At 42.5% G+C, this 238,260-nt stretch overlaps 2 protein-coding genes across 14 annotated transcripts in view; one reads left to right on the forward strand and one right to left on the reverse strand.

The window, feature by feature from the left end:
• Window positions 1-6,395, forward strand: part of rnf34a (ring finger protein 34a) — a 40,807-nt gene extending 34,412 nt beyond the window's left edge. For all 3 annotated transcript variants that reach the window (XM_085961623.1, XM_085961622.1, XM_085961624.1), the window contains 3 exons: window positions 3,466-3,679; window positions 3,766-3,798; window positions 5,178-6,395. In XM_085961623.1, the coding sequence (XP_085817749.1) occupies window positions 3,466-3,679; window positions 3,766-3,798; window positions 5,178-5,362 (432 nt within the window). In that variant the 3' untranslated portion in view covers window positions 5,363-6,395. The remainder of the gene's footprint in view (window positions 1-3,465; window positions 3,680-3,765; window positions 3,799-5,177) is intronic.
• Window positions 6,396-9,353: 2,958 nt separating this feature from the next.
• On the reverse strand, window positions 9,354-219,475 carry LOC147104347 (lysine-specific demethylase 2B-like). Of its 11 annotated transcripts, none has more exons than XM_085961615.1 (22): window positions 219,378-219,475; window positions 214,969-215,107; window positions 214,086-214,164; window positions 211,992-212,038; window positions 151,553-151,731; window positions 137,828-137,934; window positions 120,735-120,828; window positions 114,079-114,232; window positions 111,634-111,749; window positions 103,239-103,365; window positions 96,730-97,205; window positions 81,267-81,353; window positions 59,246-59,470; window positions 51,952-52,095; window positions 50,076-50,162; window positions 43,056-43,319; window positions 41,317-41,355; window positions 37,655-38,334; window positions 27,221-27,384; window positions 16,092-16,253; window positions 14,499-14,717; window positions 9,354-10,339 (listed from the first exon to the last, which is right to left on the reverse strand). In XM_085961615.1, exons 1-22 carry the CDS (start codon window positions 219,432-219,434, stop codon window positions 10,158-10,160), a joined length of 3,828 nt encoding a protein of 1,275 aa, XP_085817741.1. In that variant the 5' UTR covers window positions 219,435-219,475; the 3' UTR covers window positions 9,354-10,157. The 11 variants fall into 11 exon arrangements, with proteins under 11 accessions (XP_085817741.1, XP_085817739.1, XP_085817737.1 ...); XM_085961613.1 differs by having other exon boundaries at window positions 43,056-43,326; window positions 50,074-50,162; XM_085961611.1 differs by having other exon boundaries at window positions 43,056-43,326; window positions 50,074-50,156; window positions 51,937-52,095.
• Between the last annotated feature and the right edge of the window lie 18,785 nt (window positions 219,476-238,260).

A 238,260-nucleotide genomic window follows, 5' to 3' on the forward strand; every position in this document is an offset into this window, starting at 1 on the left:
TTTCGGTTTTCGGAGAATTTCGGATTTCGGAAGGTGGGTCGGCGGGGGTCCGTGCGCACGACTTACGCTGACGCGCAGCGTAAGTCGCGCGCACGACCCCCCCGCCGACTTACGGTCGGGGTCGGCGGTGGTCGGGGCCGGCGGGGGGTCGTGCGCACGACTTACGCTGACGCTCAGCGTAAGTCGGCGGGGGGGTTGGCGGGGGTCCGGGCCGGCGGGGGTCCGCGGGGGGTCGTGCGCACGACTTACGCTGGACTTACGCTGAACGAGAGGGTTTCGGTTTTCGGAAGTTCGGATAAAGGGTAGTCTACCTGTATCTGGAAAAATCTAGAAGTTTATTCAATAACCAACAAACGTGAGATTTATTAAACTCAAGTTATATGGAGGAGATGAATTTAGGAAGCAGGGAAGTTAACATAAAGGATAAAGACATGACGACTAGAGGAACACAAATTAAGTGAATAGTGAGCTCTCTGGTAGCCCAAAGGACTGGTTTACTAATGTGCTGTGCTACAGTAGGAGGATGCAAAATTGTTTCTAATTCCCCAAATACAGAGACTAATTCCTGTTGGGTCCCCCACAAGCTCTTGCTCACTGTAGCATGCTTCTTCAGGGCTTTGCTTGGTTGGTCGTACGTCTCCATCTCTCCTGGTACTCGGCGCTCCTCATAGCAGCGACGATCCCTATATTCTGTGTCTGGAGGTCAGCTGTAACGGTCGAGAGCCACGTGCTTCTTGGGTTTCAAAGGAGTGTTTCCTGGTCATGGACTGTCTTGCATACACGCCAGGCAAAAACTGATGTAGCAGGCCAGTGATCTCTTTGCCGCATTTGGTGGTGTGACCACATCACCAATAGTCAGGTCAGGAAGATGACCGCCAACCTCCCCTCAAGGCAAGGCAGCATAATTGGTCGGTTGCTTTGTGTCACATTTGTGCACCTCCTGGTAACCTGTTAGCTGGGAGCAAATTACCTTAATACAGAAGATGGATTCACTGAAACTGGTGCTTTTATTTAAAAAAACGTAGGTAGTGAGATTCAGATGTTGCCCTTACAGTTTCTATTGTGTAGGCATTGTGTTACCAATTGAATGAATTTCCCCACAACCTTGTCTACCTCACTTAATGGCCCAGAAATTCGGGTCGGGGGCTTCCCGCGGGTGCAAGCCCCCGACCTACTTACCTAGCGCGCCGGCAGTTGACCTCTTCGCCTGCGTGGAATTCCTCTCCGAGGCCTGTCCCAGAGGCCGGCGCGCTATGCTGGCGTGTCCCAGGGGCGTAATTAGTGCGATGCGTCCCCTGGGATCACGTGAGCAACAGGCAGCCAATCGGAGCAGGGAATGCTCCATTCATAAGTCTTGACAGATAGACCTGTCAAAACGTATAAATGCTGAGGCTGTAAAACTGTACTTTACCTTCAAATAAATTTTTAAAAAACATCACACTTTGTAAATAAACTATAAATGACATTAAATAACTATTTTAAACAAAAATTTAAATTTTTGAAAAAAGTAATTTTATAAAAAAACGGGGCTAAAAATAAACTTACCTTGCTTTAAAGTATTTAAAAGTAAAAAACCTGTGGAAAAAATGTTTTAATTTTAAATAATTGACCACTTACCTTTGAAAATGAAGTCCTTATGGCTGCTTTTTACATTTCTAAAATGTACAGACTTACCCGCACGTTAAAACCTGTTTAAAAAAAAAAGGAAGTTCAACGCGCACGCGTTCGACCTCTGAACCCCTTGGTTCAGAGGATTGGAAGTGCCGGTTTCCCGCGCATGCAAGATTCCGGCACTTCCATCGGGTCCACGCGTGAGTACTCCGTCCGTACTCACGCGTTGGGACCCGAATTTCTGGGCCAATGTTTCTGCCAGTTGAGCTGAGTGGCATACAAGTGCTGATGCACTGAAGGAGCAAATATGTCTGCTAACCCGGAATAAAAATGGCCCAATCCGAAAAAGTATCCTAAGTAGTATTTCCATAGCATTGTCTGTGGTAGGGAACTTGTTTTCCAAAAGCTAGTCTCTTAAAATGAGGTCTGGAATGATAAGAATATGCTGGTGATAAGTTAAAGGTGCAATTTATTTTTAAAGTAGTGATAATCAAGAGAGAGATCTGGGCAATATGAAAAGTCAGTGTGATCACACGCTACCCCGAGACTGGAATTTTAATCCAGTGCTCAAATGAAAGTTACTATATGAATGAGTTTGGAGAATTTCAGTCCACTTCTTAGTTATTGGTCCATAGCGCAAATTGATAGTAAATTGGTAATCTCACTCAGGAAAACGCCCCTTATGGCCTTGAGGATAAAGGCATTGGTCAGTCAGTCAGTGCTGAGCTAGCTGATCTCAGCTGGAGAAAATTAACCAGGGTCCTGCACTTGATTTATAGCACCTTCAGAAAAGAGGGAGGGGTGGGAACTGGAAAGAAAGAGCATGCCCAAGAAGCATAACACACACAATTCATACTGGCTTAAGTGTTGTTTAAAAAAAACAAGAATGTTGTTGTGAGAAATGGAAATGTTCCCATTCATCCAGTAGGTGATGCTCTTCTGAGGCAGTTTAAGGCAGAGTGCATGGACCGTTGCTCTGTATCTGACCAGACTATATTTAACAGAGGAATGCTTGAAACAGGGTGCAAAATGTGATCCATCCTATTTTGGTCCAAAATTGTGCAGATTTTCCCCGCACTGACATCCTAGCTTTGAGCACATACAAAAATGGTACAAATATATTAGAGTAAATCCAAATACAAAAATTACTTTGGTTCAAATCAGCATTGTTAAAATAGTGTTCAATTCACTTCTGACTGTTGATTCATAGACATCCAGATGCACTGAAGGAGCATATGGGTCTGCTAACCTGGAATAAAAATGGTCTCTTCCAAAAAAAAGTCAGTAATTAATAAGTTCATAAATATTGTCTCCAGTGATGCATATTAAATAGCCTGTCAGCTAAAATGTAGCATTGGAAAATGAAGGAAAAACTCAACCCTCTATCATCATTGAATGGTGGAGCTACTTGAATGAGGACAGGGACAGGCTCAACTGTAATCTTTCTTCCCTCCCCCCATAATGGAGTGGCTCACTGACTGAATTTACACTGGAAGAATAGCCACTTGGACAAGATACCAGAGGACGGCTGGCTTCTGTACCTTTAGTAAAACAGCACAAGACAGAAGACAAAATTGAAAGGAAAAAAGCCAGATGTATATTTAAATATATATTTTCAAAATGTCGACTGATGTGACTGTTTTGCTGCAAGGAATTCTGAAGTTGAAATATTCATCAATAATCTTGGATTTCACAGATTAATTTCTTCCATTGAGAATATTTTAAAATTTTGCTGAAGTTCACCAAATTGATGTTGAACTTCAAATGGCATTGTGCAGCAAGTTTACAAAGAATACTGTCCATACTCCATAACCTGAAGCCTACTTATACCAATACTGTGGGATTTTCTTGCAGGCAAATGGAACCAATGATGACATTCCACCTAAGAAAGCTCGAGCCTCATTATCAGACCTGTCCAGTGCTGATGACGTTGAAGCATTGACTGTTCGTCAGCTGAAGGAAATACTGGCTCGCAACTTTGTCAGTTATTCAGGGTGTTGTGAAAAATGGGAATTGGTGGAAAGAGTGAACCGATTATTCAAAGAAATGGAAGAAAATCGCAAGTTTTGTAAGTTTGTCTAAAAAATATTTTATTAGAAATGTATTCATTTAGTTCAACAAGAAGTGACCTTTAAAACTTTTCTTTTGTTGTAGTGGAAAATGGAAATAACCCAGCTGTAGCTGCTGGTAAGTCAACTTTTCTTGAGATTTACTGAAGTTTAGAGGAAAATATTTTGCATTTAATGGGTAGAAAAGTCTGGGTGAGGAAAGAGTACATTTTGATCAGGGTATTTCCATATTAATACAGAAAATATTAGGCTCAGGAGAATTCCGATTCACTTTTTTTAAAGTCAGGTTTTTTTGTCCGACATCCTGCAGTTTGGTTTCGCTCGCTGCTGGGCTGCTGTAGTGATGTCACCAAAAAGGAACATCCTCATATGATATTGAGTAGCTGTAGGAACTAGCCATGACGTCCAGGCAGTCTGCAGTGTTAGAGCTTCTCTGGTGTCATGGGCTATATGGAAATCAGACTATTGGATAGATGCCCAGGAGACAGAATGGTTCGCTAGTCCTGTGCTTCTGTATTGACATTTGGGCCTGCTGGGAGTCATTGCCATGTCTTGTATGGAGCTACTCCTAGTTGCATAAAGATACATTCTGCATGTGACATTGCTAGAAACTCCATTCTAAGGGCTCTATGTTGGAGGGAAAAAAGTTTACAGAACACTTGGTGGAAGCTAATTTTTTTAATAAAATGGGGCAGCACTTTAAGCAAAAAGTAGTCCTACTACACTTTCCTTCAAATTTAATCAACATGTGCAATTGAGATCTAATTCGAAGTCCCCCTTACTTGCTCTATTTCATATTTCTGGCTCTTATCTGCGAGGTTGACAAATAAACATTTTACAATTAATATGGAAGGGGAGCACTTTTGAAGCTACACTTACTGAAATGAGATGGTATTTGCCAAAATGCACATCTTCAAAAACTGCAATTTGAATTGAGCAAATTTAGACTATATTTTTAACATTAGTCTATACAAAAAGCAAAAAACTGCAGATTGGAAATCTGAAACAGAAGATGCTGGAAACATGTGGAAAGTCAGTCAGCATCTGTGGAGACAACAAACAAGTTAATGCTTCCAACGGGGACCCTTCATCAGTTCCGACAAAAGGCGTACACCTGATCAGTTAACTTGACTTCGCTTCGAGATCAGTTTATACTTGTTCTGCTCAGTTGTTCAAGAATAGAAACTTGAAAAATGAAATGTGCTACTGTCACCTGGGAGCACAGCTTATTCTTAATAACAAAATCTAATATAAAGAACTAGCCATAGTACTGAGTTGGAAACAGTGGTGACCTAGCATTTAAGAGCCCAGTCATGTCATTTGCCATTTTGCATTGTAGAGCATCCTGAAAATCATTGTGGAAGAACAGTTGTACTACTACAGTTGGGAAAATAACTTACAAAGTTTGTATTTACTGCCAAAACTATGCTCTTCATTAGTGTTTTTAATCAATTACCCAATTCTTTTTCTGTAAATCTAATGCTATCTACTTTTCAGTTGAAGAAAAGATGCAGCTAGGCAGTGACGAGAATCTCTGCAGGATCTGTATGGATGCAGTGATCGATTGTGTTCTCCTGGAATGTGGTCACATGGTCACCTGCACTAAATGTGGAAAGCGCATGAGTGAATGCCCGATTTGTCGACAGTACGTTGTACGGGCAGTGCATGTCTTTAAATCTTAAATTTGGGAGGTGTTTGAATGAAAGATCATTGATAGAAAATTATGGCTTTTCCTGTTAAGATACATGAAACTCGCTGGGAAACATTTTCTGACTATCAATGATAGTAATTTGTTGTGGCAATTTTGGATCGTGGTAGAAGAATGGAATTTAAAAAAATTTACTAACAGTTATCATTGCTTATTACTGGAAGCCTTAAAGAAATCAGTGCAAAACATAACATACAACGTTAAGGTGCAAAAAAATAGAAATTACTGAATTACGTTATACTGTTAAGATTTATCAAAGATAGGAACCAGACTAAATGAAGGATATGCTGGAAAATAATTAGCAAAAATTCTATTTTAAACTTTTCATATCACTTTTCTAAGTCTCCTAAAACATTTACCATTTAATGGATTAATAATGTATGGTGTGGTGTGGTAGTATAGCTATTAACTAATTGTGGTGTGCGCGCGTTCTGGATATGAATTGAGCATTTAGCAGTGCCCAACCTGTCTGCAGCAACAACTTCTGAGAACAGGAAGGAGACCTCATGAGCAATCTTGTATAATTCCCTGCCAACTGCCTTGTTTTAGTTTTTCATTTTTGCTTTCTGTACTTTTTGTATATCATGTTTTTGAAATTCAATGATGCAATTTGCCTAATAAAGAATTTAATTTAATGAAGGAGTAGCAATTCTGTCACAAAGAGAATTTTGACTAGTTCTGAAATTAACAAAATCAAGCATATAATTTGTAACTGTTTCTGATCCTGGAATAGCCTATGCTTTCTTTTGAAGAGTTTGCTGTGGAGCTGAATGTTTTTGACTTCCCACTACTGAAGAACATTTTTTGGTTCTCCGACTACTCTTAACTCAAGCTCTGTTCCTTTTCTCTATTTCAATTTTTTTTTTGCCCTCTCTGCATATGACCATGGAAGAGATTGTTTGAACATAAAGCAAAGCTGAATACTAAAAGGAGTAAAATATCTAATATGCACTTTTATTTTATTGGCATTAGATCATGTATATAAAAAAAAGCTGCATTTAAATTGGTGCATGTGTTTTGTGTTATTTCTATATGCAATGATTAAACTGAACATACAGAATCACTAACAACTTAGTGGCAGCATCTTCCTAGAAGGACAGTGCAGCTTTTTCAAGATGTGAATGGCTTCAGTGTCCAGTAGGGGTAAGTTTTAGCACAGTCTCTGCCAACTGCTGCCAGACTAACAGGTGAGCGAGCCCTCATCACTGAGATGGAGGAAAAACCGCTTGCAGGAAAGGAAGCAACTAAAGGGTGTGGCCGGCATTATGTGGAGGGAGTGTCACACCTCTCCCCTCCACAAAAGCAGACTGGTGCTGGAAGAAGCACAATGACATGCGTACAACGGGATTTGCCCTCCCCCACACTGATCAGCCTTACTTCCTAAATGGAATGACAAGTTATCATGTACAGTGCACTGTGGTTCAAAGACTCTCCAACTTGTTTGTGGATGTCCCATCATAAGCCTTGCATGCATGTAGCCCCATACAATTTAATCATCTCCTGTGCCAGGCTCTGTACAGCACTAACGTACATTATTACATCAGCTGTATACTGCAGTTTGGGAGATGATAGTCTTTAGATGTTTGTCTTTACCTAATGCTGTGAATCTTGGGATAGGAAAAAAAAAGTTAATACTAAGAGCAGGGGAGGTACTCTATCCTAGCTATCAATAACAATGAAAACAATGGGCTAAGGTGCAAAGCAGTACAACACGTGCCATAGCAATTTAACCAACCAAACTGCCACTGAACTGCAGAACTGTCACTGTCTATCTCCGGATGGTGCAATATCTCCTTCATTCCTTTCTGGAAGTGCAGACTGTAGTTCTGGAGGATACAGTTGAATGTGCCCGAATACTGGCTTTCAGCATCAGGCAGGAACCAGCAGAATTGCTGTCTCACTGATCATTTTCAGACCTGAACCTGGGCCCAGTAGGAAGGGCACGGCTGAAGTTTACTGCCATCGGGCTGCTGCTTCTCATAATAGCGGCATAGGTCAGGCATCTATCTAGCTCGCAGTAGCAGAGCCCAAGAGCACACAAGAGGCAGTCACATTAGAGATGCTGCCCACAGCAGGTCCTTCACAGGACTCTCTCATGGGATAAGGGTCACCTTAGGCCCAAGAGCCTTTAATACCAATCCAGCTACCTCCCATGACATTGGCCCGCAGATGGCACCTAGAAAGAGCACGAAGCTGGAGCACGGGAAAGCATTGCAGTGAATGTGAAGTTAGTAATCATAGGAAAACATGCCGATGTTTACACTGACTTTTCACTCTAGTATGATTTAAGTTGGCATGAAGGCTGGTGAGATGCAGCAATTGAAGTTTTCAAAAGGGAGAGCTTTTAATCTTAGGAGAATGTATTTGTAATAAGCTGGCGATGAATTTCCCTTGCAATTATCACAAAAGAATCCTCGAGTCCTGCATTCCCTATTTCTTAGCCTTCACTGCAGCTAGGCCCACCTCTCAGGATTTCATTTCCATTCCTGTATGAATAGCAAAGTTGTGAAAGGTGCAGTGAGCAACTATCGTCTGAGAGACCTTCTTAGAAACCTACTACAGTGCCCCTTCTGCTCTATTAAAGCAGTACAGGAAACTTTCGCTTAACCAGAGGTTAAATATCGGGAAAGCTCGATCTACCAGCAAAATTCAGGAGCCGTTTCCTATAAGTTTTTTTACTTCTCGTTGCTTTTTTTTTCCAGTCAGGCTCTGCAAGGTCTAGCTGAAGCTGTTGCTTAGCTCAAAAGCTCCGTATGTTTTAAAATTAGTGCTGGTTTGTACGGCACCAGCTTGGTCCCGTCAGTGCCAGATATCAGAAAGTTTCCTGTACAGCCTTCTTTTCAGAACCCCTCTAATCCTCAGTGATGTTAAAGTGGGGTTAATGATTCTTGGAAGTGGCGGTCATGCAGAAGCTATCCTGCTGCTTCACAACAAAAATGTCATAGTAAAACTGACAATTTTGTATGAAAAGACATATATAGCTGGTCACAAACAATTTGAACAATGAGCGAGCGGAGAGGAATCCCTTTCTGTTCAGGAAATTCATCAGTTTCACAGTAGGAGCCTGCAGTGCAACATAGGTGACATCCATTATCCTTTGAATTTGGGGAAAGCAGCAATGTCAGAATTTAATGGCCCCATTATGCAGCTACCTAGGATTCATCCCAAAATGGAAAATTCCCCAGGTTTCTTGGTGATAGTGACATGGTGGATGCAAACCTTAATGGCATTCGGTGACTGGCAGAGCTGCTTGGGAAGTTGATCTAGGCTACAGGTCAGGGTGCAAAATCTGGAACAGGTCATCTAGGACTGACTTCCTGAACTAGGCAAAGCTCCTCACTTATTTCCTCAATAGATTTCCAGGGCTACTGAACATTATTTTTTTTGGGGGGGGCGATGAAGTAAGTTATCCTCATCCTCCCTTGATGCTGCCTCATTCTCCTTTAGTCCCTGCTGCTCTTAATCGAGAATGCATACCCCAGAATTCCCTTAGGGAAACTTACGCTGCTCTATATTATCCTTTACTGTGGATGGGGGTCAAAAATCTCTCATCAGTTTAAATTTAACCTCAATAGCTCCCCAAAGCTTAAAAAAATTCCTAAAATATGCAGGCCACCCTGATCTATGGGCTAAAATTGTCCAGGCTGCTTCAAATTGAGCACTTCCACCAGGCTCCGCTGGTCTGACAAGTCACTAGGCCTCTTAATCGGGCAGAAGTTACACTGAGTGCAACAGGAACAAAATGTTGGGAATTCTGATGTCTTACACTATCCTTCAATTCCATCTCATTTGCATGCATGACGACCTACAACAGACACAAAATAGGGGTGGAAACCATTGTTTTCTCTCAGTGAAAATGCTCATTTCCAGTTGGAGAAAGTGTGTTAAAAGTTTTTTTGTTAAGTGTTGTACAACACTTGGAATATTGTTACCCTGTGAATCCAACAATAGTTCAGTACACAGCATTCGAGACAAAAGTTTTATACAAATTCAGCAATGACAAAATGGCAACAGCAAATGGTGGAAAACCAACATCTTGTCACTTTACAGTATTATTACTGCTGCTTGCCTTAAAGGCATGCAATGATGGCACATACAAACATCACAAAGATCATTCCACATGAAACATGTGGAACTGTACAGAGATTAAACCACAAGTAACAAATAGGGAAATCTGAAATAAATTGGAATTCAATTGTATAAGTAATAATGTTACCATTGGAATTATTGAAATTTCCACACTATCAATAAAGTAATTTCTGTACAAAAATATTTCTGCATAATGTATGATGTGTAGAGTGTAACAAAACAACAATATTTATAACACGGTCAAAATGATCCCAATGTGTGGTCAGATAAGTCTATAAGATACCTCTCTTGGTTTAAGACTGCATTTTTTAAAAAAAGAACTGAAATTAAAATTTACAATGCACATGCTTTAGTTGTAAAACGTGCACGAAAATGTTAGTTTTATCACTTTCTCGCCACATATGTTTATACCTACCAAGTGCAAACACTTGCGCATTAGTGTCCTTTTATACATTATTAAAATTTCAGAAATAAATTTGAATTTCGGAGTGATTTTCACACGTAGAAACATTTTTGTTAGGGTAAACAGCTTCTGTTACTATCAAGTTTCTGTCCTCTCCACAGTTCATCCTTGTCCTTTTGTCTGGTGCCAATAACATGAAGCAGAAGCTCGGCGTAATTAAATCTCAGAAGAAATTAAACGTCCTTTGTTATGGTGCCCAGTTTCTCTTTTTGTTTAGTTAACTAAGTTTTTGTAACAGTTTCTCCTCTGACAGACTGAATTGAACGCTAACGGACATCTCTGCTATGAACTGTTCGCAACCTTCTTTTGTTACCTGCTTGCAGTAACGGAGATCTATTCGACAGATGTTGCCACAACGTTTGAAATAGGTTAGGCACTGGTCAGTGACTTTATTGCAAACTGAAGAAAAAGGATATTGTGCATTTTAGGTACGGCAAGGATTTACATGCATTTCTCAACTACACTTAAAATGCCATGTTCAGTTTTCTGAACATGCCATAAAGCAAGATATACTTGAATTAGAAAGGATACAGAAAAAAGTAATGAAACTAATCCCAAATGTAATGGGGTAAGCTATAAGAAAAGATTAGACAAGTTTAAGTATTCAAGACTAGAAAATGGTTAAAGTAATACTGTTGAATAATACAAAATGCTAAATGATATTGTTACATCAAACTCAAATTATTACTTCAAAGTATTCCAAGAAAGTAGGACCAAAGAACATAAATGTAAATTAGTAAAATGTAATTCGAAACATATAAGGGGGAAAACTTACTGAGAATCACAAATATTTGGAGTAATCTACCAGTAAAGTAATAGAAGCAAAACAATGTAGGTAAAATGTGTTAACTCATTAAATGGAAGAAACCTAATTAACTTTTGATTGTAATATTTTTTCCTTAGTTTCTTTCAGTTTTGTAATGTTAACTACAGTTTAGTCCCATTGAAATTATTGGCCTCAGCAGGTTAGGGAAGGCAAAAGGAGGAACCAGTACGTGTTCCCACTCCCAATTGCTATCTAGTGACCATATACTGGAAAGTGTGGGTGTGGACAGAATTGGGCTCAGCTGTGATGCTCTCCAGGGTAGAATAGTCTGTCAAAAGTCACTGTTAGGCTTACTCAAAAAAAAAGTTCCCGGATGCGAGCATTCGCAAGGCCACATTTATTTCCAATCCATAGTTGCCGTGAGAAGGTGGTGGTGGGCCTTCTCCTTAAACTTCTGTATTCCTTGTGGTAATGATGCTCCCACAGTGGCATTAGGTAGAAAATTCCAGGATACTGACCCAGTGAAAATGAAGGAATGGCAATATTATGTCCAAGTCAGGATGTTGTGTGACTTGGTGCTCTCAGGACATTGCTGCTCATGTCCTCCTCAGTGGTAGAGGTTGCAGGGGAGGGATGTGCTGGTGAAGTAACCTTGGTGAGTTGCTGCAGTGTATATTGTACATATTGGAGTCACAATGTGGAGGAGTGGATATTGAGTAAAGTGGCACACGAGCCAATAAAGCGAATGGCTCCATCTTGGATGGTGTTGAGTTTCTTTGGAGTGTGGCTGCAGCTATACTCATTCAGTTAAGAGGCGAGTAAACCACACACTCCTGATAAGAACGTTGCAGATGGTGAAGAAGCTTCAGGAAGTGAGCCATTCCTCTCAGAGTATCCAGTTGCTGCCCGGCTCTTGTAGCTATGTTGCAGATATGGCTGGTCCAGTTAAGCTTCTGGTCATTAGTGACCCCCAAGATGTTGATGGTGCAGGAGTTGGTAATGGTAGTGCCAGTGAAGGTCAGGGAGAAATAGCTGAGCTTTTATTTGATGGGCAAGGTTGTTAACCTGGCACTGTGTGTTGCAAATGTATCTGTCACTTGTCAGCCAAGCCTGGATGTTATCCAGGTCCTGCTGTAAGCTGGCATAGGCTGCCTAATTATCAGAGGAGTTATGATCACAGTCCCTAAACATTATGATGGTGGGAAGGTCATTGATCAAGCAGCTGAAGATGGCTGGGTTAATTGGGTGAAGTATCTAAGAGCTACCAGTGCTTATAGAACTGTGCCCCATTAAGAGTTTTCAAAGTTGGGAAAATTGATCCTTATTGCATAACTTGCTTTTTGTGCGGTGTGTGAATTCATAATCATAATCAACTTTATTGTCATTGTTAGTGCACAAGTGCAGTACAACGAAATGTAGGCTTGCGGCTCCCGAGAGTGTACATTTAGATTAAGACATTTAAACATTCAACATTCATTTGGCTTGTAATACATTAACATAAACATACCCATAATAAAGTGCATTGGCAGATGTGCAGGCTTTAGAGTTTATTTGTGGAGTTCAGTAGGATGACAGCCCTGGGAAAGAAGCTGTTCCTAAATCTGGTCGTTCGGGTGCGAATGTATCTGTAGCGTCTCCCAGATGGCAGGAGGGCGAACAGACTGTGGCTGGGGTGGGTAGGGTCTTTGATGATGGTCCGTGACCTCCGTAAACAGCGTTTCTGGTATATGTGCTCTATGGTCGGTAGCCGGGTGCCGGTAATGCGTTGGGCAGTTTTGACTACCCGCTGCAGGGCTTTCCGGTCATAGTAGCTACAGCTGCCATACCATACTGTGATACAGTTCGTCAGGATGCTCTCTATTGTGCAGCGGTAAAAGTTAGAGAGGATCAGGGGTGACAGGTTACATCCCTTCAGCCTCCTTAGGAAATATAGGCGCTGCTGGGCCTTCTTCACCAGAGAGGAGGTATTGAGGGACCAGGAGAGGTCTTCCGTGATGTGGACTCCGAGGAACTTAAAGCTGTCCACCCTTTCCACCACAGCCCCATGGATGTGGATGGGGGGTGTGACTTCCGCCTTTAGACTTCCTGAAGTCCACAATGATTTCTTTGGTTTTCTTGATGTTAAGGGCCAGGTTGTTATCGGCGCACCACTTCACGAGATGCTGGACCTCCTCCCTGTAGGCTGACTCATCGTTGTTGGTGATCTGGCCTACTACCATGGTATCATCCGCAAACTTGATGATGGTGTTGGAACCATGAACAGCCACACAGTCGTGGGTGAAGAGGGAGTAGAGGAGGGGGCTCAGCACACATCCCTGTGGGGGCCCCCGTGTTCAGGGTCAGGAGGGGGTGCGGGGAGGTGTGGTTACCTAATTTGACAGACTGGGGTCTGTTAGGAAGTCCAGGGTCCAGTTGCAGAGGGAAGTGTTCAGGCCAAGAGTGTGGAGTTTGGTGGCCAGCTTGTTGGGGACGATAGTGTTGAATGCTGAGCTGTAGTCTATGAACAGCATTCTGATGTAGGTCTCTTTACCATCTAAGTGATTCAGTGTAGAGCAGTTGTGATTGCATCCTCCGTTGATCTGTTTGCACGATAGGCAAACTGGTGTTGGTCAAGAGAGGCGGGAACACTGGCTTTGATGTGAGCCAGGACCAGTCTCTCGAAACACTTCATTATGATGGGTGTGAGTGCAACAGGTCGATAGTCGTTCAGGCACGTCACAGCCGTTTGCTTTGGCACAGGAATAATGGTAGCGGTCTTGAAGCATGTAGGGACTACTGCCTGGGCCAATGACAGATTGAAGATAGCGGTGAAGACATCAGCTAGCTGATCAGCACATTCCTTGAGTACCCGTCCAGGGATGCTATCCGGTCCAGCAGCCTTTCGTGTGTTCACTCCGCGTAGAACACCCCTTACGTCGGAGGTTGACAGAGTGAGCACCTGGTCTTCCGGGGGTGGCAAGGCTTTGGTAGCCGGCTCCCTGTTGTCCCTGTCGAAGCAAGTGTAGAAGTTGTTAAGCTCCTCCGGAAGGGAGGCATTGCTAACCAGGGGGCTGGTGTTTTTGCTCTTGTAGTCAGTGATGGACTGGATGCCTTGCCACATGCGCCGGGGGTCCGAGTTGTTGTGGAAATGATCCTCTATCCGCAGTGTCTGTTTCCTTTTGGCAGTCCTGATACCCTTTTTTAGGTTGGTCCTAGCTGCACTGTAAGCCGCCGCGTCGCCAGATTTAAATGCTGCGTCGCGTGCTTTCAACAGCGAGCGGACCTCTCCGTTCATCCAGGGTTTCTGGTTGGGGTATGTCCTGATATTTTTATGGGTCGTGACGACCTCGACGCAACTGTTAATGTAGAATAGCACTGTGGATGCGTATTCCTCGATGTCATTATGGGCAAACATGCCCCAATCAGTGCGTTCAAAGCAATCCTGAAGCTCCGAGACTGCCCCCTCTGGCCATACTTTCACTGATCTCACTGATGTTCTCACTCTTTTGATGAGCGGTTTGTATGCCGGGGCTAGAAACAGGGAGAGGTGGTCAGACTTCCCAAGGTGGGGGCAGGGAATGGTCTTATGGGCATCTACAATGCTCGTGTAGACTTGATCCAGTGTGTTCTCCCCTCTTATAGCTAGATAGAAGTTTTTTTTACTTTATATTTTCCTAGTACCTGTACCATAAAATCTCAAAGTTCTATTTTCTAAATTGTGTACCACAATCACTCAAATGATTTGCAAAGCAATTAACACTGACTTTCGTCAATTTCAGTTTAAATAACGTGCATCAAATGCATACTTCTCACCTGATAGATTGATTTCTGTTAGGGAATCCCTTGTTGTGGTGCCAACTGCTGTTAATAGGTTAATTGACTGGTCTGTCAGATGGTTGCAGTAACTAAGGTCCAGTTTGGATAGCATTGGCATGTGCCTAATAATAAGCCGGAGTGTTGCATCTGTAATGTCCAGTCCAGCCAGACGAAGGTCTGTCACATTTCGTAGCTTGCTGCGATTGTCAATCTGACCTTTAAGGCAACAAGACATTTTTTAACATACTGGATTCTGGCGGTTATATATATAGTTCATATAATTGTACTAACCACTATTAGCATTTGTAGCAATACTTCTCTATTATTAAAAAAAATGCACTGTTGATTCCTTATTAAAGGGATAGTCCAGGAGCCAGAAAATGTCATTTGCTAAAATTAAAGATTAGTTTTCATCTTCTCTATTTTAGATCCATTAGATTGTATTCCACAACCAGCTATCAGGATGACTGTTCAGCATTCACTTATAGAGTGCAAGTGTTCTAAAATAATGCATGCGTTCTGACATTAGAGCTTGCTGAAGAAAAAAATTAATGACAAGTAAAATGATAGCCCACTGAGAGGGGACATACTGTAGTAACATGGTTTTATTTTGAAGTCAGTGCTCAACACAGCACTGATATTTTGTGCCTGTTGTGTTATTTAAGAACACCACAGCACTCAAATAAGTGCTAGAAAGTGGTGGTGTTGTAAAGCATGGCAGCATATGGGTTATAATCTGCAGATCAATTGAATTTTTAACTGCAAATTGTGAGAGCCTTCTGTGATTGATGGCAGAAAACAAGCCCCCCTAAAAGCGAAGCCAAGTTTTAACATGGATATCTTGGTTGATGGCAGGTCCAAGTTAAAACACGTTTCTGGCTAATAGCCTACAAATACCACCTGATACATTTTGCAAACCAGCTGCTCATGCAGTGGAATTGATTAGAATGTGGCTAGCTCTGATGGCGGTCAGAAAATCATCAAAGCTTGCCATCAATGTTATAATGTATCCTTTCCTCATATACATGGATAGCAGATGGAAAATCTTTTTAACTTGTTTGGGGTTAAGCTACCTTAAATCGCGGTATTTGGAAGACAAAAATGAGAAAATTTACATGAAACAGACCAGTTAAATACTGTTTACGTCGCTGCTTACTAACTTACAGCATTATATACTATTTGAATTACTAAATTACAGTCTTCATCACGGTGTTGCCGTGGCTTTAGCCACAGGTGACAGCTGCTCAGTTGCAGTTCAACTGCCTGGCTGTCTGCTCTGCAGCACAGATACCTCGGTTAGATGACCAAAGATGAGGGACAATTTGCAAAGGAATTTCTTTATCTGTTTAGTGTATGGGTAATTTTAAAGGCTGAAATGAAGCTACCTCCAAGTAAAACTTGCGTTTCATTTGAAACAAAAGTGAATTTAATTTATGAGTTTATTTGCTCAAACTGGAGTAAGTCACGTGGTGACATCACTATTTTACTGTGATGTGTAATTAATGAGTCTTAATTAACCAACACAAAAGACTAGATGACAAGATACAACACACCACCTTGAAACACAGTGGGTGTAAAAAGATTTCCTACCTGGTCGGTTGTCAGTTGGAGGTGAAAGCAAATCTCTCGTTTGAGCATCTTTTAATCCTTCCACCCATCTGAGATCCATGGTTCTCAGCAAGGGACAACTAGAGCTGCAAAGTGCAGAGATTGCTGCCCAGGAACAGCCAGAAACAATCAAGTCCTTCAGACCTAAACAGGAGAAGACAAACAAAGTTGAACATATCGGCTGTACTATGTCTGCATTTGAAAGTGCTAAATGGCCATGTTCAAGAAGTGAATTTAATATAAATTCTAAGAAGATGATTTGTAAACGATAAACACAGGAATCACAAAACACAAGACAAGAACCACCACATTCAACAACCACCAAAGTCACTGCTTTATTAATGCAAAGGAGTTAACTTTGAACAGTGTGCTCGTGTACTGGTATTATACTAATTAAAATGTTAAGACTATCGGAGAGATGAATCATAAAACCCCAACAAATCAGAGTAATAGATGCTCTGATGTCGCAGCCCTTTGATGGCTTGTTGGTGATCAGTAAACTGCTGCTGAAAAATCCACTGCCTCATGCTGATACTCTGTGCTAGTTAGTGCAAGCAGCATGGAGTGCCTTTTGAGAGTTTGGGTAAGTGAGAGAGTTCTTTAAGGGTTATTTCTCTTTGGAGTGGTGCAAATTGTTAGTGGCAATTGCCAGTAGTTTCTTGCCAGTAGTTTCTTAATAAGATTACTTAAGCAGTTTAAGTAAAGGGGAAAAGTTAAATATTTGGGATTCTGTTGGTCTAAGAAGAGTAAAACAAGGTAACACTGCAGTAGGAGTTAATTGGCAGGCAGTAAAAACCAGTTCTCTAAACAATTGACCAGGGTGACTCATTTGGCTACAAACAGTATAAAAAGACCAGTGTTAGTGCTAGCAGCAGAGTGTGCCTTTTGAGAGTTTGGGTAAGTGAGAGAGTTAGGATAAGTGGGGTACTGTTTTTGTTTCGTTTTTGTCTTGTTTTTCCTGCCAGTCTCAGGATTAGCAGACATCGCGGAGGCGGGGCAGCGAGGCGAGGCCCAGTCGAGGCAGCCGGGAGTCGAGTCGGAGCAGCGAGGCGAGGCAGCCTAAACAGGCTCCACAAGCAACATTCCAAAGGGAGGTCAGAATTCAAAAGTGACATCACAGCCAAGCTGGTAGGTGACTGGCTGGTTGGTGAGTACTTTTCCTTCCCCTTTAAACCTTTATAAGTTGGTAAGTTCAATTAAATAGAGGTGTGATATTCATCATCTAGAATCGGGGCAGAGGGTATTTAAAAATAGTAATAAATTTAATTAATTACATAGAATGGCAGAGCAGGTGATGTGTTACTGCTGCAATATGTGGGAGCTGGTGGACACCATTGATGTTCACGGTGATCACATTTGCAGTAAGTGTTGGCTGCTCGAGGAACTCCGGCTCCGTGTTGATGAGCTGGAGTCCGAGCTTCAAACACTGCGACACATCAGGGAGGGGGAGAGTTACCTGGACTCTGTTCCAGGAAGTAGTCACACCAATTAGATTAACTAATTCAGATGTATTCCGTGGTCAGGGACAGGAGGGTGTGACTATGAGTGAGGCAGGTACGGGGATCCAGGAGGTAGTGTTGGAGGAGCCGCAGCCCTTGCTCTTGTCCAACAGGTTCGAGGCTCTTACTCCCTGTGAGGACAGGAACGGGGACTGCAGGGAGGATGAGCAACCTGGCCACAGCACCGTGGAACAAGGGGCCATTCAAGTGGGGGGAGTAAAAAGAAATGTTGTAGTGGTAGGGGATAGTATCATTAGGGGGATAGATAGGGTTCTTTGCAGCCGAGAGCGAGAGTCCCGAAGGCTGTGTTACCTGCCCGGTGCCAGGGTTAAGGACATCTCCTCTGGGCTGGAGAGAAACGGAGTGGGAGGGGGAGGATCCAGTTGTCGTGGTCCATGTTGGTACCAACGACATAGATAGGACAAGGAAAGAGGTTCTGCTGAGGGAGTATGAGCAGCTAGGGGCCAAATTAAAAAGCAGAACCACAAGGGTAATAATCTCTGGATTACTACCTGAGCCACGAGCAAATTTGGCTAGGGTAAATAAAATCAGAGAGTTAAATGCGTGGCTCAAAGGCTGGTGTGGGAGAAATGGGTTTTGCTTCTTGGGACACTGGCACCAGTACCGGGACGGGAGAGAGCTGTTCCGTTGGGACGGACTTCACTTGGCCAGTGCTGGGACTAGAATCCTGGTGAATCGAATAACTAGGGCTGTAGAGAGGGCTTTAAACTAATTAGTGGGGGGGAGGTTTCAAGAGAGCGAAAAATAAAAATGTCAGCGGAGAAGGCAATAGAGCAAGGTAGCAGTGGGGGAATTAAAAACCAGAGCGTGTCAGGAAGGGACAGAATGTATAAAGATAAAGGTAGAGTAATAAAGGGGGTAAAAGCAGGAATAAATTGTCACAAAACATATTTAAAAGTTCTTTATCTGAATGCACGCAGCATTCGTAACAAAATAGACAAGTTGACGGTACAAATAACTACACATGAGTATGATCTGCTGGCCATTACAGAAACATGGCTGCAAGGTGACCATGACTGGGAACTAAACATCCAGGGGTATTTGACAATGTGGAAGGACAGACAGGAAGGAAAGGGAGGTGGGGTGGCTATGTTAATCAAGGATGGAATCACTGCAATAGTAAGAAATGATATTGGGTCAAAGGATCAGGATAGTGAAACAGTTTGGGTGGAGATAAGGAATAATAAGGGGAAAAAGTCACTAGTGGGCGTAGTCTATAGGCCTCCTAACAGTTGCAACTCTGTTGGTCGGAGTATAAATCAGGAAATAGTTGGGGCTTGTAATAAGGGAACAGCTATAATCATGGGGGATTTTAACTTTCATACTGACTGGACAAATCAAATTGGGCAGGGCAGCCTTGAGGAAGAGTTCATAGAGTATATTAGGGACGGGTTCCTTGAGCAGTATGTAACTGAACCAACCAGGGGGCAGGCAATCTTAGATCTGGTCCTGTGTAATGAGACAGGATTAATAAAAAATGTCCTAGTAAAGGATCCCCTTGGAATGCGTGACCATAACATGGTTGAATTCCAAATTCAGTTGGAGGGTGAGAGAGTTGGATCTCAAACCAGCGTACTAAGCTTAAATAAAGGAGACTATGAAGGTATGAGAGCAGAGTTGACTAAAGTGGACTAGGAAAATAGATTAAAGTGTAAGACAGTACATGAGCAGTGTACATGAGCATTCAAGGAGATATTTCACAACTTAAGAAAAATACATTCCAGTGAGGAAAAAGGGGCGTAAAAGAAAAGACAGCCATCCGTGGCTAAGTAAAGTAATAAAGGATAGTATCCGACTGAAAACAAGGGCATATAAAGTAGCCAAATCTAGTGGGAGGATAGAAGATTGGGAAGCATTTAAAAGCCAGCAAAGAATAACTAAAAGATTAATTAAGAAAGGGAAGATAGATTATGAAAGTAAACTAGCAAAAAATATAAAAACAGATAGCAAGAGTTTCTACAGTTATATAAAAATAAAAAGGGTGGCTAAAGTGAATGTTGGTCCCTTAGAGGATGAGACTGGGAAATTAGTGGTGGGGAACATGGAGATGGCAAAAACGCTGAACAAATATTTTGTATCAGTCTTTACAGTAGAGGACACAAAAAATATCTCAACACTGGACAAACAGGGGGCTATGGGGGGGGAGGAGCTAAACACAATTAAAATCACTAAGGAGATAATGGGACTAAAGGCGGATAAATCCCCTGGACCTGATGGCTTACATTCTAGGGTCTTGAGAGAAGTAGCGGTAGGGATTGTGGATGCATTGGTAGTAATTTTCCAAAACTCCCTGGATTCAGGAAAGGTCCCAGCAGATTGGAAAACTGCTAATGTAACACCCTTATTTAAAAAGGAAGGCATTCAAAAGGCTGGAAACTATAGACCAGTTAGCCTAACATCTGTGGTTGGTAAAATGTTGGAGTCCATTATTAAGGAAGCAGTAACAGGACATTTGGATAAGCATAATTTAATTGGACAGAGTCAGCATGGTTTTACGAAGGGGAAGTCATGTTTGACAAATTTGCTCGAATTCTTTGAGGACGTAACAAACAGGGTGGATAAAGGGGAACCAGTGGATGTGGTGTATTTGGACTTCCAAAAGGCATTTGACAAGGTGCCACACAAAAGATTACTGCACAAGATAAAAAATCACGGGATTGGGGGCAATATACTGGCATGGGTGGAAGATTGGCTATCTAACAGAAAATAGAGTTGGGATAAATGGTTCATTCTCGGGTTGGCAATCAGTAACTAGTGGTGTTCCGCAGGGGTCAGTGCTGGGACCCCAACTCTTTACAATCTATATTAACGATTTGGAGGAAGGGACCGAGTGCAACTTATCCAAGTTTGCCGATGATACAAAGATGGGACGGAAAGCAGTGAGTGAGGAGGACATAAAAAACCTGCAAAAGGACATAGACAGGCTAAGTGAGAGGGCATAAATTTGGCAGATGGAATATAATGTTGGAAAGTGTGAGGTTATGCACTTTGGCAGAAAAAATCAAAGAGCAAGTTATTATCTAAATGGAGAGAAACTGCAAAGTGCTACAGTACAAAGGGATCTGGGGGTCCTGGTGCATGAAACACAGAAGGTTAGTATGCAGGTACAGCAGGTGATCAGGAAGGCCAATGGAATCTTGGCTTTTATTGCAAGGGGGATGGAGTATAAAAGCAGGGAAGTCTTGCTGCAGTTATACAGGGTACTGGTGAGGCCACACCTGGAATACTGCGTACAGTTTTGGTTTCCATATTTAAAAGATATACTTGCTCTCGAGGCAGTTCAGAGAAGGTTCACTCGGTTGATTCCAGAGATGAGGGGGTTGACTTATGAGGAAAGGTTGAGTAGGTTGGGTCTCTACTCATTGGAATTCAGAAGAATGAGAGGTGATCTTATCAAAACATAAGATTGTGAGGGGGCTTGATCGGGTGGATTCGGTGAGGATGTTTCCACTGATGGGTGAGACTAGAACTAGGGGGCATAATCTTAGAATAAGAGGCTGCCCTTTCAAAACTGAGATGAGGAGAAACTTCTTCACTCAGAGGGTAGTAAATCTATGGAATTTGCTACCCCAGAGAGCTGTGGAAGCTGCGACATTAAATAAATTTAAAACGGAGATAGACAGTTTCCTAGCTGATAAGGGAATTAGGGGTTACGGGGAGAGGGCAGGGAAGTGGACGTGAGTCTAAGTTCGGATCAGCCATGATCCTATTGAATGGCGGAGCAGGCCCGAGGGGCCGTATGGCCTACTCCTGCTTCTTATATTTCAGGATTCGGATATGATAAATGGAACTAATGTGAAATAACTTATGTACAAAATGGGGAAAAATACTCGTCATCAGGTGAAGAGAAATGCTATTGCTGATCAGCCTCAGACAACACATTGCTCGATTCCTTGTTGGGTGACAACTGTCTCAATTTTGAATCCTTTGCTTCATGCAGGGCTTTACAGCTTTAATCTTTCTGCACCTACTGGCAGAAATAGCAACTTGGATGATTTTTCCTTTATCTCTGTATCAGATGTCATTCAGGATAATTCTGATACACTTACCTGCACTGCTTCTAACAATGTGTATTTTCCCAGTTGATCAGAGTAAGAAGAAAAAAAAGGCCAAAGTTTGATTTTTATGGTAGATACAAAAAGGCTGCCGTTTCCCCACTTGAAATTCAGATATGCACTGATTTAAAAATAACAGAGAAGCTGGCTTTACTTCACCACAGAAATCACAGAAACCCCACAGTGCAGATAGAGGCCATTTCGGCCCATTGAGCCTGCACCGACACATATCCCACCCGATCCCCGTAACCCCTACACCAACACATATCCCACCCTATCCCTGTAACCCCACGTATTTAATCCCCCTAACACTAAGGGTCAATTTATCATAGCCAATCAACCTAACCCGCACATCTTTTGGACTTCTGGGCTGTTATAAACCGAAACATGCCTCAGTGTCACTCATGCCATCTCAGCAGAAACACATTTTTTTTTATAAAGGAGAAGTACATCTAATATGTAAAACTTAATGCAATTGGTCCGCACAGTGTGATTCAGGAGTATTTGCGTGATCTTATTGATGAATGAGATTACTGAGAATTTAGGAGAGGTGGCTTCAGAAACTACTGCAACATTTGTACAACAACGACTTGCATTTATATAGCGCCTTTAACGTAAAATGTTCCAAGGCACTTCACAGGAAGGTAATCAGAACATAAGGCAGTAAAGATGTTGGAGATAGAACGGGATTTGGGCATTCTAGTGAATACATCCTTAAAAAGGTACATGTGCAATGCTGTGTAGTGATAGCTAGAACAAATGGGGTGTTGGGGTGTATCCATAGGACAATTGAGTACAAGACGAGGCATACTGTTTTGTCATTGCACAAGATCTTAAGTCAGGCCGCACTTGGAATACTGTGTCCAGTTTTGGTCTCCTCACATGGTGGGTGATACTGAGGCTTTGGAAAGGGTGCAGAGGAGGTCCACTAGACTAATTCCCAGTGTAAAGCATCTTATTTATCAAGAGTTGGGACTCTATAGCTTAGAGAAGCGTAGACTTAGGAGGGATCCGATTGAGGTTTATGAGATATTGAAGGGAATAAATTGTGTTTCAGCTGACAGTTTATTTCAATTAAATAGGTTAGGCAGGACGAGGGGTCACAAATTTAAGTTATCTAGGTTAGATGTCAGGAGGTGGTTCTTTTCCCAGAGAACAGTGGACCTCTGGAACAGGCTGCCATCTCGTGTGGTGGACGCAGACTCGCTGAATTCCTTCAAGCGAGAGCTGGACCTGTTTCTGGCTGGGGCCAAGATCACCTCTTACAGAAGGTGGGTACTGCAGGGAATTCAAGGCCACAGTGAGCTCCTGGAATAGTTTCAATCGCCTAGATGGGTCGGAGAGGAATTTCCCAGATTTTTCCCCCCAAATATGCCTGGGTTTTTTATGTTTTTTGCCTCTCTCAGGAGATCACATGGTTTCGAGTGGGGTGGAGTGTATATGTTGTGATACACAAGATATTGCAATTATTGTGGGACAGGCTCGATGGTCTTTACCTGTCCATCATTGTTCGTATGTTTGTAAAAATTGACACCGAGCCAAAGAAGGAAACATTAGGAGAGGCAAGGTAGATTTTAAGGAGAGTCTTAAATGAGAGAGAGGTAGAAAGGTTTAGGGACGGAATTCCAGAGCTTAGAGCCTAGGCAGCTGAAGGCACGGCTGCCAATGTTTGGGTGAAGGAAGTGGGGCGGGGGGATGCACAAGAGACCAGAGTTGGAGAAATGCAGAGTTCACGGAAGGTTGTAAGGCTGGAGGAGGTTACAGAGATCGGGAGGAGCGAGGCCATGGAGGGATTTAAGCAGGATGAGAATTTTAAAATCGAGGCATTCCTGGACCGGGAGGCCAATGTAGGTCATCGTGAAGAGGAAAATTTAAGCCCCTCAATAAACCTTACTGAAACGGCCAACAGGCTGCAGAATCTAAAGCACACAATGAAAAAAAAGAGGCAAGACAATTATATTACAAACTTTAAAAAAAAAACTGACCAGTTATTGAATAAAAAAGCCCATGGCTCATAGCTGGAATATAGAATAATGGTAATTGAAGAGATGAGGGAACCAGTTAAGGGACTGGGTGGCCCAGTGATTTAGTCCACTGAATGTAAACTATTTTAACCCAGGCTTTTTCCTTAATGTATTCTCATTTTCTGAAAAATTAGTAATTAAATGGGTTCCCTACAGATCTTAATCATTCTTTTTTTGGTATGTGGACATGTCGCAACAATAACCAAGACAATCTCCAGTAAGCATGTCTGATGCCTAACCCAAGTGTAGTCAGTAGAAAAAAAAAGTTGTTTCACTCTTAATAATGGGCAACAGAAAACTCCTATAAGGATTGCTCTACAGAGTTCACAATAGTCTAGCTTCCAGTTTTATTCAACATAGTTGACTGTGTATGCTAAAGGTAGCATCATGACACACATCTTTTCATTAAAATGGCAGGACTAGATCTATCACTTGATTGAGTGCTATTCATACGGCCCATAATGACCTAAAGATAACTCTGGCCTCTGCCCCTCTGGTATAATGGACCAAATCCCACGTTGGGTTTAAGGTGCTCTGCGTCACTGCTTTCTTACCACCTACCCGAGTGCTGGCGTCGTACACGAGTATCACCTATTCAGATGAAATGCCAATCAGCTGCTATTTCTTCTGTAACTGTGCTGTGGTCCATTGGGATGTTTTGGGGACTCATTGCTAAGATCCATAACATGTCAATGGACGGCACAAGGCAAGATGCAATACTGGCACATATTAACTTAACTGACACAGAATTGTTATTTTTAGCCTTTGCAATTTTATTTTTTGGTGAGGAAACTGCCACAGCATTAGCATCGTCCAAACAAAGCCATTTACTGCCCGAAACCAAACCAGAATTGCAGCATGACAACCTGAAAGTGTTTCACAATCAATATTATGACTGTATTAATATTTCCTGCACCAAACAGAACCAACAATGGTGCCCCTAGGTAACCTAACACATTGTGCATCAATGTCCATGGCAGAACAAGCATTTAAAAAAAAAAATAGAACACACCCAAATGTCCCAATTCACTCAGCATCTACTCTGCAATCATACCAGAAAACAATCTGGGCCACATTCAACCTCTGAGGCCATGATAAAGAGCATTATGGAACAAAAGTCAGATTGACCTCACTAAAGGACACTTTGTGCAAGGATGCAAATCATAGCTGTGAAATAAAAATCTGATGCAAAGACTGCCAACTTAACAAAACAAAGGTAATACAAAACATCGGACTAGAGAAACATAAGAACGAGAATCATAGTACCGGCTTGGTGATAGCACTCAGATCTTGTCCTGCCATTTCATAGTACAGGCTTGGAGAATTTAAGGTTGCTTACCACACAAAAACAGTGATGATCAAAATAAGGAAGCAACCTGTACTGCTAATAGAGTGCACCCAGAAATAACATTTCCTGTTCCCAACCAGTGGCTCTAGCACCAAAAATATATGTTCGAATGTAAAACATTTGCACTCCTATGTTCCATTAGATGCTGACGAGCTAATTCATTTCTTCACTCACTCTCTTCACCATCTAAAACAAATAACTCTTTCCCCAGCAATACCTACTAGGAATTAGCCAAACTCATTTCACTCAGAACCATTACAGTTGGCAGAGAGGAAGCTTTTGTTCTTATGCTAGAGTTGAAGTCATGTCCCCAAGGGCATTCTGCTGGCTCAATGCACTTCTCTTTTTTCCCCTCCCCCCAGTGAACACTGCAGTTGGATAAGGGATGCAGGAAAACTTTTGTGCAAAGAGTAGAGGCTTTGAAAGGCTGTGATAGAAACTTCAGCACTGGGAAGCGAAAAAAGGACCCCCATTAATCACCATAATCTAAGTGATGGTTTCATGATAACAGTCTCCCACAACAAACAGCTTTAAGCTTTTGATAGGCTATTTTCACAGCAACATTGCCTTGAATTAGGTCAAAAATAGCAGGGCTTCATGAATGTAAAGGCATCAACAAAATCTGTTTGGGCAGCTAACATTAGCTGTAAGAACTGGATGGCTGAGGAAGATTTGAAAGTAGCCAAGGTTGCAGGTATCGCCTACTGCACAGAACTGATCACAGGAGACACAACTTGCACAGTCCAATTGCAATAAAATAGCATTTTAGAAATGTTACTTTTTGGATATTTACACCAGATATTCTCCTTGGGTTCACTGACTGACCACTCCTGTAAGCAGATCTCATATCCAGTACAAAGCAACGTGCCTTTTCTTGCCCAAAATCTAAGTAAAACCAGCGAGACCCAAGGGTTGAACTAAGAACACATATCATTGCACTCTGACCTACTGGAATAAATCATGTGGTCTTCCCAAATTAAGAAGGCAGAAGAACACTGGCAGCTCAGGCTGTAAACCACCAGACAGTTATTGAACAGAAAACAGGTGCAAGAACAGTACTCAGTAGAATCTATCTTTATAATAATCAGAAACTTTTACAGATAGCCTTCGAAATGTTAAATAAAACAAAGACACACCTCCCTGCGCTAACCGTCAACATTAATGCACATTCGCTTACTTCTCATGTGGTTACTTACTACAGGAAACTTTCTGGTATCCAGCACGGACGGGACCGGCGTGGTGCCGGTTCATCAACAATTCCGGATAACCGAACGCTATAGTAAAAGATACGGAGCTCAGAGCTCCGTATAAAGCAACAAACCCTGTTGCTTAGCTTCAGAACAATCGGCACAAGTTGCAAGCGTCTCTGTAGCTAAGCAACAGCTGCAGCCACACCCTTGCACAGCAACAAATGGAGTAAAAAAAGTAATAAAAGTTACCTGAACCTACTCCTGAATTTTGCCGGTGAACCGACATTTCCAGTTATTTAGGGGCCGGTTAATCGAAAGTTTCCTGTACCACAGAATCCTCTTACTGGGCTTGTACTCCTGATGGCTTCGGAGTGACTGGTGAGCCAGGGGCAGGCAGCCAAACCCATCAATGTGGGGCAGCATTCCATTTCACAGTACTATGCCGAGCAATATTTTAATATAAAAATGCGCCAAGCAGTGATTGTATGCTTCCCCACAAGCAGGGAGGGAAATGAAAGGATGTGTCCCTATGCAATTCTCATGATTCAGTTTATTTTCTTGGGAAGTTGTTTTGTGGGGCAGACTAAAGGAGCGCAGGTAGGGAAGCAAATAATAAATTATAAATAACCACGTGTTTAAAAAAAAAAAGTTATGCCCATGATCCCTGATGATCATTAGGAAAATATAGCTGTTAATGGATCATTTTATCCTGCATTTCTATTCATTTGGTTCTTCAGCCAGAATTTTAAATAATTAAGATAAAATGGAAAGTACTGTAGCGTAAAATCAAAGAGTCACATGAGCTTATTCTTCAAAATTATGGATGACATTTTAAATAAAAATGTAATTTTGGGAAAAATCTATAAAATGCTCATTCACTGAACCTACAAGCAGAGTCTGACTAGTTCAACATTTCCAACTCATTTTAATGCTTTAAGTTTGTATTTCTGTACTGGCATTTCACAGGCACCTACCTGGCAGCCTGTTGATAAGCCAGGTTAACTGTTTTTTCGATATATTTGTCCAGCTCAGGTCAAGGGTTACAGGTTGCCTCCTGATGATGCCACTGAGCATAAGAGGTGTGATTGATTTACACCGGCTTAAATCAATCTTGGTCCACAACCTCTTGTCACAACACCTGAGAAGGTAAAATTTAACAACTGTTTCAGCAACACTGCAAATGTTTATATTATAATAGAAGAGTCATCACAGATCAGTTACAATTCAGTATTGTATTGGGGATGATCGGATTAACAGTTATTTGGTGATAGCATAAACAAATTATACATGTTGCACCAGACTACTAATCTTTTCACTTTGTAAAAATAAAACAATGCTTCTACTTGTAACTATTGTTAGCCTTGTTTTCATTTTCTCAAGAATATAGTGTATGTATCATATTATACAGATGACAGAGAGTACGTAGAAGACTGATTTAGCATACATTTACACTACAAGATTGGTGTTGGTGCAAAGCTATTTTCAGTTTCTCACCAACATTAAACTTGTGTAGTGGAAATTTGGTATTATGAGCCAAACTGATGTTGGTCCGAGGCCGAGTGAGACCAGTGTCAGGCTGGTCCTGTCTTTAGACTTACACTATACCTGCAGCAGTGTCATGCGAGACCCTATAACTGTTGTATAAATGCATTCTAAATCTCAGGGTTCTGATAACACTCGGTCAAACGCCCTTGTCCTTTACAATACCAGAACTCTACGAGTAGACGCACACCCAACCACCCACAGTCTGAAATAAGTTTAATTATTTGAAATAAACGTTCGTAAAGATTATAGGTTCAATTTTACAAGGCTCTGCTGCCAGCATGCAGCCATGATAGATGGCAGAGCAGGTCCCAGAATCGGCTCTATAGTGTTCAGTGACTTACCTACTGCTCCTGCCAACATCCAGTGAGGCTCTGCACTGGAAGCAGAACCTCAAAAGTGCATACTCATACAGCTTCTAAAGTCACGTGACGCAACATTCATCTCTCTTTACAAGGGACTACCTGGGACACCGGAAATAATTTAGCAGGTAAATTCATCACCCAGTGCAGTACGGAGGCATTCAAACCAGTGAGGTCTCAAGTTCCATCGAGCTTATGCCAGGTTCACTGACCTCAATCAGGGCACCCATGGCCTAGCAAAGAATTTAAAAAAACACATCCGCAAAGCTTTTCATTCCTAATCGCCAAGCAGTAGCGCCCTTCCCCTCCTGCAGGCAAGTGTTTCTAAGAGTGTCATGGTAGGACAGGATCTGGCTTAGATCTGATTGGCTATAATTGTCAAAGAGCCTGCCAACCCTCTGCCTGGCTTCACTGTCGAATAGTAACCACTTGGGAAAATGTTCGTGAGCTGCTGGCACTCAATGTGGAACTGCATTCCAGAATGAGTCAATAGCTTCAGGAGGGTTGAGGTGCGGGGGGGGGGGAGTAGGGAATTGTTTCTTCCAGCTCAAAATATAACTTTGTTTTATATATAATATTCTTCATGCATTTTGTCCCTGTGTAAGGACCCCTCCTCCATGCACTCACCATGCCCATGGAAGCAGGCAGAGGCCTCCTCCCAGGTTCCACCAATGCTGCTCTTTAAACAGCTGCTAGGACATGCTCAGGAACAGTGCAAGTTAATTCTCTTCTCCAACGTGCTCTGCCTCTCCTAATGAAAGCACCCAGTTTCTGCAGACAGTATTGAATGATTCTTGAACACAAGTCTTACCACTGCAGCATCAACACATCAGTATACAATCCCACTACACAATATATAATGTAGTAATGAAATCAGTTCAAAGCGTTTAACGCTGTGGCTCAGGTGGTGTAAATATTTGACAAATATTAATTAAAAGGAGTTTGCAGCAAGACTGGCTCAGCAGGCACACTATGCGGGTGAAATTGGCAGTTCAAAATTCAAGGTACAATTCTGTGTAAAGGAAAAACTGCAAATGCTGCAAACTGAAATAAGAACAGAAGATGCTGGAAATACACATCAGCTCCATCAGGGGCCTAAAAGAGAAAAGGTGGGTTAACTTTTAATACAGAATGAGCTGTACCCCCAATATTAAGGCATCTTTTCTCAGTGCTGTGCATTTCACTGCCGGTCAATCAATAGTAATTGTAACAGGTGAATTAATGAGGCCCTTACTCTTCAGTCACTTCCACTTTTCCCCATTCATAAAAAGCCAATGTCACACTGTAATGAACATAAGAACATAAGAAATAGGAGCAGGAGTAGGCCAATCGGCCCCTCGAGCCTGCTCCGCCATTCAATAAGATCATGGCTGATCTGATCCTAACCGCCAATCTACTATCACAGAACCATCTCCTGAATCTAACAGAATTAGACACACGAAATAGGAGCAGGATCAGGCTACATGGCCCCTGGGCCCGCTCCGCTACCCACAGGGCCATGACCGATCCGAACCTAGACTCATGTCCAAATTCCTGCCCGCTCCCCGTAACCCTTTATTCCCTTTACTTCTAGGAAACTGTCTATTTCTGTTTTAAATTTATGTAATGATGTCGCTTCTACAGCTTTTTGGGGCAGCATATTCCATGGACCTACCACCCTGAGTGAAGTAGTTCCTCCTCATCTCAGTTTTGAAAGAGCAGCCCCTTATTCTAAGACTATGCCCCCTAGTTCTAGTTTCACCCATCATCGGGAACATCCTCACCGCATCCACCCGATCCAACCCCTTCACAATCTTATATGTTTCAATAAGATCGCCTCTCATTCTTCTGAACTCCAATGAGTAGAGTCCCAATCTACTCAACCTCTCCTCATATGTCCATCCCCTCATCCCCGGGATTAGCCGAGTGAACCTTCTTTGTACTGACAAGTATGTCTTTTCTTAAGTATGGACACCAAAACTGTATGCAGTATTCCAGGTGCGGTCTCACCAATACCTTGTACAACTGAAGCAATACCTCCCTATTTTTATATTCTATCCCCCTAGCAATGAAAGCCAACATTCCATTGGCCTTCTTAATCACTTGCTGCACCTGCATACTAACCTTTTGAGTTTCGTGCACCAGGACCCCAGATCCCTTTGTACTTCAGTACTTTCCAGTTTCTTGCCATTAAGATAATAACTTGCTCTACGATTTTTCCTGCCAAAGTGCATAACCTCACACTTTCCAGTATTGTATTCCATCTGCCAAATCTCTGCCCACTTACTTAGCCTGTCTATGTCCCCTTGCAGGTTTTTTATGTCCTCCTCACTCACTACTTTCCCTCCCATCTTAGTATCATCTGCAAACTTTGATATGTTACACTCGGTCCCCTCCTCCAAATCGTTAATATAGATTGTAAAGAGTTGGGGACCCAGCACTGACCCCTGCGGAACACCACTAGTTACTGATTGCCAGTCCGAGAATGAACCATTTATCCCAACTCTCTGCCTTGTTAGATAGCCAATCCTCTATCCATGCCAGAATATTACCCCCAATCCCGTGATTTTTTATCTTAAGCAATAATCTTTTGTGTGGCACCTTGTCAAATGCCTTTTGGAAGTCTAAATACACTACGTCCACTGGTTCCCCTTTATCCACCCTATATGTTACTTCCTCAAAGAACTCCAGCAAATTTGTCAAACATGACTTCCCCTTCATAAAACCATGCTGACTTTGTCCTATTAAATTATGATTATCCAAATGTCCTGTTACTGTCTCCTTAATAATGGACTCCAATATTTTACCTACCACAGATGTTAGGCTAACCGGTCTATAGTTTCCAGCCTTCTGTCTACTGCCCTTTTTAAATAAGGGCGTTACATTAGCAGTTTTCCAGTCTGCCGGGACCTTTGCTGAGTCCAGGGAGTTTTGGAAAATTACCAATGCATCCACAATCCCTACCGCCACTTCCCTCAAGACCCTAGGATGTAAGCCATCAGGTCCAGGTGATTTATCCGCCTTGAGTCCCATTATTTTACCGAGTACCACTTCCTTAGTGATTTTGATCGTGTTTAGCTCCTCCCCCCCTATAGCCCCCTGTTTGTCCAGTGTTGGGATATTCTTAGTGTCTTCTACTGTAAAGACTGATACAAAATATTCAGTGTTTTTGCCATCTCCATATTTCCCACCATTAATTTCCCGGTCTCATCCTCTAAGGGACCAACATTTACTTTAGCCACCCTTTTTCTTTTTATATAAATATAAAAACTCTTACTATCTGTTGTTATATTTTTTGCTAATTTACTTTCATAATCTATCTTCCCTTTCTTAATCAATCTTTTTGTTATTTTTTGCTGTCTTTTAAAGTTTTCCCAATCCTCTATCCTCCCACTAGATTTGGCTACCTTATATGCCCTTGTTTTTAGTCGAATACTATCCTTAATTTCTTTACTTAGCCACGGATGGCTGTCTTTTCTTTTACACCCTTTTCTTCTCAGTGGAATATATATTTTTTGGAAGTTGTAAAATAACTCCTTAAATGTACACCACTGATCATGTATCGTCTTACCCTTTAATCTATTTTCCCAATCCACTCTACTCAATTCCGCTCTCATACCTTCATAGTCTCCTTTATTCAAGCTTGGCACGCTTGTTTGAGATCCAACCTTCTCACCCTCTAATTGAATATGGAATTCAACCATGTTATGGTCACTCATTCCAAGGGGATCCTTTACTTGGACATTTTTAATTAATCCTGTCTCGTTACACAGGACCAGATCTAAGGTTGCTTGCCCCCTGGTCGGTTCAGTTACATACTGCTCAAGAAACCCATCCCTAATACACTCAATGAACTCATCCTCAAGGCAGCCCTGCCCAATTTGATTTGTCCAATTAATATGATAGTTAAAATCCCCCATAATTATAGATGTTCCCTTATTACAAGCCTCAACTATTTCCTGATTGATACTCCGTCCAACAGAGTTGCCACTGTTCGGAGGCCTATAGACTACGCCCACTAGTGTTTTTTTCCCCTTATTATTCCTTACCTCCACCCAAACTGTTACATTATCCTGATCTTTTGACCCAATATCATTTCTCTGTATTACAGTGATTCCTTCCTTTATTAACATAGCCACCCCACCTCCCCTTCCTTCCTGCCTGTCCTTCCTGATCGCTAAATAACCTGGTATGTTTAATTCCCAGGCAGTCACCCTGCAGCCATGTTTCTGTAATGGCCACAAGATCATACCCATATGTAGTTATTTGTGCCATTAACTCGTCTATTTTGTTACGAATGCTACGTGCATTCAGATAGAGAACTTTCAAAGATGTTTTGTGACACTTAGTTCCTGCTTTTGCCCTTTTTATTACTTTACCTTTTACTCCATACCTTCTGCCCCTTCCTGACACGCTCTGGTTTTAATTTCCCCACTGCTACCTAAGTCTATGACCTTCTCTGTTGTCATTTTTATTATTTGCTCTCTAGGAACCTCCCCCCCACTAGTTAGTTTAAAGCCCTCTCTACAGCCTTAGTTATATGATGTTCGTAGGTGTACAGGTGTGCCACAGGCTGACTGCAGTCCTGATGTTCCCTCCCTCTGGTGAAAGTTTCACCTTTACTTGGCTACTCTAACAACCTGACTGAGATCAGTAACTGTGAGAAATCGGAGAGCTAATCTATGCTGCACTGTGACTGTGCCGAGCACTGGTATATTACCAAGCCTGCCTTCATTCCAAGATTAGTTAAAGCAAAATCCAATATAGCAGCCGAAGTGCTTTGGGGAGAGATGAAAGCATGTCTGCTTTAATTATTATTCAATCAGTACTGACAAGGCAGGCCACTGAAAACAGTGAGGGCTTTTGATATTGTGCACACTGATGCACGTTTTAAAAAATTTGTTTATGGGACGTGGGCGTTGCTGGCAAGGCCAGCATTTATTGCCCATCCCTAATTGCCCTCGAGAAGGTGGTGGTGAGCCGCCTTCTTGAACTGCTGCAGCCTGTGTAGTGAAGGTACTCCCACAGTGCTGTTGGGGAGGGAGTTCCAGGATTTTGATCCAGCGACGATGAAGGATCGGCGATATACTTCTAAGTCAGGATGGTGTGTGACCTGGAGGGGAAATTGGAGGTGGTGGTGTTCCCATGCGCCTGCTGCCCTTGTCCTTCTAGGGGGAAGAGATCGCGGGTTTGGGAGGTGCTGCCGAAGAAACCTTGGCGAGTTGCTGCAGTGCATCTTGTAGATGGTACACACTGCAGCCACGGTACGCCGGTGGTGGAGGGAGTGAATGTTTAAGCTGGCGGGCTGCTTTGTCCTGGATGATGTCGAGCTTCTTGAGTCTTGTTGGAGTTGCACTTATCCAGGCAAATGGAGAGTATTCCATCACACTCCTTACTTCTGCCTTGTAGATGGTGGAAAGGCTTTGGGGAGTCAGGAAGTGAGGCACTCGCCGCAGAATACCTAGCCTCTGACCTGCTCTTGTTGCCACAGTATTTATGCGGCTGATCTAATTAAGTTTCTGGTCAATGGTGACCGCCAGGATGTTGATGGTTGGGGATTCGGCAATGGTAATGTCGTTGAATGTCAAGGGGTGGTGGTTAGACTCTTGCTTATTGGAGATAGTCATTGCCTGGCACTTGTGTGGCGCGAATGTTACTTGCCATTTATCAGCCCAAGTCTGAAAGTCTGCTGCATGCGGGCATGGACTGTTTCATTATCTGAGGAGTTGTGAATGGCACTGAACACTGTGCAGTCATCAGCAAACATCCCCATTTCTGACCTTATGTTGGAGGGAAGGTCATTGATGAAGCAGCTGAAGATGTTTGGGCCGAGGACACTGCCCTGAGGAACTCCGGCAGCGATGTCCTGGGGCTGTGATGATTGACCTTCAACCACCACAACCATCTTCCTTTGTGCTAGATATGATTCCAGCCAGTGGAGAGTTTTCCCCCCGATTCCCAGTGATTTCAGTTTTACTAGAAACATAGCAGATAGGAGCAGGAGTAGGCCATTTGGCCCCTTGAGCCTGCTCCGCCATTCAATGCGATCATGGCTGATCATCCAAATTCAGTACCTGGTCCCTGCTTTCTCCCCATACCCCTTGATCCCTTTAGCCTTAAGAAATATATCCAACTCCTTCTTGAATATATTTAATGAATTGGCCTCTACTGCCTTCTGTGGTAGAGAATTCCACAGGTTCACCACTCTCTGGGTGAAGAAATTCCTCCTCATTTCTGTCCTAAATGGCCTACCCCTTATCCTTAGACTATGACCCCTGGTTCTGGACTCCCCGACCATCGGGAACATCCTTCCTCCATCTAGTCTGTCCAGTCCTGTCAGAATTTTATAAGTTTCAATGAGATCCCCTCTCATTCTTCTAAACTCCAGCGAGTATAAGCCCAATCGACCCAATCTCTCCTCATACGTCATTCCTGCCGTCCCAGGTATCAGCCTGGTGAATCTTCGCTGAACTCCTTCCATGGCAAGAACATCCTTCCTCAGATAAGGCGACCAAAACTGCACACAATACTCAAGATGTGGTCTCACCAAGGCCCTGTACAACTGCAGCAAGACATCCTTGTTCCTGTACTTGAACCCTCTCGCTACGAAGGCCAACATACCATTTGCCTTCTTAAGCGCCTGCTGCACCTGCATGCTTACCTTCAGCGACTGGTGCACAAGGACACCCAGGTCTCGTTGCACTTCCCCTTCTCCCAATCTATTGCCATTCAGATAATAATCTGCCTTCCTGTTTTTGCCACCAAAGTGGATAACCTCACATTTATCCACGTTATATTGCATCTGCCATGCTTCTGCCCAATCACCCAACCTGTCCAAATCATCCTGGAGTTTCTTGGCATCCTCCTCACACACGCCCACCCAGCTTTGTGTCGTCTGCAAATGTGGAGATATTACATCTAGTTCCCTTGTCTAGATCATTAATATATATTGTGAATAGCTGGGGTCCAAGGACCGATCCCTGCGGTACCCCACTCGTCACTGCCTGCCACTCGGAAAAAGACCCGTTTATTCCAACTCTTTGCTTTCTGTCTGCCAACCAGTTCTCTATCCAAGTCAATACCTTGCCCCCAATCCCATGTGCCTTAACTTTACACACTAATCTCTTATGCGGGACCTTATCGAAAGCCTTCTGAAAGTCCAAATACACCACATCCACTGGTTCTCCCTTATCTATTTTACCAGTTACATCCTCAAAAAATTCCAGTAGATTAGTCAAGGACGATTTACCTTTTGTAAATCCATGTTGACTTTGTCCGATCCGGTCACTGTTTAGGGCTCCTTGATGCCACACTCAGTCAAATGCTGCCTTGATATCAAGGGCAGTCACTCTCACCTCACATCTGGAATTCAGCTCCTTTGTCCATGTTTGGACCAAGGCTGTAATGAGGTCGGGAGCCGAGTGGTCTTGGCGGAACCCAAACTGGGCATCAGTGAGCAGGTTATTGGTGAGTAAGTGCCACTTGATAGCACTGTCGATGACACCTTCCATCACTTTGCTGATGATTGAGAGTAGACTGATGGGGCGGTAATTGGCCGATTGAATTTATCTTGCTATTTGTGGACAGGACATACCTGGGCAGTTTTCCACATTGTCGGATAGATGTCGGTGTTGTAGCTGTAGCTAGAGGCGCGGCTGGAGGCGCAGCTAGTTGTGGAGCACAAGTCTTCAGCACGACAGCCAGGATGTTGTCGGGGCCCATAGCCTTTGCTGTATCCAGTGCGCTCAGCCGTTTCTTGATATCACGTGGAGTGAATCAAATTGGCTGAAGACTGGCTTCTGTGATGGTGGAGACCTCAGGAGTAGGCCAATATGGATGATTCACTCGGCACTTCTGGCTGAAGATGGTTGCAAACGCTTCAGCCTTGTCTTTTGCACTCACGTGCTGGGCTCCACCATCATCGAGGATGGGGATATTCATGGAGCCTCCTCCTCCCGTTAGTTGCTTAATGGTCCACCACCATTCACGACTGGATGTGGTAGGACTGCAGAGCTTTGATCTGATTCGTTGATTGTGGGATCGCTTAGCCCTGTCTATAGCATGCTGCTTCCGCTTTTTAGCATGCATGTAGTCCTGTGTTGCAGCTTCCCCAGGTTGGCACCTCATTTTTAGGTACGACTGGTGCTGCTCCTGGCATGCTCTTCTACACTCCTTATTGGTCACCTGGCCTGATGGTAATGGTACAGTGAGGGATATGCCAGGCCATGAGGTTACAGATTGTGGTGGAATACAATTCTGCTGCTGCTGATGGCCCACAGCACCTCATGGATGCCTAGTTTTCAGCTGCTAGATCTGTTCTGAATCTATCCCATTTAGCACGGTGGTAGTGCCACACAACACGATGGAGGGTGTCCTCAGTGTGAAGATGGGACTTCATCTCCACAATGACTGTGCGGTGGTAACTGCCACCAATACTGTCATGGACAGATGCATCTACGACAGGTAGATTGGCGAGGACGCGGTCAAGAAGGTTTTTCTGTCGTGTTGGGTCTCTCACCACCTGTTGCAGGCCCAGACTGGCAGCTATGTCCTTCAGGACTCAGCCAGCTCGGTCAGTAGTGGTGCTACCTGGCCACTCTTGCTGATGGACATTGAAGTCCCCCACCCAGAGTACATTCTGTGCCCTTGCTGCTCCCATTGCTTCTTCCAAGTGAGGGAGGGAGGGTGGTAGGTGGTAACCAGCAGGAGGTTTCCTTGCCCATGCTTGAGTCAATGTTGAGGACTCCCAGGACCACTCCTTCCCGACTGTATACCACTGTGCCGCCACCCCTGGTGGGCCTGTCTTGCCGGTGGGACAGGATATACCCAGGGATGGTGATGGAGGAGTTTGGGACATTGGCTGAAAGGTATGATTCTGTGAGTATGACGATGTCAGGTTGTTGCTTGACTAGTCTGTGGGACAGCTCTCCCAATTTTAGCACAAGTCCCCAGATGTTGGTAAGCAGGACTTTGCAGGGTCGACTGGGCTGGGTGTGCTGTTGCTGTGTCCGTAGCCGGTGCCGAGGTCGATGCCGGGTGGTCCGTCCAGTTTTATTCTTATTATTGTGTTTCGTAGCGGTTTGTTACAACGGAGTGTCTTGCTAGGCCATTTTAGAGGGCAGTTAAGAGTCAATCACATTGCTGTGGGTCTGGAGTCACATATAGACCAGACCAGGTAAGGACGGCAGATTTCCTTCCCTAAAGGACATTAGTGAACCAGATGGGTTTTTACGACAATCCGATAGTTTCATGGTTACCATTACTTTTTATTCCAAATTTATTTAATTAACTGAATTTAAATTCCCCAGCTGCCGTGGTGGGATTTGAACTCACGTCTCTGGATCATTAGTCCAGGCCTCTGGATTACTAGCCCAGTGACATTACCACTATGCTACCATTCCTGAAAACACATTGAGATGCCAAGTTTATTTTACAGTGAGACACAAGAGAAAGAAGTTTTAATTGTTTCCACAAAGGGTTCGTTTCCCCCTACTTCAGGACAATAAATAGGAAATAAAAACTTACCATCTGTTCCAGGTTTTACAGACTCTCATGCAAACGCATAAATCTTTGCGACTGAGATAGCCAAACACAGCCATCCACACTTCCCTTTGCATGACATGGTCCTCGCCATCATCGAGGGGCAGAGAGTCCGGGGGTGGGCTGACAGGCGGAGGCCGCACCACATGTCGCTCCATTTGAATGGATTTAGTTGGGGACACGGAGGGTGGTGGTCGAGTGATAACCCTGGGAGCCCGCCTCAAGCTCGTGGTCAGCTGGTGTCTAAGCCTGGGAGTCCCATTTAATCCTTTGCTTAACCTGTGCAGTCTTTCACTGCTTGCCAGCAATCGTTTCGGCTTCTCTACTTTTTCACTGTCTCCTTCAGATTTAATAGGTTGGTGATTCTCATTTGCCAGGCTGGTCTCAGTTTTATGAATCTCCTGATTGAGTTCTTTGCTTAGCTCTTTACTAAGTTCTTTATTGTGCAATCGCTTCTTGCGTTTCTCTTTAAATCTCTCACTTTTCTTCTCCTTGGTCTCTGCACTCTCTGTGCTGGGACCAGCTCTTGGCGAGCTTGACCTGGACTGGTCACTCTCCTTTGTTTTCTGAGGAGTCTCAGGTGGGTCATCCTCAGGCTCTTGTTTGATACTTCGCAGTGATTTGAGAGTTGCTGGGCGGTCTTCATTTGAATGCAAGGATCTTCTCTATTTAACAGAAAAATAAAGTGCGTTACAATCTCAATTCAACACGCTTAACATTTCAACAAGTGAGCAGAGACCTATGGACCTGTGATATGACAGCAGTGTAACTCCAACAGGCCGTGATGTGAGTTACAATATGATTCTATTACTCAGAGCCTAGAAACTAGCAACAGGACACCAGAGGTGATTTGCTAACAAGATTGCTGTCGAGAATTAAATGCACAGTCTTACTGAATGCATACTTTCCCTTCCCCTCCAAGCCATTATATGAAACCAATTGTTATTATGAATTATGAACTAAAGATATGACACATAAAATAACTACTATTTCCAAAAGATTACCCTGACATAATAGCCTAAAGAGAAATTCAATGCAGCAAGGCAACAGACTTTCATGTTTAAGCTGCTGCTTTCTGGAGAAAGATAAAGTGTGTGATGATACGACTGATGAACAGTCACTGAATTCTTGTCACTTGCTGTGAGGCTTATAATCTACCATCGGGCAATCAATAAGAAACACAATTTGTTAAATGCTCCAGAAGTGGAAGACCACGCTGAGCAGCAGCTGAATGTGATCCAAGATAGAACCATACCAGTAAAACACCACAGACAAGTTAATTAAAGGTTTACTCGAAGGATGTCTTCATGAGTTATTAGATACGTTATGTTGTATATTTTATCATCTCAAGAACCTCATTTGGTTTAAATAATCTTAATAATCAAATCTGCAAATGAAAAGAAAATGACTCCAGAGCCCTGCTGTGCCTGGTGCAAAGCTCATACAGTAACCTTGCTGAAAACAGCAGAGTGCCTCAGTCACTTGAAATGTAAATTTTTATTTTTTTACAAGAGCAGCACGATCTAGTTTGAGCTATACATTTATAGAAACTTCCAGAAAGGTAAAGGGCAGTGAGGAGCCTGGCAAAAAAAGTTACTTTTAAAATATTTGCAGATTTTCTAGAATGAAAGTAATTGTAGAAGTTTTTGATCCTAATTTTTCCCACATTACAGCAGTGCCTACACTCCAAAAGTACTTCTTTGGCTGTAAAGCGCTTTGAGACGTCCGGTGGTCGTGAAAGGCAAATGCAAGTCTTTCCTTTTTTATATCCTCCCTGTTATTGTATCCCTCATCAACCCCACACAAAGTAAAAAAAAATTAGGCAGACATTCTGAACAATTTTTTTGAAATTACTGCTCTCATTACAACACATCTTGAAGCAGTTAATGTGATAAATGTAACGGGGTAAAAATTCACCTTGGGGGCAGTTGCGCAAAACGGACGGTACTGCATCGACCCCTGCTATACATCTGGACCTGGAACTGGGTATCGGGCGGGTGTAAAGCGGGCGGCCATTGCAATAACGCCCGCTTTGTGCTACCGCCCAAGACAAATCTTTACCCCAATGTGGACAGAAACAGATATGGTTAGGTGCTGGTTTAAAAGATGGCAAAAAGGAAACATAGAAGGTAGGAGTAGGCCATTCGGCCCTTCGAGCCTGCTCCGCCATTCAACGAGATCATGGCTGATCATCCAAACCCTAGCACCCGGTCCCTACACCGACAGCCATCCCACCCAAGCCCAATCCCCGTAACCCCACATATTTAATCCCCCGTAACACTAAGGGTCGATTTTTTTATCATGGCCAATCAACCTAACCCGCACATCTTTGGACTGTGGGAGGAAACCGGAGCACCCGGAGGAAACCCACGCAAACCCGGGGAAAATGTGCAAACTCCACACAGACAGTCACCCGAGGCCGGATTTGAACCCGGGTCCCTGGCGCTGTGAGGCAACAGTGCTAACCACTATGCCACCGTGCTGCCACTAGTGTAACCTAGTGGTTATGGTAGTGGGTACAGGTCATGAGTTCAAATCCCACCATGGCAAGTCGTGAAGCTGAATTCATCAGATCTGGTAATACAGAGGCTAGTACAAGGGAAAAATGACATGAAAGCTGCTGGACTGTTGTTAAAAAAACCAACACTAATGTCTTTCAGGGAAGGGAACCTGCCACAAGGCCTACATGGTGACTCTTGGAGCAACTAGGGATCGGCTATAAATGCTGTCTTGCTGATGTTGGCCACATCCCAAGAATTTCTTTTGAAAAAGGCACTCTAAATCAAAAGCTGCAATCAGCTCTCTGCACAATTCCTTTTGAAGAGGAAAAGGCCTCATGTAAAAATCTGTAAATTATTAAATACAAGAAAAATTAAATGCTCCTCACTGGCTCAGTGGGTAAAGGCATTGCATGGTGTGGTAATTCAGCCTTAGAAAGCAGAGGTCCCTGTAATGTATATACCTTTAAGGGGGGGGGGGGGGAACTACTTTTTACAGCTCATGTATACTGTAGTACCGGCAGTGACCACACCTGTATATAACGCTGAGTAGTAATCTGTACAGATCAGTTCCACTGTGAGCCACGTTGAGTAAACATCTGTTGTACCGTTTCTCCTGCAGTCTGTGTCTTATTATACACGGACGTAACAGTCCCAAGTTTCATCCCTGATCTATATAGTTATCTGATCTCAGCAGAGCAGAGGAGGGGGTGGGGCTCTACAATTGAGACAAAGTGTAGGGAAGAAGAAAAGATTTGATCAGGAACATATAATTTCGATAGCCCCACTGAAATCTGTCTGTGTGTAGTCATTAGAGGAGGACAGGTTTGGCTTTGGCACAAATAGCTAGCCAACATTCATTGTCCAGGATTACACATGAAAAATGGCTAAGAGATGAGATACTTCAAGACCACTGGTGGTGGTGAATGAGTCAACACTGAAGAATCATCTGAATTCAATGGATGGAATAGGGATTCGCATCTATCACAATAAACATCAGCAGCTCCAGCCCAGCATTGAGCAATGCCAGAGGAGATACACTAATTTATAATGTCTCAGAGCAAAGTAGCCAATTTTAAAAAGCTTTGAAATTTGAGAAAAGAAAACAAATATTGCAGTGGTCAACAGTTTAAAAATACAAATAAATACCTTTTTCCTCAACAGCTTCTCTTCCTTTCCAATCTTGAACTGCAACAAAAGAAGGCAGACTGAGTCAGCATCACAGCAGAGGTCATTCTGATTCTATCATCCTGACTAACACCATTTCTTTGGCAAGAAATATGTGCTAAAGTTCTTTTTCCAAAAACATACATCTGTTTTGTTTATTTCAGCTCTCAGCATTTCAACCATTCATATAAATCAGAGTGAAATGTCTTTCAGTTACTCAGCTTCCCTGCCAATATGGCCAGCGCTTGTTCAGTAACACATGATGTGGATATTCTGCAGAGTGACTGCTTAATAATAGGATTTACAATATTGGTAATTATAGAGTCAACTGAATTATTTGGTAAAAATAGCAATTAAAAGATTGGCACACAATCACTACAATGTACTTTGCTTAGGTTAATTTAAAATCAAATCATAAATCATATATTACTGAATGGGCATTATTTTTAAAAAGAGAGGGTGTTTCTCCATATAACATATAAATATCAATTTTTGGTTTAAAATAAGACTTCAAACAGCATGATTTAGAAAGCTCCACAACCGATTGGACTTCTCTTGCCATCACTTACTATGTTACATTTCTTGGCTGCCCCGATTGCTCAGCAAGTTTATCAAGAGATTAGCTGAGCCACACAGAGCAGTAAAGTCCAAGGTTCAATCTTCAGTCTATGCTGAGTTAGCTGGTGCAGCGGTTGGAGAATTACAATTGGCTTCAGTGCTGCTAAGTTAGACAGAGGAAAATCAGAATGTCTACTCACCTGATCGCGATAAGTGCACAGTCTGGTTGTCAAGCGGCAACAGAATTAGGTTCGGCTGTGATGCCTCCCCCAATTAACATATATATCACATTACTCAAACGTATCTTGGAAACGTGCATTAAATTGAGGCAGAATAATGAATCAACTGACTATATTGTCCATACTGTACAATATAAGGAGTCATACTTTAAGGTTAGCTGTAGTGCATCACTAAAATAACTAAAACAGACAATATGCAACAAAACGGTATATGAAAGACAAGTATACAACTATGGTGTAAAAAGAATTAACAACACTTGTAAGGACCAAGTTACAAGTGGGCTTTGTAAAGGGTTAAACAGTGGAGTACTGACTGGCCTTGGAGTCTGCAGTGGAAATTCACAGAAAACTCAAAGGATAAATTGGGGTCAGAAAGCGGGTTTGAGATCAGCCATGGAAATGGGAGCAGTGAATCCCGCGTTTGGTGCCATGTGGTGTCATGACCTTTAGAATGGGAATCCTCAAGGTAAATGCTGTCAAAGCGAAGGAAGAACGTCATACCCTATTTAGACTGATAATCATGGCCATAACGCAGGCTATGCAATTGAGTCTATGTCTGCCAATTATTCGAGCTGTCCTGGTTATGCTGGTGAACATGCAATGGACGGACGGTAAGGGGGTTAGAGAGAGGAGCAGTGAATGTGGCAAGCAGGAAGTCACCAATGGTGATCCTATTGACCCATAAATCACTGCACTATTCACTGAAAAACTTCATCAGCTTTTTGCAAATAATAAATATTTGATGAGGTTCTGAATTTTTCCAACAATAAAGTAAACCCTAAAATTAATCATCTTATCAGATACAATCTTAAAAAAAATCACTGTACTTAAATCTACGAGTATTATTTAACAATGGCATATTAATTAAAAACCCTCTCGATACGAATCTGCTTTGTTATCAATTGCTGAGTTTTTATGTTGCACCTTTTTTCTGGCAACTGGCTCAGATGTTCGGTCAACCATTCGCCGCTTTCGCATCACAAGCCCGTCCTCAGATTTCCTTCTTGGAACAGAGTCATCGGATCTTTTCTTGGAATGTTCCTCCGATCTCCGTTTGGAATTTTCCTCTCGGTCTCCCTTTCTCTTGGTCGTCTCTGTGGAGTCCTTGTGTTCTCTGTTCTGCTTCTGCTCCTTCAGCAATGAACCTGGGAGGTTGGAGGCATACTTAAACCCCGGCCCTCTTTTCTGCTTATAGACCAGAAGAAGAAAAAAACAGATACAACTTTATACCTCGTGTCTTTTGGCATTATTGTAATGTTAATGGTTAATAGTCTTACTCTGCCTACATGCTAATCACACACAATTAAATACCAGATATCAGAAAATTATACCAGATATAATCTTACAAACATCACTGTACTTATAGCCATGATAGGTGGATACATAATATAACATACACACATCACAGAACAGGTGCAGAACATTCTACGGGGAAAAGGGAACAGCCAGAAGTCGTGGTCCATGTTGGAACCAATGACACAGGAAGGAAATGAGTTGAGGTCCTGCAGTTTCAGGAGCTAGGGAGGATGTTAAAGAGCAGGATCTCAAAGGTGGTAATCTCTGGATTACTCCCAGTGCCACGTGCTAGTGAGTATAGGAGCAGTAAGAGAAAGCAGGTTAATGTGTGGTTGGAGAAATGGTGCAGGAGGGAAGGCTTCAGATTCCTGAGGCATTGGGACCAATTCTGGGGAAGGAGGGACCTGTACAAGATGGACGGGTTGCACCTCAACAGGGCTGGGACCAATTCCCCAGGTAATGAGAGGGAGGGTTTAAACTAATTTGGCAGGGGGAGGGGCACCTGGATGAAGCATTAGGGAGGAGAAACAAGGGGCACAGAGGACTGGGAGAGATAGACAGCATTAGAATAACGAGTAGTTCAGAAATAAGAAGGATCAGACGGGGGGAAACGGGAGGCAGACTAGGATGGGTTTAGAGTGCACGCACGTAAATGAACGGAGCGTGGTAAAGTAGGTTGGTGAGCTGCAGGCACAAATTGCCACATGGAATTGGGAAATTAATATTCCTGGCTACAAGGTATTCAGGAAAGATAGGGAAGAGAAAAGAGGAGGGTGGCAGTATTGGTCAAAGATACTGTTATAAAACTGGAAAGGGATGACGTACTTGAGGGTTCAAAGGCAGACTCTATTTGGTTAGAATTAAGGAACAATAGAGGAGCGATTATGCTGCTGGGTGTATAGGCCACCAAATAGTGGGAAGGAGACAGAAAAAGATGCAAGAACTATAGAGCAGTGATAATAGGGAACGTCAATTAGCCTAATATAGACTGGGAGGAATTCCAGAAATGTGTACAAGAAAATGTTCTTGATCAGTATGCTTCCAGCCCAACGAGGAGGAAGCAGTGCTGGATCTGGTTCTGGGGAATGAAGTGGGGCAAGTGGAGCAGGTTTCAATGGGAGAGCATTTGGGAAACAGCGATCACAATATTATAGGCTTAAAGTAGTTATGGAAAAGGTCAAGGAAAAATCAAGTGTGAAAATATTTAACTGGAGGAGGGCTAATTTCAGTGAGTTGAAAGGGGATCTGACCCAGGTGGGTTGGAATCAAATACTGACAAAGTAAAACAGTAAATGAGCAATGGGAGGCCTTTAAAGAAAAAATAGTTTGGGTACAGACTAGACACACTCCCATGAGGGGGAAAGGAAGGACAACCAAAGCTAGAGCTCCCTGGATGACTAAAGATGTAGAAATTAAAATGAAACAGGAAAAGGATTATGATAAATGTCAGACTGAGAATGCAGTAGAGAACCAAGCTGAATACAAAAAGTACTGAGGAGAACTGAAAAAGGAAATAAAGAGGGTAAAGAGAGTGTATAAGAATAGATTAGCGGGCAACATAAAAGGGAACCCAAAAGTCTTTTATAAACATATAAATAGTAAAAAGGTAGCCAAAGGAAGGGTGAGGGCGATTAGGGACCAAATAGGAGATGATCTTGTTGGGGCAGAGGACATGGCTGAGGTAAAGGAGGAGGTAGTCAAGAAATTGGATAGGATAAAAATAGATAGAGGTACTTAAAAGGTTGGCAGTGCTCAAAGTAGAAAAGTCACCCAGATTGGATGGGATGCATCGTAGGTTGCTGAGGGAAGTAAGGGTGGAGATAGCAGATGCTCTGGCCACAATCTTCCAATCCTCCTTAGATAGGGGAGCGGTGCCAGAGGACTACACCACTGTTCAAAAAGGAGGAGGGATAAACCCAGCAACTACAGGCCAGTCAGCCTTACATCAGTGGTAGAGAAACTTCCACACAGCCCAGCAAATTTTTCCCCTTCAATTGGATAAGCTTTCAAAGAGCCGGCACAGGCACGATGGGCCAAACGGCCTCCTTCTGTGCTGTATCATTCTTTGATTTAATAATGAAACATTAACTAAAAACTTTCTATACTAATCTGATCAGCCAGATAAGCCTTGTGCTAAATATCTACCATAAACATTAATGTATGTCCCACTGAGTTGTGGGACACTGGCTCAGATCCCACTCTGGTGAGTTCCTGATCTCAGCTGTGCCACTGTGGGAAGGCATGGAGCAAAGAGAACGTAAGTTCCCCGACTGCTCTTGCATACCACATGGTGGCAGTGTGGGAGTGGGTCACTCATCCTCTCAGCCACACATGCTGGTTGGCCCAAGAGAGGCTGCAGGAAATGAAAAATGAGGAAAATTAGACCCTGGAAAGAAACACACATCATAAACTCGAAGTAACACTTATAAAATCTATATTAGATTTTTCAAATGCTAAAATCTGTGTGGAATAAATGATTCAGGATGCAATCTGTCATGCACAGCTTAATCAAATCTCACCAGAGTACACTCATTGTCAACGAGTACAGTATTTAACTTCAGATAACATCAGACATGAATTGCTGGAGCAAATAACTTTATTACAATGCCAATTTTTGTGATATTTACATCATAACTGACATTTAATTATAATGTATACCAAACTCCAAAGGTCAGAATTGTTAACACTTGTCAGCAATCATTCAAGAGACAATGATTTATTATATTAATCCTGGTTAAATTGTAATTTACTATTTGTGCAGAGTAATGCATCTTTCAGCATAATTATCTTTTTAAAAAAAGAAGCAAAAAACATACATCAACTACCCAGCTAATGAAATGTAGACTTGCAAATATATTTCTCAGTTTGTTTGATCACATCAATGTCACTGTCAAATTCATAGGTGCTCAGTTTCAACATCAACAACACATGGACCAGTTTGGTGGAAACAGAATAAATCATAGGTGAACTAAGCTGCGGACTCTGAAGAACCGCACGATATGTGTAAAGCACTGTCCTATACTGCTACTGGCTTAGCTCTAAACTAGATTAATCAATTTTTTCAGCCAATTAACATTTTAGACACACATATCAATAAATCAGTAACAATTTTTTGTAAAACGTAAACCTGGCAATAACCCAGAAGGAATCACCTAAACTGACATTATGTATCATCACAAAACCAGATGTTAGAATCAGATCTTTGTCATGTAGTTCTATTATCAATCGTCTTGTTTGTTCTTTCAGAATTCAAGTTTATTCTTTCCTTTACTTGTGAAAAGAATGTAGGTATATTGTCTGTTACGTTATCAGCCAAGAACATTCATCAGTGTGTAGCATTATCTGGAGCATCAATGTACTGCATTGTAGTTTTCCAGTTTACTAAACTGAATAGATCTTGTACATACACTAGATAATCATTCTAACATGCTATTCAGGAATCAACCAAAATACATGAAGTGATCAAATCAAATGGCAGCCCATTCCCTTTGGCTGGCCTGCAGTAAAGAGACAGATTCTGTCAAAATTAGTGACTGCAAATTGTGTCCTTGCAAAATGTAAAAATTTTCGTGCTGGTTACTGCATAGAACTAAAGAGTAATTAAATGGTGCCACTACCATTGGAGCATGTTTGACTGTTGAAGCTGTAATTGTTCCAGTTATAAACTGATTCTGCAGTTTCTTTCTTTTATCTTCTCAGCCAATTAACTAATTCAAGCTATCAGGCTCCCCAACACCTTTCCTAGGTTCACTCTAGATTGTGTTTTACTTGCTCAATGGCACGGTACATTGGTACAATGGGTGGAAGATGCCGTGGAATAGCTGAAATGCTATTTGCACTTTGCAAATTCCTAATTTCAGTGATTAGGGGCTTTCACAACACATGGAAAAGGGAGTGGGGGTGAGTCTAAAGACGGAATCAGTCCTTGCTGATCTGATTGACCTTTTGGTGGCTGGGCCAACATTGGCATTACCAGTTTTTACGAGAGGTCACCTGTTTGACCTTCTGATTAATAATGGTACACAGCATGGAGGCCCTAAAGAGAGATGAGATACAAAATGACAGGACAAGAGAAAGAAATGTACTAAATAAGGAAGATTAATAGCTAAATCAATTAATCAATGTTCAATAGTTGAAGTTCTATTTCCTAACTTTCTAAAAATAAGTATCCACAGGCCTGTATGAGGTGCCAGCTTGTTAAACTAATTAACAATCCTATGAAAGGAGTTCCTTCTAAACTTTCATTTAGACATTAGTTCCTTAACTTTGAACTTGTGTTATTTTGTCCTGTGCTCCTCATTCAAATAATTCACAGATGGATAATGTGGAACATATATGTATACATATAATATAAATTACAAAACTGAAGCATATCTCCTTCATTCTTTGTTTTGATGAATTATTGTTCCATCAGACCGACTCCATATCACAGTAATCCAAATCTGTAAATTGTCCTTATTCTACTCCGGAACTATGATGGCCAGGACTGAAGGCAATGCTACAAGTGTGGAGTCATCAATGTAAAAAGCATTGATACAGGGAAACATATTTTTGGACTTGGACACCACGCTACTGAGCAATGAAACAGGACATTCTGTTTTGTTAATCACTGTTTCACATTTTAAGCATGCGTTTGAAGTCCAGTCTACAATCTCTTTAAATGCTTTCTCTCCTCTACCGACAACAAAGTACATGAATTCTTTCAAGTACTGAGCCTCTTCAGCTCCCTATGATTAGCATCCCACTCATACAATTTCTTGCCATCCTGGGAGATCTGAGCCTGGGGCTCGGGAGGACCATGGGACATATGTGTACTGCACTGTCCAATACTATTAGCTGAAGACTAAATAAATCTGCCGCCTTCAGAAAATATGGAAATTTTTCAAAATTTCATTCAAAACATGTAGGGGGTCTGAGCACTGATTTGTGGGGAAATTACTAAAATCAGTTCTCAGCTCAAATAAAGCTCATGGTAATTATCCTGCTTCCTCCAGTTAGCAGTTTCTGATGCACTTGTCCCCAATTTCACAACCCCATAACCACCTCATCATCATGTTGCAAGACACAATATTAAATGCCTTTCTAAAGTCAAGGTCAAGGACACTGCTAGTCAGTTTTGAAAAAAAGACATAATTGCAGGACACAATCCAAAAATACCAATAAAATCCCAAACAATAAGAATGGAACTTGATTTATTTGGTCCCCATAAAATAATGGCCCTGATTTAAGGAACGAGCAGCCCCTTTGTATATTGTAAGCAAGACCACTGGCTTTCCATTTTCACAGAAAAATGGATAGAATCATGTATACGATCCCCAAAATCCCAGATTCTCATGTAATAAAAATGGAATATGGTTTATGTAATTACTGTAAAGCTTGGTCAAGGGTATATCTACTGGGTCATCACCACCCCCCTCCCAACAACTGAGAAACTCAGTCACATCCCAAAAAAAAATTACACTGCATATTAATTTAAAAAAAATTCCAGCCAATGATCTACCCTTGTCAAAATATTTTCTTCCTTTTCCTTTTAGGTTTAGTTTGGCGCGCACTATTCCCAGATATAAAGGACAGTCCACCTGCTCCCAGCCTTCTGGCAATGAACCGTTGAATATTCCATTCCGTGTTTTGTGGCAAAAAATTCCATTAGCTTCAACATACATATTCCATTCCATGTTCTGTGTTAGGTACTGTCGGCTAGTGATTGACACAGCAAGTGCTCGCAGAGTGCATGAGCTAGATACACATGGCTAAGGATGATGATGTGCCGTTTTAGCTGAACTGTTTTGAATAGAACCATGCTTCAGATCCTTTAATCACCACAGAACGAACAGCAGTGAAGTCCACGTCTGGGCTGCCCAATAAGCAGATCTGTTCATCTCCTGTGGCTGTTCGGCATCTACCCTTGTGGCCAGGTTGCGACTGGGAACTGACTGTTGAACACCAGGGAACATCGTCTTACTCTGCATTCCATAATGCATTATGACACCCGTATACCATCACCAGGAGACACAATCGTATTCAGCACACCATCAGCAAAACAGTCACCAGGTATCACATAGAAAATACTGTTTAATTTAAATGTCAACAACCTTCGACTATACATGGATGGTATAAACTACACTTTGCCACAGCATTTAAAGACAATTTGTTGATTGGCTGAACCATATCATGTTGAATTTGACTGAGGGGCTATAAAACTTAATGGGTATGAGGCAACCAGCTGTTTTGTACCAACATTCAATGGAGACTTTTTTGTGAGTTATCCTTTGAAATAAAAAAAGCTCTGAGATACCCTATCAAAAAATTTAGGAATGAATTTCCCAATAAATGGTGCTCCTCCAATTGCTCTGCTGGTAAATATAATCACATGGTATTGCACCAGGTCACCAAGAAGTAATCAAGTTCCAGGTTTAATACTTAGCCTGGGCTGAGCTAGCCAACTTGTCAATGTGGTGATGAGACTCTTATTGATTTGCCTTAATATTTTAGGGACAGTGAGGGAGGAGAACCAACCGTCGTTCCCAATTCTTATTGTGATCTAGTGACTCCTGCTGGAAGTGCGCGAGGACAGGGTTGGACCTGGCTACAATGACCCACCCACTACAATATCAAACAGCCCAGACAGAAAACTCTAGTTATACTTACTTTCCCTGTTTTTCCCTCATGGTTGCACTTTGGACATTCCCAGCAGTTTGGAAGCTCTTCATTGACAACTCCATCTCCATCCTGTACCTAGTAACAAATGCAGGAAATTAACATCATTAATAAAAGTCCATTCTGATAACTGACAATTCTCCAGCAGCACAAAGGAACAGAACAATATTTTTGACTAAAATTAAAAATCCAAATAGCAATCGATAAATAATTCTGTATACAACACATCATACAATGGTAAAGTTAAGCTGGTTGACATTTTCTGACTTGAAGGTTTTGGCATAGAGAGAAGGAAAAAGCAGGTCAGAACACAATAGGCAAAACTTTTTAAATATGATAGCACTGTAAATAAAATATTTCAAAAACAGTAAATATTTAAAATCATGAACTAGAGTCACCAGCCGTGTAACTTTGCACTGCTGGTGCACACTGAACTGCTTGTGCCCCTACCTTCAGAAGAGGCAGGGTGAAGAGGGCAAAGGTGTAGATTGCCTTTAAAGCTTATTTTCAACAAGGAATAAAATGGTGGTGAACTGTCAACAGTGAGATTGCAGGGTACATACCATTTTGTAAATTGCGGTGATACTTCATGATCAAATCCCCAAAAAACTATAACTGGCCACTGTATGATAACTGAAACTAGCGAGGAGTTGAGTGTCTCAGAAGAGAGTTTATTTAGTTAGCTGTACAATCCGTTTAACCCAGTTCCTTAGCTGATATGTTGAAAACCGGGTTTTAGCTATGGCACTGGACTAGTACAAATTAAAGAGATGCTGTACATAGTGTCAGTTAGTTAGTTAGTCATCATGTTGCTGGAATGTTCACTATTTGATACACAGGAAACAAGTGTGTTTCACAGACACAGAATGAGTGCTTCTAGCCTCACCGTTCAATACCAAAACCTTGTTACAGAATTTTTCACATCAGTGTCTTTTATTGATCAGCTTCGACTTAATTTCTTTAGGGGGTGGAAGGGGGGAGTCAATATCACAAACCGGATTCAGATCATTCCCATTAGACCTAATCCAGAAAATAAATCCACGGTTGAGTGCAGAGTGAGAAGTCACTTAATCTCAGTCCAATGCTGTGAACATGTGATGCATTCAAATCGGAACAGAGTAATTTATAGCTTTGCTCAAAAATACAATGGCAACCAGAACTTTGACATCAAATGGATTCTATTTACCTGCCTGTATTTTCATGCAACGTGGCTTAATGGAGACTCGTTAACCACCCACCACGCAGCTGCAGTTCTGAACTGTACAGGCATAAACTGACCATCTGCACAGTTTTACTAAAGTAAACGGCAAGTGCAAGGCATTTTATTGCTTTTATTTAACAAATTAAGCTAATCCTCTAGAGCCTTCTGACAATATAAATGATGATAGAACACGTTAATGTGTAGTCTCACAGTTCTGAACAAACCTACGTCTGAACACTGCTTTAAAATAGAACCAACACAAGATATAACCTGTATCAAGATGGCATCTATATTTTTCCCCCTTATGACTGTGTGAAATGCATTGAGACATATTTCTACATTAAATGTGCTATATAAATGCAAGTTGTTATTGTTATTTGAGGTTTCATCACAGTTACAGGCTAATTACTACTAACATTTCCACTTCAGTGATTGTGATATTGGAAAGAGATTCACTTTATATTTAAACATCTGTGGACTTTTATTTCTCACTGATGACAATACTCAGAATCTTTTTTGAGTCACTTTCCTACAATTTCCCTTTAAATCTATTTGCTGGCCTGCTGGACCTCGCTCTCTAGGCTTATACATGAAGAAATGCACTCCAGCTAGAGTCAGCACTTTAATGAGATGAAGGGAAAAAATAATTACCTTTAACTGCTTTACCTTTAAGCAGCCAGGATGCACGATTTCATTACAAATTGAGCATTCCATCAGCATGAAATTAAACTTTTCCTCCTCTTCTTCCACAGTGTCCTCCTTTCCTGCTTCTCCACAGATGAGACAGACTGCTGTGTGTGGCAGGACCGGCTATGGAGAAAACAGACACCATAATGGTTTAAGTACACCATCTGTAATACTTCCAATACACCATCACAACCAACAACAGTTACTCCTAGTCCATGTAAGCAATACCTCTGTAGACTTGTACTCAAACTATTCTGGTTATGTGTCCCAACACACTATTGCTTTTTAAATTGTTTTTCCACAATGTCTGAATCTTGAATCTACTGTTACTCCAAGGTCCTTTAAAAAATCTCCCTGTGCTAATTCAATTTCCTGCACTGTGTACCTTTATTGCTAATTTTCTTTTCCAATTTACAAAACTTTGCATGTCTCAGTATTTAACGTATTTTGCCATCTGTCTGATTGAATAATAAACATATATCCTCCTGCAAAACCCCATCTACCCAGGCAGAGGCAGTCTCATAGTGCTCCCTCTTTCTGCTGCCCTCTTAGTTCTAAAGATGAGGTTCAATAAGCCATAAAGATGTGCGTCTACAATATCTTGGCTTTCCAAACCTAGGCTTGCTCATAGAGCGGATCCCGATGCTATCCCACTCCCCTATCACTCCTGTGCCTGTCAACCTCCATTGATTCCCCATTACCAACACACTTGAATTCAAAATCCCGGCTGGTTTACAAATCCCTCCACGACTTCATGCCAACTTAGCTCTGCAACCTCCTCCTCCAGCCCTTTGTGCTAGCATGTGCCCTCCACATTTCCAACTCTGCATTAACTCCTACCTCCATTCGGCCATCAACAGCAGTCTTCAGCCATTTGGGGCCCTCCACCTCACCAACTATCTCTCTGCCTTCAAAAGCCAACTCAAAATCTACTTGTTTGACCATAACGTAGTCACTTTCATAGTTCTTCCCCTATTGCATCTGCTTCTGTCTCGAAGTACCTTGTAGGCATTTTTATAAGTATAAGTAATTGTTGTAAGAGAGGGGCAGGAGGTTGGTCTCCTGAAACAGGAGCCAAAGCAAGGGCAAAGTAAAGTGTCTTTAGCAACTAGAAATGCTTCCAAATCCACGAGTGTGTTGATGCTATTTCCTACCTTTTATCATCACAAAGAATTCAACGTAGTTACAGCATTAGAAACATTAATCTTATTTAACAATCTTGAGACAGAATGTTCTCACTAACAAACAAGCAGTAAAGTTTCACTGGGATTACTCAGCAATGCTGCTCAGTCTCCTGCACACACTAGGAAGATTGCTTAAAGCAAATAAATATTTAATCAGAGTATTGAAACAACTTCAAACATCAAATAACAGAACTTTGTAGCTGCTAAGCACTTTTAAATTAAATATTAGCAATGCTTGTCAGTTGTGCACCCGATATAATATTTGTTAAGTAAGTAACAGTACAGCAAGGCAGTACACACACAGATTTCATTTACCCTATTCAACCACAAATTCCTGTTCACTGAACACTGTATTTAATGCCCAGGCTAAACAATTAGAGATTTATTGAATTGGACAGTCTTTCTAGCTTTGTTGTGCACGTGTGCTGTAAATGCATGACAGCATAGCAAATACAAATTAAGATAAGCACATGAGGAGATATGTTCCAGTCCCAGGGCAGAATCAGTGGGATCAGCATACAGTGAACTTTGCACTTGCCAAGACTGCACATGGTCGACTTCATGCAATTTCCTGAGGCTGACCTAATTACATATTCATAGTCAGTTCTCAGCTGCATTGGGCCTACTAGCTAGAGCTGTTTTGACAGGGATGGGGAAATTGTGCACAGGTGCACATATTAAACGGCAGTAGCTGCTATTTAAAAAGAGGTTGAGCATTTATTGGTGGCCAGAAAGTTCTGCTGCACAAAAGTACCGATGGCTGGTGAGCATTGCAAGAAAACCTCTCTTTACAGATGCCGCACTGCAGGTGCTTCTGCAGGAGAGAAAGAAGAGTTGTCCCTTCCAAGCACCTTCCCTACAGGAAAAGTGCTCTCGAGAGGAGATGGTGCAATAAGTTAATGCTTTTGTTAATTTAGTGTCAGGAAACAGTTAAAAGTATCTGAGATTGAAGTACGACATCACTATTTTACCTGCTGATTTGTACTGCTTCTGTGTATATTTCTTTCCCATAATTAACAATTCGTAGTTTAGCCTGAAATGTGTGGTTTGCAGTGTAGTGTTTTTCCGTCAATCAGAGCAATCAGGAGTGTACAGCGGGCATCCGGTGTTATTTCTAAAATAACCCAGCAGTGAAATGGTATACTGTAAACTCTGAGGCATGCAACATCCCATTTATTACATGCATAACAAAAATTTGGTTCATAAGAGGTGTGGGCCCACTAATGCAGGCTGCCATCTGTAGTGACCACAAAAAGTCCAAATCACAAGTTATATTTTCTTCAACATAGAATCATACAGCACAGGAGGCCATTTGGCCTATCATGTCTATGCCGGCTCTTTGTAAGAACTATCCAATTCCCCATTGCCCTGCAAGTGTTGTTCGAGTTACTGTGATTACACTACAATTACTGTGGAGCTTTGGGTTAGCTACCACTATTTCCCAAAACATTCAGTCAGAGTTCTGTTCCAAATGTTTGATCAGGTGATAACGGGCATTTTAAAATGTTTTTATGCACCTTTTCCAGAAAAACTAAGAACTGATTTCAGACTGCTCAAATTCCTGCAAATCAGCAAAAATATACTGCGGCTGCATTGTCTAGGGAATGTGCCAAGAGTCATATCTCCACATGGAGGGAATGAAAGCGGAGGAATACTCAACCACTCTTAGCAGATGAAACAGAATAGTATTAAAGGGCCTGGGAACAGGGAATTATTAGGGAATGGAAGGATGAGGGGAAAAAGCAAAGGAGAGAAGGAAAAGTAACCAATAATCTATAAAATGTAGGGAATGTATAGTATTGATATAATTTTAATATTTATTTAATTGTAGCATTTGCTTGCAGTTACTTTCTGACAACGTTGCACTGATTTACACAATCTGTCCTAGGTTTAATCCCACGTCTCTATTGCGTTCACTAATCTTAGCCAGGAAAAGGTGGGGTATTACAATTGACCTCAACGCCTCTTGGATAATTGGGATGGGGCAGGAATATTAGCTCGGGTTTTCTCTCCTGGTTGTTATTGAGTGACCCACGCTGGAAATGTGCTTGTGTGAACACCGGATGAGGAGAAGATTTAGCCCAGCTATGGCGCCCATGGAGAAGAGCAACTTGAGTGCAGCAGCTGAAGGCTAATGAATCGATATACAGGAAACTTTCGATTTACCGGCACCTAAATAACCGGAAATCTCGGTTAACCGGCAAAATTCAGGAGTAGGTTCAGGTAAGTTTTACTTCATATTGTACTTGCCTTCCTCGATCTGTTGCTGTGCAAGGGTGTGGCTGCAGCTGTTGCTAAGCTACAGAGACGCTTGGAACTTGTGGCCATTGTTCTGAACCTGTTGCTAAGCAACAGGGTTTGTTGCTTTATACGGAGCTCTCAGCATCTTTTACTATAGCTTTCGGTTATCTGGAATTTTTGATGAACCGGCACCACGTCGGTCCCGTATAAAAAAAAGTTTTCTGTACCAGTAGAGTAGACTTAGGATTGGAAGATTTTTTTTTTTTTTTTTTTTTTTAAATGTCCAGGTTCCTTGGAGATGTAGCGCTGTTAGGGTTATCTGAAGATTACCACCGCCAAAGCTGGATCGCTTTACAGGAAAATTGCCTCTTTGTACAAGATTTTGTCAACAGTAACAAAAAATATCTGCCAATCATTGTGCACCTCAATAATGACCCCTTAATGCCTTTCAAGCAGCAATTGTTAAAAAGTTCACTCACTCAACTGTGGAGTGAGCGACTGTGGTAGGAAATGGCTGCACGACAGCAGAGAAATTCCCATTCACCTGCATATTACTGCATGTACTAGCAGCAGTATTTTCTTTCCTCCTCCATAATGCTTTGAATTCTTGGCACTGGTAGCAATTTGTATACAACGCCTTGACCAAATTATTTTAACCATAATAAACTTCCATTATTTTTTTAATTTTAGTATTTTAAAGTTGGATAATTGTTTCCAGCTAAATAAAACTGCAATATTAAACCTCTCCACAAGTGATATATTATATATATATTTTCGGTGATGATAACTTTAGGACATTATGGTGCAGTTGCAGATAAAGAGAAAATTGTTAAACAGGTGTTGCTTGCTGTTTATTTCACCTTGTCTGCAGTAATTAGGTCCTAACCATCTTCAAATTGTCAAGAATTGTGTGGTTAGAAATGCAATGCTCTTGGATAAAATACCAGAAGTTTACATCGAGTTGTGCGCCTGTATTAGTATTTTCCATATCCATGCGACACTTTTGAATTGAGTAGTTTGGGATGAAACTATTCCAGGAAGCTGCATTCCAGCCTTTAGGATGGTTTTCGGGGATTGCACACCACTGGAACAGCCCAGCAGAGGATCTGCAAGGTGTTGACTTGGATAGAGAACTGGTTGGCAGACAGAAAGCAAAGAGTTGGAATAAACGGGTCTTTTTCCGAGTGGCAGGCAGTGGCTAGTGGGGTACTGCAGGAATTGGTCCTTGGACCCTAGCTATTCACAATATATATTAATGATCTGGACGAGGGAACTCGATGTAATATCTCCAAGTTTGCAGACGACACAAAGCTGGGTGGGTGTGTGTGCTGTGAGGAGGATGCCGAGAAACTCCAGTATGATTTGGACAGGTTGGGTGATTGGGCAGAAGCGTGGCAGATGCAATATAACGTGGATAAATGCGAGGTTATCCACTTTGGTGGCAAAAACAGGAAGGCAGATTATCTGAATGGCAATAGATTGGGAGAAGGGGAAGTGCAACGATACCTGGGTGTCCTTGTGCACCAGTCGCTGAAGGTAAGCATGCAGGTGCAGCAGGCAGTTAAGAAGGTAAATGGTATGTTGGCCTTCATAGCGAGAGGGTTCGAGTACAAGAACAAGGATGTCTTGCTGCAGTTGTACAGGGCCTTGGTGAGACCACACCTTGAGTATTGTGTGCAGTTTTCGTCGCCTTATCTGAGGAAGGATGTTCTTGCCATGGAGGGAGTGCAGCGAAGATTCACCAGGCTGATACCTGGGATGGCAGGAATGACGTATGAGGAGAGATTGGGTCGATTGGGCTTATACTCGCTGGAGTTTAGAAGAATGAGAGGGGATCTCATTGAAACTTATAAAATTCTAACAGGACTAGACAGACTAGATAAGGGGTAAGCCATTTAGGACAGAGATGAGGAGGAATTTCTTCACCCAGAGAGTGGTGAACCTGTGGAATTCTCTACCACAGAAGGCAGTAGAGGCCAATTCATTAAATATATTCAAGAAGGAGTTGGATATATTTCTTAAGGCTAAAGGGATCAAGGGATATGGTGAGAAGACAGGAACAGGATACTGAATTTGGATGATCAGCCATGATCTCATTGAATGGCGGAGCAGGCTCGAGGGGCCGAACGGCCTACTCCTGCTCCTACCTTCTATGTTTCTATTTCTATGCTGGTAAGATCTCTGGGCAAAGCTTCAAAAAAGCTGCGCTATATTTTGTTTTAATTGAACAAAATGTACTTCCCTAGTCTTTCCTTCCCCTTTCATGGAAATACATTCACATCAGTAACTAATAAATATTTTTTGTACTAATAACTGGTAAATTATAATTCTGGCAAATTTTGCTTTTCAAATGTCAGAAGGTCCCGGACTCTCAAACTGAACCGATTACATTCAGTTTTTAAGAGGCCAGAGTTAAAAGTCTGAAGTATAGCTTCGAAACCTGGCTATACCAATGATTCATCAAAACAAATGCAATCAATACTGAGTATTGCGGAATAGTTCAAAGACTAATGCATGGAATTAAATGTGTCACTCGACAATTACAGTGCGTTTCGTTAAGAGACAAACATGTCCATACACATTTCAAAAAAATTAATTATTGGTGTGAGGTCTTTCATTTTAAAGAAAGAATGACTTGCATTTATATAGCGCCTTTCACGACCACCGGACGTCCCAGCCAATGAAGTGCTTTTTGAAGTGTAGTCATTGTTGTAATGCAGGAAATTTTAATATAACATTGTTGGTTAAGTCACTGGAATTGATGGAGCTCATTTACTTAGAATGTCTAGTGAGCAAAAACTTTGCCCTCCAAAGTGTTGGAAAATGCACCCAAAAAAAAGTCAAGGTTTCAAAATCTTTGGGAGTGGGGAGGGAGGGGTGAGGATAGGAGGACAGGTTGCTCCAGCCCCTCCCAGAAAGTAATCTGTGCACTTTCAGCACTTGCAGAAATGTCTTCTCCTCCACATCAATTTTTCTCTGCAAATTCACTTCCCTCCACTTTTCACCTCTCCTCTGGGTGTTGTATCGGCATTAGGATACAGTTCCAGGACAGCACATGGTTTCCAATACTCAGCCAAGTGACTATTATTCATGTATGAATTTTGACAGCGAGCGTCAGCCGGCTATTCAACCTTGTGGAGCATCACAGCCAAAGCCATTCAACGTTCACGCATGTGCACTTTTCACAACCACCAAAAATCATGCCTGATTTTTCTCCATAACCCAAGGGTGCTGAAGGCAATTGTATTGATCCAGTCACCACCCCGACAGAGATCAATTAACTCCGCTCAAAGTGAGTACCAAATGTAGGCCCTCCCTTTTTTAAATGATCCACTGTAGTTCACTGGATAAACTTGGTGACCCATCAGGGGTTCCCACTTCTTCCAGAAATGGCTACACATGCTACCGTTGGCTGCTTTCTTTTAAAGTTGAAGAGTAGCTAACAATCTGTTAAACGAGCTCAATCAGCATTTTGTATGCACAATTCCTGACTTCTGGTGAACAGAGTGGCTCTATGATCAGTTGTTGTGCCTGTAATCCTGCTGTGTCTCAGTTGAAACTTTGATATTTTCAGCTTGGTCACACCAGATCTGATCTGGAGTAAAATGCTCACTTTTCAATTTGACAGAGCAGTGCAACAGTCCTGGACTTCCTCATTAATCGTGCTCAAAATGGCCTTCCTTCAAACATTTTGCAAAGGCTCGTTAATCCATTTTTGAAGCGGCAGCAAATTGTAAGAAAATTGCTAACAATGGAGAAATAGCCAAAAAGATTCCATCACCTTTTACATACATCAATTTTTCCCATAAATGTATCAAATGGAAACATTTCACCCTTTTGTGACTTACAGCAATACACTGCCTCATGATACAGGACTGTTTCATTCTCCCTGGTCCTCCAAACTTCTTCATATCCTTGCAGAAATGGCACTCGCCACATTCTGTTCTTAGACAAGCCTCGCATTTCCGACATCTTGTTCTCCTCCTGCGAGCTCCAGCTGTAGCCCGGTTCGCGGCAAGCTTCACAGCTGCAGAGGTTCCAAGCTTTCCTTTTGGCCTTCCTACTGTCCTGTGCTGTAAACAAAAAAAAAATCTCAATTAGCCATGTTTATTCAAACCTCTTTTGTTATTTTTTCTAGGTCTGTACAAAAGAAGTATAAAAATTCATATAACACAAGGAGTGGCAACTACCTGGTAGAGATGTACATACACGTAGTACAGCCACGGAGAAGGGATATACCTTGAGGGCAGAAGGAATCAAATAAAGATGCTGCTAACACACAGATATTAGTGTTATCTACACAACAACACTAAGTACGGAGTACAGCAGAATTTCTGATGTACTTTGCTGTGCGCAGGTCACAACAGGCCATTTCTGAGTTGCTTGGTGTCTCTTCCAGTGGGAAAATCATGACTTAGCAGATTTATCACAAGATCGAATTACTGGGAGTATCAATCTCTCGTGAGGCAGAGTAACCGTAAATATGATGTGTTAAAGCATATTACTTTCCCCGAGACTTTTATAATTGTGCAGACAATTTTCTAAATTTGCAGCACAATCACAGCAAGTGACCAGGCAGCCAATGGAGTTAAATGTATTGGAATTTAAAAACTCCTTTCCTTTCCCCTTGGAGCTGTTTGAAGTTAAAAGCAGGAAATTTACAGCAGGGTGGTCTAAGTCCTTGATGCTAATTTCATATTTTCACACTTTGGGGAAGTAACTTAATCATTCTCAGCAAAGAACTCACTACACAAGTTAACAAGCACTCTGAATCAATTCACCCCCTCATATGGATGCGGGCTCTGGCACACAAGCAAGTGTGGTTGTCATTAACTGGCATTACTTTTCTTCTCAAATGCTCATCTATCAATCAGTATAATAAAAACTATACAACTGTGTACATTTCCTGTCAATCACAACACACTTCCAGCGTCAGACCTAATCGCATGCAATTTCTTGCCAAATTTCTTGCACCCGATTGAGAGGCAGCCTGACAGCCTGGAACTGGTTCTAGGTCGAAGAAAGTGGCAGAGAGGTAGAGCTGGGTGTTGCCAGCGTACATATGGAAGCTGCCTCCTTGCCTGCCGATGATGTTACCAAGGGGCAACATGTAGATGATAAGGAGTAGGAGGCCAAGTACAAGTCCTTGGGGGACTTGGGAAGTGGCTCCATTCAGTAGGAATGGAGCTACGCGAGGGCAGTCCAGTGGACCTGGGCAATGGAGTTGTGTCTGGGAAGGAGGATGGCATGCTCAACGATATCATGGAAAGGTTGAGCAAAACAAAGAGACTGTGATCAGTCACGTTTTCTCCACGAGGCCTATTCATAAATGGGGATTATAAGCCTCAAACTTATGTCCGTTGAGATCCTTTCTCCACAGTCTGACTTTTTTCCCTTCTTCTCCATGCCCCCCCTTTCAGGATGTTCACCCAGAGTCCTTCTCTGCCTTTGTAGTAATTCCCCACTGTCCCAAGTGGTTTGCTATCTAGCTCAGATTCCTTCGCTGATGTCCTTGTCCTTTCCTGCCACCCCAAGTACTTAAATACATGGCCAGAGTTCTTCCTCACTACCCAATTCCTTCCTCGTGCCCCGAGAGATTCCTCACCGAAGCCTCTCATTTACCAAAAAGAGCATCCTAATCAATTTTAATACATCTATTAGTATATCAATTCTGGATATTTCCAACAGGAGAGCAACATTGCAACTTCTGAGTCAGAAGGTTATGGGAGTTAAGTCCCACTCCAGAGACTGGAGCACAAAAGTCCAGGCTAACACTCCAGTGCAGTACTGAGGGAGTGCTGCACTGTCAGAGGTGCCGTCTTTCGGATGAGACGTTAAACCGAGGCCCCGTCTGTCCTCTCAGGTTGACGTAAAAGATCCCATGACACTATTTGAAGAAGAGCAGGTGAGTTCTCCCTGGTGTCATGGCCAATAGTTATCCCTCAACTAACATCACTAAAAAAAAAATTCTCTCGTCATCATCACATTGTTTTTGTGGGACATGGCTGTGCATAGATTGGCTGTGTGCAAATTGGCTGCCGCGTTTCCTATATTACAACAGTGACTACACTTCAAAAGTACTTTATTGACTGCAAAGTGCTTTGGAACATGCTCTGTATAAATGCAAGTTTTTCTTTTATATAAATCAATCTGCCAGCAATGCCATTTTATATTCAAATCAAATGGTTTTACTGAAATGTCAAAGTCAGGATTTTCAACAGAGCTTTAAATATAAATTGATGTATTGGCAACCTCATATCAATATTATAAATATAAAACAGCAGCTATGAGTGTGAAAAGTCTATAGCCATTAAATTCTTTTCACCTATAGCCGTTAAATTCTTTTCACTCTCTGATAATTTAAGTTTTTTTCCCTACATGTTTACACTTTCCAGTGTGCCTGATCAGATCACTTCCCTTACAGGGAGTACATTGTAATTGCCTTAAAAAGGACCAAACTGCATCAAACACATTTTTAACTTGGCATGTAAACATCACAAATATGCTTCAGACCCAAACTACCAATGTACAACACTATGGGAGACCAACTAGCAAGATTTTTAAAAATTTAAGCATAAGTTTACGTAGAACCATAGAAGTTTACAGCACAGGAGGAGGCCATTCAGCACAATGTGTCTTTGCTAGAGCAATCCAAAACAAAATAAATCTGACTGCCCTACTCTCTCCCCATATAGCCTTATACAGGAAACTCTCGTTTAAACGGCACCTAAATATCCGGAATTCTCTATTAACCGGCAAAATTCATACTCCGAAAACAACACCTCAATAACCGGAAATGTTGCCGAGTCCGAGTCTCCCGCGGTGGCCGAGTTAGTCAGTGGGGGTAGTTCTCCAAACTGCCACTACTCGGCTTCTTGGCGCTGTCGGAAGTCCAAACACCTCAATAACAGGAGTCTGACTCTCCCGCGCTGTCGGTAGTCTCTTCCGAGCCGCCATTTTACTGTGTGTCTCTCCATCTTTATTGTGAATTATCTCCCCCATCTTGCATTATGGAATTATGTTTGTTAAAAATAGCCTCGGTGGATAACCCTCTCCGTCATCCGGAATTTTTAATCAACCGGTATCATCCCGGTCCCGTCGGTGCCGGATGCCAAAGAGTTTCCTGTATCTTACTCTGCTTCAGGTACTTATCCAATTTTCCCGTTACAAGATGCAATGGTGTCTGCCTCAAGCACTCCCTGTGACAAATGATTCCATGTCCCAACAACTCTCTGCTTAAACTAACTTCTCACTCTCTCCTCACTCGCTATAATGGGGCGCCCAAAACTACATACAGTACTCTTAACTGTGGCCGTACAATATTTTGTATAAATTCATCATTACTTCTTTACTTTTATACGATGCCACTATATATACTGTGTATCAAACCCTAAATGCTACTGGCCTTTTGATGACTTTATCTACCTGCGCTTATCTTTCAAGGAATTATCTATTTAAATCCCTAGGTCTCTCCATTCATCCATGCCCTTCAGTGTCTTTCCTTTAAGTGTACATTCCTATTCCTTGTGTTTTTCTCTAAAAATATATTAACTCACATTTATCCACTTCAAATTGTATCTGCCACCTGTCTGCCCATTCCACCTATCCCTTCCTGAAGTCTTCCACAGTCCTCTTCAATATTTGACAAACCTCCTATTTTTGTGTCATCAGCAAATTTTGAGATGAGAAAACATGTTCCCGAGTCCAAATCATCCAGATACGGAGAACAAAAGTGGAGCCAGCACTGACCCCTGGAGTACACCACTTCCAATCTTTCCCCAGTCCGAACAACACACACTTACTGACTCTGTTTGCTGTTAGTCAACTTTCTCTTCATGTTTCTACATTTCCTCATACCATTTGTCTGAATTTTTCCAAATCTCTTGGTGAGACAACTTATTGAATGCCTTCTGAAAATCCATATAGACTACATCTACTGCATTCCCTTTATCAATTCAGTCAGTCATTCCTTCAAAAAGGTCTCAAATTTGTCAAACATGACTTGGCTTCAACAGATCCATATTGGCTGTCCTTGATTAATCCATGCAGTTCTAAATGCTTACTGATTTATCATAAATTATGGATTCCAAGAGTTTACCCACAACTGACTTTAGACAAACTGGTCTACAATTACCCGGTTCATCCTTCTTTCACTTCTTGAACAAGGGTATTCCATCAACTACTCTCCAGGCTCATGGCACAACTTGCGTATTTAAGGAAGATTGAAAAAATTGTGCTCAGAACCTCTGCTGTCTCCTCTCTGATTTATTTCAATATCCTAGATTGCATACTATCAGGGGCGAGTGACTTAACCACCTCAAATTCTGCTAATTGTTTTCAGAACCAATACCTTTTAGAATTAGCTCCATCGATTGTTCTATATTCTCCTCTAGCACACCAATGTTCTCAATCCCACCAACATTTGCCAAAAAATGCAATGCAAAATATTTATTACCTCTGCCATACCTCCAACCTCTACAATTAAATCCCATCCTTAATCTGAATGGTTATACTTAGCGCCTTTAATATAGTAAAACATCCCAGGAGCATTATCAACAAAATTTGACACTGAGCCACATAAGGAGATGCGAGGACAGATTACCTAAAGCTTGATCAAAGAGGTAGTTTTTAAGCAACGTCTTAAAGGAGAGAGAGGTGGAGAGGTTTAGGAAGGGAATGCCAGAGTTTAGGGCCTAAGCAGCTGAAGGCATGGCCACCAAAGGTGGCGCAAGAGGCCAAAATTGAAGGAGCACAGAGATCTCGGAGGGTTGTAAGCAATGTTCCCTGTAATTTTTTGGGGGCCTGCATAGCCCCTTTAAGGGGCTGCTCAGGCCACTCAAAATACCGCGCATGCACGGTTTTTACATTGAAAAGCCGGCTGCACAGGTTCCCTACAGGGAACACTGGTTGTCGGGCTGGAGGAGGTTATGGAGATAGGGAGGGACAAGGCCATGGAGGGACTTGAAAACAAGAATGAGAATTTTAAAAAGAAAGCATTGCCAGGCTGGGAGCCAATGTAGGGAAGCGAGCACAGGGGTGATGGAATACATTTATAGGAATATATTTATTTTGTAATGCATCTAATATTTGAACTTTTCCTACTGCTGACCTGTTGACCTATTTGCTAACTTTTCTGCCCAGTTAATTTGGGCCAGATCCCCATGCACCTCACTGAACTTTGCCTTTTTTTTCAGTCCACTATCCTTATTGTTGACTTTTCATTATCCTTTTCTATTGAATCTAACACGTCAATACCTAAATCACCGAATTTCAAAATATGCTGTAACATGCTTATACCGTTACTAAAAATCAAATCGCTAGAGTGAAATACGATTTCATCACTCTTGTTTTTCTGAATATGTGTGATCTGATAGTGAATACAGATGAAATCATTGAGGAAAGTAGTTGTTGAAGTCACTGTACCAGACTCTAAACTAATACGCACAGCTTTTAAACACGGGATTTTTGTTACATGCTGGGTTAATGACAACTTCAATGTGCGAATTCAGCTCTGCACACTGTCAGGTTCAGTAAATGCTCCAAGACTGCTCTGCCACTGGTCATCTGTGTCAGCACCAGTGTTTAAACAAACATTTTCAACAACAAAAAGGTTGCACAACTACATACTGGGGCAGACCGAATACAATGCTAGCTCTTTATATTGGGCTCCAATGATATATTAGTGCCCACTGTGCTATGCCACATAGTGGTGGAATGCAAGCGTAAGCTTGTTGATCTCACATGGCACTGCTCATGGGCAGAGGGGCCTTACACTGGGGCATGAAAGCTGGACAGTTGGTCAGTGACCAGTTAGATCAAGGGCAGTATATCACAGGAAGAATTGATGGTTCTTCATGCCTGAAGTGGCGACACTGGGAGGTCGGGACTTGACACTCATGAACTGCCACTGACACTCTGTTCCCTGGCTAGGATACTCACCCACTGTCGGTCTGAATTTTGGAGGCAATATCACACAGGTGCATAGAAGTAACTATCATTGCCAATTTCACAATGTGATGGGCCACCGTTGACCAATCAAAAAGCAAATAGGAACCCCACATTCATACATACACAACACTTAACTTACAATGACAAACAGACCAATGGATAGATACACATCTCCCTGTATAATGTTAAAGTGTGCAAAGTCTGCTTTTTAACCATCTCCACAAGTTTATCCTGCACAGAGATCTTGCTCAGTTCAGGTTCATCCAAATCAGAACACAAGAAACACAGAAATTTGTAAGTAAATATGCCTCAATAGGTAGTTTGGATGAAGAAGGCACTTTAATCTCTTTTTTTAAAAAGAACACCAACACTTCTCAATACAGCATTTGGTTGTTTCAAATGAGGTTAGTTTTCTGGCCTTAACCACACTTCCTGGCACCTAAGTCAACCTATTAAAAATAAATCCTGATGTCTATCTTAAAATTGCTTTGCACAGCTCTGAATCGGCACCCTCGTGCCCTGATGTATATCAACGTTTTACTTCTCTATCTTATTAAGTATTGTATATAATTCTAAAACCATCTTTGAGATATAGCTTTTGAGGCTCAAGAGCCCAAAGGTATCAAAGCTCTTCCCAAAGCTCAAGTCACCCCAGCAAGAAATAGGGAAGAAATGGATGCAGAACATGCACCATTCCTGTGTGAGGTGAGAAAAAAGCATCATACTTTAACCCCCAATTCACAGTCTGTTTCTTCATATTGACCTTCCCAGACAGAAGTACTACGCAGACACTTCCTACTCTACAAACCAGAACTTTATGCAAGACTTGATATTTTTCCAAAAAGAGTGGTGTGGACTTGTTGTTAAACACATTGTTAAAACACATTTTTAGGAAGGTGAAGTGATATAAACAAAAAGGTACAATAATGGGAGTAAAATGATTTGACTCACCAAGTAAAGATATGAAGCTTTCCAAATGGATGTTTTTCTTCAAATTGAAAAACTTAAGTGAAGGGTCAAGACCCATAGTGCAACACACCAAGGTTGAAATGAAGAAGTTAGACTAAAATGAGCATATTTCCATGAAATCACAACTTCCTAGGTCAAATACTCTGGGTGCTGCTGCTGCCCGTGGGTTAGTCTGATTTTTTTTGGAAATTGGTTAATAAAAGACTAAATAACTTGTATATATAAAGTAGACTTATATTTGTACGTATGTAAATATTTATATCACATGTTGTGCACTTGATTCAGAGAATTCAAAATCGTCAGCCTTTGGGTCACCCGCTATGATTTATGCATTTTTTAAAGCCAGTCAACTTTAATATTAATTTGATTACTAAGGGATTAATTGACAATTTCTGATTATGCATTCATTGGAGATACTGGCCCAGAATTTGCAGCCAGCAGCAAAGCAAAGGCGTTAGCTGCTGGCCCCGAAGTATGCTCCGCACAGGGATCTCGCAATCCCTGTGTCGACAACTGCGGGTTTTCCGACCTTGAATGCAACTCAACGGAACTTAAAGGGGACTGTCTAAGCAGCCAATCAAGAGGCAGAATTCTCACAGGCGGCGAACAAGAAAGTGAGTAAGCTCTTAAAATTCTAACTTTTTAAAATAGTTAGAGAGGGTAAAAGAAAGATTGGGGTTCTCACATGGGAAAAAGACAAACCTAAAATAAAGATGCACAAACTTAAAATTTAATTTTTGGGAAGTTTCTTATAAAATTACATTTTTATTAAAATGAACAAATTTCACACTGCACAAAATTAATGTTAGTTTTCCTAGCCCTTAACATTTGTTTAGCAATCAATACACTGTTTAACACCCCGGTTAAATCTAATCCCTTTGGGTTTAACTTTTGGTGGGGAATTTAACAGCATACTTATTACGGAAGAGTCAAAGTTTTCATCAGTTTCAATGACTTACGAGATTTCACTGATTGCTGGCTCTGTGGGTGGGTGGGGCGCACAGCGCAGCCAGTTTCGGAGCCGTCACTGACTGACCGCAACTTGGGGATTTCCGCATGCGCTTGTGCAAGCGCCAAATTCCGAAGTTGCGGTCGGTTTCAAAGGTGGCATGACAGCGTACAGAGTACACCGTCATACTGACCACAAATTCAGGGCCAATATATCATAATAGTGACAAAAAACAAGAAGAAAGGGATTTTAGTATATGATTTTGCAATATAGTAATACTGGATCATCTATAAAGAACAGTACTTGTGATCATCAATTATTTTCAATTCTAAATTCAGATTTTTTAAATCTTCTCACCTCTTCTGAAGCTGTTGGCACTTTATAGAGTACAGTTTCGCAAGCAATGGCCATTATCCTGTATCTTGCCTAAGTTAAATTCTACATCTGTGTCCCTAAACAGCAAATGTCAAAAGGCTATTCAGCAATGGGGGCTTCATAGTCAAATCGAATCCTGTCCTCTGGCATCCAAATAACTGCACTTCCAGTAAGGATCGTTGGATAGTGAGTGGTAGCCTTGGCTGATTTTCTTTTCCTTAACCCAAAGATCCTAAAAGCATTTGTAGCATCCAGTCATTGCCCAATCTGAGATCAGCCAACCGGGAATCAGAACAGGAACCGTTCGGCTCTCTATGGCTCGATTACTCACTGGATGAACTTGGAGACACACTGGGGAGCCAAAGGTATTAACTACCACCATGAGCGGAGCCATCAGGGGGCATGACCCACATTTTAAAAAACTGCTGTCAGAGGCAACCCTGTAACATGAAACAACCTGACATCAGTGCTGTCAAAGGCCCTGAAACTTCTTTCAGGAGATAGTTTCCTTGAGTGTTTCCGACACCAAAGTGCCACTGTCATAATGGGCTTTTCCCCCCAACATCAGAGAATATCCCTGCCAGAATGACAAAAATTGGACATGTGCAGCATTGCAATTACTTTAAAGTTGTATTTGTGACTTTCAGCAATTGGTAGTGAAATGGTTGCAATGTGGAATTAATGGCCCGGAATTTGCTGTCAGCGCTCACTGCTGGCCCCGAAGAAAGCTGCCCACGGAGATCTCGCGATCTCTGTGGCGAGAAGTTTGCCTTTTTCGACGCGCAAGTGATTTCAGCGCTCTATAGTGGGCATTTCCTAGTGCGATCTGCTGTGTAAGCAGCCAATCACATTGCAGAATTCTCACAGGCAGGGAACCAGGTGATGAGATGCTGCTTTTATCTGGACTTTTAAAAAATGTTAAGAGAGCAAAACAAAGATTGGAGCTCTCACACGGGGATAAAGTAGAACCTGAAATGTCATGAACAAACTTTTTTAAAAATTAAAAATTTATTTTAAAAAGTTTAAAAATCATAATTTTTATCATAATGGAGAAATTTGACACTCCACAAAATTAAAATTAGTTTTTCAGAACCATAACGTTTGTTTAGCGGTCAATACGCATTTAATGGGGTATTGAACAGCAATATTATCGCGAAAAAGCCCAAGTTGTCATCAGTTTCAGAGATTGTCGGCTATTGCCGGGGGGCGGGGGGGGCCACACCGAAGCCAGTGTCGGAGCAGCGAATGACTGACCGCAACTTCAGGATTTCCGCGTTTCGATGCGCATGCGCTAAATCCTGATGTTGTGGTCAGTTTCAAAGGGGTACAGCGTTCGGCGTCATTACCAACCGCAAATTCTGGCCCATTCTGTTGTTGCTGAATCTGCCGTGCACAATGGGAGCAGACCCAATTGTAGAATTGCTTCTATTATTTAAAAAAAAAGTATAAGCACTCTCCCCAATGGGCTGGTCAGTAAATATACCACCTAGTATGGTGCTGTGCCTCATCAGCCGGTGGGTCCCAGGTTCAATTCCTAGTCTAAGCTGAGTTAGCTGGGACGACTGTTAGGGTAATACAACTGGCAAGATAAGTAATGGACTATGGAGGGGGAAAGAAAAATAAGCTGCATTTCTCCCCAATTGCTATCCAAGAACCCTTCTGAAATTTATGTCAATCTCAGGTGAGAACAAATTTGAGCTTGGATATTGTGGTTCTCTCTCTACCAAATAGCCTGCCTATCCTCACCACTGGCGCATACAGCTCCCTCCTTGGTCTTGCTCCAATGGATTTCTACAACCTCCTCAGCACCTACAACCGCCCGTACCCTCCACTCTGGACTGTTGTGCATTTCCTCTTCTGTCCATCCTACCAATGATAGCACAGGATTCAGCCATCACACCTACACTGTGGCATTCTCTTCCTAAACCCGTTCACCTTGCTCCATTTCTCACCTTCAATCGCCTCCTAAAAACCTCTCTTTGATCTCAACTATGTCTTCTTCCAATCCATGCTGGGTGCCTGAATTTCTTCTCCACCACAGCCTTGTGAAGCATCTTTGGACATTTCACCCTGTTAAAGTGTAAGCTGTTGCTGGTGGTTGCCCAGGGAACTGTACCCTATCACGAGCCAGCACTTTCAGGGGGGAAATGGGAGTTGAAAACAAAACAAAAAATTCAAAAGAAAGTGTGCATGTGTAGAAATATTTGTACACATCGACGCACGCAAGACTGGAATGTACAAGTGCAATTTTTCCCTTTATTTGTAACAGCGCCAGAGAGGACGGTGTTGGTCCAGAAACGGGAGGGGGAAACCAAGGTCACGAAGAAAAGTGGGTTACGTGTCTAGCTGACAGTTTATGCTTTTTTGTTTATATGCCGTTAGTTTATCTCAGACTATACGATAGTGTGCCAGCAATGCCACAAATCCCATCTGGCTGCCACCAACCGCACACAGTCTCAATATAACCAGAAGCTTCATTTCAGTTCGGACCTTAATTTGGATCTAGAAATGCACGACAGTAACAGACCTGTGACTTTTTTCCCTGCATGTGCTGGTGAAGGGCTGGAAACATTTTTAGAGAAAGGAAATAATCAGCTTACCATCCCCCCCCCCCACAGCCTCCTCCCTGCCATCCCACCACGAAAGTTTGATGGTTTAAAGATAGCCTTTTATTCTCGGCCAGATATTCTCTCTATGCTATAGGAAACTGAATCCTATAGGGAACAGACTAAAGGAACTCTCCCAGTCAGTACTAGACTTTCTTTTGGCACTTACAATGAAACCATTATACATTGCATGAGGACGGGCTCTCACACAGCAGCATATAACTCAATGAAATCAATACAGATATTAAATAATAAATAATAGATAAAAAAAGATCGTGAGGGGCCCACTTATCAACTCAAACATGCATGGTGACTGAAAGGCTGTCTCCCAAATCATACTCAGGATTACTGAAATGTTGCTTTAAGCCCAGCACTACCAAACAGTTTTAAGTTACATAGAAAATGATTTTCTGCACAAAATTCTTTTATGCCCAAGTCGTCAGCAAACTGGTACAGTGGGAGATCAGCTTGGGTAAACACTCCCTCGTTACTCAATATTTCGCTGCAAAAGTGCCTTCAAGAATTCATTACTCCGACAGTACCACGAATACACAACCACAGCCATTTAGAGAACAACTCATTGTTAAACCGTAAGGTTTCTCCTCTCCTCTCCCCTCCCCCACTCTATCCATGCAGCAAAGACAGATCTGGCTTTCAAGCACAATCATGTTTAATAGGTTTCCTCCTCAGAGGTACTATCTTTATCAAAACTGTGGGTGTTTGTAACTTGAAGCTACACTACGTTACATCTAACATTTGAATACTGCTGTACTTTGTGTAACAGTAGTGCCAAGCAACGCTACGCTCTTATAAAAGCTGTTTTAGTTAAAAACACAAATTGTCTCACAAATAAAGATGAATACAGTTGAACACTACATTCTTCCCTATAGGCACACTATTAAAAAACTTGGTCAACAAGGAAATAATAAAGCATGAAAAGCACAGAGAACAGAATTAATATTAAAACATCCCAGGCAACAGCATGTGTTGATTTGCTTGTGATCAGTACATCAACAATACATTTGTCTATGAACTCAAAGCAGCAGTTGCTCCAAAAATGGGTGTTAAATGCCCTAAAGGATGAGGTTTAAAATGCCATATGGGACGGTAGTTTGTGAGCTCGGTCACGGATACCTGCTTCAGTAAACAGACAGGGTTTATAATGCCACATGCTTCAAGTTTAAAAGTAACAGCATCAGTAAGGAAGAAAAAGCCAAGCTGTTGGCAGCTGTCCTAAAAACATGAACAGCCACCATCATTATTCAGCACAACAGAGCCTGGCTTCAGCTTAGCTACTTTAAGCTCTCAACATTGTTTCCCCAATAAGGGCTTTCTACTTTAAAAAAAAACTGAAATGCTTCTCCTGTGCCCACAATCAAAGCTGAAAGCTGACCTGCTCTGGGTCGGAGTCATACTCCTCATCATCTGCACTCAGGGACATGGCCATTTCTCAGTCTGGGCCCGGCCACAAACAAACTGACATGGCTGGAGTGCTGTAGTAACGAGCCTCCACCATAAACCCAGCTTCCACACTCAAGGCTCATCAATATTCATGAGGGAAGGTCAGAATGGGGTTGAACCGTTTCAATTGACCAATCAAAAATAAGCAGATGTTTTATTTTGAAAAGCAGACAATAGGGCTGCTGCTGGTTGTGATTACACACCATAGTCAGCAGGCGGAATGACACTGTGAGGGCACGTTAACAAATCATCCTGCTAAAATGACTTTAGAGCTCTTCCCCAGCCCCTTACACATCTGACAATTACTAATATTAAATTACAAACGAGCCAGAAAGAGTTTAATGCACGGAGTCTCTGTCACAGGTGGGGCAGACGGTGGTTGAAGGGGCGGGTGGGTGGGCTGCTTGGGTTGACGTGCGCTGTGACAGAGACTGTAGGTCCCGCATTGGACTCATCAGTCACCTGCGAACTCATTTTTAATGTGGAAGCAAATCATCCTCGGTTCCGAGGGACTGCCTAAGAAGAAGGAATGCACTAAGCAAAAAAAAGAGTATAGCTGTAATCACAGAGCTTTTACAGGCACACTTCATTTACAGCTTTATCTATGCTTCCATTTATTAAACACTCAACAAATACTCTTAAAGGTCCAACTTAAAGCACATGACCAAAATGTGTAGCCTGACATTTTTTTTTTGCAAACTGTAGTCCTTAAATTCATTGTGAAGTTAATGTGTGAAATAAAGCTTCTGTAGTTTGGCAGCAGCTTATTGCCAAATGCTGACAAAACAATAAGGGAAACAGCCAACATATTTTATTTTAAAGTCTATAAATAAAAACCACTAAAAATTCACTCTATTTTAGATTTTAAAAAACCAGATGAAGACAACAAAGAAAATACCTGCATTTATGGAGAACCATTTCAGGATGTCCTGAAGCACTTCACAGGCAATGGATTACGCAATGGCTGGGATACTAGAAGAAATTTATATTCTTCTTCAAATAGTGCCATGCAATGTTGCCCCTAATTTCTTTTTGGGTGCGCGGTCCCTTTAACAGACTGCGCAGCCCATTCAAAATTTCGCACATGCGCGGAATGTCCCATTGAAAAGCCGGTGATCAGTCTGCGAGGGACCTCCAGGCTGCTTGGGAACATTGCTGCCATGGCATCTTTTACATCCATCTGTGCTGCGGCCTCAGTTTTGCATTTGATCCAAAGGGCTGCATTTTAAGCATCAGCATCAACTTAGACTATTCGTTCCAGGACATAGTGGGGAATGAACGTACAGCCTTCTGACTCAGAGGCAAGAATGTTATCACAATGCCTAACTAACAACATGGGACATTCAATGTCAATGCATCACGGGGGGGAGGGTGTGGCAGGGAGAAGGAAATTAGACACACAAATCAATGAAAGGTCCATTACCACAACAACAACTGGCATCTATATAGCACAGTTAACCTAGTAAAACGTCCCAGGACACTTCACAGGAGCATTATCAGACAAAATTTGGCACCGAGCCACACAAGGAAATATTCGGACAGGGAAGCGTTAGGTTGTAAGGCACGTCTTAAAGGAAGAGAGACGGAAAGGTTTAGGGAGGGGAATCACAGACCTAAGAGCCTTAACAGCTGAAGGCACGGCCGGCAATGTTCCTCCTAATTTATTTTGGGTGTGCGGCCCCTTTAAGGGGCTGCGGGGTCCATTCACACGAAACTTAACATTGAAAAAGCCGGTCCTGGGCTGCGCGTGACCGGCAGAGAGCTGCACAGCCTAGAAGAAACATTGATGGTGGAATGAAGGAAATCGGAAATGCGCAAGAGGCCAGAACAGGAGGAGCGCAGAGATCTCGGAGGTTTGTAGGGCTGGAGGAGGTAGCAGAGATCGGGAATGGCTAGGCCATGGAGGGATTTGAACAAGAATGAGAATTTTTAAATCGTGGCCTTGCTGGACTTGGAGAAGTATGTTCATAGCAGAAATACTGGCAGACCTACTGCATCCACTGCATTTCTATAATAAAACATATTAGTTGGCTGCTTGGCGGTTCAGTTGGCAAAGCCAACATGTAACTGAGGCATATTAAACAGGAAGGTCCCAGGTTGGTTTCCCTGACTGTGCTGAGTCAGTTGCTCTCATCTGGGATGCTACAATTAGCCTCTGTGATCCTAGGCTAAGGAAGGAAAAAAACTCAACCAGGTTTCCACTCCAATTGTCATCTGATATCCATTGTCCTGTTGGAAAGTATTGTAATGGCCCTTATAGTAAAACAGCCTGCTGCCTTCACTGTCTGGCCTTATACAGAAAGAATGATCATTTGAGTAAGGTACTAGAGGGCTGACAGCACCATGGGAACCAAATCATAGCATGAATTATTACTTTCAGGAAAGAAGTGAAGAAAAGGAAAGAAAACTAGGGTTCCAATCACCAGTCTGTGCCGAGTTAGCGGGTCTCAAGACAGGTTCCAATTGGGCTCTGTGCCTCTCAGTTGGGGAAAGGAAAAATCAGCGAGGATCGGGATCCCTGCTCCTAACGCTACCCAGTGACTGTTGCTGGACATGTGCATGTATGAACAGGATTATGCTGGATTGGGTTGTGGTGCCCCCTGAGGTCAAACAGCCTGACCTCCAACTGCCAGCACATTTCATATGGAGAACTCTCCGAGCGAATTCACATCCCTTCATGGTGCTCTGGAGCTCTAATGTACTGCACAATGTCACGTAACAAAACAAATAACCAAAAAAGATTTTGAAACATGGGACCGGATTTTGCTCTCAGCGTCAGCCGTTCATTGCGCTTATACTTGCCCACAGACTTTCTATGGAAGTAGCCATCGGCATGCAAATAATACTGGTGTAAAATTAAGAGAGTCGAGTTTAAAAACATTTTTAACGTGGCTTTTTATGGTTTTTTTGAAAGCTATCCTTAGAATGTCACTATAAACAAAAATTAAACATTTTATTTTCTCTTTTGACAGTCTCTTGAAAATGAAGCTCATTTTTATAATTATTATCTGCCGTGTGTGTGTGTGGAATTGGACATCGCTAGTTAATGCTACACCATAAATCCATATGCTTAAATGACATTTCATGGAGAGACGGGAATTGAAATACAGACCTGCTTAAAATTTATTTTAAATTGGCTTCATTATCTCTCTATAAGTCCTGTGTACAGCGTCTGTCACACATTAAATCTGTCACACTATGGATATGCCTGTAATGTGAGAAATCTGTGCAACGCTTTTCTGATTTGCTCAGGTGTTAAATTAACCATGCTAATTTACTCAATTACAGAAAGAGAAGCTACCAATCAGAATGGGGAAAAGCTACCAATCATCACAAAACCACACAAACAAAATCACCCAAATTTTTCTCAACCTACCACAAAATATTTCAACTAAATTACTCATTTCTTTTCCCCCAACTGCTTTCAGCTGCTATTTTCCTTCCTCACTCAGGTCACGTTATGCAACTAAAAATATTGACATCAAACACCAAAAAAAAATCTTAATTTTCAGGGGGGGGAAAAGTTCACTCCGCTTACTTAATACATTTAGTATTAAAAATTGGAAAATTGTGCCGTAGGTGGGGGGGATTTTCAGTTCCTTTTCATAAATTCGGTTTGCGTCATTATATTGGGAGTTGAAGGTTCAACCCTATGCCTGTGAAACTACAATACCCAGAGTTCACCACGACAAGCTACCTTACAAAGAAAATTTGAACATCGCAGCAGTGGGTCAAGATACTCAGCTTTACAGCTAACAATTACAGGTTACAGAACAGTCTTACTCTGACTGACACGCGACTGCCTGTGAGCTGCCAACAGAATACTGAGAGATGAAGTCTCAACCCACAGAGCTGTCAATCAGATGTCTCCAGCCAATCAAGGTCCCATCCTCTTCCCAGAGGTCTCAGCAACAGCTGTCAATTGAAGTCAACTACCCCAGGGTGGGACCTACCTTTTAAACACACTCCTGCAGATCTCGCAACAAAATCAGCAGATGATATACCTTGCATGATTGAATTAATATTGCATGATAACAATCTCTTGTCACTTCATACCTGGAAGTCTCAATATCGCTCTAAGTTTACAATTTACATTTATGTAGATCCCAGAGCCAGTACGCCCGGAGCTAAACTGATGCATTTCCCTGTGAAAAATATTTGCTGTGATGCTGATTTACGCCTTTTTGTGCTGATTCCAGCAATACAAAAATACACAAAATCCAAATTGGGAAAAGGTCATTAAGCTAAACAAAAAGTTTTTAAAAAAAGCAATTGAATAGAAGCAAAAAGGACGTTATTCGTAATTCTCTACAACTCTGAATTTTGGAAATGGGTACCGATTGTGACACAGCTCTTTAAACAATTAAGCAATTAAGTTTTAAAGAAATTCAACAAAAATGGGAAAAGAAAACAAAAAGGCAATTACAGAAGACACCCACTCTATCAGGCACTCTCAATGGCAAGTACCAGCCTGTAGATGTCTCCTAGCTATTTTCCCCCTTAAACACTATCTTTCAACGGCTGATCTGTTAAATCTAATGACTTATCCATGTGAAAATAACCAACGGTCACATTACAGGGACAGTAGCCAAGGAAATAGGGATACGGGTTGTAAAAGTAGCAGAAAAAGAAAACCCGTGACGCCAATTAGGAAGACTGATAACAAACAGATATCAGGTACGATCCTATAATGCAGAACAAAACAAGATTACAGATGAAGAAGTAGCTAGAAAAATCAGAGGCGGTAGCTGGGTTAAAAACGCAGATTGTAACCCACAGGGAGACTGTAGTCATTGGGGACTCGCTGCTCAGAAAAGGGGATAGCCATGTGTGCCACAATGACAATAGATATAGGGGCAGTTATTCACCTGGACTTAATAGCAGAGCACGTTGAGTAAAGGTTAAAAGAGATACTTAAGGGGACAGCAAGAGACTCAGTGGTGCTATGTAGGGTTAAATGACATAGAAAGAAATTAAAGTCACATGTAAGGATTGCCTCATAACTCAAAGATAGAGGATGGAAACTAATGCGTTCTGGTCTACTTCCAGTTTGGTAAAGGAGGAGAGTGTTGAGATTCAGGGTAAGTCTTGGGAATGGATAAGAAATTAGCTGAAAGTTAGAAAATAATGGAGAAGATGCATCGCGGGAAGGGTGGAGTGCTGCGTGAGGTGTCCCGGAGATATATATTGTTTCAAGTTTAGATGTATCACTAATTCAGAAACTCAGTCAAAGTTGGTCAAATTTGTAAATGATAACAAACTAAGATTTACGGAAGGCAACTCAGAAATTACAAAATAAATTGGACAAAATATGTAAATGGGCAGATTAACTTTAATATAGACATTTGTAAAGTATTGCACTTGGAAGAAAGGGAGTGGAGAAATATCACCCGTCCTAAGAGGTGTTGATATTGCTAAGGATGGAGTTAAGAGACCTCGGAGTCGTGGAATGCATACTTAAACACATCCGCGGAGCTTTGCTTGCTAACCTCTAACTGCCTCTTTCATCTGATTTCATTGCTAGAAAACACTCAACATGTCCAACCACTGCAGAGCAGTAATCAAAAAAGTTAATAAAATGCTGAACTATCGTGCCAAAACAGTTGAGTAGAGGAAGAAGTCATGCTCAATCTATAAACACCTCGAGTGATGTGTCCAGTCTGGTTACAAGACACTGGGAGACATCCATGCGTTGGATGCAGTTCAGAAGCGCTTTGAGGCTATTACCTAGTGTTAGAAATCTGAGTTTGAGGAAAGACTGGAGAAACTTGGATCTTTTAGCATTGAAATGAGGCGACTTGTAGAAGTATCTTGTAGAGGTGTGCAAGGTAGTAAAAGATATATTACATAGGATATACGGCACAGAAACAGGCCACTCGGCCCAACCTGTCCATGCCGGCGTTTATGCTCCACTCGAGCCTCCTCCCATCTTTCCTCATCTAAATCTATCAGCACTAGATGCAGGAAGGATGTTCCCGATGGTCGGGGAGTCCAGAACCATGGGACACAGTCTAAGGATAAAGGGTAGGGCATTTAGGACAGAAATGAGGAGGAATTTCTTCACCCAGAGAGTGGTGAACCTGTGGAACTCTCTACCACAGAAGGCAGTGGAGGCCAGTTCATTAAATATATTCAAGAAGGAGTTGGATATATTTCTTAAGGCTAAAGGGATCAAGGGGTATGGGGAGAAAGCAGGGACCGGGTACTGAATTTGGATGATCAGCCATGATCGCATTGAATGGCAGAGCAGGCTCGAGGGGCCGAATGGCCTACTCCTGCTCCTATCTTCTATGTATCTAAGCATAGCCCTCTATTCCCTTCTCCCTCATATGCTTGTCTAGCCTCCCCTTAAATGCATCTACACTTTTCACTTCAACCACTCCCTGTGGTAGCGAGTTCCACATTCTCACCACTCTTTGGGTAAAGAAGTTTCTTCTGAATTTCCTATTGGATTTCTTGGGTGACTATCTTATATTGATGGCTTCTAGTTATGCTCTTCCTCACACAAGTAGAAACATTCTCTCTGTATCCACTCTATCAAAACCTTTCATAATTTTAAAGACCTCTATTAGGTCACCCCTCAGCCTTCTTTTTTCAAAGAGAAAAGAGACCCAGCCTGTTCATTCTTTCCCGATATGTATACCCTCGCATTTCTGGTATCATCCTTGTAAATCTTCTCTGCACCTTCTCCGGTGCCTCGATATCCTTTTTATAATATGGCGACCAGAACTGTACACAGTACTCCAAGTGTGGTCTAACCAAGGTTCGATACAGGTTTAGCATAACTTCCCTACTTTTCAATTCTATACCTCTAGAAATAAACCCTAGTGCTTGGTTTGCTTTTTTTAATGGCCTTGCTAACCTGTGTTGCAACTTTTAGTGATTTGTGTATTTGTACTCCTAGATCCCTTTGTTCCTCTACCCTACCTAGACTCGCACCCTCCAAGTGATAAGTGACCTCCCTATCCTCCCTACCAAAATGTAATACCTCACATTTATCTGTGTTGAACTTCATTTGCCAATTATATACCCATTCTGCAAGTTTATTAATGTCCTCCTCTAATTTGCTTCAGTGCTCCTCAGTATTAACTAGCCCGCCCAATTTGGTGTCATCCACAAATTTAGAAATCTGAGTTTGAGGAAAGACTGGAGAAACTTGGATCTTTCAGCATTGAAATGTGGCGACTTGTAGAGGTATCTTGTAGTGGTGTGCAAGATAGTAAAAGATATGGAAAAGATAAATTCGGAAAATACTTCAAACCAAATTGTGAGAGTAATACAAGGGGACATGGGTTCCTACTGGTAAAAGGCAAATTTTAGACTGATATCAGGAAATTCTTTTGCACATAATGTGTGATCAGTATGTGTAATGCACTTCCACAGAGTGTACTAGAGGCAAAAACCCTGGCATTAAAGAATCATTTGGAAACTGCAATGGAGGGTCTGTAGGGCGGTTCTGGATGGATAAACTATGATGGACAGAATGAGCTTCCCCAACCATAATTATCCTGTGATCTAGTGTCCTTAAAGGAAAGTACACCTATGTCAAGTGGGAACAGAGTCAGGCTCAGTTATGAATCCTGCCCACAGACAAATGAATGTTCTACAGTTACACCTGAAGGATAACTACTTAGATGAGGTATCAGAGGGCAACTATCAGCTGTTGAACCATACCCCAGCAGGAGTCAAAGCCTCCAGGAGAGAAGAAACCACAAGAATTTGGTTTGTTTTGAAATGCTGTTGGCCTGGGAAATGTACAGCCTATCTAGAGTGGGTCACTGGGCTGTGCACACTACAGTATATACTGTTTTGGACCTGTAAAAATGTTCAAGAGTTAAATCAAGAAACTAAAGGGTTTGTTACACCACACACCCGATATTAGTATAAAGGGTTTTTGTGTTGCCTGATAATAAGTGAACAGTATAACGATAGTAAAACTGCCTTTTGGAATTATTTTTCATTTTCTAGCAGTGAGATCACATGGAAGAGGTAGCTGGAAATTAGCGGGCAAAGCTCTGCACATGTTTTTAAGTATCCATTCCCTGATTAGAGAGGAGACAGCATTACTGCGCTGTTTGCTCACACCACTCCAAAAATGACACTAACATTGGTACCAGCAGTATAACAGTACCATAAATGGTGTCAACATAAACTGTTACACAAGTTACTGTTCTCTACCCGCCCCCTCAACCACTCCTTCCCCCCCCCACACCATAAGTTCCCTCAATTCACATTATTTTTCTCATTTGGAGAATGATGGGAAAGTCTACTGTACATATATTCAGCTTTCATGTTATCCATACTATGCCATGATTGAATGATCAACAGATCCCTATGATTTCTCCTCATCAAGCAGAAGAGCAGAATAGCAGAGAAACACAGACATGGTTGGTACTGCTTCTTGATTGGAAGTGGTCAATCTTGTAGTGCCAACTTTGCCCCCCTGTCACAGATAGCCTAAGCCTGACTGCTTTTTGTTAAGTCAGGAATGAGATTCAAACTTGGACCTCCAGGGACTCGATTGGTTAGACACTGATCTTTCATTTTGGCACCTGCAGTTTGAATCCAACATCTGTGTTTGCTAGCTCCAAGGGTTCTACACAAGATGTACTTGGGCATTCATTATATGGTTCCAGTTGTCATAGAATCATAGAATGATGCAGTACAGAAGGAGGCCATTCGGCACATCGTGCCTGTGCCAGCTCTTTGAAAGAGCTTTCTAATTAATTCGGCTTCCCTGTTCTTTCTCCATAGCCTTGCAAAGTTTTTCCCTTCAAGTATTTATCCAAATCTCCTTTGAATGTTATTAAATCTGCTTCCACCACCCTTTCAAGCAGTGCATTCCAGATCACAACAACTCGCTGTGTAAAAAAAAATGTTTCCTCATGTCGCCACTTATTCTTTTGCCAATCACCTTAAATCTGTCTCCTCTGGTTACCGACCCTTCTGCCACTGGAAACAATTTCTCCTTATTTACTCTATTCAACGTATTCAAAAAAAGGCTAAAAAAAAAAAAATGTACATCCTGAATGTAATTCTCTATGGATGTAGCTGATTATAACCCTTTAACCAGCCATGTGTCTAACTTATACATGAAATAACATGAAGGCTGAATTTAGGTTGACATCATTATGGCACTGTTACACTGCTGGTACCAAAACAATAATGCATGCAAAAGTCAAACAGTGTATAAACAAACAATGCGCCCAATTCAATCACATTGAATGATGAAACCCCCAAGACAAAAAGGTAACATCAGCTTTAAGTACGCTTGAAACCACATAATCAATGAACTTTTCTCTGCAAATCCCAACATGAAACAATAATCATAAAAGTACTGCAAAGCATTTTCAACACCAAGATTTTGAAATGAATATAAACTAATGTTTCTTTGTGGAGCTCTGGAGACGGTGAACTTGGCCATCTTTAATCGACATCATGCTGGTGCAAATTAATGAAAAGTTAGCATTTCTGCAATCATAAAAATTTCAATTGCCAGCAATATTGGAAAAACACAACTGAACATTTCCTTCAGTTTATGATCCTGTCATTTCCTCTTACCTTCACTGTCTTCTTTGGCCATGTTACAATCGGGACCCCAGTGATGGCCAGTTTCTGATCATCATCAGCATGCTCCTCCAGCACAGTCTGCATTCACAACAGGGATAAGAGAACAAACATTTTGTAATCAAACTACAATAAAATTCACTACTCATAGCATCAAAATTAAACATTGGTTTCTTTTTCATAAAGAATCTAGCAGATTCTTCAAAGCATTGCTCAGAGGTGGTCTGGAGCACAGATGTGGGCCTTTGCTTCTAAAATAGAGCTGTGTTTAACCGGGCCTGTCCTTTTAACGCAACTGCTCAGATACTCCCTGTCTGGAAGTTGTCGAAAAAGAAAGACTTGCATTTATGTCGTGCCTATCACGACCACCGGACGTCCCAAAGTGCTTTACAGCCGATGAAGTACTTTTGAAGTGTAGTCACTGTTGTAATGTAGGAAACGCGGCAGTCAATTTGCGCTCAGCAAGCTCCCAGAAACAGCAATGTGATAATGAGCAGATAATCTGTTTTACTGATGTTGGTTGAGGGATAAGTATTCGTCAGATCACCGGGGAGAACTCCCCTGCTCTCCTTTGAGATAGTGCCATGGGATCTTATACGTCCACATGAGAGCAGATGGAGCCTCGGTTTAATGTCTCATCCGAAAGGCGGCACCCCTGACAGTGCAGCACTTCCTCAGTACTGTACTGGAGTGTCAGCTTAGATTTTTGTGCACAAGTCTCGGGAGTGGGACTTGAACCCACAACAATCCACAAGTCTTGACAAATGCAAGCAATTCTGTCTGCTTACAAACACCCACGATCAACTGGAGGGTAACTGCTCTTAATTTTTATATTATTGTACTTTCTCCTTTTGGCTCGGGTCGTCAAGCACTATTCTCCACCTTCGAGTTCAGGTGAACAACTTGCTCCTAGCACTTTAAGAGTGACACAAGATCATTACAGGTGTGGAAGGTCATTCAGCCCATCTTATTTCACCCATCCAGAAGCACCCAATAATACCCCCGTTGCACCATCCAATTGTTTCTTCAATAAAGAGGAAGATTCTGCCTGACCAATTTCTTCAACTTCTTTAACAAAGATAAAATGTGTGCGCTCCATAAATGGTGCCAAAATACCTACGGATGAAGTTGAAAGAGACCGAGGAGTCTTAGCAGATTTGATGCGAAGCATGTCCAACCTATGCAAAGTGGCGATCAACAAAGCCAATAGGATGGAGAGCTACATAGCCAAAACAGTAGAATGTGGGTCAGAGGAGGTAATGATCAAATGTTATAGCGCTCATCAGACCGCACCTTGAATACTCCGTCCAGTTCTGGTCGACGAGAGACATTCAAGTGCTGGAGGCAGTTACAGAGAAGAGCAACTAGGCTAATCCCCAGTGTCAGGGACATGAGTTATGAGGAAAGAGAAACTTGGGCTTTTCTGCCTGGAAGAGGTGACTGAAAGGTAATCTTAGACGTATACAAGATTGTGATGCGTATAGAAAAAGTTACCTCGAAATATGAAATTTTTCTTCACACAAAGAGTAATCAACATGTGGAATAAAATTCCAGATAGAGTAGTGGAGGCAACAGGATGAGAATCATTTGAGCAATAGCTGGGTGCTACCATTGGCCGTTAGGATCTCTCTGGATGGGGCGAATGGCTTTTCTTGTGATCTTGTGAAATGCTAAATATAAAAGTAACTTGTATTCTCTCACTACATGCTGCTGCGCGTTAGCCCCGGGAACTTTATCTTTTTTATTTTAAAGATCTGACAGATACATGGGGAAAATTTAATATGAATTTTGCACGTCTTTTCAAATACAAAACTAAAACAAAAGAAAATGTATTGATTTGCATAGCGTTTCAACCTACTTCCCCAGAGCATTCTAGTAAACATGACCACATTATGGAGGGCCCCTGTGCAATGGAAAAGAAAAGGTTAACTATTATTAAGCTCTCCAGGGAGATAGTCACATGCTTCTTTATGAGCGGAGTCAATTAACGAACAAAGGGAAGTGGCTCCAAGGAGTCTGAAAGAATAAGGAACTGCAGTGATACAGGCTGAATGGGCTGGGCCAAGAACATACACCCGGTTTGCAATTCCAAAAAATGTAAATCACTCACCATGTTTCTTTAAAAAACAAAACTATCAAAGAAAATATATTTCAATAACGATCTACTTATTTAAAAACGGTTATTCTACTTCTTACTATTGTTAACTTGAGGAATCGAAGCATTTGCTGGGTATAAGATTACACTCAAAATGGTCAGCAATAGGTTTCACTGTAGCTTCAGTCCCCTCTCCCATACACCAACTGTAAAAAGTGCAGAACAAACTATTGAACTTCGTTTCAGTCGCTGCGTCCGTCAAGAGTACATGCTGTTTTGGAGCCAGCATTTTGCACACACAGGTAAAGTCCAGCTCATCCTACCCCCTTCAAAGTCTCCACTGTTCTCTCCGCTGGCCTCCCCATCCCCCTTCTTCAGCTGCTGCACGATTCTGTCTATTGAGCCTTGCCTTTCTTCGCTGCCGTCTGATTATTTTTCCCTACAGGCCTTTCTCCTCACCCTTTGGTTGCGCCCTCGCTCTTTTCTTTTCTCAACTTGAATCCCAACGGAGTAATGTGAATCAACACAGCCGCATTGTCTGTGCTTGTTAACATAGCTGAAACAACTGTATACAGTTTTGGCAATGCTAAACTGCCAATTCAACTTGTGTATGTTTGCTCGGGCATAGCAAGACACCAATCCGTTATAGGCAAAATTAAAGACCTGGGAGAAGAAATTATAAACCTCGGATTATAATTACAGGTTATTCTTCACTACCTTACCCAAATGACCATTCTATATGTGAGTGTTGACTGGCCATTCGACCATGGTCAGCATCACAGGCAAACCCAATCCAGTCTCTATTCACTGAAGTGGCTCACACAAACATTCTTTCCAACAGGGGTCACTGGATAGCAATCAGGAGCAGGGAATATGGTTGTAGATGGACAATTAACTGAACTGCGGTGCCTGTATTGTTGCCCAGCTTCATTTAGCAAACACAAAACAGGGATGAAACCTTGGTCCTTAGAAAGACTTGCATTTATACAACGCCTTTCACGACCACCAGACGCCCCCAAAGCGCTTTACAGCCAATGAAGTACTTTTTGAAGTGTAGTCACTGTTGTAATGTAGGAAACCTTACTGGCCTGTATGCCTCAGTTTCACATCACAGAGGCTGAGGAGAAGTAATATCCGACCATACAATGCAGGGGGCAGGGACAGAGAGTGCACTATGACATTCATTGCATACAACATAATGTAGAAAGAAAGAAATCCATCTATATAGCGCCTTTCACGACCTCAGGACGTCCCAAAGCGCTTTACAGCCAATGAAGTACTTTTGAAGTCACTGTTGTAATGTAGGAAACGCGGCAGCCAATTTGCGCACAACAAGTTCCCATAAACAGCATTGAGCGAATAACCAGATAATTACTATAAGGTGCTATATAAATGGAAGTAGTTGCTGTTTAATGTCAGCTGTGGCTCAGTGGGTAGCACACTCGCCTCGGAGTCAGAAGGTCGTGGGTTCAAGTCCCACTCCAGCGACTTGAGCACATAAATCTAGGCTGACACTCCAGTGCAGTGCTGAGGGAGTGCTGCACTGTTGGAGATGCCGTCTTTCGGATGAGATGTTAAACCGAGGCCCCGTCTGCTCTCTCAGGGTGGACGTAAAAGATCCCATGGCACTATTTCGAAGAAGAGCTGGGGAGTTTATCCCCGGTGTCTTAGCCAATATTAATCCCTCAATCAACATAACAAAAACAGATTATCTGTTTGTCGGAGCTTGCTGTGCGCAAATTGGCTGCTGTGTTTCCCACATTACAACAGTGACTACACGCCAAAAGTACTTCATTGGCTGTAAAGCACTTTGAGACGTCCGGTGGTCGTGAAAGTGCGATATAAATGCAAGTCTTTTTTCTTTCTCTTCTCAAATATCCAACAGCAGGTCCATATTCTCAAATATGAGCAAAGCCAGGCAACAGCAAACACAAAAAAATAAAAAAAATATTTGAAAAACCCACCAGACTGGGTTTTTCCAAACGTCTTTTCTTTGTGTGCCATTTAGTTGCCTACCATGGAGTACTGTGGGTCACAAATGAAGAATTACAATACAACGGACTGACCAATCACCACTGCTAAATAATTTCTATGTAATCAACATTCACTTTTGAGTGCCCCTCCCAAGCTAAGTTACAGATGGATTTAGATTTTTTAACCACCATACATCATTGAGAGTAGATGTTTCCATTGGCCTGCGAAATCCAAATCATCAAACCTAGAAAAGCAATAAATACATGCGCAAATAGAAACTCTCACAGAGCTACATTGTCACTGGTTGGAGACCCCAGCAGCCTATTTCTGCAAAGCACATATTTCGCTTCTAGATTTGCAAACCTTCCAGCTTTTCAGAGTCACCGGTAGGTCACAGTATTCTCTCATCCAACCAGGCCATATCGTATCTCAAAATCACACAGAAGTAGGAATGACTATATACTAAAAGTGCATATGGTTACATTTAAATCTCTAAAATTGAATTGGGATCAAGGGAGAGCAGGGGACTCTGTCAGCAAAACTACCCAAACCATTTTTAATTCAGTTTTTAGTCCTCGGATCAATTAATAACATTAAAGCAAAATTAATTACATTTCAAGTACTTCCTTGGGTCTCATTATATTATTTAATTTTGTCGTTCTCTGGCTCATTGGTTTAAACTCATGACGAGTGGTCTAAAAGTTATTTATAATGGCCACTATTATTTTTTTCCCCAGCACTCTGGTGCACACAGCCAGGACACAGATGCAATTTCCATCTGAATAGGTGCCTTCCAATGGAATGGGAGAATCCTGCTGCAAATTGGGATTTGGGTGCTATGGCTGTTCATTCCGAGTCAACTGGGATGAGGGAGGAGCCATAGCCTCCGCACTCTGAGAAGCGGAGCAGAGATCAAAACTACATCCATCCCTCACACTGTGGCTCTGCACAGTCATGTGCCATTGTTCAGTACCACTGTGCTGCTCCCGCTACAACTGTAAAGTTTAAATTAGATTTCTAATAATTTACGGCAAGAACTTTCAATTTATATAGTATATCTGATCATACTCAGGACGTCGAAACATACTTCACAACCAATGAATTACTTTTGTAAGCAAATTCACTGTCGTTGTATAGGCAAATGTGGCAGTCAACTGGCAAACAGCAAGATCCCACAGACAGCAAATGAATGAATTACCAGACAATCTATTTTTAGTGGTGTTGGTTGAGGGTCGAATGTTGGCCAGGACAGCTAGAAGGAAGGTCTTCTTTGAATAATCACACAGGATCTTTTACATCCACCTCAGTAGGCGGACATGCCCGAGTTTAACATCTCATCCAAAAGATGGCACCTCTGACAATGCAGCAAGCCTTCAGTGCTGCACTGAAATGCAAGCCTAAACCATGTGCTCAAGTCTAGAGTAGGGCCTTAGCACAGAGCCTTCTGATTCCAAAGCAAGAGTGCTACCAATTGAGCCAAACTCACATCTAGCAGTTTTAAATCTTTCTGTTGTGTTTTACTATTTTTTTAATGTATTATTGCAGCAGTCCACGTTGAAACATGTTAGAAAGTATGGGCCAACTTAGCTTATGCAAGCTGGTATGACCTACCAATTCAATATAATGTTTATGCATTTATCACAGGGGCAGCAGTTTGGTGAGGCTGAAACAGATCAGAAGTTGAAGTCAAACTGTGAACAACAGGAAGTGGATTTTGAGGCAAAAAACCCACAAACTGACACGTACAAATGTGTGAGCCGGTACAGAAAACACAGGAATCTTGCCAAAGACTTCAATACACAGAAGTTTCCATATCTGCAGCCTGTTAAATTAGGGTTTAAGTCCCTGATGCACTGTGCCCCCCTGCCCCACAAAACATGCCAACTTAGAAAACCAGCAAAAGCTAACAAAGAACATAAGAAATAGGAGCAGGAGTTGGCCAATCGGCCCCTCGAGCCTGCTCCACCATTCAATATCATGGCTGATCTGATCCTAACCTCAAATCTTCTATCACTCTGCATCCACCCGAACCCATGTGATCTCCCAGGAGAGGCGAAAAACCAGATAAAAGACCCCATGGCTAATTTGGGAGAAAAAAATCTGGGAAATTCCTCTCCGACCCATCGAGGCGATCGAAATTCTTCCAGGAGATCACTCTGTCCCTATATTTTCTACAGTACTTACCTCCTGTAAAGGCGATCTCCACCCCAGCCAGGAACAGGAATAAAACCATCTCCTGAAATCTAACACAGAATTAGAACACAGTAGGAGCAGAACCAGGCTACACGGCCCCTGGGCCCACTCCACTACCCACAGGGCCATGACCATTCCGAACCTAGACTCATGTCCAATTTCCTGCCCGCTCCCCGTAACCCTTAATTCCCTTTACCTCTAGGAAACTATCTATTTCTGTTTTAAATTTATTTAATGATGTAGCTTCCACAGCTTTCTGGGGCAGCAAATTCCACAAACCTACCACCCTCTGAGTGAAGAAGTTTCTCCTCATCTCAGTTTTGAAAGGGCAGCCCCTTATTTTAAGATTATGCCCCCTAGTTCTAGTTTCACCCTTCATTGGGAACATCCTCACCGCATCCACCCGATCAAGCCCCTTCACAATCTTATATGTTTCAATAAGATCGCCTCTCATTCTTCTGAACTCCAATGAGTAGAGTCCCAATCTACTCAACCTCTCCTCATATGACCAGCCCCCTCATCCCCGGGATTAACCGAGTGAACCTTCTTTGTACTGACTCGAGAGCAAGTATGTCTTTTCTTAAGTATGGACACCAAAACTGTATGCAGTATTCCAGGTGCGGTCTCACTAATACCTTGTACAACTGCAGCAATACCTCCCTGTTTTTATATTCCATCCCCCTAGCAATAAAAGCCAACATTCCATTGGCCTTCTTGATCACTTGCTGCACCTGCATACTAACTTTTTGAGTTTCGTACACCAGGACCCCCAGATCCCTTTGTACTACAGTACTTTCCAGTTTCTTGCCATTAAGATAATAACTTGCTCTATGATTTTTCCTGCCAAAGTGCATAACCTCACACTTTCCAGTATTGTATTCCATCTGCCAAGTCTCTGCCCACTTACTTACAAAGACCGTAAAAAAGTAACTCCAGAATGGCCCTGCCTATGCTATGTGAAAAGGAGCAATAACAAAGTGCAGTGGAAGAGGATCTTGTCATTAAGGTTAACCCAAAGTTCCTTCATTTATACTGGAGGAAAAACACAGAAGCACAAGAAAGCCTGAAGAGTGATACAAGTGCTGAAGGCACCAGATTTATTTCCTAGCAGCATCTGGAGACATACAGCACCCAATCCACGCGGGGAAAACGTTAATTTTTGTTTGATATTTTATTTGGTGCATTTTCCAATTTTTTGGACTCTACACTGGACATTGCATTTTTTTTTAAATGGAGACATTTTCTCAATTTTATTGAGAACCATTCTCCATTTGCTAGCTGGGAATCCATTATTTTCCTTTATATTTTAAAACTTCTTTCTTCCAAGCAATAGCATATAATCTGTTACTGGGAGGAAAAAAAGTTTATTAATTTTCTTTAAAGATAAGGTATCTGAGAAGATTCAACCATTGGGTTACAGCAAGGACAGGGTCAGGCACAACTATGATCCCCACTCTGTCAAGGCTCACACATGAATAACAAGTCTTTTGGGCAAGGTACCAGCAGCCATGGAACTGTACCCCAACAAGGAGTCAGGAGAAGTGAAAGTTTGGGCAGAAAAATTGGCAAGAAAAATATATCTCAAAGTCCATTCTGTAACTAATGTAAGATGACAAATGCCTATTTTCAGTATGTGTTGGTTATACAGTCAGAGAATGATCCTGTGCCGAGTTTCACAGAATGGCCTGCATTACTTTATATAGCCGATAGGTGGCAAAAATAACAGATTATGGCACATCCAACTTAAGAAGCTTCTTTCAAATACACCACCATTTTGTTATTGACAAGTGCAACAATATTTTTTTGTTTCAAAAGCAGCATTTGAGGACACCCTGAGAGAGGAGGAGGGAGAGGCAGAATTTGATGAGTGGAGGTCTTTTAGGATAAAATCATATTCATCAAGGAACCAAATTGCCCCAAAAGAACCTAACAATGGAAATAGATGGAAGTATGTATTAGACAAGGAGGGGGTAAAAGAACCACCGGGGAAACCAGGAAACTTGTAAGGCAACAAAAAATGTAAAATTGTCAGCAGAGAAAGAGAGGATATAAAACACATTTCTTAGCTCACCCGATGCAGATTGGGAAGGTCCCAGGTTCGAGCCCTGGTCTGTGCGGAGTTTGTTCTCAGCCTTGGCCTAAGTGAAGGTGCTACAATTGGCCCCAGAGGGAAGAAAACCATCCAGGGATCTCGCTCCTGATTACTATCCTGCATCCCCAGCCGAGAGGGCAAGTGTGTGGATGTCAGGCAAGGACAGGATCAAGTTCACCCCCAATCCCAGCTATTTGACCACTAGCCTGCTAACAAACATCATTTAGCTGCACACATGAGGAATGGCCACTTGGACATTGTACTCGAGGGCACCTAACACCCTTGTAACCGCAACCAAGTGAAGACAGTCATCTTCAAGGCAGAAGGAGGAGGAAAAAAATGGTTGGAAGAAAAGGCACTATTTTTATTCTCCTCACCCCCACTTCAAGGCAAACTGGATACAGTTCCATGGCCAATATCTAATTAAATGATATTGTGCGACAGGGCATTAACGATACGGCCCCTCGCTGTGTGTACTGGGTGCTGCAATCACTGCTATCGTTCAGTGAGGACTTCTAAACACTCCAGTAACACGAGCTCAATTGTAAACCAGCAACTGGCTTTTTTATTACAAGAAATACATGAAAGAACATAAAATCATTATCCACTGAGATTCAATCAATTCCCTACTGCTCCTTGTAACATCAAAATAATAAATTACGCAAACCTTGCCCTTTGATGTGACCTATCCCAAGTCAGCTTCACTGAACTGAGTGTCATTAACTGTAGGAGGCCCTCCACGTCTCTCTCATTGACTGTTTCATGCACAAAGATACTGCAGACTGCTTCTTTTTCTGTCCGTCTTTTTCATATATTCGTATGTTCCTCTCCCACCGAACAGAGACTGTGGTAACTCCTTCCCAACTGGTGAGAAATCATGGCACAATCCCCCCCTCCCACCCCGAGCTGTAATCTGGGCAACCCCATCATTGAGCAGAAATCAGGACACAAACTACCTCTCCCCTGATAAGTCTAACTATCCCCCCACTGAACAGAATCCTCCAAACCCCAATCCCCGCAGTAAAAAGAAATTCTGACAGCAACACCCACCCCCAACCCTCACTGAATAAAAACCGGACTGTACTGACTGCCAACTTGCCCTTGGTCTCTCAAAGTTGTTTTTAGTCTAGGCCACAGTATCAGCTGTGCTTGGCATGTCATGTCTCCCACAGTGCTGCTTTACGCATGAGATGCGCCTCTGGCCGGATGTGGGGGTCAGTATGTGGAGCTGCAGTGAGTGGAGTTAGGAAGGGAACCTTTTTTATTTCTTAAATTCAAGCTACTGGCAGGTGGGGGGTCAGGGGGCTAGAGGACCACAGTTTATAAATATATATATTTGAGCTACTTGCAGGCCCCCCTCCTCCCTTCCCTCCAAAATCCTCTCCTCCGCCTCCCTCCCCTGACCCCTTGTCCTCTCCCTTCCACCTCTAACCCAACTCTCACCGATCCCTACCCATCCCTAATCATGCTCTACACCCCCTTTATCACCCCCACCGGCAGCATCTAACCCCCTCCTCTACATTTGCGTCCTATAAGTTCCCACCGCACTCTATCCTCCTCTGGCCTCCATCATTGCAGTTGTCCCTTGGCCTTGGTTTAGTAGTCTCCTACCCTCTAACCCCACTGGACCTGAAGACTGTATATGGCCTGGACTCCCCATGTGCAACGCCATGGGAAGTAAACTAATAGTTACACGGAAAAAACACAAACAGAAAATATCATAGAAACATAGAAGATAGGAGCAGGAGTAGGCCATTCGGCCCCTCGAGCCTGTTCTGCCATTTAATGAGATCATGGCTGATCATCCAAACTCAGTACCCTGTCCCTGCTTTCTCCCCATATCCCTTGATTCCTTTAGCCTTAAGAAATATATCTAACTCCTTCTTGAATATATTTAATAAGTTGGCCGCAGCTGCCTTCTGTGGTAGAGAATTCCACAGGTTCACCACTCTCTGGGTGAAGAAATTCCTCCTCATCTCTGTCCTAAATGGCTTACCCCTTATCTTTAGACTGTGACCCCAGGTTCTGGACTCCCCCGCCATCGGGAACATCCTTCCTGCATCCAGTCTGTCTAGTCCTGTTAGAATTTTATAAGTTTCAATAAGATCCCCCTCATTCTTCTAAACTCTAGCGAATATAAGCCTAATCGACCCAATCTTTCTTCATACGTCATTCCTGCCATCCCAGGTATCAGTCTGGTGAATCTTCGCTGCACTCCCTCCATGGCAAGAACATCCTTCCTCAGATAAGGCGACCAAAACTGGACACAACACTTAAGGTGTGGTCTCACCAAGGCCCTGTACAACTGCAGAAAGACATCCTTGCTCCTGTACTCAAATCCTCTCGCTATGAAGGCCAACATACCATTTGCCTTCTTAACCGCCTGCTGCACCTGCATGCTTACCTTCAGCGGCTGGTGCACAAGGACGCCCAGGTCTCGTTGCACTTCCCCTTTTCCCAATCTATTGCCGTTCAGATAATAATCTGTCTTCCTGTTTTTGCCACCAAAGTGGATAACCTCGCATCTATCCACATTATACTGCATCTGCCATGCATCTGTCCAATCATCCAACCTGTCCAAATCATACTGGAGTTTCTCTGCATCCTCCTCACAGCACACATGCCCACCCAGCTTTATGTCGTCTGCGAACTTGGAGATACAGGTAGACTACCCTTTATCCGAACTTCCGAAAACCGAAACCCTCTAAAAACCGAAGGTTTTTTCGTTCAGCGTAAGTCCAGCGTAAGTCGTGCGCACGACCCCCCGCCGGCCCCGACCCCCCCGCCGGCCCCGACCCTCGCCGGCCCCGACCCCCGTGGACCCCCCCGCCGGCCCCGCCGGCCCCGACCCCCGCCGTAAGTCGGCGGGGTTCCGCGGGGGGGGGGGGGGGGGGGCGGTCGGCGCCGGCGGGGGTGTCGGGGCCGGCGGGGGGTCGTGCGCACGACCCCCCGCCGACCCCCCTTCCGAAATCCGAAATTCTCCGAAAACCGAAACACGGCTGGTCCCGAGGTTTTCGGATAAAGGATAGTCTACCTGTATTACATCTAGTTCCCTCGTCTAGCTCATTAATATATAGTGAACAGCTGGGGTCCTAGCACCGATCCCTGTGGTACCCCACGAGTCATTGCCTGCCACTCGGAAAAAGACCCGTTTATTCCAACTCTTTGCTTCCTGTCTGCCAACTAGTTCTCTATCCAAGTCAGTACCTTGCCACCAATCCCATATGCTTTAACTTTGCACGCCATTCTCTTATGCGGGACCTTATTGAAAGCCTTCTGAAAGTCCAAATACACCACATCCACTGGTTCTCCCTTATCTATTTTACCAGTTACATCCTCAAAAAATTCCAGTAGATTAGTCAAGCATGACTTACCTTTTGTAAATCCATGTTGACTTTGTCCGATCCTGTCACTGTTTTCCAAGTGCTCTGCTATTACATCTTTTATAACGGACTCTAGCATTTTCCCCACTACCGATGTCAGGCTTACCAGTCTATAATTCCCCGTTTTTTCTCTACCACCTTTTTTAAATTAGTGGGGTTACATTGGCTACCCTCCAATCCATGGGAACTGTGCCAGAGTCTAGAATTTTGGAAGATGACCAGCAATGCATCTACTATTTCTAGGGCCACTTCCTTAAGTACCCTAGGATGTAGATTATCAGGCCCTGGGGATTTATCAGCCTTCAATCCCGTCAATTTCCCTAACACCATTTCCCTACAAATACTGATTTCATTCAGTTCCTCCCTCTCATTAGACCCTATGTTCCCCGACATCTCTGGAAGGTTATTTGTGTCCTCCTTTGTGAAGACAGAACCAAAGTATGTATTTAATTGGTCTGCCATTTCTTTGTTCCCCATTATAAATTCTTCTGATTCTGACTGCAAGGGACCTACGCTTGACTTCAAAAAATCTTTTTCTCTTCACATATCTATAGAAGCTTTTACAGTCAGTTATTATGTTCGCTGCAAGCTTACTCTCATATTCTATTTTCCCCCTCTTAATTAATCCCTTTGTCCTCCTTTGCTGAATCCTAAACTGCTCCCAATCCTCAGGTTTGCTGCTTTTTCTGGCCAATTTATATGTCCTCTCCTTGGATCTTATGCTATCCCTAATTTCCCTTGTTAGCCACGGTTGAGTCACCTTTTTTGTTTTATTTTTATGCCAAACAGGGATATCCCTCTCTCACCCCTCTCCTGAAGGAGTTCCTCTTTGGTCTAATCAATAAACTTTATCAGAATCTAGAAGACAGAATACAGTGATATAATTGAAGAAATCCACAGGGACCTCTAAGTATCAACTGCTACATTACCTATTAGTCTGTGAATCTTTAAGAGCAGCAGAGTGACCTCAACTAGGCAAGGGAACAAACCATAAATTAAACCTCAAAATTTAACAAGTAGATCAAAAAGGACACTGAAGATGCTAAAAGCTGACAAGTGTATTCACAGACCAAGGGGCCCTAAAATAAACTCAAGGCATCTATGTCTCACAGTGAGAGGGCAGACCAGATCTCAATTTCACATCTTATCCAAAAGAGGGCAACTCCAATCTTGCAGCACTTCCTCAGTACTGCACTGGAGTGTCAGCCTGGATTATGCATTCAAATCACTGGTGTGGGATTTGAACCCACAATCTGTTGACCTCTGAGCCATGGCTGACACCCAAAGCACAGCTGAGATAAGGAACACAACAACAAGTTGTATTTATATAGCGCCTTTAACATAGTAAAATGTCCCAAAGAACTTCACAGGAGCGTTATCAAACAAAATTTGACACCGAACTGCATAAACAGGTATTAGGACAGGTGACCAGAAGCTTGGTCAAAGAGGTAAGTTTAAAGGAGCGACTTAAAGGAGGAGAGAGAGGTAGAGAGGTTATGGGAGGGAATTCCAGAGCTTAGGACCAAGGCAGCTGAAGGCACGGCCACCAACAGCAACAACTTGTATTTATATAGCACCTTTAATGTAGTAAAACGTCTCAAGACGCTTCACAGGAGTGTTATCAAACAAAATTTGACGCCGAGCCACATAAGAAGATATTAGGATAGGAAAGAGGTAGGTTTTAAGGAACATTTTAAAAGAGTGTTAGAGAGTGGAGAGGCTTAGGGAGAGAATTCCTGAGCTTAGGGCCCAGGCAGCCGAGGGCACGGCAGCACAAGTGGCCAGAATTGGAGGAGCACAGATATCTCGGAGGGTTGTAGGGCTGGAGGAGGTTACAGAGATAGGGAGGGGTGGGCCATGGAGGAATTTGCAAACACAGATGAGAATTTTAAAATGGAGGCGTTGCCAGACTGGGAGCCAATGCAGGTCAGCGAGCACAGGGGTGATGGGTGAACAGGACTTGGTGCGAGTTAGGACATGGGCAGCAGAGTTTTGGATGTGTTCAAGTTTATGGAGGGTGGAAGATGGGAGGCCGGCCAGGAAAGCGTTCGAATAGTCAAGTCTAGTGGTAACAAAGCATGGATGAGGGTTTCAGCAGCAGGTGAGCTGAGGCAGGGGCAGAGACGGGCGATGTTATGGAAATAGAAGTAGGCGGTCTTGGTAATGGAGTGGATATGTGGTCAGAAGCTCATCTCAAATAGGACGCCAAGGTTGCGCACGATCTGGTTCAGCCTCAGACAGTGACCAGGGAGAGGGATGGAGTTGGTAGCTAGGGTAAAGAATTTGTGGCGAGGGCCGAAGGCAATGGCTTCAGTCTTCCCAATATTTGTTGGAGGAAATTTCAAATGGTGGAGTGAAGAAAATTGGGGATACACAAGAGGCCAGATCGGGAGGAGTGCAGAGATCTCGGAGGTTGTAGGGCTGGCTGGGCTGAGGCAGGAAGACTGTTCTCTCCTCCCCACTGAATAACACTACGTGCTAGTGCTCCAACACACTACCTCTCATATCTTTAACAGTCTAATTTATTATATAATAGAGAATGAGTATAAAAATAGATTTTCCATGTGAGTTGGCACAAGAGAGAATTGTGTATGTGGGGTCAGTGAGAGCCCAGTTCTTTGCATGGGGCCAGCGGGTGCCTGCACCAGTATGGGCGTATCTTGGGTGCCCGTCTGCTCTGGCAGGCCAGTGCGTCTCATCTGACTGCACTATACTGGCCTTCTAACGCACGCCATGCTATATTAGGGCCGAGGAAGCATAAGCTTGCAGCACACGGAGTCCCCGTGCTCTCCAAGCCAGTGGTGTTTTCTGGGCCAACCAAGAGGCTCGCCCCACCCCACTCCACACACAAACAAACAATGTGACTGGAAAATCCCTTTTACAGCTAGAACCTGGCGTATCCAGAACTTCCAGCTACTTCACAAGAGTTACAGCAGATGTTTGCTGGAACGACCAAGGAAATTCAGCTCCAATGTAGGCATCCTTTAGTTTAAAAAAAGACAACTGGTGGGTTTCTTCCCCATAGCCTATGAATAGGGAGGGGAGAATACCAGCCTATGATCCTATTGTCATTTGGAAAACAAGTGTGAAATCCCATTTAGCTACATTTTCCATACCAGAAAATGTTAATATTTGCTCTGCTAAGGGAATAGGAATAGCGATTAGCAAAGTGCTGTGACAAGTACTTGGAGAGTTCAGAGTAAGCTTCTGCAGTAGAAGGAAATTCATTTGGTTTAAAAAAAACTAACGGCACATATCCTCAGAGTAGTCGAATAAGAATTCCACTTTGCATAAGTATCTCAAGTCATATAAGTCGAGCGTGTCTCTTCAATGGCTCACTTACATTCATCTTTGTTGTAAATCCAATGGAATAACTAAGCAGTAGCAATTTCCCAACCTGGAGAAGCTGTTTGTCATCTTTAATACACTGATGGGATTTTCCTAATTATCACTGACAGATTAAGTCCTAAATATCAAGTTTAAAGAGGTATTGAAGGAATTTTGGATTTATTTTGTGAATCCCTGGGTCTCAAAGGTGACCAATATACTGCGCTTTTTATTAATTAACCAATTTAGAGTCATATTATTAGTAAAATCTAAACTGAAACACAGGATAAATGCCACTTGTAATCAGAAATGATGACATGACTCCTGTTTGATTAAAATTGTGTTCGCTAGACAGATAAACAATTGCCTTTGAAAATGTTTTACAACACTAACCTTCATATCCTCCAGAAGGGCATAAGGATCTTCTATCCCTTCAGGGACGCATTTCTTATTCTCTGGCAAGGACTCCAGTTTCTCCACAAGTGCCTTTAACCCTTTCAATTCGAACTCTGTAAGGTGAATCCATTTGTTTGACCCCTCAGTCACTGGCTGAGAGGGGTCAGGAGATCCGCTTGGTGTCTTTGGACAGTCTGTCAGCATTGGAGACTTGGTGCTGTCATCTGAGTCATTGGACAAAGTCCGCTTTAAACGCCTTGTCGTTTTCGGTGTCTTCCCAGAGCTTTCATTCCCTTCTGAATGTGCACTGTTAGGAGAAGGCGAATCATCACCAAATGCTTTTGTGCTTTGAAGGCTCATTTTATCTCTCGTCTCATCTTTCTCCTCCTTGACACGCATATCAGAAGATTCTTCATCCATGTCTAGTCGGGAATCTGATGAAGGGCTCTCTGTATTTGGTTTCTTCTCTGTATCTGAGAATATTTAAACTCAAATGTAACATGCCCAGTATTAATCGAGAAACGGAAAATGTTTTATTAAAGTTAAATAATAGATAGCATTGATAGGTGATTACTGTAAGGAGACTCGGAACAAACCCAACACTTCTGTACAACATGCGGAAAACAACCATTTCAAAAAGGAGGTCCTTGGATATCGGTCAGCAGCAGGAACCCTCGACTTTTCCATTGTCGAGGGTGGGGCATTGAAGCCCTACTGCAGCTCTCCCAGTTGCTGCCCTGTTGCGGAGTTTGCAATGGGACCAGGACAAGTTGTCATGTCCATGCGGGGAAAAAAAAGCCTTGCAACATAATGGTAAAAAAAAATAACTTTTCCGGTCACCATTCTGGACAGTCTATTATGCCATTAGTACAACTGTACCAAAATATTGCCAAAATTATAATTGTAAGAGGTTAAAAGAACCTGCTTGCAGGAGTGTTTTTTTTGTGTGTGCATTATTAATAGAATACTGCAATTCCTCATATTGATACACCCACTTGGCTCCACAGGGAACAGAGACAACAATGAAAAACATTTCAATTGCAGCATGAACAGAAACTCTCCAATAATAAGAAGCATCATCTTTGTCTCCAACAACACTTAAATGCGTGTTTAATACCCTTTCAAAGCAGTTTTACACAAGAATGTGAAACGCTAATTACCCAGCGGTTTTAGCAAATCAGCTTTAAGCACCAAGTGCAGGCAAATAACTGTTTTAGAAGGCATCACATCTGAGCCCAGTCCTACCCCCACCTAACTCCCACACTTCCCAGTCGAGGTCACTGGACAGTAGTCAGGGGCAGATACCTGGACTGATTTTTGCCTTCCCTCGCCCAGGGGCACCAAGATCTGCCTGAGCTTACCCGAGGACCGGCATTGGGTTAGCTAACGTTACCATTGCTCCTCCCCCACCCACCCACAGGTGAACCTGTGGAATTCTCTACCACAAAAGGCAGTTGAGGCCAATTCATTAAATATATTCAAGAAGGAGTTAAATATATTTCTTAAAGCTAAAGGGATCAAGGGATATGGGGAGAAAGCAGGGACAGGGTACTGAATTTGGATGATCAGCCATGATCTCATTAAATGGCAGAACAGGCTTGAGGGGCCGAATGGCCTACTCCTGCTCCTATCTTCTATGTTTCTACCCCCCCAAAAAAATCACTCTTTAATAGCACTGCACAATTTATGCGGTCATGAAAGAGGAGGTTGCACTGCTAGACAAGAATAACACATTGCGTCTATTTTCCTATCATTAAGGCCCTATTTGTGGGAGTAAACCAATCAGAAAATGGGATGCAGACCGGTCACTATATCTCTGCACATTTTATACCATTGGTATACTGAAGCAGCACTTCAGGTCCCTACAAAATAGGCCAGCAAAGGAATGATGCTATCTGCTGCATGCTGAACAACTTTACCTACCAAAGAAGCATCATCATGGAGGCCTTGGAAGAGAAAGGCCATCAGGGACCTCAATGGGACCACGAAGAAAAGCAAGGGAAGCCTGAAGAGACTGTAACGGATAACCTGGTTCTGGTTGAGAGAGCCATTCAGGAAGCTCTCATACAGGATTACCCTCAACAGTTCTGTCAATAACTACCTCAAGCCCTCATAGTGTCAGCCTTGGATCAGAGGTAGCACCTTTGCTTGGAGTCAGAAGGTCATAGTTGCAAGCCCCAATCCAGAGACTTGAGCACATAATCCAAGCTGATACTTCAATGCAGTACTGAGGGAGTGCTGCACTGTCAGCGATGCTATTGTTCGGATAATTCATTAAACCAAGGTTTCGTCTGCCCTCCCAGTTGGGCATAAAAGATCCCATGGCACTATTTAAAAGAGCAAGGAAGTTCTCCTGGCCACCAGCACAGGTGCTCTAAGTTTTGGAAGAAACTAGAGTGCCTCATGTTCGCAGCTTAAGTTACCCAGCCACAGCCAGGAGTAAGTCTTTCAACCCAAGACAAGGAAAGTAGCAGTTAGACTCATAGCATGAAGTAGATGAATTAATTTATGCACATCATGATGTTGTGATCCTATGACAAGCATTGCTTTCTGAGAGGCAATGCCGGCTCCGACGACTAAAATGGAAGTGATATCCCAGCATCTATTTTGAGCTGTTCATAGAATCAGAGAAAGTTACTGCACGGAAGGAGGCCATTTCGGCCCATCGTGTCCGCGCCGGCCAACAAAGAGCTATCCAGCCTAATCCCACTTCCCAGCTCTTGGTCCGTAGCCCTGCAGGTTAGAGCATCCCAAGTGCACATCCAAGTACTTTTTAGATGTGGTTAGGGTTCCTGCCTCTACCACCCTTTCAGGCAGTGAGTTCCAGACCCCCACCCTCTGGGTGAAGAAATTTCCCCTCAAATCCCCTCTAAACCTTCCAATTACTTTAAATCTGTGCCCCCTGGTTTTTGACCCCTCTGCTAAGGGAAATAGGTCCTTCCTGTCCACTTTATCTAGGGCCCTCATAATTTTATACACCTCAATAAAGGTCTCCCCTCAGCCTCCTCTGTTCCAAGGAAAACAAACCCAGCCTATCCAGTCTTTCCTCAGCCAAGATTCTCTACTCCCGGCAACACCCTTCTAAATCTCCTCTGCACCCTCTCTAGTGCAATCACATCTTTCCTGTAATGTGGTGACCAGAACTGCACCTCTAGCTGAAGCCTAACAAGTGTTTTATACAGTTGAAGCATAACTCCCCTGCTCTTGTATTCTATGCCACGGCTAATAAAAGCAAGCATTCCGTAAGCCTTCTTAACCACCTTATCTACCTGGCCTGCTACCTTCAGGGATCTGTGGACATGCACTCCAAGGTCCCTTTGTTCCTCTACACTACTCAGTGTCCTACCATTTAATGTGTATTCCCTTTCCTTGTTAGCCCTCCCCAAATGCTTTACCTCACACTTCTCAGGATTGAATTCCATTTGCCACTGTTCTGCCCACCTGACCAATTTATTGATATCTTCCCGCAGTCTACAGCTTCCTTCTTCAGTATCAACCACACAGCCGATTTTAGTATCATCTGCAAACTTCTTAATCATACCCCCCTATATTCAAGTCTAGATCACTGATATATACCACAAAAAGCAAGGGACCTAGTACTGAGCCCTGCGGAACCCCACTGGAAACAGACTTCCAGTCACAAAAACACCCATCAACCATTATCCTCTGCTTCCTGCCTCCGAGCCAGTTTTGAATCCAACTTGACACTTTGCCCTGGATCCCATGGGCTTTTAACTTCGTGACCAGTCTGCCATGTGGAACCTTAGCAAAAGCCTTGCTAAAGTCCATATACACTACATCAAACGCACTATCCTCATCTACCCTCTCTATCCCGTCTGAAAATCCTGTAACCAGGAATGTTGAGCTGCCATACCTGCCCCTCTTTCAGCCACGTCTCTGTAATAGCTATACAGAAAACTTTGGAGGTTGTATGTCCGGAATACTCGATCTAAAGGCAAAAATCAGGAGCCGTTTTCTAAGTTTTTTTTAGTTCTCGTTCTTTTTTTTCCCCCAGTCAGGCACTGCAAGGTCTGTAGCTATAGCAACAGCTTCAGCTAGAGACGCTTGCAGCTGCAGCCGACTCTTTAGAAGTTGTTGCTAAGCAACAGTGTTTGTTGTCAGATACGGAGATGAAAACCTCCGTATGCTTCAACATTAACTTTGTATGTCTGGCAGTTTTGATAGATCGGCAACACGCCGGTCCCGTCGGTGCCGGATATAACAAAGTTTCCTGTAATATCATAGTCCCAAGTATCTACCTGTGCCCTCAGCTCATCTGCTTTGTTCGCTATACTGCTTGCATTGAAGTATATACCATTTAGTACAGACAAACCTCCTTGTTGACTACTATCTAGCCCTTGATTCCTCTGTTCTTCCAATTTACTTTCTACGTTTTTGTTTTCCAATTCCAGTTTTTCTTCCCTCCCTACTGACTCTATTCTTAGGTTCCCATCCCCCTGCCAAGCTAGTTTAAACCCTCCCCAACAGCACCAGCAAACACTCCTGCGAGGATATTGGTCCCGTTCCTGTTGAGGTACAACCTGTCTGGCTTGTCGAGGTCCCACCTCCCCCAGAAACGGTTCCAATTCCTCAGGAATCTAAAGCTCTCCCTCCTACACCATCTCTCCAACCACGCATTCATCTGCTCTATCTTCCTATTTCTGTACTCACTAGTACGTGGCACTGGTAGTAATCCGGTGATTACTACCTTTGAGGCCCTGCTTTTTAACCTCTTTCCTAGCTCCCTAAACACTGCCTGCAGGACCTCATCCCTCTTTCTACCTAAGTCGTTGGTACTGATATGGACCATGACCTCTGGCTGTTCACCCTCCCCCCTCAGAATGCCCTGCAGCCGTTCAGTGACATCCTTGACCCTGGAACCAGGGAGGCAACATACCATCCTGGAGTCACGTCTGCGGCCGCCAAAACGCTTGTCTGCTCCCCTAACTATTGAATTCCCTGCTCTCACTGAACCCAGTCTATGTGAGCTGATGTTGAGTTTGGCAGTGTTACACTGCAAATATAGAATTGATTCTATGGCATTGGCACAAATTTGGTACCAATTTCACAGTATAACATCTTTACAGTTTCTGTTTGTATTAAAACACACGGTGCTAGTGTTAAATAAGCCACCTTAAGATGCTTTTACTCATGAGTGCTACAGACTCTTGCCTCTCTTGCAGTTGACAGCACTCCTTAAAGTAAATGGACCAACCACCATTCATCCGACAGAAATGGAGACCTACTTTTTCGAGGAGCTCCCAATCTGCCATCAGAGCGATGATGACCCCCTATTCTAACCTGCTAAAAGTAATAAGCCAGTTTAGCGCATCAGCAGTGACTGGAAATAGCATCAACAGGAGCAAGCTACATACAGAATCGGCTGAGCGTCAATTTCCAAGTTTGCTGCACCCGAATTTTCTTCCCTTGCATTTGATTGGGAGCAATTCCAACAAATTTTCATTGTCTTTTGCTTCTGCTCCCCAGTAAGTTTGTTGAAAGAAGCTAAGTAGGAAAACAGAAATCATGTTTTCTGTGTATGCAAAGACCAGATCTGAACTTTCCAAACCAGCCTTCAATGGGCCATTAGGAAAGAATAAACAAAAGACCATAGAAGTGTGGAAGAGTAGGCATCACTCTCGCAAAATCCAGATTTAATATCAAAGCACCTTTAAACAGTTTTCCATTGAACTGCTCCATGCAATGCAGACCCAATTACCTTCAAAATTAAACCATATCTTATGTCCTAATTTCACAGATACCCTCAACACAACTCTAGTGACAAGAGAAGCAGCCCTGTCTGTAACAAACTCAACTACAAAGTCTGGCACTTACTTTGTCACTGCCCACCCTTCAGTTCATGAAAACAGTAGCAAGCAGCAGTGTCTTAATCAAATGACTCACATAACAGTATGTTCTTTATTAGCATTCTTCATCCCACTCTTCATGCATCGATTTAGCGGTTTAGCATTCGACCTACAGCACTAAAGCTTCAAAATGGAACACTTCTGACTTAAAAGATTGCCTGTCAGCATTTTAATAAACAGCAACCCTAGATCAAAAACAGTAGCAGACACTTGGAGGTAAAAATGGATCTGGAGCCATCTCAACAGGAAGTTCCTGTGCAATGTTCCCTTTTTTTTTTGGGTGCGTAGCCCCTTTAACGGACTGTGCGCGACCCATTCAAATTTCTGCGCATGCGCGGTTTTTCCATTGTGAAACCGGCAAGTGGCCTGCGCGGGACCTCCAGAGCGCTGTGTGGCTGCGCAACTTAATGGGAATATTGCTCCTGTCATACATGTATCAGGGGTCCCAAAATGAAAAAGAAAGCAAACACCAGGATTTTCCAAGCACACTGCTATAGAAATCTGCAGTGAAGGCAAATGGCTTGTTATATGGGTATTTTATTGAATTTGTTAATGACCTTTTATCTGTTTGCAAATACTTAAGAAATAAATAGCCTGAAGCATTTCATGTGAACACATGCACTAGTGCTGGTTGCTTACCAATTAACATCGATTCCCTCTGGTATTGTTTGGTGAGATGAGACCGTTTTGTCAAACAGAACATATATCTTTCCAGGACATACCAGCACATTTCATAGTAGAAAGGATAACGGAACTTGGCATTAACCTGAAAGACAAAGGATATTTACATACAGACTGCAGTTTGTGGAAAAGGGAAAATTGTCAAATAAACCTAAAAGTGCAAACGCAGCAGAGAGCTGTGACAATGAGCACTGTATAGGGTGGTCACAGAGATGACTGAGGAAAATACATCAAACCATTTCTGGAGTGCATGTTTATTTTAGAAAATATTCAAGATTGTGCGTAATGTTTTTTCAAAATAAAGTTCATGCAGCGTAACAAGCATTTCATGGTCAGGGAATCAATTTTGTGAAATACACTGGTTTACATCGCTCTACATTTCATATGAGGGAGTGCATATACTAGAGCATTTCTTGTTGTTTCACTGTTTGCTCAAAATACATTAACAACAGGTACTTCAATATACAAGGGCTGTAATAATTAGATTTTTAATAAAGTAATTACGTTTGCGGTATGGATTAATGGATATTCAAGTCGTTAAAATTCAAGAGATCATCAAGTCACTTTGGGTTGCTAGTTAGTAGGGATGCTCATTTCCAAAAGGACCGCAAAGTCACATTTTTATAAGCAACTTCTTATCCTAGTTCACCATTTCTGCATCAAAACTGTGCTGCTGCAAGGCAGGGCAATTTTTATTAATCATTTGGATTAATGTCACAACTTGGAGGCAAATGATACCCATTTCCATTGATCGTGTCTTCAAAGACTATTTCAGAGTGTGTTGTAAAGTTTAAACAAAGTCTTTTGTTATGATCACTTGTGTCATTAATTGACTGTGGCAGCCAGAACAAGTCTCCCAGGCTACCAAGAACCTGCATTTTCTTACTATGACTAAGTAACACTCCAACAGAAAACCCAAATTAAAAGATCCATTAATAATGTACTGAACAAGAATAACCCTCTGAGCAGAATTTTGAAAACAATACAACTTAATAGTACAGTTTAGTTTGGTCAAAAGACATTTTTTTAATTAATAAATATACGTTTTGTCTTCTCACGAATTTTACCCCCTCCCCTCTCCTCCAGGTGTTGACTTCTTGACGGGGCATGGTTCAAAGGGTGTCAATTACTCTCCAGTATCTGGCCCAAATGGTTATTATTCATGAGCCTCGACACTAAGCATCAGCAAGCTATTTGACCATAAGGGGTCACTACAGCCAAGCCCAACCCTGTTCTCGCCCAATGTCCACATACACACTTCCAGCAGGGGGATGATGGATAGCAATCAAGAATGAGAACATTGGCCAATTGTTCCCTTCGCAACCAGGGGCACAGAAGCTAACTGCAGCATACCTACTGCAGTGGTGGCTGAGATTAGAAATCTCACCACATACCAGGCATCGAATCTGGGACCTCCTGGTTTGTAAGGCTCAGTTACTCACTGACCCATTAGGCGGGTCTAAAGTATTACCATTCTGTGCATTTTTCTAATTTTGTAACAGTATGCAAAATCTGTTGAAAACCATTTTTTAGCTTATCAAAAAATTTGCACAAATAGCCAAAGGGCATTTTTGTAATTTTAATGGAAGTGCTCCCAATGGTTTAGCAGCGAGTTTATCCAGGTGAGTAGCTGAGTTGTACAGACCTCTGTGTGACCTACTTGTAAGCCTGTGACAATATTGCTCGATAACAGGCCAAAGTGACTACCCCTCCAATTTACTGGCTTTTTCTGTGGAAAAGTACTGTTGCTCAATGTCTTCCTCTACCTCTCCAGTGACATGGGTGAGTTCAGGATCTTCCCAAATAAAAAAGTCACCAATATTACTGTAAAGTCAACTTATCCCCACAGCACATCAAAGCAGTTTACATCCACTCAGCTGTAAATTGAACTGGAGTGAGCTGAAACAAAGCTCTTGTGCTGGTGGTTTAAAGGACTTCTGTATTCGCTTCAAGGTTACTGTATCTTACATGTACAGCAGGCACCTCAAAGCACTGGAGAGGTACCACCAACGCTGCCTCCGCAAGATCCTGCAAATTCTTTGGCAGAATAGGCGCACCAACGTCAGTGTTCTCGCTCAGGCCAACATCCCCAGCATCGAAGCTCTAACCACGCTTGATCAGCTCCGATGGACGGGTTACATTGTCCGCATGCCCGGTACGAGACTCCCAAAACAAGCGCTCTACTCGGAGCTCCGGCACGGCATGAGAGCCCCAGGTGGGCAGAGGAAACACTTCAAGGACACCCTCAAAGCCTCCTTGAAAAAGTGTAACATCCCCATCGACACCTGGGAATCCCTGGCCCATGACCGCACAAAGTGGAAGAGAAGCATCCGAGAAGGTGCCGAACACCTCGAGTCTCTTCACCGGGAGCAAGTGGAAGCCAAGCGCAGGCAGCACAAGGAGCGCACATCAACCCAAGCACCCCACCCACCCGCCCCTTCAACCACCATCTGCCCCACCTGTGACAGAGACTGTAGGTCCCACACTGGACTCATCAGTCACCTGAGAACTCATTTTTAATGTGGAAGCAAGTCATCCTTGGTTCCGAGGGACTGCCTAAAAAGACTGTATCTACAGCGTTAGTATTTTCAGCAGCTGCAGACATTCTTGCTAAAGTTTAATCCATGTCGGCCAGACACTCAAATCTCACTGTCAAAAATCAGCTCGAGATGTTTATACAAATTATGAGCGCAATAAAGATAAATTAGTGTTGGAACTGTAGTCATCTGTCCCATACATGTAAATCTAGGATCTGTGACCTGTTTTTTTAATTCACAAAATCATCCTTAGACAGAAGGGGCAGCAAGCGACTTTCTCTTAGGCTTCTGTCAATGGTGCTCAGAGGTATCTAAGGGAAATCCGAGGCATGTCACTCATCAATTTCTACTCCTCAAGACAACCTGATTGAGATCAACAACTTGCCTCATGGGGAACTTTGAGCACAATCTTGCCAGCACCTTAGTAATTGCTGCACCAACTCAGGAAACCAACAATAAATCACAAACCGGGATTTACAGTGATCACATTCTGCAGTCTTATGAGCCAAAAGACTCTACTCAATTAGTTTCTTAAATGCTTACATGTAATGGCTAGGAAAGCTAGGATAATATTGATGATGAAATCAAGTTTAGGCTTTCCTTTTCATCAATTCAATCTTTAGTAAAGTAGAGACTATATTAACGCATCATCCATTATACAGATGATCTCTCACACCCAAAGTCTTTACTCTAATGATGAGCATTAGTTCAGGGTCAGCAAACCAAAGGGAGTAACTGCACAACTGGTCTAGTTTGGAATTTAGAGTTCTGAGGACTTGAGATTATCGAAAGGCACTGAGCATGGATACATACACTGTCCCCTTCTATGGCACGCCCAGCAAGCTTCCAGAGGCCGTTGCTTTGTTACATTAATGACAAGTATTTCTAGAACCATTACTCAGACTTCTGAACAGCTGCAACATGCAACAACTTCTGTACATCATTCTCTGCACACCGATTATGATAATCCATTACAAAAATGACCAGTTTTTGTAAATTAAGACTCTTGTTGTGGTCTGCTTCCAACCAGAACAAACCCAGTTAAGAAGTCAGCTATCACATATGCACATTCAATACAAAACTTGTGACAAAACACCTACCAGCATTTGATCAAGGGAAGAATGTTAAACAAACACACACGTAAGAGTTTTTCTTGGTGCACTGTGTGAATGACTTCACAAGATTGGGGAAAATATAAATATTATTACACTCCCAAAGTGTTTGCAAGATCATTTGCAAGCCTAGGTCCCACCAACAGCCTTTGAAAACTACAGTTCAATTTAAGGATGCAAAATATATGTATGTTTTGAAATTTACAAAGAGACATTTAATCAATTCCTTTATGAAATATCAATATTGTAACACAAGTGTTTAATGACTTTATACTAGGAATTTAGGTGGATTCAGACCTCAAGTTTGACATCAGAATGTCTGAAAGATCCAGCCTTTGAAACTTTGAATGCTAAAACTGTTGTGAATAAGCCAATATGCCACCAGGTCTTATCTGTGATCCTTAGCTACTGTACAGCAGTTTCACGTACCCCAAGGAGCATGGATAATAACTGCCTCCATTTTGACTTTCATACGATGATATATCACTCTCGAGAGTGCTTACCCCACAGGAGGACTAGAATCAAAAAGACTCAATAGGTTGCCTATCTCACAGGCGTATAAAAAACTAAAAGGTATTTTTATCCTGAGGAAATGGTACTGACAGTAGGCACATGGTACTCCTGCCAGCAATCTATCTCTCAAAGATAGAGAGAGATAGACAGACAGACAATGCACACACTGGTGGATCACCCATTGTGTTGCACGTCTCTTTCTTACCTGTCTGTCATTTTCACATTGTGTTTTCTGTCCACCTCTCTCTTATTCTGTGTGTCTCTTTCTATTCTCTCTCCCTGTTTCTGTCCTTTTCTGCTTCTCTTGAGTGGCAGGTGTTGGGTGGCATAGAAGTGTGTGTGAGGGAAGAAAATTGGTGGAAATACACAGACAAGAAGCTTTTTTTTTATTTAACAAATCAATAAACCATCCTTAATTTCTTACACTAATGTGCCAAACTCACATCACAATACATAGTAGGAAATTTCGCAAAATGAAACAGCACAATGCAAAAGGCCTACCTAATGTGTAGAATCCTGGTCACTCCAGGTTTAGAATTCAGTTCAACTCGTATCTTGACTAAATAGTCGTCATCTAACAATAGGTGTGTGAAAAAGCATCACCTGGCGTCACATTGAAACATTCATTACTCCCCTAGTTTGACTGTATCCTATGTTCCCTTATACCATGTAATTTCCCAACTGAAGGGCCAGCACTCACCTGTTCCCAGGCAACTGGCACTACCACCCTGTAACCACCAGATCATGCAGGAGAATGATCCATGTAGGCTTCTCCATTCATTTTCACTGCTACCCTTTCTGAATGTACTCTGCATCTCCTCCCCCAACAGCTTGGTGAAGATCATGTGGAAAGACTATGATCATAAACCCATATTTTAAAACTCCACGGTATATCACACTTGTGCAGCAAGTACAGTTTAGAGTTAATATCCATTGAAAAAGAGCCAAATATCTGATCCCAAACAGTAGGATTCTCTACTGCCAAGCCAATAACTTCTCAGTATCACTAACAATCTTGTTAACCATATTTTTATTTTGCAAGACATTGAATACTTACAGAAACACCAAACTTCAATACAACTGAGAACTTCTTAAGAGATTTTAGTTAACATCCCAAGGTAACAAAATACAAGGCAGGTTAGTAACAAGCACATATCCAGTACCTATTTAAACAAGAACAGAAGCACATTTCACTTCTTGTTACTCTGATTAAACTTCTGGGAAACAAATGTGAAAATCTACTCTACAGAGATAGCCCTGATGTTTATTCCGAGACGGCAAGCCGATTGGGTTATTGTGTTGATCTCCTTTATTGAAACTCCACCTTTTCAGTGTATGAAGAAATACATCACACTGGTGCCTGTCAGCTAATTGTACAGTGAAAATGCTGAGGTGCCTTTACTTTCATTGCATTAAGTGGGATTTTACCCAGTTGTATTTTTAAAAAATAGTGCAAGTACTTGCTTCCTGAGTAAAGCAGTACCCACCATCTTACAGCAATGTGCAGTGACTGGTGTCAATGTTATGATGCATCATTAATTCCAATGGGGACTCCCATTGTTGTGGCAAATGGTCTAGTCAGAGCCACTTTTAAATAAAATGGTATCGATTCTTATTCCAAGCCATGCTAGTGTACAATTCCACAGGTGCCAGCAGTCCTCACCCAAGTGACTATTCTTCACATATCAACCTAGGCAGCGATTGTTGCCAGCCTATTTGACAGTGAAGGCCATCACAAGCGGCCCTGACCTCAGCTGGTATCCACACTTCACACACGCCAGGGGAGGTAATTGGTTATCAATTGGGGGTGGCAAACTTACCTGATTTTTCTCCTCCATAGCCTGGAAACATGGTGGCAAATTTGACTGTGTCCACTAATGACCTGGTTGAGATGAGCTAACTCAGCACAGAGCATGGATCAAACCCGGGGCCTTTGTGTTCTGTATGGCTCAGTATCATCTGACACAGTGGGAGTCTATGATGCCATTTAGAATGATTACAACACAGGAGGCCACCATTCGGCCTGTGCCGGCTCTCTGCAAGTGCACTTCAGCTAGTCCCACTCCCCCGCACTTTCCCCATAGCCCTGCACATTTTTTGAATTATATGAGCACCAAATGTTACTTTACAGGCACTTAAAAGGCTGTTGTCCTGACTGGATTTCATAGAATCATAGAAATTTACAGCACAGGAGGCCATTCAGCCCATCCTGTCTGTGCTGGCCAAAAAAGAGCTATCCAGCCTAATCCCACTTTCCAGCTCTTGGTCCGTAGCCCTGTAGGTTACGGCACATAGGCAAAATATCGCTACAATTAGCATCCTCGCCATGACCTCATGTCCCTTCTAAAAGCAGAATGCAAAGAATTTTAGTTGGTTTCCATTTTGGGATATGATGCAGACTCCAAACCCACTATTCAGTGGCAGAGTAACACCTGTCATACGACTAAGATTCACAAATAGAGGTAGACTGGGTTACCAATTCAAGAATCACTTCACAGTGTTACAAATTCTAGGGCTACATACTCATCACTCTTCTCAATAAATTTCCACATGACCTTTACTCTGACAAAATGCAAGAATTTTTTTGTAGCCCCCTCTCCTGAAGGTGCCAACTCCAGTTACGGATGAATGGATGTCACCGGGCTTCTGGAAACTCATCAACATGGTCATTGTCCAAGTGAGTGTTTAGACAACAAGTGACCACAAAAGGGAGTACAGTTGAGCCTGATCCTGTTCTCATCAGACATCCATGTATGCACATTCTCCAGCCGCAGAAACTGAACTGTGATCAGCAGTCAAAAAAATTGACCCTTAGTGTTAGGGGGGATTAAATACGTGGGGTTACGGGGATAGGGCTTGGGTGGGATGGCTGTCGGTGTAGGGACCGGGTGCTAGGGTTTGGATGATCAGCCATGATCTCGTTGAATGGCGGAGCAGGCTCGAAGGGCCGAATGGCTTACTCCTGCTCCTATCTTCTATGTTTCTATGGGACCCAGGGCACTGAGTGCCACACTGACACATGCCTCTGCTGGTATTAGCTGATGCAGCACAGGTCAGGGATTGAAACTGGAGCCTCCTGGTCAGTAGTACTACAAAGTACACTTATTCATGAGGTCAACAGAATTTCATTTAGTTTACAAAAAAGTTGTTAGTTTTGACCAGAGCGATTAATATGATATTAATGTTGGAACTTTTTTATGAAGTTGCATGTCTCCAATTGTAAGTCATTCTCGTGGTTTTCCCCTTTGCTATAAAACTGAAGGGAAAATGCTATCAAACCAAAGGCAAGAATCTTCAGTGAAACGTATAAACCTATGCAAAGGGCAATAAACATGTTAAACCCTTTATATCAACTTAATCAAAAATAGCACTAAATTTTCCTAAAAAGACGATTGGGTTTTTAGAAATACTCTGGGTTCAGAAACCTTTTGGATTTTTAGAAATACTCTTCACATAAATAAACCAAAATCACAGGACTTAATATGATCACAATCACCATTACAAAAAGTATCTGCACCTTTGAACCAGTAAAATCGTTCTGGATATTTACTACAAACATATTCCTGCAACACTACATCATTTAACTAGTGCAAAACTTAGCCTGCTAACCAAAATTTCAGTAAGTGATTCTTACTTAAAGGGAACAGGGTCGGGGGGGGGGGGGGGGGGGGAAAGAGAAGAGCCAACTATAAGATTAGATGCTTAAAGCTCCTCTGATTTTTCAGTAGATAAAGGCACCATCCAGTCTGGTACTGTGCCGTACTGAGCAGGAAAGCCACAGGTTGAATTCTTTGGTAGATGCTGTTAGTTGATCTCAGTTGGGTTGTCAATGGGGTATTAGAATTATCCCATTATTGGATAAAGAAAAAGTCAGCTAAAGTTCCCATCCCTTATTGATATCCTGTGACCCCTGCTGGAAACTGCCCATATATGTGGACTTTGGGTGAGAACAGAATCAGGGTTAGTTGAAAAGCAACCCAGCCCCTCCAACTCACCACCAGCTGAAATGCCTACTGATAATCACAAAATTTATGCATGAAATGTGAGTACTTAATGTACCAGAATGCTGTAAGTGCCGTGGAACTGTATTCCAGGAGACAGCATCTTCAGATAAGGAGGAAATAACTAGAGGGGAAAAAATTGCTTTGAGTCTGCATTTATTAAAGATGAATTATCATGGCGATGACTTACCCGAGTTCGATCCTCAATCCCATAGATATAAAGTTGCATAGGAATATTAAAGCTGTGCAGGAAATTTCCACCAAAAACCAATGTGTCTACTGGCGTGTATACGGCATGAATCCATCCTGAAATTAGATTGATATGACTTGTGAGTTTTGTTGCAGTTTGAAGATTGTCCATTAGGTAATTTAAAAAAACGTTTTAGTAAAATTTTTAAACAAGCACCCTAACTGACACTCACCATTTAGGGTATCGGGTGAAGAATGAACACTTGGAAAAGTACTGAAGGGCCATTAGCAACTGTGGAACTGTATCTCAGAAGAGGAGAGGGGGTAGGATACACTGGTGGGTCACAAACATTCTATTTGTAACTACATCACCGTATCTGTGAGTTCATTAAATTTAAATAAAATAGTGAAAGGACTCCATGTTGAGAGGGCAAGTCATTATAATAAAACACAGTTCTCAGGCCAAATCTAGTGTTGAGCCCCTCTGACCCAGCCCATGCAGTTCCTGCAGGTTCCGTTTGCAAAGCTAACTTCAGCAGCTTTGGACTGCAGTTCTTTAAAGTTTTAACCAATCAGGGTGCAGCCTTTACCAGTCCAACAGGTCTGGGAATTTAAAAAAAACTTAAAGATTCCAGGCTTTGGGGGAGGGAGGAAAAGGAAAGTGGAGCAGAGGAAAGGAGGAATGTGGGACTCAGGTTTTGGGTATGGAGAGGTCTCACTTTTTTTGGTGCATCATGCTTTTTTGTTTGCGAGGTCTCTTGTACAAGAGTCTTGCTGTTTCTGTAGAAGAGTTCCGCTTTATGTGTTAATGAGGGTCTCAGATTTGCTTGTGTATGGGGTTCTTACATTTTTGTACATGGGGCCTTACGTTAATGTGCAAGCATATGAAGCCCCCTTATTGTTTTTGACATGTGTATCTGGCTCCCAGCTCTAAAAGGTTGGGCATCCCTACTCTAATTCACTGTGTAACCAAGGTACCACAGAGTATCCAGAATAGCAATTGTAACCAAATTTTGCTTTGTAGCTGCCGTTGTAAGTCTGTGCAAAACCAATCATCTATCATTAGGTACAGTCTGCACCACAGGCTAATCAATGGTCATACAGTTGCATGACAAGGAGGTGAAGGGCATTTATCTTATTACCTTATATCATCACTGACTGAGGTCAGTGTCTGATGAAAATGAGGCAAGCAACGAGGACAACACATAGCCACAGGACACTGCCCTTCAGCATTTCACACCAGGGGTTCACTGGCAGTGTATTATCCAGAACCTTAATTTGCTAGTAACAAAAAGGCTGTACATAGAAGATCAGCTGCATCTGAATCAGTGTGTTAAAAATTCGTAAACAAGAACACGACTGATTAAAATCAAATTTTTCCCCCATCCCTACAACAATGCTTTAATAATGAGAAATTATTTCGGAAAACAAAAGCCTTGAAGTAAAAAGCAAAATATATTCTCAGCAGGCATCAGCTGTTAATATTTTCTCGCACTTTGGACATTGACATACCAATGTTTTCAGAACCTGTCATCTCTCATAAATCAACAAGGTACATGAGTGTAACAATGCCAGCATCCAAATAATGCAGGACATTTACAGGTTATTACTGTATGATAATCTTTACCATTACACCATGCACACTAACAGAAGATAGGAGGTCAGAGGGCTTATATTTTCTCAAGTGTTTCCACCACTCTACTAACTATATTAGAAAGTGCTATTGCCTTAAAGCTATGCAGCAATATGAATTTCGAAGATACACAGCTATAAAATTATTTTTTTGTGGGGCGGGGGGGATGAGGAGGTAATATCTTGCAGTAATGGCACATGAAGTACATATAATAGAACTGAAAAGCATGATCCTTTGGAATTGTTCATTACAAGCCACTTGACAACAGATCAGATTGCTAGCCCACAGATGATAAAGGAAATGGTTTTCCAAAAATTCACAAATGGAATAGGACAGATGAGGTTTCATTTAAAAACTCAATTTCCAGACACAGCACTACTGGAAAATAAGAGGTTGACCCTCTTACTAAAACAACTCAAGTCAAACTGAATGAAAAATGCACCTTATCTTCTGTTACATGGGATATTTAACGTGTCTCAGTAAGATTTTAAATAAGCACATCAAATATATACAAATGCAGCAAAAGTAATGGTGAATTATATTAATACCTGTATATACACGTTAGGTGATGGTACCAGTCACTCAAATATAAGTGGCTGACTGTTAAGAATGATTCAGTGAAACTGAATTATTTACAGCGGTTTATCCCCCACATATTTGAAGCACTAGCTAAAAGGGCAGTGCACAAAGGAATGCCTCCCTCTTTCCAGATTCAGTAAGGTTGTATCCACCTACAAATCCCACCCTCCACTAATCTACTGATTTAGATACAGTAATGTAAAGTGACAAATAATAGCAGCTGTCTTCAGTTACCTGAAGGGATCAGAAAGGTATATCCTTGTTTTAACTCAATCCTTTGGCATCCGTCCACTCTGTCCCCAAGGAAAATATCACCTTGCTTTCCTGACAGAACCCACTCTTCATAAATCTCCAGATTGTGCGATGTAGGTGGAACTAACCAGAATACCTGAATGAGACAGACTGCTTAGAAAACCGAGACGCTTCAGAACAATCACATTTTCCATTGTTACAAAATTTGAACTCACCAATGCAATTTTAACTGCAAAAATAAAGAGTTAAATAGCACATTAGCTGTTTAAGCCTCAAGATACAGGCAAAATAAGATTCCATTTTAATTGGTTTGTAATTTTTTTTAATGCTGTGATATGCAGTATTGACCTTTCCATAGACCATGTCATTTCATTAAAAATCAAAACCATGCTTATAAAACAAAATGCAAACCCCTCTAACTCCTAAATGAATTAGTAACCATGCAACAAGGTTTGAAAATGCTATATGCTAATTTAATTTTTTTCCTGTGGCTCAAAATTCAAAAGTCTGCAGGAGCAGAACTGAAAATATATATGTATATAATAATAGCTATTTTCAGTTCATGCATATATAGATGTAATATTAATATATAACGGTAAATATAGTTGTAATTATAGCCATTTACATGGTGTCCTATTACGCAAGTCCATAAGTAACTCGGGAGGTAATTTTCCCAAATTCAACCAGAGGCAGTGGTGCAGTAGGAGTTGCGATTGGCTGCTACATGTCACCAATTTTTCTGGTTGTGGGTGAACTGAGCATTCAACTAGCGACAAGTGAATCTGCAATATAATGGGGCGGAGGGGGAAGATCAGATCACAGCAATCCCACTTTTACTGTTCCACTGCCATAAGCACCACACCATTAAATCATGACCTTTCCAAAACAACAAAGCATGTGGGTGCTCAATTGTATTGTGCCATCAGGAAGTAGGATGCAGATTTCCACTTTCTATTGCCCACAGTGAGGACCAATTTCTGTCGCGCCACCGAGGAAGGGACCAAACTTCACTGTAAGTGAGGGGGGTCGGGGGGGTAGAGGCAGAAGGGATGAGAAGAAACAAAAAAAAAAGCAATCCACTCGGGTAACTGTCAAGGGTTTTCTCGCATCAGATCAGTAACAAAGGTTGCATGTTGGCAAAAGACAGGCAGAATGGAAAAGGAGGGTGTAGCCCTGATAATAAAGGATGATATAAGGACAGTAGTGAGAAAGGATCTTGGCTCAGAAGATCAGGAAGTAGAATCAGTATGGGTGGAGATAAGAAATAACAAGGGGCAGAAAACAGTGGTGGGAGGAGTAGTTTGTAGGCCCCCAAACATTAGCTATACCATTGGACAGAGTATCAATCAACAAATAATAGGAGCTTGTAACAAAGGTAATACAATAATTGTGGGGGACTTTAATCCTCAAAGACTGGGCAAATCAAATTGGCAAAGGTAGTCTGGAGGATGAGTTCATGTAATGCATTCAAGACAGTTTCCGAGAGCAATACGTCATGGAACCAACCAGGGAACAGCTTATTTTAGATCTTGTATTGTGTAATGAGACAGGGTTGATTAGTAATCTCCTAGTAAAGGATCCTCTGGGAAAGAGTGATCATAATATGATGAGTACTTCAATCTCAAACCCAATTTGAAATTCTAAGACCGAAACGCATCTTAAACTTAAATAAAGCTAAATACATAAATAAAACTTCAATACATAGGTATGAGGGGTGAGTTGGCCAAGATAGATTGGGAAATTAGATTAAAAGGTATGACGGTAGATAGCAAACATTTAAAGAAATATTCCAAAATTCTCAACGAATATACATTCTATTAAGAAGTAAAAGCTCCACGGGAAAAGTGATCCATCCATGGCTAACTAAAGAAGTTAAGGATAGTATTAGATTAAAATAACGTAGGAACAGGAGTAGGCCATTCAGCCCCTTGAGCCTGTAACATAGAAGATAGGAGCAGGAGTAGGCCATTTGGCCCTTCGAGCCTGCTCCGCCATTCAATGAGATCATGGCTGATCATCCAAATTCAGTACCCGGTCCCTGCCTTCTCCCCATATCCCTTGATCCCTTTAGCCTTAAGAAATATATCCAACTCTTTCTTGAATATGCTTAATGAACTGGCCTCCACCGCCCTCTGTGGCAGAGAATTCCACAGGTTCACCACTCTCTGGGTGAAGAAATTCCTCCTCATTTCAGTCCTAAATGGCTTACCCCTTATCCTTAGACTATAACCCCTGGTTCTGGACTCCCCGGCCATCAGAAACATCCTTCCTGCATCTAGTCTGTCCAGGCCTGACAGAATTTTATAGGTTTCGATGAGATCCCCTCTCAATCTTCTAAACTCCAGTGAGTATAAGCCCAATCGACACAATCTCTCCACATACGTCATTCCTGCCATCCCAGGTATCAGCCTGGTGAATCTTCGCTGCACTCCTTCCATGGCAAGAACGTCCTTCCTCAGGTAAGGCGACCAAAACTGCACACAATACTCAAGGTGTGGTCTCACCAAGGCCCTGTACAACTGCAGCAAGACATCTTTGTTCTTGTACTCGAACCCTCTCGCTACGAAGGCCAACATACCATTTGCCTTCTTAACCGCCCAGGGGCCGTGTAGCCTGGTTCTGCTCCTACTGTGTTCTAATTCTGTGTTAGATTTCAGGAGATGGTTTTATTCCTGTTCCTGGCTGGGGTGGAGATCGCCTTTACAGAAGGTAAGTACTGTAGAAAATATAGGGACAGAGTGATCTCCTGGAAGAATTTCGATCGCCTAGATGGGTCGGAGAGGAATTTCCCAGATTTTTTTCTCCCAAATTGGCCATTGGGTCTTTCTGGTTTTTCGCCTCTCCCTGGAGATCACATGGGTTCGGGTGGATGCAGAGTGATAGAAGATTTGAGGTTAGGATCAGATCAGCCATGATCTTATTGAATGGTGGAGCAGGCTCGAGGGGCCGATTGGCCTACTCCTGCTCCTATTTCTTATGTTCTTATGCTGCACCTGCATGCTTATCTTCAGCGACTGGTGTACAAGAACACCCAGGTCTCTTTGCACTTCCCCTTCTCCCAATCTATTGCCATTCAAATAATAATCTGCCTTCCTGTTTTTGCCACCAAAGTGGATAACCTCACATTTATCCACATTATAGTGCATTTGCCATGTTTCTGCCCAATCACCCAACCTGTCCAAATCGTGCTGGAGTTTCAAGACACCCTCCTCACAGCATACCCTCCCACCCAGCTTTGTGTCGTCTGCAAATTTGGAGATATTACATCCAATTCCCTCGTCCAGATCATTAATATATATTGTGAACAGCTGGGGTCCTAGGACCGATCCTTGCGGTACCCCACTAGTCACTGCCTGCCACTCGGAAAACGACCCATTTATTCCAACTTTTTGCTTTCTGTCCGCCAACCAGTTCCACCATTCAATGAGATCATGGCTGATCTGAGACCTAACTCCATATACCCGCCTTTGGCCCATATCCCTTAATACCTTTGGTTAACAAAAAGCTATCAACCTAAGATCTAAAATTAACAATTGATCTAGCACCAATTACTGTTTGCGGAAGAGAGTTCCAAACTTCTACCACCCTTTGTGTGTAGAAGTGTTTCCTAATTTCACTGCTGAAAGGTCTGGTTCTAATTTTTTTTAATTGTGCCCCCTAGTCCTAGAATCCCCAAGCAGCGGAAATAGTTTCTCTCTATCTACTCTATCTGTTCCCTGTAATATCTTGAAAACTTCAATCAGATCACCCCTTAACCTTCTAAATTCCAATTTGTGTAATCTCTCCTCGTAACTTAACCCTTGAAGTCCAGGTATCATTCTGGGCTTATAATGCTGCGAAGAATAGGAGTAAGCCTGAGGATTGAGAGAGCTTTAGAAACCAGCAAAGGATGACCAAAAAATTGATAAAAAGGGAGAAAATAGAATGACAGTAAACTAACAAGAAGTATAAAAACAGATTGAGAGAGTTTCTACAAGTATGTAAAAAGGAAGAGAGCAGCAAAATTAAGCGTTGGTCCCTTAGAGGTGAAGACAGGTGAAATTATAATGGGAATAAGGAAATGGCAGAGGCTTTAAACAAATTTTGGCATTGATAGAGAATTGGTTAATGGACAGAAAACAGAGTAGGGATAAATGGGTAATTTTCCGCTTGGCAGGCTATAACGAGTGGGGTGCCGCAAGGATCAGTGCAGGGGCCTCAGCTAGTTACAATCTATATTAATGACTTAGATGAAGGGACCAAGTGCAATGTATCCAAGTTTGCTGATGATACAAAGCTAGGTGGGAAAGCAAGCTGTGAGGACACAAAAAAGCTGCAAAGGGATATAGACAGGTTAAGTGAGTGAGCAATAAGGTGGCAGATGGAGTATAATGTGGGGAAATGTGAGGTTATTCACTTTGGTAGGCAGAATAGAGAAACAGAAAAATGTTGGTGTTCAGAGAGATTTAGGTGTCCTTGTACAGGAAACACAGAAAGTTAGCATGCAGGTAATTAGGAAGGCAAATGGCATGTTGGCCTTTATTGCAAGGGGATTGGAGTACAAGAGTAAGAAAGTCTTACTACAATTGTACTGGGCTTTGGTGAGACCACACCTGGAGTACTGTGCACAGTTTTGGTCTCCTTATCTGAGGAAGGATATACTTACCTTGGAGGCGGTGCAACAAAGGTTTACTAGATTGATCCCTGGGATGAGAGGGTTGTCCTATGAGCAGAGATTGAGCCTATACTCTCTGGAGTTTAGAAGAATGAGAGGTGACCACGTTGAAACATAAAAGATTCTGAGGGGGATTAACAAGGTAGATACCGAAAGGTTGTTTCCTCTGGCTGGAGGGTCTCGGACCAGGGGTCCCAGTCTCAGGATAAGGGGTCGGCCATTTAAGACGGAGATGAGGAGAAATTTCTTCACTCAGAGGGTTGTGAATCTTTGGAATTCTCTACCCCAAAGGGCTGTGGATGCTGAATCGTTGAGTGTATTCAAGGCTGAGATAGATAGATTTTTGGACTCTAGGGGAATCAAGGTACAGTATATGGAGATAGGGCGGGAAAGTGGAGTTGAGGTCGAAGATCAGCCATGATCTTATTGTATGGCGGAGCAAGCTCGAAGGGCCATATTGCTTACTCCTGCTCCTAATTCTTATGTTCATTCTGTTCCCTGGAGAACAGTGTGTGGTAGAACTGATTTCAAAAAAGGGAGAGAAAATAGATTAAAAATGCTTTTGAATAAATGTTTTGCTTCATTTCATTGAAACTTAAAAAAAAAGCCCACCCCAAAAAGATTGGTCAAAGACACTTTATGTATATGCAAGAGAATATGGCAGTCACTGTGAAATCTCATTACAGCTTCTAATAGCTTTGCAGGTGATATTAATTTGCCTGCATCACAGCAACAACAACTGGAAATTATATAGCACCTTTAATGTAGAAAAATATCCCAACACATTTGAAAAACATGGGGGAAGATTTCCATTCGTTAATTATAGTGAAATCAAAAAGTGTGTATTAGAACTTGTCTTTTATTTCACTATAAATAGCAAACTGTGAAAATCTTCCTCTATAGTATTTTGCACTCAGTCATCATGTCGTATAGATAGCCTAACTTGTAGGCAAGACAGTCATTTCCTTAGGGCAGTCTGACTGCACAACACTCACTATCTGAGAAGTTGAACAGGTTATTGGTTTCCAGGTCTTTTGACATTGGTAGCACTCCACAAGAGTTGGCCAACGTTGACTTGCAATTTACCCCTCCACTCCACACTTCAGAAAGAACGTCTGGCTTCCACCCACCCACCAGGAATATGCCATGTGGACTGTCATGATGCAAAGTATACAACTTGCCACTCCACGCTTCGCTGGCTTATTCACACATCGAGCCACTGAAGCAGCCAAGTCCACAGGACCACACGTAAAACCAGTTCATGTAGCTAAACCGCTAAGCTCTGCAGTCAGCTTCCACTGTTTACATGGGTGCAAAAATGGCATTCTCAACTAGTTCAAATCATTTAACCAGTTATTATACAATGGAAGATGCAAGATCATGGGAAATCATATTCTAAAGCGCATGCAAGATTTGGCTGGTTGTTATATTTTCTGGGAGGGGGAAGATTGCTACATTTCTCCCCTCCTTTTCTGGAGCCAGTGGCTCTTGCTGGGGCATGCTTTCACAAGTGCCTCCAATACCTCATCTAGCTAACCATTCTAAGCATGAGAAGGCTACTCACCACTCTCAACCACGGAGGATATCGCACCCAAGCATATCCTATCCTCACCTAATAGCCAAACACGCCACTTTCCAGCAGGAGTCACTGGAGAGTGTCCCAATTGCTGTACCAGATCAACTAACAACAGTCCATGAATCAAACCTGGGATCTTCTGGTCCGTGTGGTTCACAATTATACAATTTACCCAGCAAGGAATCCCATATTTTTGGTTTTGATTTGTTTTACATAAAATTAATCATTTCTATTTTTATTGTCCCAAAAATGTTCCTCTCATTTGTTAATCCATGTTTAAAATGATCGTTGCTTTAATATCACCAAGTAAGCATAGTTTTGTACACAGTGCACTCCATTTTCAAGTTTGTTATTAAATTGAAATAAATAACCGTTCAAATGTTGCAGATAAAGTGCTTCACTACTCACCTTCCCTCCTCGAAGAATGTGATACCAGACAGAAGTGCCACCAAAATCAATGTGAAAATCTGTGTAACACCCTTTGACGCTCATTAAGCAGTACCTGCAGAGAAAGCATTTAACAATTAATCACTTCACGCTTTAGCAATCAGCAAGTTGTTGACCTACATGAGGATTCAATCATGACCAAGAACAGCAGCAAGTTATGTCCTCTAATGACATGATGGAGGTCAACAAGGACAGAACATTCAATGCAAGGTGTCTGCTTTGAACAGAACTGTCGTGTTTATTCATTCTAACACATTTTCAGATAAGTAATTTTTGTTTTGGGTTTCAAAATAATTTTTTTTGTCCTCTAAGGAAATCAGCAAATTATGTATGACCCTCACTGCATCATTGAGAACCATATTGCAGGTGTGTTTCAAAGACTGGGAGTGAAACGGACATGCTGGGAAAAAAATGTGTACAAGATGGAACAACTTCCAAATGGGAATTCGTTATTGGTTGTAAGTCCAAAGTACACCGAATTAAAGGGGCAAATCAAAATGGTTTTAACATTTAAGAAACATTGGTCAATCCTTTATTTTCCAAAAATGGTAAATTAAATCTCAAATTATTCCGTAATCATAAATCCAGCATTCAAATCGAAAAACAAATTCTCTGTTTTAACATGCCTGCACTTTAATGGAAAATGAATAAGTGCTCTTCTAATGCCTTCTCAATTGGAAGGAGCAGATTTATTATAAATGTATCCATCTGTTAACATAGAGCCTCTACTTATACACATCTAAACAAGTTGAGGAATCCAGCTAGCAAATTTATGGCCCACAAGCATGTGAACTTTGTTACACATTTGTGTGTGTGGAAAATAATTTCCTGCAATTCTATTGCATATCTGTAAAGCAGCTGCACCCAGTTTCACAAGTGAACAGAAAAAGCCAATTAGTGCCCTGGTTACACTGTACCAAACAGCAGGGCAAAATACTCAGAGAGCAATCTCATACCAGCACTCGTCAATTACACTTCCAATACATATAATCACAGGCCAACATCCACATATATAAGTATTTCTTAAAAAAACGATATAAAAATCTGACTACACATCTGTAGGACAATCAAATAAACCTGCTGCAAACATTTGCTTCCTTCCGCTCTGCATGAATCCCCAGTCCTGTTAGATTCAGCAGCAGCCATCAGCTGTAACTAATGGCTGAATCATAGTGAACTGATGCTCCATGCACCTGACAAATAATTCAGCTGTTAATCTGAACCCACCATTACTCCGGTTGCTGCTTTTTGTGGGTTATGTTGTGTCAGCGTTGCTGAACTCTTCTAAGGATCATTTATTGTCTCATCTTCTGTTCACTTATTGCCTTCATTTTAGAGATAGAAAGAATCTAAGCAGTATGCAGGCAATGCACACTCTCGTCTGCTGATAGGCTGTGAAGGACTGTACCAGGTGGCAACAGCAGCAGTCTGCGGATCAAAGCTGCTTCTGGTAAGGAGAAGTCCGCTGCCTAGCAACAGGATCCAGGATTGAGGTTGACAGAAAGATATGCACTGATGTCATGAAGACAGCTCAGGCAATTTACAGGGTCTAATAGTCTTTGTTCCCCATTGTTACTGTTACAGTTCTCCTGACTCAGCGATGGTAACAAGACCCTCCATGTTCCTTGCAGAGTAATTGCCAGAGAGACCCGGGTGCCCATCAATACCACAACTTGTGTGAACCTGCATAACCTATTTCAGGAAACAGGCTGGTGCTTACATAACCATCATCTGTTTTAGGTTCTGTTATTGCACAATTAAAGAAGCTCCCTGTAGTTGGCCACGACAGAACACTGGGTCAGGCTCTGTATGTAAGCTTGCAGGTGACAGTGTTGGAGATCTTAATTTTAATTAGAATTATTACAGTTCATATCAGAAGATAAACAAGAGGACACAGTTATTTCTAATGTATTTCTGAACTTAATCTTTTATTGAGTGTAGAATTACCATAGCAAAATATGCAAAACTTGTGATTTTAAAATGGTAATCAGAGTACTGGAATAGTTCTACAGATTACTCTAATTTTACAAAACAATATTTAGAATTTAAAATCTGTGCAGATGACAAGAAAAAGATGTACATTTTCAGAAAAGGCAAAAAGTACTGAAAGAACTAATTAGCAAAAGGGTTATCACAACCATGTCCCATTAATGTAGCTATAAAAATAACTGGAAAAAGCAATGCGGAGATGGTGGTAGGATGCCATCTCAATAAGCATGAAAATCAACCTGTCTCACTCCTTAAACATGTTTTGTTAAGAGTACATTTTTATAACACAACTGTCCATTTACATGCTGACATCTGTCACGTGTCTCTGGTAAAGCTCGGGTGAAAACAAATAATATTTATACTGTATTTCACCTCGTCAATCAGATCACTTTTGCTCTAAATTTGCTCGCCTAAAATCTGTTGCCAAGTTGCATTTTAATAGTGTTCACAAGTCTTCTCCACAGCCTAAAAGGGGAATCAAGGGTTCTATCGTTCACACAATGAACTGAAGCAATCAGCATTACTACAAATACTTTTATGTTCCATGCGTACACGCTATCAAATAGGAAATCCATCACTGTCAGTAACAGCCATAAGACTCTAATAATACATTTCAGAAAAGATAACTAGCACTTACATGCTTCCTGTCACAATAAATACAAACATTTCCACAGAAAATCAATTAAAATGACTAATACACCCAATACCTTAAGGAATAAAACAGTGATCTGGGAGTCAATTAGGCTTTTTGTCAGATCCAGGTGTCAGTTGAAGAGCTATTGGGCACAGTAGGGGGAACATATTAATTCTGTAGTAAGACTGGAAAGACAGTAGGGATTCCATCACATTTATTTAATGAGAACTATTTGGCAGTTTCTCATGGCAACCTTTCTGAGTTTGCAAATTAAGGTGTGTGATATTATCGTAAGAATACTTAGCTCATTCATAGCAAGTTCCTTTGTCCACTATTTTAACAGAAACATCAACACATTTATTTTAGATGGGTCTGTGCTGAGCCAGCTAACCTCAATCAGTGTGGCCGTTGGGAAGCTCCAACAGGCCTTCTAGCTAGGTTGGGGGATGGGATAATAGAAAGAGGAAAAAAGTGTCAGCCGAGGTTCCCGTTCTTGTGTGGCTATCACTGGGTCTCACTGTGATGTCCATCTCACAATCAAACAGCTTGCCATCATCACTATCTAGACCTGCACATGAAACTGGACCCTAGCATGAGTAACCTCTTCATGAGAAGAGAAACAAAATTTGAAAAGGAGATATATACTTTTTAAAATTATATATTAAAATTGTACATCTGCACATACAGACCTAACACTTTGTTGCAGAGGCAAAACAACGTGTGTGCTTCTAAGCCAGAGCTATTTCTAATTTGCAGAGCTCCCTGAACAAACAATAACTAAACTCTGATAGACCTATGGTTCTGTTTACTAAACAATTAAGACGGTGGACCTGAAATTGCGGTCGGAGGCTTCCCGCGGGTGAATGCCTCCGATCCGCAAGAAAAGTACGCACCTACTTGGTGCCTTTGGACTCTTGCAGTCCTGGGCCCACAGGCATACATACAATCTGTCATTGGCCCAGGCAGTAGTCCCTACATGCTTCAAGACCGCTACCATTATTCCTGTGCCAAAACAAACGGCTGTGACGTGCCTGAACGACTATTGACCTGTCGCACTCACACCCATCATAATGAAGTGTTTCGAGAGACTGGTCCTGGCTCACATCAAAGCCAGTGTTCCCGCCTCTCTTGACCAACACCAGTTTGCCTATCGTGCAAACAGATCAACGGAGGATGCAATCACAACTGCTCTACACTGAATCACTTAGATGGTAAAGGGACCTACATCAGAATGCTGTTCATAGACTACAGCTCAGCATTCAACACTATCGTCCCCAACAAGCTGGCCACCAAACTCCACACTCTTGGCCTGAACACTTCCCTCTGCAACTGGACCCTGGACTTCCTAACAAACAGACCCCAGTCTGTCAAATTAGGTAACCACACCTCCCCCCACCCCCCCCCGACCCTGAACACGGGGGCCCCACAAGGATGTGTGCTGAGCCCCCTCCTCTACTCCCTCTTCACCCACGACTGTGTGGCTGTTCATGGTTCCAACACCATCATCAAGTTTGCGGATGATACCACGGTAGTAGGCCAGATCACCAACAACGATGAGTCAGCCTACAGGGAGGAGGTCCAGCATCTCGGGAAGTGGTGCGCCGATAACAACCTGGCCCTTAACATCAAGAAAACCAAAGAAATCATTGTGGACTTCAGGAAGTCTAAAGGCGGAAGGCACACCCCCATTCACATCCATGGGGCTGTGGTGGAAAGGGTGGACAGCTTTAAGTTTCTCGGAGTCCACATCACGGAAGACTTCTCCTGGTCCCTCAATACCTCCTCTCTGGTGAAGAAGGCCCAGCAGCGCCTATATTTCCTAAGGAGGCTGAAGGGATGTAACCTGTCATCCCTGATCCTCTCTAACTTTTACCGCTGCACAATAGAGAGCATCCTGACGAACTAAATCACAGTGTGGTATGGCAGCTGTAGCTACTATGACCGGAAAGCCCTGCAGCGGGTAGTCAAAACTGCCCAACGCATTACCGGCACCCGGCTACCGACCATAGAGCACATATACCAGAAACGCTGTTTACGGAGGTCACGGACCATCATCAAAGACCCTACCCACCCCAGCCACAGTCTGTTCGCCCTCCTGCCATATGGGAGGCGCTACAGATGCATTCGCACCCGTACGACCAGATTTAGGAACAGCTTCTTTCCCAGGGCTGTCATCCTACTGAACTCCACAAATAAACTCTAAAGCCTGCACATCTGCCAATGCACTTTATTATGGTTATGTTTATGTTAATGTATTACAAGCCAAATGTATGTTGAATGTTTAAATGTCTTAATCTAAATGTACACTCTCGGGAGCCGCAAGCCTACATTTCGTTGTACTGCACTTGTGCACTAACAATGACAATAAAGTTGATTATGATTATGATAAAGGCTCACGTATCCCAGGGGCGCAGACGGATCGCAAGCGTCGCTGGGATCATGTGGACTCGCCCAGCCAATCCATATGCATAATAGAAATTACATTAACAAAACACTTTCACACAACCTAAATAAAAATAAATCACTTTAAAAATTAATAAAAATACAATTTAATTAAGCATTTAAAACAAAAATTTAATTTTTTGAAAAATAAATTTAAACGGGCCAAAAATAACCTAAACTAATTTAAAGATTTTTTAAATGATTTAAAAATTAATATTTTCACTCTTACGCTGGTAAAAGAAGGCCCTATGCCTGCTTTTACCAGGGTAAGGGTTTCATGGGCATTCGCTGGGCAGTAGTTGGGCAAAGAGTCCAACTCTCCGTCAGCGAATGTCCGTGTGGACGATCTGTCAAGCTGAAACTTGCTAGATCACAAGCATGCGGAAATCCTGAACTTGCGGGTCACTTGCGACTGCGTACGGTGCACACGCAGTCATAGGACCTGTAAAATCCGGGCTAACAACAGAAAATGCTGGACAGCCACCAATGCACACATAACAACACTGGACAATGTTTACTCATCGATATATTTTTTTTAAGTCATTGCATACATCATAGATCCATTAAAGCACAGATTTTTCACCAACCTCCCGAATAATACAACTCCACCTTAGGACCAAAATAATATATTACCCAAAGGAACATAAGGAATAGGAGCAGGAGTAGGCCATTTGGCCCTTCGAGACTGCTCCGCCATTCAATAAGATCATGGCTGATCTTCAATCTCATCTCCACTTTCCTGCACTCTCTCTATATCCCTCGATTCCCTTAATATTCAAAAATCTATCGATCTCTGTCTTGAATATACTCAACAACTGAGCCTCCACAGCCCTCTGGCGTAGAGAATTCCAAAGATTCACCACCCTCTGAGTGAAGAAATTTCTCCTCATCTCAGTCCTAAATTGCTGACCCCTTATTCCGAGACTGTGACCACTGGTTCTGGACTCCCCAGCCAGTGAAAACATCCTCCCTGCATCTACCCTGTCAAGCCCTGTTAGAATTTTGTATGTTTCAATGAGATCACCTCTCATTCTTCTAAACTCGAGAGAATATAGGCCTAGTCTGCTCAATCTCTCCTCATAGGACAATCCCCCTACCCTAGAAACCAGTCTGGTGAACCTTCGTTGCACTCGCTCTATGGCAAGTATATCCTTTCTTAGGTAAGGAGACCAAAACCGTACACAATACTCCAGGTGTGGTCTCACCAGGGCCCTATATAATTGCAGTAAGACATCTTTACTCTTATATTCAAATCCTCTTGTAAAAAAGGCCAACATACCATTTGCTTTCCTAATTGCTTGCTGTACCAGCATGTTAACTTTCAGTGATTCGTGTACAAGGACACCCCGGTCCCTCTGAACACCAACATTTCCCAATCTCTCACCATTTAAAAAATACTCTGCTTTTCTATTTTTCCTACCAAAGTGGATAACTTCACATTTCTCCACATTATATTCCATTTGCCATGTTCTTGCCCTTAGCCTGTCTATATCCCCTTGAAGCCTCCTCGCATCCTCCTCAAACTTACATTCCCACCCAGCTTTGTATCATCAGCAAACTTGGATACATTACATTTGGTCCCCTCATCCAAATCATTGGTGTAGATTGTGAATAGCTGAGGCCCATGCACTGGTCCTTGCGGTACCTCACTAGTTACAGGCTGCCAACTGGAAAAATGACCTGTTTACTCCTACTCTCTGTTTTCTGTCTGTTAACCAATCCTCAATCCATTTTTAAAAATTCGTTTATGGGATGTGGGCGTCGCTGACACGGCCAGCATTTATTGCCCATCCCTAATTGTCCTCGAGAAGGTGGTGGTGAGCTGCCGCCTTGAACCACTACAGTCCGTGGGATGAAGGTACTCCCACAGTGCTATTCAGTAGGGAGTTCCAGGATTTTGACCCAACAACGAAGGATCGGCGATACACTTGTAAGTCAGGATGGTGTGTGACTTGATAGGAACACCACCACCTCCACGTTACCTATGTGTCTGTTGCCCTTGTCCTTCTAGGTGGAAGAGGTCGCGGGTTTGGGAGGTGCTGCCAAAGAAGCCTTAGCGAGTGGCTGCAGTGCATCTTGTAGACGGTACACATTGCAGCCATGGTATGCCGGTGGTGAAGGGAGTGAATGTTTAAGGTGGTGGATGGGGTGCCAATCAAGTGGGCTGCTTTGTCATAAGAACATAAGAATTAGGAGCAGGAGTCGGCCATACGGCCCCTCGAGCCTGCACCGCCATTCAATAAGATCATGGCTGATCTACGACCTCAACTCCACTTTCCTGCCCTATCCCCAAATCCCTTTGATTCCCCTAGAGTCCAAAAATCTATCTATCTCAACCTTGAATATACTCAACGACTTGAGCATCCACAGCCCTTTGGGGCAGAGAATTCCAAGCTTCACAACCCTCTGAGTGAAGAAATTCCTCCTCATCTCAGTCTTAAATGGCCGACCCCTTATCCCGAGACTATGGTGTCGAGCTTCTTTAATGTTGTTGGAGCTGCACTCATCCAGGCAAGTGGAGAGTATTCCATCACACTCCTTACTTGTGCCTTGTTAATGATGGAAAGGCTTTGGGGAGTCAGGGGGTGAGACTCTCGCCACAGAATACCCAGCCTCTGACCTGCTCTTGTTGCCACAGTATTTATGTGGCTGGTCCAGTTAAGTTTCTGTTCAATGGTGACCCCCCCAGGTTGTTGATGGTGGGGGATTCGGCAATGGTAATGTCATTGAATGTTAAGGGGAGGTGATTAGATTCTCGCTTGTTGGAGATAGTCATTGCCTGGCACTTCTGTGGTGCGAATGTTACCTGCCACTTATCAGCCCAAGCCTGAACGTCGTCCAGGTGTTGTTGCATGCGGGCATGGACTGATTCATTATCTGAGGAGTTGTGAATGGCACTGAACACTGTGCAGTCATCAGCGAACATCCCCATTTCTGACCTTATGTTGGAGGGAAGGTCATTGAAGAAGCAGCTGAAGATGGTTGGGCTTAGGACACTGCCCTGAGGAACTCCTGCAGCGATGTCCTGGGGCTGTGATGATTGACCTCCAACCACCACAACATCTCCCTTTGTGCTAGGTATGACTCCAGCCAGCGGAGCGTTTTCCCCCCGATTCCCATTGGCTTCAGTTTTACTCGGGCTCCTTGATGCCACACTCGGGTCAAATGCTGCCTTGATGTCAAGGGTAGTCACTCTCACCTCACCTCTGGAATTCAGCTACTTTGTCCATGTTTGGACCAAGGCTGTAATGAGGTCAGGAGCCGAGTGGTCTTGGTGGAACCCAAACTGGGCATCAGTGAGCAGGTTTTTGGTGAGCAAGTGCTGCTTGATAGCACTGTCGATGACACGTTCCATCACTTTGCTGATGATTGAGAGTAGACTGATGGGGCGGTAATTGGCCGGGTTGGATTTGTCCTGCTTTTTGTGGACAGGACATACCTCGGCAGTTTTCCACATTGTCGGATAGATAGATGCCAGTGTTGTAGCTGTACTGGAACAGCTTGGCTAGAGGCACGGAGCACAAGTCTTCAGCACGATAGCCGGGATGTTGTCCGTGCCCATAGCCTTTGCTGTATCCAGTGCACTCAGCCTTTTCTTGATATCACGTGGAGTGAATCAAATTGGCTGAAGACTGGCTTCTGTGATGGTGGGGACCTCAGGAGGAGGCCGATATGGATCATCCACTCGACACTTCTGGCTTCAGCCTTGTCTTTTGCACGCACGTGCTGGGCTCCACCATCATGGAGCCTCCTCCTCCTCCCGTTAGTCGTTTAATGGTCCACCACCATTCACGACTGGATGTGGCAGGACTGCAGAGCTTTGATCTGATCCGTTGATTGTGGGATCACATAGCCCTGCCTATAGCATGCTGCTTCCGCTTTTTAGCATTCATGTAGTCCTGTGTTGCAGCTTCCCCAAGTTGGCACCTCATTTTTAGGTATGCCTGGTGCTGCTCCCGGCATGCTCTTCTACACTCCTTATTGAACCAGGGTTGGTCCCCTGGCTTGGTGGTAATGGTAGAGTCAGGGATGTGCCGGGCCATGAGTTTACAGAATATGGTGGAATACAATTCTGCTGCTGCTGATGACCTACAGCGCCTCATGGATGTCCAGTTTTGAGCTGCTAGATCTGTTCTGAATCGATCCCATTTAGCACGGTGGTAGTGCCACACAACACGATGGAGGGTGTCCTCAGTGTGAAGACGGGACTTCATCTCCACAATGACTGTGCGGTGGTCACCGACACCAATACTGTCATGGACAGATGCATCTGCGACAGGTAGATTGATGAGGACGAGGTCAAGTAGGTTTTTCCCTACTAGTATATTACCCCCATTCCCATGAGCCCTAATTTTGTTTAACAACCTCTTGTGTGGCACCTTATCGAATGCCTTCTGAAAATCCAAATACACCACATCCACTGGATCCCCTTTATCTATTCTGCTAGTTACAACCTCAAAAACTCCAATAGATTTGTCAGACATGATTTCCCTTTCATAAATCTGTGTTGACTCTGCCCAATCCTATTATTATTTTCTAAGTGCCCTGTTACCACGTCCTTAATAATAGATTCTAATATTTTCCCTGCTACTGATGTCAGGCTAACTGGTCTGTAGTTCCCCGTTTTCTCTCTCCCTCCTCTCTTAAATAGTACAGGACACTCCTCTGATTAGAGAGCAACATACCATCCAATATCCCACGAGAAACGCCACACAAAATCTGCTAGCTTTATATATAAATTAAAGTGTTCTACATCGCATGTTTTTTTGGGGGATCTGAAGGACTCAAGGAATATGGGGATAGTGCAGGTAGGTGCTGATGAGGTAGAAGATCAGCCATGATCCTACTGAATGGTGGAGCAAGCTCCAAAGCCGAATGGCCTACTCCTGCTCCTATTTCTTATGTTCTTATGAGCCTCTATCAGTAACACTCCAGACGTCACACTCCTTACATACAAATTTCTGTGGCATACTTGGGACCTGATTGGCTTAAATTTGACATACATAAAGCAGCAATAAATGACAAGTGAACAGGTAATGTCCTACTAATTAGCAAATAGAAATGAAAACCAAGTTCAAAAACCTATGAATCAAAATGGGCAGTCAGCAACAACTACAAATAAAACTAGACGAAGCAATTAAATCATTCAAAATGGTTTTTAAAAAAAATCCTTGACTGCCATCTTGGGTTGCGCACTAAGCGGAGCTCTAACTCCTGAAAATAATTTATAATACAATGAATCCCGAAAGAATTACAAGAAAATAATTAAACTCATGCATGGCAAAAAAATTAAGCATTTTGTTGTCTATAATGTATCATGGAATTGGTTTCTTTCTTTCAGTGATGGTACATATAGAATTAAAACACAGATACAGTCACAGAAAGTGGCCTAGCTTATATCGATATAAGCTAATATGAACATGAACAACCAGGATATAAAAGTCGTGTCTGGCCAGGTTTCCAAGGGAGAGGTCAAGACAATCAATTCAAATACAAGCATCTGATGGGTTTTTCCTTTTTTTATTGGTAGCTTTTTTTGGAGTGAAACATATACTTCAATGATACAAAAAGAAAATACTGCAGATGCTGGAAATCTGAAATAAAAACAGAAAATGCTGGAGACACTCAGCAGGTCAGGCAGCATTTGTGAAGAGAGAAACAGAGTTAATGTTTCAGGTTGGAAAAAAGCAGGAAATGGAACAGATTTTAAAGCAAGTTTAGGGGCTGGGAAATGGGGGAGGGGATGAAAGCACAAAAGGGAAGGTCTGTGATAGGATAGAAGGCAGGAGAAGTTAAGAGACATTAAGAGATATTCAAGGCAAAAGGAGATGGTAATGGGACAGGTTAAGAAACAAAGGATGGCTCTAGATAAAGTGTGAATTGCGCTGGCAGAATGAAAGACAGCTGCCATGTGGGAGAGAAGAACAAAAGGCACAAACAAAAAGTGTGGATAAAAATATATATAGGGGCCGAGGTTATGATCTGAAATTATTGAACTCTATGTTGAGTCCAGAGGGCTGTAAAGTGCCTAATTGAAGGCTGAGGTGTTGTTCCTCGAGCTTACGCTGAGCTTCCGTGGAACAATGCAAGAGGCCGAGGACAGTGAGGTCTGAGTGGGAGTGGAGCGGTGAATTAAAGTGACAGGCGACCGGAAGCTCAGAGTCCCCCATACAGACTGAACGGAGGTGTTCCGGAGGGCCCCAAACACCCCTTCCAGATGAAACAGTGATTTACTTGTACTTCTTGCAATTTAGTATACTGTATTCGCTGCTCATGATGTGATCTCCTCTACATTGGGGAGACCAAACGCAGACTGGGTGACCGCTTTTCGGAACACCTCCGTTCAGTCCGTAAGGGGGACCCCAAGCTTCCGGTCACCTGTCACTTTAATTCACCGCTCCACTCCCACTCGGACCTCACCGTCCTCGGCCTCTTGCATTGTTCCACGGAAGCTCAGCGTAAGCTCGAGGAACAGCACCTCCTCTTTCAATTAGGCACTTTACAGTCTTCTGGACTCAACATAGAGTTCAACAATTTCAGATTATAACCTCGGCCCCTATCATATATATATTTTTTATCCACACTTTTTGTTATTGCCTTTTTTTTCTTCTCTCCCACATGGCAGCTATCCTTCATTCTGCCAGCGCAATTCACACTCCATCCAGAGCCATCCTTTGTTTCTTAACCTGTCCCATTACCATCTCCTTTTGCCTTGAATATCTCTTGATGTCTCTAATTCTCCTGCCTTCTATCCTATCACAGACCTTCCCTTTTGTTCTTTCAGCCCCTCCCCCATTTCCCAGCCCCTACACTTGCTTTAAAATCTGTTCCATTTCCTGCTTTTTTCCCAGTTCTGATGAAAGGTCATCGACCTGAAACGTTAACTCTGTTTCTCTCTTCACAGATGCTGCCTGACCTGCTGAGTGTCTCCAGCATTTTCTGTTTTTATATTATATACTTCAATGATCTTTGCTCGTCACTTTATAAAAAAAATTCTAAGCCTACCTTGTTAAAATTGAGCTGCTCAACTGAAGCCATTGGAGAGAATGATAGTCCATGAAGTATCTCTCTCTCTGGCCTAACAGCCACAACCCCGATGTAAAGATTAATATTCAGAGAGCCTTTGTCCAGTTTAGCTTATGTTGCTGTTTAGTATAACCAATGCTACTGCTCGTTATTTTACTATCTTAAGAGGAAAGATATTAAGTAAATCTAAATTGCTTCGGTTCACCTATCCATTTACTGTTTAATAAATCTGTTTGGCAATTCTTAGAGTAAACCACCGTCTAGTGAAGTGTTTATTCTGCCAGCTTCTGAAGCCAGAAAAATCAACTAACAGCATTTGATGTAAGCAATAACCCACATTACAGTGTTCTGTTTCTGTTCGACCTCTGGTTCACTGCAAATACAAGCACCTTATGGGTTTTGTTTTTGATATTGAGCAGGCTCCAGGTCATAGGAAGCAAGAGCTAGCCTACGGGAGTAATCTAAGACACTGAACCGGCAAAAATGAAAGACCCCAAAATGTAGCACTTAGCTATCCAATAGCACTTTTTGTATTGGAAATGCCTCTAACAATGTTTTCCACCAGAGACCTGTGCCCATGTCTGAGGCTCGTTCATACAAATTCCCAAGTGTATCACAATTCGTTGAGGAGACGCAAGCTAACAAGCTGCAGCTCCCTGCAATCACCTCTGTGTATAATTTCTAGGAATGTCTGTTACCAACAATAAGACTGGCTATTCACAAGGCTTGCCAGGAATTGTAAGTCCTGTTCCTTCTAGTGGAAAATTACTGAGAAAAAAACTCCACAGAGCCATTTTTGTAATAACCAGAATTTTTTATATTATATTTTATTTTCTCCAATTAAACATTGGGAAGACCGAAGTCATTGTTTTCAATCCCCGCCACAAACTCTGTTCCCTAGCCACTGACTCCATCCCTCTCCCTAACATCTGTCTGAGGCTGAACCACACTGTTCACAACCTTGGTGTCATATTTGACCCTGAAATGAGCTTCCAACCACATATCCTCAGCATAACAAAGACCGCCTATTTCCACCTCCGTAACATCGCTCGTCTCTTACCTTGCCTCAGCTCATCCGCTGCTGAAACCCTCATCCATGCCTTTGTTACCTCTAGACTTGACTATTCCAATGCACTCCTGGCTGGCCTCCCACATTCCACCCTACGTAAACTTGAGGTCATCCAAAACTCGGCTGCCTGTGTCCTAACTCGCACCAAGTCCCGTTCGCCCATCACCCCTGTGCTCGCTGACCTACATTGGCTCCCGGTTAAGCAGCGCCTCGATTTCAAAATCCTCCATGGCCTTGCCCTTCCCTATCTCTGTAATCTCTTTCAGCCCCACAAGCACCTCCCCCCATATCTCTAATCTCTTTCAGCCCCCAGCCCCCTCCCCCCCCCCCCCCCCGCTGCCGAGATATCTGCGTTCCTCTAATTCCGCCCTCCTGAGCCTCCCTGATTATAATCGCTCAACCATTGGTGGCCGTGCCTTCTGTTGCCTAGGCCCCAAGCTCTGGAATTCCCTGCCTAAACCTCTCTGCCTCGCTACCTCCCTTTCCTCCTTTAAGACGCTCTTTAAAACCTACCTCTTTCACCTGCCCTAATTTCTCCTTGTGGTTTGGTGTCAAATTTTTTGTCTTATAATACTCCTGTGCAGTGCCTTGGGACATTTCACTATGTTAAAGGCACTATATAAATACAAGTTGATGTTGTTTAAACATCAGAACAATATAAAACTCTTCAACTTTTTCCTGAGGTACCTTTGGAAGCAAAAATGGTCTCCTATATACAAGCTGATGTTCTGCAACAACCATCGTCAAGTAAGAGAGGCAAACACAGCTCAGGAGAAAACCAATGAGTGTGGAATGACTCGAAGCAGGTCTTTATAATTTATAATGTATTTAATGCATCACACTGAACAAATTTCTGCCACATTTGCACTTGTTTGGTTGAAATTTCTTCGTGATAAAATAGAGATAAATCATAACATACCATAACAAAGCAAATAAACGTCTAATAAAAAGCTGAAGATGTATATAAACAGTCAGCAAAAATTACTAATTAATAAAAAGATAAACCATTCAAATTGCTCAAAACTTTTCTGAATATAATTTTGGTCACCATCTTTGGCTCTCACTAAATTTACAAACCTAGTACTGGAAAGAACGCTTACAACACAACAGATATAAATTAGTAAATTTTACTAAAACGATTAAACTTACTTGTATGGTAGAAATTTGCCTTTAAAATATCTCTCAGCATTTCCTTGGAGGCCTTTGTCTCTGAGAAGGGCTTGTGTTTATCAGGCTACCCAGAGCCAGCGCAAGCCAAACTGACTCAAAGTGGCAACAGGCTACGATTCGCCCCATATCTATCTGTGCCTACAACTTGCGTGTCTTTATGAATGACAAGACTGACCATTCACAGACAATACCAGGGCTTACTTTTTGTAAAAACATTTAAACAAGATGAGGCACATTTTGTTTGGTGGGAAAGACAATGGCCCAGAATTTGATATAAAAGTAACGGTGAGGCTGAAGGCACTCACCGTTATTTAAAATCGGACAGCAACTTCAGGCGAGTGCAAACGCGCAGATAAACAGAAAAATCTGGAAGTTGCTGTCCAGGATGCACCACTCCGCCATAAGCTGTGCGAAAACGCCGTCCGGCTCCCCATTCAAATGTACTGAATGGCAAGTAGTTCCTGTATATGTCGTAGATACAAACTAAACTCATCACAGAAATTCAAGGCTTGTCCATTTCAGTCTTAAGTAGCCTTTTTAATGGCATGATAAGTCTCAATTACTGCCAAACGTCGTCTCTGGCACTGAAAATTAACTTTTGCAAGTGTGGTGTCTCATTTCTTCAGCTTTTAATTGTTGCTCGAGATTTAAAAATATAAAAAATTATAGTACATTTTTTTTCCAACTTTATTTGTCTCTTTTTTCTCGCTCCCTTAATCCAATCTTTCTTTCCCTCTCTTCATTTCACTTTCTGTACCTTATTTGACATTGAATTTACTATTCTAACTTATACTTCCTGATTCAAACTCTGTGCTGTTGACTAACAATTCTTCAATCTGATTGATTAAGGAGATACATAGTTGCTTGCTCTGTTTACACAGGTCTCAAATGCCCTGTCGAGAGCGCTGCGCTGTTTCGGTCTCCTTGCCATGCAAAAGCTCATGGAAATTTAATGGGCAAGAGCAAGTCTCACAAACAGCAGGCGCCATTTGTTCACAGGTTACAGTACATTCTGGCCCAATTTACGTAGCAAGGGGCTGTTTGTTTATGCAATTTATGTTGACTGAAACACCAATGTATTTATTAACTGTGAGAGATTCCTTCACTTACTTTCTTCACCATCTTTTGGGAATACTACTCTGGATTTTGGTGTACTGGTCTTCTGGGCCCCCTTGCATTCTCTATGTTAATGTTACCAAGTGTCCATTCCGGAGGTGTAGAAGGGCAACTTAACTTGGCAATATTCCTCAATTTCCAAGCTTCTATGTAGAATAGGTTTTCAGACTGGGGTCCTTGGATAATGGCGATCCCCAAGGGTGTCTCAAAGACCCCACTCCCACCAGGATCAGATTTCTATCTATTTGCAATTAGATTTCTAAATTATTCTGTGTTTTCTGACTTACTAGTACACTACTTCTGCTGATGTATACTAATAAAACTGTTTTCTGCTAGAATAGGATTGGTTTTGTTTGGGTAGCAGACACAGTCTTCCAAATGTTAGGACAGGGGAGTCCCTAGGACTGTGTCAGTGTTTCCAGGAGGTCCCCAACTATGTGTTAGTATTTGCAGGGCTCGGTGGGGGCGGGGTGATAGAAGCATTTGAAAATCACTGCTTCATGGAAGCCTCTCCCCACTACTCAGTACCTTCCTCAGGCAACCAGATCAGACCAGGAACTCAATAAACGAGGAACAACACGGGAAACGCAGCTTCCCCTACATCTCATACCCGAGCTATTTGTGTACCATAGCACTAAACCACTAAGACGTCCTGAAGCTTTTGAACAAAATAATTGATCAAACCATGAGAAAAACATTATTGTTTTAAGATTAAACATTACGGAATATGGCTGCTATCTCCCCTGCTGGCTGTTGATAAAGGCAGTGTAATGGCGATGTAGAGACAATAGACCCACAGAAGCTTTCAGTACAGGAGGAGGCCCTCTGGCCCATCGCATGTGCGCTGGCTCTTTGTTAGAGCAATCCAAATCTAAACCCACTGTCCTGCTCTTTACCACCTCCCTGTGTCTTTCTTTGCATCAAATATTTATCCACCCTTCCCTTAAAAGATGCTGTCATTTCTGCCTCAACTACTCTCTGTAACAAAGCATCCCGTGCTTTAATAACTCATTTTAGGAACTTTGTCTTAAACACCCTCCTCGCCATCAGTGAGGACTCCAAGTTGATCACTGACTCTCCTTGTCCCTGGCTCTCCAACCAGAGAAAATAACCTTTCCCAATTCAACCCATCACAATTTTAAAAACTTTACATTGAATCTCCTCTGAGCCTTCTCTGCTCCCATGGAAACAGTCCCAGAATCACAAGTTCCTAGGTTCAATTCCCAGTCTGTGGTGAGTTAAGTTGAACTCAGCCTCTATCATAACTCAAAACAGAAGGATAAGTCATGCGTCAACACTCAGATGGACATATTGTCTAAAAAGAAATAACTTATTTTCTGACTGGGAGTGCCGTGAATACAATTCACATGGATGTTCAGGCATTCCATGGAATTAACCCTGTTACCCGGACTTAACAATAGTTTCAGGAGCAGAACTCCTGAATAAGAATCAGTACGGCTGCTCTCACACAGCCACATCATGAATTTAATGCAAAATCTCATAATTGGATATTTCCGTAAATCCTAAAAATAAAATACACTGCGATTCAACCATATGGTATTTTGAAGGAGGTAAAAAAAATGATAGATTCCAAAAATTCTCACTTACTTCTGAACTTTGGGATATTTCATTTCTGCGATCGCATTTGTGGAATCCATTTGCTTCTCTTTTAAATGCCGTGGCCACATGTTGTCCACCCAGTCCACCAAGTCCACCTGAAACAAACATTGAATGTCTGTAGAAATCAGTAAATAAAAAATTAGGTAATGACAGCTCCAGAAACCATTACCGTTTGCTGAAAATTATCTCTTCGTGTTTCAGTGATCTTTAATTTGAGTATGGATGGCCAGCACCCTTCACACAAAAATGACGGTCAATTCAACTAGAAATGACAAAGTTAAGCAATGCTCACAAAATGTCCTGCCAAAAAGTGCTCATCTAGAAAATCTTTCAGATATTAGTCCAAGTTTGGCAAGAATAGAATGCACACATCAGCCAATACTAAAGGAAATTGTTGCTATGGGATATCAGCTTTATTCAGTGCTGTTTTTTATGTAACGATGAGCCTGGAGAGTACATATCATCCAAGTCGTAAATACTTTCAAGACATTTGTGGTCTGCTATGTTGAAAATTCAGTGGTTACCGTCAATTTTCGTCAGGTCAAAGAAGTTTAAAAAATTTTGGTGATACACAAAACACTTCACTTTCAGGAAATTTTGAAAAACATGGTTAAGAAATAAGAAAAAAAAATGTGAATGCTGGAAAGCAGAAAACGCAGGTAATACTTACAACCAAGCCTGATACTGTCAGCAACCAATGTTCACACATGCAAACCTTCCAACAGGGCTCACTGGATAACAAACAGGAACAGGCGCCTAAGCTGATTTTCCCTACCTAATGAAGGGGTACTCCGAGCAATTACAGCACCCTCACAACCACCCCAGTTTAGATCATTAACTCTTGTACGGACCTAACCTGGAATCTTTATGTCCCCTAGTTACCAATTCACTGATCACATGCAGGACCATGCAGTTTTAAAGTGCCAAGTTCAGATAATACCAAGTGTCTCCAAAACACAATTAACTCCATCCTCCAAGAATATAAGCCTCAAACTTGGGAACTGCATTCATTAAGTTTAATAAAGATATTAGTATCCTGACTTGGACATATGTGCCACTCCTTCACTGTTGCTGGGTCAGAATCCTGGAATTTCCTATCTCACACCATTGTTGAAGGACTACAACAGTTCAAGGAGAAGGTCCAACATCACCGATGGGCGCGTTAGGCTAAAATTATCCCCTGGAAGTCTTCTAAATAAAAATTTAAAAACAAAGTCTTTATCTTTTCCAGAATAATCAATTCTATAGCATGAGTGACCTGCAAGGACAAACCATGTTGAATTTTATTTTTTGTTACATGGTAAATACAGTCAAGTAAACCCAGCAAAACGGATCCTATTTTTAAACCCAACAGTTGCACAGGTGTCAGTTAATGTTGCACTTACAGGCTAACTCTGCTTGTGCCAGAAGCAGCCCAGTAAGGCAAATTTTTTTGTAAGGTCCCCTGTGAGCCAGATGGGGCAAGAGTGCTCCGACTGGCCCCACAGGGAACTTTAGGCCTCCCCCTGCCCCAGCTCCAGCCTGTCCCCCTTGCCATCCCAACGCACCCCTCCTTAAGCCTTTGCAGCTACTTAGCTTGGACTGGAGGTACTCACCATCAGCTATAACCAGCATTTTGCTGGAACCATTCCACGGAATTTTAACGGCCAGGCAACCACTTCCCACTGACTTCCCAACCCTTTTGGCCGGTAAGTTGCCACGTGTCCCCTATACCCCATACAAAAGGTTAAGTTTTGGCTCATGGGAATTGTGGGCTTGTCTATGGAAACTGACTATTGTCTTGAGCATGCAGAGAATATTGGAAGAAGCCCAAAACATAACAACCATTTTTGGTATAAAACTATAATATGCAGTTTTAATAGTTGTTCCTCTGTTTTTGAAAACTCGATTGTGATTCATCAAGTTTTCCATGAAACTTTGGGCTGAAATTTTAGGCACTATTCTCTTGGCTGGTGTACACTATTATACACCTGAGCACCATTTCACCTATGTCAACCTTGGACGGACTTATCCAAGTTAACTTAACTTCTGCATTTGATCAATGTGATTTCTGGAACTGTGGCAATTGTCCACATTGCTTGCTCAGTTTCCTGCCGTCACCTGACTTTCAAAACTATAAAACCTGCTCCAAGTTTGGCAAATCAGTTTGCCGCAAGCTTCTGATTTACTGAAGAACACTGAGTTTTAACTTTTTGCAAATGTAAGGAGTCGTCGACTTCCAGTTCTTCCAAGAAACAGATCTCCAAGCTCCAGCTCAAAGAAGGAATTCATCTCCTTGACCGAGCTACCATCTCTTCCAGCAAAATGCTAGTTTTAGCCAACACTGAGCACCTCAAGCTTAAGGCAAAAGAAGATAACCTGAGGACCGCAAAAGGCGCGGAGTAATTCAAGGTTATAAATAGTAGTGCCTCAGTTAGCTTAAGCTCAGAGCTCCATCACATCTCCTGTAAAGAAATCAGCCAAAGACAACAGTTTTTAAACAACCTTTTTGGATAACTTAGCCACTGTGCTTGCATGAAAATCGACTGTTCAGTGAGGCGTACTGTGTACTGTACTGCAATTTAAAGCTACATAGAGCAGGTATCTCAACACAATGGCAACAAATTTTAAAGCAGCGGTCTTGTCCATTGAAGCTATAAATATATGATGTGCTACTGGACTCATCAGACTCGGAATGCCCAAGGTTCAATCTCTCATCTGTGTGGAGCTAATTGATCTTCAGCAAATGAGGCATTTTTTTTGGTTTCGCCATCCCAAGTTGAGTAGAAAAGAGAGAAAGAAATTGGTTGCCATTCCTATTTTTGGTCACTACGCAGCTAATAATTGAGGGCGGCTGTGATTCCCACTGCAGCTACAATGGCGGCCAACATTCATTGTACAGGCCCACAAATGAAGATGGATGCCTGAGCGAGGTACAGGAAACATAGAAACATAGAAGATAGGAGCAGGAGTAGGCCATTCGGCCCCTCGAGCCTGCTCCGCCATTCAATGAGATCATGGCTGATCATCCAAATTCAGTACCCTGTCCCTGCCTTCTCCCCATATCCCTTGATCCCTTTAGCATTAAGAAATATAATAGAAACATAGAGGTGGCAATTCCTATGGAGCCATGATGCACTATGAATCAGGGTGAGGTGAAGGAAAATAGTGAGTTTTGAAGTAGCCAGGAAATTTCATTTTAGAATAGCCATAATATTGGGCATCAAGAAAGAGATAACTTAGAATCCAAGAAAAGAAAAAACTTGTATTTATATAGCACCTTTCCCAAGACATCCCAAAGCGCTTTATGGTCAATGAAGTACCTTTGAAGTGTAGTCACTATTGTAATTGCAGAATTAAAGTTAGATATAATAGATGGAAGTTAGCAGCACAGAACTACCCACTTGGCCCATGATAAGGCCCTTAATCACGTACTGCAAATTATTTGTTCAAGTATGAAGCTCAGCAATTCATATCAGCAGCTAGAAACACATCAAAGCAGAAGAGCTAGATCACAGAATTAGAATTTAAAAATACCATTGGGTGCTTATAGAAACTCAAGACACAGCATAGAATCCAGCACTTCACCATTCAAGGTGAAACACTACCTGCCACAGTTGAGTCTGTCAAGTCTGACAAAGGAAGAGTCCAAGAAATAATTTTCCAAGGAGGATTTAAATGGACATCAAGTTTATAACTGTGATGAAACCAGATTGTTTGGAGATGCCTGCTGCAGGGCACACTAGCTGCCAGCAAAAAGAGAAAAGTGCTGAAAGATTTAGACAGCAAGGACAAAATAATGTTGTCAGCTTCTGCAAATGTCTCCAGAGAACACAAATTGAAAATGACTTATGTTGGCAAGGCTCAGGACCCACACGGTTTCACAAATTGTCAGTTGCATCACTGCCTGCTTGGTATTGTGCATGAGACAGACTGGGTGAATGTGCTGCTGTTCTGACAGTGGTTCTTTCGGGCAGTTGTGCCCTCTATTAAATTGTTACTAGTAAGAGAATCAGGTGCCTGAAAAGGCACTTCTTGTTCTGAATGATGTTCCAGCTCAAACACCAACACGTGGCAGACTGCCGATGAGAAGGTTAAGTGCAATTGCTTCCGCCAAATACTGTACGATCCCCATTCGACAGTTACAGTACTGCAGGAAAGTACTCTTGGAAAAGTTAATCAAAGATAATGTCAATGCCAATGTCAACAAAGCCCTCATCAGTGGAAGATATTGTTCATCAAGGAGCAAAAAGCACGAGGCAGAAACTCTTGGAATATGCTCGGTCGCTAAAGTCACGCAACAGTCAGAAGCCACTTTAATTGTCTAGTGCACAAGAGAACCAAGTCATTCTTGCTACTTAAGTTCTTCAATGTTGCTTTAGAGCAAAAATGTACAACTTGTGATTGAGGTCTTTGATTCATAGCTCAATCCTGGCCCCCACAGTGCTGGATTTCAGTCAATGGATGATGATTAGATTATTCAAGAAGCCCTCAGAGCACTCCCCTGATGGTTACTGGGTAGACACTGCACACTGAAATAGTGGAACATTTGGCCTCGAAAGTTGTAGGTGCTATCTTCGGTCTGTGCTATCTTCGGTCTGTGCTGGGGTGGCTGATCGAAGACAGAGTATTGACCTCAGTACCCCCTGGGCAACAGCCAGAATTCCAACACCTGAACACTATTCAGGGCAGTCATCTTCTCAGCTTACACATGCAAATTGGGCACTTGGGCCAGAAACTGCAGGGAACTTGACCCCATCACCACCGTTGGAAAAAGTGACAAAATTGGGAAGGCCGAAGGCAGAAGTCCTTGGAAACAATGACAAAGGAAGAAAGTGAGTAAGAAACAGAAAGGTTTGTGGACCAATTTATCCCAATTCACAGCAAAGTAACAGAGGCATCTGAAGTTGCATTGCGTTGGCTGAAAGAACAAGAAGCTGCTGATGGCCAACAGCTGATGCTTCTGAAATGGCTGCATGATTTGGCATCAATACAGGCAACTTCCAGTATACTTTACAGGAGAACTTCTACTATGTGTTTTATGGATATATAGTCTGTGCCTAGTTCCTTAATTCAAATTGTGTGTTAATTTGAATTGAAATTGTGCAAAAACAAAATTGCTTCCTGTGTTTGTTTTATTCAAATTGTTTATTTTGAACTACTAGATAATTCCATTTTTATCAAGCAAAAAATGGCTTTGAATTAACAGGAATAGATTGAACTGTACGGCTAGTTAAAGTGAACTTCCCAGTTGCTAATGTTCACCTTTTTCACTCTTATATGCATGTACATATCTTAATATAGCAACAGTATCCATTTCTCGGGAATGTTTACACACTTGTCTTAAACACAGTATACTTATCAACATACTATACATTGTTTTTCTCCCAAACAACTATTTCATCCCAATTATTGGATTGCAGTACTGTTATTCATTTTGGCTATTACTGGGTGTTTTACATTGGTTAGTTTGATTGATCACTGAATTAGAAGCTAGAAGCCAAGCAAATGAGTAACTCTGTCATTTAATTATAAATCAATTCTTAGATTTGAATTATTCACTTATCCAGAATATGTTTAGCACCATATTTCAGATTTTAAAAACTTTCCTGAATTCATAAAAATCTGGTTTGTACACAAATGTAGATACTGAATGATCGCGTTACTTTCCAGATTTGCAGCACCTGAATTTTGAAGTGAAATGTGGAGCTCATTTTCGAACATTTGTAAATTTGTGTCAAGCACAGAAATAAAGATTTGCAATAGCTTTGTGACAAACCATAAAGCAACTTTATATTTGGAACTGTAGCAGCAAAAATGGTTTCATTAATTGCTTATAATTTAAGTTCTTTTAGTTCCAGTGCAATAAAAAGATAACAAAATGTGGATAATTCAGAAATATATGAACATAAGCAATGCAATCCTAATTAAAAAATTACATACTAATTTCTTAGACCTGATTTTTGTCAATAAAATTGCAAGTTTCTGCATATAATCACATACAAGACGAGATGCCTGTGTCGCTATTTGGGGCTAAAAGTACGGGGAGATCATGTTAGACATGGATCATACCCTCTCCTCAGATGTTTCTCCTGGCTGGCTTCTCCCCTGCTACTGAATCAATGTCAACAAAGATAGTCGACCCAACAGCGTCATACCAGCATGTTCTTATCAGTTATAGCTTTCAGCTGCTGTGATATTTAACTGGCAACTTGCCCCCTCAACTCTCGACTTCATTCCAAGCTCCCACTACTAATTTAAAATTGAAGGCATTCTTGCAGGATAGACAAAGAGAGGAACTTTAAAATCAGCACCAGGAGCTAGAAATGAAGATATCAAATAAACAGCGAAGGGCTGAACAAGAGAAGGAACAGCGGCTAGGAATCCACTGTTTAAAATGAGAAAGAGGGAGAATATATTTGTGGATGCAAACAACATTAAGGTGAGAATTTTGATGGATGCAAGCTTTGTAACGCTGATCCTTGTTTTACATAAGTCAAGGAGACTTTTGTTAAAAACTGGAATTTTGGGAGGGTGACCAAGTGTTTCCCGTTGCCTTCCTCGCAGGTTTTAACTTCAGTGTACCTTCTCCTGGGTGGCTGCAACCAAGACAAAAGAGGCCCACCTACCCTTTACAGTGGGGGGAGGGGGTCCAACCCCATCCGTTGATCGCAAGTACCCCCGCTGGCTATCAACCCTGTATTCAGAGCTAGCGCGCCAGTCTCCACTCACCAGGGCTGTCTAGAGCAGGGACCGAGCTCAACCCTTCTGACTCAGAGGCGGGAATACTGCCACGAGCCAGTGGTCACTCCGTCCGGGCGACAGAGCCCCACCGGGTCAACCCAGCATTTAGAGACCATATTCTAATCTCCACTCTCCAGGGCTATGTGTGGGGCTTGAACCCTTCACCTTCTGACTCAGAGGCAAGAATACGACCACTAAGCCAAAGGTTCAGTCCTTCTATCCCTATATGCCCTCCAAAACCCTGCAATACTCCAACTCTGGCCTTTTATGCATCCCACTCCCATCATTGGTCAGCCATACACTTTTAAACTCCCTTCCTAAAAGCCTCTTCTCCCTAAACCTTTCAGCCATTCCTAATTGTTCCCTCCATGGCAGCCTCCAATCCCTTATAAATTCCTATTCATTGTTTCTCCCTCTTCTGTGAAGCACCTTGGAATGTTCTGTAGAGCAAAGGCGTTATATAAATGCAAATTATTGTTATCCTTGTAGACATTCAAGATCCAACAGCAGTGCCATGAAGAGCAAGAGCTAACCTTGATATCCTGGGCAATAGGTTGACAGGAAAACTGTCTCAGGACACAGCTTTGCTTAGGGATTGAGCGTGAACAATTATCGTTGTTTCTAATTGAATTAGACAAGTTAACACAGCTTCAAATAAATAAAGATACAGCTGTGCATTCACAAAAGGTTGTTGGAATACTGCTGTCTTTCCATGTGCTTACTCCAAAGGAATTTTAGTTAAAATATCAGCAAAGAACAGATCTACTCTTCACAGTGCATTTTTCACAGGTGTTAAGAGCAGTTGCTGAATATTTAAGAAGTTCCACATGTACGTTAAAAAGATTTGAAATTAAATTCTAAAACCGTGCGCTGCATGAATCATAATTAAAACCATAAGACGCACACTGTTAAAGATCAGCATGATATTCTCAATTTGTCGTATGAAGAAATAGAGCAGTGTTGCACTTATTGAGAATATCCCTGCTCTACGCTATTGCTAATCATAATATTCTATGTGCTAATTCATTTATAAATTTTCTACAGTATAACACTGCAAATCACACGGGTTTAAAAAAATCCCAGACACATGAATGGTTGAAGCACAGTTCCCCAATGCACTGAAATAAATTTGAGCCTCAAGACGTCTCTCCAGTGAAAAACTGGTGAATGTCTATTATCTTCGTAATTAACATAATTGTGCAGACAAAACCATAGGAACATGCGGCTTTCAAATGTGAGTTCTGAGAATGTAATTTTGTTAATGGTAGTTACAGAAAACATGCATTATCCCATTTTCCATTAGAAGACAAATTTAGCCCCCTTTAAAAAAGTCAATCAGAAGTGTCCACATTTTTTTTAATTACTTCTCACGGGCTGCACCAAGGTGCCTTACAGGCCACATACAAAAATTAAATCAGATCAATATTCCCATTAATTTGCACTTATCCCAAAATGCAGTTCTGATTTAGGATTTGTCCACCAACTAGGAACATCCCTTTCTAAATCTCCAATTCCATGAAATTTACACAGGATAAACCAGCAAGCTGGAAGTAAGCCCAAATAAAATGTAGCTGCCTGGAGTTTGTGAGCCAGATTGCCTGGGTTTGCGGGCTGCATGTAGTTTGGACATCGCTGGTCTACCATCAACTTCAAATATATCACAAAATGAATTCGTTCAACTAGAATAAAGCTTCCACGAAGTCTCAGTGGGACAATAAACTTCCTGATGTGACAGACACACAGATCAGGAAGGTCCGTGGCTCGCCCCCTGATTTGTGCAGAGCTAGCTGATCGCAACTGGGACAGCAATGGGATCACTACAATTGAGTTCAGTGTCCCTGCAGTGGAGGAGGCAGAAAATTCAGCAAGGTTCTATCCATCGATCACTAGACAGCGACAGATACTGGAAAGTGCATGTCTGTAGGTATCAGATGAGCAGAGGATGGGCCTGGCAGCGATGGCAATGACAGAAAAATAGCCCGACAACCCTCACCTGAGATCACACAAAGAAATGGTCACTTTTGAAGTCAAGAAACCACAGGCCACGTATAACGGTGCCTCATACGAGTTACATCTTCCAATGAGGGGAGACAAGGGAGGAAAAATATGAAAACATGTAATTTTCAAGATGAAAACATGAACACACAGTAAGGCAGTGCAGTGGAGCAGTGCACAGCTAGTACAACACACAGTGCCACATTATCTGCACAGTGAGGTCCCAACATCAGCCACACAGACCTGGGGAAGGTGCCAGGTCCTGCTCAAAAAGGAGAAAGAGCAAAAATAGAACGTCAGTTATCCTTGGTGGCTCTTGTACATCTTCTACCGCTGGCTGAAGAGCAATAGGCCAAGATATCTGTAGCTTCATCCTCCACTCCCACCAATTTTTCAGCAGAACTTCTTGGGAGGGTGCAGAAAAGTGCTTGGGGACGTGCTCTGTTTTTCAGGAGTGGTCCCGTTTGGGCAGATATGTCTGTGTATGTATAGGTGGAGGTGCATGTTTTCATACAAATGAGGGAAATACTGTCTCTGCTCTTTTTCCCCACCATTAATATTTGAATGTTGGCAAGGGTTGTCTGTTTGGCCCATGTGTCCAGCATTCAAAACTGGTGGAAGATGACAAAAAAAATCTCTGCAATTAGGGGCTGCACAAACACTTGGGAAGCTTGCACAGGCTCGAAAAGGAGGGTCCCAAATTTTTTGCTAAAAAAAATATATGAAGTTTTGCCGGCAGCACACAGGTTACATACAACAGGCCTGAGGCCGCCCACGTCAGGACTTCGCTCTCTTTCCCCGGCTGAGGCCAGGAATCCGCCTCCAACAGAATAATGACCCCAAGGCCAGGTAGTCGGTTGGGGTTGGGAGGCATCTCGGTCGTGGGTGGAAGTTCTGTCCCTCCCCAGGAATGCATCCCAATTAAAGGGAGGGTAGGAAGCCTGGGCCATAGTGTCAAATATTAGGAGCAGATTATTTGCTCCCTTGGCTAGAGAAACACAAAATAGGAACAAGAAAATAGAAGTTTGGAGACAAACAGACAGACCAAAAAATAACAATGTTATACATCCAAACTGGGTGATCAACTTCCTTCAGCATCCACTCATACAGAAAATACCTTTGTTAAAAGATAAGCTGAACCAAACCCTTTGGGAAATTTGAATAGTCTAACCACCAAAAGCTTAGATTGAGTTGTTTGTAAACCCTCACTACCAGTGGGAGCTCTTTTATAGCACTAGGTTCTAGAACTGAAATTGCCCTTGTACAGTAGTTATTTATTACGATTCAATCTCCTGCTGAAATTGTATTGTTCTCTGCACAATTGCTCTACAGAATGACACGCATAAAATGTTCTCAACTGAACAAGATACAAAGGATGCTGGTGTAAGACAATGCTGCCCTCCAGATTTAGTTTGAATCTGAAAATAGCTTTGTACCAATTATGGGATTTAAGCAGATTTATTTATAAATCTCTCCTCTTGGGCATTCGGATAAAGTTACACAAGTCTTTGATTATACAACCTGTTTGCTTCGTGAACAGTATAAATACCACCAATAATTTATATTTAAAGCAGTTATCCTTCGACAGTATTTGAATTTTCAGTAATTCTCAGAAAATCTGCACCAAGGCACGAAATGGGTTATACAATTAGACAATCATGTGACATATAGGTGGGAAGAGACCGGACAAGGGGAGAAAAAAGAGTCGAGATAGGAAGAAATCAGTTCTGTGGGGAAAGAACAGGCTGAAACGATGGGTCAAAAGTAATGGGACTTGAGCACATAATCTAAACTCCAACGCATTACTGAGGGAGTGCTGCATTTTGGAAGTATCATCTTTTGGATGAGAGGTCTTGTTTGCCTGTTCAGGTGGATGTAAAAGATCCAATGGCACTATTTGAAGAGCAGAGAAATTCTCCTGGTGTCCTGGCCATTTTTCATCACTTAACCAACAACATCAAAAAAGATGTTCATTTATCTCATCTACTTTTCGATTGAAAAGGATTTCAAGCCCTTGAGCCAGAGTAAAATTATGAAATTAAAAATAGGATAACAGGAATGGAAAAGGAGATAGAGAAAACATAGATGATAGGGGGAGCAGAATATGTGTTTTGTTTTTAATAAAGATTGTGCTCAAAGTGTTCCTTTTAGTCCAACAGGTTTAATATTACAGTAATAAAGCTACTCAAATGGTAGTGTTCATTCCTGCATCACCATGTGTGAACTCATAACTTATAGAAGATCCCAGCCCAGAGATGGTAACTTCTCCAGGCCTCCTGGCAATCTAAGGAACATAGGAACAGGAGTAGGCTATTCAGTCCCTCAAGCCATTCAATTTGATCACGGCTAATCTGTACCTTAACTCCATTGACCCGTGCCCACTTCTTTGGCCAGGAGTCTCCCCCCTCCAACCCTTTCTCCCGCTTTCAGAATTCCCGTTCTACCTGGATTCCTTCCTCTGGCCTCTTACCCTCTCTAGATCTTTTCATTGCTAACTGCCACGTGACATCGACCGTCTCAATTTCTCTGCTCCCCTCACTCACTCCAACCTACCTCCCTCTGAACTTGCAGCACTCTGTTCTCTCCGATCCAACCCTAACACCGTCATTAAACCTGCTGACAAGGGTGGTGCTGTTGTTGTTTGGCGAACCAACCTCTACCATGCGGAAGCTGAACGCCAACTCTCCAACATCTCCTCCTACCTCCACCTGAACCATGACCCCACTACCGAACATCAAGCCATTGTTTCCAAGACTGTCACTGACCTCATCTCCTCTGGTGATCTTCCCTCCATGGCTGTCAACCTCATAGTTCACCAACCTCGCACAACCCGCTTCTACCTCCTTCCCAAGATCCACAAACAAGGCTACCCTGGTAGACCCATCGTTTCAGCCTGTTCTTTCCCCACGGAACTGATTTCTTCCTATCCCGACTCTATTTTTTCTCCCCTTGTCCAGTCTCTTCCCACCTACATTCGCGACTCTTCCAACGCCCTCCGCCACTTTTAAGAGTTTCCAGTTTCCTGGCCCCAACCGTCTCCTTTTCACTATGGACGTCCAATCCCTCTACACCTCCATTCCCCCCCCACCCCCAGGATGGCCTGAGGGCGCTCCACTTCTTCCTTGAACAGAGGCCCAACCTGTCCCCATCCACCACCACCACCCTCCTCCACCTGGCTGAACTTGTTCTCACATTGAACAACTTCTCCTTTGACTCCACTCACTTCCTCAAAATTAAAGGTGTTGCTATGGGAACCCGCATGGGTCCTGGCTATGCGTGATCCCACCACCAAACGCATCTTCCCCTCCCCTCCCCTTTCAGCATTCTGAAGGGACTGCTCCCTCCGCAACACCCTGGTCCACTCCTCAATCACCCCCAACAGCCCTTCCCCTCCCCACAATACCTTCACATGCAAGCGCAGGAGATGCAACACCTGCCCTTTTACCTCCTCCCTTCCCCGCTCCAGGGCCCCAAACACCCCTTCCAGGTGAAACAGCAATTTACTTGTACTTCTTGCAATTTAGTATTCGCTGCTCATGATGCGGTCTCCTCTGCATTAGGGAGACCAAACGCAGATTGGGTGACCGCTTTGCAGAACACCTCCGTTCAGTCCGTAAGGGGGATCCAGAGCTTCTGGTCGTTTGTCACTTCAATTCTCCGCTCCACTCCCACTTCTCTGTCCTCGGCCTCTTACACTGTTCCAATGAAGGTCAACGTAAGCTCGAGGAACAGCACCTCATCTTTCGATGAGGCACTTTACAGCCTTCTGGACTCAACATCGAGTTCAACAATTTCAGACTATAACCCCTGCCCCTGTTTTTTCAGGCGGCAGCTGTTGATGATTCTGCCATCCCCATTTGCAACATTTAACCACTCCTGCCTTCCACCCTATCACAGACCGTCCCTTTTGTTCTTTCCTCCCCTCCCCCTTTCCCTGCCTTTGCACCTGCTTAAAACCGGTTACATCTCTAACTTTTTCCAGTTCTGACGAAGGGTCCCAGACCTGAAACGTTAGCTCGGTTTCTCTCTCCATGGATGCTGCCTGGCCTGCTGAGTGTTTCCAGCATTTTCTGTTGTTATCCTCCATTTATCCGCCTTAGCTCCATATTTCTCGATACCCAAACCGAACAAAAATCTATCGATCTCATTCTTGAAGGTTCCAATTGTCCCAGCATTCACAGCCTTTGGGGGGGGGCGGGGGGGGGGGGGGGAGAATTCCAGATTTCTACTACCCTTTGTGTGAAAAAGTGCTTCCTGATTTCCCTCCTACATGGCCCAGCACTAATTTTAAGATTATGTCCCCTCATTCTTGATTCCTACCAGAGGAAATAGTTTCTCTGCATCTATCCTATCGAATCCTTTTAACATAAACATCTTGATCAAATTACCCCTCAATCTTCTATACTCAGAGGAACACAAGGCAAGTTTATGCAACCTATACTCATAATTTAACCCTCGTTAGCCACAGTATCATTCTCAAGGGCTGAAAATCCTTGTTAATCAAAAGTAAATGAGATAAATCCCCAGTTAATCTTTTTTGATCGTTAACAAAAAGGGTTAACACAGGAATTGTTTGGAATGCTAGCATTTGTTATTTTTAAGGAATTTAATTTAAATAAATTTAAATACTTTCAGAAAGAAAGAAAAAAAAAAATCGCATTCATCAGTTAACAACCAGTGGAAATGCAGTGGCTTGGAAAATTTACCTGTAGCTGACATTATGCCTGAACTTTGAAATATTGAGTACTTCAATTTGGAAATTTAACTTCCTCTGTAGTCTTTTTTTAGCACACTGGCTACATTACTGCATAGAGGTTAATGATTGTGTTAAAACATCACAAACAGCAACGTGTTATTTATAGCCCATATAAAAGAAGTTACTCCACCAATAGAACAAATGGGGCCATTAGAACTATCAAACATCCATCTGCTGCCTGGCTCAGCTACTTCAGATCCTGTTAAAAACTAATTTACTTATGAATATAACTTTCTTACCACATTGGGCCGTTTGACCAGGTTCTCAAGTTTCGTGTGACTGAATTCCAGGCTTATGACATTGTAGAGCTTCTCTCTTTCAGCCTCTGGTGTTTCGTAGTATTTCACCCATTGTGACATACTCATCTCAGTCCCCTTCTGTGTATTCACATCCATGACATCCACAATACGACGACTCCCTGAATCACACACAAACAAGTAAACAATTCTATCGACTTTAATTTACAGTTTAAATTTTGTACACCCTCATATGTTGATTATTGTCCTCATGAAACTATAAATGCAAACACTATTCAGTAACACAAACAGTAGGGGATGCTATTTTTGAAAAGCACACTGTTCCTGGTGATGTCAAAATGTTTATGTCCATTTATTCATTTCCATCACACTGATCTATTTTTAACCAGGCACAATAAATTGAGGTAAAACAAAATAATGGCTTTTTATAAAGGGAGGAAATTAAGTATTTTAATGCTTCAGAACAGAATTCTCTTGTCGTCGCCCCTCACTATCTTACTCTCCTCCTCTTCAGATGTTGTTGACCCGACTGGTCTATGGTTCAAAAACATCAGTCACCTTTAGGTACCTTGCCCTAGTGGCCATTTACACTATTCAACCAAGGTGGGGGCATCAGAGCCAAACCCAATCTTGTCTTCGATAGCAAAATACTGCAGATGTTGGAAATCCGAAATAACAACAGAAAATGCTGGAAAAACTCAGCAGGTCAGGCAACATCCGTGGAGAGAAATTTGAGTTGACGTTTCGGGTCGAACCCTTCTTCAAAACTGGAAAGAAAATAGATCGAAGGCAGGGCTGCGATCGGACAAAAGAATTAAAAGAAACAAAAGAAGTAAAAGAGACAATAAAAGGTATTCGAAGCTAGACGAGATGGTAATAGGTTGAGATTAGGTGTGAAAAGTGTACTGGCAGGGCAAGAGATAGCTGCCAGGTGTGAGAGAGAAACAAAAGGAATTGGGGGGGGGGGGGGGGAAAGGAGTGGAAAAATTACAAGAAAAAATGTAATAGGAGCCGAGGTTATGATCTGAAATTGTTGAACTCGATATTGAGTCTGGAAGGCTGCAGAGTGCCTAATCGGAAGATGAGGTGCTGTTCCTCGAGTTTACGTTGAGCTTCCGTGGAACAATACAAGAGGCCAAGGACAGTGAGGTCCGAGTGGGAATGGAGCGGTGAATTAAAATGGCAGGCGACCGGAAGCTAATATCCAATATCCACACAGAGGCTACTGGACAGCAATCAGAGGTAGGAGCTCTGGCTGATTTCCCCCTCTCTGATCCCTACCACTACCCTGGTTGAAATCAGCACAGCAGGAGAGCAAACCTGGGACATTCCTGCATGGTGCTGCTGCTCAATGAGCCATCAAGCGAATTAGCCGTTGATTCAATGCCAAGAAAGCAGAGTCTGGCCTTCCTTCCAAACTCGTGCATAATTGTTAGTCATTTCCTATAAACTGAGTTAAAACACTGCAAAAAAAGAGAAATGTGCCTTTGGGTATTTGACACCTTCAGTTTTCATGATTATACTTTTGTGTGGCCTGTAAATGAAAGCAGAGGGTATCTTACAACATGCACAAAACAGATTCTTTAAAAAAGAGACTGCAACACAAAACGCAGTCATTGGTGCAAAATAGTGAACATTTGCACCAATGTAAGTTTGTTTTTCCTTTGCACTTAATGAGCACTGCGGTACATTTTTTTATTGGTTTATGGATCAGTGATCTAAGTGTCTTTACTTATTTACTCCATTAAATGTGCGTACATATCAGTAAATAGGTAAGTTAATGATCCGTGCAGTTATTTGCTGATCTAAACAATGTCTTTTCTCTAATTAGGTACAATTTCACCTTTTATGACATTTAGTGTCTGACAATCTCATTTCTGAGGATGCAATGATAGCAACATTGAGTACCTTTTAGTGAAGTCTGAAATGACTTTGCCATTAAGTCACATTTTCTGTGTAGCTATTAGTAATAATGATCAATAGAGCAATAACAGGGGATGGAATGAAATGAAAAAAAAACAATATTCTGAGAATGTTGAACATTAGTCATCTGGAGTCACCAGTAAAGAAAACATTTAGTTTGAAAATGCCAAATCTTAGCAAAAGCTGGTAGCTGTCGGGAGGCAGAATGGAGATAACCACCACAGCTAATAAAATTAAACATCAAAAATTAGCCAATTTGGATGAATAAGGAATTCCAGTTGCAATCATTGTTCTAGAAACTTCAATTATCCATTTGAGGATGCAGTTTTATTAATAAGGACTTGATTAAAATCACAGTAACGTTCATTTAACTTGTTTTTTTTTTACCCTTACAGAACTGCAACTGCAGCTGCGACCTTGACTTTTCAGGAAAGAAAAGCTATGCCCAAGGTCGATGCATTCCACCTAATTAAGCAGCCTAAAGTTTTTCTATGCAATTATCAAGTGGCAAATAATTGTTGCCATGACTGCAAATTGTGGCTACGATAGATGGGGGGAAAAAAAAAACTATAAAACCGCAAATCAATGGAAAAGGAAAAAATGATGGAAACACTCAGCATCCGTGGAGCAAATAGATAAGTTAATGTTTATGGTGTGGATCCTTTTGTCAGAATATTGACTGACCTGCTGAGTATTTCCAGCATTTTCTGCTTTGATTTCCAACACTGCAGGTTTTTACTTTTTACTTACAACGGTGAACAATTCGAGTGCATCATGACAGTCCTATAATGAAACAAACATTCTCAGCAAAGGCTCTTGGAAAGTCCATCAGACTTGGAGACAGTGAGATTAGCAGGAAGACGCATGGAAAGATGTGTGTGTGATAGACAAAGATATATACACAGGTAAGGTAGACAGTTAGGTAGAGAGAAGCAGGCAGTCAAGCATGTGTACACAGAGCACTTTCCAAAGAGGAAAAACATTGTAATCCACAAATTCAGGCTGTGGAAAATCATGTGTCAGAGAGAAAACAGCTTTCTGTCCAGGAAGCGATTTCCCTGGACAGCTGTACTGGGACTAAACATTTGCTATTTACAACACGGAGAAGATTTTTTGCTTATTGTGTGTGGCCACAGTCGTAGTTTTGGAATTCATTTGATTTTTAGGTGGAGAACAGATGGGAAATTACATCCATTCTCCTTAAAAGGAAAGTGTTTAAAAATCACACAGGATAGGATTGCTGCAACTTAAAGAACAGGTAGAATAGCTGGACCTGTTCATTGGTGGTGGTCAGCAAGAGAATAAGATGTAGTAATTTACAAATCTGCAAGTTGTGAACTACACAAAACATAGGCACCAATTTAATGACAGCATTCTGTTTATGCTAATTCAGTTACCACTGCTCGAGAACTCATCTAATGCAGTTCCCTTGCTGTGATCAGGGCTCAATTTTATTTTTTAAAATTTAAATGGATGCTGATCACGGTGACATTTACTCTAAGCTCAGTCACGACTGCAGGTGACAATGAAAAAAGGAAATATTGTAGTTTTAGAGGTGGCCACAAGAGGTCAATGAACAACTGGGAATTATGTTCTCTTTCATAAGTCAGCTTCATGGGGACAGCTATCAAAAGAAACCTCATGACAGCACTATACTACATCCACAAGGAAAGCTTATTATAACCAAATGTTCTTGATTGGAGTCAAAAAAATTCAGACTATTCGGATTATAGAATATACTTTTAACTGGGCTATTCCTTTTCAATTTCCCTTGTAATCGTCAAATTTTATTTTCTCTTCTCAAATAACTAAGAAATAAGCAGTGACACATGTATGTCCTGACTTCAGTGTATTCTGGCACACAAAGCGCTAAATTTGAAGAGTAAAGGGAAGATGTATTCAATTGTCTGATGTTGGTTGATGTACTATGATGCCACTCTGCTGGCTTAATTGTCAAACGAAAAATTCCAGATTTTTACATTACTCAAGAAAAGACCTGGATAACTGACCCTCACCTGGAACACCCAGAAGTTGCACAACTCATTGTGAAACATTGAACCATAGAGGTATTCAGCACAGAAAGGGGTAATTCAGCCCATCACGTCTGTGCCAGCTCTTTGCTCAAACAATCCCGAACTATTTCCACTGTTTTGCTCGGTCTACATAGCCTTGTATCTTCCGATGCTTCAAATATTTATCCAAATTTACCCTCAAAAAGGTGCAATGGTCTCTGCCTCAACTACTCCTTGTGGTAAAGCATCCCACGCTCTAATAACACTCAGCAGATTTCCTCACAACATGCTGTCAACAGCAACACCCTATACTTATATAGTGCCCTTAACATAGAAAAGCATGCCAAAGCATGTAATTGACCCCAGCATGCAATTATTTCCTTTCTTTCTATTTTTAATAATTTTGACATGCAAGAGAGTGAGGGACAATGGGAGCAAGTCACCCTTTCTCCCGTCCCGAGCACAGGAGGTGGGTGGCCCAGAGGGACTAACAAGTGTGTGCTTCCTCATAGGACTGGACTTAATTTAAAGCTGCTGTTATACGGTCAGTCAGGTACAACCGCCCCATGGTCCCCAGTGCAGGTCTCACGCCGCTGGCAGTAACCCCACGGCGTAGCCATTGTTGCCTTCTCCCCTCTATAGCCGGTACTAAAGCAGCTCAGAGGCAGTGAGGCAAAATATTTTTTTTCCAGTTTTACCAGTGTAAGAATTCTCTTCTTATCAAGACTAAAAACAAGACCCAGATAAACTGACTGCATACGGAATAAATTGCATGTAACAAATCTTTATAAATAACTGCAATGCCATGAAATATTATTGCTTCAGTGAAACCAGGGTACAAATTATGGCATGTGTGAATAATGGAGGACCTCTTACTTTTATTACAATGCCTATTTTGGAAGAAATGCAGCTGTTTAAAATATCTTGAGAATGAAGCAAGTTTGTAATCGTTCAGGAGCTCTGGCGTCAAGCCAATAAACACCGCACACAGACTTTACGCCAGGAGTCAATGATAAAGAGGCCTTTGGTAAAAAGATGACAGGATTGCAGATAATTACTCATGGATTAGATAGTTTAGGTCTAAACATAATTTTAACTGACATTGAACTTATATTTTATTTTCTTAAAAAATGAAATGACTCCCCGTTTCTCTCCCCCACCCCCCTGAAGGTGTTGACTCCTAGGATATGATTCCACTCGTGCTGGCTGTCATCCAGCATCTTGGCCAAGCGACCATTATTCATGTGCGATTCCGGACAGCAAATGCCAGCAGATTATTTAACCGTAGAGTGCATTCCATGCAAGCACAATCCTGTCTTCACTTACGCTCCACACACATTTCCAGCAAAGGGTGCCGAATAGTGAAGGAGTGGAAACCTGTCGTGAGTTTCCCCTTTCTAACCCTGGGGTGCAAGAGCCAATTGTAGCATCCCTACACCAAAGTCCAGGATCAAACCTAATTTCACTCCTTTTGGGTACCCAGGTATTCTCACTCTAGTTAAGGTGAACAGATAGCGATCACCATCTTCCACCATACCACTCCATAGCTAGCTGGTGGAGAAGGGAGAAGAATAAGCTGCAATTAAATCCTAATTGACATTCTCCTCCTCCAGCTAGGCACCTTACCTATGCTTGGTGCTGTGCTCGGGAACCTCAACTGGGACTATCAATGGAAGACTGAGCCTGAACATCAATAGAAAGGCAGACCCAAACCCAAGTTTTGATCCATGGTGTACTACACCGAGCTGCCAAACCACTCAGAATTATTTTGTTTTAATATCCAATACAAGAATGAATAAATCCCATAAAAAGAAACCCTTTCTTGGACTGTGCAGTATGTTAATATGGCACTGTTTGACTTGTCGAGGTTTGTGTATACATATAAAAAAAAAATAAACCTGCTAAAACAATCACAAACCTACACAACTTGAACAGTGACCTTTTTTCAATGTACTGTATGACAACCCAATCTGGATTATATGCAATTCTAGTGTTGAATAAGTGAGTTCCAAAAGCTTTCACAATTTATATTTTAAACAACTTTTGAAGATTACACACAATAATTCTTTTTACTCCTTTCTCACAGCTGTTCTTGAAATTACTTTAATCGTTACATCTTCGCTCTACAGCAGGAAGTCTTCAATTAAAAAATAAAAATCATTATCCTTCTTCCTTCCTATTGTTTGCCTTTTCTTCTGTATGTCTAAAACTTGCTCTGTGTGCCTCTCACACAGGTGCCTTTAGTGAGTCACTCAACTTCTATTGTTTACCTCTTTTAAAGTTTACATTATGCCACAGATATGTTGTGGACTAGGATCTAGATCTACCCAGAGTCAGACATTCTTCTGCTCAGGGGCGTAGTAGATCCAGAGCCACTGGTACATCAGACAGCCTCTACAACACACATGGCCAACAGCCTGAAAGGGAATTGGAGGTTAGTATGCGAGGAGATTCTGCCTTCGAATTCTGCCCTTTTGAGCATCCCTGATTATAAATCGCTCAACCATTGGTGGCCGTGCCTTCTGTTGCCCAGGCCCTAAGCTCTGGAATTCCCCGCCTAAACCTTTCCGCCACGCTACCTCTCTTTCCTCCCAGAAGACGCTCCTTAAAACCTACCTCTTTGACCAAGCTTTTGGTCATCTGCCCTAATTTCTCCTTATGTGGCTCGGTGTCAATTTTTTTGTCTTATAATTACTCCTGTGAAGTATCTTGGGAAGTCTTACTATGTTAAAGGTGCTGTATAAATACAAGTTGTTGTTGTTGTTGAGAAGAAATATGGAAGCTGGGATCTGAAGGTTGGCGGGTCGACAGGGCTGTGGGACAACCATTGTTTCTTCAGGCCTGTTTGCTCCAGGATAGTCCAGTCATGAATAACAGCAGCTGACGATGACAAAGAATGATCCTGTTGGCATGAGCAGGTGGTATCTGGGTGGAGAGATAATCACCAAAACTGAGCTGATGCTTTTGTTAGAAGCCAGCTACTACACAGATTCTTTATTTATTCTTTTTTTTTTAAATGGGATGTGGGTGTCGCTGGCAAGGCCAGCATTTATTGCCCATCCCCAATTGCCCCTGAGAAGGTGGTGATGAGCCGCCTTCTTGAACCGCTGCAGTCCATGTGGTGAAGGTACTCCGACAGTGCTGTTAGGGAGGGAGTTCCAGGATTTTGACCCAGCGACGATGAAGGATTGGCGATATACTTCTAAGTTAGGATGGTGTGTGACTTGGAGGTGGTGGTGTTCCCATGCGCCTGCTACCCTTGTCCTTCTAGGTGGAAGAGGTCGCTGGTTTGGGAGATGCTGCCGAAGAAGCCTTGGTGAGTTGTTGCAGTGCATCTTGTAGATGGTACACACTGCAGCCAGGGTACGCTGGTGGTGGAGGGAGTGAATGTTTAAGGTGGTGGATGGGGTGTCAATCAAGCGGGCTGCTTTGTCCTGGATGGTGTCGAGCTTCTTGAATCTTGTTGGAGCTGCACTCATCCAGGCAAGTGGAGAGTATTCCATCACACTCCTTACTTCTGCCTTGTAGATGGTGGAAAGGCTTTGGGGAGTCAGGAGGTGAGACACTCGCCACAGAATACCCAGCCTCTGACCTGCTCTTGTTGCCACAGTATTTATGTGGCTGGTCCAGTTAAGTTTCTTGTCAATAGTGACCCCCAGGATGTTGATGGTGGGGGATTCGGCGATGGTAATACCGTAGAATGTCATGGGGCGGTGGCGTCACTTAATCTCACTTGACCAAATCCATTGTGTGCCAACAGCAGCAACTGTCACCATGACTTCTGTTGACCTGCATGACACGAGGAAACCACTCAATTTGACCTTGAGAGCTGTACTTGGTTCCCATTAACCATGTGACCCACATAAATGGTCAGACATTTCCCACAGACCAACCAGAAAATTAACATACAAAAATACATAATTGAAACAAAAGTAGAGAAAAGTGGAAGAGTCTCAAACACATTAAAAAATTTCAGATTACATGAACTTGTAACAAATACTTCTGTAGTACAAACAAGGTGCCTGCTGCATGACTAATGTAAAGATCACATTGATTATCTCTCCTATTTCTGTACAATCAAGAAACTGAAGTGCAGAAATTTAGGACATGAAACCGTTCAAATCTCTGGAAATAGAGATGTTAAAGACACTGCAAAGATAATTCACGATACTTGACGAATGTGAAATACAAATATAAAACTTCATCACAGCTAGAATACCTAATCAGCTGCTGCACAAGGAAAGGTTAGCTGCTCAGGGCTAATCAGGAAACCTGGCCTGTCGGAGTTGTTTAAGCTTTGAATGGTGTGGATGTAACATGTAACAGCTGATATCACCAAGATTCTAGGGGTTACATTTTTCTCTGATAGCAAAAAAGTAGCAACAAGTATAAAGCAGGGAACCAACACTTTATACCGACACTGATGGAACAAAATACATCCCGAGAGCAGAAAACATTTTCCATGATGTTTGATATCTTGAGACACTTCCTGCTCTAAATCGGTTCTGTCTATGGAGGGAGAGATAATACACGTGAGGAATGCTTCATTTGCCCTGGGAACTCTAAATGCATTTACTTCCAAAACAAATCTTCAAAAGAATTCTTGATGGGTCCAGAGGGCAGGGAGAGGAAGTGGAAGCGTGAGAGAGAAATTCTAACATGAGTTTATTCTCAAACAGATCTTTGCGTAAATTAAAAGAAATATTTGTTCTTCTTGCCCTGTATTCATTACAGGTCACGGTTACACATTGGAAATCCTCCTGCGCCACAAGCAAATTGGCACTCTTCACACGCGAGCCTGGATACTGTCAGTAGGATGTTAAACTGTGGGGCCTACTACAGCTGAGGCCTATCCTGTCTTCATGCAACATTCCCATTTACAAGGATCCCTGGACAGCAACCAAGATGCAAATTCTGGTTAATTTTCCCCTGGTCTAAGGAATATACGAGAACTTACACATACAGCATCTTGAATTTAGCCAAATACCCCAAGATGCTTCACAACTGGGGGGGGCGGGCAGGAGGGGGGTCACAGCTAACTGGGAGTAAGAGGAAGGTAAGGAGAGGTAGTTTTGAAGATGTAGATTTTAAGGACATTTTCAAAGATGAGAAGTGATGTAACAAGGCAGAATTTAGGAAGGGAGTTTCAAAGCTTGGGGGCTAGATGGCAGAAGCCTCTGCCACAGATCATAGACAGGAGGGAAGGAATGGGCAGTAGTCTAGAACTGGAAGTGCAGCGAGTAAAGGCAGAGACACTGGGCTGGAGAAGGTTGCAGTGGTAGGGAGGATCAGTGCTACGCAGGGATTCGAAGTTGAGGAATTTGACATCGGCACACTGAGGGATAGGGAGTCAATGAAGGTTAGGAAAAATAGGCAGGATTGGTGACCAGAACAGGATGCAGGCAGCACAATCCTGGATGAGCTGGAGTTTATGTAGAGCGGAGCTTGAGAGGATAGAGAGGAGTGCATTGAAAATGTTGTCTGTAAGTGAAAAAGGCATGCACAAAGGTTTTGGTGACTGAGTGCAATAGGAACAGACTTGGTGATGGACTGAATGTGAGGTCTGAAGCTCGAAATCAAACAGGACATTGAGGCTGCACAATTTGAGCATCAGCATATTTCCCGGGAGGGGGGGGATGGGGAATAGGGGTTGGGTGCAGAGCTTCCGGTTATATCGGATGGCTTCTGGTCTTGCCAATGTTGGGCTGCAAGAAGTTATTAAGAGAATGTACATATTCCATAACACTTCCAAACACAACATTTTTATTATTCTTTTCACAGAACATGATTATTGAACACATTTTACATTTTGCATCGCCTCATTAAACTCAATTCTATTTGTGCATCTCGTAAGTAAGTGATAGCTTACATAACAAAAATCCTCCGGTTCAGGTACCAACAGATGTATCCGGTTTACGATCATACTGAATTAGCATTTTGAAGTACAGGGGAGGGGAAGAGAGGAAGACATGGGACCTGGCACTCACTCAGGAAAACTTTCCACAGCTAAACCTTGTTCCTGATGATAACTAGATCAAGGCAGTTGTGCAGGACTGCACGACCTCGACTTCTCAGCCAGGGTGTAAGTGCGAAAATATATCCGAAAAGGTCAATAAAATGCCATTTCAGATGACAGTACTGCAGACTATATTATTCAACACTGGTTGTACAAATAGATTTCATAGTTGTAGATACAGCAGCAAATGATCAACTAATCAGGCTCCAAACACCAGAACATTTGTAAGGGTATTGCAATATCTCAGCACACCTGACACTCAAACATTGGCCTTAAATTATGCCATGCAAAGGTCAACATTGAACTAACAGGTTAATGCCTGCATTAAAATGGAAGACAAAGGAACTGCAGTACATACAAACTAGGTAAATGTTTCTATGGTAACCTTCACACAGCTAAATTTCAAGGACATACAGTACTGTGGAACTATTCCAAAGAAAATGTACATCAGCTTAAATCCACTAATAAAATAACCAAATTAAGATATATCAGATATGTATTATACCACAGATTGGGGTCCACCACAGATTCTGCACATGATGAGTTTCTGATCTCAGTTACTGCCATTAGGGCACTAATGTAGAGGCCGATCAGTGCTGTTCTCTCAATTTTACTTGCATCGTTGATGCGCTATCAATTACTCATAAAAGACTGAGAGTTAAGAGAGTAACTAAAGGCTTTTATTAACAAAAGAATGTGCCTCCAATGACGCACAGCCTCCACAATCGCCTGGGCCTCCTTCTCAACAGCGGAGTGTCTGGTCTCCGGGCCTTGGAGGGTTCGTGAAAAGAAGGCCACGGGTCTCCCCGCCTGATTGAGGGTAGCGGCCAGGGCAAAGTCGAACGCGTCGCTTTCCACCTGGAAGGGGATGGATTCGTCCACTGCGTGCATGGTGGCTTTGGCAATGTCCTCCTTGATACGGTGGAAGGCTAAGCGGGCCTCTGCCGTCAAGGGAAAAGAGGTGGACTTGATCAGCGGACGGGCCTTGTCCGCATAGTAGGGGACCCACTGGGCGTAATAGGAGAAAAACCCTAGGCACCTCTTCAGGGCCTTGAGGCAGTGGGGCAGTGGGAGTTCCATAAGGGGACGCATCCGGTCGGGGTCGGGGCCGATGACTCCGTGTTCCACAACACAGCCAAGGATGGCGAGGCGGTTTGTGCGGAATATGCACTTCTCCTTGTTATATGTCAGGTTCAGGAGTTGGGCGGTGCGGAGGAATTTTTCGAGGTTTGCGTCATGGTCCTGCAAGTCACGGCCGCAGATGGTCACATTGTCCAGATATGGGAAAGTGGCCTGCAACGCATTTTGATCTACCATCCGGTCCATCTCCCTTTGGAAGACGGAGACCCCGTTGGTGACGCCAAAGGGAACCCTAAGGACGTGATAGAGGCGGCCGTTTGCCTCAAAGGCGGTATACTGGCGGTCCTCAGGGCGGATAGGGAGCTGGTGGTACGCTGATTTCAGGTCAATGGTCGAGAAGATGCGGTACTGCGCGATCTGGTTGACCATATCAGCTATGCGGGGGAGTGGGTAGGCGTCCAGCAGGGTGTAGCGATTTATTGTCTGGCTGTAGTCGATGACCAGGCGCTGCTTCTCGCCGGTCTTAACGACCACAACCTGGGCTCGCCAGGGGCTGGTGCTGCCCTCAATAATCCCTTCCTTCAGGAGCCACTCCACTTCGGTTTTAATGAAAACCCTGTCTCCGGCACTGTATCGCCTGCTCTTTGTGGCGACGGGCTTACAGTCGGGGGTGAGGTTAGCAAACAGTGGTGGGGGGGTGACTCTGAGTGTGGAGAGGATGCACCTGGTGCGCGGCGGGCAATTTGGAAGCTGCTGGCTGCGGACTGTGAGTGGGGGTAGGGGTCCACCGTACGCCATCGTAACACTTTTAAGGTGGCACTGAAAATCTAGCCCCAGCAGGACGGCAGCGCAGAGGTCGGGCAGGACCAGAAGTTTAAAATGATCGTACACAGTCCCGTCTACTACGAGTGTCACCACGCAGTAGCCGCCGATGTCCGCCGACTGGGACGCCATAGAAATCCGCTGGTGCGCAGGCAGGACTGGGAGAGAGCAACGCCGCACCGTGTCGGGGTGGATGAAGCTCTCCGTGCTCCCAGAGTCAAAAAGGCAGATTGTATCGTGACCATTTACCTTAATGTCCATTGTGGAACTGGCCAGCTGGTGCGGTCTCGCTTGGTCCAGTGTAACGGATGCCAGCGTAGGGGTCGGTGTGTCGCTGCGGGTATCAGATGAGGCGGTGTTGGGGGCCTGCTGCATTCCGGCTGTCGTCCAAGATGGCGGCGTCCATGATCCCCATGTGGCTGGAGGCGTCCAAAATGGCTGCTGTACCGGTGGTTCGCACATGGCCGGGGAGGCCCAAGATGGCGGCCCGCATGGCCCACACGCGGTGCTGCTGGGGTTCGGGGTGGCTTTGGCCCTGTAGACGCTAGCGTAGTGTCCCTTCTTCCCGCAGCCCGAGCAGATCGCGTTTTTCGCCGGGCAGCGCGCTCTGGGGTGTTTTGCCTGGCCACAGAAGTAGCATTTCTGGCCTTGGGGCACTGCTGTCTGGCCTTGGGACACTGCTGCGGTAGTTGGGCCATTGCTGGGGTGTGGCTGGGGTGGCACGGCGCTATGAGGCGGTCCTACCGTGTCCCAGGCTGTCATTCCCCGCGGCGTCCACGGTGCAGAGGAGTAGGCATCCATGCCCCGGTAGGCTGCATCCAATGATAGTGCGAGTTCAGAGGCCTTGTTGAGGTCGAGGTCACTCTGCTCCAACAGTCGCTGTCGGGTGTAATTGGATCTGTGGCCCGCTACAAAAGCGTCCCGGATAAGTTCCTCCGTGTACACGGCGGCCTTTACATCCTTACAACCACAGGCCCGGCCAAGCACAGACAGTGCCTGAAGGTATTCCACGGTCGATTCCCCAGGTTGTTGTTTACGACTCCCCAGAAGGTGCCTGGCGTACACTTCGTTCACTGGGCACGTGTACTGGTCCTTGAGGAGCTTGATAGTGTCCGCGTACGAGGTCGCGTCTTGGATGACCGAGTACACTCGGTGGTTCACTTTGGAGGTCAGGACATCCAGTTTGTCCTCGTCCGATTTGATTGCTGCGGAGGCGGTCAGGAATTTTTCTAAACACTTAAGCCAGTGAGTAAACTTGGTGGATGAGTCCGCCTCCCGATGATCTAAGTCCAGGCATGCCGGTGTGAGGATCTTCTCCATTATAAAAATTTTGTTAATAAAATTGATGCGCTATCAATTACTCATAAAAGACTGAGAGTTAAGAGAGTAACTAAAGGCTTTTATTAACAAAAGAATGAAGGTCTGCCTCGAGTGATTGACCGGTCCAGAAATACAAAGGGCTGGGGAGCAGGCACCTTTATACTAGGACTTGTGGGAGGAGTCAGCCGAGGCATGTCCAGGCATGTACACAGTGGAATACAAACAGTGGTTTACCACAATCGTGCCACCAGCCCCAACGTACTGAAAGCCCAAAAGGGATGTCGGCCCGCATTCTGCATTACCTTTAGCAGCAGCCCTCAGTACCCAGATAATTCACGTCTACAGCACCAGAGGCACAGAATATGCATATTTTACACTGTAATACACCATCAGCAGTGAAATACTACATGGGTGTTGCTGATGATATATCGACAAAGCAAAACTGTCATTAGTGATTAATGTAACATTAGCAAAGGCCTGGAAACAGATTTAACTCTCTCCCACCTCCTGCTCCCAAATCTACTTCGTGGGGAATTGTGTGAATGGCGGAAAAAGCAATTGGCTTAAAAAATGGGGGAGGAGGAAAGAGGGTAAAGGAAAAAGTTGGTGGTGGGGGGCGAGAGAAGAGGGCATCGAATTAAAATGGTGATCCAGTGATGCAACTATGAGTGCACTGAGCCTTGACCCAAACACTTGGTTAACAGAAGTGAGGAAAAACTGTCCTGCAGTTCCAGCACTTCTGTAATCCTGCTGGCTGGCCACAAAGCAACTGGTGGACCCTTACATCATCTCAGCAGAAGCTACACAGCAGTAAAATAGAGACTGAAGATTTAGGTTTTCTTTAAAGTTACACACTTAATAAAAGCAATAGGTCCATCCTGACCATTTGAAAAATAAAACTCCTAATTTCTCTTCAGTTACACAGTTGCCAAATGCAATACTCTTAAATTCTCGAAAGTGTACATCCACATATATATGTTATATGATGATGATGCCATTGTACTTTTCAAGTTGCACAACGTTTACAGGAGGAGTTCATCGATACAGCCAGGTTCCTTGGCATGTCTGTGCTTGTACTGGGAACAATGTAGGTCAGGGGGTTAAAGCAGGGCGTCTTAGTTGCTAGCGATTAGGTAGGTGGGGGGGGGGGCCCTGCTTAAGAGTGAACGATCAGGTTGGTGAGGCAAGTGTCCTTCATGGACAGAGGTTGGGTTGCTGTGTTGGGGGCCAGATTGTGCTGAAGACGTGCAGGAGAGTGACCTTCTGGCCAAAGCCGCTCCAGCAGTCGTCTGGTTTGGAGGGATGAAACTTGTGGCGGTATGTGTGACGCGCGGTATGTGTGACGCATGATCTTGCATTGGCCTTCATGCATTTTGCTAAGCGACACAGCGTTGAGGGTCTGTCTCCATTCCTCCTCCCTTAACAGATGGCACAAGTCTTGTTCCCAGGCTTCCCTTCCTACCCAGCACTTCGTCCTCCTTCAGCTTAATGAACTTCCCTCATAATTTTAATCAATTTCGGATTTACGTCCTCCCCAATATCCTTTTCTTTTGTCAACAGTGAAGTACTTAGAATCATACGGCACAGAAGAAGGCCATCGGCCCATGTTGTTAAATATCCCTGACAATTTCTGCATATCCTCTATCTCACCTTCCTCTCCGAGGTTCCAGCTCATATTTAACTATTCTCTTTTTACCGATTGTATAATTCACGAACAACGGTCTCAATTACGGAAATAAAACCTCCTGTAAATAAAACATATCTTGCAAGGTGATTAGACTTCCTCTATTTACACTGCATCCTCATTTGTATGTTCACAGAAAATGCAATAGTCAATGTCCCATAGCATAGCATAAGATGTAACCTTTTCACGTTAACAGCAGAGTTTCAGAAGCAGTGAAGGCTATGGTTGTCATGGAGCTAATTATACAAATGAAGTTGCCTCTGTTTAGAAAGCACTTCTTCATGTCAAATAAAAAAAATCCAGTTTATCTTGATGATGCTTTCATCAAAATTTGCCTTTCTGATGTTTGTGAAATCACTTCCATCCCAGCCAGTTTTCCTGACTTAAACCGAGGAAAGGTGATAGAATGCATGACTTTATTACGTGTGTCAGCTTGGCTCAGTTTATAGCACTCACTTCTGAGCAGGAAGGTTAAGGTCCAACTGCAGCACATGAAACTAGCCCGACACTCCAATGCAATAGTGAAGGAGTGCTGCATTGTGGAAGGTGCTATCCTTCAGATAAGATATTAAACTAAGCACTATTTTCTCTCCATGCATGTTGCCTGGCCTGCTGAGTTTTTCCAGCATTTTCTGTTGTTATTAAACTAAGCCTCTGTCAACCTGCTCCATTGAATCAGGTGGACGTTAAAGATCCTCTGGCACTAAGTGAAGAAGAGCAGGAAGTTCTCCTCATGTCCTGGCCAACATTTCTCCCTCAAAACTACATCAAACCAGTTATTTATACAGTTGCTGCTTACTGGATTTGCTGTAAGCAAATTGGCTGCCATGTTTGCTTAGACAGCAGTCACTCCACTTTGCTGATAAGCACTTCAGGACATCTTCTGAGATGTGATAAGGTGCTATGCAAATTTTTTTTTATTTCTATACACACAAGCCTGTCAAATACATCTGTTACAGGTTACAAGGAAAATCAGTTTCCTAGCAGACACTTTGAACTTCACCGTCAGCTTGGTGTGACAAGTCTTCCAGACTCAAGCTATTATCCGCAGAAAAACAATGATCATTTCTCAAGTTTTAATTAAAATGCAATCTTCTCTAATTAAGATTGAAATGGCATTTTTGTTAAATAGCGAGATTAAAACAAAGTATTTTCCGCTAAACTATGAGTATTCCCATAGGGAAAGGTCTATTGTGCATTCATATATCATACAACTATGTTTCTCTAATTTAAAACTACAAATGACATTTACAATGATGGATATGCTGCGCTTCCCGGTTCTTTATTCAAATCATAGTCTTGGCAGATAATCACATTTGAAATGGCCTCCGAGTTACCAATTATATTTAGGATTGTTAAGGCAGCAAGAGGCTTAGTCACCAGGCTGGAAAAGGGTGGAACATTAGAACAGGAGAGAGAGGAAGACTATAGTTAACTGATTCACCCCTCCATCTTAACTTCTTACTAGCTGGTCCCCTGTGACATTGCTGACAAATAGTTTTGGGTATGGAGAGCAGCTGTGATGTTTAGCATGGTCTCATTCTGAGCTAGGAACTGGAGAATAACAGGGCGGTGGGGTGGGTGGAGGAAGGCACTTTAGAGAAGTTTAAATTAGAGAAGTTTAAATTAAAACCACTGGACTTGGAGAGAAGTAGCAGCTTTAACTATTTAACAGCTCCAGGGGATGTGGCAACTGTGATGGCAGCCATGGAGAGATTGAGCCAGAAATTCGGGTCCCCACGGGTGAGTACACACTGGGTACTCACGCGTAGGCCCAACGAAAGTGCCGGTTTCGCGCATGCACTGCGCATGCGCGGGAAACCGGAACTTCCGTTCCCTTAAAGGAAGGGGTCCACAGGTCGAACGTGTGCGCCGGAGGGGCAGCGCGTACGCCTGGACTTCCGTTTTTTTCCCAGGTTTCTCCGGGAGGGTAAGTCTCCAGCAGCTACGCTTTTAAAAAGCAGTCGCAAGGCCCGCTTTTAACAAGGTAAGTGGTGAATTAAGTAAAATTAAAACATTTTTTCCACAGGTTTATTATTTTTAAATATTTTATTAAAGAAAGGTAAGTTTATTTCTAGCCCCGTTCAAAACGAATTAATTTTTTCAAAAATTTAAATTATTCTTTAAAATAGTTATTTTATGTAATTTATAGTTATTTTAAAAATGTGATTTTTTAAAAATGTATTTGAAGTTTGTTATGTTTTGGGGCCAAACTCTTCATAAATTTGACAGGTCTTCCTGTCAAATCTATGAATAGAGATTCCCTGCTACGATTGGCTCCCCATGGCCCACGTGATCCCAGGGGACGTGTCGAACTAACTGCGCCCCTGGGATACGCAAACACTGCACGCCAGCAGTTGGAGCAGGCCCAGGATCGGAATCCCACGCGGACCCACAGCACAACAGCCGGCGCGCTAGGTAAGTGCAGGTCGGAGGCTTGCACCCGCGGGAAGCCCCCGAACCGAATTTCTGAGTCATCATTTTTTTTTCCTGGATCTGATTTCTAATCAGAGAGTTATATGTGAGAGAATTTTTTTTTATTTGTCCAATCCTCAAAACTGATCATTCATAGACTTCCTGTTTGTAAGCCCAGTCTTCCCTATCCAGTAATGCATTAGATTAAAAATAGAGGAAGGATCTAAGCTGCATTCTGGGACCTATAGTCCGTAGGTGTGACATGCACAGAATGACACTGGTGCATGGTAGCAGGAGGCCACTGCTTACTTGAGCTTCTCCAATTGGAGAAGGCCCACATCCACAATGGAACCTGAGGAATGCAGCAGACTTCAAGTCCTACGCTCCGAGAGAGTGGTCTGCAGGATAAACTTCTTGGAGGCATTTCTAAAATAAATGTCTTGCTTTATGAGGAATTTTTTAAATAAAATTTTTTGATCATTTATTTAATTACAAATGGATGTTACTTATATGGCTATATATTCAGCTGGGTTATAAATAAAGACAGCGGCTGAGGCCATTTAAAAAAATAAATGAAGCAATGCATCTGGTAAATTATACTGTAGCTGCTGGTAGCAGATTGATACCTTCGCAATTGGATTAGTTGGTTTTGTGCAGGACCCGCGTTCTTGACCAGTAGCTTTTTTTAATCGATATTTGAAATGAATCAGTATTATGGTACTTATTTTGAGCTAATTAGGAAAGTGTGACACTTGATTTTTCTTCTGTGCTATCCTATCCTCCACATTTGATATGTGATATACTACTCACATGAATTTTAATGATAGTGGGCCATCGTCACAATGCAATGAAATCCCAGTTATTAAAATAGAGTATCTGACAACAGATTTAATCAGGAACTGTATCCCTAATTGCGAACAGAATGGAGGTGCTTGGCACAGCAGTCACCTAATCTGTATTTGGTCTCCCCAATGTAGAGGGAAATGTACCTTGAGCAACATATACAGGACACTAGATTAGAGGAAGTATACACAAATTGCTGTCTCACACAGAAGGAGTGTTTGGCGCCCTGAACAATTGCATAGGAAAAATGGACAGGTGTAGTACAGGAAACTTTCAATTTACCAGCACCTAAATAACCAGAAATCTCGGTTAACCGGCAAAATTCAGGAGTAGGTTCAGGTAACTTTTATTACTTGCCTTCCTCCATTTGTTGCTGTGCAAGGGTGTGGCTGCAGCTGTTGCTAAGCTACAGAGACGCTTGCAACTTGTGGCCATTGTTCTGAAGCCAAGCAACAGGGTTTGTTGCTTTATACGGAGCTCTCAGCTCCGTATCTTTTACTATAGCTTTCGGTTATCCGGAATTTTTGATGAACCGGCACCACGTCGGTCCCGTCCGTGCCGGATTAAAAAAAAAGTTTCCTGTATCTCCTACATTTGCACAGGAAGGTGCCAGGAGAAGGGCAGCTAAAAGTAGTGGTGATGAGGGAAAGGAAAGGGAAGGGAAGGTGTATTTGGTGATGGGTACCTGTTGTAGGGCATAGCAAAGTCTATTTGGGTCGTCATTTCCTCAAACAAGTCAAGAAGATTGATCAAGCAAGATGTTCCCCTTCCAAATCATACCACACATACCATTCCAAATAGCAATGGTGTGTTACAGTATAGGTCTATCGCATGGCACCATTAATAAGCTTAAAGTTTTTTCTCATTTGGCCAAAAGACCCACAAGTCTTGCTGTTCAAATAAAAAATAGGTTTTAATATTTCTTTTAAAACTCACCACCAGGTGGCTATCCTCTCGGTCACAGCCACCACGTCCTACCTATTTCCAAGACTATGATATTTCAGTGACTTACCCTCAGCTTCCAGATTTGCTCCTCCCCATTCCCCACCCCCAAAAAACTGATGCAAGATAAAAAGCAACCTGCAGTGGGAAGTATGTAGTGGAAAATGCTGGGAGTTGTGACAAAACAGTATGTTTTCAAATGATGAGAGGATGCTAGCTGCAAACATAAGGTCACTGCTTTAAATAATGAAAGAGTTATATTTTTAAAATAAATTAACTTGAGGTAAGACCATTGCAAGAGTGACTTAGAATTATGCATTTTGATTGTAGACAAAATCATGATATAAATAATAGCTGGGTCCCCTGGGCTATATGCAAAATATTAAATTACTATGCACACAACAGATTCTTTCAGCCACAGCGCAGAATGATAAATATTTTACAAGCGTCACCCTCACTCAGGAAAACACATGAAATGCAGAGAAACTATGATCATTTTCTATACCTGAACTGCAGCAATAGAAAGCTTCAAAAATGGAAAAATATAGCTCAACATTTGTAAACCAATAAAAAAGTAGACACAATTGGCAAAAGAATGGTAACTTAGCAACAAATAATCCTGTAGTACTATTCATAACAGGTCTCTCTCACAGCACTCTCTCACCTTATTCATCCATATAATAGCTAAATTGTTCTAAATTGCAATTCCGGCACAGGCTCGACGGGCCAAATGGCCTCCTTCTGTGCTGTAACCATTCTATGATTCCATTATCCTCACCTCATTTTACATACAATGATTCGCTCAACCTTGTAATAATAATAATAATAATAATAATTCAACTTTATTGTCATTGCACAAGTACATGAACAACGAAATGTGATCTTGCAAGCTCCCATGACTGGGAGAAGCAAAGCCGCTGCGTTGGTGCGCGCCGCCATTCCATTTCCACCATTCCTCCTGTCCGACAATCTTCAGCCCACCGCCCGGGCCTGCTCACCAGCCGCTCCTTCCGTGGCTCCTTCCGTGACCTTCTCACCAACCGCCCCTCCTCGGGGCTCCTTCCGTGACCTTCTGCACCTGGTCTTCCCTGATGGTCACCCCTCAAGGTACTAACCAAGCCTGGCTCTGCTTAGCTTCCAAGCCTTGCCAGTGACCCTGTCCCTAGTCCCAGGAACAGGGCATTACATCAGTAAAACTTAGCAACAGTGGAAAATACAAATTCATGCAGAACAATGTGTCACGGTTAGTAGAGGCTATATAAATACAAACCTACAACAGAAAGATTGTACAGTATATACTATAACAAAACAAAAGCTGTAATGGATGGGAATGAAACACTCCTATTTTTAGGAGAGCACATTGTTCTTGTTTGTGCAAACTTGGATGAGAGGCCTAAGTCCTGCCATTGATGCACTTGTGGTCCCTCAGGTACAATGTGCGATACGAATCAGATTGTTCTAAATTGCAATGTATTGATATTCTCCTCCCCCAACTTTTCCTAAAATGCTGGTCGAATCGGCATGATGCCAGTTCATGATAATGATCAACAGCCTTTCCATAGTTTTAAAGCAAACTAACCATTTTGATTTTTTTTTTTTTTTTTTTTTTTAAGAGCCCAAAACTTGGTCACAGAATTAATTTAAGCTCAAAACATAAAGTGGATGCAATACTGTCTTACAGAAAGGTTTCCCCCTCACTCATAGCTGGCCATATGGAGACGTCATAAAATGGTCCAGGTAGAAAAATTATTAAAAAGACAATATCCCTGGTGCTTTTTAACAACATAATATGTTGATCTTATCCACAATTTCTACATGATAATAAAAGAAAAGTACAGGATTTATTTTTCAAAAGATCTATTTTTATCCACAAATTCAAACTCGCCCAGAGATCTCAATTGACACAGCTTTCTCACTGTACAATACTCAGCAGCTGCCACAGACACACCAACAATCAGACTGTTTACCCAAAATGCATTGCAGCACAATAGACCACAACAGAATATAAGCTTTACTTTAATGGAGTTTTGGGTGCAACTATCTCAAAAAGTTATCTCCAGCTCTTGAAAGGTTGTTTAGCTCTTCAGATCACTAACAGCATTTGTAACAGATCACACAAGACACTACAATTTCGCTCAAGAGAGTATCAGATTGTGAGGTGCAGAGAGCTGAATTTGTTTTTTTATTCATTGATGGGATGTGGGCGTCGCTGGCTGGCTAGGCCTGCATTTAGTGCCCATCCCGAATTGCCCTTGAACCGCTGCAGTCCATATGGTGTAGGTGCACCCACAACGCTGTTAGGGAGTTCCAGGATTTTGGCCCAGCGACAGTGAAGGAACGGATACAGGTCCAAGTCAGGATGGTGTGTGGCTTGGAGGGGAACTTGTAGGTGGTGATGTTCCCATGCGTCTGCTGCCCTTGTCCTTCTAAGTGGTAGAGGGCGCGGGTTTGGAAGGTGCTGAGCTTTGGCGAGTTGCTGCAGTGCATCTTGTCGATGGTACACACTGCAGCCACAGTGCGCCGGTGGTGGAGGGAGTGAATGTTGAAGGTGGTGGATGGAGTGCCAATCAAGCGGGCTGCTTTATCCTGAATGGTGTCGAGCTTCTTGAGTGTTGTTGGAGCTGCACTCATCCAGGCAAGTGGAGAGTATTCCATCACACTCCTGACTTGTGCCTTGTAGATGGTGGAAAGGCTTTGGGGAGTCAGGAGGTGAGACACTCGCCGCAGAATTCCCAGCCTCTGGCCTGCTCTTGTAGCCACAGTATTTATATGGCTGGTCCAGTTCAGTTTCTGATCAATGGTAACCCCCAGGATGTTGATAGTGGGGGACTCAGCAATGGTAATGCCATTGAATGTCAAGGGGAGATGGTTAGAGTCTCGCTTGTTGGAGATGGTCATTGCCTGGCACTTGTGTGGTGCGAATGTTACTTGCCACTTGTCAGCCCAAGTCTGAATGTTGTCCAGGTCTTGCTGCATATGGACACGGACTATGTCAGTATCTGACGAGTCTCGAATGGTGCTGAACAGTGTGCAATCATCAGCGAACATCCCCACTTCTGACCTTATGATGGAGGGAAGGTCATTGATGAAACAGCTGAAGATGGTTGGGCCTAGGACACTGCCCTGAGGAACTCCTGCAGTGATGTCATGTGATTGAGATGAATGACCTCCAACAACCACAGCCAACTTCCTTTGTGCTAGGTATGATTCCAACCAATGGAGAGTTTTCCCCTTGATTCCCATTGACTTCAGTTTTGCTCGGGCTCCTTGATGCCACACTCGATCAAATGCTGCCTTGATGTCAAGGGCAGTCACTTTCACCTCACCTCTCGAGTTCAGCTCTTTTGTCCATGTTTGGACCAAGGCTGTAATGAGGTCAGGAGCTGAGTGGCCCTGGCGGAACCCAAACTGGGCGTCAGTTAGCAGGTTATTGCTGAGTAAGTGCCGCTTGATAGCACTGTCGACGACACCTTCCATCACTTTGCTGATGATTCAGAGTAGACTGATGGGACGGTAATTGGCCGGGTCGGATTTGTCCTGCTTTTTGTAGACAGGACATACTTGGGCAATTTTCCACATTGCCAGGTAGATGCCAGTGTTGTAGCTGTACCCCAATAATGGAAAAGAGGGCTGGACAGAAACCTAGAGTTAGAGGATCAAAGGGTTCAGCTTAAGGTTGGAGGTGGTCACAGAGGTAGGGTGAGAAAAGGCTGTGCAGGGGTTTATAGTCAAGGATTTTGAAAGTAATCCATCAAGGGATAGTAAGACATTGTAGGTGGGCGAGGTTTGGAATGATGGGCAAGCAAGACTTATTGAGACACAGAATGTTGGCAGCCGAATTTTGGACAAATTGGGAGTTCATGGAGGGTAGGACCTTGGAAGAATCAAGTCTGGAGGTAACAAAAGCATGGTTAATGGTTCAGCTGCTGGTTCATCCATGACTTGATGTCAATCAGGCTGTCTGGCAGCAGAGGTAGTTGTGGACTTGATGGGACAGATAGGAGGTACAGCTGGGCGTTGGCAGCATGTAGATACAGTTATCATGCTTAGAGAGGAGAGCAATGTGTAAATGAGGAAAAGGAGAGGGCAAGGATAGAATCTTGCTATACACCAGTGGAGACAGCAGGAGAAGCCATTGCTGGAGATGCACTGGGACAAGTAGGACTGCAGGCTCACCACCTCAACTACCCAGGAATAGCAGCAGCTGCTCCTCTCAAATCAGGTCCACAGTGAGAGGTAGCACTGGGGCTGAGAGTGCAGCACTTTGGAATGGAACTTGGGCATGGAGTGGGGCAACTTGTTGAGCCTGGTCTGGGGTAGGAAACAGAACCTGGATTTTGACATGGAATGGAGAACTCACATCTGATTAGCCCCTGGTAACCAAGAGACTGACAGTACATTAATAGTCACGAGATTACCACAACCCAATGAAATGCCAAAAATGTCCAAAACGGACAGACCCAATTTTTTTTCTTACAATCTAGATAAAACAACAAGAATAAAATGTTCTGGCAGCACTCTGAACTTGAGAATGTAATAAAATGTTACACTGGGATCTCAATCAGGAGTATAAAACTATCAAAAGCATGATGCTCTTAAATGTCAGGCAGGGATCATTACAATGACAGTATAGTTTGTGACAAAATGCAGTGCTTTGTCCTTGTTACATCACTTTTTTTTGCTATGGTAAATTCAGGATTCCTTGTCGATAAATCTTTCCATGACTTTGGTCCACCTGAGCTCTGGAACCTCCTCCACCTTTAAGCCCCGTCTTAAGCCCATTGTTCCACAAACTCTGGCTCCTATGTACCCTCCTCTAACTTCAGGTTCGTTTATAGAAAACCACCTCATCTGTTTGATAAACAACAGCCCAGAAACTAGACAACATGTGATACTTGCAGGCATCAAGGATACATTTAAATACTTTTAATTGTCTACCTGCTTGTTTTGTTCATGAGAGGTTGTCCCAATAATGTGACCATTGGATTGTTCCAACAGTGGGCACTGGTCTACCCTGGCTTTTTGATTAGGTGTGTTTGCATACATTTTCAATGGGCTGTTTATCTGCAGATTTAAATGGGACAGTATTCTGAGTATACTGTATTCGCTGCTCATGATGCAGTCTCCTCTACATTGGGGAGACCAAACGCAGATTAGGAGACCGCTTTGCAGAACACCTCCGTTCAGTCCATAAGGGTGATCCAGAGCTTCCAGTCACTTGTCACTTTAATTCTGCCCTCCACTCCCACTCTGACCTCTCTGTCCTCGGCCTCTTACACTGTTCCAATGAAACTCAACATAAGCTCGAGGAACAGCACCTCACCTTTCGATTAGGCACTTTACAGCCTTCTGGACTCAAAATTTGAGTTCAACAATTTCAGACTATAAACATCCCCCCCACCCCATTTTTTCAGGCGGCAGCTGTTGATGATTTTGCCATCCCCATTTGCAACATTTTATCTCTCCCGAGTTCAATCCCAGCACAGACTGTCCCTTTAGTTCCTTCCTCCCCTCCTCCCTTCCCTGTCCCTGCACTTGCTTAAAACCTGTTACATCTCCAACTTTTACCAGTTCTGACAAAGGGTCCCAGGCCTGAAACGTTAACTCGGTTTCTCTCTGCCTGGCCTGCTGAGTGTTTCCAGCATGGTCTGTTGTTATTTCTGAGTTACCATCTTGGAGACCGTTTCTGCGAAGCATTGCCATTACCTGTACCATCCTGTGGATGTTTGAAAGCCTGATGCAATAAGGAGAGATACATATTTGATTTTCTTCTTTCATTAACTACAGAAGAGTTAGAAAGTTTATGTTGAACAGGAGAGGGAGTGAGAAAGAAAGAAAGAGAGAAAACAAAAATGAAACGAGAGAGGAGAAAAGGCCATGTGAAACGTTTTTTTAAGGTCCGGTTTTACAGGTGACTTTTAGTGCATGACACGCAATGGTTTGTTATGTTCTATATCCAAGGAGTAATAGCTATTACTGTAAATCTGTTGTTGGTCTTTGTTACTGTTTTCTTACCCATTTACGATTGGTAAATCTGTTTCGTAGATAAGCTCCAAAGCCATAGTCTGACAGGATGTTTATTCTACAACTTTCTGAAGTCAAGGACTTTGTGATAGTTGCATTATGTTAGTAACAGTGACGCGGTTTTATGTTAAACCCCTAGATTCACCAGTTACCCAGATACTGGCTGTGCAAAAGCACACTCCTGTTTGTAGGGAGCAAGGGCTTTCTGCAGAAGTGGTGTTTGGCAATGGGCACGAGGAAAATATCCAAGGTGAAAGGCCAATCTGTTTTCCAAAATCAATGTGGCACCAGCCACATCATCAAGAGGCTGGTTCAGCAAAGGTACTCTGTTACAAGAGCTTTTTCGCATTTATCGAATCATACAATACAGGAGGCCATTTGGCCCATCGTGCCTGTGCCGGCTCTTTGAAAGAGCTATTCAATTAGTCGCACTCCCCTGCACTTTCCCCACAGCCCTGCAAATATTCCCTTTTGAAAGTTACTATTGTATCTACTTCCACCACCCTTTCAGGCAGTGCATGTCAGATCACAACAGCCTGTTGCGTAAAAACGCAGTGGATTTTGGCAAGAGTTGCAGAGCTTGAACGTTTAGGCCTTGTTTTGTGCCAACAAAAGGCAATTCTGTCAATTTGTCTACACAGTATATCCATACTGAAAATCTAAACCAAAATAGATCAGTTAACAAATCTATTGTCTACAGCCAAGAAATCACAGGCACGCTGCAGCTTAGCTGTTTCCATAAGTGCAGGGTTCACACCACATTTAGGAAATGATCCATTCTGGAATACAAAAAAGTGCCCAATATGAGTGGAAAACCCCTTGAAGCTACCTCCTGAATTCTTCAGTCTCTCTATCTGGAGATTCTGGGCTCATAGCTTAGCTTGAGGGAGAAAGGACAGGAAATATATTAGTCCTTACTGGGACCTAGATTTAAAGTCATAGGAACAGCTGTATCAGCAAATTAATAGGACTTAACTTTCAGGGATTTGATGCAACTTATGCAACCGTGACGGTTGCTTGCCTTTCCTCATCATCCTCTCGACACGGCCTTGTACAACACTGACCACCGTCCTTCTCTCCTTTGCAGTCCACCTCCATGATGTCATTCTCTCTTCATTCCACTCATTTGTTCCACTCATATACACGTGACGACAAAGACAATACATTCCCTCCAATGGCTTCTTCGCTCATGCCCACATCCGATGTGTACCAGGGTTCCACCCTTGGTTTCCCCCCCTCTTTATTACAGTATTTATACACTACCTCTCATCATTTGGAAGCATGGAGTCAGCTTTCATATACAGGGGAAACTCTCTTTTTACCGGCACCTAAATAACCGGAAATCTCTGTTAACCGGCAAAATTCAGGAGTAGGTTCAGGTTAAGTTTTACTTCATATTAGTGGCCGTGTAACCAGGGTTCCTGGGTCTGTTGCCATGCAACAGGGACGCCTGGATCTGTGGCCGTGTACAGGGCTCTCGTACCTTAGTAAGTAAACCTCTCTGTAATCCGGACTTTTTGATCAACCAGCACCACGCCGGTCCCGGATAAAAAAAAAGTTTCCTGTACATTCAAACAGTGGCCAGCTTTAACTCTCCGCCTCCTCCATCAATCCCAAGGCTGTTGCTACAATCTCCAACTGCCCGTCAACTCCCAAGACCAAGATGAGTCAAAATTTCCCTCAGCAAAACCAAAGCCATCCCCTTTTGTCTCTCAACAGCAATTATGTGCCTCTAACCTTGATTCCTCAGCCTAAGCTCAGGGATAAAGAACCCTGGCGTCGGGTTTGATCCTCCGCCACATCTGTTCCACTATCAAGATGGCTTTCTTCCACCCCCATAACATCACACTCCTCCCACACTACCTCTCACAACCACTGCCAAAACCCTAATCCATAAATGTCAAACTTGCCTCACTGGTAGCCCCACTCCCAAGGCTTGAGCACATAATCTAGGCTGCCACTTCAGTGCAGTACTGAAGGAGTATCCGCAGCATTGTTAGAGGTGCCATCTTTTGAATGAGATGTTAAACGAAGGCCCTAACTGCCCTCTTAAGTGGATGTAAAAGATCCCATGGCACTTTGCGAAGAGCAGGGAGTTAGAATAAGTTTCAACAATTCCTGGCAAGACTGCTAGACCATCTCAACACAAAAAGGTGAAAATTAATTTGCGACAAGAGGACCTCTTGTTGACCACAAAGCAATTTTGGAAAGCTCAGGTCAGCTTGTTTTGCTATCTGAATGCAGACAAGTTGAGAAGGCGGGGAGGAATGAATCACTTGCAGACAACCTGTATAGTACAACATCAAAAATAACATCACACTCATTGATCTGTCTGCTGAACTTTAAAAAAAACACTGAAGTGTGAAGATTTATGCATTTATATCCTTGTATGACAGAACCCACACATTATGCTTATCATCATCACTTAGAGAAAAATGACAAATTAACTCCAAAGACACAGGTCACAATTTACAGTTAACGGAAAACAAAACTCTCAAACATAATTCTTGAAATGACACAAGGTCATTTTGCTCCAACATTTCTGCACTGGGATGACACATGAGCACATTGGCAGCCTTGACATTTGCAGCAGCTGGTCAGTCACAAAAATTACAACACGACCAAGTTAATGCTTTCAAGCAGGGAGATTGCAACATGTAACACTTTGCAAGATTGTTCTGCTTGCATTTTACACCACAACCGCCTCCCCCCAAAAATTAAAAGATATAAAATCTTCAATATATTACATCTATTTCTTCCACTAAATCCAAGTCTTTAACACAACAGTCAATCAGAATGGTTGAGGGGCGATGGCCTGCTCTTAACTGTTTTACCAAAGCCTGCAAATCATGTTAATTTCCATCTGCAATAGGTCTTTCTAGTCAGCCATGGTTCTATTAAAAAACTAAATTAATCTCTACTTCAACTTTAGTTTAATAACTTCACCTTGTCAGAGAGCCACACTATTTGGCAGGTGTACTAAAGCCTTAATTCTAGCCTCTCTCTCCTGGCGAGAATGGTGCTCGGTTTAGGTCGGACACCCGTTTTACATCCCGCCTGATTTTACTCTCCATTGACTTCAATTGAGAGTAAAATTAGACAGGGTGCAAAACGGGTGTCCGATCCAAACCTGCCCCATTCCCGGAGGGTGGGCAAGGCTAAAATCGGGGCTTCAGTGCGCAACTCTGTATTCAATTCCGTGCAGTATACCAGTTTGAATTCTAGTCCTGGTAAGGATAGGTACAGCTTCTCCTATGCACCACAGGGAAGACTCCAATGCAATTTTGTATTACATCTGTGTTGTTAGAATGATAGCCGAGAAGTGACATGAAACAGAAATGAATAGTACTTGCACCTACATACAGTGCTCCAAGGTTAGAGTATGCAACAGTGAGAAGATCGCGTGCTATAACAATCTGGCAAAAACAGAGTTGCATTGTACTGGGGCCCTGCGAATTTTTATAATCCTCAGATTAACATCCTTACAGAAAAAAAGTTCAATGTAAACATCACTAACTGCCAAAATAGTTAAGTTTTTAAAAAGGGATTCATGACTTTCAGGGTCAGTAGGATCATTCTTCTAAAGAGTTCCATTATCCTGCCTTACCAAACCCTAATTCACTTCCTGCTAAACTAATTAAGGTTTTACCACTCGACACAGCACGAGAAAAAAAACATGAAGTACCATGGAATTTTTTTCTATTATATTTAAACAGGGGCACAAATAGATATAACCAAGTTCTCTTCCTGTGCAAATTCTTCAATCCATTACTTAGCTGACACCAAATGTGGGATTCTTCCCCAAAACAAAACTGCTTCCTTCCATTCTTATCCTTATTGGATCACAGTACAGGAAAAGGAGGTGGGGTAGCATTGCTGGTTAAAGAGGAGATTAACACAATAGTAAGGAAGGATATTAGCTCTGATGATGTGGAATCTGTATGGGTAGAGATGCGAAATATCAAGGGGCAGAAAACATTAGTGGGAGTTGTATACAGACCCCCAAACAGTAATGCTGAGGTTGGGGATGGCATTAAACAGGAAATTAGAGACGTGTGCAATAAGGGCACAGCAGTTATCATGGGTGACTTTAATCTACATATAGATTGGGCTAGCCAAATTAGTAACAATACTGTGGAGGAGGAATTCCTACAGTGTATACGGGATGGTTTCCTGGACCAATATGTCGAGGAACCAACTAGAGGTCAGGCCATCTTAGACTGGGTATTATGTAATGAGAAAGGATTGATTAGCAATCTTGTTGTGCGAGGCCCCTTGAGGAGGAGCGATCATAATATGATCGAATTCTTCATTAAGATGGAGAGTGAAGTAGTTGACTCAGAGACTAGGGTCATGAATTTAAATAAAGGAAACTATGATGTTATGAGGCGTGAGTTGGCTAGGTTGGATTGGGGAACGTTACTTAAAGGGTTGACGGTGAATAGGCAATGGCAAACATTTAAAGATCGCATGGATGAACTACAGAATTTGTTCATCCCTGTCTGGCATAAAAATAAAACAAAAAAGGTGGCGCAACCATGGCTAAGAAGGGAAATTAGGGCGAGCATAAGATCCAAGGAGAGGACATATAAAATGGCCAGAAAAAGCAGCAAACCTGAGGATTGGGAGCAGTTTAGGATTCAGCAAAGGAGGACAAGGGGATTAATTAAGAGGGGGAAAATAGAGTATGAGAATAAGCTTGCAGCGAACATAAAAACTGACTGTACAAGCTTCTATAGATATGTGAAGAGAAAAAGATTGGTGAAGTCAAGCGTAGGTCCTTTGCAGTCAGAATCAGGGGAATTTATAATGGGGAACAAAGAAATGGCTGACCAATTAAATACATACTTTGGTTCTGTCTTCACAAAGGAGGACACAAGTAACCTTCCAGAGATGTCGGGGAACATAGGGTCTAATGAGAGGGAGGAACTGAATAAAATCAGTATTTGTAGGGAAATGGTGTTAGGGAAATTGACAGGATTGAAGGCCAATAAATCCCCAGGGCCTGATAATCTACATCCCAGGGTACTTAAGGAAGTGGCCCTAGGAATAGTAGATGCATTGCTGGTCATCTTCCAAAATTCTACAGACTCTGGCACAGTTCCCATGGATTGGAGGGTAGCTAATGTTACCCCACTATTTAAAAAAGGTGGTAGAGAGAAAACAGGGAATTACAGACCGGTAAGCCTGACATCGATAGTGGGGAAAATACTAGAGTCCATTATAAAAGATGTAATAGCAGAGCACTTGGAAAACAGTGACAGGATTGGACAAAGTCAACATGGATTTACAAAAGGTAAATCGTGCTTGCCTAATCTACTGGAATTTTTTGAGGATTTAACTGGTAGGATAAGGGAGAACCAGTGGATGTGGTGTATTTGGACTTTCAGAAGGTTTTCGATAAGGTCCCGCATAAGAGATTAGCGTGCAAAGTTAAAGCACATGGGATTGGGGATAAGGTACTGACTTGGATAGGGAACTGGTTGGTAGACAAGAAGCAAAGAGTTGGAATAAACGGGTCTTTTTCCGAGTGGCTGGCAGTGACTAGTGGGGTACCACAGGGATCGGTGCTAGGACCCCAGCTATTCACAATATATATTAATGATCTAGACGAGGGGACTAGATGTAGTATCTCCAAGCTTGCAGACGACACAAAGCTGAGTGGGCGTGTGTGCTGTGAGGAGGATGTAGAGAAACTCCAGGATGATTTGGACAGGTTGGGTGATTGGGCAGATGCAGTATAATGTGGATAAATGCGAGGTTATCCACTTTGGTGGCAAAAACAGGAAGGCAGATTATCTGAACGGCAACAGATTGGGAAAAGGAGAAGTGCAACGAGACCTGGGTGTCCTTGTGCACCAGTCGCTGAAGGTAAGCATGCAGGTGCAGCAGGCAGTTAAGAAGGCAAATGGTATGTTGGCCTTCATAGCGAGAGGATTCGAGTACAGTAGCAAGGATGTCTTGCCGCAGTTGTACAGGGCCTGGGTGAGACCACACCTTGAGTGTTGTGTGCAGTTTTGGTCGCCTTATCTGAGGAAGGATGTTCTTGCCATGGAGGGAGTGCAGCGAAGATTCACCAGACTGATACCTGGGATGGCAGGAATGACGTATGAGGAGAGATTGGGTCGATTGGCCTTCTATTCGCTGGAGTTTAGAAGAATGAGAGGGGATCTCATTGAAACTTATAAAATTCTAACAGGACTAGATGCAGGTAGGATGTTCCCAATGGCAGGTGAGTCCAAAACCAGGGGTCACAGTCTAAGGATAAGGGGTAAGCCATTTAGGACAGAGATGAGTAGGAAATTCTTCACCCAGAGAGTGGTGAACCTGTGGAATTCTCTACCACACAAGGCAGTTGAGGCCAATTCATTAAATATATTCAAGAAGGAGTTAGATATATTTCTTAAGGCTAAAGGGATCAAGGGATATGAGGAGAAAGCAGGGACAGGGTACTGAATTTGGATGATCAGCCATGATTGAATTAAATGGTAGAGCAGGCTTGAGGAGCCGAATGGCCTACTCCTGCTCCTATCTTCTATGTTTCTATACCGGCCTCAGCTTCCTGCTGAGTTTGCCATTCAAGCAGAATGAGATAGGAATGGCACATCCAACCTCTGCAAGGATGCAATCTTACAGTGGAGTTCAGAGAGAAACCTACAGCTAATAGAACTGCTATTTCTGCATTATCTTCTTTAACTTGCTAACAAGTGGTTAACATTTTCTTGGCCTATTTGTTGCTCGCATTTTATTAAAGTACTTATCTCAGAATTGGCCACATTAACCTTGGTTCCCTCCCGTGCCTTGTAAATTCTGTCGCTGAGTAATCAGTGTACCTATGCCAAATCTAAATGCTATTTTTTTCTAACCCCACCCACACAACATGCTAGCATTCATTTTGATATTTACTGACAGCAACCTTTCCATTCTGCCCTGAAAAAAGTCTCTATATTTGTTCATATCTAAGATTGAGAACATCCATGCAGCCACCTCTGCAACAACCACCTGCATCTGCTCCTCCTCTCCCCTGTTGCTACAAACCTCTCCCCAGCTTCCCATTCATCCTACCTCTGATCTCTTGTTACTCTGAATTTTATCTCACATCTCCTCCCCCCTCCACCAGACTCATCTCTTCCATGAGACCCACCTTCTGTTTCCTGGATCCCTTCCCCGTTCAACTTCTTTGCTCGCCAACATTGTAAGTGGCTTTCTGTGCTTAGGCAGCGCATTTCCCATTTCAAAACGACTGCCATCAACCCCTCCTCATAACCAATTTCTCCTCTCAAGCCTCCCTTTCCTCTTTAAAGTCCTCAAACAAACAGTTGCCTCCCAACTCCATACCCATCTCTTGCAAAACTCCGTCAGAATCCCTTCAGTCTCGATTTTATCCTGCTAACAGCACCAAGAGTACCCTGGCCAAGCCACGAATTATATCCTGTAACTACAATTGTGGTGCATTGTTCCTTGACCTCTCCACAGCATTTCGTATAGTTCTCCTCTGTTGAGTCTCCTTCATTGCCCAGCTTCATAGGATTGCCCCTGTATGGTTTCAATCTTTCCACCTTTCGGATGAGACGTTAAACAGAGTGGACATAAAAGATCCCATGGCACTATTTCGAAGAAGAGCAGGGGAGTTATCCCCGGTGTCCTGTTCAATATTTATCCCTCAACCAACATAACAAAAACAGATTATCTGGTCATTATTACATTGCTGTTTGTGGGAACTTGCTGTGTGCAAATTGGCTGCCGCGTTTCCCACATTATAACAGTGACTCCACTTTAAAAAGTACTTCATTCACTGTAAAGCGCTTTGAGACGTTCGGTGGTCGTGAAAGGCGCTATATAAATGCAAGTCTTTCTTTTCTTACCTGTCCAAACGCAGCAATGGCTCTTTTCCTGCCCTCACACCAACATCTCAAGTCCTCCAAGGCTCCTCATACTTCCTTATCTCCACACTGTTCCTCAGTGACATCATCTACAGGTCCAGCTTCTGTATGTTTGACACTCAGATGTAGCTCTCCACTAGACTGCTGGTCTGATATCTATTCATGGAGGAGTCAAAATTTCCTCCAACTGAATACTAAGACGGAAGCTTTAATTTTTGGTCTGTACCATATGCTCTGCTCCACTGCCACCATGTCCCTCCGCAGCCACCTGCAGTTAAATCCAAGTCCAAGGGAAAATAGCCTGGAGAAATAATTTGCGGGAAATTTCCAAACATCGATGTTCTAGCCATCCCACTGCCAAAGTGCATCACTCTGCAGTTTTGAAAGATATGGGTATCAATAAGTATACAACATAGCCTAAGTGCACTTATGGATGCACAGCAGCAAGGGAGAATTCACACTTATAATAGAGGCATGGACTGAAGAGTGAGAGGCTGCAAAGAAGTAGATTAGAGAATACAAAATGTACAAACTTTGGAATGGAGGCTGGGGGAGGGATATTATTTTGTTAAACATTGTGTTTATATTAGCAATTTTGTTTTAAAAATGGCCATAAAACATATTGTCGGCACAGTGTCCCGCAAAATTGCCGAAGGGTTGCCATCTGGATTCGTAAGGGAAATACCCTGTAAATTGTCTGAGGATGCCCATACAATATGGAATTCAGCGGTACAACCGAGAGCTGGAAGAATACAGCAAATATAGGCTTTTAAGCAATTAAGTTGTAAAGTCACTATCCCTGGATTAGGCCCAGAGAAGCACTTAGAGAGTCATAAACAGGTTATGACCCAAAAGTGCATAACCTGTTTCTTTTCTCTTTATAGATGCAGACTGACCTGCTATGTATTTACAGCATTTTTTTTTTTTTTTTTTTTTTTTTTTTTAAATTTGTTCATTGGATGTGGGCATCGTTGGCAAGGCCAGCATTTATTGCCCATCCCTAGTTGCCCTCGAGAAGGTGGTGGTAAGCCGCCTTCTTGAACCGCTGCAGTCCGTGTGGTGAAGGTACTCCCACAGTGCTGTTAAGGAGGGAGTTCCAGGATTTTGACCCAGCGACGATGAAGGATCGGCGATATACTTCCAAGTCAGGATGGTGTGTGACTTGGAGGTGGTGGTGTTCCCATGCACCTGCTGCCCTTGTCCTTCTAGGTGATAGAGGTCGCGGGTTTGGGAGGTGCTACCGAAGAAGCCTTGGCGAGTTTTATTCCAAGACTATTAAAGTTAGAAGCTAATTGACTATGAGTGGCATCCAGCTGAGTCTGATACTATCCTTACCTTATGCCCAGACATGTGCACGAGAGGACACCAAGGGAAGGATTACTTAAAAGTTTAAGAAATTTATGGAAACTGACAACTCAGTGTGCAATAATGGAAGTTTTGCACCAGTATAGCTTCTTTAGTTTCTCAGCTGTAAGACAGAATTAGCAACACTGACTGAATTTTGTCTCTTTAGTCCTAGGGTACTGAGGCCAATTGTGGTGCACCAACTGGTGCTGGCTGAGCTTGAGTAGTTTACGATATATTAGCAAAACATTATCAACCGCTAAATAGAACACTTGCATCTCTTGTTGCGTTCTGGGGAAGATGGTATTACGGTGCTCTAAAGCACCGGGGAGTTATCCCCGGTATCCAGGCCAATATTTATCCCTAAATCAACATCACTAAAACACATCATCAGGTCATTATCACACTGCTGTTTGTGGGAGCTTGCTGTGCGCAAATTGGCTGCCAAGTTTCCTACATTACAACAGTGACTGCACTTCAAAAGTGCTTCATTGGATGTAAGGTGCTTTGGGACATCCGGTGGTCGTGAAAGGCGCTATATAAATGCAAGACTTTCTTTCTTCTTTCTTATGACGCCCTATATAACTATGTGGGTCCCCTTGTTAAAATTAAGGTTATAAGGTATGAGGGGGTGGGGAGGGGGTTGTAAAACTGTAGCCAACCTGTCTGGAAATCTATGCTTCAGTACTGACATAAAAAAAGTAAAATACTGTGGATGCTGGAAATCTGAAATAAACACAGAAAATGCTGGAAATACTCAGAGAGAAGCAGAGTTAATGTTTCAGGTCGATGACCTTTTGTCACAGTTCTGATGAAAGGTCATCGACCTGAAACGTTAATTTTGTTTCTCTCTCCACAGATGCTGCCTGACCTGCTGAGTATTTCCAGCATTTTCTGCTTTTATTTCAGAACTGACTTGTTGGGAATGATTGACACAAAAGGGGCAAGCCCTTCTGATACAGGGTCACTCAGAAGTAGTTTTTCTTTGTCTTTGCTAGAAGTAGTAGTCTTTCTTTGTCTTTGTGTTAACCAGAAAATGACTTTTATTTCCTCTATTCTTCTTCTGCAAAAACCTTTTACCTATCAGGTGTAAGAGATATCCTTACCCAGTGCAAGGTACCTTTTAAGGATAGTGGGTCAAGAGGTTAAAAGCTAAATTGTGGCTGCACCAGTCAGTCAGGCAGGACGAAGAGTGTCACTTAATTGTGATTAGTCTGAGCTCAAGAATGGTGCGAGGGAAGCCATCTCAGATATTGTCACTCATGTGTAAGGTGGGTTCCGTTGGAACCGAAGATCCAAGTGAAACAGACAACCCTGCCAAGAGGAGGTTCATCGAACCAGCACTCCAGAAGCTAATGCCTGCGTCCCAGGGAAGGAAGGAAATTGACCCAACCACACTGTTTTTCAGAGCCTTGCTTAACGGAGACATTACTGCAAAGCTTGGCTCAGCCGAAGCCTCTTCTAGGCAGTAATCTGTAACTATCAATACTGCTTGAAGACAAGGGGACACGAGTGTACGACACCCAAGAACACTGGTCAGTGCCACAAAAAGGCTACAGCTGATCCAGGCTTTGCCGTAATCTCTCAGTTGAGCAAGGGACGGCGCAGAAAAGGGGTCTTCTCTTCAAAAAACTGATGGTCATAAGTTCAGATGACAATCAAGACTGTCATGATATAAATATTATAAAATATATCTCCATATCTATTTGGCCAATGCCCCATGGTTTTTAATTTTAAAACATAATCATTGACTACCACTTGAAAGCAATAAAACTATTAAAATTCAAACATAAAAAAATCAAACACAGATAATTGAAATGTGACGCTATTGCTATACACAGCTTTTGCAGGAAAGATTCAAATAGATTCAAGTAGCTTAAGTAATTAGGCAGTCACTCCTCATTGGAACATCTGGATACACATTCCTAGTTCCCACATTAATCCTTAATCACAGCAGGTTGTAATAATCATAATGAATTGGTTTCTTTCGCAAGGTGATGGTTCATTTTTAAAATAAATACACTTCTCAGCGTAATAGCTTGTTCTATTGTGTCACTACCATTACTACACTGTGAACAGTAGCAGGTCTCTGTATTTACTTTGCCAGATGCACTGAATACATGTAGCCAAAACATGCAGCACACCAAGTGACATGACCTCTTTTCAACACTTAAAAAAGTGTGGGAAAAAAATGGCCTATTATCTAAATGTTCTTCAAATCAAGTGTACATACAAACCATGAAGTCAACAGGTACTACTTCAGTCCAGTAGAGTGAGCAGTTCTGCCCATGCAGCTGGATGAAGTGTTGCACAGAGATGGGGAATGGGAGGTATAGTAAGATGACACAATAAAATGGAAAATCAATACAATTTAACTCGTGCAAATCTTTCTAAAAAACAGCATTGCAAGAAAGTCACTCTGTCCTTCTATTACCCTGCCCGTTACCTACCCGAAGTAACTAGAGCATTGTCCTCCGAGTATTTTAAGTGGACATTTCAAATGTTAATTTCACACGCCAGCGATCATGTGGCCATCTGAGGTTGGTTTGTGGTCTGAGGCAGTTTAAACACGTTTCACTTAGAACCATTTTATCCAATCAATGCAAGAGTCTTAGCCATCACATTAAACTGGTAAAGATAAATTACACAGAGTGTTTTGTGGACATCCAGACATGTTCTTAAACAATGAAATTTTGCCCTTGAAAACAAATTGAACTGCAACCTATCTGTGGTTTTCCGACCGCCTGTTTTATTGTAACTGCAAACTTCTTGCGTTTGCTTTTTATTGGCTCAGCAGAAAGCAGCACAGGAAATTAATTGGTGTTCTTGGATGTTCTGTGACAGATGGGGATGAGTTGAAGTAGAAAAGTCACAATACTGCTAACAAACTTACAGAAAAGATCCTCATTCATGAGCTGGACATGAAGAATAAAACAACAATGACTGAGGTGTTGTGTAGGCATGATGGGAGATATCCTGCCATTAGAGCCCACTGTGGGACAACCAACAGGATGTTGATGCTGGCCTGGAGAAACTGGAGTGTTTGGGAGTCACAGCTTGTGCCATAGCAGTCTGTACACTTCTCAGGGTTCAAATAAGATGTAGGATTCACTACCCTAGTTCCCAGTCTAAGGCACCATCTTAACATTAAACCATTAAAGTCAAAGCTGTAAGCATTAACCGATCATAAAAGTGCAATCAACATATTGTAAAAATATAGGTGTTGCAATAAAATACAGAAAATAAAAAGTGATCAGAAACATGATCGAAATATAGCATAGTTGGAGGACTGGAAGAAACAGTAGCCTTTCACATTTTTTGTTCAAGTTCAGTTCAGCCTGATGGGATGGCCAAGACTCTTGCGTCGATTGGATACAATGGTCCTAAGTGAAGCATGTTTGAACTGCCTCAAAGCACAAAGCAACCTCAGATGGCCACATGAAGGCTGGCGTAAGAAATTAAAATTTGTTACACTGGTTCACACTTAAATGCTCTTCATCTTGCACATCTTAACTGTCCTACAATAAATCATGTTGCTGATCTCACCACGGCGACAACAGCAGGAGTACTACAACTAGCTCCAAAAAGGGAAAAGTCAGCCACATTTCTTACTGCTGATGAATGTTCAACAATTACGGCTATTACAGCACATGTGTGATGCCACTGTTGTCAAATAACCTGAAAACAATCACCATCATGGCTCACACATGAACAACAGCCTCTTAGGCAAACTACAGAGGGTGTCAGGCTCCCATGGAAACGTACCCCAATAGCAGTTGACACCTTCCGGTGAAGGTGAGTGAGGAAAACAAATATAAAATAGAAATAGTTCTCATCGATTAGTGAACATCCTGTCGTTTTGCTCACAGTAAGGCATATAATACTTTCTTTTTTTTTTAAGGTCAGGACCATTATACCAAGAAATGCACAATGCATTATTCTACTACCGTGGAGTTCTGTCCCTTTAAGTCTAAATGTTAAGCAGACAACAGGTCAGAGTTTAATTGTTGTTTGATCGAGGAAATTTGCTTCTGAACTGCAACCTGAAACTGACCGACACACTTTTCAATCTGAAACCAGTATTTTGTATCTGTAAACGAGTGCATATGAGCAAAGACTGGAAAAACTTGGACGTAACAGCCTGGAAAGGAGGCCTTATCGAGGTAGAAGATAGTTAAGGGAATGGGAAAGGTAAATCCGGATTTTACTTCATATTAAATTGCAAGGGAAGGACAAGTGAACACTGGTTCAAACTGGTAAAAAAAAAGGTAAATTTAGAACTGATAAAGAAATTCTTCTTCATACTTCATTCTTCTTCAACTTAGTGGAGGGGAAAATAACTGAAGCATTTAAGAAACAACTAGATGCTGAAATGTGGCGGACTTCAGGATTTTTCTGGATGGATTGAACACGGAAACAGGCTATTTGGCCCACCCAGTCAGTGTTGCTGTTTCTCCTTCACACAAGCAGTAGTCTTAATCCCATGTACCCATCCAGTAAATATCTTCTGATGCCTTTTTAATATAATAAAATATGTAGATTGTTTTTCTCAAACTTTACCTACTTACACAGGCATGGTAGAAATCACTTACCTCATGGCATGGCGACAATAAGGTCCAGTGGCAATTGCCGTATGTGCTATGGGGATTATAAATTCTGTTATTTCACCTATACTTTCTTTTAAAGAGGAGACAAACATTTTTCGGCAATTGTCCATTTTGGACACTTTTACTCACTTGGATTTTATTTTTGTTACTTTTTTCCTTGTGTTTTAGTGCAGTCAAATGCTGACAAGATCAGCTGAACTCTGCCAAAGAAAACATTTGTCTAAGTGATCGCTAATGCTGGGAGGATGGAGACATTTACAAAGTCTTTTGGAAAGCTTCCTGAGGGAGTTGGGAATTTTGGACAACTTTCAGAAAAATTGGTGTGTGTATAATTTAGAAGCATTAATGTGTGTGCTGCAGGGGGATACACATTGTGAGAATATAAACTCTCTTACATGTTGTATATTCTGTGTTTTGAAGCTTCTCTTTCCCAGGGGACTGTTTCTACTGAACGGCTGTTTTGGTGCAGCTTGTGGGACTGCATGTTTACAGGAAATATAAAGAAGATGTTGCCAAAGCAGAAATCATCACAAACCGCGGCAACCAAGCAACAATGAATAAAACCACCTCCATACCACTCCGGAGATGCCCTTTGCTTTTGTCTAGACAGAAAAAGTGACTGATACCTTGCCTGTCATGCCAAAAGGAGAATATATTCATCCTGGAATCTGACCTCCATTTGCCACTATAAACAACCCAAAGTACCGAGTTAAAGTTAGCAACAGCATCAATGTGTCCCATATCAAGGATCGGTCTCATGCTAATCCTGATTCAAATGCCTGCCAATACTCACCAACTAAATCCCTACCCTCCGATTCCTGCAATCCCAATGCTGTCTCACTATATCAAAATATACATAAAAAAGCTTCCGAAATGAATCAGCGAATTAGTCAGTGAATAACTTGAGTCATACAGACCAGGAAGTCCTAGGTCTAATCCCCGGTCTTTGCTGCACAAGGCTGTGGCAGGGGAATCAGCTGTTAGCACTCTTGCCTCAGTCACAAGGTTGTGGTTGCAAGCCCCATTCTTAAGACTTGAGCACATAAACGAGGTTGACACTCTAGCTCAATACTGAGGGAGTGCTGTGTTGTTGAAGATTCAAATCACCACATTTAAACAAAATAATGTGTCCCACTGAGTCAAGAATAACTTCTGGTCTCTGCAATTGCAGCTAGAACTGCAACCAAACAGCCTGGATGCTCCTGGTAACTCCACTGTCTCAATAGTGTGATTTACCCAACTACATGAAGTTCAGATAAGTTACTCACTTCAAAATCTGAGACGCGAGAACTGCATACACAGCAGGCCAATTCGGCAGTGTACATTATTGGAGAGTAATAATCTCAATGTAAATCTCCATCCTAAATCTACAGGACTATGCTTGAACACCTGTCACCAGCAAGGACAGTCGCACAAACTTGCATATGCGGATGACCTTGCCCTGGCAATGCAAGCAGCCACCTTCAACAACATCGAGTCCGCCTTGAACGGGGATCATCATGGAGGAATATTTCCAGAAATGGAGACTCAAGCCAAATCCCCATAAAACAACAGTCACTGCATTCAATCTTGATAACAGGAACGCTAAGCACACCCAGAAAGTGACCTTCTGCGGCAACATTGCGCGCCATGACCCCACTCCGACCTATCTCGGGGTGAAGGTGGACCGCACACTAACCTTCCACGATACTGTGCACTGGTATGGACCAACTGAACACTGGAACCCTCAAGTCGACCCCAGTGCCATGGTTGCCTGTACTCTCGCACATCACTCCCCCATCCATTCACCGCAATGCCACAACCCTCCAGGAAGTCCAGCGAATTGTGAAAGACGAACGTCCACCAGGATCTCAACAACGTCCCTCCCCACCGCTTAGTCATACAAGCCCTTTTGGACCCACGCACTTAACCTTCGACAATGCGACTTCAACCCTGATGATGCTTGGAAAGCTGAATGGAGTTCACAAGAAGTCACAAACAAACACAGCATGAAATGCCCAACGCGGAAAATCCCTGGCTTCGATCCTCTGCAAAGCTTATGGACAACCCCGAACCACATCCGCACAACCCACGGCAGAAGTGGATACCTGATCCACAAATGGAGAAGTAAAAACGCTCCAGTGTGCGACTGTGGTCACCCAGAACAGACCATGGAACATATAACAACTCAATGCTCGATTTACAAATACGAAGGAGGCATCACAGCAATACACTCCGCTACTCCTGACGCAATTATGTGGCTTAACCACCTAAATGTAAAATTATGGTTGTTGCTCTATATCCACATCAGCCATACGAAATAGTAGCAGCAGCAGCAAGGACAGAGAGAGTCTGATGCATATCAATGTATAAGCAATGCCACATAAAAGCCATTGGTACTCTATCTATACAAAGTTTTGTGTATGTAAGAAATTAAGAGATGTAGGAATGCAAAGTGTCAAAAATGTTGTTCATTGATCCATGCTAACAACACATTATGTCACATGCTTGAAACAGGCCAATCACATCCGATAGATCAATTCCGCAAGACCACACAAGGCAACCGCTTTGGATTTTCCACCTACTTTGCATTTTTAATGATTTAATTACAAGATGCTACTAATTAAAGTGGCAGGGATCCAAGGTAAAACCAAGAAATAGATAAGAAATTGGCTGACGATAAGGAAGTAGTGGCTACAGGTTAAGGGAGTGATATTCACGTGAGAGAAGTGCTGAATGGAGTTTCCAAGGGGCTGGTGTCAGAACCTTCATTGTTTCTAATTTAAATTAATGTCTTAGATTCAGAAGTTCAATGCTAACACATCAAATTCATGTACGATATAAAACTAGGGAGGGAGAGGCAGCTGAAGCTGAGGAGGCAGCCAGGAAATACAAAATGTGTTAGACAAAAAACATTAATGGATAGAACAATGATAGATGAAACTTAATACAGATAAATTTGAACTATTGCATAAAGGATAAAAATGGGCAACGTAAGTACCCCCTGTAGTGTGAAATATATTGAAACTGCCACAGGCGAAGTTGAATGATCAACCGGGAACAGAGATTAGTAAACAAGGCACTTAACATCGTCAGTCACTGTGGAGCACCAAACAAAGTAAACAGAAGGCAGAACTATAGAGGCAAAACAGTAGACTACAAGTGGGAGCAAGTCATACTTAAAATATCCAGAGCCCTGGTCAAATCATACCTTAAATATGGAGTCCATTCTGATCACTGAGGTACAAGGGAAATATTCAAACCCTGGAGGCAGTGCACAGAAGAGCCACAAGGCAGATCTGCAGCATCAATGAACTGAGTTACAAGGATAGGCAACAACTACTTACATTTATATAGCGCATTTAACGTAGTGAAATGTCCCAAGGAATAACAGGAGTGTTATCAAACAAAATTTGAAATTGAGCCACATAAGGAGATATTCGGACAGGTGACCAGAAGCTTGGTCAAAGAAGTAGGTTTTAAGAAGCATCTTGAAAAGGAGCAGAGGTAGAGAGGCAGAAAAGTTTAGGAAGAAAATTCCAGAGCTTTGGGCCTAGGCAGCTGAAGGCACGACCACCAACGGTGGAGCGATGAAAATCAGGGAAGTGCAAACAGTGAAGACAATATAGAAGGGACCTCAGAGGTATAAGGTAATAAATGGTTTAGAACAGGGAATTGCTTAACATTAGTTCAAATTTAAAATGGACAGTAGGTCAATGGGAACAGGTTCAAACTAACAAAAGACACTGGAGACTCATAACCAGAAAGTACTTCACAGAGAGTGATTAACACGTGGGATAGACTTCCATGTTGAGTAGTGGAGGGAAAAAACCATGTAATCATTCAAAAACAAAATCTGAATGCTGTGATGTGGGAAACTATAGGTTCTCCTTGGATGGGCGAGCTAGGATGGACCAACCTGTCTCCCTTGCCTGCATTGATCTTATGATATTGCGAAGAGTGGTTCATCAACAGTTCTCTGTCCCTGCTAAGGAATGGAACTCAGTATACTGGGAGAAATTACGCCTATGTCCCACTACCTCATGACACTATGCCTTCACACTGCACATAACAGCACCACTACATCATCATGTAGGTATGCATTTTCAATTTACCTGGAGAAGTCTTACAGTCTTGTAATGATTCACTTATAAAACTGATAAAACAAACTCCCAGTACACTAAAATGATTCACTTTATCAATTATATGTGCCTTTCATAACTACCTCAAGTGACTGTCAGTAGTACTTTTGAGATGAGTTAATAACTGTAAATTATCCTAAAAAGGAGTATTTAAGTTGTACTGCAAGTATTCCACCCAACTTCCTTCTTTAAACTGAGAAATGAACAATAAATGGAAGAGGTGGAAACAATTAACAGAAGATTACATCAAAGCCATCTACTAACTATAACCAGATGTCAACTCAGATGATGCAATTGTGAACTTAGCCTGATAACTTCATGGGAACTAGAAAATAGATAAGGGAGAACCAGTGGATGTGGTATATTTGGACTTTCAGAAGGCTTTCGATAAGGTCCTGCATAAGAGATTAGCGTGCAAAATTAAGGCACATGGAATTGGGGGCAAGGTACTGACTTGGATAGAGAACTGGTTGGCAGACAGAAAGCAAAGAGTTGGAATAAACGGGTCTTTTTCCGAGTGGCAGGCAGTGACTAGTGGGGTACCGCAGGGATCGGTCCTTGGACCCCAGCTATTCACAATATATATTAATGATCTAGACAAGGGAACTAGATGTAATATCTCCAAATTTGCAGACGACACAAAGCTGGGTGGGCGTGTGTGCTGTGGGGAGGATGCCGAGAAACTCCAGGATGATTTGGACAGGTTGGGTGATTGGGCAGAAGCAATATAATGTGGATAAATGCGAGGTTATACACTTTGGTAGCAAAAACAGGAAGGCAGATTATCTGAATGGCAATAGATTGGGAGAAGGGGAAGTGCAACGAGACCTGGGTGTCCTTGTGCACCGGTCGCTGAAGGTAAGCATGCAGGTGCAGCAGACGGTTAAGAAGGCAAATGGTATGTTGGCCTTCATAGTGAGAAGGTTTGAGTACAGGAACAAGGATGTCTTGCTGCAGTTGTACAGGGCCTTGGTGAGACCACATCTTGAGTATTGTGTGCAGTTTTGGTCGCCTTATCTGAGGAAGGATATTCTTGCCATGGAAGGAGTTCAGCGAAGATTCACCAGGCTGATACCTGGGATGGCAGGAATCACGTATGAGGAGAGATTGGATCGATTGGGCTTGTATTCGCTGGAGTTTAGAAGAATGAGAGGGGATCTCATCGAAACTTATAAAATTCTAACAGGACTAGACTGACTCGATGCTGGAAGGATGTTCCCGGTGGTCGGGGAGTCCAGAAGCAGGGGTCACAGTCTAAGGATAAGGGGTAGGCCATTTAGGACAGAAATGAGGAGGAATTTCTTCACCCAGAGAGTGGTGAACCTGTGGAATTCTCTACCACAGAAGGCAGTAGAGGCCAATTCATTAAATATATTCAAGAAGGAGTTAGATATATTTCTCAAGGCTAAAGGGATCAAGGGGTATGGGGAGAAAGCAGGGACCGGGTACTGAATTTGGATGATCAGCCATGATCGCATTGAATGGTGGAGCAGGCTCGAGGGGCCGAATGGCCTACTCCTGCTCCTATCTTCCATGTTTCTATGTTAACATAACTGACTGTTAGATGAAGTGTGTTCGATAAAGTGGGATGTTGTACATTCGATGTAATATCATTCTGTACACCACAGAAACAGGCCATTCAGCCCAACTGCTCTATGTCGGTGTTTATGCCCCACGCAAGCCACCTTCCACCCCTTTTCATCTAACCTCATCTGCATATCCTATTATTTTCTCTTTCATGTGTTCATCAAGCACCCCCTTAAATGCATTGTGTTTCACCAGAATTTTAAAAATTACTTATCAATTGTGAGTTATGCACATCAATAATTAACAGCTACAAGCATTTTTGAGCAAGACACTGTTCCAATCCCAAAACATCTGAATAACAAGAGTTTCCATGGCATTAGAAAAGTTTCTTTCTGGAAGCAGCAGGTTGTTCCAGTGAAACATGTCAATGGTTCTGAATGTAGGTCAAAGGAAGGATGGTTGCTGAGAGATAAGCTATGTTATCCTGATTAGCTAGTCCTGCCCAAATATTGGCAATGACACATTTTATTGTTTGTGTGGCCCTAATAGTCATGGGGATAAAATTAAATTTACAAACTAATCTCAGCACACAGCACAAAACAGGAAGGTTTGTCAGAAAAAGCAAATCTCGTCAAGGAACTGGAGGGTATTCAGACACAACGTTGTGTTGCTATGGTTTCAAGCGAAGAGAAAATAACAATGTGCTGGCTCACAAAGAAAGACTTGCATTTATGTAGTGCCCATCACAACCTCATAACACCCCAAAGCGCTTTACACTTCAAAAAGTACTTAATTGGCTGCAGTTACTTTTTTAATGTAGGAAACTCAGCAGCCAATTTGCGCACAGCAAGCTCCCACCCACCAACAACAATGTGATAATGACCAGATCATCTGTTTTAGTGATGTTGGTTGAGATATAAATATTAACCCGGACACTGGGAATAAATCCCCTGCTCCTCTTCGAAATAGTGTTATGGAATCCTTTACGTCCACCTGAGGGGGCCGACAGGGCCTCTATTTAACGGCTCAGTAACCCATAGCTTCCTTCTTGGGAGGGAGGGCTGAGGTCTTTAATTTCCTATCACCCCAACATATCACGTTGCTCCTTCAGGTACCTGTTGATATTGTACTGTGCGACAATGTTCCCTCTTATTTTTTTTTGGGTGGTGGAAACAGGCGGTCTTAGTGATGGCACGAATGTGTGGTCGGAAGCTCATTTCAGGCTCAAATATGACACCAAGGTGGCGAACAGTCTGGTTCAGCCTCAGGAAGTTGCCAGGGAGAGGGATGGAGTCAGTGACTAGGGAACGAAGTTTGTGGTGGAGACCAAAGACAATGGCTTTGGTTTCCCAATATTTAGTTGGGAGGAAATTTCTGCTCATCCAGTACTGGATGTCAGACACGCAGTCTGACAATTTAGAGACAGAGTAGGGGTCGAGAGAAGTGGTGGTGAAGTAGAGCTGGGTGTCATCAGCGTAAATGTGGAAACTGATGCTGTGTTTTCTGATGATGTCACTGAGAGGCAGAATGTCGATGAGAAATAGGAGGGGGCCAAGGGTAGATTCCTGGGGGGCACCAGAGGTAACTATGTGGGAGCGAGAAGAGCAGCCATTGCAGGTGATTCTCTGGCTACGACTGGATAGCTACGAGTGAAACCATGCGAGTGCAGTTCCACCCAGCTGGACGACTGTGGAGAGGCGTTGGAGGAGGATGGTGTGGTCAACCGTGTCAAAGGCTGCAGACAGGTTGAGAAGTATGAGAAGGGATAGTTTACTTTTGTCACATTCACAAAGGATGTCATTTGTGACTTTTAAGAGCCGTTTTGGTACTGTGGCGGGGCGGAAACTTGATTGGAGGGCTTCAAACATGGAGTTCTGGGAAAGATGGGCACGGATTGGGAGGCGACAGCACGTTCAAGGACCTTGGAGAGGAAAGGGAGGTTGGAGATGGGGCGGCAGATTTGAAGGAGAGGGGGACAGTACCCGAAGAGAGAGAACCGTTAACAGTATCAGCAGACATGGGAGCCAGGAAGGGAAGTTGGGTGGTCCAGCAGCTTAGTGGGAATAGGGTCGAGGGAGCAGGAGGTGGATCTCATGGACATGATGAGCTCGGAGAGGGCATATGGGGAGATAGGAGAGAAAGTAGAGAAAGATGAGAGTTCAGGGCTAGGACAGGGGGGCAGCCTTAGAGGAAGTTTGGCCCAGTGGGCTAGGGAAAGGGAGGGAAGCGGGAGAGGCAGCTGAATGGATGGTCTCAATCTTAGTGACAAAGAGGTCCATGAGTTCCTCGCACTTGTTGTTGGAGGTGAGGGCGGTGGAGACAGGGGTTTAAGAAGGCAGTTTGAAGTAGAGAAAAGCCGGGAGTTATCTTTACATTCCAGGATGATCCTGGAATAGTGAGCAGTTTTCGCAGACGAAAGCAGGACCCGATAGTGCTTTATGTGGTCCAGCCAGATCCGACGATGAATGGCTAAACCAGTTGCCTACCATAACCGTTCAAGTCTGCGTCCCTTGGACTTCAGGGAGCAGAGATGAGGGCTGTACCAAGGGGAAAGGCCAGGGTGAGAGAGAGTAATGGTTTTAATGGTTGAGGTGAGGGTGTGGTTGAGAAGATCGGTAGCTGTAGAAATGTCATGGTGAATGGAGGGCCAATGGCTAGACAGTTGGAATTTCGAAAGTGCAGTTGTAAGTGAATTGGGAGAGTTTTTTCCAGGGGTGGACACAGAAAGAAGTAGGGTTGGGAGGGGAAAGGGGGATGTGGGTGGAGAGCGATACAAGGAAGTGATCAGAGAAGGCTTTATCTGTGATTGACATGATGGGAGTAGCGAGGCCACGTGAAATGGCAAGGTCAAGGGGATGGCCGTGAATATGGGTTGGGGAGTTTATATGGAGGGAGAGATCAAGTGAGGACAGGAGGGCAGTGAACTCAAGGAGAGAGAACATGATGAATTGAGATGGAGGTTGAAATCACCGAGGATGAGAAGTTGCTCGGTGCAGAGGCAGAGGGAGGAAAGCATCGAAGATATCTCGGTGAGAAAATGTTAATAGTAATTGGGTGGGCAATAGAGAACGAGGATTTTAAATGAGGCGAGAGGGGTGGAACAAGGTGAGATGCTCAAAGGAGGAGAAAGTGCCAGAGGAGTAGAGGAACAGACCAAGGTGTGATTTGGTGATAACAGCCACACCGCATTCGCGACGGTCTGGGCGGGGCAAGTTTGTGGAAGGTATAGCCAGGCGGGAGGCTTCATTTAGGGGGAAGGCAGCACATGAAGTGTATATTCTTTTTTAAATCTACATACAATTGCACGCCATGGTCAATGTATATGATTTTTGATGTTTTGTTAATTTTGTTGAATGCTGTTGAACTCATTAAAATGTTGCTCATGTGGTCCTACAAGAGGGATTGTACACATACACACAGAAAGCTAAAGCAAGATAGCATAAATGAAATTAAACTCAAGTACATCAAGTATCTACTTCCTTCTAACCATGCATTTCCCAACAACAACCTCCCTTATGTCTGACTGCATCATTTTACGCCCAATAGGGCACGTCAAGCAACCTTTTCACATGCGTTTCCCAATGCAGATCTTTGTCCAGCCACAAGGAGGTATGTGCACACACTAGGTGTGTGATTGCTGTCCTTATATCAGTGGAAATGTGTGACCTCTGTTTGAGATCTCCCCTGAGGGCACGAGCGAGATCAGATCAGGATATTACTTTATGGGGAATCTTGGAAGGAAATCCACATGCCACATACACAACAGAGCAGCTCAGTGCACTTACACACTGTGCAACATTGGACCATATTGGATAGACTGTTAACTGTTAAATGCAACAGCCTACACTATTTTGAAAGTCTTACAAATATAAAAGCTAATAATAAAAGAAAATCACAAAGAACTAAAGCATCTATTGATTCATTTCACTACTACAACAAAATCACCTGGAATTGCAGACTTGATTTGACCAACAAAGGACAACATGAACAACCAAACATTGTGGGGGGGGGGGGGGGAAACACGTTGCTCCTGCTCACTAAGCTCATCATACAGACAGAGACATAAAGGCATTAAATTGAAGATTGGAGATGCTTACTCAAGACATTTAATGTATCCTAATGGGATTAGTTTTGTCCAAGTGCTAACAAACAGTTTGAGGATGTTAGGCAGTCATGGACTGATTGCATAAATTATTTTTCCGAGACAGATGGTCAACATGAAAAAAAGTCATTTTTGAAAATGATTCCACAAACCAGTGATCAAATAAAAGCAGCTGCCACTGTAATTGCACATACTGCTAAATGCTTCTTTTTTAAGTCTGTTACAATCTATTAGTAATTAATACACTTTTTTTTAAAAATGGACACAATCATACAGCTCTACACAATGCTAAGCTACAGAATGGTAGGATATGGGTATGTGGCCACAATTCTCCAAAAGTCAAGTTCTTGATCTGAACTGTACCATTAAGCTCCTGATCTCAACTGTACCACTATGGGGAGGTGCCCAAAGGATGCTGGGTGCTTCCCCGGGGTAAAGGAAACTGGGTTGGGAGGTGATGTAAGCCACCGCAGGTTGTTCTTGTGGATCTCCTCGTGACTGTATAAAACCCATCATCAGCAGAGGCCCGAGAGCAGGTCTCAAACTCATCCTCTTGGCTGGAGAAGCTGCAGGGATCTTTTAATGAAAAACAAAAATCACAGAGCTTGCCTTTTTTTAAAATCTGAACTATGCCTATTAAACATTAATAGTTGCTGGGAATTTTATATTATTGAAAGTTTTTTGAAGTTTAAAAAAAAATATATACACATATAATTTCACATACCCTAATTAATAGAGTGAGCAGGCAATTAAAGCAGACTCACTTTTTTTAGGGATATGCTTTGACATCACTTGCTATAGCAGATATCAGGAATTCACTGCTTTAGAAATTGTGGTTTGAAGTCACATCCTACCACTCTGACACATTGGACTGGACTTTTTTTCCACTGGATTCCAAACACAGCCACTTAAGGCACAGGATGTCTAATGAGAGGCAGTTATGTTATTTAGGTTAAATCCAATCATGCAGCTTAAGTATATTTAGCTGACAAAGTTTATATAAAAAAAAGGGTTTTCAGCAGTCCATCCAATGAAATAGACAATCCAATGGAAATCCTTCATTGTGTTTGAAAACGTGCACTACAATAAATTTAATTCTCACCTAAAAAAGCTGTGCACAAAATTCCTTACCCATTAGGGCTGCTTGAAATATTAATTGTAAATAAAACTCTGTTTCAAAGCACTTTAATCTACAAAGTCAATTCGCAAAAAAAAATCTAAAATGTTATGTAAAATCTGGCATAGACAGCAAATCCATTTACCATGTTTTGTGCGCCAGACAGTTCATACTGAAAGCCAATGCAAAGTTAAATCATGCATGCAAACAATAAAGGACAATGTGGGCACAGTTTCTACAGCTACCAATTCAAAAATATTAACAGCTTGCCAAATAAGAAAAGGTTTAGAGTCTTAAGATCCCCAGAACAGTATCTCAAACAAGTGTTTATTGCACTGTTCATGCAAACATGCACTTTTATTCATATGGCTTCATTACGTATTATTTTTCATGCACGCCTGATACACCTGTAAGCAGAAGCCACACAGCTTTCATACATTTGTTCATCTGGGGCGAAAGGGACTATCTCAAAAAAAAAAAATCACACAAACCCATTTCAGAGAGTCTTTCAAATGTACTTTAGTATTTTTAACAAACACATTTATAATTTTACTTTATTCACTGAATACTTTAACTGCAGAAATATTGTTCTATTTTTCCCCACTTGTTCACTAATTATGAATGTAACATCACTTTATATTCATGTTTACTTTTTCCCAATAAGTGGGTGTTTCTCCTGCAACTTGAGCAAATTCCACTTCATAGTAATATTAAAGTTACAGTATAAATCTGGAGTTAGAGCCCCACCAGACTCAGCACAGAAGTGTTGGAAGATCCCCTGGAAGAGGGAGTCTCAACATGACTTGGATTTGACATCCCATGGAGTATAACTCCAGTACAGTGTCAAACCAATTTTAAAAAGTGGTCAGGGGAGTCTTGGGAGTTCATTTAAATACTTAGGCAGGATGGGCAATACTTGCAACTTCCAAATGCAAGTTGACTTTATATATCGCCTTTAACGCAATCAAATGTTCCAAGACACTTCACGGGAGCATAAACTTGCAATAACTGACACCAAGCCAAAGAAGGAGATATTAGGACAGGTAACTAAAAACTTGGTCAAAGAGGAACGTTTTAAAAGGAGAGAGAGATGGAGAGGTTTAAGGAGGGAATTCCAGAGCACGGCCTAGATGGCTGAAGGCACGGCCACCAATGGTGGGGCGAAGGGAGTGGGGGGATGCACAAGAGACTAGAGTTGGAGGAATGCAGAGTTCTTGGTGGGTTGTAAGGCTGGAGGAGGTTACAGAGATAGAGAGGAGCGAGGCTGTGGAGGGATTTGAACACAAAATTATTTAATCCAAGAGAGGAGCTCTCTCAAAGGCAAAGAACTGCAGTTCAAGCTAGACAATGTAAAAGAACACAGGTGAGATCGCCCAGAAAATAATGGTCAGTCTGCTTGCAAGCTAATTGACAATATATTTGAACAAAATTATCTGATTCAGTGGTTCATAACATTTTTTTGGACTCGACTTGGTAAAAAATGCTGATGGAATTCTAGAAGGGTAATTTTAATCTAATCCGTCCAGCGGGAAACTGACGAGATTGGATCGACAACCCATTTTACACCCCGAAGTCAACGGAAAGTAAAATCAAGCAGAGAGTAATACGGGGGCCAAGTCCATCCCATCAGTTTCCCACCAGTAGGATTAGGTTAAAATTACCACCTTGGTTTTATCACAAGGTGTAGAGTATAAAAGCCAAGAGGTAATGACAACTCCATATAACATCTTAATAAGGCACAAGTTAGAGTGCTGTGTGCAGTATTGGGCTCCATACTATAGAAACGATATTGAGGCTTTAGGGAGGGTACAACACAGATTCACCAGCATGCTGCCTGGTACGAGGAAATACAAATACAAAGGAAGACTTGAAAAAGTGGGTTTATTTTGTTAGAATAACTCAAGATTATGGGGCGATATGATAGAAGTGATTAAAATTATGAAAGGATGGGACAAGGAATATAGAAGCAGACTGTTGCCAGTTGTTGTGGGGTCTAGAACAAGGGGCCATAGATGTAAGATCTAAGGGATTTAGAAGAGAAGAGAAACTTCTTTACATAGATAATCGTGAAGCTGTCTCAACTTCCAGGTTTAGTGATTGAGAAACAAACTATGTCAATATTCAAGGTTAGGTTGGATAAGTGGATCAAAGAAAAACAGGTGAAGAGATATGGGAACAGGGCAAGTAAAAGTGATTAGGACTATTTGCTTGCACGGAGGGTAAATGCCGACACAGACTGATTGTGCCAAATGGCCCATTTCTGTATTGTAACTTCTATGTAAAACCTCTCAGCCGCTAATGTCATTCTGGTAGCAGATACTGGTAATGGCAAGTCTACACTCATCTTGTTCACTGGTTTTTCACTCTCCCTTCTTCTACTTGTTTTTCTCACTCTCTCTCCTTCTACTTGCTCCCTCCTCCCGTTTTCATTGCTCTTGCCCTCCCCGCTTCAGTTTCTATCGGCTCTCCTCCCCACTCTTCCCTGCTCTGACTTTTCACTTTCCTTTCCCATCCATCTGTCTAAAAACTATTGCATAGGCAAAAAGAGGTATGTGCGAGTACCTGTTCAGGCTAGCTTCCTCGGTTTCAATGCAGGTCTCTCGCTCTGCACTCTGCTGCTGGGCATGGAAGGCTGGTCTGCAGATACTTTCTGACTTCCACAGGATGCAAGGATCTCTGTTTCACTGTCTTTATTGCACTCAGGTCTCTGTCGGTGTTCCCGGCTGTATCCCTGCCCAGTTCTGCCTCAGTCTCTCTTTCTCTTCCTCCCTGGTTTCCACTCTCCTGAACTCAGTCTGGTGTCTCCCCCTACACTCTCTTTATCATCACATTTTCCTTTCAGCCCTTATTGCTGCTGCTTATATCATTTCTCCCCGCCCCCCCCCCATGTTGATTTTCTGCTCTTAATTTCCCACAGGTGTACCAGCTGTCTCCACCCTGCCCAGCTGATTCCAATACTGCTCTTTCCCCCTAGTCCTCATGGGTGCCAGCTTTATCTCTTGGCGATTTTTTCGGCACTAAAAACGCATGCAGCTGCTGCCACTTGGAACAAGCACTAAAATGCAAGAACCAGAATGGTGTACCAGGCAGAGCTGGCTCACATCACCCTCCATTAAATATTGCCAAGATTTTCCAGATCGTCCAAGGCAGTGAATGCACTGTTATAAATGGGGTACTACCCAGGTGGAACTAATACTGTAACTACCACTCTCAGACCAGTAGCCACAGTTGTTCATTTTTTTTTTTATTCTCAGGAAGTGAGCGATGCAGGTATTTACTACCCATCCCTACTTGCCCTGACTGCCGAGTGGCTCATTAGACCACCTCAGAAGGTATTGAAGAGTCAACCACATAGTGTGAGACTGAAGTCATGTGTAGGCCAGACTAGGTAGGGGTGGCAGATAAGGATAGTAGCGAACCAGATGAGTTTTTAAAAATGACAATCTGGCAGCTTTTATGGTAATTTTTTTGTGACGTTAGCCCACAAATTACCAAAATTATTGAATTCAGAACTCACCATTGAATTCAATTCCACAAATTGCCATGGTGGAATTTGAACCCATTATCTCCAGCTTGCTGGTCTAATATCATAACTACCACACCACCTAAATGTGATATAAAATTAATAAACAATGGAAATTTACCCCATTTTGTCTTTTTGCTACAACATTCTAACTCAAAATCTACTCTTTTAAATAAGTGTAGAAAAATACTTTTTCCTGTAATCTAGAAAGTAATCGTAGGATTCAGGGAGTTAGGACAGAATTCTCATCAGATGGGCTTTGACATACACACAATTCATGAGTGGTCAGGGCTCACTTTCTGTCATTAGCATTTGTAAAGAAATGAACAGATGTCTGCTCGGATTTATTTTTTTTATTTTTTTTTAAAGGAGACACCACTAACCAAGTTTGCTGCACAGAAATTCAGCTGATGAGTTTTCAAAGTGGAAATGACCCTATTTCAATTTTAAAGGAGCTCCTATTTCCCCCCCCCCCCCCCCAAAGTGGTGAGCTGATCTTAGGAGGAATACTTCAAGTAAAAGTGGTTCTTTAATATGCCAAGTGCACAAGCATTGTGGCGTCCATTCCAGTTACACTGCGAGGGGAACTCCACAACAGGGGCAGCAACACAAAAACAACCGCCCATGTGCAAACTTGCAATTTTTACTTTTCACCAGTGGACTTTCCCCAATGGTTGAGGCCGTTCTGTACAGGCTAGCAAGCGGGAAACTGCTCGGCTGTGCTGGCACCAGTAGTCATTTACATTTACTGCTGTCTCCAGCAATTGAAGGTGTTCTCCGCTCCTCTGGTGGTAGCAACACTGCCTCCATTTACATTACAACGTTGCGACCAAAGTCAGAGCTGCTGTCTGCAGTAGCGGAATCATATACGGGGGTGTGACTTCGCATTATATTAGACGTTGATCATAAGGGAAACTGACTTTTAATCCCCTCCACCCTGGCTCCTCACTATTAAACAGGTCAGCCCTGTGTAAACTTATTTTAAAAATAAAAATCCAGGACACTAAACAAATGTGAATTCGCTATTTCTCTAAAGTCGCTTTTTCAATTAAATACATGGTCGCTTTGCACAATACACTAAGTGTGTGTGTACCAACAAGACTTTTAAAGACTTTCAAATGTCACATTCGCTCTAAATTGCAAAATAGTTAAATAGTTGAACACAAATTGAAAATCCCAAGCAAAAATTAAAAATTCTGACTTCATGAAATTCTAATAAATGGAGGAAGCACTAAAGTGGCTCAATTTCAACAAAACACTTTCCGCTTGCTCTCTGAATGTAAACCCAGTGACAATGTTATTCAACACTTTGTCCCAGGTGACTGAAGTTAATTACCTGACCTGCTATTAATTGGTTCCTGTGACGGTCTGTAATCCCAAAGAAATCTGAGCCGTCACGGTTTTTTTTAAATAATGAAAATCAATTAGTCTTCGCCCATTGTCGTCTTCTTCTTAGGCAGTGTCTACTATGGTCAATGTTCCGCAGAACTTTCCTCTCTTCTTAGCTTTAGTGTGCCGTCCGACAGACTGTTCCTCCCTACATTCTCACCATGTCAAGATCAAACTCATTGCACAGTCTCAGGCTCTAACTCATTCTTAATAATACTAGCATTAATATATGTCTCGTCATGTTAAAATGTCTTAAAGTGCTTCACATGGTGAATTATTTTCTGGAGTGCAGTGATTATTATTGTTATGTATGTGTGTTTTCCCCAAAACGTCAAAACCGTGGGATACGTTACCTCTCTCGCTATTTCCTTCCTCCGATAATTCTCAAGTTTTTACAATCCCAGGTTAGCATCACCTAATCATCACTTCTGGGTTCACCTCATTTCTTTTACTCTTCAAAATTGGTGGTGTCCTGCACTAACTGAGGTTTCGCAACAAAACAGGTATTGACAGTACAGGCATGCATAAATATTACTGGGTTGTCAGAACAAGCTCAACAAGATAGAACCAAACAAAAAAAGTAGAGGAAGGAAGATATTGTATCGGGAAACTGCGGAATAAAGAATATTTTCATGTACAGGTATAAAGAAATCTTGGCGTTAGGGTTAACTGCACAAATGGAATAAATCCTGCATTTCATAACTCCATTGAATGTTCTGATTATACAGCATATTAGCAAGTGATTCTCTCTTTAAATTGAGGAATATTACAAGCATGAAGGGCACTTGAATACACAGATTATGTGAGCTGTCTCTCACCTTGTGAGCAGCTGCCATCTTGAAAATCTGCTGAGTGGATGAAGGGTGCAATTTATGCGGCCTTCAGCCGAAACCAGAATATATTGAAGCAGAGTCAAGAAGCTGTTCTCTAAAGACAAAGAAACATTCTGCGGAGTCGTCACAATCCTGTTTTTAAAAAGTATTTTACAGATGCTGCGGTGGTGCCAAGCATTAAAAGAATGCTCATGTTCGCTACTAACCAATGGGAATGGACGTAGATTTGATTTGTGCTCCATTTAATTCCCTATCCAAGCTATACAAAACATGGAGGAATCAAATGATTCATAGCAGGGTTGGGGGGGGGTGGAAATTAGTGCTTCATGAGAGCTAGGTACTGGACTATTACTACTCAACCCAATATACATCGCCTCCACCTCCGACCTACTCTGGCTGGAGTATGTATGATCTACAGGATACACTATAGCAACTCATCAAACTTACGTCAACAGCACCTCTCTGCCCCATGTCCTCTACCAAGAAAGACAAGAGTAGCATCATCGTGGGAGCACCATCGCCTCCAAATAACACACCATCCTGACTTGGGCAAATTTGCTATTCAGTCAAAATCTTGCAATTCCCTACCTAACACCATCATCACATGGACTACAGCAGTTCAAGGAGAAGACCTGCCACAACCTTCTCTGGGCAGCTAGGTTGGACAATAAATTGACCACATACCGAGAACAAATGGGTCTCAGTGCTCCTGGGTTCAAAGTTTTTTAAAAATGTAACCACAGTTCATGTCATCCACTGACCAGTGCATGCGTGAATGGCAGACAAGAACAAAATCAGACTCAGCTATGATGTTCACCTCCCTCTCTCTCTCTCCAGTAAATAGCCTCTCGTCTAGACAAAATGACAAAAGGTGGCTACTGGCCCATCAAACCATACTGCAGCAAAAAGTCACTGAAATGAGGGAAGAAAAAATGAGAATCCCAAGGGGAAAAAAGTGCACTCAAGTATTTTTTTTTGTTTGAAATAAATTCATCTGCCTGCTCTTAATATTTATTGCCAGGACTGCCATTCTACAGCGATTTTATATACTGGCTACTAGCTTGAAACTAGACTAAAGTGAAGTTATACTATTGCTTCTGCATTGTTCCCCGGTAGGTAAGTAGAGCGCAGTGCTTACATACATGCACAGGGCTCTGATCACATGCATCCAACTGTCAGTTACATTTCTACTATTAATGAAGCACTAAAAACGTTTATAAAGTTTGCTTTGCACCAATTGCAGTTATACTGATGCTGGTGAAAAGTTGAAGCAGTGACAAACTACCTCTACTGACAGTGCTTGCCTAAATGTGATGTACCATCAATTCAACAACATCACTTCATTATACTGCAGTTTTTGAGCTGATGCAATACAGAAATATTATAACCAGGACATTAGAATTTGGACACTGGTACCTCATATCTTTTATGCATTTGGTATAGCACAGTTGTAATATGTTTTCACTTTATAAAGATGTTAAAAAATTTACACTATATTTATGGGATGCAAATCCTTTAGATACTGATGAGGAAATTTCTTCTGATACCAACGGGTAATGCTGAAACTAATTTTGATATCTAGGATATCACACCAATTATATAAAAAGAAAATGGTCTTCCAATTAATTCAATGTTTTATCCATTCTCTGCTCCCTTCATGCCACCATGCCATGCTCCTTCAGTTATAATAGTATGGGCTGAGAGTTTTGTATAGCTATCATAGGAGTGTACAGGACTAAAGATGACATTTGCCATCAAACTAGCAAGGACACTATCTGTGGGTGCATTTATGGCACTCCATCCGAAGTTGGCATTAAAGTAAAAATCTGCTCATATATATCTGACAGCCTGGTAAAAAAAGACAAAACTCACTGATGAGTAAGTAACCAAATCTGAATCACAGTCAAGGCTAGAGTTCAAATCCTGTTCCTCTGAATAGAAGTTTAATCTTGTAGCAATGGAGCTTTCCAAGCCACTTGGGCCTCAGCTATTTACAATCTATATTAATGACTTAGATGAAGGCATAGAGTGTAATGTATCCAAGTTTGCTGACAATACAAAGCTGGGTGGGAAAGTAAGTTGTGAGGAGAACACAAAGAGCCTGCAAAGGGATATAGACAGGTTAAGTGAGTGGGCAATAAGGTGGCAGATGGAGTATAATGTGGGGAAATGTGGGGTTATTCACTTTGGTAGGAAGAATAGAAAAACAGAATCTTTTTTAAATGGTGAGAAACTATTAAATGCTGGTGTTCAGAGAGAGTTAGGTGTCCTCGTACAGGAATCACAGAGAGTTAGCATGCAGATACAGCAAGCAATTAGGAAGGCAAATGGCATGTTGGCCTTTATTGCAAGGGGGTTGGAGTGCAAGAGTAACAAAGTCTTACTCCAATTGTGCTGGAGTGCTATGCACAGTTTTGGTCTCCTTATTTAAGGAAGGATATACTTGCCTTTGAGGCGGTGCAATGAAGGTTCACTAGATTGATTCCTGGGATGAGAGGGTTGTCCTATGATGAGAGGTTCAGTAGATTGGGCCTATACTCTCTGGAGTTTAGAAGAATGAGAGGGGATCTCATTGAAACATGTAAGATTCTGAGGGGGACTGACATAGTAGATACCGAGAGGTTGTTTCTCCTAGAAATAGGGGGCATAGTCTCAGGATAAAGGGTCGGCCATTTAAGAGTGAGATGAGGAGGAATTTCTTCACTCAGAGTTTTGAAGCTTTGGAATTCTCTACCCCAAAGTGTTGTGTCGTAGAGTATATTCAAGGCTGAGATAGATAGATTTTTGGACGCTAAGGGAATCAAGGGATATGGGGATCGGGCGGGAAAGTGGAGTTGTGGTCGAAGGTCAGCCATGATCCTATTGAATGACAGAGCAGGCTCGAGGGGCGGTATGGCCTACTCCTGTTCCTAATTCTTAGGTTCTCATGTTAGTACTGCAATGCATCCTAATGATTTGGTTTGTACTGACTGAGTATTTGGTTATGTAAGCCTAGCATTCACTGTATACTAGTATAACAAGCATTAAATTGATTTGGGAAATTTTCAAATCTACCACTTCTTGCATAAGAATATTTCTTTACTGTTGAAAAACATAATAACCAAATTTAGCTGAATTCATAAAAATATAAATTAAATTACATCTTCACACATTGACATTTACAGGCCAGCTAAGCAGCATTACTGCAGAAATATTTAAACTAAATTAGGAGAAGATTTTAATCCATTTTTAGTTTTGCTTCTAATCTTTCCAGTTTTCATATGCAGACTCACTTTAGACTGATTAGAACACTTTGTAATGTGGTCCTATTTAAGGCTGCAGTGATATTGCATCATTGTTTTGAGACCAGCAGTTATACTATGGACTGCGCATCAGACTCTGCCCACTAAGAGAGCTCAATACATGTGTTTGCATGCACATGTAGACTTCAATTCTCCCAGATGCTGTTTTTAATGTTAGCAGCAGCATCCACTTTAATAAAAATAGTTTGCAGTAAGTTTAGGAAGTGCCCAGGAGGTCCAAGAGACTGCCTGGCCACTTCTTAAACCCAGCTTCATACCACACTGTAGTTGTACACCACATGGTGCCAAGCCCTAGTGGCGGAGATGGCCTTCTGGGAGAGGGAAGAGTAGGAATAAGGGAAGGTCGCGCCCCTTGGCTTTAGCTTATTCTTGAATCGGAAAGTTATGCTGCCAGTTACTGAAAGCTAGCGCAGAGGCACAAAAAGTAATCAAAAAGGCTCTTGGAATGTTGAACTGCAAAAGTGAGGAAGTGATGCTTCAGTTGTACAGAGCCTTGGTCAAACCCCATTTGGAGTACTGCATTGAGTTTTGGGCACCGAACTTCAGGAAAGATATATTGGCCTTGGACGGGGTACAGCACAGATTCACCAGAATGATACCAGGGCTCAATTATGAGAATAGGTTGCATTAACTTGCCTTGTATTCCCTTGAGTTTAGAAGGTTGAGGGGTGACCTAATCGAGGTACTTAAAACGATTAAGGGATTCGATAGGGTAGACACAGAGAAACTACTTCCTCCGGTGGGGGAATCCAGAACAAGGAGGCATAGTCTTAAAATTAGAGCTCGGCCATTTTGGAGTGAAATCAGGAAGCACTTTTTCACAAAAAGGGTAGTGGAATGTCTCTTGATGCTGGGTCAATTGAAATTTTCAAGACCGAGTTTGACAGATTTTTATTAGATAAGAGTATCAAGGGATATGGGACAAAGGTGGGTAAATGGAGTTGAAGCATAGATCAGCAATTGAATGGCAGAATAGGCTCGAGGGGCTAAATGACCTACTCCTGTTCCTCTGTTCTGTGCCAATACACACTCAAAACCAACCTGCATGATCACAAAAATAGCAATATAAATACAGTCTAAAGTAGCAATTTATAACTTCAGATTGATATATATTATAAATAATCTGAAAGTACAAGACACAGATCCATCTCTTTCAGGAACATGCAAAACTTGATAAGTGACTGAATAAGGCGTCATTGCGGATGCACAAGATGATGATGATGTTATTTCTGCTGAAGATCATCAGTGTCCATGCAAGTACTAAAACTCCATTTAAAACATGAAATTAATGTTCGGTATTTAACCCTTCAGAGATTAAAATATTAACAGAAGATAAGATTTTAGAAACGATGTCCCCAATAATAATTAAATGGCTGTCTTTCACTGCCTTACTTTCTGCACAATGCTCAAAGTAATCTCCTTTGTCAAACACAATCTTGGGGTGGAATACCTACAGACGGCACTTTAAATCTGTATTTTAAATTAATGTAACTGATCTTCCTCACTTATGACGGTAAATTGTCTTCAGTTGTGCACACTTAGGGCCAAGATGTTGAAATAATTCAAGCGTATATAGTTCGAATTTCACTTACCAACAAACAGTTTTACATCCCTGACACTGAAATCGGTATCTGGTGTTCTGCAGTTAAAAGAAAAGATATTAAACCTTTATTCTCACATTCTTTCAGTTATGTAAAAAAAAAGTTTAATAAAACGAGATTATCAACTGAAAAATAAAGCGTAATCCCAATTCTTCGCCATTATAGCTAGGTGTGAACAGGCATACCCGATTGTCTTATTTACAGAGGGCTGTATTTCCCGCCCAGTTGTACATTCATTTACAATTTCACATTGCACGGGTGGGCGCTGGCTTTGTCCAATTGGAGGTTTCCATCTCGGACCCGAGATTTAACTCTGGGCTCCAAAGACTCAAAAAGCTGTTCAACCGATCAGGGGATTTGACACCCCGTGTACCATCCCAGCCATTTGTACAGATTCGCTGACCTGTTCGTGCTGTATTAATATGGATACATGGATTCATCTTTGAATTAATCTGTAAGGAACGACGATAAATCTTGTTCCTGACAGAGTTGTCCATCGTTACATGGCGAGAGGGATCTTTCCCTTTACACCTTATCATTCCTGCTTCAACACTAAAATTTACAGTATATTAAACTTAGGTGGCCCATACCAGCGACATTTTCCAATTAGACCCGTATTGCGGCACAAAAAAATCATGGTATTTCGCAAACCACTCCCGCCAACATATATATCCTTAAAATATAGGTCCGACATCAGAAAATACATTCTTTTAATGTGCATCAGCCGTCCACAGAAAATGGACTGCGGTTTAATTGGGACAGTTTCAGTTGGCAGAGCATTCACCATGCTGGTTTTTAGGTGGAAACTTCATGGGGGCAGCGGCCGATTGTGCTGGATAAGGAGACCATAAACTGTGCACAGTGCTCCAGCACAACGTCACCTCCCCCATCAAAAAACCTCCATGGTAGCTGAGTTGTAACTACATTTTGCTGCATCAATTAAAGTGTCACCTCCGGCCACCTTGGATGTTTTTAACACGTCTTTAAAGGGCTTCCACGTCAGGCAGACGAAAATGCTTCCGAAGCGCTTGCTTATTTGACACGATCTTTCCCAACCCCAATTTTGGATGATCGCGGAAATCGAATTTAACCGTATCGTGTTAAAGTTTGTTTTTTTCCCCTCGGCAGTGTAATTATGGTCGTCTGCCCAGGAATTTGTAAGATATTCAATTTTTGAAAAAGCAAAAATAAAGATTCGAGCGCAATCATTCTGTCTTAAGACGAGCTATGCCCGCAAGGCCTCGATTAAACAGATCACATGGATATTGAGGCTGCTGAGATCATGATTTAGGTGCGACACATCTGAAGATGCCACTGAGAAAATACGTGCTGTGCTTTTTTCCTCTCCAGAATCACGTTCTCATCCTATTAGGGAAAGCGCCACATTCATATGTATCCGTTTGGGGATGTTAGGGACTCGCTGCAGTTTCCTCCAATGGAAATGCTGAAAAGTAGTTAAACTTTTAGAATTGCTGACTCCGGTGAAAATAAAGAGCCGTGGAGAAGTTCCCGTATTTAAATCTCCTTTGGCATTCTTCCGTGTGCCTGGTCGGGCAAAGGGTTAATGAGAGTTTCTGCAGTGTGTGTACTGAACGAGTGTAACTCGGTAGGATACGCAACTGGAGATTCAAATTGCCTCTCTTCAGAATCACGGTAGCATCGCCGTATCAGTTAGTTTAATGCGGTGTACTTGCTGACAGATAGATGTGTGGCGGAATCTGGAGTCCCATCAAATTATTGAATCTGGATGATGGAAACCGAATCTTGCTCTAGAAAGGGCCCGTATTCATATCTTTCAGCTGTTGCTGTGACCAGACTTCAATAGCAACTACCCCTTATTCTCGTCATAAAGAAGGGAGACTATCATTTGGGGTGGGGGGATGAATTCTCCGATTCTGTTAACGTCTCACAAATACACATACGAGCTCTGTATTAGGTCCGTTTTAGTCCCTTTTCTGGTCACGAATGTATAGCAAATGACGTCAAGGGAGATACGTGCCAAACACAAACATATCGATGGCATTTGCTGAAATTGTTAAGAAACAGTACTGAATAAATGTAATCTAAACGTATTAGAAAACTTACTTGATTCCTAGACCATCTTTGTCCCTGAAGATAATGGGGACCTTGATAGTCTCTCTCTGCACATATTCAAGGGTAAAATCTGTTGCAACATACAGTAAAACTTAACTTTAGGAGAGAAGTGAGAAAAGTCATCCCAACAATATATAAAGTTTACCAAAAAATCGCTGCCTATAGGCACTGTTAGATTGAACAGGGATTTGCCCAGGACTCTTTATTTTACGCCTTCATATATTAAACCGAGTTAAGATCAATGCAGCGCTTCATATGAATCCGCAGAATCAAAAATGCACCGCTGTTTACCAATGTCTCTCCATTGAGCCTATGTTGACTACCATTTGTTTAAAAAAAATTGGCAGTCGCTTTGATTCGCTCTCCCGCCCCCCACCCCCATGTAACGCTGGCCAAATCCCTGTTGGACAAAATTGCTGCAAATACAAACGGTTCAGACAATAGCAACATGCAAATTATAAAAGAAAATAAACGATATCAGCAGGTCTACGTATAGTTATTTTATTTTGATAGGTTAAGGGTATTTACAACCCACACAGCTACATACAACATTACGGTTCTCCGTTCTCACAAAAGATACAGCCGTATTTATTTATTTTTTTAAAAATAAATTCTCAATAGTTTTCCTGTGTTTCAGATGACATCTCATTTTGAAATTGATCACATTTTATTCACAGGGGAAAAAAAATAAGAGTTGGATTGTGAGATAATGACGATACTCGTCAAACTCTGAAGTCATAGTCTGCCTTCACGGCGGGAATTTCGAGACTGAGGCAGAGTCCACTGACCAGGCAAGCTGCAGTACTGCTACCGTCGCAAGCTTTACGAGTTATACTGTACATTAAAAAAAAAACACCTCTCTCCCAATTCTTACCTTTTCCTTTCATAAATTGCACGTAACTTGAACTGTATGAGTCACTACTAAGCTTTTCCTCCACATCAAAAGTCCTCATGCTGGCTATGTCATCGTCTGAGAGGTCCTCATTGTCATACCGCCTTCTACAAAATGTGCGCTATAAACAGAACAGAACCAGACCTAGATGTAACGCTACACCAGTGTTGAACCTACAGCCATTTAAAATATTAGATTTTATAATGAAACACTGTATTTGTGTATTGGCTAGGTATTAAATTTAACCTTATGAATGTGCATTTTTTTCGGCAACACGATCAGCTTATACAACACGACTAAAAGTTTACATTTGTATATGGGGCGGACGCACTGAATGGAGGAACAGGACGTACTTCATATGCAAAACTCATAACATGATTAGTACTAACTGTCCTTGAAGGATGAATTAGAAGTACCTTTAACATCATAATAGATTTACAAACGTTCATTTATCAATTTAAAGACATTTACGACACTTATGCAATAGTGCATTTTAATGAAGCCGTCCCATTGCGGTCCTTTCTTCGTACATTTGCATTTTAATCGTGTTTATGTGCATTTTTTCATCTTTTTAAGATTACAAACATTGCAATTGTTGGAATAATTTCACAATTCGTGGTCCAGTTTTTAAAGCAGCGTGATATTGTATACACTTTGCATTAGGCTCCTGCTGAAGCACCTTTCAAGACCTGCTGTGTTATATTACTCGACATTTGCTCACGTTCGAGAAGTGATCAGATATAAAAGTGAAATCACGATGCAAACGGTGCTGGAATTCAATTTGCTGCAAATACTTTTGCAAACACTAACGGTCTGATCTTAGACCAAGTGGGCGCCCGTTCCGAGCAAATTCGAGGCGAGTTTCACACAGCAAGATTTGAATGCAATTGCATATAAATTAGGGCGGGGTGAGCTTGCATGCAAAACAAAAATAAAACGGAAAAGTGAAGTTTCAGTGTCCTCATTTTAAACTGATTTTTTTTTAAGGCGGCAGGGTTTTGTAAACATGGATCATTTTTTTTGCCAGCTCCCTGGTCGCTAGGCGTCTGATTCGAGCGAATACGAGACGAGTTTGAAAAGCACAAAATCAGTCCTTCGGTATTCGGCTTTTCGGCACGTCTCTGGGGTGATTTTTTTAAAAACAGAAAGTCACTCGGAGGCAAGGTGAGGGCCGGAGATTTGGGGGTGTGGGGGGAAAAAACAGGAGGGTGAAAATGCTTTTTTTGGGGGGGGGGCGGGGGGAGGAACTAGGCCGTCGAGCCTGGTTGTAAGATGGAAGAGGCCAGCGGGAAGCAGCGCTTCCTCCCGCAGACATTGTAAACACACCAGAGCCACTCACTTCAGGCCACTTCCCCTCACAACTTGGAACCGTAACTGGGGCGGAAAAAAATATAAGCGAGAGAAGGGGGGGAATTTTTTTTTTTTAAAGCCCCCCCTCCTCTTCCCCACACTGACCCCTCAGTATTAAACAGGAAGTCACTACCCTTCCACCCCCACCCCCAAAAAATATAATAAAAACAAACAAGAGGCCGTTTCAGCTCCAGTCACACCGTGACGAGTCTCCACTCCCCTCCCATCGATATCACTACTAGTAGCTGCACAGAGATCCTCTCACTCTCTCTCTTTTAATATGGCATAAAAACTCGTTACGTTACAAAAAACTACAGACCAATCTTCGTCCAGACTCTTTCTCTACATCCATTTTTGAGATAGCATTACTCTAAATCACCAATGCATCACCCAGGATTTTGTGAATCCAAATAACTTTCAGTCACTCTACAGCCCGTGTAAAAAGACACCATTTTTCTATAGGACTCTATTGCATATGACGTCATACATTTCCAAAGCCAGAAAACACCTTACGTCATGTCGTTTTCCCCTTTTTTTTCTATCTTTTTTTAATCAGGATTTTCTTTCCGTGCTCACGTACAAAAAAAAATAATTTAAAAAAAATCCTCTCCGTTTTGCAGGTGATTACAATAAAGCTTATTTTCTCCTCCTCCTGTTTAAATTTGCATTAGGGGGGTTTGCGTGTCCCCGCAGTTTGAGCACGAATTGAGAGAGAGAGAGAGGAGCACGCACGCACAGCGCCGCTTGCACCACTTCCCTGTGATCGGAATGATCCAAGCGAAAGATGATCCCGGATCATGTTCGCCTGCGCCTTGCATACCGTGCTCAAAGAAATGCATCACCACAGCCCCGCCAGGCTTAACTGGCTGGCCGGCACCCTTTCGATTTCAAGTTCAAGCTGTAGCAGTCAACCAGATGACACTCTGGAAATAAATTCTATGTTGCACATTCTTCGGTACACGCAGACCCGTGTGTGTGTGTGTGGCAGAAAAAAGTACCGGGAACTGTCAACTACTAATACCTGGTTAAAGGTCAATGGTAAATCTTGGTATTAAGTTACCTATTCACCCTACGTTGACTTGCTAAAAATTCAGTCCGCAACTTTTGATTTTTTTAAACAACTTCTCAGCAAATTTTTGTTTCTTACTAAAATTAAATTAAAAACAAGCCTAACCTTTTCTTCGCCGAGGTGAAATTCTTAAGTGATAATAAACAAATCTATGCACAGATTTATTCGTCACGGTCTAGAGAATGCGCATCGTCTGCTGCCCTCAATCTAGTGTTTTTTAATTCCATAACAATTTGTAGTTCATGAATTTGTCTTCGCCTTGTCACGGTCGCAAATTTCGTTGTAAAATAGTAATATTTACAGAAATATTTTTTTTTACTCCTAGTGACAACTTCAAAGCCGATTTCTTCATCAATCAAACTATCTTAAAGCACCAATACATTCACCCTTTGGAAAACTTTAATGAAAGCCATTTACTAATACGAATGTATGCGTTAAGGAGAAGCTTCTGTAGGATTCGATTATCATATAAAAACTATATAATCAATGTTCATACTTGGCCATTATTTTCTTTGACCTTTATGGAAGCTAAGGACATCTCTAAAAAAAAATAGGCACTTTTAAAATAGTTTTCCATTCCATCCAGTTTCCAACTGTTGCTTCATGAACGGATGACATTGAATGGAGAATATGGGATCTTGCTGTGACGGCACAGGTGAGCGGGAAATACATGCCTGGGTAATAACTAGCACCTCCTAGTGGCTGGCTTTAGGGGCAGTAACTGCTCTGGAAGCTGGTTTCATATATCCAGCAGCAAAAACGTAAAGATAATTTGGACTGAAAAATCAGTATAAATGACCATGAAAAGCAACTCAGAAAAAAATTATTTAAAAAATACATTTAAAGTACTTGGAGACACCCAGGTCTCTGTAGATCTATAATCAGTTGCTAAAAGATTCACAAGAATGGCACCAGATAACTTTTCCATTCAAATTCCACCTCATCCCTTCTCCAGCCAGCTTAGCTATGAGCAGGGTATTCAGTATTGTGAATTATGAGGTCAGACCTGCAACCTACTACATACATGTCAAATTTCCTCGACTTGATTGAGCCATATCTTCACTGACACTGCTTGATGGCACACAGCCTCCTTCAGAAATTATTTCAGTATTATTAATTGACTGTCTGACAAGAGGTTAACTTTTAGTGACATAAGTTATACCTGTTCTGCCCTCCTGCCATACATTGAAACTCCATCCATCGTGGCCTAGAATGGATGAAACTCAATCCTAAAAAGCAGCCATCTTGTGACTCAAACTCATGACTATCTGGTTCAGAGGAAGGCATTCAACTGCCTGTGGTACTGGGACAACTTTAGGTATCTTTCTATTGATAAATAAGCAACAGGAATAACGTTACCATTTTAACATCACTAACCTCAAACCCAGATTATGGACCCTGATGAAAAACAGCCATCTTTCAAAGACAAGGTTTTAATGTGCGATTAAAAAGAAAGACTTGGATTTATATAGCGTCTTTCACGACCAAGGATGTCCAAAAGTGCTTTACAGCCAATGAAGTACTTTTGAAGTGTAGTCACTGTTGTAATGTAGGAAACGCAGCTGCCAATTTGTGCACAGCAAGGACCCACAAACAGCAATGAGAAGATAATCTTTTTTTTTGTGATACTGATTGAGGGATAAATATTGGCCAGGACACCAGGGATAACTCCCCTGCTCTTCTTCAAAATAGTGCCATGGGATCTTAAACATCAAGCTAAGAGGGCAGACGGGGGCCTCGGTTTAGTGTCTCATCTGAAAGACGGCACCTCCGACAGCGCAGCACTCCCTCAATACTGAACTAGACTGTCAGCCTAGATTTTTGTGCTCAAGTCTCTGGAGTAGGACTTGAACCCACAACCTTCTGACTCAGAGGCAAAAGTGCTACCAACTGAGCCACAGCGGACACTAATTTCCTTTTGTATTTACAGAACCAACCCTCAATTAACCTTACAACCTACAAAACGACTCACCTTCATTCCTAGGGTGTCATCTTTCTTCAAGATAAAAGACCACTTACTTCCCATCATAGACTGGACATGAAAGTTCTCCCCCTCTCCAGCCCTACATGAAGCAAGTGTGAAGACAGTGTAGGTTTTAAGTCAGAACAACCAATGACCCTTGATGGTCAATCTAGTTAATGAATTCACCTACATACTATATATACACACATCATCATCCCCAACTGCAGCTTTTGCAACTCTAAGGACCAATGATATACACAACTCACAAACTAAAGCTCTTACCCTTAAACAGAGGTACCATTGGAAGCATTGGACGGAAGAATATGCCCACCTATCCTCCCTTAAGGAATGAGCTCCCAAGTTCCTGATACAGTTCAGTGCACCATACTTGTAATTAATTTCATCTTCTGAATGCCATGGCTGGACACCACAAAATGTGTTAATTGCCTTCTATACATATGGTCATTCTCATCATTTTAACATAGCTCAATCTCCAAATCCAAATAAACACTCATCCAAGCACTTTATATAAACACTGCAGCTAATTTCCCCCCATTTAGCATTGTAAGTTTTAAGTATGGAACCTTGCCTACACAGGCTCTTTCAAGGGCCGCACTGTCAAATGCAAACTTTTGAGTGCACTTTCTCCTAAAAGATCTTTATGCTATCGGACATAAATTGGTCAATACAGAATGTCTGAGAAACACATCTTCAACCAAATAAAATTTCTCAGAATTATTGTTGCCACCTTTGTCCAGGTTGTGTGAATCATCCTGGGTATCAGGAAATGCACGGAGAAACTTCTCTAGCCAAGGTTTCTAAAACTGTCTCGACTTCAGTCCTACGGCAAAATTTTGGAAGTATTTTCAAAAAAGAAAAAAACTTGCATTTATAGTACCTTTCAGGGCGAGTTGACAAGGCTATTAAAAAAGCTTACAGGATCCTTGGCTTTATAAATACAGGCATAGGAATGGGCGTAGGCCATTTAGCCCCTCGAGCCTGTTCCACCCTTCAATGAGATCATGACTGATCTGCGACCTAACTCCATATACCCACCTTTGCCCCATACCCCTTAATACCTTTGGTTAACAAAAATCTATCAATCTCAGTTTTAATATTAACAATTGATTGAGCATCAACTGCTGTTTGGGGAAGAGAGTTCCAAGCTTCTACCACGCTTTGTAAGTAGAAGTGTTTCCTAATTTCACTCCTGAAAGGTCTGGCTCTAATTTTTAGACTCCCCATCCAGCAGAAATAGTTTCTCTCTATCTATCCTATCTGTTCCCTTTAATATCTTGCAAACTTTGATAAAATCACCCTTTAACCTTCTAAATTCCAGGGAATACAACCCTAGTTTGTGTCACAGAATCACAGAAACCCCACAGTGCAGATAGAGGCCATTTCGGCCCATCGAGCCTGCACCGACACATATCCCACCCGATCCCCGTCATCTCTCCTCGTAAGGTACTGACTTGGATAGAGAACTGGTTGGCAGACAGGAAGCAAAGAATTGGAATAAACGGGTCTTTTTCCGAGTGGCAGGCAGTGACTAGTGGGGTACAGCAGGGATCTGTCCTAGGACCCCAACTATTCACAATATATATTAATGATCTAGACGAGGGAACTAGATGTAATATCTCCAAGTTTGCAGACGACACAAAGCTGGGTGGGCGTGTGTGCTGTGAGGAGGATGCCGAGAAACTCCAGTATGATTTGGACAGGTTGAGTGATTGGGCAGATGCAGCATAATGTGGATAAATGCGAGGTTATCCACTTTGGTGGCATAAACAGGAAGGCAGATTATTATCTGAACGGCAATAGATTGGGAGAAGGGGAAGTGCAACGAGACCTGGGTGTCCTTGTGCACCAGTCGCTGAAGGTAAGCATGCAGGTGCAGCAGGCAGTTAAGAAGGCAAATGGTATGTTGGCCTTCGTAGCGAGAGGGTTCGAGTACAGGAACAAGAATGTCTTGCTGCAGTTGTACAGGGCCTTGGTGAGACCACACCTTGAGTATTGTGTGCAGTTTTGGTCGCCTTATCGGAGGAAGGATGTTCTTGCCATGGAGGGAGTGCAGCGAAGATTCACCAGACTGATACCTGGGATGGCAGGAATGACGTATGAGGAGAGATTGGGTCGATTGGGCTTATACTCGCTGGAGTTTAGAAGAATGAGAGGGGATCTCATTGAAACTTATAAAATTCTAACAGGACTAGACAGACTAGATGCAGGAAGGATGCTCCCGATGGCGGGCGAGTCCAGAACCAGGGGTCACAGTGTAAGGATAAAGGGGTAAGCCATTTAGGACAGAGATGAGGAGGAATTTCTTCACCCAGAGAGTGGTGAACCTGTGGAATTCTCTACCACACAAGGCAGTTCAGGTCAATTCATTAAATATATTCAAGGAGTTAGATATATTTCTTAAGGCTAAAGGGATCAAGGGATATGGGGAGAAAGCAGGGACAGGGTACTGAATTTGAATGATCAGCCATGGTCTCATTGAATGGCGGAGCAGGCTCAAGGGGCTGAATGGCCTACTCCTGCTCCTATCTTCTATGTTTCTATGTAACTTAAGCCCTGGAGTTCGGGTATCATTCTGGTAAACAAAAACAAGGAAGTTATGTTAAACATTTATAAATCCCTGGTTAGGCCTCTGCTGGAGTACTGTGTCCAATTCAGGGCACCACACTTTAGGGAGGATGTCAAGGCTTTGGAAAGGGTGCAGAGGTGATTTACTAGAATGATACCAGGGATGAATGACTTCAGTCATGTGGAGTCAAGAGAAACTGGGATTGTTCTCCTTATAGCAGAGAAGCTTAAGGAAAGATTTAATAGAGGTGTTCAAAATTATGAAGGGCTTTGATAAGAGTAAATAGGAGAAACTCTTTCCACTGGCAGGAGGGTTGGTAACCAGAAGATAATTGGCAAAAGAACCAGAGGGGAGATAAGGAGACATTTCTTTATGCAGCGAGTTGTTATGATCTGGAATGCACTGCCTGAAAGGGTGGCAGAAGCAGATTTAGTAGTAATTAAAAAAAAGTGAATTGCATATATACTTGAAAAAAAGTGGAAAGAGCAGGGGGGTGGGACTAATTGGATATCTCTTTCAAAGAGCCGGCACAGACACGATGGGCTGAATGGCCTCCTTCTGTGCTGTATGACTATGATTCACATCCTCAGAACATCCCAAAGTGTTTCACAGCTACAGAAGTACTTTTGATGTAGTCACTGTTGTAACATAAACAAACATGGTAGCCAATTTGCACACAGCAAGGTCCCACAAACAGCAATGAGATAAATGACCAGATAATCTGTTTTGAGTTATGTTGGTTGAGGGATAAATGTTGGCCAGTACACTGGGAGTACTCCCTTGCTCTTGTTTGAAAATCCACCAAGAGATTTATTTCTGAACTAGATTGTCTTAGATGAATCATGTAGTTGGATCTTGGCCTGCTCAACAGGTGTTGTGCCGAAAGGGCTAAAAGGCTGTCAGAAACCTGATGCTATATTTGCATGGCACCAGAAACAGGAGTCAGGAATGAATAATGAATCCCTCCTCGCTAGTTTACATACCCAACCATGACTGTGCTATTTGTACAGACTGCCACCTATTTATTTTAGATTTAGATACGGCTTTTGAAAATATTGGGCAGCTAAACTCAAGGCTAGATCATGGCTCTCCAGACTTATATAACAGCCAATGTCACATTTTGGGATAGCCGACTATTTGTTCATAGAAGGATTTTCGTGTAATTTATATTAAAATGGTGATAAGTTAAATTTAGCTCAAGGAGTTAAATCTACATCACATGCTTCTTGAAAATGCAAATTAGAATTCACATGAAGCACCTACCCAGATTGGTTGAGACAATGGAAACTCTTAAAAAAAATCCCAGTAAACATCAAGGCCTATTATGTTAAATGGTCCATTCAATTGAGAGCAGTGAAGGTACAGCCAGGGAACCCTCATCTAAACCAGTTTAGCAGCCCATCTGGCCAATCCCTAGACACAGAAATCTGGGATGGGCTCAGAGGTCAAGCCTTTGGCTTGTTGTCCAGCTGACAAACAGGACAACAAAGAACAACACTTGATCTACCTCTGGGGAATTAGATATTGTGGCAATAACTGAGACCTGGCTCAAAAAAGGGCAAGATTGGCTATTAAATATTCCTGGCTATAAAGTGTTCAGGAAAGATAGAAGGTGGTGTAGCAGTATTGGTCAAGGAGAATATTACAATGCTGGAGAGGGAGGATGTCCTGGAAGGGTCAAGGACAGAATCTATATGGCTAGAGTTAAGAAATAATACAGGTGCCATTACACTACCAGGTGTATTCTATAGACCACCAAATAGTGGGAAAAACACGGAGAAGCAAATCTGTAGAGAAATTACAGAGAGGTGCAAGAACTATAGAGTAGTAATAATGGGGGACTTCATCCTAATATAGACTGGGATCGTAATAGTGTTAAGGGCAGAGAAGGGGAAGAATTTCTGAAGTGTGTTCAGGAGAACTTTCTTGATCAGTATGTTTCCGGCTCGACGAGGGAGGAGGCATTGCTGGATCTGGTTCTGGGGAATGAGGTAGGTCAAGTGGAGTAAGTGTCAGTGGGTGAACATTTAGGGAACAGTGATCATAGTGTCATAAAGTTTAGATTAGTTATGGAAAAGGACAGGGAGCAATCTAGAGTAAAAATGTTTAACTGCATTTAAGGCCAATTTCAGTGGGATGAGAACAGATCTGGCCCGGGTAAACTGGAATCAAAGATTGGCAGGCAAAACTGTAATGGAACAATGGGCTGCCTTTAAAGAGGAAATAGTTCAGGTACAGTTGAGGTTTATTCCCACTAGGGGGAAAGGCAGGGCAGCTAAAGTCAGGGCTCCCTGGATGACGAAACAGATCGAGAATATGATGAAGCAGAGAAAGAGAGCGTATGACAGATGTCAGGTTGCAAATACATCTGAGAATCAGGCTACATACAGAAAGGTCGGAGGAGAAGTGAAAAAGAAAATAAGAGGGGCTAAGAGAGAGTATGAGAATAGAATGGCAGCCAACAAAAAAGGTAATCCAAAAGTCTTCTATAGGCATATAAATAGTAAATGGTAGCAAGAGGAGGGGTGGGGCCGATTAGGGACCAAAAAGGAGACCTGTGCATGGAAGCAAAGGGTATGGTTGAGATACTAAACAAGTACTTTGCATCTGTCTTCACCAAGGAAAAGGATGCTGCCATAGACATAGTAAAGGAGGAGGTAGTGGAGATACTTGATAGGATAAAAATTGATAAAGAGGAGGTATTAGAAAGGCTGGCTGTACTTATTAAAGTAGATAAATCACCAAGAGTGGATGAGATGCACCCTAGGATGCTGAGGGAATTGAGGGAAGAAATCACAGAGGTACTGGCCATAATATTCTAATCCTCCTTAAATATGAGGATGGTGCTAGAGGACTGGAGAATTGCAAATATTACACCATTGTTCAAAAAAGGGTGTACTCGTTTGGTGGGTACATTAACAAATTTGACTGTAAATTAAACAAACTTCAAATGAAACTTACAAAAAAGGGTGTAAAGATAAACCCAGCAACTACAGGCCAGTCAGTTTGACCTCGGTAGTGGCGAAGCTTTTAGAAACAGTAATCAGGGACAAAATTAACAGTCACTTGGACAAGTGTGGATTAATTAAGGAAAGCCAGCATGGATTTGTTAAAGGCAAATAGTGTTTAACTAACTTAATTGAGTTATTTGATGAGGTAACAAAGAGGGTTGATGAGGGTAATGCAGTTGACGTAGTGTACATGGCGTTCGACAAAGTGCCACATAATAGGCTTGCCAGCAAAGTTGAAGCCCATGGAATAAAAGGGACAGTGGTAGAATAGATACGCAATTGGCGAAGTGACAGGAAACAGAGAGTAGTGGTGAACGGTTGTTTTTCGGACTGGAGGAAGGAATAGTGGTATTCCCCAGGGGTCGGTTCTAGGACCACTGCTTTTCTTGATATATATTAATGACTTGGACGTGGGTGTACAGGGCACAATTTCAATATTTGCAGATGACACAAAACTTGGAAGTATAGTGAACAGTGAGGAGGAGAGTGATAGACTTCAGGAAGACATAGACAGGCTGGTGAAATGGGCGGACACATGGCAGATGAAATTTAACGCAGAAAAGTGCGAAGTGATACATTTTGGTAAAAAGAATGAGGAAAGGACATAAAACTAAATGGTACAATCCTAAAGGGGGTGCACGAACAGAGAGACCTGGGGGTATGTGTGCACAAATCATTGAAGTTGGCAGGGCAGGTTGAGAAAGCAGTTAAAAAGGCTTACAGGATCATGGGCTTCATAAATAGGAGGTATAGAGTACAAAAGTGTGGATATTATGATGAACCTGTATAAAACACTGCTTCGGCCCCAACTGGAGTACTGTGTCCAATTCTGGGCACCACATTTTAGGAACGATGTGAAGGCCTTAGAGAAGGCGCAGAAAAGATTTACAAGAATGATTCTAGGAATAAGGGACTTCAGTTATGTTGACAGACTGGAGAAGCTGGGGTTGTTCTCCTTGGAGCAGAGAAGATTGAGAGGAGATTTGATAGAGGTGTTCAAAATCATGAGGGGTCTGGACAGAGTAGATAGAGGGAAACTGTTCCTATTGGCAGGAGGGTTGAGAACCAGGGGACACAGATTTAAGGTGATTGGCAAAACAACCAAAGGCGACGTAAGAAAAAACTTTTTAATGTAGCGAATGGTTAAGATCTGGAATGCACTGCCTGAAAGGGTGGTGGAGGCAGATTCAATCACGGCTTTCAAAAGGGAGTTGGATAAGTATCTGAAGGAAAGAAATTTGCAAGGCTACGGGGAAAGGGCGGGAGAGTGGGACTAGTTCAAGTGCTCCTGCAGAGAGCCGGCACGGGTTTGACGGGCTGAATGGCTTTCTTCCGTGCTGTAACCATTCTATGATTCTATGAACACAGCGAAGGGCAGTCTGCAAGATGTGGCAAAGAAATCAAACCTAAAGCGAGAACCCTCTCAAGTTCAAGACTGGACAGTTTTAGAGGGCCTTCTGGTCAGCAGAGTGCATTTAGCCTGCCAATATGGAGAGTGTAGCATACTTTGTTACTTTCTATGTTAGAGCTTCAGCCTTGGCTCAGTGGTAGCACGCTCACCCGAGTCAGAAGGTTGTGGGTTCAAGTCCCACTACAGAGACTTGAGCACAAAAATCTAGGCTGACAGTTCAGTGCAGCACTGAGGGAGCACAGCACTGCTGGAGGTGCCGTCTTTCAGATGAGATATTAAACTGAGGTCACGCCTGCCCTCACAGGCGGATGTAAAGGATCCCACGGCACTATTCAAATAAGAGCAGGGGAGTTCTAGCCAGTATTTATCTCTCAATCAACATCACTAAAAATAGATTATCGGTTCAGTATCTTATTGCTGTTTATGGGACCTTGCGCAAATTGGGTGCAACGTTTCCTACATTACAACAGTGACAAATTCAAAAGAAAATCTACTGCAGACTCAAAATTTCTAATAGCCACCCTCATCACTCGAAGCTCAAGCTGGTTTGCGCCAAGGAATAGAATTGGCTGCATGCTTCCAGAATGTAAAACAAATAACACTTTGAGACTCTGAAGTCCATAAAAGGGTCAACAGCCTACTGTTCTTTTGGCTAGTACAAAAGTAGGAAAACTAAATTCCTATCTTTACCCTAGCTGAGATCAACTAACTCAACACAGACCAGCAATCAATCTTGGGACCTTCCAGGTCTTAGAGCTTGTACCCCACTGGGTAGTGCACGTAGCCACCAATGCATCAGGGGAGTTTAAGGACATTTTCTCTATGGCCTGAAAAAAACAGAAGCTTCTGCATTTCTGGGGTCAAAATGTCTCCCAGTAGAGCGTGAAAGTTATTTGTTTGCATTATGAAATCTGTTGGTGCCACACAAGTATATTTTGCTATGATGTACATTTTCAGCCATATTCTGCTTCCCCATTTGCTATAGAGCTTTTCGATTTTACTGTACTGCTAAAAGGCTAGAAGCATCATCAACAATGGCAACAACACCAGAAATGTATTGCAACTTGGATATAACTGTGCCAACACTGTACTGAAAAATATTCCATTGATATGAAATGATATATATATTCCTCTCTGGAATATAAACTCATGTATAGCACAACCTTCCTCTAACTCTTTCTCCATCACACTGCTATATAAAGACTTCACTGCTGAGCCCATCCTGTCCTCACTCAACTTCCATACATGGCACTTCCAGTTTATTAGCAATCAGGAGCTGAAACCCTCTGGTGATTTGCCTTTCTTAACCCAGGAGTGCCAAGATCAACAAACTTGGCGCAGATCAGAGATCAAAGTTGGCACCTTCGCCTCTGGATAGTTCAGCTACTCGCTGCTTTAGCTGAGCCATCAGGAGAGGTGAAATGCAATTATTTAAAACAACTGAAAACGTGTTCCTCCTGCCTATGATGCGGAATGGATTCTGTATCATGTATAGCCCATAAAAAACTATTTTCATATCAGCATCCCTACCAATTTCCAGCATAGATCTGTGCCAGCCTCTAGTTTATATTATTTTGTTAATATTTATACTGTGTTGTTACATTGGCATCAGCACTGATCTATCACTAAATAAAACCACGTTAATACAATAAAATCTGTCAATAACAACCTTTTAGTCTCACCTCAGCCTTTGGGAAATAGTTAATTTTTGTTGTTGGGCCAACAAAATAACAAACTATTTATAGAATATCCTCTCTAACCTTGCCCCGCATCATAAACCCCATATTTAAATATATACTCAAGGGAGAATGGATGTGATTAAGGCATCAGCAGAAATTCTTGTGTATTAGTCTACGGTCACATGAAAAATCTAATTTCCATGTAAAAACATACCTAATCCAGAGGCTGCTCCAGAACAGCAAGCCCCAATGCGTATGCTGCACCAATTTAAGTATTTTTACATCTCCACAGTTGTCAGGTGTAGCGAGTAGAATTTTTGGAGACTGAACGCTAAAGTAGACTAAGCCAGCAATTTAAATAATAAGGTTTTGCAGATGGAAGGAAGGGGAAAGCCTGCAACATCCCCTATTTTTAGGAGCAAGAAGCAAAATTTTGAATGGAATGATAAATTAAAAACCAACCTGATCTTAAAGGAAATCAATCTTTGAAGGACACTTTATATGAGAGAATTAAAGGCATGATAAGTGATAGCATTGAGACAGAGGGAGAAAACCTGATTTTAATTTGGGTACTGAATCAGGAAATAAGATTAAATGTATGTGCAAGTGGAACTATAAATTCAGACAGTAAGACCAAAACAACCAATTCAGCCTTCGAGAATTTTGTTAAGAAACTCATGGGAAAGAGAAAAAGCAGCAAGGTTAATATTTAAAAAACAAACAAATCTAATATTAACAGTTGGTAGCACTCTTATCGGAGTCAGAAGGATGTCGGTTCAAGCCTCACTAGAGACTTGAACACATAATCTAGACTGACACATCAATGAGGTACTGAGGGAGTGCAGTACTGTTGGAAGTGCCATTTTACAGGTGAGATGTCAAAACGAGACTCCATATACGTGCTTGGGTAGGTGTTAAATATCCCATGACACTATTCGAAGAGCAGGAGAGTTCTGGTGTCCCAGTGAATATTCTTCCCTCAAACACCACCAAAAACTGATTATTCATTCATTTGTGGGACCTTGCTCTGCACAAATTGGCTGCAGTGTTTGCCTGCACAACAAGGACTGCACTTCAAAAGTACTTCATTGTTTGCACTCTCTCTGTAATCTCCTTCAGCCCCACAACCGCCACCACCCCCTCCCCGAGATATCTGCGCTCCTCAAATTCTGCTCTCTTGAGCATTCCCGATTATAATCGCTCAACCATCAGTGGCCGTGCCTTCAGTTGCCTAGGCCCCAAGCTCTGGAACTCCCTCCCTAAACCTCCCCGCCTCTCTTTCCTCCTTTAAGACGCTCCTTAATACCTAACTCTTTGACCAAGCTTTTGGTTATCTTACGTGATTCGGTGTCAATTTATTGTCTTATAATACTCCTGCGAAGCGCCTTGGGCCGTTTTACTATGTTAAATACAAGTTGTTATTGTAAAGCATTTTGGATGTATTGAGGATGCGATAAGGTGCTATATAAATTCAAATTCTTTCTTTCCTCTGATTGCCCAGTGGACAATGGCACCACCCTGTGTCATATTACAAAGTAAGACTAGATGGTTGAAAAGGTTGACCACACCATCCTCCTCCAACGCCTCTCCTTTGTCGTCCAGCTGGGTGGAACAGCACTCGCCCGGTTCCATTCTTATCTGTCCACATGTAGCCACCTGCAATGGCTTCTCTTCCCGCTCCGTTACCTCTGGTGTCCCCCAAGGATCTAGCCTTGGCCTCCTCCCATTTTTCATCTACATGCTGCCCCTCGGCGACATCATCCGAAACCAGATCAGGTTCCACATGTGCACTGGCAACACCCAGCTCCACCTCACCACCACCTCTCTTGACCCCTCCAGTCTCTAAATTGTCACACTGCTTGTCCAACATCCAGTACTGGATGAGCAGAAATTTCCTCCAACTAAATATTGAGAAGATATTGTCTTCAGTCCCTGCCACAAACTCTGTTCCCTAGCCACCAACTCAAACCATCCCCCTGGCAACTGTCTGAGGCTGAACCAGACTGTTCGCAACCTTGGTGTCGTATTTGACCTCCAGGTGAGCTTCCAACCACATATCCGCGCCATCACTAAGACTGCCCATTTCCACCTCCGTAATATCGCCCAACTCCGCCCATGCCTCAGCTCATCTGCTGCTGAAATTCTCACCCATGCCTTTGTTATCTCTAGACTTGACTATTCCAATGCACTCCTGGCTGGCCTCCATCTTCCACCCTCCATAAACTTAAGCTCTTCCAAAACTCATCTGCCTGTATCCTAACTCACACCAAGTCCCGCTCACCCATCATCTCTGTGCTCACTGACCGACATTGGCTCCTGGTTAAGCAACGCCTCAATTTTAAAATTCTCATAAATAACAACAGGAAATGCTGGAAAAACTCAGCAGGCCAGGCAGCATTGGTGGAGAGAGAAACAGAATTAACGTTTCAGATCGATGACCTTTCGTCAGATCTGGAAAAAAAAAGCAGGAAATGGAAAGCAAGTTTGGGGGTTGGGAAAAGGGGGAGGGGATGAAAGAACAAAAGGGAAGGTCAGTGATGGGATAGAAAGCAGGAGAGATTAGGAGACATTGCATTGAGAGACATTAAGAGATATTCAAGGCAAGAGGAGGTGGTAATGGGACAGGTTAAGGAACAAAGGATGGCTCTAGGATGGTTCCTTAACCTGTCCCATTTCCACCCCCCCTTGCCTTGAATATCGCTTAATGTCTCTTAATCTCTCCTGCTTTCTATCCCATCACTGACCTTCCCTTTTGTTCTTTCATCCCCTCCCCCTTTTCCCAGCCCCCAAACTTGCTTTCCATTTCCTGCTTTTTTTTCTTCCAGTTCTGACGAAAGGTCATCGATCTGAAACGTTAACTCTGTTTCTCTCTCCACCGATGCTGCCTGGCCTGCTGAGTTTTTCCAGCGTTTCCTGTTGTTATTTCGGATTTCCAGCATCCGCGGCATTTTGCTATCGTATTAAAATTCTCATACTTGTTTTTAAATCCCTCCATGGCCTCACCCCTCCCTATTTCAGTAAACTCCTCCAGCCGTACAACCAGCCAAGCTATCTGCGCTCCTCTAATTCTGGACTTTTGTGCATCCCTGATTTAATCGCTCCACCATTGGCGGCCCTGCCTTCAGCTGCCGAGTCCCTAAGCTCTGAAATTCCTAAACCGCTCCGCCTCTCTTTCCTCCTTTAAGATGCTCCTTAAAACCTACCTCTTTGACCAAGTTTTTGGCTTAATATTTCCTTATTTGGCTCAGTGTCAAATTTTGTTTGTTAACACTCCAGTGAAGCGCCTTGGGATGTTTTACTATGGTAAAGGTATATAATTGCAAGTTGTTGTTGTTGTTGCAGGTTTGAGTCTCAGCCTGCAATTAATTAGTTGATTTGGCTGGGGCAGTGGTCGACTTGATACAATCGGCCTTAGTGTTAATGGGTTAGGGACAAGAAAACTGTATAACTTACTACAGTTATACAGGGTCTTGGTGAGACCACACTTGGAGTACTGTGCAGTTTTGGTCTCCTTACCTAAGAAAGGATATACTTGCCATAGAGGGAGTGCAGCGAAGGTTCACCAGACTGATTCCTGGGATAGCAGGACTGCCGCATGAGGAGAGATTGGGTCGACTAGGCCTGTATTCACTAGAGTTTAGAAGAATGAGGGGGGGATCTCATTGAAACGTATAAAATTCTGACAGGGCTAGACAGACTGGATGCAGGGAGGATGTTTCCCCTGGCTTGGGGCGGGGGGGGGGGGTCTTGAACGAGGGGTCACAGTCTCAGGATATGGGGTAGGACATTAAGGACTGAGATGATGAGAAATTTCTTCACTCAGAGGGTGGTGAACCTGTGGAATTCTCGACCACAAAAGGCTGTGGAGGCCAAGTCATTGAATATATTTAAGAAGGAGATAGATAGATTTCTAGACGCAAAAGGCGTCAAGGGGTTTGGGGAGAGAGCGGGAATATGGTATTGAGAGAGGATCAGCCATGATCGTATTGAATGGCGGAGCAGGCTCGAAGATCCGAATGGCCTACTCCTGCTCCTATTTTTCTATGTTTCTAAAAGAATCATCACCCCATGTTCCTAGTCGCTCCAGCTCCGAGTGCATCTGTGGGGATCTCAAGCCAAGACGTGCTTCACAAGATTAGGATTACTACAGATATATTTTTAAAAGCACATAATTTCTTTGAAGAATTTTAATCAACAGCATACTGTACTTCTGTAGCCCAGTGCCTCCGCACATTTACGGACTCATATGTTGTGCTTCTGTTAATGTTTTAAAGCAACCAATGAGATCATTATCTCACCGAATGAGGTGATGCAGTGTTGAATCTCCATATTTGATCAAATATGGAGCGCTCTAGTGTTTTTCGTATCTCTATGTTTTATTATATCCTGCTGCTTTCCTATTTCTTCCTTTTTTTGTAAATCTCTTGCTTTTCGATTTTCTTCAGTTCCTGCCTTTTCACAAATTTCTTTCTTTCAGAAACCAGCAGAGGAGACAAAAATAATTGTTGGGAAAGAATGGAAGCTGTAAAATAAACTACTCAAGGAAATGTGAAGAGAATTTGGACCCAATAGGAATGCAGAGAAGTGACTGTTTTAAAAAAAAAAAGTCTAAAAATAGAGAATTGGCAAAATCTGATGTTTAAGGGGTTTCATTTTTTATGCAACCAATATAATCTCAGAATAATCATGTTAAAGATACTTGATAAAGTTTCACTTCAAATGAGAACTGTTACATTAAAATTGAGAAGCATTTAATACAGATCTTGCACAATAAAAAATATGGAAATGAGTTATCATGAACATTAAAAATAATTAAAGTTTAGTTTAAAAAGACAAAGCCCCAATTTCATATTACATCAATTTTTTGTTTTGTTGTAGCGAGCAGGAGTTCCTTGCAACAATAGCTGTTTGGCAGCAATTAAAAACTATATTCCAAAATAAGTTGCTCACACATTCATTTCCTTCTAACATGCATGGAGGATTTTCCTGTATTCAATGTTGCTTCAGGCTCCTCGCTTCCTCATCTTCAACTTCCACCGGAATACCCTCTGGTGAGGTTTTAACCAGCTGCCAAGGGTGACTCTATATTCAGATATCATTCCTGGCACCCCCGAGGATCTAAGGTGGCGTGTGTTATACAGCACCGTGGTGAGTAATAAAAATCCATGCCCCAATTTTTCAAGCCTTTCCTCATATTTGTATTTCTTTATTCCACACACCCCGGTGAATTGCATTGTACCCTTTCTAAAGCCTCAATATCCTTTCTATAGATTGGAGCCCGATATTGCTAAAATTATCTCTTAGCTTTTACTTTCTATACGTCCCGTGATAAAATCCAGCTTTTTTTTTACCGTCTTATCAAACTGAGGTGCTTCCTTTAATATCATGGGAACCTGTACCCTCAAATCTCTGCTGTTTCACAACAGCAACTACTTGTACTTATATAGCGCTTTTAACATAGTAAAACGCCCCAAGGCACTTCACAGGAGTATTAAAAGACAAAAAATTTGACAATGAGTCACATAAGGAGAAATTAGGGCAGGTGACCAAAAGTTTGGTCAAAGAGGTAGGTTTTAAGGAGCGTCTTAAAGGAGGAAAGAGAGGTAGCGAGGCGGAGAGGTTTCGACAGGGAATTCCAGAGCTTAGGGCCCAAACAAACAAGAGGCACGGCAACCAATGGTTGAGCGATTATAATCAGGGATGCTCAAGAGGGCAGAATTAGAGGAGCGCAGATATCTCGGGGGGGGGGGGGGGGTCGGGGGGTTGTGGGGCTTAAGGAGATTACAGAGATAGGGAGGGCAAGGCAATGAGGGATTTGAAAACAAGGATGAGAATTTTGAAATTGAGGCGTTACTTAACCGGGAGCCAATGCAGGTCAGCGAGCACAGGGGTGATGGGTGAACCGGACCTAGTGCGAGTTAGCACACAGGCCAGCCAAGGTTTGGATCACCAAGTTTATGTAGGGTAGATTGTGAGAGGCCAGCCAGGAGTGCGTTGGAATAGTCAAGTCTAGAGATAACAAAGGCATGCATGAGGATTTCAGCAGCAGATAAGCTGAGGCAAGGGTGGGGACGGGCGATGTTCCGCAGGTGGAAATAGATGTTCTTAGTTACGCTACGGCTATGTGGTCGGAAGCTCATTTCAAAGTCAAATATGACACCAAGGTTGCGAACAGTGTGGATCAGCCTCAGACAGATGTTAGGGAGACGATGGAGTCAGTGGCTAGGGAACGGAGTTTGTAGCAGGGAGCAAAAACATTGGCTTTGGTCTTCCAAATATTTAATTGGAGAAAATTTCTGCTCATCCAGAACTGGATGTCGGACAAGCAGTCTGACAATTTAGAGACCGTGGAGGGGCCGAGAAAAGAGGTAGTGAGGTAGAGCTGGGTGTCGTCAGCGTACATGTGGAAACTGACACTGTGTTTTCAGATGATATTATAAAGGGGCAACGTGTAGATGAGAAATAGGATGGGGCCAAGGATAGATCCTTGGGGTCACCAGAGGTAACGATGCGGGAGCGGGAAGAGAAGCCGTTGCAGGTGATTCTCTGGCTACGATTAGATAGATAATGGAACCAGGTGAGTGCAGTCCGACCCAGCTGGACGACGGTGGAGGCGTTGGAGAAGGATGGAGTGGTCAACCGTGTCAAAGGCTGCAGACAAGTCAAGGACGAGGAGGGATAGTTTACCTTTGTCAGTCACAAAGGATGTCCTTTGTGACTTTGATGAGAGCCGTTTCGGTACTGTGGCAAGGGCGGAAACTTGATTGGAGGGATTCAAACATGGAATTGTGGGAAAGATGGGCACGGATTTGGGAGGAGACAACACGTTCAAGGACTTGAGAGGAAAGGGAGGTTGGAGATGGGTCGGTATTTTGCAAGGACGGTGGGATCAAGGTTTTTTTTTTATAGGAAGAGGGGTGATGACGGCAGATTTGAGGGAGAGGGGGACAGTACCTGAGGAGAGAGAACCGTTAACAATGTCAGCTAACATGGGAGCCAGAAAAGGAAGTTGGGTGGTCAGCAGTTTGGTGGGAATAGAGTCAAGGGAGCAGGAAGTGGGTCTCATGGACAAGATGAGCGTGGAGGGGTCATGAGGGGAGATCGGAGAGAAACTGGAGAAAGATGTGAGTTCAGGGCTAGGGCAGGAGGGAACCTTAGAGGAAGTTTGGCCCGGTGGGCTAGGGGAAGGAAGGGATGTGGCAGAGGCAGCAGAACAGATGGTCTCAATCTTAGAGACAAAGAAGTTCATGAGCTCCTCACGCTTGTTGTCAGAGGTGAGGGTGGAGGAGACAGGAGAGGTGTGTTTAAGAAGATGGTTAGCAGTAGAGAATAGGAGCCAGGGATTATCTTTGCATTCCAGAATGATTCGGGAACAGTGGGCAATTTTGGCAGACGAGAGCAAAACCCAATAATGTGGTCCAGCCAGATCTGGATGTGAATGGCTAAACCAGTTGTCTGCCATATCCGTTCAAGTCTGCGTCCCTTGGACTTAAGGGAGCGAAGATGAGAGCCGTACCGGGGTAACGGCCAGGGTGAGAGCGAGTAATTGTTTTAATAGAGACTAGGGCATCAAAGGTGTGGTTGAGCAGATCGGTAGCTGCAGAAATGTCATGGTGAGTGGAGGGCCAAAGGCTGGACAGTTGGGATTTCATAAGTGCAGTTGTAAGAGAGTTGGGAGAGTTTTTTCCAGGAGCAAGGAGCATACTTCCATTCAATTTATAATTAATGTTATTTTTCTTAAATAAAAATCACCTCACACTTAATGACATCCTTCTGAAATGGCCTTGCAAGCCACTCCGTTGTCAAGAAGACGGCTCACCACCACCTTCTCAAAAGTAATTGGGGATGGGCAATAAATGTTGGCTTTGCCAGCGATGCCCACATTCCGTGAGTGAATTAAAAAAATATTGTACTCTATTCTTCCATCTTATTAATATTGCTTTGCAGCTTTCTTTGGTCTTCTAAGGAATTAACTATACCTCCTATTTTGGTATCATCTGCCGATTTTGACACCACTTCCTCTAGGCCTGATTCGTTGATAAACATAGTGAACAGAAGTGACCAAAGCCCCATGACAATTTCCTTGTTCTTCAAATAGTGCCGTGGGATCTTTTACATCCACCTGAACATGCAGACAGGTGACCGGTGGGCGCCGCGGGGACTGGAGTGCATAATTGATTTGGACAACCAAATTTTAATTTGATTTAACGTTTATTTAAAGTTTTATTAGTTACAGTTTATTTGTTTATTTTGATTGGTCCTATCAAAAGAGGAACATGCAGACAGGACTACTCTTCATTTTGTACTCCGAGTAATATAACTTAAAATCCTATTTGGTTTTCCTGTAACCAACGCATGCTGCTTTTGTGCCTTTAATGAGTGATAATCATTATTCTCAGGTTTCTTTTACTTAGTTACCTTTAATGTGTATTCCTGCATGGTGTAAACAAGCTGGAAGTTTTCTAGCCCCAAGTTCATGACACTGCACTTGCCACGCATGAGACCATTCACCTCAACTCATTCACCTGTCTTGGTTTGGTTTGAATTACTAACCTCCATGCACATTCTCATGTTATCAGGAAATTTAGGAATGCTTTTATTTAAGTCCATCTCTAAATCAATAATAAAAATGAGGGACAGCAATTGTTGCAATTCATAGTCTGTGGAACTCCACTCATGACCAGGCCCCAGTGAGATCCAGTCACTCCAATTAATAATAACAAATGCAGTTTCAGTTTAAAATACTCCACTAATCAAACCAAACATTAAAGAAAAAAAATATACATTTTCATTAAGGCATTTTCTCCCACATTTGCCAGTCTCTCACATATTATGTACTTATTCTGAACCAAGAGGACAGACAACTATGACCTGCTTCCAGGTCTATGCCAATACTCCTCCAAATCGGTCATCTAACAAGAGGTACAGAGAGCAGCATTCTTTAGCTTTCTATTCCTTCCTCCAGGGAAAAGCCTCATCAGCACAACTCAAAAATCAGGAACACAACCCTCATACAGCACAGTAATCCACACAATTGTCACCTTTTTGCCAAATCCAAAACATCACTTGGCAGAACCTCTGGCTGCAGCTGTTTAATTCAAACTTCAACAAAGCCACCAGGGGCGACTTAAATTATGGCAAAACCAGCAAATTTCCAAACTGTGGCAGCCAATCAGAGGCTGTATATCAGATTGGGAAAAGCAATATCGTCTTCCAAACATAACACCAACATTTCAACTGGGCCACAACAACAACAAAAATGACTTCTCAATTTACAGTTTTGAAACGTTCTAGGTAGCCCCTGGAAACCCAGTCTGACCAGTCCAAATCCAGATGGTTAGCAACTCCATTAACAGTACTCCTGCGATTATCAATTTAGATAGATTTTCCACTGTTATGTGCCCCAATGCCACCACTAACTACCACTTCTCCTGCAGCAAAGCAAGTGAGGCAGTGTGGATTCCATGCTTCCTTGTAGCTGCCATCTTGTGTTGGGCACTTGGAGGCACACATTTCAATGTAGGCAATGTTTACCCTTTGTACTGCATTCAATAACTGGCAAAATATACATGGGGGGGGGGGGGGTAGTAGAGTCGAATTGAGTTGGGTAAAATTGTGTTCTGAAACCTGGAAGTTTCAACTGGGCAGCGAAACAGTACAGCCAATCACTGACGGTTGTGAATGTTATGCCTTAAAGAACTGCTCAAATGTCCAGTCTCAAAAAAGCCAACAGATTGAAGTTATGAGAATACCAACACAATTCAGAATATGGATTCACAACACCGATCATAAAAGTGAATTATGGTGCTTACTAAATGAAAAGCAAAAAATTAATTTACGTGAAAAACGTTCAGAGCCTCTCGCCCGCCCATGATTTCATTCAGGGCCTCGCAGTTCCTAAAACCAGCGCTGCCATGCTCTCCCACAGAACCCTCCCCTTCAACCACTGTTTAGTGTTATATATATTTTTTTTAAATCAAACTTACAACTTCTTTTGTACAGCTCTAAATCGTCACCATACAGCTTTAATGCAAAAATATCAAACAGGAAAATGCTTTAAAATAAACTTGGTTTTGCATTTTTTTTTAAAATCTAACCCTTCGTAACGTGTATTTTTAAAGTGACACTGACTAAAGGCCTGTGTATAAGCCACACTCTAGCGCATTAATCGGACTAACTTACTTCGGTATCGGGTCGATTTCCC

The sequence above is a fragment of the Somniosus microcephalus genome, chromosome 19 (assembly GCF_052327205.1).
Source record: "Somniosus microcephalus isolate GS21.2 chromosome 19, FLI_Smic_1.0, whole genome shotgun sequence".
Lineage (NCBI taxonomy): Eukaryota > Metazoa > Chordata > Chondrichthyes > Squaliformes > Somniosidae > Somniosus > Somniosus microcephalus.

Excerpts from the sequence above, each read along its gene's own strand:
- LOC147104347 (XM_085961610.1), bottom strand. The coding sequence starts at position 219,434 with ATGATGGGAAGTAAGTGGTCTTTTATCTTGAAGAAAGATGACACCCTA. Across the intron at positions 215,108-219,377 it reads ATGACACCCTAGGAATGAAG|CGCACATTTTGTAGAAGGCG; the intron begins GTGAGTCGTTTT and ends TTCTGTTTATAG. Across the intron at positions 59,471-81,266 it reads GGCCAAAGAAGACAGTGAAG|CACAGGACAGTAGGAAGGCC; the intron begins GTAAGAGGAAAT and ends TTTTGTTTACAG.